The following is a 221757-nucleotide window of genomic DNA, read 5'->3' as shown; positions in this document are numbered from 1 at the left end:
AGCTATCCTTACTGCCTTAAGGATAAGTAGTTTCCATGGTAATTGAGGTTGAGAGGATTTTGTTGAGAATATGTTAACCAAGGACTGCCGTAACTTTATCTCTCTAGCTGATGCAGATGTCAGAGGTTGCAAGGTTATTTCTCAAAGTCATTAGCAGAGATTTTCATCACTGCTATTAGCAGAGCATACAGGGAGTTCTGTGTTGTTTGTAGTTCCAGTTTGCAATGCTGTTTTTGTTGGGATCACTGACTGCATACAAGAGGAAAAAACATATTATCTTTCTCCCTCCTAGCAAGAGGGATGACCATCTCCTAATATTATTCAAATACCTTTCTTCCAAGGACTCAGAGGAACAAAATAATGATACACAATGATACAAGAACTTCCTAGGGCAGGGGAGGGACAATGACAAGACACCAGAAACACACTGAGGATTTGGTAGATATCACTGACAAGGTACAATTATAACTTCAATAGAAGGCCCAACTAATAAATGCATGCATAGTATTACTTTAGTTTCTTCATAGAAGTTCCGAGGTCTTTCTCAGCTATGAACTCAGTTCTGTGCAAATAACATTTTTACCAGGATACTCTTATTTTACAACTCAGGTAGCATTGTAAAAAAACCTTTTGGAAGGTAAAAAATCTTTTGGAAGAAGCTGCTTGGTTAAAAACAAAACAACTGGGAAAAAACCACCAAAACTCAAACAATCCCCCACCCACACAAAACCCCTCAACAAGCAAGTTCTCTATAGAAAAGTGATGAATGAAGACATTGATTCCATGTCAGCACTTAGAAATTTTGGAGGAAAACTTCTGTAAATTAACCCAGCTCAGTAGTGAAGCATCATTTTAAGTTGTATCAATGGAGCACTGTTTTTTCTCTTCTGTCATTTCAAAAAATTGAAAAAACACTTTGAGATTAAGTCAAAATGACAAAAATTCATCTGGGGAAATTAAGTAAGAAAATGTAGAAAGAGGTGAGAAAAGAGGGTAAGGTACCTTTGGATTCAATAATTCAGAGAACTGTTTTAGAGGTGTGGGGTTTTCTTATTTGTCCTTTTTATTATTTTGTTTGTTTGTTTGTTTTGGTTGGTTGGGTTGGGTTTTGTTTGTTTGTTTTTATGTAATAACCACTATTTTGCTATTTTCCTGTTTTGTTTGGTTTGGTTTTTTTAAATTTGTTTTCCTGAAGGTTGAGAGCACATACTACTTGTCTCTTTCCCTTCACAGTGCTGTGTAGATAATGAAGTGGTACCCCAAAGGTCTGGTTTTGTTATGCCTGTAAACACCTCAGCCTTGAGACTGCAGAGCAGCTTTGATCACATCTGAACCCTCAGCGGGCCCCTCATGCTCACAGCTTCTCTCTGGGAGGTGTTCCAGGGGCTGCTGAACACCATGGAATGTGTAGCAGAGTCAGTGATAGTGGCTTTGCTTAACTGGTAGTTGAAGAGTTGAAGAAGGATACAGAAGACAGGACTTTCCAGCCTCTGGAGATTATCATCTTACCTGTCAATGGAACACTGAAACCACAAGCCTGCAGGTTTTTCTGAGGTGAGAAGTATCTTCATTCTTCCAGCTGAAGGTACTGCTGTGTGTCAGATAAGATCTAGAAAATGCTGAATCAAATAGACAGGCTGGGCACTCTCCTTCTGAAGGGAAACAAAATTTGACTACTGGCCAGATCTCAGTATTCTCCCTGTAGTTTACTTTAAAAGTTACACAACAAAAAACAAGTTATAGAGAATGGGTTGTAACCAGCCTCAGTTTCTCTGTGTATGCTCTCATCTCTGAGCTGAAGAATCTGGTTCCTTCTACGCTCCTGGCCTGGTGCTCTGCTGGGCTTTTAGCACAGTGAAGGATGGACAACGTGGCCTCACCAGGGTGGAACAGTCAGAGTAGTGGGAGATGCTCCTGTGGCAGGAGAATCTGTCTTTGAGCCCACTTCTCTTCTGCTGAGGAAAGAGTTGGGCATGGGCCCACCACGATATGCTGTCCTATGACAGGTGGACATCCACACCATCATTTTCTGAGAGAAAGCCTGCAATTGTGTTTTGTTGAGAGCCTAAGCCGCTGGTGCTTGGTAAGTGTTATTGTACCAAGCCATCTGGGGCCTCCACTGTGGAACAGTCTCTTGTTTACCCAGCTAGGCATAAGCACAAAATAAATGCTGAACTGCTTAGCTCTTTCCACTTTGTTCCCAGACTCAGGCATACCCAGAGCTGTTTCTCCAGGAGTGAACTTCACTAAATTGCCAGGTGACTATGCAGGAAGTGTGTGGGTAGTTTTTCAGGATCATCTGTTTGAGACTTACAGGCTTGCATTCCTTAGTGGATCTTGTCTACCTACAGTCTTTTAATTTCAGTGTTTTCAGTCACCCAGGGCAATCTCTCTAATGGATAAAATGGGTATCATGCACAATAAAGTTGGGTATTGTTTAATATTTCAGGATGAACACTAGATCTTACTATATGCTCTCAACGCCCTGTCCTCATCCCATAACACAACACCAAAAAAATTATTTTCGTATGCTTTTCTGGGTTGCTCTTCTTTACAATACCTGAGCTGTGTACAAACATTAAGATGCTTATTGGAAAGAAGGCATGATGTCCATTATACAGATGGGAAAATTAAACTGGTCTGTCAAAACAAAATTTATCAAACACACTTATAAGACACCTAAAGGTTATTTTACAAATATTTAGCACGACACATTCAAACCACAACTATATTCAATTAGATTCACAATTAATGTCTGCATGCTCAGGATCATTCTAGATACCAGATTTCAGGTACATCACTGAGCAAATGAGGAATGCAGACTGAGTGTTTAAAAAAGTTTGGTGTACTATGGGTCAATAAGGAGACCAAATGAATTTTTAAAATTTTCATTCTGTAGTGCTCTTGCTTTTTAAAGCTTCTTTACAATCTTCACACTTTTGTGTAAAAAGTCCTAGGTTTAAGAAAGAAAACAAAGGTAAAAAAGAACAAAGACCCCTCTGAATAGCAGCTTTATCTTCCTGAGTATTGACACCCCTGCTCACAAAAAGTATCAATCACATCTGAACATGCTGATAATGCCATTTAAAAGGACACTAAGAGTTTTAGCCCCTGTATGGGTCCCTGAGGAACACCATTAGTAACCAGCCTCCTTTTATGTGGAGTTAGCACTGCTGATCAACACCTGTTTCACTGCACAGCCCAGCTGATCATCCATCCACCTTGCACATTTTTCCACTCCCTATTTCACCCATTTGACTGCAGGGACACTGTGGGAGTCCATGCCGAAGGCCTCCCTAAAGTCAGGGTAAACAGCACGCACTGCTCTTCCTCTTGAGCCAGTCTTCCCATCCAAGGTCTGCCCTTGGCAAGGCCACATTGCACCATCTGTTCTCAGCCACCTTTGTGTCCCTCAGGTGCTAGGAAATGTGTCCCAGCAGTGTTTGCTCCACACTCACGCTGGGGACAGAGCTGAGGCTGACAGAGCTGTAGCTCCCTGGCTCTCCCCTCCTGCTCTTCTTGCAGCTGCAGCAGCTCCTGGTGCAACGTTCTTGCTGAAACACTGTGCAAAGAGTAGGATGTGTCCAAGTGCTCTGTGTCAAACGTCTCAGAGCGTGTCTGTGGTTATGTGCGTGTGAGAAAGCAAAAGAAGCAAAGCTTTTGGAAGCCTGACTGAGCAAGATTTGCACAATCTAAGGAAGAATTAAGCAAAGGAGAGGATTTTAAAAAGAAGGCATTTTATAAGGAATTCTTCCAAAAAACCCTTGCAAATGTATTATTTTAAAATTATGGAATTCCATATTCTGCTGCATATGAGTGTCCAGTTTTCAACTCACTTGAGTTTAAAAAAAAAGACTTTATGTATGGATGTCAACACAGTAGTAAACATGTGGTTATAACCAACATAATAATTTTTTCCCACAAGACTTATCAAGATGGCATAGCTGGTCATTATCTTAATCTGGACAGATTGGCCTGGCTAGTACTGGGTGTTTGATTTACTACAAGTGTGTCAGCACTTCTGGTTAGTAGATTATAAATATTAGATAATACATTAATTGTATATAAGCTGGAAAAAAAAAAGATAATGGCGGTTGCTAGAGTTTCAAGTGTCCACTGTAGAAAACTGGAATACTTCCCCAAATAGAAATTCTATGGACAATAAAGTTGTGTTTTGACACAATTAGACTTTTTGAGAAGTTTATCTAATAGTTACCTATGGCAAAGTACTGAAGAAGCATCTACTGTTTTCAACATGGTATTTTGCTGAATTCATTGTGCTGCTTCTGGAGATCCCTACCCTTTGCTAAAGAATTATCCTGTAAAAGAGAAGATAGCAATGGCAACATTTCATCAGCCTTGTGGGTATGTAGAAAAACTTGTGTTTCTTGGGAGGTGTGGTTCTCTTTGCAGAAAGTGATGCTTGTATCTTTCTGCTGGTGCAATTACACATAGCTTGGGCTGCCTTAATAAAACACTCCTTTATGTATGGAAAAAGAAGGAGTTAATCCAAGATTAGAGTATGACTTATTTCTAGGCAGATATTTCTCAGAATATGCTACCTTGTGTTTTCATTTTATTTATTAAATTTCTGTTATTTTATATTAAGGCATATTTGTGCAGTAGTGGAATAATTTTGCTGAAATAAAAAGAGTTGGTATAACCAATAATTTTGCTTCTTTTTCTGCACACAGTTTGCCCACAGATAGAAAAGGATTTTCTCCTTGTTCAAAATTATTGCAACATAATTTGTAGGTGCTACTACAGAAATAAGGTGATTATTTTATTACAAAGTAAAAGGTGTCAACTGAAACTGTCATTCCCTTTCCCTTGAAGACTGCTCTTAACTCCATGGTATCAACACACATTTTATCGAGAATAAGCAAAATACTGCTTAAATATTCCTCTGTTTCAATACATTTCAGTGTCTGGCTATATTACACTAGGCTCTTAGTATATACTTTGCATTTTAAATTGAGAAAAATAGTCAGGATCATTTTTTTACTTGGCATTATTAATAAGTGAGAAGTATTTATAAATAGCTAGTAACAGATACTAATTATTTTACAAATTTTAAGATAATCTTTTGTAAGAAACAGAAGCTGTAAAGTGATATATGATAAGAAATTAATCCACATTGCTCCCAGTATCTAGGTGAGTTAACTTGAACAATGTGCATTTTAGGATAGTTAAGTGCAGGCTAATATTGCTAGAAAAGAAAAATGTAATTTATTTACCTGAGGGAGGGCTGCATCATGAAAAGGAGTGACGTAGAAATGCAGTTAGGGACACACAGAAATGCCATCCTAGTGAATAAATGTGGGGAGCACTGCAGCAATGGGGATTTTGTTGGTGGAACAGTAGGTCTTGCCCTGATACTGAGGCAAAAACTGAGAAACTGGTTAAGCAGAACTATGTGGTTCCTTTGGGATCTAGAAACCCTTTTTACAAAAGAGACTTAAAAAGCTTCATCTCTTTGGCCCATCAATGAATCAGGGAAGAACTAACTCACCTGAAATTACATAAATAAAGAGAATAATCATAGAAATCTTCAGTTTAACAGACAAATCTTTTAGAAGATGCAATGTTTAAAAACTGAGTCAAGAGATCTTTTTTGATTAAAACTAAAATCAAAACAAACAGAAAACCCCTTGGATTAACTATACCCTGGGAAACAAATTGATACATAGGCCTGTGAAGTATTCTTTTTCACACGAAATCTATAAACCAAGGTGGTGGATTTTTTCCCAAAGGACACATCCCTCAATCTAATTATCACCTGTACCATGCAAAAGGTCAGGCTGGAGACTTGTGGTGCTTTCTTCTGGCCTGAAAACCCATGATGCTATGAAAACTCAAAATGAAGTAGAAAAAGCTCTTTCAAATGTTTTATAAGAATTGTAGAATATCTTCCATAATATTCATATGGTAGGGGGATAGACACTGCAATGAATGGACTTTAAAGTAATTTAACAGGCTACATTTTAGCTACAATAAAGTTGGGCTTTTTTTCCTGTTTGTATTGCTATATTTTGATTAATAGTCATTAGAATTGCAGTATTTCTTTTATTTAAGCTACCAAGCCCCTTTCCCCTGATAAGATTTTCTTTCTTTATTGGTTTATCAAATCCTTTAAGACTGATATTTCAATGTTGTGCGTTCACCTCAGTATAATTTTCTGGAAAGCATATTCTGTATTTGGCAGTGATCAAAAAAAACATCAAATGCAAAATTATTGAAGCTAATAAAAACAAATGCTAGTGCAAGTAGTACTTCCAAAATGTGAAGACAGACTGGTGGGCTAATATAAAGATTTACAAGATTTCTTTCTCTTTTATGTTACAAACTCTCAGTAACTGTATTTTTTAATAAACTATGTGCATTCTTTTGGACATTTAAAAGTGCTAATCACAAAATAACAAAGATAAAAGCAATGTAAAACATTTATCTTGGAACGTATAATCCCAGTGTAAGATAAACTCTTTTTTTCCAGCATGCATATGTAGCTCTTATTACTGAAACTCAAGCTGCACATAATTATTGGTAACAGAAAAACACTGGCATTTACCTCCCACACACAAAGCCACACCTTACCCTCCAGGAAATCCAGAGAGCTTCCTAAGAATTATTTCTAGCTGTGGCCTAGATTTCAGCCTCATTTGTATAATTTTACAGTGGAAGCTTGTGAGAGCCAATCCTGACTGGTGCACAGGGTTTGACTGAACAAAGAAATGAAACTCATAATGAGATTTGGTCTTACATTGGACTTTTTATCACAGGATTTCTTCTGCTTGGTCTGCATGGTTCAACAAGTTTGATGCTTTACCCGGCACAGACTGATGCTGGAGACAATCTCTGTTCTCTGCAGTAAGAGACAGAGGACAGAATTAAAAGCACATTTCAGTAAAAGTTACATACAAATTGACAAGGAAGGATTAACTAAAATAATATTTCCTTTGTCTGTATTTCCAAATTAATAATTTTTTTCTCCTGTTTGGAAAAATACTTTATTTCCTAAGCTTGCATGGAATTATTTATGAAAGAGAAGGCATGGCAGGAGAGAGTTAGACTCAATGGTTCAAACCCTGTTTTTTTTTATTTCATCAGGTGACTTTTAGATACATCTGGAAAGAAATGGCAGCATTCAATCTGATCCCAGGATTGTATCCATCAGCTGACAATGCATCTGGCCATGGCCTCTATCCTTCAGCCTCACATGGAAATGTGCAGTACTGTAGTGCCAGTATGGGATTCAGGAGATCTGTCCTGTCCTCAGAGTCTTTCTTCACAAATACTTTGTGGTAATCTCTGATACGTCCCTTTGAACCTTATTCTTCTACAAAATCACTGAGAGAGCATTTTTGCCCTATACAAATAAAGAAGCAGAATATATCTTTCAGAAAGAACAAGGGCCCAGCAAATCTCCTAGGAAGTCCTCTGCTGGGAAGCAAAGTCACTGAAAAGGAATTTTATCAGATCACAATTGCTACTTTTCTGCCATGGTGATCAGAATATGGAAAGTAACTCTTGATTGCCCAAGAAAGTAAATATTGAGAAAGGATAAAGAGATTTATACTTCATCTTTATCTGGTACCAACGCAAGGAAAGGTGGAATGTTGTTCAGGGTCTGGGTCCTAAATTCAAAAGAGTGATGAAAAATTAGAAGAATTTCATAGAGTAGAGATAAGACATGATTAAAGGATACTCTCCTTCGAGTGTGGAGTTCAAGAAGTTCCACCTAGTTAGTTTATCAAAGAGAAAGTTAATGGGGGCCCTTTATGTACCATTCTATCGTGTAAATGTTCATTTAAAAATCCATGCCTTAGCTCAGGCAGACAAAGATCCAAGACCTGCAATCTTAATTTTTAGTTACCCATAACTAACCATTGAGAGGGTTACCAAGAATTATAGTAAATTTCCTGTTGATATTTATATCAAGATATACGTGCCCCCCTTAAGATGATACAATCTAGTTGGAACAGGATGAGTTCAGGAAAATCTGCTCTCCATTATGCCAGAAGTCAGACTAGAAGATCACACAGGTCATATCAGGTTTTCTAATCTGTTAATTAGATAGTTTATATAAATTCAGTTTAGTTGGGTCTGTGTTTTTAATAAGCAGTGTCTTTAATGGTTCGTTTTTGATTGCAGCCTCATGTAATCTCAGTTGGTTCTTACTGTATGTGTGTGGTGGGACTCTGTCATTCTACCAGCACCTCCACCTTCATCCTCAAGTGTTGCATCATTAGCTTGTTACACAGCCTGCAGGGCTGATACTGCTGATACGACACCAACCTCAAAATCATTTAGAGATAGAGTGATGGCATTGCTGGAGATCCCAACAAAACTGCTCTAGATCTTGCACACAAGTTATTTATCAAGACCAAATTCTGTTGTACATTTTTTAAATCTTAAGTAGAATATAGTGCTCCGATGATTGTAGTCTCTTTACAGGCCTTTGATGAGGATTTTTAGCATGTCATTCCAGATTTTTTTTTTAACAACTAAGTATGTAATTTTTCAAGTTTTTATCCAGGCTGAAGCTAATATATAATAAAAAGTTTTGTTCTCACTTGTTCTTTCAGCCATATTTTGCTCAGTAGTCCTGGGAAGAGCCTGCTTCCCTGACAAGGATTAAGCACACCTGTTTGACATGCTGTTGTTTCTCTGGGCAGCCCTTCAGCTTTGCATGGAGAGCAGCACATCCTTAGCACCTTCTCATCAGGAAGCGGTCCATCCTTTATGGGACACTACAATTTCCTTTCCTTTGGGCTCAAGATCTTTCATTCCTTCAAGTGTGTTGGCAGAAATTAAAAGGGACTTCTGCTGTTTCAGGTGAGATGTCAGTGCAATGCCCTCACCCACTGGGTGAGTTTCTAGGTATTATTCTGCCTTGGGAAGAAGCAGGCAATCCACAGCTCTGCAGTTCAAAACTCTTTGAAAAGTGCTGTTCCCTTCCTGTTGACATTAATAAATTGTTTCCATTTTTCTCATTTCAAAAAGCAAGCTGCAGAAGATAACCCTCTTCACTCTTTTTGTTGGGCCATGTTTTGATGCCAGTTAAGCTCCTGCTAACTTCCTGAACCCTCTGACCTTTAAGTACTTCTTGCTTTTCCAAGAAATTTTAACAGCCACTACCTAAAATGTCAATGCTACTGGATGTTCCAGTGTAGTCTCAAAGCAGGCTTCCACCTGCTGTGATTTGGAAAAGACATTGCATTTGTCCATTACATATTCACTAGCAGAACACAGTGTGCAGAAACCAAGCTATGTACTGAGGGTGAAAAGCATTTCACCAGATTTTGAGAAAACCCTTGTAACTAAGCCTAGGTAAAAGCTTAGCATGAAGCTGGGATAATCTTGTGACTAATAACAGGTCAAACCCAGAAAAAATTGTTTAGCAGCAGAACTGCTGTAGTGTACTGGAAGGGCACCCACAGAGGAAGGAAATGAACCATTTGAGTCTGTTAATATAAAATACTCTTTATCCCTCCACCCGTAGGCACACATCTTATCTGTACCACTCCTGCATATCCTAGATCAAATGGGAGAGCCACCATACTTCAGGGAACTAAGCACTTTTGAATGCTGTATTTCACAATACCAGAGCTCTGCAGGTATAAATTTCTTTTTATATATAGTGTGTTCATACATCCATGTACAAGACTTACTGGAACCTTTTTCAGTATTAAACTGTCTGGGACAGGGTGCTATAGAAATCTGAAGTACTCCTTCTGGGAGTATCCAAATCAAGAAATTCAAAGCACTAACAGGTACAAACCTGTATCAGCAGTGAAAGAAATAGCAGGGGTGGTTTTCTTTAAGAACAAAAGCATGTATTCTAATTGAGAATATTGGCTAACTGTCTATGTGTGAAATACTTTAAAGGCTTGTGCCTTTGAATGTATTAGGTCCAATTTCCAAGGCTGTTGAGAATTTGCCAACTGTGTAATTTTAATCTGTAATTATGAAAGATTACTGTCAGAAAAGCTGACTTTCATTTTTGAAGGCAATTCCTGAGAAGATACTGAAAAAACCAGACTCACCCTCAGTGATGAACCTTTCACAGATTCTTCTGACAAAGTAATGCTGGTAAGATAATAGCTTTGCTAGAGAGCTTTTGAAAACTGGTCTCTCAAGCTTAGAAAATCTGTGTGAAGAAAGTAATAGTTATCATTCAAACCTGACGCCAGACTCTAATTAATACTTCAAACACAACACAACAACAGGATTTTTTTTAATCTCCTTGGTACACTGCAGTAGCCACACCTACATCCTTTTAGAGGAAACATATTTTTCTTCTCCTGGCTACTTTGCACAAATATGTATTAATTTGTACAGTGCACTCATAAATTTGTTTAGAGTTTGGCTCTTCTAATTTTTACTCTGTTCATCTTATTGTAATACTTTATGCAGTACTACATTTAAATTAAACTGGACTTCAAATGCTGTGGGCCCTTGCAACTTCCCCTGCTTAGGAAAGACACCGACACCTTGTTTATGGTAGAAGTGGAAAGGGCCACAAAGCTGCTCAGTTTCACTTTGCCTTTACCACACTGGTCTAACTAAGCCAATCAGACCAGCTGTTCTCAGCAGTGTTATGTTCAGGAGTGTCACTCGATCCCACAAAGCGCTGGCCTCATATTCCCAGAGGAGACAGGGACCATGAAATACAGATGAGTTTCTTATCTGAAATACAGTGTTTCACCTTTCCTGTACTATCTGTCTCACTGACAGTCATTTCAGTTGGACTACCAAGCTAAACCCACAGACTCAAATAGCATTGTTCTATGATTTTCAAAGCAGCCAAACCACATGCTCTGCTCCTCCTTTCTTAGACTGATTATATACGTGCTGGTAATGAACAATAAGGGCACTGAAAACCAGAGGAATTTAGCATTAAACAAATACTACATTTTAATATAAAAAGTATTGAAAGTTCCCTGTAATATAAAAAGTATCCCGAGTTTTAATATAAAAAGTATCCCAAGTTCTCTGTACCTGTAGGATCCCGAGGAGTGCTTGCTCTTTCAAAAAACCCCAGCTGTATATTTTGACATACATTATGGGTCTGACTTGTAAAAAGCACAGGTTTTGAAATATTATAGTTTTCTTATAGTTTTCCACGAGAGGCTTCCGATTCCTTAAGAAATTTAATGTATGGAAAACATGCATAAACTTGTATTTTATAGTCATATTTGTGGCTTTAATAAAGGTTGTCCACAGAACTCTTTACACTCAGAAACACAAAATCACTGCTGTATAGAACACAGACAAGCAAACGTGCTAAACACATCTCTTGTAGAGGGGCTTTTCTGAAAGTGCTTTCCATTGCTTTCCTGATATGGCTGCAGTGGTCTGGGGGTGCAGACACCATACAAAACATGAAACATAATTAGAAATCGATGGAGAGGCCTTAGTTAGGGTACACACTCCCATGGAACATTTTCCTACTGTTCTTTGGAATCTGGTTTATTTGAAAGAGTCTATATTGTCAGACTTACTTTGGTGACCAGTAAATAATGAAGGACAGAGGGGGACTTTTTCTCACAAAGCTAAAATAGGACTATGAGGAGCAAATAAACTCATCAAGAGTGTAGCAACCTCCCCATGTTGTACATTATACACATTTTCATCCAGCAACTTGATACCATGTTATATTACGCATTCCCAGAAATGGAAGAAGCACTAGGAGTCATTCAAAGGAAGGACAGGAAAACTAGTTTTGTTTTTAGTACATCTGTTCTTTGAATTTTTACTTGCTATATGTTGTGAGTACCAAAACAAGACCTGCAGAGATGCTCAGGAAGGAGTTCCCTCATCCTGGCTTTCCCCCATTCCCAGCATTTAGCAGGCCATGTGCACTTAAATATGTTCTTAGTCTTCAGGGAAGATCTTAAGTCTTCCTAGAGAAGAAACTATTCTTTATATCCACACCACTCATCTTCCTCAGTTCAAACAACACAAATCAGGACTGAGGAGACAGAGCTTTCATTCTGCCAGAGACAGGCTTGATGATGTAAAAAAATGTACCAATAAAGGTGGGGATAACACTTCTTCCTGATTTGGGCACTGAAAGTACAGCCATGAGCAAAGAGAGAGAGGAGCTTCACCTGTGCCCAGCTCATGGGCCTCAGGGAGGTTCTTCTGTCAAGGAATGAGGCTCTCTGAGGTCTCTTACACCACCTGCTAGTGCCAGGAACAAGGTCACAGTCAGGCCAAGGTCATGCAACTTCTGCTGGGGACATTTTCATGGTGTCAGGACTACCCCACCACCCTCAAACACAGCTTGTGTCAGAGACTATGGAAGGTACAGATTTTACCCTTCAGGTTGTATGGGTGATTCCCATGTCTTTGAAGTTCTGTTCCCACTGAAGATGAAGGCAAATTCCTGCTGATATTAATGGGGCTAGGATGTGTCCTTGTCTCTGTTTCTTGCTGTTGTTTCCTTTGTTGCAGTAGACCTATTCCTTTATTAAAGTTTTTGCCTGGGGGAAAAAGCAAAGCCACGTTGCTAAATAAATTATGAAATATTTACATTTGTGTAGCCAACCCCTTATGCCTAGCTCCTCCTCTGATATTGAGATGACACTTTTTATAGAGCTTCAGCTTCTATGCTGCCATTATTCCTCTGTGGGATCCGAGACCAGGAGGTGACAAAACAGCCACCATGAGCCAAGTGACAGTAAGTAATACCCAGGAATTATTGCTGATTTTGACTCAGTAGACCAGTGATGGTTTGTTTAGTGCAGGAGAGCAAAGTAGGATCAGAGATGAAACTGAAAAAAACATAAAACTGGGGGAGGTTTCTAAACAAAGCTTGATTTTTAACCTGGCAATAAAAGATCATATGTTGTACAAAATACCCATAATAATACTGATCCCAGGAGCAAAGTCTTAAAGGCATCATTTTGCTACTCACTATGTATGTTCTTTTTACTTTCTTTTGTATTTGTATTTACCTCTTTTTGCCTGTGGTACTCTCAATGCTGCAAGAATGAATGCAGCTCACGTTAATGTCATCAGCTGTAATGAAATGATCTGCAGTTACTCTTGTGAATGTTTTGCATCTCTTCTTTTTATTGTATTTGTACATTGGCTTTATACCTTAATAGTAGCTTCCTTCTTTTAAAAAAATGCTTTAGCATGTTGTTCAAATATGTATGGTTCAAACAGGTTAGCCTAGCTTACAAATTTCTCCCTCCTACTTTACCTGTTTAATGCATTTGACTTTACCTTACCTCACCTCTTGCAGGTTTGGAAACAGAGAGGTAAAGATTTTCTCGGGTGTTGGTTTGCACTGTGGTTTTTTACCACTTGGCTAAGTCACTTCAGTTTATGCCTTTTGCTTTTATCTCTGTGCGGTAGCCTGCGGAGAGCGAATCTGTAAATGCTTAAATGTTAGGTAACTACCATAGCAAATGAAACATCCTGTTAACTGGATTTTTGCACAGCTAACTCCAAAAGTTTCTCTGTCCCAACGCACAAGGTCTCTGACTGCCTTGCTGTTGACCATTATAATGTTCCTTTTGCTCTTCCCTTGCTTCCCCTTTCTTGCTTGCCTCCAGTTGTTTTGTCCTCTCTTCTTCTTCCTTTGTCCTGCAAACAATTTTTGCTGCCATTTCTCTGTCTATTCCCATCTTTTGGCAGGTTGGTGAGCAGCTGGGAATACAACTGCACAAATTGTCCCTATCTGCTGTGAAGTGTTTCTTTCTTTGCAAAATGTTCTGTGCAAAATTTTCAGTTCCTTCATTCTCACCTTGACCTTCCTGAAAAAAATATTTGGAGTAGTTAGAAAGCAAGAGATTAAAAGATGAGCTTTCCCTTGCACAGTGCCTAGGATTTACAAGGTCAGGATGTGAAATGGAGCAGCTTTCAGAGCAGGGAAGAGTTTCTGAAATTGTACTGAAGTAAAGGACAGTGGTGCTTACCTTGTTCCTATTAGTGAAAAGACACATTTTTAAACTGTTATAGCAAGAGAAATATTGATATTTGGCTGACAGAACATTAGCCCAACAAAGAACCCTGGAAAATGGCAGACACAAAAGTGCCCTGGAGCTAAATACTCTCACTCTTTAGAAAGTCATAAGCAAGCAACAAGAAGAAAACACTTTGTGACACAGCTTTTAGTGCTTTTGGCATGTTTTGGAGTGTAATGGAGAAACCACGCAGTGCTATAATGTGATAAATTTGTGGGCATTAATACATGTGAAGACAGATTTTTGGATTACTGTATTATGATGCACAACTCTCTGGCTAATTTGCATGCAACATTTCTATGATTAATAAATGAGGCAATGCTGGAAACTACTCAGCTACAGTGAACACTTGTAGCAATTGCCAGCACTCCAGCATGCAACATTAAATACTATGCTCTGCTTCTGTAAGCTTTGAATATTTGAACATCAGTTTGCAGTTCCCAGGCTGCAAAGTGATCAAAGGAGGGGAAGAATGTTCCTTACTTTTATCCCTCTTACAGAGAACCAGAATAGTCAGCAGATACCTTGTGTAGAAATGTCAAGCAAACACAAATGGAAAAAAATAAAATCAAAAGGACTTACTAAAATAACTTGAGTAAAAGTGTAACACAGCTCTTTATAAAAAGCAATATATATTTTTCAAGTCCTAATGTTTTGTAGTTAACAGTTTTAGTAAAATGAACATGTCATATTTGCATAGAATAGCATACTCTCAATACTGGGATAAATCATTTAAAGACCATGAAGATTAGCATACAATGGGTCTGCATTAAAGATTTTAATTATGCTGTCTTAATCCAAGATCTGAAAGTGCTACAACTGATTTCTTGGTTCAAACACCACTTCTTTTACAGCATTCATGCCAAATTTGTGAGGATTATGTGAAAATTCAGAAGATTAGATCTATATTCAGTCTAAATAAAAAAGTGTCAGATATGTGACACATATGGCTAGCAACTCAGGGTGTCAGGATATCTAGAATACACCGATATTGCTATCCGAGCTTGGAATTTCAGATCAGGCTCTCTGCCTTTTTTCTATGAAGAATTTTTTCCCTGCTACAAAGGGTTTTTTCTGACACTAACAGAAATTTTTCTCAGCCTAACACAAATTTGTTCATCTCCATTCTCATTTTTTAATTCCTGTATTTTTAAGAAACCTCTTGTGAAATTAAAGAGGTGCATCATATTCTTGCATCACTCCCTGAGCACAGTTAGGCTTTGGCTTCCTGAGCTTTCAGATGACGCTGCCAGCACCACTCTGTCTCCTGAACATTTTACTGCAGGCATGGGCAGCTTACATCTTCTGAAGCAATGACTATATTAAGTACCCAGTGATGTATCCTTCCCAGAAACTGAAAATAAAGGTATAAAAGAAATCTGCACAATAATTTATGGGCGTTAACATATGGGTGTAAGTTTCTCTGTGGGTAATTATGTGGCTATGCTAATAATGCCAAGGATGCTTTGATACATTAAAAAAAGTTCTCACAATGATGTTATTGAGCATTTCATTAGTCAGAAGTACGCCTGCAGACCCCTATGACAGGACAAAGTACCAGGCTACATTAGCATGCCTTGAAGAAGGTTCCCAGCTCAGAGAAATTGCTCCCAAAGCTTCCTTTGACTTGCTGGCAGGCAGCTGGCATGAAGCCCCAGAGTCCTTGAGAAATTCTCCAATACATTGCTCATCACTCCCATCATGAGAGCTCAGGGTATGTTCAGTTGCTGTGGAGACACCAGAAGCAATTCCACCACAAAGGCTGCCCTGTGAAGTGGGCTCAAGCTGCCATGCCTCTGCCTGTTTTCCAGTATTGTCATTGCTCAGCTGGAATTAAATTTCACACAGTTTAAATTTTTAAGCCTTCAGGTTTTTTTTCTATTTTTAGCTTCTCTTCAATGTCTAATCCTTTGATCTCTTGCATTAACTTTGTGTAAAATTGCACTGCTCTAGCACAGCAAACCACTGCCCTACTGACACACAATTACCAGCATTGGGGAAGGATCCTCAGGGATGCAGGGGTTTATAGAAGAACCAGCCAGGTTTTTTGAGCAGTGTCAGGGAGGCAGAGTCCTGCCCTTGCTCTGGCTGTCGGGAGGGCAGGAGATGCCCTGGTGGGGGGGTTGGATCTGGGGAAGCTGTGTCTGCATTTCCTGCGCCCCGCCAGCATGTCAGGCATGCTGGGACCGAGCCTCAGCTTGTGGAAATGATTGCAGGGCAATTTATAGCAAACAACCACCCCTACTGCTGTGTTTGTTACAAACTTGGCTGCAGTACAGTAATGTTTAGTGGATTAATAATGTTTGCTTTTGGCCTCTCCTACTCCCTCGGCAAACAATTTTCTTGTATAATAAATGTTCTTATTTAGTCTAACTAGAACAGAGCCCAAGGGTCAGAATAGCCAAACCGGCATGCTGAGAAGAGACTCCAGGTTTCCACACCAGGCAGCAGCTTTCTCCTCTCTCCAAGCCAGGGTCCAGTGTTTGGGCACTTCTGCAGAGTCAGTTTTGCTGAGCAGGTCTCCCTGAAACTGCAGAGGGGCCATGCCACGTGTCCCCTTTGGCAGGAACCAGTCTGTCCAGTCAAAAGGGTTGCAGTGGGCAGCAGAGGCAGCTGGAACCGGCACAGAATCACTGGAACAGGCAGATATTTCTTGAGTGTTTGGCATCTTAAAATAGAACAGAGTATTTTAAATTTAAAAACCTTATTAATGTATATATATATATATATAATAGGCAAAAAGTAAATACCTCACATAGGGCATGCTGTCAGGGTGAGTAAGTGGCTTATGGTCTTGCATTTTCGAAGAAAGCCCTAAGGCTTTTAGAGTTACAAACACTTTTAAAATCTATACTGTTTATTTTGTTGACTATTAGTGTCTTTTGGGAAACAAGGAGTCTGCCCATGTTTCATAACATGTAGCAGAAATACGCAGATATGCAAATACAGAAGTTACACAATGAAAGCAAAACTGAACTAAAGCTGTTTACAGTCAAAAAATGAGAACCAGATCTGCAGCCTTTTTGTTGCTACACCACTGAAATGAGTGTGTGCACAGCCAGGCTGCTGAGGTGCTTATAGTGCTGAATGGTACAGCTGCTTCTCTGCATCCTCCCACTGCTCTTTATGCCTCCTCAGTCACAGCTGAAATGAAGGCAACCAGTCTTGGGTATAATGAAAGATGAATGTTTAAGTAGTCCTGTAAAACTTTATGACAGCTATTAATTGACCAAGTAATTAAGAACAGCAATCAGCACTTATTTCAAGTGATGCACTGGTGACTTCTGGCCTGGGGAGCAGAAGGCTGGCAACACTGCTGTGACAACCAGTGGGACAGAGACTCTTGGCTATTGAACCCTGTGACCCAAGTGCTGTGGCTGAGTATTGGAAAATACTACAAGAAATACAGGTTGTTACACAGATCCAGGAGCTCTCTGACACACATGGTGAGCTTGCCAGCACTGTCTCCAGCAGAGGATTCCTTGCCAGTCCTGTGCACTGAAGTTGTGCTTACACAAAGCTGTGGGTAAGATACAAGAGCTCAGACAGGCAGGTTAGGTCAGTGTCTGCCACGAAAAGATTGGCAAGATAAATTAATTTTGTCTTGGCTTATCTGAGCAATGCCCTACCATGCCACGGCGCAGTGTTCCGTGTCACTGGCAATTTTCGCTGCCACAAAAGGTGTTGCTTGACCACAGCTAGCAAAACAAGAAGTAATTATGTAAAATAATTTGACAGACATCAGAGAAAGAACATTATCAAACAAATTATTTATCTAATGTTGTTAGGTCATATGCAGGGAAAATAAAATAAAAAATTTCTTGCAGGATATCTAAGCAACAAAACTGTTTTCACTGAGCCATGAGACTCAAGCTACGAGCTACCTTTGATCCAGACTGGCTAATTAGGAAACCTATTCCTGTACAGTTCCCTTCATTATACAGGCCACATAGATTATTTCTATCTCTTCAAGAAATATGCACAAGTGTTTTCTGAAATTAATTAGTTTGACACTTTTTACACTTCGTTGTTTGGCTGATTGTTCAGGGTGAAAAGGGAAAGAAATTTTGGCAATCTCCTGTGGTTTTGGGACATTTCTTTATACCTACTTCTGTGGAGGATCAGTAGTGGGGACTACAAACACAGCAAAACAGAAATATCAGTGGGACAGCCAGATCTTCAGACTGGAGTTTATATTAGCAATTCAGGAAAAAAAAAATAGAAACATAGAAATATATGTAGGAACATATTAAACATGGATACACTTCTGAAGTCTGAACACAAGAGTGTACTGGGAGTTTGCAAATCAGCTTTGTCTTTATAGCAAGACCATGCAAACTTCAGGTCCTAAGCCTGAGAGTGGAGATATTAAAAATTACAGCCATCTTTGTTGTAATGCGAAAATGTAGGTTAAATAACATCCTTCTTCAAACATATTCTTCTCTTTCTATTTTTTTCCTAATTGTCTCCATTTTTCCTTTGGCAGCTATAAAAAATTTTAACCAACCACAAATAACTATACAGATGAGAGAGGGAGAATGTAAACAGACCATTGTTACTCCTTGTTTTGCTTATTCATATTTTGAACATGTTTATTTGCTTATAAAATTGCTGTACAAGAATAGAAGCACTAGAAATATTTCCAAGCTATTGGTTACAGATAATTTAAAGATGATTTAAAGTTCATTAATTCTCTAAAAATGAATCATGTAAAAATGAGGCCTTCCTGTCCTCAGATCTACTCATCTCCCTGTCTGGATCTAATTTTCTCAGCTCTTTTAGAGATTCAGCCCAAGCTGAGCAGAAATGCTGTGATTTATCTCAACAGTGCCAGAAATCCAGAGCAGCTCTGAAGTACTTGGGGGTACTTATCCCTTGCTACCTGCCAGTGCTGACAGCCCAGTTCAAGGGAGAGGTTTCTGCTGTCCCTCCCATCCCAGGTCCAGCGCCACTCCCAGGGTGCCCAGGGATGCCCGTGCAGGGTGTGCACAGAGATGTGCTTTGGTGTAGCCTCGCGCAGCAGTGTCCCTGCCCTGCCATGCCATGCCATGCCATGCCATGGGGGATGGTGACAGGAGCCAGGGAGCAGAGCAGGGCCCAGCACACACCCCCTGAGGGCCCCACAGCACAGGAAAGCAGCTGCCCTTCACCTGCTCCTACAGCTAACAAGGGGATGGCCTAGCACATCTGGAAACTCACAGGGCTACTTTTCAGAGTGAAAACACAGTTCAGAGAGAGAGAGAGGTTTCCTACACTTCCCATGTAACAAGGGCTGTGCTGTTTGGGAGGAATGTTTGTTACAGCTCTCTGGGAGCAGAAGTGCAGCTTTCATAGTGGATTATCAAATGCCTGAAGGCTTTGTAGATCTGTTCATTCTGGGTACAGATGAACCCACCACTTCTCCAAGCTTGCTCAGCAGCACGGTTCAAGTCCCCAATGCATGTCCACTGATCTTTGTATTTCCTTGAAACAGCCCATTTGGAATGATCATTAATGGAATGGAAGGTGGAGTTCAATGGCATCCCTATGATGTTTATGTTGTAGACGTGGTAGTCAAGAGAGCAATTCGAGTAAAGCTTTTCGCCAGAACGCTGCCAGGATTCAGCCAACAAATCAGTCTGCAGCTCCTGAGCCATCCAGGCCACATAGATATCTGTGGAATAACAGAGGGTGTGGGCAATCAGTGTTTCATGTTCCTTCATTTAAGAACAGACTGAAAAGCATAATCTAAATTGTGCTAGTTTCATTGTAAAGCATGAAGCTGACCAGAGGGAATTTTGCCCCCTCCCCTTATTTTGAGCTTTTTAGAAGTTCATTTCTACTTTTTCTCCTTCTAGAAAACCTGTTACAAACAAACAGCACGAAAAAAGGGAACAGACAGAAAAATTGCAAGTCTTCTTCATAACAAAATCTCCCAGATGATTCAATCCCTCTATTTCTTCTTCTTTATTACTGTTGAATAATGGAACATAATTTTCCTGAAAATCTGATTGTTCAATACTTTAGGATGGACCAGACAGCTTGTTGCTTTGTGAGGCTATGAGAACATTAGGATAGGACAGCACACCTTGCCCTCTGTTACATTTATTGCTGAAGCTGAACTTCCTTTTTCCCCCTCAGAGAGAATATGAATTTTCAAATAATTTATTAATTCATATTTTAAGAATTAATTGAGAATGTATTATATAGAGAGCAAAAGGTTCTCTTACCATCTATGAACAAGTGTGACTTTGCAAAGTGGAGAAAGGTTTCCCCCTGAGCTGACTGGAGCTTGGAGAGGTGGTGCAAGGGGGGTGAGGGCAGCCTGGACTTTGCACAGAGTTTCTGGAGATTTGGGAGATCAGCTTGGAAGATGTCAGGGATGGAACAGCTGTAGATTCCTGGATTATAACTCAGCATCTGTTGGTCTGAGAAAAACCCACAAAAATGAACACATGAAGAATTAAAATGGGTTAAAGAAAAGCAATCAAGAGAGAAAAGTTCTGTCTTGGACAGAAAACCTAAATCCTTCTTAATCTTCACAGCCTATCTCCTGGATGAATTAAGTGTCAAAGTATCTTATTTTAGCAACCAAGAACTTGCGTATTGCTTTGTATTCTGACTGGCCCTGCAGCACAAAGACTGGCTGGGAGAGTACACTCAGGCTTTCCACTTGCAGCCCATTATTTCTAGCAGAGCTGTTCACTGGTGGTTTTGGTCCCTGCCACTTCCACCCATGCCCATCTTCGAGCCTCTCTGCAGTCAGGGAGCACTCAGACATCACATGTAAATCCAAACCTGGCTGTATTTACAGGACTAGTCTCCAGCCAGTTACAGCTGCCAAGCCAAATGCAAACAGAGGAGCTGCCAAAGGGTCTACTTTGGTTTTAGGGAGAACAGAACTTGATTTTCAGCATCTGGATTGAATTTTCAGGAGAAATCTCCTTTTCTGAACAGTGCTCAACTGTAGAAGTCCTTGCCATGGATAGCATAAACAGCTAGGGAACGAATGGGCTCATTAGGTGAGTTCATGGAAGACCAGTCCATTAGAAACATTCCAGTTTTCTGGCTCAGGAAATCCCTGAACCACAGATTAGCAGAAGCTGGGAGGATGACCATTAGCATATGCATCTCATTTTTTGTCCTCTTGTGCTAAACACATGCATAGATGTGTTTCCACAAACAGGAACCTGGGTTAGAGAGCGCTGAGGTGTGGCCAGCCTGGCAATTTGCACAGCATGTGCCGTTCATTAACTTGATTTGAGCTTTGTAAGTGAGAGAAGAGGGGAAAAACAGTGCAAAAAGAGTTGAGGAACATGCCAATATGACTTCTTGTGGTGTCTTTCAATAGTCCCTTTTCAGGATTCCAGTACCAGTTATCACTGCCAGATAGTTCTGAATCTTGCAGCTGTATTTTGTTGGGTTTTGGGGTTTTTTATATATTTAGTATTGGCAATTTTTGTGGCAAACAAATACCTGGGAAAATTCTAGGTGATATTTATTTCATACTTCATATTTCTGATGAGTCAAGGCTACTACTCCAGCTCAAGCAGTGGTGGCCTTACATTTTTAGAACTGCAGATGACTATTGCTGACTGAGCTATTACTGTTAAAAGTGATTAATCATCCTACTTTGTAATTCCAAAGCATTTGTTTGCATGGACTGAGTTTACTCTTGAGATGCACTTATGACTATTATTATCCTGATAGTCCCCACAGGGAGATGAAAACAGAGCAGAAGAGTGAATTTCCCACATTCACACAGGAAATCATTGGATAAACACAACTGAAGCCAAGAATGTTTTTTCCAGGCCCCAACTGGTTCCCCAATGTCACAAAAAAAGGTCAAGAACAAGGAATTTTTGAGGGGAAACCTCAAGGAAAGCAATCACAGAGGTGTGGTGGGACTTTCTTAGGGAGAAGCTTTTCATACCTATTTCTGTGAACTGATCATATTTGAAGGTTATACAGATGGCTGTCTGTCCAAAGGACTCCCCACTAGATGGATATCCATAACCATCATCAGGGCTGGGAGGGAACAGGGGCACACTGTGAATCACCCAGAAGCCTTGTGATTTATCCAAGAGCAGAAATCCTGTCAAAATAAAAGTTACTGCAAATGAATAAAGGAGGAAAAAACCCTGAGATGATAAAGCTGTGCCCTACTTTGGTTTTGCTGCTGCAGATCCCACATTTCAATGTGTTAATGTCTACAGTAAGCTGTTCTAGAGTAGATTATTAGGCCATAGGAGACACTAATATTATATTAAAATTGCATCAATTCTTTCCTGCATAACTCAAACTGTCATCATGTTTTATTTGAATAAAATCCTTTCACACCCCCATCCTCTGCTCAAATTTTGCCTTCAAGAGTTCTGACAATTGAAGGTCACAGGTTGTGACCCTCTCTCCATTGCTCATCTTTCCCCACTTCAAATATTCACTGGAGAAAGGGAAGCAAGTTCTGTGAACACCGTGACTTCTTTCCCAGACCAAACTGTCTCCCATGGGGAAGCAGCAGAGAGACAGGCTCTGCTCCTCCCCTCCAGGGTGGATCATGCTCCTGAGCTGTGCCCATTGCTGCAGCCTGAAAATACAGCCCTGCAAAATGTGCTCATTTCCACCTAAGGCTGGGCAAACCCCATCTGCTTCCTCAGGGGAACATTTAAACTCCACTGAAGTTTACACTCATTTAAAGTCTTGATTTTCTGTAACTACATCCTACAGTGCTTCTATGATCTTGACAGCAGTTTCTTGTCCCAGAAAGTTTGCAGAGGTTTCTGCTGAGGGAATATTTCCCTTCACATCTTGTACTGCTTTGCCATCAGGCACAGGATGGTGCTCAAAGGATTTGTATGAGTTTCAACTCTTGAAACAAAGAGTCCATAAGCCCCAGGATCCTTCACACAGCACAGGCATAGCAAAACCAAAACAAGCTGCAGCATAGGTAACTACACAAAAACCACACACCATGCAAATCACTCTTCAGTTTTGCTTTAGGCAGGAATTTTAGATATGCAGATAGACAAACAGACAGACAAGTTGATGCTATCTGCAACTTTAGAAAGAAGAAAATAGTAGTTTGGGACTCTCCCTGTACCTTTGGTGTGTCCACATTTCGACCCTTTGGAGTCTGATTCAGGGATCTCATCGTTGTATATTGCATATGCAGTGGTGTTCCTCTGCAGGGAAACACACATTTCTGAAACATGACATTTAGTAAGAGGAAAGCATTTAAGCAAACATCTGCTGGGAACTGAAGAAAGAATTCAGGATTCCTCTGTGTGAACATCATGAGCCTAATCCTGCTCCCAGTTCAGCTGACACAGTCTCCACAGAGCTCACAGTACAATAAACCTGAAGACTCAGCATTAGGGCCTCAGCTGACATGAAGCTCTCTCAATCACTGCAGTTGCCTTTCCCAAGGGTTGAATATGCTTGCTAAGCCAGTTTACATGGGTTTAGCGGCCACTTGCTTGCAAAGAACTTCCACTGTCTGTTTTTTGGGCCTCTCACTGATTTAGCAATCAGATCTGGTAAAAATATTTGCTGAGTAAAACTAGACATGACAACTGTTGTTATTAAGGGCAAGCAATTAAAGTTTTTTTGCAAAAAATTTGCATACAGCCGCACCTTGTTTCCCCTGAATCGAGAACTTCAAAGTTGGGACATGCCTCCCCTCCTAGTGTACTATGAGTTTGTAAACAGTTTATTACAGCTGCAGTAAGACCTGGGATTTGACAGTTTTCTGGACTGACAATATTTGAGTGGCTTTTGGGAGTCTCTTCTACATACAAATTAATTGCACCCTACCACAAACCCACAGGAGAAATGTGAGGACACACCTAGATTCCCAACAATACTACATAGATGGAAAAAAAATAATTACAGGGAAATCTTGTGACATTTTACAATCACTTCACACAAATGTACATGAGGTGTCTGAGGGTGGGAGCAGAAACAAAGGCCAACAAACAGCACACCAGTGCTGGAGCAGTCACAGTCATTTCAGGGGGATGATGAAAACCAAGGTTTGATTTGAGTCAGGGTATGAAACACATGCACATAGCAGGGCTTAGGACAAGTGTCCGTAACAATTGTACCACTGTACTACTAACCTTGGTCAGATATTGCTTCAGATATTGCTCAACATGAATTGCAGAAAAGAAGCCAAAGGGAGAATGTATGAACACTCTTTTTTTGATGGACAATACTCTAACTATATGAAAAGTTTGACTAGAAATTAGAAGTTTGAGGATTATACCTAACTGTAGCCAAAATTGCAAATAATCTGCCCAGCTGTCAAGGTGCTCCTCCCCTATGTGTTTTAGCAGATCCATTGGTCAGGCCTGGCCTTATATGCTTATTTTGGCTGCTTTCATGTCATCTGCACAAAATATCAAGTAACCACACTAACAAAACCAAAACGTCACTTGCCTTGGATTCATACGTCTCATAAAGCTGCTGCAGTGTTTGTCCCAGAGCACCCTGGCTCATGTTGATGAGGTATTTACCAAGCTGCCACTGTGGAGTCAGAGCATCCATGTACAGGTATTCCAGTCCCAGCAGGGGAATCTGTCCTTTGGCATGCTTTGGCAGCTTGTAAAGAGCAAACCTGCAACAGTGAAGAGCAATTGGTTTTTCACCACCACCCTGTTTGAATGTGTAAATGAGCATCTCCTTCCCTGAGGAAAAGGAGGGTGAATCCAGGGATGCCTGGGCTGGAGGGGGAGCAGTGTGGCCATCTCAGCCTCAAAGCAATGACCCAGCCCGGGGACCAGCTGCAGTTTGGCAGCACAGTCCCTGCTGCAGACAAATTTGTGCTGCTTCTTAGCAAGCAAGGGAGGCTGACTCAGCACCAAACTCCTGTTGCTGGAGCCAGACTGCTGTTGGTACCCCTGAAGAATTTGAGGTAGCCTTGGTTCAGTCCATGAAATCCCTATTGCTCCTGGTTCTGGTAAAGAACCTCAGGTCCCAAACCCAGTCTAACATTCCCCCATGTCAAACAATTTCTATATTATATAAATACGGCTTTATGTTAAATAGATAAAAGGTATTGAAATAAAAAGTGCATTATATTATGTTTATATGTATCACAATCACAAAATAGGTATAAAGCAAAGTGATAAAGTGTAGTTCCAATCATACTTCCCATAATAGACTTGCACTCTGATGAACTGTTGCAGACTGGAAATTTTCAAACCATTAGCCAGGAATACAAATCTCTTCAAAATTGTAAAGTACTCAATATTGTCAGTAAACAGAGTAAATGGCTCAGTTCATACAAAGGTTTCCTGATAAAGTAAACAAGTTTTCCCAGTGCACAAGTCCATGGGATTAATCACAATGTAATTAACTCAGCCACTTTCTCTGAGGGCTGTAATTGAGTAATTTGCTATTAATGTCAACAGTAAGGACTGAGTGGCATTATTTTCACTCTGTACTATTGAACAAAAATGCAGCTTGTGCGTAACCTCTCAAGTATATGAGGAGGAGAAAACCTTGCCCAGTTGATTTAGAGGCTCAAGTTGGTCACAAAAGACATCTCCAAACACAGGTAAAAAGTGGCAGGAAAACATTTTACTAGAGAAGAACATTTAATCCATGGGAAATATACATGTACAGGCAGAAGAAAAACACACACCAGTAGTGGTCCTGGTAATCCACCTGATTTGCCACTGACTGAATGATCTCCTCAAAGTATCTCAGGAGAAATAATTTCTGATGACAGATCACAGAGAAGAAAGTGATTTATATAACTAGGCTGGGGAGAGTGGTCTGTGCCTATACATGCATCAGGAGTCACAACAATCCCTTTATTTGAAATAAAGATTTGGAAAGGAGAGGAATAGCAGTAGTTACAGTAGTAAGAGCTGATCTAGGAATTAGTAGATGAAGCCTTTCCAAACTACTTTGAAACCTACTGAAAGGCTTATGCTCTGGAGGTGTTTACAGCCTTGCATCTGACAAACCCACCTTAGCAGACATGCTTATGAAATACTAGTCATTGAGCTATCAGGAAATTGCCTGCCAGTTCCCAGTGGATAAATGTTTTGGATCTTTTCAGGAAGCCAGCTGAGTGTATTACCAATTAAAGTTGTATAAAATCTTTAGTGCTATTCGTGCACAGGAAATTTCTCAAGAACTTAGGCATTGGTGGGAGCAGAGTAAAAATTATTTCCTGAGAACCAAGAAAGAGCAAATCTGCTTAGACCGGATTAGCATTGTCACATTGTTTTCTTGTGACTGAACACAACTTACAAGCAAGAATCACATCTTTACTTCTTCCCTTCCTCCCCACCCCCTCAAAAGAAGCCCAAACAAACAACGTGCATGGTGGCTTCAGTCCTTGACTCAGCACTTCTCAGAAAGCATAGTTCTGGCTTTTATTTGCAGGGAAGGCTTCCCACAGAGAGCAGTGAGTTTAGATGAATAAAGGGAAGTCTCTGCCCTGCTCACACAGCCGGTCCTGCGGCCATGGGCTCTGGCAGCCCCTGCGGGAGCCGCAGCGAGGATTGTGGGATGAGATCCCGAGTGAAGGGAAAACACAGGAGCGATTTCTGCCCGCCCAGGTACTGCGTGCGGGGAGGAGCTGCCAGCCCAGCTGGGGAGCACAGATGGGATCAGGTCAGATAAAGCAAGTGATCTCTGGTGCAGCGGCAAATGAAAGGGTGTGTGAGTACTGAGGAGTTATGGAATACTGCAGGATGAAACCACTGCATAGCAGGAACTCACACAAACCTGCTGCTAACTGAAAATAACGCAGTGTTGTTTGTTTAAAAGGACATTGACATATTTTAAGAGGAGGCTTTTCTCAGCAGTTTCAGTTCTGCTTCTCCTGTCAGCTTCACAGCAACCAAATCCAGAATCCAAAGGCTGACTCTTCTCAGTAAACTAGAATGACCCCAGCAGACAGGCAAGTTTCTCTTCTTTTGATCAGGGCATATTGAAAAGGTACCCCCCCCTGTCCTAGCTGCTAAATTTGTGAAAGGGAACATGGATTTGCCTCTGCAGACCCCCAGGTTCCCTCCTGGAACAGGCCCCACGTCACTGGCATTGACATTGAGGCACAGGTGAATTACTCTTAGTCCCAGCCTTCAAAGAATTTCTTAGAAAATTTTAATACAAAAACTGTCTTCATATAAGAAATTGACATTTTGTATATATATTGGTCTGTGGTTTTGTTTGTTTTTGTTTGTTTGGGATTTTGTGTTCATTTGTTTTTCATGAAAAACCTCATTCTACAAGGAATAAATCCAGTTTAGGGAGAAATAAAATACTTCATACCTTTAAATTCCTGGGTAGCTGCACCAACTAAGAGTCTGATTCCTGAAAAAATTACAATATCCAGAAGTGCCTTGGCAAAGGTGACAAGTCATAGGGATGGATTAGACCCTCAGACATTTGATGCTATGCCAACAGAGAGCAAAGCCAGCTTTGTGCTCCTGCCTGTGGTGCAGGACCGCCTGCCTTCCCTGCAGTTAGCTCTGTGTGCAAGGAAAGGGATGGGCCTACTTCTTTAGCACTGGTATCCAAACTAATTGTTGTTCACAAGAAAAACATTTTTCTTTTGAAACTGGTTGATATTTATCTTCAGGAAGCTCTTTATAGAGAGCCCTCATTTCACTGTTAAAATCTGGGCTGGATATGATGCAATTCTACTTTGCATCTTTTCATCTTGAAAGCTCATTAATCCAATTAATCATTTAAAGCCCGAAGTTGGGCTCTCAGCTGGCACTGGGAAGGCATCGGCGGTGCCGTGACGGCAGCTCCGGGCAGGGAGCGACTCCTGCTCCAGTGACAGGGCACAGGCGCCCCGCCAGCCCGGGGCGGCTCAGCCTCCGCTGCCCCTCAGTGCCCTCAGCAGGGGCCGAGAGCGCCGCTGCTGCTCAGGGCCAGCCGAGGGACACACGGGCGCCTTCCCCGCCCGGCGTTCCCGGGCCCGGCCGTGCCCCCGGAGCTGCCGCTGGCGGGCGCAGCCCTGGCACCGCAACACAGGTTATGCTCCCTTTGATCATGAGACATGAACGCTGTGTAAAACCGTGATTATTGGATTGTTCTGCAGTTAGTCATGATGCTGCACGGTGGGTGGTTCAGGGAAATGAAATCCGATTTCAGTGACTTATCCCAGGTTTTTCAAACGCAGCACTCCGCCACTACTCTCGTGCCAACAGCGCTGAACCAGCGCTTGCCTTTGCTTTGCATTGCTCCTCGGCGACCCAGCCACCTCCCGCGGTTTAATCTCAGTGTATTTATTTACTCTCCCAGCCTTTCTCCCCAGCACGGTATTTACTCACCAGTCCACCGTCTCCCCATCTTCATTCCTGCAGGAAATCTCAGCGGCCCACAGGGGCACGCAGGAGAGGAGTAAGAGCAGAGCAGGCTGGCACCAAGCAGATCCCGCCGGCATTTTGGTTTCCCGGCTGCGCAGGGCGAGCCCCGAGTGGCTCTGAAAGGAGAAGTTGCGCTGCCAGAGCTGTCAGCTCCTGCCCACGGAGCAGGGAGCGCACCCGGCACGGCGCAGCCCGCCTGGGAAACCGGGCTCCAGAGCAGGGCCGGCCATGGACAGCGGGACAGGGGCTCCTGGGAGCCGCCGGAAACTGCTCACGGTTTCTTTGGGCAACAAAATGACAGTGGACAAGTTAAGTTTTTGACAACAGAAAAAAAAATATTTTGACTATTTAGAATATTCATGGTATTCTGCTTTTAAAAAAGCTCCAGCCTGCAGATACCGAAACCCTTTTTGTTTTCCTTTCGGTTCTCCATGACTGACGTACAAATTTTTCACAACTATCTGAAAAAACCCCTGGTGTTCAGACAAGCAAAACAACACCACTCCAGCTCACTACTCCACCCAGCCCTCTCCCCATGCCTGCAGAACAGGTTCCCGGTGAGCGCCCGATGCCGGCTCTGGCGCTGGGCACCTCCAGTCACCCCTGGGGACTGAGCCCTTAGGGACTGAGCCGGAGAAACGCTCTGATCTCTGAACCAAATGAGTTTACTTACAATTAGCTAATGCTTTTTTCAACTATTTTTAAAGTGCATTTAAGAACAAACATGTCTGAATGGAGCGATTTCACATCTGATAATCTTTTAGCAACTCACACATAAAAAGCTTCAATTTATATTTTGGTGTGGAAAGTGTTCTTTCTCCATTCTCATTATGCCTACACGAAAAGGGGCTGATTTACATCAAAAGTTGTTGATATGGAGTATGGGATATTTCAGCCTCATGGAAAGTCTAGTGCAATGAACTCTGGGTATTTTAGCACAACAGAAATCCTCACAACCTTTGCAGAATTTTGTCACCTTGCTAGTACAGCCTCTCCAACACTGTAACAGATGTGTAAATGGGGTGTGTTTGACAGAAGCAGGGTAAAACTTAATAATAGAGCTTAATGCAAACAAAAACCAATGATCCCAGAGAAGAGGCTCAGTGAAGGTCTATATAGGCAGGACTAATTACAGACGACAAATGAGAGATTAGTTCACTGTGACTCCTGTTCTATAATCTGTTCCCCAGAAAATTTTAAAATTTTATCACAGCTGCTACTAATACAATAATAGTCTCCTAAAGCATTTTTTCCTCCTGTCCTCCTATAAATTTTCTGCAATTTATAATGAAAATATTCTCATTATCATGGGTAATTACAAAAATAAAGGCCATGGGCACTGTTTATGTTTTGCTGACATTGTTTCATGACAGCATAACTCAGGCTTCCACTGCATTTCTTTACTACTGCCATGTGTTTTCTTTACAGATCAAGGACCTTGAAGTCCTCAACTGTGAATATGGCAAGAATACAATTAAGTTCCTTCGCCTTCACAAAGAAGGAAAGAAGCAGTTTGTTAAAGAAGTGGAAGTGTGTGCGCATCTCCGGCTGACTTCTCCTCAGGAGTACCTGGAAGGAAACAATTCTCTTGTGATACCTACTGACACCATAAAGAATATTGTCCTTGTGCTGGCCAAAAAAAATGGGGTATTTTTTTATTTTTTAACTAGCCTTGCTGTTTCTTACAACTTCATTTGGAAGTATTTGTTATACAAACTTTTTATTTTCAATTTGCATATCAGACCAGTACCAAAGTAATTTTCAGTGATTTTAGTTTTCCTCCTCCACTGCTTGTCCTGTGGATTCTTTCTTAGTTTTCCAAAGCTTTTCTTCTCAAGATATAGCACTGTTTTTTGTGGATTTATCATATAAAAGCCATCTTTTTTTTTTTTTAATTTAATAGCCCAAAATACCACATTATTCCTATATAGTATTTTTAAACAGAAGTTCTCAAAGTATGAGACGCCTTCTGTGCTCTATGAGAAGTCTTCTGTGCTCTTACTGCCATCAGTTGCATGTATCATAATGACAATCTGTGGCACTATATTTCTCCATAATGGACTCCCATCTTTACCCTGTAAAACTTAATTAGAGTATCACCATATCAATCAGAATAATTGTGATAAATTATTATTTCAGGATTATATCCACAAAGCATAACACTCCTGCAGCAGTTTCTCTCAGTCCAAGAACCGCAGCTCACTGTACCACAGAATGGAAGATTTTTGACACAACTATAGTTGCTATTTGCAGCATACACTGCAAGCTGGTCAAATGACTGGGAACAGTGAGCCAAGCTAGAAATAAGAGAAATGGGTTTTTAACCACACTGATTCTTAAATACAACAACCAGAAAAATCTACTTTTGTACATGAAGTTATTGCTTCTTTCTAATAATACTGTTTGCTGCCTTAGATCTCAAGTTTAGAACAATTTGCTATAGATATCTGCAATCACTTCATGACAACATTTTGCCAAGTGGCGTACGTCAAAGCCTACGTTCAAGAAGTACCATGGCAACGTCTGCATGAGGTATCTAAAATACTAATACATTCCATTTGTTTATGCTGTAGTCATTCCTCACTCTCTTAGCTCCTGTTTTCAAACTAACATAATAATATTTATGGCACTTTTACTTACATGTCTGCTCTAAATTGCAGGATGGTGTTCCCCACATCCACTCATTCATATGTGTTCCTGATGGGATCCGCTTTTGTGAAGCTGAGCAGTGCCGGAATGGTGAGAAAAGAATTGGCAGCATCCCCTACTTCTCTGTAAATATTTCTGCCAATGAGAGATGAAGATGGCTTTAGAGATAGCTATGGGTGTTACAGGGCTTAGGGCACAGCCAAACTGCCCCAGAGGTCCAAACCAAAGAAGATTTTTATAGTGCAATTTTGACGTTCTTGATCTCTGAGACATGGCTGAGGAACTAACATAGCTCACATTTGCATGTATATCCCAAACATGGAATTGTTACAAGAGCACATCCAGCAGAACTGTTACATCCTGCCACAGGATTTAACTGCCTTCTGAGAACAGGCTGCTTCCTTTTCTACCTTATACTACAACCTGTGGTCTCCTATGATCCTTACCTGATACCACACTGCTGCAGGCCAATTGCCTGCTTTGCAGTAATTTTCAAACTCCTGTCAGCATGCCCTGATTTTATTTCTAAGAAAGCAATTTCATTGCTGCAAGCCAGACTAGCTTGAACATCGTGAGCACTCTGGTCTACATGTGAACCATTTTTCACATGAAAATACTTCAGAGTGTGCTTACTATTTTTGCACACCATGCATAAACAAAGCAGTATTTGGCTTGACCAAGAGTTTTGTGATACTTAAAAGACAAGTTTTCAAGCTCAGCTGTCTGTCCTTGAATTGGCATTCCAAGGAGAGTGTAAAAATTATCTCTACTTGCTGTAGCTTGCATCAAAAGCCCAAGTTCAGTCTCACTGTGATGGTGTTTTGTTTAATGCATCTCCTGGATTACTGGGAACCGAGCTGAGGCCACTCTATCATTCCACATCATGGCTTTAGAGGGCTTAGGCATTAGTTCAGTACCTTCCTATACTACATTAATGTAACTTAGAACTATTTCCCATCCTATCCAGAACCAGTGGCAAGACCAGTTTCACTTGCAGAAAGGACACAAGTTTTGAAAGGTCCATCTGAGCATTTTTCGTGTGTTCCTGCTGAAAGAACACAGAAAGTCTCCAGTGCCTCTTGGCCTCATCTTTTTTAATGTCTCTAGTATTAACTACTGCTGTACTTTTGGCAGCCTCAACAGTATTGACTGTATTTTCTGGAAAATGTTAAAAAAGACACCTGAATTTAAAAAAAAAAAAAGAAACAAACAAAAAGAGTCTATACATATTTGAAAAGCTGTTGCTCTTAATATAGACTGTATTACATTTTTCATCATCATGAAAATTTAACAAGCAATTCTGCAACTTCAGATTCTACACAAATAGAAAGCTTTTACGGCTTACTGAAGAAACCACCTTTTCTTCTTAGACTTCCCTTCATGTAGCCATTTAGTTGTTTCTTTAGAATTCCCTGCCTAGGTGAACAATAACCAAAGTGATGATTTTCAAATCACTTGTATTTTTCTTCTAAGAGAATGTTCTCTATATTTAGGATCCTCCTATGCACCTATCAGCCAGACACGGGAGTTCATTTCTCAGTTAATCCTATTGTTTAATAATTATCTTATCATGAAAAAGAAAACCCTAGTGAGGTTTAATAGAATTATGTTTTGCCATTGTATCAGCTGATAAAAGGCTCAGAGTTTTTTGGAAATTCAAAACATTGTAAGTAACTTAAACGAATCAAAATTTGTCAACTGAAGACAGGATGAGCACAAAGCCTCCTGAAAGCACAGCATGAGCTGTTCACCTTGGAAACTCTCCCTGGGTGCTATCTCCTTTGGAGCTAGTTTCAGGCTGATTGCTGTACAGTCAGCCAGCCTTTCAGTCAAGCTTTTGTTGCAAGGAGCTCTTTCAAATAAGTCTAAGTATTTGAATATAAGATAAATATTTCTCCAGGTTCACTGATAGTACCTGCACTACATTAATACCTGTGTGTCACAGTCTTACACCCAAGTGCTGAATTATTCAAGATCTGTACAAACCCCAAAATATCCTGTCCAAGGTCAGTCTCTTCTTTAGATTTTTTTACAGTTTTAGTAAATAACAGGGGGACATAGGCAAAATGATAGATACACCTCCTTAGACTAATTCAAAAACAATACTGCATGTAAACAAGAAAAGAAATATAGATAAGATACAGTGTCAGTAATATCCAGTCACAGAGCAGTTTAAAAACACCCAAACCTCTAAACAACCATGCAATATAGAAATGCCTACCACGGTGGAATTATTTCCAGTATAAATTCCTTCAAAGACATCATTTAAAGACAAAATTTGTGAGTCCTCCAAATCCAAGGCACGATTACTATGCACTTGACATATTCAAGGATGAATTTTGAACTAGCTAGTGTGAGCACCAAGAGCAGCACAAAACCAGCAGCTTGGACTTCAGGCCCTGACTATCTGCACAGGCCCTGAATGACATGAAGTTTCTCTTTTCTGAATAAGCTCTTTGGCAGCTCTGGTCAGTGAAATTTTCAGTTACCATCTTGGTGTGCTCTAAATAACTGACTGCTTGAAATTGAAATAGCTGCCGTTCAAAAGGTGTCAGCAGAAAAAGTTCACAACTGCTCGGTGTTTAGAAGACAATGATCCACCCATGCAGCAGTGATCCTCGACAGCTCGTTTTATAAATAGTGGCTAAGAGCAAAGCCACTGTCAGTTTGAACCTGTGGGTGGCATCTGTATCAGTGCCAGTTCCTGCTCATTAGCTGAACTGCAGGGATTTGCATTGGCTCCTGGCTCTCATTCTCAGAGATGCAAAACTCCCAACAGGATGGGTATCTAAAGCAAATTACTGACTGAGGCTCTGTGTTTATACAGAGAATTTTTACATTGGTCCTAGTTCTTGGAAAAGGCACCATCACAGCACTGGTAGCCTATTTCATTTCCCTTTAGAGCCATTCCTAAATTGACATCAGCACAAGACAACTCAACGTGTCTCAATTCCAAGCGAGATAAAAAAGTCTATCCTCAATTCTCCTTAACTGCATATCACTTGATGGGATTCTCCATTTTCTAGATTGAGCCTGACTTCAGTAGTTTCTGTCTTGTTTCTTACCTTTCTGCCAATATCAGTATGCAGAAAGTTATTGTCTGCTTTCTGGCTCTGGAGCTGTCAATGCAAGTATGCACCCAAAGATTTCTTTCTTTGTGTGAAAAGAAGCTCATATTTTCTTGTAATTTTCAATCACAGGTCCTCTGATTGTCTTTGCTGGAATTAAGGACCTGAAACTTATGAAGACAACACAGTCTGGATTTGAAGGCTTCTATAAGAATGAACACACCACACTTCCTGAAAGACATGACAGGATTCTATGTGGAGAGTTCTTCTGCAAATGGTCATACGGCGAATGCAAGGATTTTGACTTTAACTGCATATGGTATATGTTATATCAAGTAATATTAATTTCCCAATCTATACTCAAAAAAGTCCCTCTGTACAATACAGAAGGTGTAAGGGCCAGATCCACAGCTGCTGTGCACCAGCCACTCACAGCAATAAGCTCTTGTTACGAGGGGTGAGAGGCATATCTTAAGGGGTACTTCCCTCTCTAAGGGTACATCATTGGACAGGATTCAAATGAACAGTTCAGTGTTCAGTACAGAAGACTTTAGGAAAATAAAGTAACTACTTTGGTAAATAGTTTTAACAAAACCTTTTTGTGAATTATATATCTGGCAGGGGTGGGGGAGGAAACAGAATTTGGGTGAAAGTACAACTTGTTCTTCCATAAAATCCCATGGGCTATATATTTCTCAGAAAAGACATGCAAAATATAAACAAAAAACACCCCAGAGCAGAGCATTACAGATCTAAGCAGAGACAGCTGATACAAGGTTTTGTAAGAACCTATGTTACCTCTAGGAAAAAAATCCGTGAATGTATCCTTGAAGCCTTTGCTGGACCACCTGACTGTGGGGAATATTCACCCTCTTACCAGAAAACTGTCAACTGTATCCAGATGCTTGTCCTTTCCAGAGTGCCACAGGTATCTTCTTTCCTCCTAATGATGTTTTACTTCAACAATAGTGAATGTTAATTGCACCACTGAGAAGACCAACATGAGACTGTTATTTTCTCTGTCAGTTCTAAGACTGGAAACTCACCAGCTGGAAACACAATGGGGGAGAACATCACTCAGTTCTTGGCAGCACTTGAATAAAAGTGAAAGGTGTGCCACACATGTTCACTAGATTGCATTTGATCAACTGTACTGAGGGGGTGGCATTGTTCTCATTGTTCTTTTTTACACAGAGTAAAAAGCCTGCCAGGCTGTTGACTGAAAAGGTGCCCTAATTCATTGTCTCATCCATTTTCATGGTTTCAGGTACAGGTCATAGAAGTCGTCTTGAACAACACCTTTTATAATGTTGTAGATATGAAGAATCTAGGCTTGACCAATGACAAAGAAGTAAGTAAATGCTTCAAATACAACTTGACTGCCCTCTTTAGAAATACTCAGCCTCAAAGCATAGCAGCAGTTCTACATAAAAAAGAGTTAAAGTCAGCAAACTTTCTCCCAGTCCCAGTAAAAGCTCCACATTACCTCTAAAAGAGACTTAAACTGATTACAAAAGGAGGATAAATAATTGTCTTTTTGTGTTATTGATAAAACTTAAATGGCAAGTGGAATACTCTGGACATCAAAAGGATCTGTAACAGAGACTATCTCTGAAAAATGATTCCTGCTTTCTCCACTGAATTTGACTCTCAATTATAATGCCAACCTGTGCATTTTACCCAAGCAGAATGCACTGTGGCATCCCAGATTGGTCAAATAGTGGATAAGATACAAGCCTGGGATCAGGCAGAGAGCAAGAGGTAGGGGGTGAGATGTATTTGCTCCTCCCTCCACAGCTGCTGTAGCTGCCAGCTAGGTCCAGCTGAAAGTCTGTTACGTTCCCTCACATGAAAGAGAAAAATTGAACTATTCCATTGACATCAATGGTCTATAGTCTGTTTATGCTCTAGTCTCCCTCCAAAGTCTTGCGATTCTGCTACTGTGCTCTCCTATCCTTCCCCTCCTTCAGGTGGACATTATAGATCCACTCTTACTTGTGATAATGTCAGCATCTACCACTGATGTTCCGAAGAGGGAGAAAAGGTCTGGGCATGATTTTCTGCTGGTCTATCCCTGTCTCAAACATAACCTTGGTGTTTGTGCTCATCCCCCTCAGGTTTTGGTTCCAGTGGAAACTCCTTATGGCTCCTGTGCTTGCACACTTGGCCGGAAGACGTTTTTTGAAGCACAAAGCCAAATGCTGAGAGATGAGAGGAGATGTCAGTTTGGACTGGCAGCTGCCCAGGGAAACTAAACCTCTTGGCCCTACTCAAGCTTCCTGATAAACTTAACAGCATGGCTTTCCTGTTAATGTCTACTCCTTATTGGCCTCTTCCATTGCTGACTACTTTTCCCTCTATGAACTCCTGAACATGGGATTTATGAAGGACCCTCAGGAAATTGGAAATCAAAGTCTGTCCCTGACTTCCAGTGTGATTTGCAGACTGAAGTGCCCTAAGCTCTTTGGAAAATCCCAGCTGGAAACATTAGGTAATTTAATTTTTAAACTAGCTATTCCTAGACCTTTTAATGAAACAAATAATTTGATGTCTGTAACATGTTTTTGACATGTAAAATCAGGAAATCTCTATATTCTCTTTATTAATATTTCTTCAGTAAGATGAATATACAGGCATAAGACCTGCTGTTTCATTGACATAACCTCTCATGACCCCTTGATACCACACTGATCTACAGAGCTGAGGTTCTGACCGAGTGACTGAGCAGGGAATCAGTCAGAATCAGGATTTCTTTAAGCAGAAAATGAGAAAGAAAAAAACAAACATCTCTCATATCTCCTTTGTGTTGTAATAGTTACAGCTGTTGACTACTTTCTCTGCATGTAATCTGACTGCATGACCACTGCTGCTACTCATCAGACTGTAGTTACAATAGTACTTTTACATTAATCACTGAGGTGATTTGAGGGTTTGGGCTATCTCTGTAGGTTTAATTAAATAGTTTTCTTTATTCTAATAATCTTTTCTGAGCAGGTAGGAGTCAACCTACATAGCCCTATTACATTTGGGAGGGGTAGGGAGAAAACTAGACAGACAGATAATGCATATTTTACTTTAGTTACCCCAGGTGAAAGCTTTAAACATTAAGATAAAACAATACAGTCAATGATTCTCATCTCACAAACTGTGGCTATCACATTTGCAACAGGAATCATCCTGAGCTTCCAACAGCTTCAAACCCTTTCTCTCGTTTTCTCCGAGAGGCATTTTCACAGACTCCATGTGACAGAGTACAAAACAAGTGGGAATTGCCCAAAGTAAAAAACTGCAGTTATGTTGCCTTTGTGCCTCCTGAGTTTGCAGACATGCAGCACTGCTCTGGGTGCAATCATGAAATTCATAGGCACCAAAAATGGGGGAGATGTCCTGCTCTGTGTGATATTTTGAGGTGCTTTGAAAGATAGAAACTTGCCTTGATGAGCAGCGCATAGCAGATGCAAGAGGAGAACACTCCACCAGCCTGAGCTATGTCCTGAACAGCAGGAAAAATGACACCACAGAGTGAGGCTGTCCCAGCTGTGATGTTCTCTGGTCACCAGCCAATTCTGAAAGCTTTATTCACAACACTTCTAGCTTTTCCTGGGGATGTTCTTGCTTACCTTCTTAGATTGTGTTGTACTATACTTGCGGGCTTATGTCTTGCTACTTCTGTCATTTCTAGGTGCTTTTAATTTATTAATGTATCTTTTAAAGGCAAATAAAGAGCAACATCAAAAAACAAAGTAGCTTTTGACTATTTACTACCTATATATAATTGTGAACATTTTAAGTAAAAGAACTATTTTCATTCATCCAATTTCACCTCAAAAAGTGACCAATCTTCTTCCAAATGACACTTCACTACCAATAGATGAAAAAGAATCTTACTGAACATTTCAGCATTTGCTTCTCTCTGAAACAAGGCAGATCTGCACAACCAACTTCCTTTCTCCCTTATAAGAAATTTATTGCATTAGGCACAAGGTTTCTTTCATTACTTTTTGTGCTTCATTTGTGGCCCTGCAAGGTAGTGGTGGACTAACCTCTGTGGTAGAATGAGGACACAAAGCAATGAACAGTTGTTTACTGAGCCAACAAACACACACATCACTCATTCAGTGTAGTTTGTATAAACCTCCACAGACAGGCAGACATTGACTGTCTTTGGAGCATCTCAGTGCAGCTCCATCCAGCACTGCAAACCTGAGTCACTTACGTGGGCAGATTGCTTCTAAAGAAAGTACTCAGGCAATCGGAAGCAGCCCCAGTTTCCCATATGGCAACAAGATTAGGGTAACAGTGGCATAAATCATTCTTGAAAATGTGAGTTAGCCAGACTCGGCCCTGAAATCTGACCAAATTCCCACTGGCTTCATTAGATTCAGTCTCCACGATGGACTTGCATTAATTTCATTCAGACAGATGTTTTTTCAGTTCCTGTCCTAAGGAGCTGTTCAAGTTGCTTACTGTGTTTTACTCAGAAGCAGCTGTGATGCTTTGCTGACGCCATCACACTTGATGAAAATGAGCAGCAGCTAGCAGGTTGTAAAATTGCTGTTTAAAATACAACTTCTTGCTGATAACATGAACCTTGCTGGTCCTGGGCTACATCCCAGTAGTTCATAGGGGATGAAGTCTCCTACCAACAAACAGAGTATTTCAAGTGCACAAACATATTATCTCTTTAGTCTTTGATTCTTTCCCATCCTGCTTCTGTTCAATTCTGATAAATGCCCAGGACAGTCCAACACAGCCTGCCTTAGCTGCTTATCATGCTCCACGCACAACCAATGTCCCCCAGATAAAATGTACCAGCTAAACTCATCAGCCAGTACCTAAACCAGAGAACAGATGTCACTGTCAGGGTCAGGACAAGTCATCTGTCTTCCCTGACTGTATTATTCTATATATATTGTTATCTGCTTTCCAGTATACATTTAAACTATTACAGCTACTATTTTTTTTCCTTCCTTAGAGTTGTCTTCTTCCTTTCTTAATTTAACCTTGCTTTTATCAAGAGTACATAATCCTGACTCTAAGTTAAGCTGAGCTACTTGAAGTGACCAAAAAACTGTTTCTGGCTAAAAATCTCAAAATAAATACTTCTGAATTTAGAATTACACTATTTTTATATATACAGCAGCCAACCAGATCCCTCCTGGAAAGTGCACAGCTGTATCTAGAAAGGAAACATGAAATATTTCCAGTTACTGGATCAAAAATATCAGCTCACATGTCAGCTACAATATAAAATGTTTTTTGAGAGCTTCACCATTCATAGCAGCCTGAGAAAGACACACAAAAGTACCTGAGTGCATGCACACACACATGTATGTGTATAAAACATGACATGTATAAAACATGTCATAAAAATGACACTTACTGTGTCATTTATACAGATCAGCTGATGTATGTAGGACTAATCTATGTCAATCACATCAGAAAAAAATGATGATCTGGGGTTAGTTGTTGCTAAAACAAAAAACAACCCAAACAATACTGGAGAGATTCAAAATTAGATAAACGAGGGGGTAGAGCAACCTTTGATTCAGAGGGAAATACAACAGAAATTCAGAGTGCCTGAGTACAGTGGAGGGCTTCTGCCATTCTCAAGTGTGACATTAGGAATGAATTTCTACATTACATCTGACTGAAAAAGACAAGAGTTCAAGTTTTAATGACCTTATACTCCTGCAATGTTTTCAAATCCTCTAGACACACATATTTCCAGGCAGGAAGGCCCAGGCAAACTGGGGTGTGTTATTTATGCAGAAGGGAGGAGGGAATTTGAAGAGCGTCCTTGTGAAACAGGGTTGCTACATCCAGGCACACACCCATTTCCACATTTCTCTCCCCACAGTTTGGCCACCAGCTTGTGAACAAACTCACCCTTACTTTGACTTCCTTCTTACAAGTTCCTTACTTTGACTTCCTTCCTCCTTCCACAATCCACTAAGACAAGACAAAGCAATGTTACTCTTGAATCCAAAAGATCAGTGCAAATGATGAGCCTTCCCTCCCTTTTCTGATAAAATTTAGCTGCTAAAATCAGAGGCATCCTCAATATAGTAAGTACCAAAGAGTGTACTCTACAGAGGGGCAGCTGGATTATAGCAATCATCCAAAAAAGGGAAGAGAACATCCTGAGATGAATGCAAGTCTGCCAATGCCAAGACGTGTGCTGCTGCCTTATCAGCAGATCAGCTGACAGTAGAGCAGTTGTAACTGCTGACTGCTTCTTCAGCAAGGATGCTCACGAGAGCAGCATATAAATACAACACTGGTCTCCAGTACTCACCAGCAGCCTTCAGCAACAATGAAACCCTCACATGGAGACCAACAACCACTTACAGTCTTCAAGGGGCTCCCCTTAGCCTCTCCAGGTGCCTGAGGTTGCATTTCCCAAATTTATAGCAACTACAGACCAATATTATTCTGGGAATTGAACACACACTGAAGATCCAACTGAACATCACTAAATCAACTCCCTAATTACAGGGGCTAAGCAAAAAGTAATTTAATGACCTTGTTACACTATTAAAAAGAAGACAGACTTTCCCAATAGGAATGAAAGTTACTTATTTAATCTACCCATTCTTCCAATGGAGACTGCCCCTGCCAATGGGCTAATGACAGCCACCGCCCTCAGCACTTCCCTTGGGGAAACTGCTGTCCAAACTGAGCAACACAGAGGTGATGGAATGGGACATGGCTGAGATCTCTTGGATCACATCTCCACGCACCAAGTCCTCTCATTTGATGAAGAAGCCAATCCATTGCCTGTGTAAATTGCCCAAGGTGAAAGAGAGAGTAAAGCAGACCCTCCTCTGCAGTGCTCCACTCACCCTGCTGCTTATGAGCCAGTGATTGTTACACCCTCAAACATGCACATTTACAGTCATTTCATTTCCCACATGACTTTTGGGCCAAAAGCCATTCCTAGAAGAGAAGGAACTGCTGTTCTGACTTGGACGTAAAAAACCAGAATGAAGACAAAGTAAGGTAATATTTTTCTGAACCTACTCAGACTCAGCATTTGTACAATATTGCCATTTAAAAAATGAGAAATAAATGTGCAGCCACTGTCAGACTCACAAAAAATAAGACCCTCTGATTTTAAAACAACTGCCACTGTAACTTAAGTGTGCCACTGGAAAGAGGATTGCTGAAGACAAAAGATCAATCAAATGCTGATTTTTTAAAAGAGGAAGAGGGAAAGGATTTAGCAGAATTTGAACATGCTGGAAAAGGCAGGGAGAAGAAGGAAGAGTTCATTTAGCAATTAATGCCTGACATTGACAGCCTAATGAGACATTTTGCCAGGGTCATTTCTAACCAGGAGTGATGCATGGGAGCCTCCCCCTCTTGTCACAGCTGTTGAATCTTGTCTTATTATTATATGGGCAAAGAATCTTCTGCAACCTGAACAAGTGCAGCACATTAGAACAAACTGGGACCAATAACATGTAGGCATGGGAGACAGCAGCAAGCAGTCAGAACCATTTTTTCTGGGCTGAGAAAGTGGTCCTAGTGGACAGGTACTGGCACAGATCCCATACTTTGCTGACAGGTGCCTTACACATGCTTTATTGTGTGGTACTTGGCTCTGTTTGGATGCAAAGAGAATGTGCCATGTTGTGTATTGACAGCTTTAGAGGAAAGTGTCCAGAGCTGATGAATAATTCCTATACATTTCACACCCATTATACCAGAACAGACATATTGTAATGCTTTGAAATAATTTTAAAAGCATATAAAAGATTCTATAGATTTGCACTTCTGATATTTGGAGAGAGGAAGGACGGGGAAGACCTTGGCTGCAGCATGACACTTCTTGTGCTGACTGACAGCAGGGCAGGGGAGCTCAGTGCTGCTTTATTCCTTAAAGCTGCCTCCAGGAGAAGGGCACTTTCTAAATTGTGATTCAGTGTGAAAGCCAAGACCTTCATCACACTCACCCCCTGGATCAGCTGAGCAGTCAGAGGCTGGCAGCTTAACCATCACCCAGGGCACAGGCAGGGCTTTTAAGGGAGAGGGACTCTCCCAGCTGCAGGCACATATAAGGGCATGATTTAAATTGGATTCCTGCATAGCTCTGCAACTCAGAGCTGCAGTACTGACATGGTATCCAGTAATGCCTATCAGTTGCTTCCTCATCTCAACAGCAGCTGTGTTTTCTGCAAGAGGAATGGTAGCTAAAAATAATCTGCCTTTGACTTCCTCTTTTAAACCCTTCAGTCTCTTTGAAAGATTTTTTGTTCTCCCAGAAACGGCAAAGAGAATGTAAGAGACAAAACCAGAACAGTCAACTGCACAAAGACAAGAGCAGCATTAGAAAGCTCAGAGAACAGTAGGAAACTACAATAAAAATCAGAGACAGTAAAAAATTGTCACAGTTTTGACCAATATTTTCCAAATTCCTTTTTGCACTTGCAATGAGATTTCTGTTATGCTTTTACTTGTATGACTCAGTGGTGCTGAGGAAAGGGGAAATAAAATCTGGATGTTTCTGAATGCAATTCATTTGCTCATTAAACATATTAAAAGAAAGAACTTTGTTCAGTAGTCATCAAATGCACTCTCATGTCTGCACAGTGGAGATTTTTACTCCCTCTTGAAATAAGTACATTTTACTTCAAATTCTGTCTTCCATAGGACCACAAAATGTAAATCCCATACCAAACATGCAAATGGAGAAAAAAAAAGAATATTCAATTAATCCGTCCATAACACAGCACTATGTATTCTCATCCAAAATAATTCTACACATACAGTGCAGGTTAGCATGTCCAGGCTACTTTCATGATCCTTTTCATAAACACACCTAATTCTATATTAAAATATTTAGGAGTTTCAGGTATAATTTTTAAATTGCAATCCAAAATTAGCCAGATACAGACTATAGCTCAAAATTCCCCAAGGCGGGTTGATGATCTCTATTTGAATCTAGTCTTCCAGCAGAGCTCTACTCCCAGCAGGTATCTGTGGACATGACCAAACTATAAATAAAATCATAAACAGAATTCAGACCATGACTTACAAACCTGCTGCTAACAGACCAATGCCTGAAGTAAGGTCAGTACAATGGACAGTCAAAGAAATGATGAATACATCTCTGTCCTATTGTCTCAAATTCCAAATAAATACACTGTACCATGTAAAGGTTAGGAAGAATCCAAGAAAGCATGCTGCTGTATATATTTATGTAATACAGCATATACCATGAGCTTCACCTATGGCATAGGTATTAGCATGGCTTTGCCCCTTCTCTCCCCTCTCTCCCTTTAACCACAAGCATGAACAGCCACCTCACACTTGGCCAAGTCAAAGTGAAGACAGGGCCACTACCCAGGCAGGAGATTGCAGGAGTTTCTCCTTCCTCTCCCTGAATCCTGTTCCCACTTTCACCACACTCTCATGCTTAATTCCTCCTTCCTTGTTCCTCTGCTCAGCATCACTGATGCAAGCCCATATTCCCCATTTCAGGGCTCATGGCAAAGCTCTCTGGGCCAGAGATGATGGTGAGCCCAGACAGGGTTTAGCAGCATCCTTGAGCTGTCTCCAGACATTCTGGGATAAATGGACCCACCCTGTGTACCAGGGCCAGCACAGCAGCTCCGCAGCACTGACAGCTCCATGCACGGGTAAGGGAAACACAGATGTTACTGGTGAACTGTGGCCAGGGCTTCTCCTTCAGCAGTAAGTAACACCAGAGAAGAAAGAACAAAAATAATTAAATCTTTAAATATTATGGTAGGTAATGTTACAAGTAATCACAAGAACATAGAATAGTAAGTAGATTTTGATACCTTTTTAATAGGAAAATGGAGGAAAGGAGCTCCAGTATACCACAACAGAGAAAGTAAAAGATCTGTAAAGTAAACTGAATCCAAACATAAGCAATGTTTTATTGGGATATAGCAAGCAACCTATCAAATAGGGAACCAGTACAAACAGATTTAACATGACTCTCTTTTAACAGAGATGTATGGTGACAAGACAGCTTCTTTCAGTTCTTAAAATAAGTATTCAAAGTGTTAAGTAAAGCATTAAAAAAAATCAATCATTACAACACCAAAGACAGACAATATTAAAAATGTGCAGAATTTTACTTTTTACAAATTTCTGCATAATGTTAGAAAACAATCATAAATTAAAAAAGGAATAAAATGAAGCTTTTTTGTTTGCAAAGCAACACAAACCCTTAAAAACCAACTATATTTTACATAGGACTACTATTAAAAACAGGTGAAAAGCTGAAAATTTAAAGGACAGCAAAAAATACACAACTCAGTTTCACCTGTCAGCAACACCTTCTGCTATCGAAGGAGTTATGTTAGTTCTATGTACAGCTTTAAACATTGCAGCATACCACAAGTAAACCTTAATAAGGTCAAAATAGGACCCTCTGCAAAAAAGGGTGACTTGGCAAGTGTCAGTCCCATCCTGAAATTATAAGTAGCAATAATTTTAGTAGGTCTTTAGTGTAAACCAAAACCTACTTTAATTGGTTCCTCTCTCTAAAGATGCATGTAAACTTCGGGGTTGTTTTTGTTTAATTTTTTGGTATCTTAATTAATGAAATCAAGAACATGTCTGGCTCAAAAATGAGAATGACATACCTCCCTTTTGTTCTGGATACAGTGATGTAGCTATCTCAACATGCTCATTGACACTTCCTAAAAGAGAAAATCATTATGTACTATGTAAAAAATACACACCACCTCTCTCAGTTCAGACTCAGCATATAGTATATTGCCAGCTCTATCCAATAGGATATATATTCTAATTTGGTTTAAACTCTTAATAGATATATTCTCTCTTTACAAAGTTCCATCACATGAAACCAAATTGCTTATTTTTCCCTTGAGGCACAGCATGACCCCAATTAGACAATTAGCTATAAAGAGTTGTTCTTTAGATGTTGTGTCTGTAGAGGTTTTACGTGATATTCATAGATTTTCAGCGCAGGCCCCAGTTTTAATGAAAGTCCAGTCAGTACATCATTTCTTGTCATCAACAGTAATGATTTCCCATCAATTTCCTATAAGAAGAATTAAAGAATTGATAAAGACAAATATACAAATCTAACAGAGGAGAACAGTCATGCAACAAATGGAATACTACTATAGAGGATCACTGAGGAAAATAGTAGCCTTGATTATCCTGAAACCATGTTCACAGCTGCTAAATTCTGCTTGCTGTCTGTTTTTCAAGTGCTCACCTGTGCTGACTAAGGCATAAATACTATTTAGTCAAGCACAAAATCCAAATGAGCCTAATTTCAAAATTCTCTCCTTGTAAACCCTTTTCTAATTAATAGGTACAAGTGAAGAATGCCTAATTATCAGCCATTTAGGGAAGGATACTCCTAAGAATGCAGCTTATGAAGTGCATTTCAGAAGAATTACTATTGACAGCACTATGCAAGTTTAAACTAGTGAATATCTGCTAATAACTTCAGGTGCCTTCTTTTAAAGGCCAACCTTCCCATGCATCCTGTGGGGGGAAAAAAAGGAAAAGACTCTTGCAATCAGAAATATTGGAAGGGCCTAACTAGAGCTTGACACACTGAGAGAACTTCTCTTCCTCTACTTTTAAGGGAAAACGAGAAAAGCAGCAACTTGTCAGCTTAAGTTTCAACAGCCCCGACACTTTCCTGCTTAAAATACCTCTTGTAAATCACAGATATGGTGGGATTCTTTTTCCTCTCAGACCTTGACCTTCTGACCTGTTTAGGTTAGAAATCCTGTAGGCTTTGGATTTCTGTTTTCCATCTCAAAACCTTGACATATGCTTGAAAACTTCCTCCAAATAATTTTTAAACTCGAAATGGAAGAGAAAGAATCCACATCTCTCCACTCCCTTCTATTATCTTGGAAATATCAGAGATCCAATCCTTGATTACAATGCAACATGAAAAGAAGACTTCTATTAGAGCTCAGCAGGAATTTGTCAAGATGGATCTCTCTTAAAATTTGATAAATTTTATAAATGCAAAATACATGGACAAACCACAACATAGTCAAAGATCAGCTGAAAGTGGCATTTTAAAAAAATATCCCCAAGATGTATACAACTACTAATCCCTCAGGGGAGCATAAAGTAACAGTAATTCTAAAAGAAAAAAAAGTTTCCAATAACTTTTTACCCAATTATAGCAGGTGCCTCTTTCCAATTACTGTTGAGAATGTTAATGGAAAAAACCAGTTTCTATCCTCTCTTTTCCATTCGTCACAATTCTTTCTGTGGGAATTTTGACACCAGTGAGTGTTTTGCCCATTGCTATGACCGATCTGAAGTTGCCTTTTCTGCTGCTGTTCAACGATGCTATGGAGGAAGAACAGCCTCCAGCTTGGTAGGATCCAAATGGAGTAAATCCAGTACCTGGAATAGGAGAAACTCCAAGAATAGGAAAAAAGCATCTATTCCTTTCCCTTCTTCTTCCACAGGGTTCCCTGTGTTTTCTAGAAATGCTGGTAAATACTGACTTCCACTGAATAGAAAACTGATTCTTTAAACACATCTGTGTAGGAAGGAGGGATTACATATTCAGAGTTCAAGCGTTTTATATCTTTGTGTGAATTGTAAGCTTTACCTCTTTCACTTCCTTTAAGTTTTCCACATTTACCTGATCCTCCAGAATTGTCACACCTTTTTTTGCACCAGGTAAGATTTTGTATGCTCTGGTGACTTCTCTGATCTCTTCTCCCCTACTTCTCTATTTTCTGGATTTTTTCAGGGTGCAATTTCAATGCTAGCTCTCAGTATGTCTTTAAATGTTAATTGCAGAGAAACTTCTCTACACAAGTCAAGCTAACAATAATTCCCCAGGATGACCTCAGGTGCCAGGATGACCTCAACACCAATATCACACTGTCTTCAGCAAATAACCAAAGGACTGGTTAAGCTTCAAGTCCCCCCATGATCCCTTCTGCTCTAAGTGACTGAGAAATGCAAAGCTTTACAGTAAGCCAGCACACTCACATGCTCCTCCCTACTGTGGCTCTGCCAGAAAGCAGCAGAGGACACCAGCTGATGTCAAACCCCAGTTTCCCTTCTGGTAAGGCCTTGCAGTGAGGCCAGCAAACCAGCACTGGGTCACCTGGGCATATCTGGCTATCACAACACAATGCTCAAGAAGCCACATGGGCCATAACAAAGGTCAGAGCACAAGCACATCTTGAGACCTTATAAACAGCTTCAGTCTTGGACTGAGCCAGAGTGCCTTGTGCTGCCAGGGCTCCTACAGAAAGCTCAACCACAAAGTGGCAGGCTGTATTTTTCTGAAAGTGTCCACACCCTCGTCCTGCAACTGCTACTCCTCCCTCTTCAGGTATCCTGTGTCCTCAACTTCTTGGCTTGTCTGATTTGCTTGCTGATGTTACGGATTTTTGTTATTAGGCAACATCCTTCAGCTGAATCCGTTTTCATCAGTGAGCTCTTTTGATTTGCTGACATCAGTGGAACTCCAAGAAGGAATAACAGATAATCATCATACAAGCATCACTTTTTGCCAGCACTTACAATAGAGGTTAATAAAACATTCTGCAGCCCTTAAAATGTCTCCTAATTATCCTTAAAGTATTGTACAAAAAATTCAGGTCTTAAAGATCTTTTGAGCCACTTGTTTCAGGTGAGTCCAGATGTATTCAGATTCATCAAAGGAAAGTGTGGACCCAGTTATTGCTGTGTAAAAGCTCAGTGTAATAAAAGATGTCATGATTACATTCTGGGCTAAGGATATTTTGTAAGGAAACCATTGTGCTACCCCTACCGAAGCAGTTCAATGGAAAACAATTTCCCAGTATTGTAGGTGAAACTGAATACTTTCCTTTACTGTTTACAATCTCATTCCTCTTCCAGTACATATTCAGGGCAGTAGATCAATGAAACTGGGTTTCTGGGGCCCAGGCAACTGCAAATGACAGAGGAAAATAGAGATGGCCAGAATTGCAGCTGCATGCCTGGTGCTCTACAGACAGAGGATGGCTAAGGGTTCAAAATGAACCTGTCTGCACTGCCTGGGAGATCCTGACAAAAATACTGCAAGAACACAGGTAAAGTTAGTGGTAGCAGACAGTGTAGAAGAAACTGAACAGCACCACTGATAAGAAGTTAGGGAGAGGATTGTTTATGGGGCTGTTCTTGATGCAGACAGGGAATAGGCTGGCAAACCTGGCACGTAGAACCAGGCACTTGCTGCTCCTCATGCTGCTAATGGAGAGGAAGAAGGAAGTGGCAATGACTTCTGCTGCAATTATCCATCCCTCAGCTCCTGGCCACATCCTGGTGGCAGCTGTCAGCCTCTCTTTCCAAGGTTTTAGCATAAGGTGAAGTTGGCAGTGGAATCACAGCCACACTTCTGCACATGGCTGTCCCAGCAGCGTCCTCAGTTACCCTACTGAAACCACTTATCTTCACTGCAAAATACTAATAAAGCCTATAAGGCTGCTGTTGCAGACTGATTTGCCAAAACTCAGAAATCAGCCTCACCTTTCTGCTGCAAAATCAGTAGTAATTATTTCAATATTATTGACAATAATTGTCAGCTGTGAGGCAAAGAGGTCAAAATATTTGATGGAAGCCAGAGGTATCTGTCAGTATAAGGAAAAGACTCCCAGAGACCACAATTACTTTGCCTGTATAGTTTTTAAGCCACATTTCCAGGGCTTTTGTGACATGGATGTTGGTATTAAGGAATGGACACACTCAAACATTTTCCTATTTAGCCTGTTCACTCATCTTCAAATTCTGAAAAATTAGCAGCAGCAGCTGCAGAAAGAACCTTCTCTGCAACCTACTAGAGAATCACCCACCACCAGGCTTTTCACCCTCAAGAACAAAGAATTAAATTTAGATACTTTGTTATATGCATCAGTTACAATCAGATTGGATTTCACAGACGTGGTGCTGAAGGTCAGCAACATTACCCTGACCAAGCACGATGTTATTTCATGGGCAATGGACAGTCTCCCTGCCAAGCTGCCGGTAACTTGCACCAGCTCAGTACCTTGGAAGGTCGAGCCATCTATTTGGATAACTAATTACAAGTGTGGGTGACTAATTTCCTGGTAGTCATACACAAGCCTACAGACTTATCTGGGGAGGTGCTGAACAGCCAGTCTGATGTAAGTTACTTCTCTATGGAACAGGTGGGCTGAAGGCCAAGCAAGCTGACTTCCCAAGTCTGCCCCACTAACACACAGCCCCAGCTGCTGGCAGGTGAGTTACAACTGTTGAAGCTCTTTGCTGACCTAATCTACCAAAAGAAGCCTTCCATTAGTATCAGCAGTTACAAGGCCCAGAAACAAAGACCCAACCTTTTCTCAGACTGAGTCCTACAAACATGCTGTTCCCTCTGCCAACTTAGTGCCAATCTGTCCTTTCCATATTCACTTGTACTGCCAAGTTCAGTGCAACAAAGCAGCCCCTTTGTCACCCTATGCCTTCACACTCACATTGTTGCTTAGAAGCCCCAGGTTTTATAAATACTCATGAGTGTAATTACACAATACACTAAGATAAAAGGGAATTCACATTTTAAACACCATTCACATTTTAAATAACAAGACAGTGAAACTGAGCGAGTTGTATAGGGAGACTGAGTTCAAGCCAGAAAATTTATTTAGATTTCTCACCTTTCTGAATCCTATCTTAAACAAACTCCAACTCATTATCCACAGCTTGCAGAACAAGAGAGATTATTACATTACTCAGAGATCACAGTCCCATGCATTGTCACTCAACAACAGACCCAAATCCCACCATTAATGTGGGATTTTCTCTCCCATTTTACAGTATATAACCAGGCTCACAGCAAAAATTTGCAATGTGAGAACCTGGTGGCAGTCAAAAGGTGTTTGCTAACAGAGTTACCTGTTCCTGAAAAGCACTGGCTTGTTCTTCAAATCCAGCTGTTCTGAAATAATTCACAACATCAGTAACAGCCCAGTCAGCAGGATCCAGAGGTCTCCCATTCTCTAGTGAACTGCAAAGTGCAAATGCAGACAAGTAATCACTAAAGGTGTGCAGAACATCTGCTGCTGCTTTGTGCACACCTCATGTATGTCCCCCTCCTTCCTTGTTTCTGCAGGAAAAGTGTTCTTTGATACATCTCCCCCACTCCAATACAGAACAGTGTCTCCTGTTGTTTCACATTCCACCTGATGCTGGGGAAAACTGAGACCCCTCTCCTTTCAGAAAAGAAGAAAGTATATGAATCTTCACATCAGCCAAAGTAATCAGTTAGGATCTTCATACAAGTGTGCTGTCTTTGCTGTTGGAGAATGAGAACTGCCATACCTGGGGTACCAAATTCCTGCCTTTCCTGCCAAATTCCTGCAGCATGCTTTCAGCTACACCAAGTACTTAAAGAATTATATGTGGATTATTCTTTACACAGATGAGACTGTCCTTGTAATGTGGGTAGAAATTACTGGTAGGCATCTTTACCTTGCAAAACAATAACAAATCAATTACAAACAAACAGAACTTCTCAACCAAAACAGAGGCACCAAATGATTGAACTAATTCTCAATATAGAAAATTTCCCAAAACTGTTGTTAGACTCATCTTTGGACAAATCTATGGACTTTTTCAATAGCTGTGCATATGAGAAAACATCTGTTAAACACAATCACAATTAATTCCTTCTGTGATTAACCTCAGGCAATTGTTTTCCACAAAATATTCATATTATTATCCTTATCCTGCATTTCTTTTCCTCAAACTACAATCACCCTGTCACAAAGATAAGGGTGGTGTATCTGAAAATTTTTAGTAAAAAAAAACCAACACAGTGAGCTTGACTGCCTTTTCTACTGCAATTTATGAGGATGAAGAGCAAGATATCAAAGAAAGAGCTTCTTTAACATGTTTCCTCAACCAGAAGTCCTGAAGTTCATGCCAAATATTTCCCATCATTATACTTGCTTAACCATAATGCTAATGAAGCAATATTGAAAATGTACAGATTAAGGCAGGTGTCAGAATCCTGTCCATTTTCTGGTCTGAAGCTTAGAGGCAGGACATTGATTTCAACAGCACCAGCTAGAAAAGAAACACAGATTATACTCTCCTGACAATATTTTTGTTCTGTCCTTCAATTTTTTCTTTTCCAACTGTCAGCATCTCTGCCTTGCCTAGACTTGTATTTCAGCAAAATAACTGGGTGAAGCAAGGGCACACCATTTTTCAAAGCAGCCAAATGCAATCTATACATAGAGTGCCTCCCATCGCCATTTCTATAACATTCTGATTTCTACAACTATCTGAGTCCTGGAAAGGAGGACTCATGGAAAAAATGATTTTTGCATGTCCCCAAACTCTTGAAATATGTCTGTCAATATGGCAACAAAATCTGACCACAAGGACCATCTGCAGCCTGTGTTACACTGGGCCTTCTAAAAGCAGTTTCTTTCATTTATCATGGATCTCTGAGGAATGAGGAACAGTTTCTTACTTTTGCTCATCACATGATGACTTACTTCATGAATTGCTTCACTGATTGTGATTACACAGAAAGCAACACTCAGCAAAATTGAAAATGAGACTACATGGCCTTATCAGAACTGCACTTTTTTCTTGTGTTTTTTTTTAAATCAAAGAATGCCTTTCAAATAAGATATTTTGGTGTTGTGCACATTCTGAGGCTTAAGAAGTAAAATGTGAAAACTGCCACACAAAATCTGCACGTATTTATAAAAGCAGCATTAGAGGAATTATATTTAAATCTTTGCATTTTCCTTAAGACACAGACTGTCACTTTTAATTACTCATTTTTTACTAAAAAAAATAAACAAAATGCCAACCACTCAGTTAAAAAAAAAATAATTGAATTTAACCCTTCTTAAACAGCAAATAAAAGGTTCAGTGTGTAAAAATATCACTTAACTGTAATTTGCTTACTTCTCCAAACACTTTAATTTCAAATTAAATATGGCCCCAAACCCTCCTTCCAGAATTTTTCATCTCAGCTCAAGTGCTTTAGTTTTTCTTGTAGCTCCTCTTTTATCACTAGGGAGCTGCAGCTTGGTCCAGGTCCAGCCCCATCCAGGGCTCAACTGCAGTGACTTCAGGGGCTCTACCTCAGTCATTAATTAATCACAGGAATTAATTGCAAGTTCCTGCCTCAAGGAATAGCATCATGCTGGACCTCAAGTGGAGCCAATTTCCACAGCTACACTACAGCTGCAGAAGACTGGAAGGCATGTGGCAGACTGCTGGAGGCTGACTGGATTTTAACCCATCTACCCACACAGATGTTCATTCTGCTTGTGGACTTTGTTAGTCTCCTCCTCACACTGCTGCTGACATGGCTCTATTCTTTAGTCAAGACAAGGGAATATATAATATCCATGGCTTAGCCATACACTGGCTTATGCCTCACATCCTGGATGCTTTAAAATCTTATGAAGACAGGCATTTTAGGCTTTGAAACTGTATACTAGATGCACTAACAAAGAATAAAAATTAGGCTTGTCTGTTTTTCACCACTGTCCCTGAGCCTTTATTGCCATCATGTGGCAGAAGCAGCAAGGTCTGAAAGGATATAGCTGAGAACAAACAGATTTTATCCAGCTTATTTATAGGCACTTCAAGAAAGTGTCAAATACTTCCTTTGTAGATATGCCCACATACATACAATATACATCCATCTAGAAACCACAGCCCCACAGTTTAAATACGATTTCCATCCACTCTAAAAGGCCACCTTAGCAATCAGTGGTTGAGTCTTTATCAGCAAGCCTTGGGGAAAATGATTAAACATGAACTGTCCCTGCTTTGACTGTCTCCTTTCTCCTCCCACCCCAGAGTGCTCATTGTAGAAACCAGCCTGCCAAAGGGAAAGTGGTTTCTAAGGGACACACAATAATTATTCATAGTCACTGAATAGGAAAATGCTCTTTATGTTGGTGTGGTGTAGCCAGCATCTCAAGTGAAGGGGGAGGATGCTGATTTTAATGGCTGCCATCAGATCTTTTGATGCTTTTGATAATCAGGTGTTTTATCAGTAGCCTGAAGTGACCATTATTATTTACCTTACTCTAGTGCCTGGTAGCCTACACATTGTCACATTTTCTTGGACAGCTTATGTAAGAGAGATCTTATGAAAGAGAATAATGAGGTGCAGCTGCACAAAGTGTTGCAGCTTGACAGAACAGACTAAGAGCTTACTCTAGTATCTTTCCTTATGGTATTTTTTTTCCTTTAATGTATACACATATGTGTACATCTCTCTCACCATGGCTTCTGTAATCCTAAAGCAGCAAGGCCAGATTTTTCCACACAGAATTTCACTTCTCAGACCATAATGTCATTCAGAATTGCTAGTCCTAATTAAAGAATTTCTGACCTTAAATAAATGCTTACAAAAAACTTCTATGCATTAGCCTGTAGTTTACCACACAAAAGAAAGCTGTAGAGCAGTACACACCATGTCTGTGCCTTATTCCTCCTCTAGGTATGAAATAACACCCCAGCAACTTCAGGCTTCTCCAATAAACAGCTTAAAGTATCTGTTTCAGAAGGGAACTGACACCTAAGTGATATCCTGCTACTACTCAGCCCCAGACAGGTGGGCTGTCAGCAGAGAAGGGCATCGAGAGGTAACTTCCACACAGGACACTTCTCCCATTAGGCACTGGGTCTGCAAAAGCCACTGACAGACAGGTGAGCAGAGGCACAGTATTGGCTACAGTGCTACCACTTGCTTTAGTGTCTGGTTGAGAGGAAAAGAAAAAACGTACTCCTAACTTAAGTTACTATCCTCTACATCTCTTCATTGCTGTACAGTCCTACCACATATCACTTTTAATCAGCTCAGTGCCCTGGACTCTTCTATTTCAAAGCTGAAATGCAACAGAAGTCATTAAGAACAGGGAGGATTTGAAATGCGCAAAGATGGAGATGGGCACTGTTGCCAACCACATTAGTTCAAAGGAAAACTACATTCAAAATCCATGTGCTGTTTATGTAAAAGAAACACTTACTTTTTGACATCCAGAGAGCCATTTTCCTTGTTTTCCATGTCAACAGTTAGCATGGGGAGGATAGAAGTTTTACTTCAGCAACTGATTGATAGGGAGGAAAAAAAAAAGCTGTGTTTAATAACTGGTAGTATGACCAGTGCAGCGTAACGTAACGAAACAAGCATTCTACAGGGACACATACATATTTCCACTTGAGAGCAACAGTGCTGTCAAAGACTGATTTCCCTGGAAGCCTGGCAAAGCTGATAGTAGCTAATGAACTAGAAAAGAAAGTTGATCTGTGCTTCAAACACAAGAAATAATTCTTGCCTGAAAATCAAGGAAAGTAATACTACATTTAATCCTTTTCACAAGTGTTAAAATTTTGATCAAACTGTATGTATTCAAATTCATGGAGATTGATGTGCATATATAGCTGTGTATCAAGAGCTTGATGGGTCTTCAGTCATCCTGTGATACAGAGGATCCAAACAGATGGAAGATCTTTAGAAAGATTTGGAAATCCATAGCCTTATTTTACAAATGTGGACTTGAATACAGATGAGCATGTCACGTATGCCCATTGTACAAATAAAGCTGGTAAGCAGAGTTACTTATTGAGCCCCAAACTCCTGAGGCCTAAATCATAAGACCTCCCTTCCTGCACTAGAGCAGCTTCTCCATAGGTATGCTACACTGAACTCCAAAAGGGAAAGGAGCACATGAAGGGCACAGGAGAAAATCCAATTTGTTTCCTTCCTTTCAGCACGCTGGAGTACTTTTCCTTCACTCCACGGAACATGCAGAAATAACCCAAGCCTTTCCTTTCTGTCCTCAAGTAAGCCATTTCTATTTCAGAAAGCACCAGAGAACGGACCAAGGACTCAGGATGTTCTTGCTGTAGCATTAATGGATGCCAGTGAAATGTCTCAAAGCTCTGGGATACAGAATAGGGAAATCGTGCTCTTCAGCTAAAACTTTGCAAAAATAGAGAATAGCAATTAATATTGCTGTGGGGAAAAAAAAAAAAGGAAAAAAAGGAAAAAAAAGAAGACGACCCTTTATTATACACGTAGAAGCGCGTAAAGCACCAAGAACACAGTAACAAACTAATCGAAAAGATGCTTCTTCCTGCACCGCTGACCAAACAACTCCACGAATTCCCTGAAATCACTTCTCGGTTCACCTGAGATGACTGCAGACGACACCCGCACCAGCCTACCTGCGGAACGCCCCGCGCCGCGGCCGCGCACGGCCCGCAGCCCCCGGGCTCAGGGCGGGCACTCCCGCGGAGCCCGCGGGCCCGGGCGGCGGGGGCTCCCGGGGCTCCGCTTCCCGCGGCTGCGCCGGGGCTGGCACACGCGTTCAGCATCTCTCGGGCACCCGCTCGCACTGCACCACATTGTCAGTCCTGGCTGGGGGCGAGGGAAGCAAGGCAGAAAAACCTACCTACGAGCAACTAAACCGGCGCATGACTACCGGCTGCTGCGGAGCGGCGGAGCCCGCGGCCCCCGCCCCCCGGCGGCAGCGGGCGCTCCGCGGCGGCTCCGAGTGACACCGGGAGCGGCCCCGCCCGGCCCCGTGACGCGCCCGCCACACACGGACCGCCCGCGTCATGGCCGCCGCGTTAAAGGCGCCGCGCCGCGGGACCCCCGCCCGGCGGGGAGGGCACCCGGGGCCCGTCGGGATGGGGAGGGCAGCGGGGCGGGCACGGAGCGGCGCCTCCGCCGAGCGGCTGATCCCGACAGCGCTTACCTGCTGGGGAGCCGCGGGCAGCGCCGGGGCCGGTATGGGCGGGCACGGACCTGCCGGCGGCACACGGCCGGAGAGCAACGATCGGAGCTCGGTTCTTGACTTGAGGTTCTTGGGGCCTCCTTGTGGACATTTCTGCTCCTCCTAACAAGCGGGGTGTTACAGGTAACGGGAACAAATCCCTAGTTGTTGAAGGATGCAGTACCAAGCCGAAGAAATTTTATACAAGGTACGAAGTAGGAGTCGCCAGATGTTGGCAGATTGATAAAGTTACAAAAATTCATTCCTAGAATGAGTTCGTCAACACGTATGTGAGTAGCAAACACTTGGTTTTCTGTGGAACTCCTGCAGCTGCAGGCTCGGGGTGATGAGAAAGAGGAGTGACCAAGGGCAGCACAACCGAGTCACCCCCACCGTGCCACCGCCGGCACTCGGGAAAGAGAGGAGATGGAGGCACTGAGTCTGCAGACCTCACTCGTCTAAGCTCCAGACTTTATTTCACAAGGAGACCATACCCACAGGATTTACTGTACAGAAAGAATCAACTCAAAGAGCTTCCAAATTACTAAGTGTCCCACTGGCAATAAAATCTCACCCACAGAGTTTAATACAAAACTTGTCAAGTTTTTCTGGCAACAACACTTCTTTTTTTTCTTTTTACACTATTTTTTTATCTCTTCAGTATTTCTTGATTGCTGATGTTTTCTAATGGCATATAGGCATTACCTAGATGCACTGTCAGTGCAAGGGAAATCAAGCAAGGACTATCAACACACCCTGTTTCCCCACACACGGGCTTTGTAGCCAGGGCTGCATCCCAGCCACTAATCAGGTGCTGTGACCTTTTGATTATCCATAACAGGCTGGGTTACTTCAAATTTATGGGATGTTTCACTTGAAAAATTTCCTTCTGAGTCAAGCCACTCAAATTACACGCCTGCTCTTTGCTGCAAGGCAAGGGGGGCATTACAAATTACCTGGGGATTTGCACAGAACCTACTGGTGACTTTGGCCTGATTTCTGCAGGGCTCTGACACGAGTGCCCAGCTGGCACAGACAGAGCTTGCTCAGCCACCAGAGTGGGCACCTGGGGCTGTCCCAGGCATTTTGCATCCATCTCACTCCCAGACAAAGCTTATTGCACCCTGACTGCATGGAGACCTAGGTCACCTAACTGCTAACTGGGCACACTTACAAGCACTAAAATTACCAGCTAAGTGGGCTTTTGGGCAAAGGACTGTGGACACAACTTCCCAAACCACTTCATTTTGTCTTACTTATGTGCTGTCAGATAAATAACCAGAGCTTGCAGGAGCTTTGCAAGTAATGGCACTCAAATATCGACAGAAGCATTGAGAAGAGAGGGCAGTAACAGTCCTCACAGCTTTGGGATTTAAATAAATGCAGATAAACAAAATAAATAGAGGATTAAGTGTACGGTGCCCTAAACAAAACCCTCTTTACTTCCCATCCCAAAGTGTACTGTAAAACGTGGCATATTTGTGTTGGACAAGTTAGCCAAGCAAGGCAATTCTTTTCTGTCGCTAAAGAAATCAACATTCTAAATGAAGCCATAATGAGTTTTCTGCATCAGCTGGTTTCTAACTTTGGTAATGAACTGACATTTGAGGATACAAATATAAACGAGCTATTTTACTCACACTCTCCCTTTCATCATGTTCTTCAGTTAATCCTTTGAGTATTCGAAGTGAAGCTCACACGATTCATGCATTCCTTCTAGAGGGCCTTGAACAGCAAAGAGAGGAATTTTAAGGAAATGGGTTATGGAAAAATTCAGCGTGGAATATGATCTGTGGCTTGTATTTTCATTCATTGGGGTAAGGTAATTTAATTATAATGAAATTATGTCTGGAGGGAGATAAAGCAGAGAAGTGAATTAGCCTTTTGTTTGACTATTTGCATCCCACTTATGGCCAAAAAGAAAAAGTTTCCAAGCCATGCAGGGAACCAAGTGAGACCAGGGTTGGTAGATCCAGGTCAAGGGGTCAGTCCTGTGTGTGTGTCTGAACTTCTGCTATCACATGAGGGGAAACATGCAAAGGTCAGTGCAGGTATTGGACACCAGTGGACCCTGTTTTTGGGGTATTGAAAAATGTCAGTTTCCTACTGCAAATCCTTCCTATCCTTTTGTTTTGTCCCTGGCAGTTAAAGAGTAGAAGACAAAATGCTCGGCACATGTGGCAAAAGGAGAGCGTAGCACCCTGCGAGCTGTGCAGAGAGTACTGAATTTCAGCTCCCTAGGGTTAAATAAAGCCCTTGGAACCTTCTTTTCAGTGCCCTGGGTAAAAAAAACCATTGGGGAAGCTGAGTGAGAAAATAACACAGGAAATTGAGGGGAAACCCCTCTCGATAAGGTGACATTATGCAGAGTAGAATGGGTCTAGCCCCGTGTAAAACACGTATTTCTTTGCCAACAACGACCGAATGATTCAGCGCCCTCGGGGAGCCCAGCGCCCTCAGCAGCAGACGCCATGCAGGCCGCGAGCCGCCGGCGCCGCGGGGGCTGCTGGGAGTTGTGGTCCCGCGGGGTCCGCGCCTTCCCCTCACGGCCCCGGCTCTGGGGGCTGCTGGTGCCGCCGGGATCTAAACCGCAGCGTGGAACAAGCGCTGGAAGGTGCTTGCTTCTCCTCTGGGTTTTCAGGGAGACATTTCTGTGCTGGCCGCGATCATCTGTGGTTCCTGCTGCTCATTGTGAGCAGCAAGAGATTTCATCCAGATGTGGCTGGTGGCCAAAAAATCATCAAGTCCATATAATGCCCAGCACTGGCAGCATGGGAATCCAATGGGAGCACAGGCTGTTTCTAAGTAACTTTTGTCATTACTGTGGAAGTGACATGGGTGTAATACGGCAGTTTGCTCAGCAAACTGAATAAATGTATAGCTATGTCCCGTCAATTACTAACAACAGTCTAAAAATCCCTTTTGCATAATTTCCCTCCTAGAAATACAAGACTGGAAAGGAACCATCCAGGCCATGGGGCTTGATCTCCTGGCATCACAGCCAAGCCTTCACACAAGCACACCCAGCACTGCCTTGGGGCCCATGGGGAATCTCACCCCACTCTGCCCTGCAGAAAGTCTCTGTCCAGCTCCTCTTTGCAGAGGATTAAGAAATTTCAATCTACAATTTAAAAAATATAGAAACAGTTTATACCTGTTTGTTCCTGTAGTAACAATCTTTAGTTTAATATTGTTTAGTGTAATATTTGACTTCTCTGTTTCTCTGGTATTTACATTCTTATATAGACTCAAACATCTGAATGACCACAGCCCTTTTGTGGTCTGCATTTTCTGATCTTGTTTCCATTTCTCCTTTCTGTACATTCACCTTCCAGGAGAGGACATTTGGAGCTGCACCCTGGGCTTGCAGTAGGGTCTTGGCAGTACCTTCTCCCCTTCCAGTGTGCTCTGAATGGCCCCTTATCCCACACTACGTTTTTATCACACCTATATGGTACTGATGATTTGAGACATCCTTGCACTGTAAAGTAACTAAGGGTCTTCTCCACAGTTTCTCCCAGCTCCTACCTATCTATCCAGAAAGAGGAAAAATCCCCATTACTGGTCCAGTTGCACCTTTCAGCACTTTACTTTCAGAAAACTATCATTCCTCACTGAAGGTCTTTTCCATCCCTGCCCTTAGTATTTCTAGTTTGCTTGAATGGAATTTTGCCACCTACCTTTCTCCACAGTATCAACAACTTAATACCTGTTGTCCTGCTGTCCCTTCCCTACTTCAGCACTCCACAGAGGAATGAGAGACAGTTCCCAGCCCATGGAGTCCAGCAATGAAGTGCTTCTCTTCAATTCCTGTCTTGGCCAGGAAGGTCGTCCAAAAACCATGCTGTGTCTTCTTCACAGTCAACTTCTGGCCTGCAAGGGTGTTCTGCATGGCTGGGTATTGTCATGTTGCTCTGAAGTTCTGCATAAAGCCTAGACAAAAGCATAAAGATCACAATGGTGTTAAGCAAGTGAGGAGGGAAGGGAGGCAGAAAACCCACGGCCAGAATGCAGCAGTGACTTGGTACCAGCCTGGCATTCATTTTGGAGGCAGTTGTGTTACGGTATGCGTTAAACACAAAATCAGAGCACAGCAGGCAGGGGGCCTGAATTTACCTTCCCTGCAGTTCCCAGGGTGCTCTCCCACAAGGTAAAGAACGGGGTCTGTAGATGTGCACAACCTCCTGTGAAAGCTCTGGCTGCCAGGCTGGGGGCTCTGCAGGTGCCCAGCGCTGGATCAGTGACAGCTCCTGGCTGCCAGTCTGAGGGAAGCAGCACTGCTCAGACTCACTGACCAGGCAGGGGCAAAGATCTGGCTTCTGTCCTGCTGGGGAGCCCCCGAAACCTTTGCTTTAGTATCCTAAGGTACTTTGGATACAATATGCATTACCTGACCTTTTTCTCATAATCATATGAATCTCCAGTAAGATGACTAAAGTTGCACTCTCTTCATACAGCCTAAAAATGAATGTGTACAGTAGCTAACTAGAATGCAAGGCCAGTGACACCTTTATGCTTTTGCTTCCTCTTTTTTTTCCAAGACTGAATTGCTTAAATAAATCTTCCTGCACCTGAATTATATCCACTTCACTGAGAATTTCCTGCCCTACTTATTTTGTTATGCAACTCCTTATTGTAGTAGTTGCTCGTATTTAATAAAGCTTCTGTCTAGACTTAAACCTTTGTTATTTTAAAGCTTATACTTCATTTAAAAAAATCGCTGTATAAAACACAGCTCATTGTGCTCATACTAGTGGTAATACCTGCCACATATTTGCCCAGCTTGTAATAATGTAGCAAGAAGCTTATAAAAAGCATTCATATGAAATACCAACACTGTTAAAGGGAATCCAGCCTGATAAAAACACTTTGTATAAACATGGCTCAGACATCTCAGTGAAATAGCTACTACCTCTCTGGGAAATCTGAAATGTAGCACTTGGTTGCAGGAAGTGAGGCAAATGAAAAAGCAGAACATGGTGATGCACTCAGAAAAACAGTTACAGACTAAAATGTGTCAACAAAACACAAGCAGAAATCTCAGCTATATTTCAAACAATACATTGAAAAATTAGTGCTAGTTTTTTTCCCCCACTTTGCTGGGAAGCTCTTCTGGCAGTGAAGAACTGACTGTCAGAAACATCCAGATTTTTAAGATTTGTAAAGCGACCATATCTCAGCAAATACTGGCATCTTCTCTCCATGTTGTTATTTTGGTGTAGCTGCCAGAAATGATGCCAGGTGTGGAAGGCCAGAGTCTGGCATTTCATTCTTTGCTCAGCCCTGCAGGATGCTGCTCCTCAGCCCTCTGAAAGCACCCCAGATCCAGGGAAGGGTCTCACTTACTGGCTCTGCTGGGGGGACTTACAGGTGCTCTGTCTGCTCTTAGGCACCGAACTGTGAGCAGACCAGAAGGAATGGCATCCCTATGATTTGTGCATCAATGTGCAAGCTCAAAGCATGCACACTTTGCTTTGGTAGGACAGTGGTTGCCAGAACAGACTGCAAGAAAGGAAGCTCTGCCACAGGGGGGCAAATGTTCCAGTCACACATTGGATGACCCTGTTTTCCCCTCTACTCTCTCCTTTGATATAAACCAAACCCAGATGCATCTGAACATGAGCAGACATGACATTCAACAGTTCTGGGTTAAGATTGTAACAGTTAAACTGATAATTTAAAAACTTACTCAGCTCTTAAATTGGTTGATGAGGCTCTGATCATGGGTGCTCTCAAGAGCACATTTGTTGTAACTTGTTCTCCAACTGCTCTGGTGATCACTTATAATTCAGAAAAATATAAACATTGTTCTTTTGCCTGTAAACATAATTAGTAGAGATATGTCTAAATTTGATTACCATCCAACTCAAAAGTTTATATCCACTTTACTATAAATACTATTTACTTAACAAATCAGCATAGGAATACTTTTCAATTTTTATTGGTGACCATCTTTGGTTAAAAACTGTCTATTTCTGAAATTTCAATTGCACATAAAATAGAAATGTGATTGTGGGCTATTAGTACAGACACTCACCTCTGGTTCTAGCTTCAAATGGAAATAGGAACTGTCAATCAGGGATTTTTAGTGAAATTTTTATATAGTTCATACAATAATACATATTATGAAAAAATAGTTTTGTTCAAATTAGTGTCAAAATCTCCTTTTTTGCTCAAGCAGATCTGAAAAACAGTAAAAAATATTGCAACTATTAACTCAAAAAGGATTTAAAGGCAAAATCTACTAATACACAAAGAACAAATAGTCATGGTTGGTATTGCATGTATTATTCCCTGACATATTATGTGACTGGTACAATCTAAATTTTTCATTCCCTATTGCTCTTAAATACTTTCCAAGTCTCTTGTTCTTACTGTGCTCTGCAGCTGACATTTCTTACACAGCATTCCACACCATGTAAATGTGACATCTACTGGCAAATAAATGTAACTAGAGCAGCTGGTTATGGAAAACTGAAGATGCAATCATAGAATACTTTGGGTTGGAAGGGACCTTAAGGATCATCTCCTTTCATGATTTTAGTTAACAGGATTTTGCAGTAACCTGAAACATTAAAAAAAACTTCAAGAAAAGTCAGAGTTGACTTCTGTTAGTCAATATGTAGTAGCAGAATGAAGACGAGTTTAATAACTTCAGACACAATTCTAGGTATGCCCTAAAGCAGAGGTTTGAGTTGTACAAATCCCAAGTGAAAAAGAATTTGTGCTGATATTTCAAGTTTCCTTGAGTGGCTTTAAGAAAGACTAAATAAGTTTATGAGACTTTAGGGAGTTATTTTCCTCCCAGCATTCCCTGCAATACTTATCTTGGCAGGAAACATCCCTTGCAGCAAACTCAGTCCTGCTCGAAATTCCTTTCCAGAATCCATGAGCTGTGGGTGCTGTGGCCTTGGGAGGTGGCTCTCTGCAGTGGTTCTGTGGAAGCAGAACCACTCTGGAGATGAATTCATGTGCTTGCACTAACAAACTGTATCACCACATGCACGTTACATCACATGTTCTGCCACTGTAATCCTCTTTCTGCCTCAATGGGATTTTTTTACTAAGGCTGCCTGCTCAGTTCCTCTCTTAGTTTTTCCACTGGTAAGCAAGCCTGCCAGATGCCCACTTCCCAATGCCAGAGAATGCCACTTCCCAATATGGCCAGAGAAAAAGGGAAATAAAGACAATGTATTAACTGAGGACACACAGTGCCTTTTTTTAGGGGGGCAGTTGAAAACAGATACTTGATAAACACTGGGCATTCATAAAAGGATTACATATTGGTTGCTTAACCTGAATTAACATGCCTAGAGATGGGTGAATCATGTTTTACTTATCCAGGGTGTTACCTCTCACTAACAGAGTCCTGACACTCAGATCCCCAGTTCATGCAAGCATCAAGTAGAAGGATGGCAAAGACAGGAGAAAGTGAAAGGACATCCCAATCAAGCATTCATTTTGTTGAACTGTAATTTAGATAACTACATACACATTCAAAGTAGCAATGTAGATACAAATTAAAGAGCAATACTTTTGTGATATTGCTGTGTAGACCGAGGCATAACTACACCACTAAATCAAAGTGAGGTCTTGGATATATTTTTTTTTTCTTCAACTGAATCAAATTACCTTGGTGGGGGAAGAATTTCAGTTAACCAAGCCTTTCCAGCACTCCAATTTTCTCTTTTTTGCCCTAGTCAGCAGTAATTTTTCCTGGAACTTACTGAACACACTCAGAATGTACCACACTGTTTGCCAGGCTGCTGAGACCTTGCTCCATTTGTGTCAACATAGCTACAGCTGTGTCCTCTCTGATCATCCACAGCACCTTGGAAGCAAAGGCAAAGGAAGAAGTCTCTGATAACAACCTCCCAGCAAAGGAAAACACCTGTTACTGTCATTGCATACAGATGGAACAGATCACTGACCTCCTTCCTCAAACTCCAACCTATCATCCTGAAGAGTTTTTGTGCTGCAGCCTTGCCATCAGACAACTGTGTTGCCACTGTGTTCCATCACAGGCTAGACCTGTGAGCTTAGCAGCAGTAAGAAATGTGCAAGTTTGTCTCTTGCTCTTCCATTCGTGCTTCACTGACAGCAGCTCATATCAATGAACACCACAACTATGTTTCTTTAAAGCTTCAAAGCAAAGAGCCATACACACACCATTCTTAGGAATATGTTTTTGCAAAGACAGTGGTACTTGACCCTCCAAGGGAGAGAACAGCACAATGAAGCTGTAAGGATTCTAAAGAATTTTTACTGGCTTTGAAACACTGGTGGGAACTGATCCTAATGATGTCATAGAAACCTCAAGCTGCTTTTATCCCTCTGAGGGACTACACTCTTTGTACTAGTCAATTATAAAAATAAAATACATTTTCAGTATATGCAAAGTTCCTTCAGGCATCCCTTTTTGTCATACGATACCCCTTCCCAAATCCAAACAATAAAAAGAGGTAAAAATGTGACTAGATCTCAGATTTAATTCATACTTTTATTCATCATCAAATTCAGAAGTTAGAAAGGGAAAATATCATGAGATCCTGTCTTGCCTCTAGGTACCCATCTTACACTTCTAAAAAAATCCAAAACTTCACATAATCCCTATGTAAGATGACAAACATTTACTATCTATAAGGCATTTAGACATCCTTGTGGAGTTCTAACCCTTTTACTGCCCAGCTTGAAGCTAGGGGCTCATATTTTACCTTTCTGTTAAAGGACTTAAATCAGTCAATACCTCATGAAAATACCTTTCCATGAAAAACATTTTTAAAATGAATGCAAGACCCACACTTGTAAAACTGTGGTGGTCAAACTCTCTTTTTTTTTTTTTAATATCATCAAATAGATCCAGATCAGCTATATGCACCTCAGCTAGAGAATGGAATTGGTTTTTTACCCACTTCTTATGGAATGGTTCTTCAATTCTGATCTGGGATAAGTCCTCCTCATGTAGGAAATCAGAACAGATTTGAATGACACCTTCAAATCTGTGGCTCAGCATGCTGTGCTTGTTTAGGAGCTGTAGTAAAAGCAGAAGACAGTATTTTCACAGGTTTTTTAGCTGAGCTTTAGAAAAAGTACAAAGGTCTTTAAAATGTAATGTAGCAGTGGTACCAGGAAACCAAGAACACAAGAGCGCAGGTGCACAGCAGCAGAAGCACAGAGGCCACAGCTCGGCTCAGACAGTGGGAAGGGGAGGAGCTGCATTACAGAGCAGGCACCAAAGCCTCTCCAAACACCACTTGCAGAAAAAGCCTTAAGACAGACAATGCCAAGACCATGAACAGTCTTTACTTCTATCAGTTGTTTCACAGCACAATGAGACACAGCACAAAGTTTTTACAGCGGGATCTGCAGACAGTTTAAAAACAGGCAATTATCTTTAATAAAAAGCATTGAGTCTGAATGAAAATAAAATGAAGACAAACAATACTGAAGTTAATGATCACCTTGCTTGCTTTTGATTGTCTAAGAAGTCCAAGACTTCTCATAGTGCCTTTAATGTTCTACACATCACCTTCTCCAGACACCCTAGTTAGTGTAAAGCTTACTGTGCCCCAACTCATATGTGAAGTAGGTTTCACAACCTTTTCCTCTTGCTCTCAAACCCTGCTCACATGCGGGGAGGTGCAACAACTGTCATCATACAACATTCTGATTCACAAAGAAGCAGCACAAGTGTTGTACATAATTTAATTTGCACTTCTGTATATAAATGTTTACTATTGCACACTATTGCAGCACTTAAAAACATCTAATTATTTGCAAAAATTAGTAAAATACTTTAAAGGATTTAAAAATAAGGGTTTTAATGCAACTGACAAGATAATAAAAAAAGCAATTTACTTAATGAGATACAATCCTTTATGTTGGAAATGAAAGTTACATACAACTAGAGTACAATTAAAATATACCATATAGTTCAACACTTAATTCCTCAAATGTGTAAAATTAACAAGCTTCTACTGTCATAGATATACAATTTTTCCATATTGTGAAAAGGATTTTTCAAATTAAATACAGGTAACATAATATTCTGTAGTTATATTTCATGACTGTGTTTAAATGAGAGGGTTGTATAATACTCACATTGTCAAATGTACTCACTAATGCCTTGGAAATTGCACACTTCCCCTCCTTTTCCAAAATAGAATCTCATTTCCATACTGAAGTCTATTATGCCATATTGGAAAAGTGTTTTACTTTCTAACAGGATTTTCATAAAATTAAAAAATAGCATAATATCATGGCATTATGATGACTTTTCCACTTATGCCCGTGTAGAATTTAATCTGGATATCAGACAGACACGTCAGAACCAATTTCCTAGACTTTTGTCTTATTGTACACGCAAGATGAATGATTACAGTATTTTACAGAACAGAAAAATCTTTGAACCTTCCTAGAACTACAAATGTAATGATTAAAAATTAAAATCATAACAGAATCAAATTGTGATCTTCAACATTTATTAAAATCTTTTAAAGTTCATAAACGACAACAAAGTTACTGTAGAATTTATCGCATACAGCTAGCATACAGCAGCATGTCCTTGGTCTAAATGAAATACAAAAGATTTTTAACATTTTCATACAAAGGATTTCTTTAAATTTATTAATGTGACGATATATCTTTGTTACATAAAATTTGCTACAGCAAAGTATCTTATACTTTTCTTGCATGTATGTAAATATGGGTGGACAAAGACTGCATTCAGTGTCAGCCTCCTAATGACGTTGTGCAAAAATGCTCAACAACCTAAACAGACAGAACATTGGGTGGTATGTTTCATACTCTTTTGTAAAATGTCTACAAAGGCCTTTCTTTTAGGAGTGTCGTACAGATTAAAAGGAAGGAATGCCAGCTGTTTATTTGCACTGGCATTCAAACAAATCCAATGGCTATGTATCAATATAGCTCATTTTTTTAAAAAAACAATTCATCCTTGTATGCATGTAAATTTATCATAAAACATGAGTCTAGTTTAAACTTTTAGATGTGCTGTTTTAAGACAGGTCACTGAGACAGCCAGAACCAAGTGTTCAAATAAAACTACTATGAATAAGTTTAAAAGCAACCCCGAAAAAAGTGCTGAGCCGCTGATTATTAACATTGAAATAAATGTGTAAAAGTGCCCAAAGCTAGCACATGGTAGCAATACCTTTTAAGTCAGTTGGTGAGAGTATACAAAACATAATTAAACCCAAATACTTGTATCTGTGTGACCATACATTCTGATTGATTGAAAGAAAGTAGGTTAGAAATGAAGACACAACGCAACTAAAATAAACTCAGCTGTTGCAGTTTTTATACTTGATCTCTTTTTCTTCATGAATGAAGTGCTGTAATTAAAAAGAAAATGATTGTAGCAGTACTCCATCCTCAGTTTACTAATATAGTATACCAGAATAAAAACTTGGCAATAACCTCTTATTCTTAACAGCTAACAAAAAATAACCGTGTTCATCCAGCGATGCATCTAGAACATTATTTTGCATTTGCTAAACCATTTGTTTTTCATAGCTAATGGCAGAGCGCATTTTGCTTTCTGTGGCATGATGGTTTTTATTCTAATGGATGCCTTTTTTAATCAAAAAAGGCTTGAAGCAAGGAATACTTTGGGAGCCGAAATCTTGGCTACTTTAAAAAAAATAAGAAAAAAAACAGAAGAAGAAAAAGTGAATCAAAATGAATTCTCTACAGTACTGACCAAAACTTCCTTTAAGAGTTTAGGGTTCTTGATCTTAAACAAGCCATTTCACACCTGCCAACTGAAATGCTGGTAAGTTGACTTGGTTTAATATGGTCCAAAGTCCAGACCAGATGGAATTACTCCCTCTAATGAGACTGCAAGCTTTCCATGGTACAGTCTGGTTATGGCAACTTGCCTACTGCCTAGGTGGGAAATACAAAGGAAGGAGGCAGTGACGAAAACTGCAGGGATGTAGAAAACCAAGGCACGGGGTCTAGCTACTGTCCCCTACTTAAGCCATCCAATTGATTCTACTGAATTTTGGTCAGCCTCCAGGAAGAAATGTTTTTAAGTTAATTTAGCAGACATTTATATGGCGATAAATACTACCTTCAAAAATGCTAAAAATGTTGGCTAGGTTTAGTCTGAGCTACTAAAAAATTATTATAAATTGTAGCATCAGACACAAGACAGACATGAATTATTGGCTGGCACAGACTAGAAGCAACATTTATCTTTCACTTCAGTCTAAATCACACTAGCCGCAACACCTTCCATTTCACTCACACAAATAATACATTATTCAAAATAAAATGGAGCATTCTTGGGTAAAAAACTACTTCATTTCAAAGGGGGAAAATGAACAATACACAGAAACAAAGAACGACAGAAACCAAAGTTAAGTAGGAAAGTGGTCTATTATTCTGTGTTACTGCACAAACAGTGCTTGCTTAATTGTGCCTAGTTAGAAGGGTTGGTGCAAACTGCACACATGGAAGATGGCAATAAAGACCTCAGTCAGCTTTGTGGAATGAAGTAACTAGGTAACTGTTTTGACATATGATGGTCTCAGCTCCACCTCATCTGTTAACAGAGTGCAAAGATCCCAATGTGAGCCCTGATGTCATCTTGTCCTCTTACTCCTACTAAAAATCAGCAAATTCTTTTGCACATTTTTCTGTTAGAGAAGCACGAATATCTTCTTCTTCATAGTCATCAAAGTTGCTGGTATCTCCAGGACCTCTGCACTTTGGTATGAATGGAGCTTCTACCTGTATTGGCAGGAAATAGAAAAAGGCAAATGAAATGTTACTGGCCGAATACCAATAGATTTAACATTGTAATAATGAGCACAGCAATACTCCCATTACTTCTCACATCCTGCCAAGAAATCAGGTCCTACAGATTTAAGTCACAGCACAAACAAAACCAACCTAGGAAGGTAGAGGCCTAGATGTGTGAATCTAAATTGGAAAAGATTAATCTCTTGCTGACAGACTCAAAACAAAGATTAGTCCCCTCCTTGCAGAGGTGATCCTGCTCCTTCCAGCTCATTAGCACAGGACATGGAGTACGTTGATTGCCACCACAACTACACAAAAATCTTAGGAAAGTTTGGAATGCCTCTCCCTCCTACTTGAAAACAATCTTCTATTTCCAAATAAAAACTAACCTAATTCAAGTGGAAAAGAATTTGTTCTGCATATTTTATGAAGTTTCTCCTAGGAGCTAAGTGAGAAGTGAAAGCCTTCTAAAAACTAGGCCACAATGAGACACAAGCAATGACTTGAAGGAGTCACTCAAAGACTGCACCATAAGGTAAGCAAAATTACAAAGTTATGCAGGTGATGCAAATTTAAACCTGGAGAAACAAAGTAATCAGTATCTTTCTCCCAAACATCTCAAGGAGTAGGTGTGCCAGAGGCAGAATGGTGGGGAGACAATGAAACGGGGCAGGCACATCTCCAGCTGAGGCAGAGGATCACACAACACTGTGCCCCCAGGTAGATTGCTGATGGTGGGGATGTGTTGCATGTGTAGATCAGTAAATTAAAGAGGTACAGCACAGACTAACAAAATTAAACTCCAGACTGTGGGCAATACCACTATACACTGCCAAGAAATAACAGTAACTTGTTCATTTCTGCGTGCAATTGTCACGTGTATATCCTCTTATTCTTAAAACAAGATCCATGTTTCAGTGATTTAGCCTGAGTGAACACACAGTCTGTGTACATACCTAGCCTACAAAGGCACACATTACCAGTATCTGAATTCTGTCTCTGTGTCTTCTTAAACTGATTTTCAGTTACTTTATTACAGCAAAACTCAGAGCACAGAAAATATCTCATTTACTGCTTGAACTTTAGAACACTTTCAAATGAGACACAGCATCACCAGCTGGGCAAGGGAGGGGATTGTCCCTCTCTGCCCTGCACTGGGGCATCCTCACCTCGAGTGCTGGGGGCAGTTTTGGGTGCCACAATGTAAGGAAGACACTGAACTATTAGAGAGTGTCCAGAGGAGGGCAACAAAGATGGTGAAGGGCCTCGAGGGGAAGCTGTGAGGAGCAGCTGAGGGCACTGGGTCTGTTCAGCCTGGAGGAGACTGAGGGCAGACCTCACTGCAGTCACAGCTTCCTCGGGAGGGGAAGAGGAGCAGCAGGCACTGATCTCTGCTCAGTGACAGTGACAGGACCCGAGGGAACGGCCTGAAGCTGAGTCAGGGCAGGTTTAGGTTGGATGTCAGGAGAAGTTTCTCCACCCAGAGGGTGTTTGGGCACTGGAACAGCTCCCCAGGGAAGTGGTGACCACACCAGCCTGAGAGGTTCAACAAGTGTTTGGACAATGCTCTCTGGTACATGGTGCGACTTCTGGGGTCCTGTGCAGGACCAGGAGTTGGACTTGATGATCTTTGTGGGTCCCTTCCAAATCAGCAAATTTTGTGATTCTGTATTCAAAATATTAAGTAATTGACTGGTTTACTTATGACTATAGCATTAAAAAAAAACCTCAAAACAAAAAAAAACCAAAAAACCCCCAAAACAAAAAAACCCAAAAAAACCCAAAAAACTCCCAAACCATTCACATGACATTAGCTGCCAAGGAACACTAGGTTTATTCAGGAGAATACATGCTGTGGTAACAGCCACTGTGAAAAACTAGTATAAGTCTAAGGTTTATTGCTGTATTTCTGTGACTACTTGAATGACATTACAATCCATGCTGTTGATTCAGACCCTATTATAATATTTATTCTTTATAATTGGAAGCTTCAAACTTACTCGGTATCAGTTTTCACAACCTTTAAATTTAGTAATAGTTATTCTGACTCTACTACTTCTTAACATTTAAAAATATTTCTTATTTATGTGAAAGTAATTCACTATAGCAGTACACTAGCAATGCTAAGAGTATTTAGCACAGTATTAAAACACTGTTAAGATTATGGGGCCTGGGTGTTCCCAAACAGCCTACTGGCAAATGAATCTTGGTGCATATAATGCCTCCTTGCAAAGAGCCATTAAGAAAGTGAAGAACAGATAATTAGAATTCCACAATGGGGAATATTTTCTTAAAAATATCTATACTTAATGCAAGGAATACAGGATGCATTAATTGTACCCTGTCTTCTAGTAATTAATACATTAGTGAATAATTCAACAACTGTACTGTCAGTTTGTGTAGCCAAACAACCAGTTTCTTTTTATAAACTATTGTTAATATTCAGGTTTGGCCCTTAAAATACTGCTGTTACAGCAGCAAGTTCATGCCTCTCTAGCCAAGACTGTTAGCATTTCAAATCCAAACCAATTTCTTTAAATATTATCACTTATCTCTAGCTTTTTTTACAGAAGGAGCAGGTTGCTTTAGGAGAAAAAAAAAGCTCTAGCTTTGGCATGAGCTTCTCCACACTGAAGTACAGTCTGAGTGCTGGTTGGAAAGGAAAACAAATTCATTTCTGCTGTGGAGGAGTATTTATAGATGCCACTAAAGCAGGGGTTAAATAAAAAGTGAGAGAGGCAGGAGATGCCTTGTCCTGAGATAATCCAGAAATAGACTAATGCACAACATGTGTGTTAAAGAGAACGTGAATGTACACAGAGGTCCAGGCTAGAATACCCAGAAGAAACAAACATAATTCAATCTATACATATCCTTTGGAACCTTAAAAGATTAAACCACTTTCACCCTTTCTCAATTAAGAAGTCACAGATCTAGGGAATGGAAATTAAACACAACAATTAGAAATTTTACTTCAATCCTTTAAAGACCTGTAATAGTTTTGATCAGGAAGGGTCTTACCTTTCTCTGATAAATGGCAATCCAATCTGTAGTTGCAAACCACTTGTGATTCTTTATGTCATTTACACCATTCTTGAGATTTCCATATCGTTTGGTCAAATCTACCTGGAGTAAATTTCTTAGAAGATCCTTTAGGTCTGAACTGAAGTGTGATGGGAACCTCACCTAAAATTATACACCCATAACATTAAAACACATGATACAAATTTGATTCTTTCCCCTGTGAAGGGAAACAACTTGACACAAAGGGAAACAGTAGGGCAATTTTTTATCTTTCTTCTAAAACCAAATCAAGCAGGAATGCATGAAGAGAGAGATGATTATTGTTGCACATGCATTTCTGTTTCACAAAGCCTTCATCGGCAGCATTACATTGCCCATCTACGATTTCTTGAACTGGAAGTTTCTAGGGGGCATGATATTAATTTAATGTAACAGTGATCTAAAAGCTAAGTTGAACTTGGCGTTTTAACAACACATCATCTCAAGACAGTCTCAGCTATTTTCTAGGCATACATTTTTAGATTTTATATATATATATGTATATATATATACACATACAGAGGAGACACAGTATATAGCATATATACAGCATATAAATACATAGATATGCTTTGAAATAACTGTACATTCAGCAATCATATATGAAAAGTCAATCTGGAACTTCATGCTGTACTGCAATCTGTTTCTCATAACTAAATGCACCAACATCAGAAGCCTTACATAACAGCACTATTTGAAGACAGCACACTAGTGACTTGCAATTCATTCAAACCTGGCTAAAGGATATTTGAAGATGATTCGTGGGATGTAATTACAAAGGGTTTTTCTAACAAATGATCTACTGACACCATTTGAGTTGGCAGAGAGAAGGAAGGGGAAAAGAACAGGCAGAAAGCTGTATTTATCATCCTCATAGTCTCAGTGTTTGACACTCCCGATATTGAGCTGATCAGTTATGACGTAAATATAGATCATGGAATTACTTAACATAAAAACATTTTAAAAAATCAAGAAGTCCAGTTATTAAGAACCCTGCTTCAGTTTACCTACCAATATAGTTCTATTGTAGATTACGAGAAATTCACAGGTTTAATGACTATAATATCTAGACCACTGAGAAGTAAGGAAATATTAACTCAAATTTTTATGTAGAGAACTATGCAAATGAGGTAGAATAAATGAAAGACCCCAGGTTGCAAACAACTGATAGCTGAGGACTGAATTACAGTCTCCAAAGCTGATGTCCAGTACTATTTCTGCTGTAGTCCATCCATAGACTCAGTAAAAAAGGTAGATAACCTTTTACAGATGTCAAGCCAATTAGATAAGACTACAAAAACTGCCTAACATTTTGTTTTTAGTTTAGAAGAAAAAGATTTCTTTAAAAATATGTTCTTGTAAATTAATTCCCATATATTCATGGACACAGCTGAAGGTTCACAACATTAAACCTTTCAAAGAGCAACCACCAATCACCTTCTTTATTAAATAAGAATCAACCTCAGTGCAGGGCACCACAGGCCTACTGAGGTACTGCCCTTGATTGGAATTACAGAGGCACCTGAGATGCAGCACAGCATGTGTCTGTGTAGGGGCAAGGAAGAGAACAACTGTAACAAATCAAGTGAGCACAAAGAATCAACACTGGCTGGCAGGGGAAACAACAGAATGACTACATTCTGCTGCTATCCAGCACACTAAGAGATATTAATGAAAAATAAATGTGAAACATTGGATACACTTTTCAAAACTTTTATATAACAATGAAAGCCAAACAACATTAGACATGTCTACCTATAAGACTGTGGAAGTAAAGAGACCTAGGAGTGATGGAAACTATTCAGGGCTTCTCAAAAATTGCAAAAAAAAAAATTATAGAAAATAGCTAGGCAAATTAAGCACACAGCTAAGTAGTTGTTAACAGTCATTGGATCACTTTAATCCAAGCATAAAAGGATATAATACCACAGTGTCTGTAAATTTAGTAACTTGCATTTTAAATCTGAAGGCAGGGAACAGATTTTTATAACTTTGGTTTTCAAGTAACAATGTCTGTACTTATGAAACGTACATTACAAACTTCTCCTAGGTCCTTTTCAAACTTCTCACTGTCTAGAGACCAGTGAATTCTGTATCTCCTCCACCAAAACCCAGGTTCTATAAAAACAACTGTGTTTGTGGAAACACCCAGAGCCTTAACTCACCTTGCCAGACACAATCTTCTCGTAAATTTGAATGGGCTGATCTGCAAAGAATGGGGGATATCCAGCTGCCATTTCATAGATTAACACTCCTAGTGCCCACCAATCCACTGCCTTGTTGTAACCCTGAATGAAATGAAATATGCCACTGTTAGTACAGGTTCTAACACAGGTTAGGATTTTCAGTATAGACCTATGTATTTATGCAATACAAAGAAAGCAAATACATTATTGTTCATTTAATGCAGAACTTACAACCTGACACCAACCAAACTGGCATTCACAGATTCCAACAGCAATACACTTAAAACCTAATACAGCAATGACAGTGAAATAGTGATGGAAATAAAGCATTTTGCACACATTCCTCTGATGAGTGTCAGTGATTTCTTTACACTCCTGGGTAAATGGGCACAACTTATTTATTTAAAATCAAAACAGTTTTTTTACAGACTGATAATTCTTCAAAGCTTAAGGAAATTTCATTACAACAACATACATAACAACATTTCTTATATTGTACACTGACACCATTTTGCTTGATTATCCAGAGTTTGGAACATTCCGTTTCATATGCAGTTAACCAGCTACAAGAGCTTAAAAGTTTAGTTAATTAGCTGTTAGAGTAATTTATGATCTGATCTTAAAAGCCTGAACCTTAAACCATTAGTAGGTCCAATTCAATGTTAAGAAAGACAAAGAAACCACCAAACCCATCCACTTCATATATGTTCTCTGAGATTTTTTACAAAGCTCAGGGCTCAGACTCAGCCTTTAAGGAAAATCTATTGTGAAGACATTGTAGTAGATGCATTGTAATTTTTTCTGCTGTTTTAGCTGCACAGGGGGAAAACATGCAAACAACAAACATTTTTCTCCAAACAAAGTATTTTTTTTCACTTTTGATGATCTGTAAAGGGTATTTAATTAATACCCTTTAATAAAGCACATGTTAAATATGTACTTTAACATTATGCACTACGACTGTTTTATAGCATAAGCAGTTCTACATTTTCCATTTGCAAAACATACAGTGCTGCAGTTAAACAGCTATAGGATAAATAATTTTTTTTAAATGTTGGAACACTTAATGCAAGTAATGGACACACAGATCTACAGTCAGCTAAGACTGCATGTGCTTTACGTGTAAAACCAGTGGATTGTCATGTTTGATTTGATGTCAAATGCCTTAAACCTGAAACTCTGCAACTAGTTATGTAATGACAACTGATTCATCCCATACACAGTTCTTGTTCTAGTGTGTTAACACTTCAGAATGTAATCACTCAGATCTGTTCTTCTGATAAGGATGTTAGTTAAATAACCTAATCACAGGTTCTTTAAATCTCTTTGCTCCTCACAAGTTACATGGCAAGCAGATGTAGGAAGTTTGGTACAGTTATGTGAAAATTCCTTATCTGGCATAAGTTTTGGCATACTAGACAAGTATTTACAATGCAATGACTGCATTTTGTGTCATTTGTCAATCGACTAATCAAGATTTAATTTTTGGAAGTATCAGCAACTGTTTATCCCTCAGAGCTTGAAAACTGGGTGAGAAGCTTTAACTGCATCAAATGCATGGCTGAGTAACAAGATAAAGTACCTTGCTGAGAATTATTTCAGGTGCCAGGTATTCTGGAGTCCCACATAACGTCCAAGTTCTGCCTTTTACTCTTTTTGCAAAGCCGAAGTCCGTGACCTGTCACCAGAAGAAATAAATTGATTGTAAGTGCGTTGCTACAAACAAATTTAAAATGAAGTACTTTAGAAATATTTTGAAAAGCCATTTTTTTACAGGGGAAAAATTTCTCAATTTCTCAAAGCACATAGTATCATATAGTCAGATGTGTCTTTATTAGTCAGTCTTCCTGGTACTTCTAAGTCAGATAAATAGGGCTCATGATAAAATTAATAAAGAACACAAAATATGTATTATCACCCTGACATCAGCTTCTATTTATAATTTAAAAGATCAGTAAACTATGGTTTACTAATCTTCCACATGTACTGCAATTACATTATTATTTTTTGTTACATTGTAACATCAGACTGTTTGTAATGCTGAAAATTTGAAGAATATAAATAAGATATTTATCTTTTCCTTTAGTTAACAAATAAATGAATCACAAAAAGGATCAATATATCCCCCAGTCTTGTAAATTTTGAATTTTATTGCATAAGTGTATAAAGGTCATATGTAAAATTAGTGTGGGAATAAGACAACATAGAAGAGGTCTTCCAGTAACTTCTGATTCTGAGTATCTTTGAAAGCATCATCTGAGTCAAGTTTGTTTATTTGAGGCCTGAGGGGGGGAAATGTAGCAATAACTGTATCCACAAATGGCAAGTACTTGGACATTATAAATTCCTCATTTCACTTGTCATGTTTTCTACAGTAAGTTTTCAGAACTCTGTATGCAATATCACACTGTCTGTGGTTTTGCCTGGACCATATTGCGGAATACGTACAGAACCCAGGTAATTACATGTGGAATTCTGGGATCAGTTTCAAGCTATTAAGTCTGTGCTTGTTTCTTTTGTTTACTCCTTCTTGGTTTCAATTTCAACCCATTCCTTGAGAAAACATACTGTACCAAATGAGAATCACTGCTAATTATACAATAACCTGTGCTGATGTTGCTGTACATTTATGTCACAACTGAAGAAGCCAAACTATCAAGGCAGCTTTTTTTCATTTTTGGTAGAAACAACAGCATCAGCAGCTGGAACTGAATGGAGTGGGTGACATGCTGACTGGAGAGACCTGCTTCAGTCAGCAAAGAATAATTTCTGTGTTTGGGAATGCACATCAGTCTATGTATGAAGAATACACTGCAGACATGGGACAAACAGTAATGGCTTTAAAATACAAAAAGAAAATTAATTTGGAGCTGCAGCATCAACATATGAACACAAGCCTCCCTCTGCCACCATCACAGAAACATGCTGCTGCACAGAGGGAGCTGCCAGTGCTGGAGTAAAGCAGTCACAGTAAATGGAGTAAACCAGCCATACATTAATGGTGCTCCCCAGCTACATTAAACTTGTATTCATCTTCTCCCTACAGTATTATCTTAGACTCCATGCAAAATTATCTTACAGTTATAAACAACATAAGATATGAGATATGAATTCTTTACACTTCTCTCAAACATTTTTATTATGTATTTTCTTGTTTAGATTCTGCTGTGGCAAAAGGTGACACAATGAGGGAAGAAGAACTTCGTTTTAAGTTTAAGAACTGCACAGCATTGCAGAGTGCTTGTTGCTGCACTCTGCCTTCCCATTTGCCATTTAGCTAAAAACATAAGAGATAAGAGGAAGATGAGAAGGTGCCATGAGAGGCTGTTGTAAAACAAAAGCTGTTCTTTGAGTACTGCAGTGCAGACCTCAACTCAGCTCCCACCCCAGCTGTGCTGGGAAGGCTCAGACTCTCCAAGGGTGGGATTCATCTGATGGACATTAAGTACTATCATGCCAGAGCTAATATCTAAGGTGGTTTTCCTAAACTCCTTATACAGACAGTGCAGAGAAACAGACATTTTAGGGCATCTTTCATCTTGTTCTAGGGCAGACGTATAAAATAGGTCAGATGAACAGAGCCATGTAATCACCTACTTCTCACCACAGACCCCAAGGGAAATCCTGACAACTGGCTCAACTGCAGACAGCTCTACTGTGCATACTTAATTTTAGTCAGAGGAAGTACAACCCAAGGGTTTTAACCATTAGTAGACTGTATGGCATTTGAATGCTCCACACAAACATGCTAACAGACCATTTATTCTAAACACATTTTCTCAAATTACCTAAATCTACACTGCAAGACAAAACTTCATCTCTAAATATATGAAGAATATCATACCTGGATGTATCCTTGCTGATCAATTAAAAGATTTTCAGGCTTTAGATCTCTGTAGATGAGGTCTAATGAATGGAGGTACTCAAATGTTAGCACTATCTGAGCTGCATAAAACCGTGCATGTGGTTCACTGTGAAGAATTAAAAGAATATTAAGTATCCCAATGCTATGCTAAGGTACCAAAACAACCACCTAACTGTCAGGGATAGACAAAGTAAGTATCTTTTAACTGGTTCTTTTACTGTGCAACAAGAAAGAGCAAAAACAAACATTTTCAGAATTGATACATACATTCCCTAAATTAATGTCTTGCAGCTAAAATACACATGCAAATCAAGGTAAACGTATCCCACAGTGCAGAGCTTTGACTTCAAATTTTACTTTCAGAAACTACCATGAATTTCAGTGACAATATGATAGGAATTCCAAGATTCTATCATGCACAGATCACAAATGCCTGTATTAACTAAATGAAAAATAAACAGGAGTTCTTCACGGCCTAATTTAAGTCCACTGAACAAGGGGTAAATGCACTTAACCCTTCAGAATTTTTTCCTCAATGCTAACAAATTTTACAAACCCCTCTTCCCAAATCAGCAAATTAGGATTTTTAAAAGGAATAGTGTCATTAATACTCTTACCTGAACCTTCCGATTCTTCTTAGATGTGAAAACATTTCTCCACCAGGAACATACTCCATTACCATGTATAAATTAGAATTGTCCTAAGGAAATTAGGGGGACAAGTAAACACACACAAATGCACATTAGGCATGCTAGAGTCTCTACAACTCCTATGTGGAGCACATTTTATTAATGAATGAAAATGAAAAACTGTAGCCATCCAATGACATTGACAAATGTAATGCAACATAGGTAGAAATTCTTCAAAAACTGCAAAAGAAGCATCATATATCTCAAGAAATATATTTTAAAGCAAATCTGATAAAGATAATTAGCGAGGTCCAGATGCAGACTGGTGTGTAAGAGACCTGATGGAAGAGAGGGTAAGATGCCCACTGCAAGACAAGACCTTGAACTCTTCAATACTTATAACTGACAACCTGAAGTATTCTTGTCTCCACAGCTCCTGCCCCAAACCTCAAACCTCTAAAGATTAAGGTAGAACATGTGTGCTCATTTAAAATTAAAAAAAGAAAAAAGAAACAAAGAAGGCACACATCGCTCCATAAACTAGAAAGCTTCTCAATTTCTTTACAGACTGACTAGTATGTACTGTCATTAAATTAGGAGCTTCATGTTAAAACTGTCCTTCATGGTTAAAACTGTCATTAAGACCTGCCTCAGGTATAAATCTCAAGCAAAAAGATCTGCAGAACAATTACAAATTTACCATTCTATATAGTGGTACAGAAGACACGCTTTGGTATCTCTCAAAGGTACAATGATGCCTTAAAGCTCCCTTGCTGTACAATCCAGCTGCCCTCCGAGAGAAGAGAAAACTCTGAGGAGTTTAACTTAATTTAATTTTTATTTTTTTATTTGGAGATATCCTTTCAAACATTACCTGATGAACGGGAGTATATGAAGTGTACACGAGTGCACTCCACTCCTACTCAAGCCCTGGCATCAGTGCCAAAAGAAGCATCTTTGAAAACAAAAATACTTGAACTATTGTACAGTAAAAGTTAAATATTTTAATATCTAAAGTGTAAGCATGCACTTCCCTGAAACCCAACAATTACTTTGAAAGTAATGAATACCTTAAAAGAATACTCCAGTTTAACAAGGAAAGGAAAGTTCACTGCTTGTAATATCCTCTTCTCATTCAGTGTGTGTTCTATCTGCTTCAGTTTGACGACCTAGGAGAGAAAAAACAATCTTCAGCTTAAGTGTGATATTTTATAGCTCTTGATAAACTTTTCAATGTTAAACAATTAGTTGAAAGCAAATTTGTAACTTTACAGAAAATGAAAAACCTTATGGATTCCTAGTACAGTAACAGCACCAAGAAAGGATAATTACTTTTTAAAGAGTAACACTTGTGTAATATGGTTGGCAGACAACTCTACAAACAGTGTTTCTTCCTATTTGCTGAGTGTAAGAGTCAGTAAGGAAAACCTGTCTGTATTTTCTATGAAAGGTTTAAGTTTATTATGGCCATACTTTCTCAGCACTTCACTAAAATCCATTTGATCTTTGGACCCTTTGCTATGAAAGGCAGGAAACTGTTTAGGACACACTTAATTATGAATTTTGTTACCTGTGAACAGAAGTAAACAGGCTTATGTTATACAGCTCACACATTAGTGACAAAACTAAGGAGAATACAAATTCAAAATCTCCATTTTTATGAACAAGTTACTTCTTATAATCCATTAAAATATTAGGGTGCTAACAAGGCAGCAAGTGGCAGGTTTCTGATCATTCCTTCTCAGCAATTAATAATCAGTTTTCTTGTGTTAGACCCCCACGGTGCATAATGAATTACATCCATTTTATTTAATCCCAATTGCACAAGATATCTATAACCCATTTTCAGAATGGCATGATTTCCAAGTAAAGTTAAGGTTTTTTTTCCTCACTCCACAGGAAAAGAGAAGAAAATGTACATGAGTGATCAAAACAAGTCTTCATTTATGTTTGGAAATCAAATCTAACTGCTATAAATAAAAGATAATCAAGATACTCCAACCCTGAATGAAATAATATTTAAATTTAATTTTAGAAGCAAAAAGTAGTACATATAAAAAAACTCACTACTGTTTTGAAATAAACATCATACAAAGGAAATAATGATTTAAGGAAATGAAACCTATTTTGAATTCCAGATCTTCAGGGTACAAAGAAAGTTTTGCTCAAATCAACTCATTTGTGGGAAGTATCTCCTTCATCCCTAAAAAGCTACAGTGCTGCAAAGATCTTGTCCATCCAAGCAAGAAAGCCAAGGCTCTTGTCTGTGAGGTATTCAGCTGCAACGCCAGACCAGACTTCAGTCCTGCTCCTGCATCTCCTCCCAGTGAGGGACTGCAGGGGGGTGGAGCAACACCAGAGGCTGAGGCTGCTGTTTAACACTTCAGAATGTCCAACTGGGGCTTCAGACCCAGCTTGTTCACACTTCAGCACAGACTCAGGGCATGGCCAGTGTCAGCTTCCCATATACCAAATGGTATAATGGCAGATTCTCCAACAGCTTGTTTGTGCCCAGGCTCTTGTTCAGGATTTTTTTCTTTCCAAAAACAATTACCTAATTAAACTAGCCAAGCAGTGGCATGTTACAGCCTTCCTAACTCAAGGCAGACAAAGGAATAAAATCCTTACACAGAAAACTCCAGGCTGCATCAACATCCATTACATTTTTTTCATGTTCTATGAATCGAGCATGAGATTGGATAACAAAGACATACACTGGATGCTTTCCCTTTTTTTCAAGCAAAATGGAAATGAAAAATTATAAGCAGCCTGCCCATTGTCTAAGTTCAGACATCTGGATGTTTTCTGTCATAAACAAAGAGACAGAAACGTATTCTCTATTTTTCTAACAATTAATGGAAGCTACTAATATATTTCTAATAGAATACATAAAAAATAATTATGCTAAGATAAGTTGAAAAAACAGGTATTTCATAAAGGAACACATCAAGATTTCTTATTATATACAAAATCATCTAATTTATGAAAGAAGACTGATGTCTGGATGCAAACATCTTTATAATCCTGGGAATTGTTTACTGCAAGTCCACTGCAGTTGTTAAAAATGTGACCTTTTTGCTTTTTCCAGATAACTTTCCAATTTTGAGAGGTAGTAATGAATTTAATTAACTTTTAAAAAAACCCAAAACTCCAAGTATTTTATGGCAGCTTTCTGAAGTAAGATGTTATTTCCTAAACTCCTCCAGTAATCACAAGTCAGCCATTCACAAAAAAAGGGTTCAAAGTAAAAAAACAGCTGAGACTCTGAAGTTTGGTGGTGGACTCTTTGTGCAGCACTGGGATTCTCTGCTGCAGGATGCCACCAGCCATGCTGAGTAATGCTGAGGCACATTTCCACATAGGTGGAAATGGCTGGGCTGCCTTTACTTGTACTATGCTTACTATGCTGGAATGTCATTTTAACTTCATTAGATTTTTTAAAAATACAAGTTAGATACCATTATAACAGGAGAATACTTTAGATGCAAGAAATGGGGTTTTCTATGCAAAAAAAAAAAAAAAAATCACTCTTCTGTAGCACAAAACCCCCAATGAATTATACCAACCTTCTGTTTGTCCAGTATCTTCATAGCATAATACTGTTCTGTGGATTTATGTTTCACCATCATTACTCTCCCAAATGATCCTGTTCCAAGGGTTTTTTGCCGCTCAAAATCATCTAGGCCAGCAGTATTCTATATGTAGGATATAATCACATTGTTTACAATAATACCAAAGAGAATTTTAACTGTATGAATTCAGTTATGGAAAAGAGTTGGGAAATACTACATTTAACAAAGATAACTATAGCCAACTACACTGTTATAATTTGATATCGGTCAGATTTTAAAAAAGAGATTTTACATGCCACTCATTAAAACAGAAGAATCATCATTTCTGTACTTTGTCCATACAGCTGTCCATACATGCTTAGTAAGGAACATCTAGCAGTAAACAGATCATGAATATAACATGCAGATAAATAATACCTTCATGCTTCATGATCAAGAATATTAGAACATGCAAAAGACCCCAACATCAAGAGACAGTTCTACATGAGAGTTGTCTGAAGAGCACATCCCCAAGTACATTTTCTCAGACATTCATTTCCATAGCATCTCAAATATTGCATTAGAACAAGAATCTTACCCAAAATCCCAAATTTCACAAGACTTCACTCTAACAAGCTCCTTAACCAGCTCCCAAGCACTATGCAGTAGTCTTAATACTCTTAATTCCACTTACTAGCATGGCAGAAATTATTAACATGGTAAATTACAGATGTGCCAATGCTTCTGGTATTAAAAAAAAGCCAACTAAAAACATGCCAATAGGCCTTGAGTCTTGTCATGTTCATTGTGAACATCATTCTCATAAGAGAAAATGTTCAGTGGGAGCATTTTATCAGCTCAAATCTGGAGAAGACTTGAGAATCTTTGTTGATAAACTTCGATGAAAGTGACAAAGCTGGCATTAAAATAACCTGAAACTCCTTTACAAATTGCACTAAAATTATTTCTGCACTACTCATTACAGACTGATAACATATTGATAACATTATCCAAAAAATGCAATACAGAAAATTACTGAATGCTTAAATGACTGATACCTGAGGGGGGCTTTCCCATTTTCTTAAAAAGTCTTCTTTGGCTTTGGCTAGGAACTCTTTCACTGAAAACACACAAAAAAGGTACATTTCAATTAATATAATTCATCATGAGTGCAATGGAGATGGTTTGTTAATAAAATATATAAACTTCATTATCAACTTCTTTCTTCAACTGATAATATGCTATTTTCACCATGGATGAAAGCAAGCATCAATGCCTCTAGAATTTCTACTGTATCTCCAGGTGATATCTAAGCTTTCTGCAGTAACTACATCATTCTACACAAATTACTTCAACTTTACCAGCTCTAATAGCTCAAATACTCTATAGGCAAGCAGGCTTTAAGGTGATGTCAGACATTCTTAATTCAGCTGGGAAAAAACCAAACACCTGACATTTATAAATAGCCATTCCACAAAGATTGACTTCTTATCTCTTTAAATGTTGCATTTTCTTTCAGCTGCTTGAGTGTAATGTCAATCTCATTGCTTTTTCCCCTCATCACCTTTATTTAAAGGCTGTTTGCAAGCTCAAGGACCAAATGGACAGCATTACTGCAAGCAAAGACAAAGCACAGGGCTACAACAACACTGCACATTAGGCATGCCCACAGTCAGAGAATATGCAGTTTTAATATTGATTTTCCATTGAAATTGAAGGAATGTACAATGGCAAAATTCTGGATGACTGTTTAAAATGTGCACCAAAATATTTTGTTTAGATCATCTCTCATCTGTTCTCTTTTTTTTGAATATCAATGCTCAGCCAGATCAATGAGGATTACTTCATGCACAGTCATTAATGGAGGTGTTTCAGACATTGCTGTGGTTCTGAAAGACTCACAGAATCAAGAAAATATCATACTGGTTGTGTGTTCTCTGAATCATTTCACATAACACAACTTTAATAACAGTGTTTTTTCTGTACTGTGACGTTCTGCCACAAGCAATTGCTAAAAATACACCGCAATATGCCAAGATTATTCTGGTCAATATCTAGCACTCTGTGTTTTAGCAACTGAATTTTACATTCTGACAGTCAAAAAATTAGGTTTATAACAGGTTGTAAACAAAACACTTGATGAATCAGAACTTCCTTGTACTTTTCAGTGAATACTAATGTTGACAAAGAAAACTTCAAAAATACTCTTCTTATACTGGTACATTTCCAGCAACAGTAAAAACAGCAGCAGCCCTGGAGAAGGCTGGTTGTAAATTATTTTTTTTCCTTTTTTCCCCCCTTCTTGGGTGTGCTATGGGACTTGATTATCACAAAACACTCTAAGGAGGTTTATGGCTCCCACTACCACTGGCTCTGATGGAGCACTAAATAAAATGGTAATTTCATAGAAGTTGTCAACAGTTCTGGCTGACCTCAACATTAAAAAAGTGTATAAAGCATGATATCCACTCAGCAATGTTATTTGAAGAGAAACAAGCAACATCATAGAGGAGGAACATATTCAGTACTCTAAACTTATGGTTAAGAAGAGCAATAAAAACACAGTTTGTATCAAAGAAACTGGTGAAGCAGTATTAAAACTAACTGAGAGTTAAAAATATTTTAGTGGCTAATCAGCAAAAAATGTTAACCTGTGTGTTGAAAATATTTCCTTTGTTTATAAGTTATAGAGGTTATTCATGTAATGACTTTTAATTATCCTAATTTGAAGATAGGACAGGATTTCCTGTGGCATGAAATAATTTTCAACACAAAAACGGGAAACTAGCAATGTCCAAATTCATGTTTGATGATCCTTTTTCCATTAGGAGAACAGAGATGACTTGATCAAGTGAGGAATACTGATACAGTTATTCAAACATCAATTTATGTCAAAGTAGCACAAATATTTTCTCTTAATGACAAGAGAAAAACCCCAAGAAAATCATTAAGATTACCAAAAAGCTGAGCCTTCAAACTTTAGCGGCTGTAGCTTAGAAGTGAACATTAACACTACATAGCATAACCACAACACAAAGTAATTACTTTTTTTTTAAATGTCATTACAGTACATATGTTTAAATATCCCTCATGCCATCTCTGTTCATATAAATAAATATTTTAAGTTGCCAGTTATTTCACATTGAAGTATGACTATTCAGTATTTATAAAAATATGCAATGACATTTACAGTCATTTTTATCTCTGTTCTACTTATGGAATAAAGAATGCTGTTTATGAACTAAATGTGATCCAGCTGGAAATATTCAAATTGTGGATTCATGAGAAAAATCTCTCATTTCTAGAATACCATTAAGCCACAAGCTCTCCTGCAACAAAACTCCTACATTGTTCTACTTTACTTTGGCCCTCTTTTCATAGAAAGCAGCATTGAATATAAATTTTCAAAATAAAGCTACCCAAGGGTAATAACTTATCTGAAAATCACTGTCTTTTAAAAACAGTTTAATGTTCTGTGCTCAGTTTTATTAAAATCAGTTTCTTCCTAATGACAGAGTACATTGAATTATGCCTGGTTCTCACTTTCAGAGGTCACCTGGGCTCCTACACCTCAACACAATTCCGCAGGTGCTTTCAAATAGAACTTAGGCAATTTAAGCGCATGCACTTCAGTCACTTCTCAAAACACAACTTGGAATTTGAACTTTTGAAAATTATCTCTCAAGCACAAAACAGCAGCTCTTGCTAGAGGAGAACACATTTAATTTCTACTTTCAAGTGCAGAATCAAAATTTACGCCAACTGGGTAGCAGTGGCTATTGGTATTACTGTGATGATGCAAACAAATAGGTGTAATAGATGATGACTTAGAGGTTTTCCTCAAGTGCACATTTTTAGCCACCTTACATTGTGATGATGTGGCTCTTGTTTGCTTTTCTAGTCTAAACTGTACCTAGCATCTGTGACTTTGGGCACTAATGAAGGAATGAGCATACCAAACGTCTCTATAGGTTCCCCAAGGGTTTGCAGGAACATTCACCCACACAGATGAGATGATGAAGAGAGGAAAGAAAGAGAAGAAGAAAAAAAAGTTTTATGCATTTCCACAACAAACACATAGAAAACACAAATACATTCCACCCTTTCCCCTCCCCACTCAAGAACAGACCCTGTAATAAACCAGCCCTTTCCCACACAGACAGAATGACTCATGTTAAATCACAGAATGTTTGAGCAAAGAAAGAAAAAAAATCACCATAGGCAGCTAAAATCAGTATGAAAAAAAAGATGATGCATCACAGAAATAAGCACAGCTTAGAAAACTTCAGGAGATCAAGTTGGCATCTTTAATTATTAAGCTATTCCAAGACATACACATCCACGGAACTGTTGCTAACAATAGTGTATCTATCTTCATCACAGCATGCTGGATCACAATAAAACCTGTAATCGGGTGATCTTCCCACTACTTAGCACTTTGTTCCAGAAGACAGCATGTGTGAATTGCATGGCATGTGGTAGATAGCAAAGAAATGGCAAGCAGTCTCCAAAAAAAAAAAGAAATCTCCATCAGATTTTAGTCCTATTACCCAATAACAGCAACTTGAGAAGTCTAATCTGCACAGCTGAAGTTACTGTATGCAAAGTGCAATGTACACAGGGATCTGGTATGGACACCATATGAGCATGATTTAATTTGGTATGGCTGTCAGAAAAAAGGAGCTAAGGATGTGGATATACAGGTTCCCATTAACACTGAAGAGCAAGGATCACTTGTCTGTGGCTGAGCAAAGTGAAGATGAGAGTGGGGCAAGGAGTGTATGCACAGACCAGCAACAAACACTGCTCAGACTGGGTTTGCTGGTACGTTGGAAGCTGGAGCGCAGGAGGCTGAAAGCAAAGCAGGAGAGCTGCTGCTCAAGAAAGGAAGGTACTAGAAGGAGACAGCAAAGCACAGGTAACAGCACCAGCACAACAAGGACCACAGCAGAAACAACTGAACATGGCAGGAAGAACACCAGCTGGAAGCAGAGAGGATGCATCCACCAGCTGTCCAGGGATCAGGCAAGCACAAACACACAGCACAAACCCAGCCCTTTGTGACCAGCACGAGCAAGCCTTGGCAGTAGAGGCAGGTTCTCTGCAGTGCAAACACCCAAAGCAGGACATTTGGTGAGATTCAGAAGAAGGTGGGAAGAAATGGAATAATGGCCAAGGACCACAAATGAACGGCTTGAAGCAGTCTTACAACTTCTGCCTGCTCTGGTTCACCTTGGTCAGAAGCAGTGCTACAACCACTACAACACAAGGCCTCAGCTACTCCCTTGCATATCACAGGGGGCTTGTGGAGAGCTGTACTTGGAACCAAGGCAACAGCAGGATAAGCAGGAAAGTCTGCTGGAACGGTGTTCTAAGGGAAGAGGAACCCAACATCCAGAGGTTCCTAGATAATGCCAGTGTAGGAGGAATTAAAGAAAACCCCAAGCATACAAACCAACAATACCCAGACAAATGAAAAAACTCTGCTACATGCAAAACAGAAACACTCCTGAGCCCACCCCCAAACAAGAGGAGATTGGTCCCTATTCATATATTCACACAGTTCACAATATGTTTGCTTGTTTTATTGATCAACTTTTCTATGAAAAGTTAACATGCTTATAAAAAAACTGTTAACTAAGGGTATGAGTACTGTAATGAGTACTTTGACCTAAAACACAGTTTAAGGGCAAGTGAATCAGAAGCAAGTTTCTGAAAAAAATCAAGAGGGTGAGGACCTCTTGGTTGCAGGATTGCAATGACAGCAGAGGGAAAGGGGTCACAGATGGAGCAGTCCTGAGAGTTACCATGAGTTACTCTGCCTTTCTCCCACCTCCCACATGCACAGTATTTGTTATTCTCAATCACATCTCCCACAAGAGCCAGCAAGCCAGGATTTTTTTTTTTTGTAAGGGGAAAAAAAAAGTATTTGGCTAGGATTCACGGCAAGAAAGCAAGAACTAAACTGATTAAGACTAAACACTGGGCACCACTACAAACCCCCATCTGCTGTGCTAAATGCCAATCTCTGTCTGGTATTTAAAATGCCCTTTATCAAAATACAATTCAAATTTTCTTCCAAAACTGTAATATAATCATTTGAAGTCTGGAGTTAAATGGGCTATTTAATTAAATCATTTAATGGAAAAATGAATATGTATGAAGAAATTCTGGTAAATGTATATGTATATTTCATTTTTATAAAAAGTGTATTTATAGGCTTAAACTTTATCAAGATGTATATAGATATCTCAGTGAATCCTGTGGTTATGGTACCATATTTCAGATGCAAGTGAGAAGCTTCTGATTCCAGTTCTAAGTCCCATTCTTACACTATTAACCTGTTGTCTAAATTTTTAAATATTTCTCTTTTGATTAGCAGGAGTAATAAAAAAGGCTCAACACAAGGTTTCTCTGCCCTGGCAAGTGTTTCAAAATGAACACAGCTAAGTGTTAAGTATTATTATACACTCAGATGAAGCAGTGTGAGCACCAGTTAACAATTTACTATCTGGAAAACACTTCAAAGCACAAACTAAAATTGTATCATTGATACAGACTGTCAACAAAACCAAAACACTTTGCTTCTCACAATATGAAAACGGTGGGTGAAAAAAGTCCAGGCGATACAAGCCTGGTTGAGGGCAAGTTCCCCTTGTTTGAACACTGCAGAGAGCACAGCCACCAGCCCTCTTGTGAAGAGCTGACCAGCAAGGGGTCTGCCTTGTTTCTGCCAAGGCTAGATCAATGAACTGCATCAACTGAATATCTCATTTATCAAGGTTTTGACTTCAAGAGCAAGGTTTCGACTTCATATTTCTCCATAAACACTAATTATGGTAAACACAGGTGTCCAGAGCAAACCAACTTACCAGCTGAAATGGGTAAGATCAGTTAAAAAAACAAACCAAACCAAATCACTCCAATCCAAACCAAACCAAACAACCAAAATCCAACAATCCCAGGAAACAAAGAGCCAAACACATGGAGCAGTTCTGAAAGAGCCCAATTGCAGAAATACAAAACCAGAAAGTTCTTAGTAGCTACATGATCATGTAAAAATTATGTATCTACTAATTAGTAGATTAACTGAATTAAGCTTGCTGTTCACTGAATATAAGCTTACTATTAAAATGGAAGCACTAATTATCAACTGTACACTGTAAACTTTTCTATAGAATAGTGGAAAGAAAGGGGAAGAAATGGGAAAAGAGAGAGGCGTGGAAAAAAGGGAGATAAACAGGAAGAAACAGTAAATTAAGACCAATTACAGCTGTTGTGCCTAAAAACTAGAAGAAGGCACTAGAATCTGATCTTCGTAGGAGCACATTCAGGAGTTAATTTAAAGTGTGCAGAAACTGTAAAATACAATTGATCTTATCCATTACAACTCAATTTTCAAACACAGGCAAAAATCTTATTTTAATCCTGTGCATGATTTTCATATTTTGAGTTCAACAGTATTTTGTGAATTTCAGAAAAGCAAAGTTAAAAGAGTTAAGAGCTCTGTAAAGAACCCAGTTCACCACTTTACTTGGCTGGCTACACAGCAACAGCCTGTACAAGAGATGTGACAGATTAAGACACATCAGAACAGGAGCCAGGTTTTCAGCCATCAGAGATAACACTGATCTTTGTTGAATTCTGAGCAGTAGATACTCCACTGCACACAACTGCCACAGTCAGACTGACTTCCTTCTATTTCTATTATAGACAATATAATTAATTTCATTTTCAAATCCAATGCTCAGTCTTTCTCCCTTGATCTTTTCTTAAATACCAAAGTACTGCTTCAGAGGTGGCAAACCCTGCTAATGGCAAAAAATATAATATAATGGGGGCACTCTGGGGAGACAGAATCAAAGCCAAATAACAGAGTCACTTAGGACATGAATCCCTGAAATTTTGTTTAACTCCCCCCCAAAATGTATAATGTAAAGCAGTAAAGTCAAATGTATAACGCAAAGCAGTAGTTTTTCAGTCACAAACACAATCAAATCTTGTACTAGCACTGCTCAGCAGAGTTGTACATGCGTCCATGCCCCAGTTGAACCATTTTCCACAAAAAAATATACATATGAGATAAAGCTCTACTTTCTTAATCTAAAAGATTAAGCTCCTCCAGACCCAATGTTCATCAAAATTTACAAACATATACTTTAATAAGCGACTTCTCCCTCAACAGAAGATAAATGCCAAAAGCACCACAGCAGTTAACTTTATGATCCAACCTAGGATCTATTATTCAAATCCTAAAGTAATAATGACATGCAAGACTTCCTCAATGCTGACAAGCAGAATATTTTCATCTGAGCATCCATGTATAGGATGTAACAAAGCCTCCTGCAGATTCCTGGTGGCTGAGAGCTGTTCAACCCCACCTTTAGGTATTTTGGTCCTTCAGGCTGCCACCCCTCTTTATTACCCAAGCTTCCCTTTCAAATTAAAGGGCTATTAGCAAGCTTTTGCTGATGGATTAGAGTTGAGGTTTTTGTTTCAATTCTCTAAATGGATCAGTTAGAACTAGCATTCAATTAGTTCTGGAATATATTAAAACTAGGCTTTGGCTTAATGAAAGGAGTCTCACTCATACCTTCTTCCTGCCCTTGAAGCATAAATTGAAGGAGATGACACATTTGTAAATCTGCTTCCACTCTTGCAACAATCCATGTGATTTGAGGCTTTACAGTCCAAGAAATAGCAGTTTGGTTTGTTAGGCTACAGTTCAGTATTCAGTATGGGCTGAAAAAGCCCCCACATCAGTCAGTCCTGTCCTCCCACGGTCATTCACTCCTGCATTTCTCTAATGACCTTCCTTGAAAGAGCAAAAGCATTGTCATGTCTGACTGCAGGCCAGGTCAGGGAACCAGCCCAGACTAAAAAGGAATGGGCAGAAGACAGGGAATGAGCAGAGAAGCAGCTCCCTCTTCTCTTCTCATGAATGCTCCTCCTGAGGTGAGTGGGCAAATATGGGGGACAGAACTGCTCCTTTCTGAAAGGTATCAGCTTGGGCTACCATGACAGAACCATGAACACATCACCCTGGACTCTGAAAAGGCTTCTGAGAAATAATTCTAAATTCAAGTTATTGGTTTTCAATTATTATATTGAATAATTCCATTATCTTAAAATTTAAAATTAATGAGTTATGTGTTTAACACAATTACTTTCAAATGCAGTACATAACACTCCCCATTTAAAAAATTTGCTCATACAGAAAAAAATCTATGTGAAGAATCTTAACGTGTAACTGAAAAATCTTAAGATGTAATATACTCAATTGTCATACACTGAGGTACTTAGTAGGCAATTAGAAATTGCCTAAATAATCTAAAATGTTACAACTATCACAGGACCTTTAGTGTAAAAGACCACATTCCTGTGTGAAGTATAACAAGTATTAACAATACAACAAAGAAAGCTGAAAACTATGTGACAATTGTCAAAATTCAAACATCTTTTGTTCCTGCAGTGCATATATTTCCATGGTTACCATGTGGGGAGGAAAAAAAGAATACAGTTTAAGAATGAGTTCCAAGAACAACATCTTCTAGGGCACTACTATAAAGTTATTTTGTAAATGTATCACATTTTTGAGTAAAGGTTTTTAAAAATTCTAGTAGTTGATACAAATACATAAATTAATCAGATTTTCCTATTACAGTCAAAACCACTTACCAAGAAAAATGTTTTCAGCACCTGCTGCAGATTCCCTCTAGTTAAGTTCTCTGCACCATTAAGATTCTGGCCAATTGGTCAGCACCCACCTCTCTCTCCATATCACTGCCCCACATTTCCTCTCTGCAGCAGTGCAGGGACTATCAAGGATAACATGCAGCTATCCCTAAGACCAGGCTTTATGGCTAGATTATTAGCAGCAGTAAACATAAATCATAACAGCAAGCAGGTAGTTGATCATATCTGCATATTGACTAATGAACTCCCTGCAAGCAGGGAATAATACCACACACACTCATGCACATAACCCCTTCCTTTTAGAAGAAACCTTTGGAAGTTTTACTAAACTAACTTCTTCCTTATACTCCAAACTAAACAACTGCAGGGGCTGTTCACTGTATGGATGCATTTAAAAAGTTACTTGAGAAGAGAAACTATTTTGTTGCTTTTTCTTTTTTTCAAATATTTAGTACAAGGCATAAAAATAATAGTCAATGCAACAATCTTGGTCTGTGGGCACTCATGTCTAAGCCCACTTCACATAAGCTAACTTGTTCCAGCCCTTGCATTATTAAAACTCCACAAAAATTCTCATATAGATACTTTGGGATCAGCAAGACATCTTCACAGCTGTCAGGGTAAATCAGCAAAATAGTTTTTCATCTCCTCAAAAAATCTGAGCTTCTGACACATTGCTGCACTGACATGTCTCCTGCAGAACATGCTTTCAATATTTACAGGAAAGGGTTGCCTGCAGTAACCAGCCAAGCAGGAGAAGTTCATTTATACCCTTAAATAGCAGAGACTGGCTTCCTGAATAAGGAAGTCTTATGTAAATAAACACATTTCACAATTCAACACACTGGGTGAACAGCAAGTTTTTGTTTGTCTCAGGATTAAGGCAAGCAAAAAGTAGGTAAGAATGTTTATTATCCATTCTGATAAAGAATGAGATTTTAGAGAGAAACTGGGTAAATTCAGCACTTATTTGGCATAGAGGCATGCATAAAACCTGCATAGAACTGAACTGCAAACCTTGAAAAAAAAAAGCTGAAGAAATTAAACCTATTAAACCTAAGAAATAAATTCTTAATGGGCTGGGGTATCTGTCAGCAGCTAAAGATGAATAAAGAAAAATAGCAAACCTTGGGCAAGTTACAAAACTACCTGTAAGAACCTCCACAATTAAAGCTGGGAAACTTCTGTGAACTTTGGCCTACAACAGCAGGACTAGGAGAAACTCTCCGAGTAACCAGCAACAAATATATAAACAATTTGAGATGTTAGCTAAAAACGAGGGCAAAAACCAAATCTTTCTGATAAAAAAATATACAAAAGTAAGGTAATGGTGACTAGAGTAAGTCAGAGTTCAAGATTACAACATACCAAATACCCTTTCCTTTGGAAGAAATCTCAATTCTGTTACTCTCATTTTTTGCTTCTACCCCAAACCAAGCACTGTGTTCACTTTGTGGATATATTTTATGAATTATGTAAATGCAGCAGCCTTTGTCTTGTCTTTTTCAAATATTTTGTACAAGAACTAGAATAAAACACAAACCCAAGTTAATACTCAATAAACTGCTGTAGTTTGCTGTCAGAGGGTAATGAGTAACACAGGGAATTTTTGAAAAGAAGAAAGCATTAGTCCCATGAGACATACATAGGAAGATATATGATTCTGGCACCCAGAAATTCCATGGCATTCTTCCATTTTTTACTGCTTTTGAGCAGTGGGAATAATCAGTTGCTGCTTATTGCCCCTTGCTGTTAGAATTGTTCTCAGTGCACATAACTGATGTATTTATACTACCTCCCTTCACCCATCACTCCTTACACATGCCTATGCTCTAGTGTGCACAAAACTGGGCAGTATTTCAGCAGAGTCCATCAGCGTGGCTCATGCCCTTCCCATGTACTGCTCCATCTGTCTCCATACTCATCTGGTGACTGTCTTTTGAGTGCAAATGTCTGTATCACCAATTACCTCTATTTGCAGTATTGGAAAGTAGTGGCCCAATCATGTAATTAGTGACACTTCAGAATTTTAAGCCTATTAGCGAAACAGAAGATTTAGCAGACTATACCTTTCACCCCTGGGAGCTGGGGCTATTACTTACAGTTTTATCTGTTCAAAACAAAAGTCCAACTTCAAAGAAATAGAAAACCACCTTTTCCTTTGAGTCTTTCTAGAAAACAAAATATCTAAGCATATAACCAGATCTTTTCTGGGGAAGGAAAAAAAGGAAGAAATAAAAGGGGAAAAAATTAGCCACTTGTACTTGCAATTGAAGAAAATAGATAATTTTTTTCATCAAGGTTTCACTTGCATCTTGGCCGTCTTTCACAAGGAAAGCATCTGATTTTATCCGCTGACAGGGTGTAATGTAACACTGCTGCATTGAAGCCAGCCACAAAAATGCATTGAAAAGCATAAGTGGTTTAAATAGGGAAATGTTTACAGCAAAGACTTAATCTTGATGGAGCAGGAGATAGCTGCCTTTCCCTTGTCAAAATCAGACTAATTTATAGGTATTTTTGATTGGGAATCGACACCTGTTAAAAGTTGTTCCTATTTATTTCTATGTTTTAATGGAACTGGGAGCCTGCATGTCAAGATGAGTAAAATCTACAGATGCAAATTGCAGAATAAACCCCCAGGGGAAAGAAAAAATCCCCAACCCTAAGAAGAACCACAACCCCCCAAAAAACCCACACCACTAAACAAACAAAAAACCAAGATAATTGTTGAGGTCATAAACAACTATAACCTCTTTCTCACCTAGCTTGTGTGAAATTTATTCCTTTATGACTCATAAATCATAAGAGAATATTCAAACAAAAACCCCAAACTCAGAATTCACAGAGCTGACTTCCACAAATCTCAATTCCTATGGAGGCTATGACCTGACTGTAAGAGAAACAGAGGAAAATGTGATAGAAAAACCAGTCTGGTGCCAGCTGGTGAAAAGTGGAGACTTTCTGGCCCCAGGAGAGACCTCTCCATGAGCAGAGGAGGTGGCTGTGACATGGAGGAAATGCAGAGGCTGTCGCTTCCCCCCTCCCCCGAGGCTGAGCAGGGGCAGGTGGTGCGGGGATGCCGGGACGCCATCGTGTCCCTGCGGGGCAATGTGGCCACTGCAGCTCCATGCTGTGCTCCCACCTGCCAGCATCCCTGCAGGGATGTGGGGAGCACACACCCGGGGCTGGGACAGCACTCTCAGGGACAGGCTGCATTTAGGTTTATTCAAACAGCCATGAATGATGCTGTGCCACAAATCTCCATCGTGCAGGTACAAAGTACTGAAACGCTGCCTTAATAACTGCATCGGTTTTGACATTTGTACTTTGTACACCAAGGAAATGACAGCCACACTTTCCATTCTGGGGAAGATGACCTCAACACATTTGTATGAGATAAGTATAGATAAGCTGATATTAGATAAGGCAGTGGGATAACTCCTCCCTGCCATGCACACAAATGAAATCTTTGTAAAAATGGTCCTTTAAATTTGTAGTATTAAGCAAAACCACACAGACACACATGCACACAAACATCCCACATACATGATTAACTGCTCTTTCTTTTCAAAAAAATGTTTCAAGTCATTTTCCAAAGCTCTAGACTATCTGTTTGAAACAAAAAGGCATCATTTCCATAACTAGCATATTTGGGCTTTTTGAAAACAATTTTCAAAGGATATATTTTTCTAAGAAAACAGATTTACAGTCTATATATTGAGAAAAATAACTTTCAATAATATTGCAAGTAAGACTATAGCACTTCATAACTCCATTATATTCAAAGTACCTTATAATAACTAGTCACAGTGGTTTTGGAAAGTAAATACCTGCCTGATAAGTCTACTAGATCTATTACAGTATCTCATTTCAAATGAGACTCCCCTCCCTTGCTTCCATGAATGACCTCAACTATTCTGCCATCCCAGCATTTGGAAGACTAAAAATAATAGCAGAATAAGCTGGTTCAGATGAAAAACAAAAGCTGGTTTAGATTTTTCAGGTGATGATTACAATAATTTCAGAAGGCCTCTCTGATTTGTAAAAATTCACAGAATATAATTTTGACACAGAAAATTAAGTGAACAGACATGTATATATTCAATTACAAAATTGTCCAAATCCGGTATTTCCAAAAGAAACCTTTAAAATAATATTTAAAATACTAAACACCAGTCATGCAAAGCAAGCTGTTTAATAAAAAACTGCAAATCTTTAATAATTTTACACAGAAACCCACAGCGAGTCGATTACAAAAACAAAGAAATCAGCAGTCGATGCAGCTCTGCAGACAAGAAAGGGAAACCTGGTAGATTTTCCCTGATTGTGAAGACGGAACAAAAAACGTGTCAAAAGGGAATAGAAAAGACTTACCATTCATGCTGAAGAGCTAGTTTTCAGAAACATATTGCTCCAAATATTAATCCAACAGTTGATGAAATATGTTAATCTCTACCAAATCAGGGCTTCAATCTCTAAATACACTTATACACTAACCAGGAAAGAGAGCACACAGAATCCAGAGAGCTGCTCTTCCTTATGAGCTCCTTGTGATGCAAAAAACTACGAAGCACAAGATACCAGTAGGATATCAAAATCAATATTCAGGACACAGGTATTTGGTTTTGCTCATTAACTACTACTGTTCTGACCAATGCTACCTATTCATGTCTACAGCAACTCAAAATGGCAGGGGAAAAAAGCATGCAAACACCAGGAGGGTTTAAGATGTTCTCAATTATATCAAGCACTGGTTGTTTCCATGGCAACCTTAGACCAGAATTATCTGTTGACTTGTACCCAACTAGTAGTTATTCTAAAGCTTTAAGCAATTCATACAGTATGCTCTGTACATTATTTCATATTTAACATGCGTTTTTCTCTCTCTACACACACATATACAAGTAACTATTCAGCTAAATCTCTATAAATCATTCTACTGTATTTGGAAGTATACTGGTGTTATTTTGAATCAGAGATCAAATGATATTCTTTTGATTGTTTATCACCCATCCACTTTCAATTTAGAGACTATGAAGATGGCAGATGCACTAGTGGTGACCCTTCTGACCATTTCAGGTATCCAAGTTGTTGATATTCTTATGCAGATTTGGAAAACACTTTTATTGGTTCAAGAATATAAGACACACTGATCTTACTGTCTCTACATTCGAAATCAAGCAACCTCGTTCTCCTTTCCTTTCGCATTTCAGTTTTTGAAAGAGCAACAAGCAACTAAGAAAACAAAGCAAAAACCAAAATGTAGGTTCCATATAGTTGCAAGTGGCCACGGTCAAGACTGCTACACAAAGAATGAAATGCATCGTTCTGATGGCTCCCATCACGTCCCTTTCACCCTTGGGCGGTGCAGCACAACTGACCTGGTCACCAGATCAGGCTGTACCATCACATGTGTGCTCAGTCAACTTTTTAAAACAGATTTCAAGGCCTGTGGTGCCAAGTCACCTCTGCCCTACTGGACTCTGAGGACATTACAAAACACATTATTTTCATGCACCAACCAAGTATCCAAGGCAAGTTGGAGAAATTGTATGCTTTATATATCAAAATAACAAAGCAAAGATGCTAAGTTTCAAATCCAACCACTGAAAATCCCCAAAGGCCGTAGACCACATGGTAATTTATTCAAATCATAACACTGACAATAGCAACTAACAACCAAAGTCCACCCAAACAAGCAGCAGCTCCTTCCCCTTCAGCAACCCCAGAGCTTCTGCAGAAACCACTTGTAAAAGAAACAGAGCTGCTATTGTATTTGATTACACCAGAAGATACAAATACATCCACTTTCTTTTCAGATGGTTTCTACCTGAAGCCTAAAACAACAAAAACTCTGAGAAGTCGCTTTGCAATTTTTTTTTCAGGAATGAGAGTGTTTTTGCCTTGAACTTCAATAGTAATTTGTGCTGTCTGCTAAGTAGCTTCACCTAAAACTTTACACTAATGTTTCTAAGTTGCAGTGATATTGACAGAATAGTTGAGAATATTCAAATATCCTTCCAAGACAAACCACCAGCATGTTTCTAAAACATTGCTTATTAATTAAACTTTCTGGGAAATTAATCTACAAGCTGAATTCAGTGACTCTAGGCAATTCTGTGACATTGCACTCTTGGATATAAAAACCCCTCACAACAAAACAAAATAAACCCCAAACAAACAAACCAACCAAAATGAAATTAACAAAAAACCCCAAACACCTTGTTTTTCTCTTTCATGTTTTACAAACTATTTTCAGTGATTATGTATTTTTCTGAAGATCTAATTAGAAGTCAGGAGTAGACAGAAATACTTCCTCCACTGTACTCCCTTTTCTTCTCTATCAGTCTGACTTCAGTGGTAGCAAAATGAGAACCTTTAAATGTGAACTCAGTTCATGGGTACCCACAGTAATTGATATTATTACTTTTTAAAAATAATCTAGAGATTGAAGTAGAGTTTCAGGATGAAGGTTCAGAATTTCATCCCAAAACCAAAGCTACATAGTCACCCACCATTCAGTTACCAGCTCAGCAACTTCAGCTCAGAAAACTGCATGCAACTGCTCTGCTTAATTACGACTTAAAATAGCACAGAACAGCCATTTTCACCATGTTTATCAAGAGACACGACAGTCCATTTCCTCATCAAACATGTCACACTAGGAAGCCTGCCTTATGAAGAGGGGAAGAAAGTAGAGGCTTGTACAAAACAGGTCGCAATTTGTGAGTGTCAGTAGGTCATTACCATGTTTTTTTCTTCATGTTATATAAACAAAAATGCTTCAGTGTTATTTTTTTCAAACAGCTATTTACATAAAAAAGAGCTTCTTCATAAACACAAGTATGTGCCTATTTTTACCAAGCTGAAAATATTATGGAGAAGTGAAAGCTCAGAATTTATGCCCTTTCATCATTTATCTTCCCAACAAAACGAGTCAATTCTTTCCTGTCTCATTTGGGAGACCTAGATTTAATCTATTTTAGATCTCTGCATTAACACCTTTTTGTTTCCATGTTTACGGCTTATCCTCTGAGAATAGATTCACTCCCTACTCATAAAATATTTTAAATTTCAAGTAAGAAGTATAAATGCTGATTTTTTTTCATGGCAATACTGTGATGCTGAGAATTTCCAACATGGCCTATCTTCAACTGAAATAATTGTGCTATCTCAAATCCATCAATGAATCTGAAATTTGGAACGAAATTATCATAAATTACCATATTGTAACATTTTAAAATGAGTATTTAACCAGAGACAAGAATTGCTTTGCAAAATACTACACAGCTTTAAAGTTAAAAGGAAAATCAAACGTCAATTTATTTAGATTGTGATTTTTTGAAATCTCTTTCATTACTCAAAATACAACCATGAAAAATATTAATTCATACAAATAATACTGTAAACTGTTCACTAATTAGGAAATTAAAACTAATCAGTATTCCTACACTAAGCTAATATGTAATAGTTAAAATCAAACTCAATTTTATATTGTTTACCACTATATAGAACATTTCTGATGTATATATCCCTTAAAATACAACTGTGAATGATGAAAATCCCTTTAATTAGAATTTTAATCTGCACAGCAATGTCTGCCTATTTTGAAGTTTAAACATTCTAGTCTTTAGTTAGAGTCTTCTACTTCTGCTGAACTCACTGATTTAATTTGAAAATAAGTAATTTAGAAGTAAGAACTGGGGTGGGTGCTTGCCAAAACAAGTCAACTGTGCTTTGAAAGAAAAAGGAATGCACGATAAATTCTCCTGCCAGCCACCAGTCCATGAACCAGCCCCCATCTTCCCCTGCCTGATGCAATATGCTCTTCTTCCCATTAATACCTTTAGGTAACGAATTACAAAACTGCCCCAGAACCTATCACACATCAGTGTTCACACTTCATTCACCAGGCAAACTGAAGAGCAACCACCTATAAAAGAAACAAACCCCTCCCCACACTTACTTGATGCATCCCACTGGACAGTGTACTCAGAGCACTGCTGGCTCTCATTTTCCAGAGCCGCTCTCTGCTCATGCGCACCATTCTTGGAGTGCCTATGGAAGAGGCGGTTAGCAAACCCTTCCAGTCTCTGCAGCGCCGTGGCCGTGCCCTGGCTGCAAGGGACCTCCTTGTGCCCTGCCATCTACACACACCAGGGACTCACAAAAGCAAAAGAGAAGACATCTAAAGGGAGCTGGACGCCCCAGCGCCACTAAGAGCTATGCATGTGCCGAGCTTCCTGCCTGCACTGTTTGCTAACCACGACTCTCTTCTACTTCCTGTTAAGGAGAGCTCTGTGATGTACTGAGCTCTATGATGTACTGGTTTGTACAGTGAAAAGTTTCTTTTCATGTAAATTGAAAACTGTTTTGTTTTTTAAAAAACAAACAAACAATAATTTTGCTAGTATGTGTTCTCATAGCTCTTTAATGCATTACACTTCGTACTTAAGTATACATTTTATGTTAGAGTACTACAAACAATTCGTTTAGAAGTAAAGATCAGAAAGTAGATAGGTATTTTTTTCATTTACCACAACCACACGTGTAAAAAACCAAAAGTAACTATTCTGCAGTTCCTCCCCTGTTATTAAGATGGAGTACCACATCTGCACAGCAAACATATCCAGCTGGAATCTAATGTTTAGTAATCTCATGCTTTCAACTAATCAACTTCCTAAGCAAGGAAGTTACTGGCAAACACTACCGAACAAACTTATTTTATTACTGGAGGAAGAAAAACCGTATTATTTTCCTCCTTTGTGGATAAAATCAGTGAAGAAGTTGAATTCTATTGCACATTTAAACACAACTGCATTGTACTTTTTCAAACTGGGTTCTACTTATTCCGTGAATGAACCAAACACATTTAAATTTTGCTCATAAGATTTCATTCTTTGACAAGAAATCTTAGTATTTTCAACTGTGGAGTAAGTCTAAAAAGTGTAACTTTTAATGGCACAAAATATAAGGAAAAGAAACGGAAAGCTGTATTTAACACTATAATTATTTGCAAATTATGTAATTTTGCATGCTTACAATGGGTAATACTAAATATTCGTTTTTGTGAAAATGGAAACACATCTATTTCTGCACATCTACAATGTGGCTTTTTAAAACTTTAGGCTATTCTTAAGAAAGATTGAAATATGTTTTCCACAATCTGTCTCCTGTCTTACAGTCAACACGTGTTAAAGACATACCTCTCATTTTCACCACCATACTTCTCACTGCATAGTTTTCAAATGTCAGCAGATACCCACCCTTGGACATTATATAACCATTTCATAACAGCCCTGTGCCTCAGAAAAAAGCCCTCATGCTGACAAACTGCCCATGACAGTGATAAAACAATAAAAATGCCAACAGACAGATTTTACAAATTTGGCTACATTCTTCCTCATGGGCACTGCTACACTTGTGATTTGCCTCAGCCAGCACAACCCATTACATTTCTAGACTCTGCACAAAGCCCAGGAATGCCCTGTGCTTGCAGGCTCCAGATACTCTGGAAATGTAACTTCTTTCTCCAGCCCCTGGTCAAAATTTGAAACCAACTGTGGAAATGCCTACATTCTGCACAGCCATCTGCTAATTCGGGTAACCATCAGCTAGCACAGCGGTGCCCAGGCTGCTCCTCCATCAGGGTCTGGTGCTGCAACCTTCCCTGGATGCCACCTCATGCCTTCCAGCCTTTCACCTGCTCTGTTCCAAGACCAATTATGACATCCAGAACATCCCATTGGTTCAAGGCTCTCTGCCAGAAACAAGAGGTGGTGAAGATCATGAGGATCTGTTTGCCTTAGCAGGGGTCACAAATAGGCAGAGGGGATATATTCCATTCCATATATAACCCAACACTTTAAAACTGAGTAAGGCCATGCTATTCCCACACAACAATATAAAAATTATTTAAGACAACATCAAGATGCTTATTCCATGCATGGTGATCTTTCTGGAGCTGAAGAGCCTCTCTGGAATCGTACAGATGTGCTCCCCCTATAGCTCACCACAAGTCCTTAGGCACTGAGAGATTCTTTCCAAGAGACTCATATTCTCTCTAACCTTGGCTGTTTTCTCCAGTAAACAAAGCTACCTGGTATGATGGTGTGCTTATCTTGTCTCTCAGCTCCCCCATGGTTCTGAGCCATTACACTACTGTTGTCTTATCTTTCACACAGCTCTTCACTAAACCATTTTGTTTCTCTGATCTGAAAGACAGTAATTGACAAAATTCACATTACTTAAATTCCAGTCTGCCAGCCACGTCTAGTCCATGGAGAGATGTGGAAAGTGCCACAGAGCAACTCTGCCCATCAAAATTCAGGGCTCTTCATGCACCCAAATGTCTAGCCTGGACACTTCAGGCAGGGGCCAAAATAAGAATCATCAATACTCACACTCTGACATCACGGAAATAAGTGGTTTAAGTGAAAACATGTCACCAAAAAGGAATTCTTAGAAGAAATCCTAAGAGAAAGCCCGAATTTGCCAGAATTTTATGAACTACTGCCACTGTACGGTTACAGAAGTTTCTGCACACATAAAACATGAAAAGAATGAGTGCTGGTCACATTTTCACAGATAGTAATACACTTTCCTTAATCTAGGAAATTCTTGGCATTGATTGGCACTGCCCAATGGCAGTACAAAAAGCTGCCATACAGACCCACATCTCATATGGCTTTCAATGTCTTCAAATGAAATTCATGATTTTTAAAGATGGAACTTCCTATTTCCGTTTACTTAATCTTTCATCTTATTGACACACTGATCTTCCAATTAATTATTACATCAAGTAAATTATATGCTGTATAGGAAGAACAGAATGCATGAGAGAATCTGAAATTTCTGTTCTGTAAGAGATAAACTTCCAATTTCTTGCAGCCAAAGTCAACACCGAAATGTTGATTTTCTTTAAAAATTTTATTTTTGCCATCTTCTGACCACCAAATCTTGGCAAAATTTTAAAACACATTCAAAAACTCAGAGCAGTAACATTCAACAACTAACATAAAACTGAGGCATTCAACTCTGAATTTGAACATTGCATGTGCAAATTCTGGTATTTTGATAAACAGTATTTCAGCAAAAATGCTCCCCAAATATTATAAAAAGCAACATCATGATGTGTTAGCCCAAGGACAAGGGCTAACACAGTGGTCCTCTAAGCCTATAAAGGCAACAAAGCCATTTACACTTTTCCTGATGGCAACCTATTGGTTGGGCAGATTTCCCAGGGGCTGATGCCCTGTGGCATGTTACAACACCCAGCACCATAACCCAGCCACAGATCTTCCAGCTCCTTGCTGAAAAGAATCTACCAGGTAGCTACATGGACCATTTATTTTTAATAATCTCTGCTAAAACAATATTTCTCAATTTCTAAGAAGAAACTCTACTGTACCAGTCAAGCCTTAAAAATGAAGGATTAAGAATGAGAGAAGACTCCTCTCCTGAAAGGACCCAGATGGTTGAGTAACAGCATGTTACCATGTGCTGTAACTTTACTTGGAAATCGTTTGAAATATTTTTAAAGGATAATGTGTGCATTTCTCTATATTCAGGCAAAGGAGGACTGTACAAATAACACCATTCTCTAGTGTTTAATGAAGGTTAACCCTGAGAATTTTGCAATCAAGAACAAGAGTTTTTAAGACAATTAAATCTATTCCTTAACAGGACCTAGAAAAATGGGTTTACAATACAAATCAAATTTCAGATCACCTACAGCTAAATAAAATTTAGCTTTATATAAAAAATACTTGAAATAGTATTTTTCGGTTCTATGTTCTAGTTCTCTAAAAAAAAATACTATTTTCTATCTTCTTTTAAATATGAAACATATTATTTTAAACCGAAATATTTTTTTTCACACGAGGCCTCTATCTGTATTAAACAGACATACTGCAACAGTTTCTGCATTTTTTTGTAATCAATAGAAAAAATAACTTAAACCTTATAAATGACTAATAAAGAACTCATTTTTCCTAGAGGTTAAAGAAAGTTTGTTTATTTGCTTTAAAAATTGATGACTTGATGAAACACATTTTCTCCTTTATGCATCATTTATTTCAAGAATGAAAGATGAAAATCCAATTTCAGCATTTATTATTTATTACAAAAGGAATGAGCAATAATTTGATACAAAGTATTAGTGATGGATCCTCCATTTTTAAGAGCCTGGGGATCTTGCCAAATTTTGCTGGTCTCTGACCAATAAAGTATTTGTAAGTTGAAAGACACAGCCAACACATTTCATAAAAAGAAAATAATTTAAGTGATGAATTTTGAATTTGAAAATAAAAAAAGTTTCTAAGTATTTAATGACTCTCAAAATTTTTACATGATATATACAAAAAAAACAGGAGTGTCTGTGCTATAAGCCTTAGGCAATATGTGTGGTATTTTTCTAGTTGTTAGATAAACCTTGAGAGAAAATGATGTAAAACAAAGTACACAGATAGCCCTTTTGTAACTTAAAAACCCCCTTCATTTTCATCCGAAATTATGTAATTGAACACAATCCATTTTGAGTCTTGCCAGGCATGCATATTTCAGAAGGAATTATGGGTAGAGAGACAAAAAAAGGCTCTTGAAAAAGCAGATGTGTTTTGATTTTCACTGTACATCCAGCACTATTCCACTGGGTTGCATTTCTTCTTAAACACACGGAAGGAGGAGCAGTATTTGCTCACAGCTTACAGCTTTAATGGCTCTCCATTTTGAAACAAAGATTTTTCAAAACATACATAAAGAAAATAAACACAATCAGTAACCTCATTGTTTAATAAAACACAAGAAAGCAAACCCATCCAGGTTCAGTGTGCCTCTATGCCTACGTTTTTTCTACCAAGGTTAACCCTTCCGAGAGAGTCCCTGCGAGAGCTGCACTGAGGCTGGGACTGCAGCACTGCTATAAATAGGACGGCCAGGAGGAAGTTGTTGCTATGGAAACGCTAGTCATATTTCTATTTTGACTCCATAGGTCTCTACTGGCATCTACTGTACACTAGTTTAACTGCAGCACACATTTAATACCTTCTCATCAGGAAGCATTAATTTAAGCTCACATGGTCAAGCAGCATTGTTTGCTTGTTAACCATGACGATACAAAATGAATAAAAAAATAAGGGAGAACTTGGAGTAAAAAAAGAAATAAAAATGCCAAATTCAGCATCTAATTTTTCATATGTAGGCTAAAAGTTCTTACTCTTCCCATCAGTTTTCTTGTCATAATTTGACAAATTCATCATCTAAGATGTTGTGATTCATGTATGTGCTGTGGACACATACCATGGCAGCAGATCAAGTTTCCTCATTTCTACCAACACATTATCTAGTTTTTTTGAAATCAAATACCTTGTAGTCACAGTCCCACATGTAGCACTGACAAGAAGGGGACAGAGAACTCTCTCGGTACAGAAGGCACTCTTCAACAAAACTGTCCAATTTGCCAAAGGCAACTGAATTTCTCCCCTAAGACATCACCTTGTTCCATGCTTGTCTCACAGCTTCCTTCAAGGTGCTGTGCTCACTGATGCTGGCCAGTACAACAGTGGAGACTGCAAGATGGATGTTGGCAGAATGTGAATAAAAATCACACAATTGTTCCACAGTAAAACAAAGGTTAGCTAGCAACCACCTTCGAAACAGCTGCTTTCACATAAGTACAGGAGATCTGAAAGTACTGGTGAGACCCTCTTAGTGTCCATGCCCTTCCAAATCACACACATTGCTCAAATAACCTTCTGTAGTTACTTGCTAGCACAATTTATGATAGCCTGACAGCCAATCAGAAGTTTTGTACTCTTTGCAGCAAAAGAGAAAGTATCTATGTAAGTGGTTTTTATTGTGTTTACACAAAATAGTAATCTACCAGGAGAAAGCTGTTTCTGCTTTTGAACCAATGAGGTCTAGGAAAAACATATAAGTATATGGACTTTTAAAATTAAAATCCAAGGTTAAATTGTGAAGCAATTTAGCATGAACTCAGTTGCTCTGCCTCCCTGAAAAACCTAACAGTAAATAAAGGTTTTGGTCCACCTAATTCACATCAAACTACGTACTACTGTTGATTAACGTTGAGCATTAATGGGTTATTGATCCAAAATGAGTAAGATGAAGTTCTTGAATTAGAAGAACCATGCAGACAGTTTGCTCAGCATCTGACTGGGCCCAAGGAGAAGCTCCCTCCTTCCATCCTGGCCATTCTCCATCAGAACAAGGATGCTGAAGATCTGCCTTTCACAGATAAAGGCTCTTGCAGGTGCAAAGCTGCTGTGGAGAGGATCTTGGCTACAGGAAGCTATGGGTAGACGAGCTCTCCTTTTTCCAAAATCTACAGGTTTGGTCTATCCTTCCTTGGTTTACCTACTGAGCTAAAGGAACTTGTAAAAAATTGCCCCATATGAGAGACACTTAGGTTCAAAAACTCCTTCCTAGGACACATTAAGCATTATGTGTCCTGAATCAGAGTGCCACACATCATAAATTATTATTAACTCTGAGAGATCTGGAGTCATATTTACAGATTTTTTTGATGCAGGATTATGGGAGGAAGTAAGAGAAAAAACAGCAGTAGAACATTCACCTAAACTGAAGTTTTGTAGGTGAAAATTATTCACAATATTAGCAGCTAGACTTCACTATCAGATCTGTACTGCACAGTAAAAGACCAGAATGCTAAATACTAGAGTAACCAGAGACATTTTAGTAACACTTTCAGGAAGCCAATCTGCATTTTAAATCACCAGCACACTTCCTAGGGGAAAAAAATAACCCAAATCGAATGACTCCACCTTGAGCTAAGTATTTTAAATTCATACCTTTGTTTTCCTCCAAAACTGGAGCATTCCTTGATTATATGACATTTAGGTTCAATTAGAAAAATATCCAAATAAGAAAGAAAGCAAACCCAAAGTAACTCTATTAAAAGGGATAGTGCTTTTTCAGACTGAAGGAGTAGAGAGTGCAAATTAGAATACAGTAGTGGCTTTCATAAAGTACAGTCTGAAGCACAAAACATTTGGCCAAGTGCTGCAGAGATGCACTCACCACCGCACAGCCCGTGTATTGCAGTGCCCCACCAGACTGCAGGCTGCCCTAGAGGGTCCTGCTCCCTCCTCTCTTACCAGGCTACTCTGATTCAGATACCCCACAGCAGAGAGGAACAAGTGAAGCACTCAGTGTCCCCCAGAGCAGCTAGAGTGGAACATGGGCATTAAACCCTGAAAAGTACAGGGGATGCTGCTGGCCACAGGACAAGAGGCTGCAGAACGTCTAAGAGAATATTTCAGAGCTCACCAAACACACTTTGTACTAAGTGAGTGGGATCTCAACTACAGGAACTTGCAGGACTGCAGAGGCATCAGAAGCACAGCTCAGAAAACAAGATTTCTCTATATACTGAGGTTAATTACACTGTGTTTACAAAATATACGTTAGTCTGCACTTAAATGGAGTAACAAATGCCATCTGCTGGTTTAAGACCAAACAAAGCATGAGGTAAAAAAACTATAATACTGAACAGAAAATTTTAGAAGTACTCAGTCATTCATTTGTAATGTGTTGCATAAACACAACTGAATATCTCATATTTTTTAGAGGGGAAATAATTCACACACCAACCTTCTAATTACTAGCTATTTTTCTTAGTGAGGCAGCAATGAAGTTCACAGATTGTACTTTTTTCCCTATTTGTGATGGGTTTTAATTTAAATACTAATTTATATCGAGTTTATTTCATATAAGGTGAATTTGTTTATTATTAGTCTGAATATATTCTTAAATAGTATTTACATTTCAACATAACAGAAATAATTCACCAAGTTAAAAAATTTTTTTAAATTAAACATTTGCAGTTAGCTATTTATGAAATGTCTTTACTAGTAAGCAACAGGCACTTTGCTTCTCAGTCCACATTACCTTGTGGCATTCCCAAATTTTACTTTACAACAAATGCTGAAACAACTAAAGCTTGGACAGGTAGAATGGTCAAAAGATATCTTTCACTCTTCTATTTACAAAGAATGAGATAAATATAATGACTACAAGTATATTTAATTCGGTTTTATGTTTGTTTTAAAGCATAGGAAAGCAGGAAGCACTTTCCAGGAAAGAAACACGACAAGATTAAATGCAGTGTTTCTTTTCTTTTCTGTGGATGAATTACACCAATCTTTGTAATTCTCTGAACAACTGTTTGAACAAAGTCAAACAATTCACATGGCATGCTAGCTCCACATGCAATATGAATGTCAGCAAAGATATAATTCCTTAATACTCTATCCTCAACCTTTCAATTGTATTTTCCCTTTCAAAGCATCATGATCAAAGATTTTTTTCTTAAAAAGATCAAAAGAAAGTAGTGGTACCTCCACCAGCTTATAGAGAATAAGTTACATGCTGTGCTGAACAAAACATTTTTTCTTATTTTTAGTGGAAAACGAGTGCTTGATAATAAATAACATTTTTATTCTGAGAAGTTTAACAATTCTGCATTTTGTTTGAAAAGCAAATATTTTCTTTCTAAGAAACAGGTTTTTGTTATGCTGGCTACTTGCAATTGAGCTCACTCCATTAGATTTCACAAAGAATAAACTTTTCCACAGTAACACTATTTAAATAAAATAAAGAAATAATTTTAAATTAAGTGTAATAGAAACTTTTAACTGACAGGTTAACCACAGTAAATCACCTTGAAGCTACTTTTTAATTAGATACAAGAACATCCATTAGTTGAAATTGTATTTACCTTTAATTTTCTCTAAAGAGAAATAAGAGCAAAGAGTAATTAAAATGCATTCTGAAAATCACTGTATTTCATACCGTGAATTGCCACTAAAAGCATCTTCTCAAATCAGTGCCAATCAACCCCATACCCTCCCGACCAAGGATACTGTGACCCTTCTGTACCACCGTGTGCTTCAGTGCCCACCTCCACTGCAGACTCCAGAGCAGATCCTTTCCCAAACAGGCTTCACCATCTAGGGCCTTCTGCTAATAACTGGGAATGTCATCCTTCATCTGGCACTGGTCACATCATAGGACAGGCCATCCTAATCATGATTACTCCAAAATAAAGAAAATGTTTTGACTATTCCTATTTTGAATGGGTGAAGTCTATCTCATGATAGCATTGTACAGGCCCTTCTTATTTCTGGGAAATAAAAATCTCTAGTTTAGCAGAGCTGGAAGACATCTCTTGAGTTTTTATCTTAATTTACTTGAACCATTTTGAGAAAAAATGCTTAAAAGTTTCTAACTAGCCAGAGGCTTCATTTCTTCCTCCTGGAAGAACAAACATGTTTCACTGGGAGCCAGTCTCAGATGCTCATAGCTCTTCCTAACAAGCTCAATACAGAATTGTTATTTCTGGGAGTCACATGGCATGTGGGAAGGTTCTGGTTTTCTTCCAATTCCTCTCAAGTTAAAATCTACCCAAGAAAGCTGCCAACTGCCAAAATGAGGTAACAGTTGCACTACATTGGGCAATTTTTCTAAACTTATTTCCACTATAAGATCCACCTTCCTCCACTCTGGGGAGGGTGGGTGGAAGGAAACACATGGCATCCCATTTAAATGAAGTATCAAAATAATGAACTTCGTAATTGCAGTAACTGAGCCCTCTTCTCACCTTTCTTATACAATAAAAATAAAGCCCAGCACTTAAACTACAAGAAACAAAAGCCTAAATGAATACTTATCTGAAGTGAAAATGAGCGCTTACATTTTATTATTAGGTAACAGATGACATTTGCATTCCTTTGTCTCTGTGAAGTTGACACTTCCAAAAGAAAATATCAGCTTAATTTATAAGCCAAATACGGTAAAGTATTATTGCAATTTTTGAAAACACTGCTGATACATGATCTTTCTGTAAAGTTGTGCAAGGCTAACAATGCATTTATGCATTGCTGGAAAACTTGCAGCCTCATTGCCATTCAGGCTGAAACACCAAGTTTATCTTCCTTCCTTGCTCTGAGGAAAAATGGGTACATATATACTCACTCTAAGAAACAGGAAAGAAAGGCTGATATTCTGGGTACAAGTTTTGTTCTACTTAAAGCAACCAGTCAAGGAATATAGATAAGAAAAGCATACTTTCAGAAGAACTGCTAACAAAACCATAACTAACTACCCTAATAACAAAATGCTTGCACTCACCTAGAATAGGTATGAAAATAGCAGGGCAGGAAACTCAGCATGAACCTTTAACTCTTCTCCTTTTCTACAAAGACAAATTCTTCTCAATACTATTAAAAATGCAATTCATGTCTCTAGGTAAATATTTTAATGCTGAAAATCATCTATGAACATCATTACAGGAGTATATATACTACACAGTATTTTAAAAAACTTCCCTTCCTCCTTCCTCTAATTTGGACAGTTTTTGTTGAAATTATTTGTTTCACTCCCTTGAAGGAGTGAACACACATCTAGAGATACAATTACCAGACACACGACTGGACACAGCCACCTGCAAGAGAAGAGGCCACTCACTCGTGTCCTGGGCAGTGTGCTGTGGAGCCTGAGCTCAGATGTTCTCTCTGCCTTTCTTCACAGAATTCTTTTGCACCTCTGGTTTTGCAAATACCTCTTTGATATAATTCTGTTCCACATATTATACATTCAAGTATTTTTCAGTTCAGCCTGACTGCTCAATATGCCAAAATTTCTAATCATACATTCCATCTGTTCTCATTAATTTATGTAGTCTAAAAATAATTGGTAGCCTGAAATTCAACAGAAAACTCAGCCATACACATGGAAACAACTTCAAGTAAAATTGACTGGTTTTTTTTTTTAAATTAAAAATAAGACTTATTTTGATGTTTCATGCTTAAATTGGCATCCTCAAGTTCAAACACTTGCTTTTAAGGTTTTTTTTGCATCAGACAAGAAGATGAATTAATATCACACTTTTGACAGTAAACAACATAAATTGCCTGACATATTAAAAATTAAGAGACTTATAAGTACACATAAAAAAGACACATTTAATAAACTCTGATTTTTGTCCTAAATCAAATAAACCCCAAATTAAGACCTCCTAAGAAAACATGTTGAGTGAAATAGATATTTTCAAGACATTTTTACAGCAGCAACTTTAATTATTGCTAAAACAGGTTAAAATACGAAAGATAAAGGAAATTACACTTGTTTCTTTGCTTACAAATAATTAGTGAGCCATTAAAACAGTTTAAAATTAAAATACTCTTTTCCCTACCAGTAAGTGTCCATTTCAGGAACAAGTATGACACAAGCATGGGGAACATAACAATATTAGAACACACCAGAACGTCACCAACACTTGGTCAAAAATTAGAATTTCACAACAGAACTGGGGGGAGGAAAGGCAAAAAAAAAAAAAAAATCAGAGGAAGGGCTAACAGGCAAAGAATTGAGAACTGATGCAAGATTGCATTAGGGAGCTGGCACAAGGCAGAGGTAAAACTGAAACAAGGAGCTAAGGAAGGACAGAGTGAGGGCTCTGTGTCTGAAACCACTACAGTGAGTGAAGACACAACCTGAGCTCGAGGGTACGTTAAAGAGCGGGAAAAGGCATCTTCATCTGCAGTCTCAAACAATTAGAAGGGTTTTATTCTCTCATATTATTAAAAAATAAAGTTGTACAATGCAAGCATCCAAGAGTGTAGTGTAGCCAAAACTTTTCTAGATAAAAAGGTCTGCCTATCACTGTACATGAAGAAGAAAAATAACCTAACCCCTTGCTGCCAATTTTTCAGCCATTTAAATTTAAAGGACAATACTTCATGTCTCTATACAACTTCACCCTCAATTCTCTTTTAGACATTCATTTTAGAAGGTCAAAGGCCAAAAACTGATTTAACACAATCTTATTATCTCAACTCTTTTCAGCTCTCAAACTGAAATGGAAGCTTAATTTAGATACTGAGGGCCAACTGGGCGTAAAGGAAAGATGAAACACCCACTTCTTCAATATTCTTTAGTATTTTAGCAACTTATAATTTGGCTATAACTGACTTAGGAAATGAATACCAAACTACAGATACACTTTGGACATGCTAAAAGAATGAACTCCTCAAACATTAGAGTTTGCTAGATCTTGTTTTGCTAGCCTTCATTTTTATCTGATGGTGCTACAGATACTGATTGAAACATTTAAGCTGTAAAACTTAGTGGCTGCAGCATCATTAATATGTTGATGTCTTCATATGAAATAATAATAAAAAAAAATCTGACCTTGGAGTGCGATCTCCTCAGCCAGAGCCAAGACTGCGGCATGAAAAGAGACTTCAGAAAAGCACTTCTGCTCCTTGGCTCACAGGCTAAGCAATCAAAACATTCAAAGTTTATCATGGATTACATGGATCACTTAAGGGTACTCCCCTGGACCCTAAATTATGATGCAGCTCAGACTGCAAAACTAATTAATATTCCTTTATGATGAGGTTAAATACTGGTATCTGTGGTGCTGCTTGTCATTAGTATTTTTGTCTTTGTAACTTTCAGACTGAATTACTACAAGTGGTGATTACACACATTTATGCTCAAAAGCCCAACTACAATCAGTGTACAGCACCACTGCATGCTCTGACAGAGCCATGGAATCAACAGTTTAGTAACATTTTACCCGCTCTCCTAAGACTCATCTGCTGCATTCTACAGCTGTCTTCAACCTAGAAATGACTAGAAGTCTTTATTGCCTTGGCAACTCTCCCTTTATCCATTTTCATGATTGTGATGGCTTAGTGAGGTGAGATCTAACATTTAACTTGGACCATGTGCAGTGGGGATAAAGAGATCCCCACTGGCCATTACAAAATAAATATTAACCTAAACGTAACTTCTGAGCCATGACTGCATGACTGAAGAGTAAGAAAGGTAAAGACTCTTTGCTTTCCAATAGTTAGCATATTTTTAATATGAGACTTATTTTTAATAAGACATTAATAAGTTTTGAAAAGCATGTTACTTACAGGGAAACAAACATTTTTTCTTTGCTGTTGAGTGTAAGTTCACAGAGAAAATTATTTCAAAACAAAACACTATTAATATGATTCTGAGCTTATGACTTCCAGCATACATTTCATTTTCCCTTGCAGTATCTGAACATTTTCAGGACTGAAATGGAGAAGATGAAGTTTCCCCAGCTTGCTTATTTTGAAGAAGAATTTATGCAGTTCACCTGACTTTATTTCAGGGTTTTTTAATTAACAAACAAAGCTTGAAACACAGCCAGAAAACGAACGGCTATTCCAGGACCCCATTAGGAGGCACTTACTCAGGAACACATGGGAAACCTGCTCTGCAATAGAAGCCAAAAGTTTGCAAAGTACTTTCCCAGAGTCCATTTAGGTTTAAAAATAGAAATGTAGTATTATGATACAGCAGTCACATGTGGTACATTTGATCTATTTTGAGCTAAAATTAATAAGCACTTTGAGAACGTGAAGTAAATTGATATACTAATTGCCATAAAATAAGGTATAGTTTTCTCTCTGTAACAGACTGCAAATTTAGATGTATGGCTGTCAAAAAATGAAGATACACGTTATTTTAAGTTACTAGAAGTGTTACTACAAGCCTGGGGTAATCATAAGAAGTCACTTTACTGTATTGCTGTATGCCTAGGTCTTCTAAAGTGTTAATTGTTAAATTAACATTTGCAGTTATTTGCCAGTTTACAGATGAAAGGTGCTTAATAGTGCCAAGTAATTTTAAAAGCTAATTATTTTCCCAAAACAATTTCCCTGCTATTTTCCCTATACTTTCCCTAACATAAATACAGAAATGGTTAAAAGCAATAGGACTGTTAAGCCTGATTGCATTGCCTCTGCCTTGTTTTTCTGGAACATCACGAATGAGAAGTGAGGATTTAGACAATCATATGACTCCCAAGTTTAACAGCCCAGATTTTCAGTGCATCAAGCCTAAGTAGGAAGGTCAACAAATACTGCAGTTTGACCTCGGATAAGAGCTGAATAGTATCTACAAACAATTTTCATACCGTGATACCAGAGCATAACACATTTCTGCTATTTGTACAAAACACTGATGGGTGGGCTCCTAATGAGATTTTTAGAATTCTGAATTTAGAAAAAAGAACTCCCTAAGAGTTCCAGACAGTAAAGGCTTATCACAATACCTGTTCCTGTCTTATGATCCCAAATTGTCTGTCTTAATCTTGATATAATATATATACAGATTGATTTTTTCCCAAACTTTTTAATGAATTCCTCTAACTTGAACATAAAAATATGCAAACTACAAACTATGCCACTGAAAAAGCTCCCGTATTACCTCTTAGCTTTATTGTGCATTCTAAAAATAATAACCAGGAATTCCAGTGATACTGGATAAAGTCAACTAAACCACTGCCAACCTATTGTCATACTAATTATGAATATTTATGAATAAAGACAGTAACTGACTAGTAAAATTTATTGCCTTTTTACAGGGAGATATTTAAAAATTAAACCATATAAACAAGTACTTGTCTACATAACTTAAACAGAAAACTGTGTCTTAAGGACATGCTTTATATTTGACATTTTGGCATCCAAAGGCATTAAAAAAGTCAGAATTAGCATTCTTTTTACAACCTCTGCATGGCCCTTGTTTACACATTCTTTGTAACAACAGATACAGGCATGTATTCGATTTTCCAGAGACTGGTACTTCCTGCAGAACAATGTATGGAACTATCCTGGCACTCAGTCAGGATCAGGCAGTGAAGGAAATGTATCAGTTGAGCTCCTTTGGAAAGACCAACAGAACTCTGGAAGCAGGATGAAGGAGCCTTTAGCAGCATCAGGACAAGCTGCTGCCAAAGGCTAATAAATACCATCCTTGAAGAGTAGACACTATCCTTGTTCTGTGACAAGTTACTTCAACTATATGACTTTTGGCTGTAGGTACTGCTGTTTTTTTATCTCCAGGATGATGAAATGTTATTTGGGTGCCTATTTCACAAAGAAGAAATAAAAACCATTAGAACAGGAAGAAAACAAACAGGGAGCAAAATGAGGCTTTATTTTATTTTCTACCCACTGCATTGGTTAACTTTTAGTAACAAATGAAATAACTTTCATATAGACCTTCAACAGAAACCAGTGTGTGCATGCGCTATTGTAAAAACTCCAATTTGAACAAAACCATAATGGAGACATAAAGCTAATCTGTCTGAAACAGTTCTATGTGTAATGAAAAAACAGAGGGGCTCTGTGTGTATGTTAATTACAGCTGAAAGAAGTTCTCTATAGGACTCATAAGAAGTATACATAAAAATGAGGGAAATAAGTTTAACTCCTTAATAAAACCCTTTCCCTCTGCCCCCATCATGAGATTGATTTTAATTTGCCTGAGCAAGGAATCCTTTAATTGTTATAAGAGCTATATAAACATAAAGATTCATTCTAAGATGACTCTTTATTATGGACAATAGAGGCCTGACAGACCTGGAATTGTTCCACCCGAGTTTTTTTAAAGCTTATAGATTTACACAAGAATTGCAAACTTTCTTAGCAGCAAGAAAGCATCAGTTTTGCAAAATAAAGTGGCACACTTTATGTCTGGTGGTGTGTGATCACAAACTCTGAGAAGCTGTTTCTATAGAGAAAACATATACTGATTTTTAACAACCCAGGAAAGGAAAATTATGTGTCACCTGAAAAGTCACATCTCAGCCTGTTGATAGAAACACCAAACCATAAAATGAAGGCAAAGAACTAGGTGATACAGCAAAAGAACCTTTGGACAGTACATATCCTTACAGCTCTGCCAGTCAAGAAAAAACAACCAAACCCATGCTCCTCACACAAATGCACATTGTCACCTACTTCACCTGAGCAGGTTACCTGCCTTCCATCACCCACTCATCACTTGAACAGAAATAAGTGAAATGCTGCTCTCTGCAGATTGTCTTGATTCAACCCTGGGTATTTAAAAAGAATGTATAAAAATCCACCTATACATAGAAAAAAGGTGAGAAGTCCATAACAAGTTTTCTTTAGCCATGCTCAGCCAAAAAATGCCACGCTGTGCTTTTCACGGGCCATCTTCCACTATTTGCTCAAACCCTTTGTGTGGTATTCTTGCTGTGTCTTTGACTCCCCTCAGAAACAACACACACTCATCTTCCCCAAATGCTATAGAGGTACACAGTTCTTCTTCCTGAAATATTCCACTGGTGAGCTGCCCAGTTTTGTATTTTGAAAACATCAATTTGGCTGGTTTGAGTTTTGGTGGATTTCCATTTTATTTACCAAGAATAGGAAGTTGCATTTCCAGGCTTCACTTTCTCTAGAAATCTACCCAGCCCAAAATATCACAAATGTGATAAGAATGGACAGCATAAGAAGTGTTTGAATAATTCTACTCTTACCAAGCAAAGTAAGATACTGAAAATGACCTGAATATACTGATACTGAAAATATAGATACTGAAATAATGTAACCTTTACTTCTAAGTAAAGGTTAATGTAGCCTTTACTACTAAGCAAAGTAAAATTAAACTAATACCAAATAGTTAAAAAAATTAAAATGCGTAGTTTTTAATACGCCATAGTCATCACTGTTTACTATTTAAAACAACACTGTAATTATCCTGTAAGATGAAATTAAATATATTCTTGAAATACAAGGTGTTAAAAGACACCCCATGGCACCTTGTTTCAACAAGGTGTACATGTCCTCTCTCTTTTTTAAATATTACCTGAACAGGTGCAGGATTTGAGAGGTAAAGTTCATTAACAATGACAATCTCACTAGCCTCACAATTTCCTTTTATTTAAATGAATCAAATACATTTGCTTAAAAAAGCTCCCCACAACATATTAAAAGACCTTCTCTTGAAACAGGCCTCTTATTCTCTTATTTTGGCTACTATATCAAAATTGGTGACTAAGATGGGAATGGAACAAAAGTTGGCCATCATCTCCACTCTTTTGTGCCTTTACCAGTAAAAAGATGAATTGATACCTGCTCTTCTGTAGTATGTCACATACAACGTCCACAGAATATTAATATGTTTTACAGAACTTTAAACTACTATCACATGAATGCTTTAAGATGCAACTGTCAATATATTAACCTCTGTTTATTCCCATTTTCCTAACTTCAATTCCAACATATCTCTCACCAACATCATCACTGTCAAAATACAATAAAATGTTTACAAACAATGCATTTGCCTAGAGCATAGTTATATTTGTTGTATTAAAACTGTTATCCTTCTCTTCACTTTCTCCAACCTGAAAAATCATTAAGTGGTAATGGTAGGAAAATTTTTTCTTGCCCTTGTTTAGAGCTTTTCTTCCTTCAGTTAAATGAATTCCATCAATACAGCAAGTATGCATATTTCAGTATAAAGCATCTATAAATGATAGGCTATCATTAGGAGTATATTTTTGCCTTCTTAAATTGTAAAAATTTCAAGGACCAGATTTATATCTGCTTGTAGGTCATCTTTCAAAACTGTTCTAATTTTTCCATCCTTTCTTAAACACTATCACCAGTGAAGAAGCACTTGAACAGAATGATGAGCTGGAAGTACTTTTTAAACAGCAATGATGTCTAAGCATAGCATTTTGGTACTTCACATTGCAGTCCTCTAAGTTCAGTTCTAAATTATCCAATCTGTGACAATTACTCTGTGTTTGGACCACAAAACCACCTCAGTAAGTACATCTATAAAAATGAAATACTGGTTTTGTTGTGGTTACATATTGTCTCATAAAATATTGCAAGGTTGATGCTGCTGCAGCAGGAAAGTAATTCTGATTCAGATAACCCTCCTGCAACTACACAAAGAAATGAGAACCTCCCAAACAATAACAGATGTCAGCAGCATCTGCAATTTAATAGTTCATGAGAGAATACACTCTGCCATGTGATGAAACGCCAGAAAAAATTTAATGCTACCTTTCATTGAGTAGTTCTTGATGCAATTACAAATAGGGAGATCTAGTGTTTCATCATATCCTTGGAGTGCAATAAAGGTCTACTGGGCTCTTTGCAGCAGGGAAAGAAGTGCCCCAAAGAGGAGTAACATCAACAGACATGTCAACAATTCTTTTTTTTTAAATGCACAATACTAATATACTTCTATATTTTGGAAGAGGAAAATACTCTTCATGCTATAATGCTATAACTGATACCTGTATCATAAGCAAATAATAGGGACTATTAATACTATTTCTTAATTTTGTCACATCTTCCCTCTTCCATATTTACTATTACTTTAACTCAGAAAGTTGCCAATATTGTGGCTTACACCCATATACTGAATATATTCCATCTTTCACATCTGAAGCATACATTTTCTCCAAATGCATTTCCCTCACTGCCTCCTTTTCACTATTAAATGTGCATTCAACAAGAAATCAAAAGCGTTTTTCATATAACTCTTGCCTTCTTGAGACTATCCCACTGTGTTCACACCATTTAAGAGGAATCAAAATTCTCATCCTAGCTTTATTTCTTAAAAATGTACCTATCTATTGTCTCCTTCCCAGCTTGTAGTCACTTTCTACAAACCCCTCTCTAGTGCCGCACAAGTATCAAACAATCTCAAGCTCAACAAACATGCTTTGCTACTCAGCTTCTCTGTAGCATGTCAGAGAATCACAGAACATCAGGCTGGAAGGGAACTCAAAGCTCATCTGGTCCAACCTTTCTTGACAAAAGCATGCCCGAGACAAGATGCCCAGCACTTTATCCAGCTGAACCTTAAGTGCTGTTGGTGAGTCCACCACTTCCCTGGAGAGATCATTCCAGTGGCTGGCAGCTCTCCTGGTGAAAAATTTGTGTCCAAGTCTGAAGGGACTGCATTTGAAAGGACTGCACTTTGATGCTTTCCATACTGAACATCTCTGCCAATGTGTCTTGGGCTAGTCCTCTTAACAACTAGACTGGCAGCAGAACAAGTAAAGTTTGTATGTATTAGTGGAAATGAATGAGTCAATTTAGTTGGTGGAGAAAATTATAGTGTTGTGAATAGAACTGTGTAAAACCAGCCAACTACTATTTTCTGTTTGGAATTATTTTCACACAAAGAAAGGCAGAACTACCACAAGTTATTTTTGAACAAAGGGACAGTAAGGCTATGAACTTTATTTTTACTTTAAATGAAAAATACATCCCGCAGAAAATCAGTATCATCACCACTAAGCAAGAATTCAGTTCAACTGCAGGAAAGATAAATGCAAGAGATGCCTTCATTTTTTTTGGCCAAAGATCATACTAAATTTCCAATGCTTACACCTCTGGCTTTACCATACCATTTAGGTTAACTTTGGTATTGGATTCCTTCACGTCTCATTGTGCTGCTGCACAATTCTGTACATCTCTTCTTCCTCCTCCTACTCCCTACTCACACGCTCTATCTAAAAGGAATGTGCAGGTTTTAGTCATCTTCCAGTTTTATTGTCCTAACAAATACTTGAGTGCATTCTGGAGCAATTGAAATATGAAGAGGAAGGCTCATGATCTCTTTGATACCTTTGACAAAATAAATTGTGCTGACAACCATGAGGGTAATCACATTTAACAGAACTAAAATGATACAAACACTATTTTAGTCTCAGTTGTAAGCAAAAAATGGGGCAACTCTTGCAGATAGTATTTGAGAATGGCATGGTGATGCACAGCACAACAAAGTCAGTCAGCAGCACCTCTGGATCAAGAGAAAGCTCCAAGGAGTCCCTCAAATTAAAAACCATCTCACGTTAACATATCCAAAAGGTGATATTGACACCATGCAACAGTAGCATTTTCTCCTCCCCTTCAGTGAAACCTGTGTTTTTCAATGGCAAAAGGCACTTTCAACACCATTTCCCCATTTTGGATCTCTCCTTTGTATCAGCCCAACACAAGGTGGGGTGGTGTTTTAAGATAGGTCCGTGAAATAAAGGGTTAAAACAGCAGCACCAGGTGGAAGCAAGGGTCTTAAGCATTGTGGTGAGACACAGGGCAGTCCTTGAACAGCTGTATCAGCACAGGAGGAGCAGTGAATTGTAGCTATGAGCAGAGCAGCAGGGGTGATAAGGCCAGGCATTTTTCAAGTCAGCTTTACTGCCAAGGAAAATTGGTCATGTAAGTACTGCATAAGCAGCAAGTTGAAGAATGGTTCATATAATTAGAGTCTCAAACCTCAAGCTGAAGACAGTAGAAACATGTTTTGTTTTTTTTTTTCAAAAATATCATACCAGCAAAAATCAGGTTCTACTCTGAAGACTCTTGTCCAGCAGACACTATAAAATTGCTTCTAAAATAGGTCCTGAAAAAAAACACTCTAAAGTAACAGTGACAAGTAATGGGGGCTATAACTGGTTTGAAAATTCAACCAGATCATCATACATCACTGTCTTATAGTTGAACAAGTTATTTGACCAAACTATGTTCTATATTTCTGCTGTCAATTACTTAGCAGATGTTTTTCTTTAATAAACTGCATAGTTTGAAGCATCTACTTTGAGGCAGAAAGCACAAAACAAAACACAAAAACCATCACCAAAAAAATCCAAACTCTTCTGAAGTGAATAACTAATACCATTTTAGCTCCTGAAAGTACCAAGCTTCCAGAGACACCTTCCATTAAAAAAACAACCATCCAAAAAAAAAGCCCACAAAAAAACAATCAAACAAACAAACCCCTAAAAAAAAAAAAAACCAAAAAAACCAAACTAACAAAAACCAAAAACAAACACCAAAACCAAACTAAAAAACCAACAATCCCCAAAAATCCCATAAGACCTGGCTGAAACTATACAATGTGCCAAGTACACCTGGCACCTCTGGCAGAACAAAACCCCAGAATGTCTCCTCAGGCATCTGGCATGAAGGTAGTCAGGGGTGTCCTCTGCCTCTGTAGCAAGAGTTGAACTCACCTACAAGACTGTAGGTGTAACTGTGGGGTTACACCTACAAGGAGTAACCCCAGCAGAAGATTGTTGTCCCGTGAGACACATGCCTTTCCCATGCAGTATTTCAGCAGGCTTCATGGCATCCTGTTCATCTTCACACCTCATCTTGGAAAATTCCATTATGCCCTCATACATCACTTTCTCACCATTTGCCCTGCCTAGACAGCAGGGGATGGGATCTCCTACCATCAGGAGAGGCACCATGCCAGGTGGATCAGCTTGTACTTTGGGCTAAATCCAGAGCCCAGTCAGGAAAAATGCATTAAAGATATGAGCACATCCATAATGCTCTGCCTGGGGTCCTGAAAGCTAGCTCCCTCTGGGATGAGGTGGAATACATGCATGCCATGGCCCAAGTGGGATTAATGGCAACCTAGACTTCAGCTTCTCCAAAACTTCTCATTAAGATGCTCTTGGTTCATCTTTACATTTATACATTTCCTCTGTAAGTCTCCACACAATGCAGGATCTCTTCATCAAAGACTCTACTGCTCTGACCAGCTGCAACCAGGTGGAAGAAGCTTTCCAGGATGTCCTGACACCTGTGGTACTTTGACCTCCTCAGGCAGAGCATCTCTGGCCAGCATGCATCAGCTCCCTTTTCTGGGATGGGAGTATGTGGACAAGACCCAAACCATATTCTGCTCAGAGCTCCCTTCATCTCCCTGTTTTTACATTTCTCTACTCACTTTCCTTCTTTTACCAGCTGTTGCCTGTTTTTTTCTCCATCCTCATTTTCTGTAGTTTCTCATTCTCAAGGAGAGCTCTAATGTTTTGTAAGGAATAAATTGATATCTGTTCCTAAAGAAAAAGCCAATAGAAGCAATGACTCAAAGCAGTTACTTTAAAAAAAGCAAGAAAAAAGCAAGCATAGGACATTCCTCACTCCCCATGCCATGCAGTTTTCCAGATCATGCCTTCAAGCTATTCTAGATAAGAGATGTCACTTACATAGCAATTACATAGTAATTCTTCACATGAACATCATTCCATCCTTGCCAACCTTTTCCTGAGTGTTCACCTGAGATGCAAGGTGTTTGATGTTCATCACCAACACATGGTAGTAAGTATTGCTTAAAAACAAAAATTGTTTATTGAAATTGAAGAACCCCAAACTCTGAACACATTTTCTAAAGTTCAACAATGTCCTACCTGGGAGTTCAATATAAAAAACCTAAGTTAATATGCAAATGAAATAACTTCTGCATTTGAATATTAAACAGTTGGATTATGAGGTAGGTAGTATCAAAAGAGCAATCTTTTTGGAAGAAAGCAGGTCATAACAATAGACCAAATTTAGATAGAAACTGAACTTTATTAGGTATTAGTGCCGTCTGTATGAAAAGCAGGCTAATTTTTTTAGTGTCAGTTTTGCATCTGATCATTCATCCTCAAGAAATTCAAGGGAAAAAGAAATTGCTAATTTGCAAAAGAACCAGGAAACACCCTAAGAACCACTACAAAGCACTACACACCCTCAATCTCCAGGCAATTCCACATCCCATGAAGCTGCTGTACACTTAAACAAATTTCAAAACTTGCTTGTTTTGCTATTTGTTATTCATACAAGCCATTATACTAAGCTAAAAATCTAGCACCTAATTTCTCTCTGAAGTTCAGTTCACTACACAAATACCACTGCAATGTAGATTTTTCAGCCAATGGAGAGAATCCAGCTTGAACACACGATGCACTGCTGCACTGTACTGCTTTAGAATGCTTAACCCACAGTTCCCAAAGCAGAGGACCAGTGCTGGGAGTTGCAGGGTGTGCTCCTCACTACACAAGTCTTCACAAGGAACAAACATACAACTGGGGCATTGAATTTTTCAAAGCTGCCCAATATAAAATAGTCCTCAACAAGTTAATGAAAACATATCTTCTTTCATCATAGCTGTTAGAGGGAAATACCATGATCTTTCAAATGGGCTTGGCATGATTTTAGCTATGCTCTTTCTCTCTCTCACCACCTACCCTGTTTCTCAATGAGAAACCCTGATCAAAACCTCCATCCTCCACAATAATCTATGGAGTAGTTAATAAAATGCTTGAATATAGATATAATTTGCATTAAAAACTTTATCTAATGATAGACTTTGGTGCGGTTAAATCACAATTTTGCCCTGTGCAAAGTAAGGCTAGATTATCATATGCTTAACAATCAGAATTTACATACACAATAAAACTGTTACTGCTGCTTGCTACAAGACAAAGAATTTCAAACTGACTAATGTTATAGTAATCAAAAGTAACCTTAATCACTATAACAATGCAACTACTGAAGTAGCAGAGTACATACACCCTTAATTATGTCATTTTGTGAGAGGGAAAAGCAAACTGTTTCTGGGCACAGGCAAAGTAACAGTCTTTTCTATCTTTCAAGTTTCCACCTTCTTGCCAAAAAAGCACTTTCCTTTGTTTTAATTTCTTGAGCCACATGGCAGCTGTGGATGTCTGTGGGTTTACAGACAAGTGCTAGCAGCAAGTGCAGTATGTTAATGAGCACATACTTCCTGGAAGCAGCTTAACCTGAGTGAAACAAAAGAAACAACAAGTTCCTGAGGTCCTCTGTTTAAATATTACAGTATTTTAGCAAAAGGATACAAGTTAACAAGAGGCAGAGGAACAACAAACTAACAATAACATTTAAAAAGCACCAAGCAGTTTATATATTTGCTCACCTAGCAACATTTTAAAGGACACACAGGTAAGATATCTTGCTACTTTACAGTTAGTCTATCACAGAAATACTGAATCTCTCTAAAGAAAAAAGGTCAGTGCAAGTACAACAGCATCTCTCCAAGCCCTTCCTAAGGGGAAGATTTGGCTCAAAATGCTCATCAGGCTTTCTCTGGTAAAGATCAGCTATGCCATAGAAAAGATTTTTGCTTTCTCAGAATCTGGACACCCATTTAGCTCTTACATGCAGAGTGTATTTATATGCCTCCTTGATTTACTGAGAAGTATTTCTAAAACCACAATTATTGCTCAAAACTACAGACAGATGACATGTAGAGAAACTGGTTGTTTATTCAGAAGTCACAAAAACTGCGGCTTTAAAAACCCAGACAAAACAAACACCAAGGTGTTTCCACACCTTTACTGCATAACCTAATGCTAAGAAGTTAGCCTAACCCTTACTACACCTCTAACAAGGAATACATACCAGAACTCATTCTACCAGAAGCCAGCAAACACCTTTTCCTTCTGGTCAGGGAAAAGCAGAAGGTAATTTAATGGAAGAAATAAAAACTTCGTTACGTTTCTTCCTCTGAATAGCAAATTGGAAAACAAACAAATAGATACAAAATGAAAATCTTAAACAGAAAAATAAAGAATCCTCTTCTAAAATACTATTGTCTTAAAGATCCATGTGACAAGTGTAGAGATAAAAGCAAGCAATGTTTTGCTCTATTTTTCTCTACCTCCATATAGCTCTAGATGTCCAACTGATAGGTGCTAACATCTCTCACCAAAAAACTTGAAGTCTTGAATTTCTTATAAATATAAACAAATGCAGATGATAAAGTGGTAGTTTGGAGTAATATTTTTTTCAAGAAGTTGGCAGAGTGAGATCTTAAAGAGCTCAATGCTAAAAAATAAAGACTCCTTTTTCTTGCCACCTGAGCATTTCATCGCCAATGGTGCTTTCAATGCTTCCTTTGAATCTGCCTTTTGCTGTCTGACACCTCAGTGAATTGATTTGGTGTGCAAAAATAATTATGGATAACCCAAAGAGATAAAACCTGCATTGTTTTCTGACTATGTAAAATACCTTAACAATGGATTGGAGTAACATTTGAGTCCTGACTTGAGAAGGGTCTAGGAATAAAACCTGACTTTTCAACAGTGCAAGTCACCAGATGGGCTCAGCTGTTTTGTGAAACCTTACTCTGAGCGGATGTGATTCTGCTGAGATGTGGAAGAAAGAGCAGGGGAGATGCCAAAGAGAGGCTCAAATGAGCCCTGAAGAGACTCCTGCTCACTGCTGCCGATCCCAAGACCACAGGCAGGGCAGGAGCTCCCTTTAGCTCTCTGCAGAGCAGACCCTCTAAACTGCTGCATCCCAATTCTCCTGCCACACAAACAGTCTCACCTTCACTTCCTGTCAGCATTTCCCTAATTTCCCAAAAGAGTTTCAGAGAAGAAGGTACGTTTGTACAAACAAAATGAGGTCCTTGCTCATGACTAGCCCTCGTGAACACCAGGATAACAAAAAGAAATGTGTCTAAATCCTTTCCAACCATTGAAGGGGAAGGTTAAAAAAAAAAATCGGAAACAAAGTGATTTTATCTTCTAGTTTTGCAACTCTAAGACAACATACTCCTCACTTCAATTACCTCCTCAGAGCTCCACTGCTACTTTGTTCTCTTTCCCATTTCCCAGGAAGCACTTCTACCTCACAGCGGAGAAACTGCTTATGGTAGGGAAATACTCACAGTACAGCCTGAAACCACAGCTCTCTTCTTGGCAGCAGCAGTAGGTCAGGCAGCTCCTACTTAGTGCCTGCTATCCACTCTCTTCTCTGTGCCACATCCCACCTGCACTGGTACAACTGCTTGTGTGGCTGCAGTGAACTGCATCAGGAAGCTAAATACAGGTAACTAAAGTCCCTTCTGCTTTCCCTTTTCCGTAGGGTTATTTTTAAGCTAGATCAATCTCAAATTCAGTTCACCTTGTTGTCTCATAAATAGTTACTCCAGCACACTTGAGGGCACAGAGGCAGAAAAGCAAGTAGCACGGGACAGAAAAGCAGAACTGCAAATGAAAGAAATGCTTATGAAATAGCACCTTGCACCTGAAACAAAGACAAAGCTTGAGAGCAGCAGTGCAGGGTAGACTTTTTACCAAGTTCTAGCCCTAAATTCCACAAGTTTATAAGGAAAATCCCCACTGACTCAAGGTTCCTAACACTGAAAACTTTGCAAGTTTCAATGCTAGAAGCACTGATTAAATAAAACAAAACGAACCAGTTTAGATCCAGTTCTAGATCAGATGTGATCTGGAACTCACCTGCTGTATAGCAGAAACAATATTCTTTATTAAACCAACTGCTGTAGTTTAGGAAAAAAAAAAAAGCATCTGGACAAACAAGTCCCTTATGATGTCTAGAAAGGATGCAGGCAAACCACAAAACCTGACAGCTGTCCAAAAGCCTTTCCAAAGGAGCTTTGTCCAAAGGAGGGATGTGTCAGCTCCAGGAGAACTTTCACTGTCTGGAGAGGACTCCCTGCCAGCCTGGTGTGGAACAGAGCAGTGCCCTCCACTCCATACCATAACCTGCACTGCTGCATCCTTACATTCTGCTCTCTCTACCAATGAGAGGCTTCATTTTTGCAGCACAGCACAGCCCTAATTAGGCTAAGGAACAAAGTGACTTGAAAGAATATGAGCACCCCCAGCATTATTCAAGATATTATTTTTGATTATGTCACTTCTACAAATGTGGATGGGTAGATGAACAAACACTAAACAAACCCAGCAAGGAGGGAATGCCAAGTAATTTAAAAATACTCTTTCTCTAAAGTAGTCTGAGCCTGTAATAAAGGCCTAACCACAACAGCTAAATACAAATCAATTTATCACTTGGAGGCCCTTCTGACCTTTTGTTATGCTACCACATGGCTATCTTTAATGAGTGATAACCTCTTTCTTTGCTAGTCCAAGCTGTAAATAAGCATTTTGTTTTTAATTAAAGCAGAATTTTCAGATGGTACCTCTCTTCACATGATGCATACTGGTAGTCTTACATTGGTGATTACAGCAGAGGGATTTTCAGGTATTTCTTCAGCAAATAATTACAACTATTTCTTATTTTCTTATTGCTGAAACCTACCTGATTAACAGATGATACAGCCCCAACATAGTGGGAAAGAAGCATTACATACATTGTTCAAAGATGTTATTCATGCAGACCATTCCAGCGTCACTCCAATATACATTTTTAATTACTCTTTATACAATAGATATTTTAGCTGATATTCTGATCCAAGAACAAGGCTCCAAGATACCCATTTCAAAACTGGAGTGCTAAACATAATGAGCAAAAGAAAAAAGACAATCTCTGATCAAAAACACTCAAGCAAGAGCCTCTGGAAAAGTGACAAGGAATCAGCTACCTTGGGATAGCAATGGATACAGAGCTTTTCACCTTTACTTCACCAATTTTAATTTAACCAAGGTCAGCAGTGATAAATAAAGCCTTGCCTCATCTAGTCTTAACAAGAAATACAATTGTGGTCTCTTTTGGTCTTCAGCAAGAGAATGCAACAGAATGACCCAGCAGTGAATACACATGAAAAATATGAAAAAAAACCACCCTCAGTTTTTAAGAAATGTACCCAGAGGAGGTTAAAATCTACTGGAAAAAGAAAAGGTAGAAGGCTGCATCTTCCTGTCAAGCACACTTCAAAGGAGCACTACTTAAACTTTCTACAAATTATAAGAGTTCAAAAGCAAAGAATTGAGTATAATGGGAACTCTGTCATACTGAAGATACAGTAGGGAACACTTCGAGGAAAAGTGGGAGTGAATGAACACAAAACTCACATGCAGAATACACATCACACATGCTGTACTTGGCTATTTAAAGACCACAGAAGTCAAAGTTAGTAAAATCATGCTGGATTAATAGAACCAGAGATCTGACTACCAGGTAAGAAGATACATGTGCAGAATTATGCTTTAAAAATCATGTATTTTTAAAGCATAAGTTTCCCTTTAAAATACATTTTAAGAGCAATTTGCTACCACATACTGCCACAAAAAAAGCAGCAAAGACCATCTGAATCCCAGCAAATAAAATGCAGAAGCCAAGCCCATGCCATCAAGATCTATTGGAAGAAGAGAAAATTTGCAAATCTTTCAGTCCCTAAGAGTGTATTGTAATCACCTGGTCTCTCAGCCAGTCTGGTGGTTACATAGAAACAGACAACATCACACCTAAGTACTCTTGAATCTGTGGGGGGAAAAGGGGAATGGGCAATGGGGGAAACAAAATAACCCAACAAAAACCACAAACAAAACTAAAAGTGGGATTACTATTAATTTATAGGCAAATCTCTTGCTATCATGTATGACATTCTGTTGCATATTTAATAGGTCAAATAATTCAGAGCTGTACATCATAATTACTTTAAAAAAATCTGTATTATTGTGTTATCTGAAGTAAAACACACACAAAACTTTCTACAAAGTATATAGTTTTCCAGAACTGACATACATTCTAGTTTAGAAAGCAGTTCTAGTACAGTTAAAACCTTCCTGTTTTGTTGAAAATGAATAATGATTTTGAAAGCAACAGATTCACTTGCTGAACTAAAAAGTTATGTGACCTTATTTAAACCTCAGATGTGTTGTAGTTATGTTTCATGCTACTTCCACAAATTATTCCAAGATAATGAATAATAATAAAGCTAATATTTTCCCACATTAATTGCACCAAGTTAAGGAGGACTCCCTGTGGCCTTTTCTAAAAAATGAAATTTACTACATAGTGATATTTTTAACTTCTAGGTTGCAAAAGTTCTCAACTACTGTAAATGGAGCAGCTGAAAAAAACTAACAAATAACGAAGAGAATAATTAAATGAATATTAGGATGAGGAATCAGAGTAAATTTTATGGCAACTCATAATTGTCTTTCTCCAGATTTCAAATGAAAGACACTTATATTACTATTCTAAAAGGCCCTCAGAATTTGTAGGTTGCTGTGGAAAACCATGAAAACCTCTAAAACAAAGTTAAAAATGGAGCCAGAACCCTGACGTTTCTCGTTACCAAAGGACAACTTTTAGTTTTGGTCCTCCAAGTCAAAACCCAATGCATCTTATGAGAACGTGGAACAGCAGAAATAACCCCCTAACAGATTCCATTGAAGCTTTCCTTTCCAGCTTCTGTGCACACAATGTATCTTGTCCTCTCTGCTACACAAGCCCCATTCACTCTTGTGGTGACCAAGCTTAAGAAACCACCACCACTCAGATTTCATTCACCTGCAACTTCAGCCCAGGAATACTCCAAAACATTTCCTCTCATCTGCTGCTGGTGTTCACATAACTCACGGTTTTATTCCACTTCATTGCCTAAGTGAAGTAACAAGTACTAAAGACATTTGACTATAAATGGAAAGCTACAATAAATGAGAGGGATGTAAGGGCCATAGCTGGGTGAACAGCATTTACTGTGCTGGCCACAGACACTGCAAGAGGTCTCAAATTACACTTCATGAACTAGTAAGTGTAGTTATCAGGGGAAGCTGCGTTACCCTTCATTGTTCTTCCAAGGACCTTAGCATGCCCTTGATCCACACAATTCCATAAGCTCTATGCATGAATCAAGGCATAACATCACCTTTAGAATTCTAAGCTGGATATTCTTCTGTTGGCCCTTCAAACAGCTTCATTTTCAGTGTCCTGTAGTCTGGAATACATGCTTTTGAGGACACTTAATGTGCAAAACTAGAAAACTGGTTCAACAATGCAAATAAATAATTCAGAAATATTAACGCTCCATCTCATTTTATATTTCTTTAGTTTTTGGTTGCCATGTATCATATGAATAGATGACAATCAACATTCACTGATAGTAAACCAAATGTTGTCTCTAATAATTAATTAATTGTATAATAGTCATATCTTATCAATCTTCCACGGTAAGTGAATCCTGGTCTTTCCCAGCAGTATGTCAATGATGACCAATTTTTTCTCCTAGTTACAGGAGTTGTATCATTACAGAATTTTGCTGCTAAATATACTGAGTAATTAAACATCTGAGCTTGATGGCTCTAGCAACATTTCATTTTTAAACACTAACAAAGGGAGAGAGAGGTTCTGAAGGAAACTCCTGCAACCTAAAAAATTACAATATATCTATTTTGTAATATGAGAATTCATTAAAATGAAAGTAAACACTGTGTGTTGTAGTGTTATTTAATTGCACAAACTAATAGCAGTACAGTTACCATGAAGTACAAAATGCAGTGTTTTGTCATCTGAAGTACTTCAAACAATCCACTCTCTTATAGTTAGGCTAAAATACTTCCCATCAAAATTAATGCACTCAAGTAAAAAAAATAAAACCACTAAACAATAACGGTCAAATACTCATGAAGGATTTGGATTGTGAAGTCTACAGTAATAGTGAGCTGAGACACAAGAACTGCAAGGTGAAACCAACAATCAGAACTGGGTAGGTCAGCCAGAGCCCCTGCTCCCACAGCTGGAAGCACCCACTGCAGATCCCTGGGAAGCCAGAGGAATGCTGTGTGGGCAGGACCCGGCCTATGCAAATCGGGTTACCTGGTTCTACCCCAGACCTCAATAGTAAATACACAAAAAGTACACACACTAAGAAAACCCTAAAAAACAACAACAAAAATCCCAAAATAACAAAAAAAAACCCCCACCACAACTAAAAAAAACCAAACAAACAACCCCCCCAACTTCGACGTTTAAAGTTATTTCCATTTCAATGCCCTAGGATTTTCCAGTAACAAAGGGTATTGTTGTCACAACACTGAGCTTGCACAACTGCCTGCTCGCTACATTTTGTCTTTACTCTTATCCATCACAAACATACCCAAAGTTTTTCAGTAGAAACAAAGTAAGTAAGTCAACATGCAAAAAAATAAAGTCTAGGGTTTTCTCCCCAACAAATGAATCGGCTTTATATTGTTGAAAGTTATGCTGAAATACTCAGAGGAAAAAAAAAACCCAACAAAATAACAAAACCAAAGCAAACAAACGAACAGAAACACCAGCAGAAAGCTCCCTGCCATGACGAGTTCAGATCAATGCTTTTGTCTTCCATTTTACTCAGGGCTCAGGAAAGCAACGCGGTACCGAGGGCTCTCCCAGCGCGCTCCCGAGCGATGTAAACACGCCGCGGGGCTGGGGCTGCGCCGCGGGGCGCGGGCCCGGCCGCGGGGTCACCGGGGCTGCACGATCCGGGCGAGCACGGGAGTTTCTGACCTACATTCCCCGCAGCGGGATAAAAACCCTCCCGCCGCAGACGGAGCGCGGCGGGCGGGAGGCCTCCCCCGCCGGCAGGGTGTGTTCGGGGGTGGGGAAAGCGAGCGGGCCGGGGCGAGGATGAAGGCTGGCGGAGGCGCCGACACCTGCCCGCCGCCACCGCGGCCCCGCCGCCAGCTCCTCCTCCACCGGGGACGGACACCTGCTGCGGGACAGCCGCACGCGCGGCCCGGCGGCGGCCTCGGCCCGGCGGCCGCGGGCGGGTTTGTCCCGCTGCTTTCCCGAGAGCCCGCTGAGCCCCGCGGCGGGGCTGGGGTCGGGCGAACTCCCCGCGACGCCGCGCAGGCCGCGGCCGGGCCTGTAGGGGCGGAGGGCTCGGCCCGAGGCCTGCGGCGGCGGAGACGCGGGGCGGGCGCGCCAGGCCCAGCCCCGAGCCCTCCTCCGGGAGCGGAGCCGGGCGGAGGCGGCGGCGGCGGCGCGTCCCCCTCACTCACCGCTCTCGATCTCGTTGCCCTTCTTGGCGGTGGCTGCGTTCCCCATGGCCGGGCCGAGGCGGGGGGCGGGAGGGATGCCGGGCGGGGGCCGGGCCGGGCTCGGCTGGCGGGGCGGCGCGGCCCGCGGGCGCGGCGGCGGCAGCGGCGGCGGAGCTGCCCTGGCCCCGCTCTGGGTCTCTGTGTCTCCGGCCGCCGCGGAGGAGGAGGCGAGCGCTCTGCCCCCTCCCCCGCCCCGCACTCGGCGGAAATGACGGCCGGGGCGGCGCCTCCTCCCGCTGCGCCGCCCGCGGGGGCGCAGCCGACCACGGCCGGGCCGCTGCCGTCGCCTCGGGCGGGGGCTGGCCCGGGGTAGGGACTGGGGGAGCCCCGGGCGGCGCCCCCCGCCCGGCAGCGGCTCGGGCAGGCGGGGGCGGCGGGTGCCCGCGACCGTCGCCCGCGGGGTCTCGGCACCCTCCGCACCCCCGGGCTGGCGGGCCGCGGCCCCGGAGCGCCCCCGCTGCCGGAGGGCAGGCCCGGCCCGGCCCGGCCCGCCCGCGGGGCCGCGGCCGAAGCGGGGGCGAGGCCGCTCAGCCCAAGGTGACCCCGGGAGGCCGCGCGGGCCGCGGCCCTGCGGCTGCGCCCGCCCCGCGCCCCTGAGCATCCCCGAGGACACCCGCCAGGGCCTGCACCCCGGCGGCCGACGGGAGGAAACTCGCACTTGCCGCCTGTTCAGTGACTGTTTTTACACGGCTCACCAGACTATAGGAAAAAAAAAAAAAACGTAGAAAGTAAGCGGGCTGCCAGGAAAGAGGTTTTTTTTTTTTCCTCCCCCCCTTTTGCTGCCACCCATCATAAATAGCTACAGCTACACATTTTCTAGCGGTATTGTGACTTTCAAGTTGATGATAGCTCTCTTTATATATTTATCATGTGAAACACTTTGAGTGTTTTAGCTCTGGAAGGAAATGCTTATCAAAAAAAGGTTCTATTTTACATGCTTTAAAGTGGAGAGAGTGGAGAGCAGAAGTGCTAATCTTACAGATCACAAACTGAATATATTTTGCCAGGACAGTGTATGTGATACCCAGCCTCTCCTGGCAGTATTCTTTCCCCAAGGCTGCAGGAATTGTTCTGGCTACCATCCTTCTCTGGGGTTATCAAAATCCTCTCCCAGCACTGTGGGGTACCTGCTGGTAAAGCACATGCTGTCACAGCCTAATACTGAATTACCTTACTACAAGACAGGATTTTATACACATACACTAATGCACATTAAAGTAGATACTTCTAGGAAATTCCCAGTTTCCTAGGCCTGTGCAGTGGATACAGTGTATGGGAGCACTGGGCAGATCTAGCCAGTGTGTGGTCTACCTTGACAGTTGTACAAGTTGCCTGGGTTATATGGCTGCAAAGTTTTGAGAACACTTACCTGAATTATCTTGACGTTTTGTAAGTTGAGGTTTGATCAACGAACTTTTTGGTTTAAGGGACTTTCTCCTGATTTTCTTCACCTTTTCCCTTGCATTGTCCTGACGTGTATTGTACTGCTTACTTCAGGGGAGTACCTGTGTTTCTATGATTAAAGAAGCTGCCTCTGAGGAAGCCAGGTCTCTATTGCTTTGAAGATAGAAACAAGACTCAAACATCATGAGGAAATAACCTGCAAACCATTGAGGGCAGTGAAGCAGCTACTATTGAAGAGGGCTGTCTCATTTTGCCAAATATTCTTTATGCACTTAAAAAGAGGTTTAGCAAGTTATCAGTAACTCCCTTTGCTGAGGAATGGCATGTAGATTGCAATGGCTGGATCTGCACCAGGAGAACTTAGGCATGGGAAAAGGAGAGGGTACTTTTGCCATCTGTCCTCTTGATCATTCATACAATGACAAAAAATAGAACTCTGAGGTGCTGTAGTATTTAAATAAATATCTGAAAATTATATCTCAGGTAAAGATCTTATCCCAGTTTTAAATATTTTCCTTGCACCAGCCACCATAATTTTCATTTTGGCCAGATTGAGTCTGAGTCAGCTGATTTTCATCCAGGTGCTGACAGGCATTTTGATATCCTTGAGAAGACAGCAGTGACATCACTAACAAATGAGGTTTGCTGCAGCATCTTTAGCATATTCCTGACATTACAGCTCATCCCTTCGCTAGCAAATTATGCTGCAAAGGCTGCATATGTGGGAATCCACCAAGGTCCAATAGACATTACTGCCCTTTGGGTCTTGGTGGACAAGGATCAGCTGGTCATTGCATGTACTCCAGCAAAATCCTACATATACATGTCCAGACCATATATATGTATATATGTGTGTGTGTATGTGTGCACCAACGCAATGACACTGGTTCCCAAATAACCACATGCTCTTAATGCACATGCACTGATGGATTTCCATAAATGTTTTTACCCAAATACTCTCTTTATCAGAAACCTAACAAATATAATTCAACAGTGCTGTGAAATATTAAATTAACTATAGCCATGGTTGTAGCATTACATGTGTAAGCAAAGATAACAGAAATAGTTAGAGATGGATGTTTGTATTCACATTCACACTACTCACACATCTTATGCTGTATTAACAAGTTAATAGCCATTGATTAATTGCAAAACATACCAATGATTATAGATATTATGTGTATACAATCAGCATTCAGACTGTCAACTCTTATTCCAGTCCTAATCTTTAGTTTCCTTACTTTTCTTGTATAAAATCCTTTTATGCTGAAATACCTCATATCACTGCTTATTTACAAGTAGTTTGCCTTCTTTCTGTCCACACAATTGGTTAAAAAATAAAGTAATGCAAATATGAAAAATGTTCTGTTTGTGTACGTTAATATATTTCACTAAAGGCCCAATCTGAAAATTCAAATTTCATTTGTTTTGCTGATCTATATGAGATTTTAAAAAATATACTCTAAGAAAGTCAACTCAGCAGTTTTAGCAGTTTGGATTTGATGATGTTGTTTCAGTGACTCTCAGCAGGTTTTCGTCCATTTTTAACATATTTCTTGGGAACTATCAGCTAGGAATATCCTAGCAAGACCAATCCTTCACTCTGATAAAGCCTAAAGCTCTGTATCAGATGTATAGTTCCCTCATGAAACTCACATATTTTTCCCTACATAGAGCTAAAAATGAGAGGGTCATTTCAGGACAAAAAAGATAAATTTTTTCTAGATTAAAGACTCTCAGGTGTTTTTAGCAGAAATCACCTGTTCATGTGGTAATTACTTCTGGAGCCACATATCCTTTCACTTCATAATCATTCTGATTTCTAGGTGAGATAGTGGCATTGCTGTAGCAACTACAGCAGTTGTTTTCAATACACATTTGAAACAAGTCACTAAATTTAAATCATTACACATCTTCATTTTCTTCTCTCAGATTTGAGGTGTGCCTGCATTGCAAGGGGTTGGCATAGACAGATTGATGGTTCAGCCCATCCATACTGATCATCCTTAGCCTGAGGGTGTAGGCTCTGCTTGAGCTGTGACCATGTACCTGCCTTAGTTGGGGTTCTCTTTCTGTGGCCAGCTGGCCTTACAATTGCAGCAGTGCCTGTAAACTTCGGGCTTTGAATACCAAATTAGACTGCTTTTCCCAAAATCCCACATTCCAGCATCTATGAATACCTCTGGCAGCCTCCTTCTCTCTCCTAAACAGAATGATATATTTGGCATTTAACTCCTTGTTTTCCTTTTGGGTTGTTCCAGGCTACTGGCACATTTCTTGCTCTCAGCTAACCCCTGTTCTGCCAGTGTGGGATGCTTTTCTAGCAGGTTGCTAACGTGCTAAGAAGCATATGTATTTCTTTGTGAATATGGAAGATATTTTCCAAATTTTACAGCTTCTGACCCAGAAACAGGAATATTCATCACTGCAGCATAATTTCAGACCTGCCAAGAATATATCAATTATGTGATGTAGATGTGCTAAGGGAAAGGATGAAAGCAGGAGTACAGCAATTTCCCCTGCTCCCTGTACTAGCTATAAAGACAGCAATAAACTACATCCTTCTGCAGGGAAGGCTTAGTCCACTGATGCCAAATTCATTCCAGTTGAGGACCCACCCACTCAGAGAGAAGTGAAAGGACTTACATCATATTTCTACAATATCTGAGATTGCCAGGCCCTGAATCCACTATGAAAGTAAAGCAACTTGGCCAAGAACTTGCTCTGCCAGTTTCAGATGTCCTGAAAAATGTTCTTTGATGCTTTTCAACTGTGAATCCAAAAGGAATCTGGAGCCTCAGGAAGGTGTTTGTGTCACCATGGATGTTACAATTTTGAGGGACATTTTATTTTGGAAGGAGCCTTAACTAAGGGCAACTTGGGCTTCCTTCAGTGTGACTAGGTAGACTTAAAGCAAAAAGCTCCAAAGGAAGTTTCCACCAGCAGCTAATACTTCACCACTGCCACCCTTTCCTTCTTGGCATTAGATGTTTTTCAAATATTTCCCAAGATAGCCACTGGTCAAAAAAACCCCCATGTAAACAGAAGAGTTTATATATTCCCTTACTGATTTTTAACTATGGTTCATCACAAGCCTCTCAAGAGCCATAAAGCTGCAAGATGAGGGTTTTTTTTTTTATGTTTTAGACCTAATTTAACAAAAAAGGCTCTATGCTTTTGCTGTCAGTATTACCCCCTAGAAGAGAGCATTTGATCAAATTTTCTATGGATATTGGCTACATAATAATTCACCACAGGAGATGACAGGTGCTGTGTTGAGGTCAATGTCCTGCACAACAGACATGTTTTTTTAAGAGATAAGCTACAGACTGCCTTAATGGGCAAGTCCAGCTGCTCAGTTCTTGGCCTTTATCTCTTATGATCATTTGGCAGTGGGTGTAGTTTCTTGCTATCAGCCAAGCAGCACTTTTTTCCAGTTGCTTATAATTGTTCTGCAGATTATTCCATATAAGTTGATTATGTACATATTGAGTAGGGTAAGGTAAACAAAAAAAAATCACATTTTTTCTTGTATTTTTAGTAGTTTAGCAACATATTTTTACTGTTGCACGTGAACTATAGCAGGAATGAAATGAAAGTCAGAGCTGATGGTATACTTGTCTGATATTTGATTCTAGTTTACTCCTACAGATTTGAATAGAAATACTACTTGTGTAGTCAAAGTTATTAAAAAATGCAAAGCTGTTTAAAAAACTATATAGTAAGCCACTTTCAGGATAGCATCCTTAATTACTTAAGTTTACCATAATTGAGAGGTGATCAATATTATACTGTTTGTTCTTACTGTATATTAAGACTCTGAATCACCTTCTACAGAACTGACAAGATTAAAAACAAAAAACAAAACCAGTGGTGTTTTTAATTTATCTTTTTAGGTTTTTTCTACAGAGATCTCTAAGTTAATTACAACTGTTAGTTTAAAGTAGACTAAGCTATATTAAATGCCTCAGTATCTATTTTTCCTCAGAATTAAAAATGACCTTAATTCAGTTTAGCATAACTCACTTTGGAAGTGAAATATGCTAGGTTACCTGAAGGTCATTTTAATTCTAGCTGGGAAAGTTCAAACAGTTTAGCAAGCTTTCCTACATACTCTGCACCCAATAAGTGAGGAATGATGAGGAACTAGTAGTCTCACATCTAAATCTAGGCTTCACTGTATTATGCTCAAATGTATGTCCTGTAAATTGTGTCCCTCTGTCACATATTACTGTATTGGCTAAAGAAGTCTAGCTGGAAAAGTTCTTAATGCATAATCAGCTTTTCTGCTGTAATATCTTTAGTAGTGCCATCCAAAAATAGGAAAACTGTCCAAGATGGTTTTCCTGGTTTTTTTGTTTTGTTTTGTTTTTTGTTTGTTTCTGTTTGTTTTTGGTTTTTGTTTGTTTTTTTAATTTCTAGAAGCACATTTTTAAATAGAAAAAAATCACTTTCATAAACCTGTATTTTTACCCCTTTATATTTCTACAACTTGCTGTTTTTATTTCAGTTACAGCACAGTTCCTAGAAATACTAGGAGATGTGCATATATGCCTAATGAAGGTAATATGTCCCATTTGCTCTTATGTTTATTATTTCTTCTGCACACATAATCTTTTGCTGCAAGTGTTTTTATTCTACAGAAAACCATCACCCAAGGTAGCAACATGCAGTTTCTTCATGGTTCAGACCCCTGGCACCTGGAAGACAAATACAAGGTTTTGCTTAATGTTCAGAGTCTTCCATCTGCTTTATTTGTGTTGTTATTCCTTGCTCAGGAATTTCAGCTCAGGGTGTTTTTCTGCCTCTGATATCTCTGTCTTATGGTATTTTCAGCTCTTGGTAATATCTAAGGTTCCAAGTACAGTCCAGTCCAACACTTGAATATTCAAGTACTATTTTCTTGGCAGATTCTAAATTGCCTCAGCTGGAGACTGCTTCTCCCAGGAGTCTATTTCTGTATTATTTGCTCCACTTTCTGTTGAAAACCAGTGGCTTTTTAAAGTTGGAAGGGCTTTAGATTTTTTTTTTTTAATCTAAAAATCTTCAATAGATCTTAGCCTATGGCAAGGTAATGCCACACTTTATCATACACTTCTAGCACCCCAATCTTATATAGTAAATATAATCTTATAATCTTGTCATCCCAATATTATAAAGTAAAATACACTTCTAAACATCCAGGACCAAAGCATATCACTTTAATATGCTTCATTTTTATTTAGAATGCAATACTTCTCATTTTTTGTACCAGCTTCATGAATATCCTCCTTTTCTTAGATTGCAGAGAAGTGTTAAATATGCCAAATGCATCAGCACTTGCTATTTTCAGACGGAAAACCTGCTTCTGATAGACTTGCTTTTAAATAACACTTACTGTTTCCAGATGTACACTGAAGTGTTCTTGCCTTCTTTTCCAGTAGTTTCTGCTATTTCCAGAGTTTGAGCCTTTAAATGCTTTAATTTCTTCTCAGTGTCTTTTATTTTTTTTAATATTTTTTTATATTGCTAGTGCCACGAATGAGTGGTCATTCCAGGCTCAGATGGTTTCAGCAGATGTTCTTCAGTCAGGTACCTGCAGTGTCTTTTCCTTACACTTACAAGCCAGGAAGCTAAATTGCTAAAAGAATATTTAGACCATTAGGAGAAATACTAAACAAAACCAATAATAATATCATATTCATAGGGGTGAATCTATTGAAAAAAAATGCATGCAAGAAAAAAAGAGTAAAATTTAGCCACTTTCCATATAGAAAAAAGCAGCCAAAACTGGATTAAAAGTTTATTTACTATTTTTGGATTTCTTTTTGTTTGTCTTTGGCTCACAAAGCTAAAAGGAGAAATATCTACAGTGCATGCCAAGAACTTATTAATTCTCATTAGCACAAAGAAGAAGTGGTTATTTCAAGTGGTTGTAATGCAAATGTCAATGTAAAAGTTTTTCCCCTCAACTCCAGAGCCTGAGAAGCCATTGTCAGACTATACTTCGATATCAGAAGATGTTCTGTATATTTGATAGATGTATGGCTGATTCACCAAGAAAGAGAAGTTGAGTGTTTTCAAGCATTGTTTTAATCACATGAAACAGAGAACTTTAACTTCTATTTGCATTTAGCCCAAGCCAGATTTTCTCTAAACTCAGTTTCACATCTGAAACATAGAGGTAATTTTCTAATAATAGTTGAAATAAATGTAATGCTTCCAGTGAAGCTTTTATTTTTCAAATTGATTTTAAAAGATGGCAACCACGTGCAGTACAGGTTTTGCACATGAATGTGACAGACAGGGCTTTCAAATTGGTATTATGATTTTAACCATCACATTTACAAGAAAGAACTCCATTCTTTTTGTGCAAAGAGTAGATGCATCCCCAAGTAATATATTAGCCAATAAATGTCTACATATAAAAATTATCCTCAAGCATTTCTCGTTTCCAATGCTGTAATTCCTTTCAAATAACTTCAGGTAACATGAATCAATCAAGGTCTCTAACAGAGGATGTATAGAAATCTGTCTTAGGGATAACATCTGCATTTATTTCTTATGCTCAGGTGCAACATTTTAACTCAGAGGTGACGGTATTATATGTGTGCATCACTTGAAGCAGCTAGATATCAAAGCTTGCCCTTTGATATTTCTCCTCAGAAATCTTCCCTTCCATCTACTTTATCACAGTAAAAGTTAGTCTGATTTAATCAGATATTTTTTGTCCCTCCTTGTTTTAATTTTTTATACTGCTAAAATAAATTATATTTCCATTTCCTCCTAGAAAATGTTCTTTTCTATCCTCCAAAGACTTTATATGCCTCTATTTTCACACTCTGCTTTTCCTTCTTTCCAATCCATTTTGGCCTCTGTTCGTTTTGTTTGCCACCCTATTCCATTTACTTGGTCTTTCCCTTCACTGTACTGCAGATTTACTACCAGAACTGTTATTTTGTAAGAGTTCACAAAACCAATGGAATTCAGCAGCACAGTTTGGTGGTGCTTGGCATCCCTTGCCTCCTCCAAATATTTGGTACGTTATATCTTAATTTTTACTGACAGTGTTGAACAAAAATGAAGAGATGTTTAAATCAGTCAGGGCCTTTCCTCATCATTACTGAGAAGACAAACTAGATTTCTGATCCCCTGGGCACACACAAGCAGGAGCAAAGGCCATAGAAGCCATTACTGATGAGAAACTATTTTTGTGAAGTCTCAAATGAAATCTTGATTTCTTCATACTCAAATGAAGTTTTGCCATCGGTGACATCAGGATGTTACCTGCAACACTGGGCCTGGGTGTGTTTTCTAGTTTTGTGCCTGTTACTAAGCTATCTCAAGGATTGCATCCTCTTTTTCATTTCTGCAATAACATTGCACCAATTTACTGAAGAGACAAGAGTATAATTGGCCATATCCATTCCTCAAAGTTAGCACAGGATAGTATATTGAATAGGCACAAAAGACATGTTAGAAATGGTCCTTGGGTAAATAACTGATTCCTATAATTTCTTAGAAATGTTAAATCCAGGTTTAAAGTTCATTTTCCCTCTGGATGACAAGGGAGGAATATTTTTTTCAATTTATTGTCTGTTTGAAGGGGGAGCTAAATGGTTTGTATATGAATCCTTTAACATTCAAATATTAATAACACAATCAATATCAATACTTACCACTTAGAGAGGGCTTTTTCATCCACAAATTTTAGGGTTATACAGTTAGAAGTAAAAGGCTTCTGAGAGTTCCAGTGGTGTTGGAGAGAAGGATTTCCATGGCAGCTGGGATTTCAAGGAAGGAGGGAAGAGAAAGGCTGGGCTGCATGACAGAAGAGAATGTTTGAAAATGGCAGAGAGAAGAAAATGAAGGCAGGACAACTGGAGCACATATATGTGCAGGAGAGAACAGATAAAATAATTATAGAAGAATTGTAGAACTTGCCTCATGCAACAGGAAAATATGCAATATAGTCTTTTAAGAAAGATAATAGGAGATGGTAGCCTATCTCATTTGGAGAGAAAAAGTGTTGCTTTAATTAGGAGAAACTGTGATTTTGTTACAATCTTGGCAATACACACACAGTCCAGGTTCATCCCTGCCTCTGTGTGTTCCATGTGTGCTGCTGTCTTTTCCCTGATGACTCCAAGTGCAGTAATTTGCAGACTTCTGGTCCAGACACAGTCTTTTAATAAATGTTTGTACAGCTGCATCACAATGGGGGACTAATTTTGAATGGGGTCTCTGTTTTCTACCATAATTGAAATAATTAATCATAGTCACTCAATAATGTTGTCACTGTCACTTCTTGGACATAAAAATCCAATGAGATCATAAGGAAATGCACATTATGTTAATATTATCTATTATAGTAAAAAAAATTACAATCCATAGTCTGAATCAAAACTCACCATGTCTGTGTAAGTCTAATTGTAGTAGTCTTTTGTTTCTTTGCTACAGCAAGCAGTTGTAGGAAAGGATTGGCTAAAATTTGGAGGATTCTCCTGGCCCAGGCTGTGTTTCTCCACAAGCAGGGCTCCTTTCCTTGATGTGAGTTTGGCGCCTACAGCACAGACAGGGCAGGCCCCTTTAAATCTCTGTTTTATCTGGTTGCCTAGACAATCCCTGTAAACATCAGTGGAACAACGTGTGGTCTTCAGAAAGCTGGGGACCTTGAGGAAAAACGAGGTCATCTGGGGACAGACATATCCAGTGTAGCCTTACCTATATGAGCAGACATAGATTTTTTCACAGACTTTTTTTGCATGTTTCTTTTTGAATGTTTCATGCTTTTATAGTCTGTTTTAATTTGTGATATATGGAAAAAATAAACATGTTTTCTGGCAGCAGCTTTTTTTCTTGTTTTCTATATTGCTTTCTGTTGTGACATAAATATATACTGTTTAAATATTTATACGTAATGAAAGAAGTATATGAGAAAGAGTACTTTGACTATACAAAAATGACAACTCCACTTACCTTTTTTGATATGACTTTTTTGATATGATTTTAAAAAATTTTAAAAATTTTAAAAATTTTCATTTTAGAAAACAATTAAAAGTACTAGTGAAATTCCAATAATGGTGAAAAAGTTACCATTTGCAATATGTTTTGCCATTAAAAATGATAAACAGAGGGGTTAAATATTTGTTAGCTGTTACATGAAAGTAATGAGCCAATCATTTCAGACTTATGTCAACAAACTTATATAGAGGAATTTCCACTTATATCTGGCAAGGTATGGATTGAACAGATACTGAGAACTTTTACACTGTGAAAGGACATACATTGGAAAAAGCACAACTTTGCTGGGGTGGAAGTCCCATGCCAACTTTCCTCATATTTGACCATATTGCTTAAAAAAATTATTTCATTACTATGTCCAACTGCAAAGGAGAAGCAGCTCACACCCCTCTTTCTACTTGGGCCTGCATGCCAGCAATAGCATAAGTATTTAGTAACATTATATGAACTTGCCCCAGTTTGTAAATATTTACAAAAACTGGTTTTATTTCCTGGATGACCATAGTAACTTAGTTGACCAACAGATATATGTTTCCATTTTCCTTCAACTTATGCCTCATTTCATCTTACAGTCTTCATACAGGAGAATAATTTCTTTCTCTACGGCTGCTCAACAAAAGGAAATGTTTCTCCAAAATCCTGAAATTCTGGGACTTCCTTTATTAAACAGAGGCAAACAGCAGATGGAAACTTGAAGATATTTGAAAAAGAACCTCCAAGCTCTGATTACCAAACAGATACAGATGCTCCAAAATGATATTTTGTGTGGCTAAAAATAGAAGTGTTCCTATCTTAAAGCTGTTCAAAATCATGTCTGAACCAAAGGAACCTCATTATGCTTGAGGATAATTGACTGTAGTCTGTGGATAGCCTTGGTGTTGTGGTATCTGCTTACATCAGTACTGAGTTTCAGCCAGAGCATGTTTGGAGTGTTGAGGACTATAAAAAGTTATTGTATATGAAATGCTACATTATGTCAATAACATACTGCTACAGCTTGTAAATTCACATTGATCTGTATAATAAAAGATGTTTACAGCACTAATGAACTCAATCAAGTGCATGTTTGCTGATACATAAAAAAGTAACAAGCCATCTTGCTGGGCATTTGATTTCCAGGAGATAATCCCAGACAGTGCTCTGAAGATTAGAGAGAGAGGAGATAAGAAGCTGTGACAGGCTGGCAATATCTGCCTGAAACACCATCCCCTGTTAGCAGGTGTTGGTGCTGCTGGGAAACTGGTGCATGGATTTTGCTAACACGCTGAGCAGATGGCTTATAAAAGAAATGGGTGCTGCTTTTTGAAGCAAAAATTATGTATGGCCTGAGAAGTATTGCAGCAAGAATCCTAAGGGAATATAAAGTGTAGGGATGGAAGTTGAGTTGAACCTTGTTTCTTCACTGGTAATGTTTTCTAGGCTGACACTAGGACATGGATGGTTTATGACAGCACAGATTATGTTTGGACATGGCTTTCTAGCAAGTGGGAAAATGCACCTGTTTAGAAAAGTGTAATCTACTCAGTAAATATATTCTGAGTGTTGTGCAAACAGAAGAAAACACACTATAGCTATTAGCTAATAGGAATAGATATTATTCCTATTACAAATTTATATGCTGATTCTGTTTCAAAGCTTTTGAACTTCAGGATTGTCACATTTAATATTTTGAAGATCTTTTTGGCATTTGCGAGTACTAACAGTTGCATGGGGATAGAGCCTGTTTCAACAGCAGGGGTAAAATGCAACTTCAAGTTTTCTGGACCACACCAGACTGTGCATCCTACTGCAGCTCTGTAAGCTGGCAGTTGAGTAAGTAGGAGAAATAGGTCTGCATTTCCAGGTCTATTTTGTGACTTTGTTCAAATACCAGTGCTCTTTAGAGAATTTAATTATCTCTTTGTAATTTGAGGACATTGTATTTACTGACTTGGAGATGGATTACATATACATCAGTACAGTACTCATAATTATTCAGGGAATATGTCTGTAGTAACAGGAAGGGTGAAATAGGAACTGTGTTCAAATAAATAATAATTCTTTCTCTTGAAGATAGAACTGATCTGATTGCCCTCACCATTTTTCAACTGTAACTATTAAAATTCATTAAGGAATCCAGAACTTCTGTATGGAAAAATTGGAAAAACCTAAGAAAAATCTTAGAAATATGTAGATTTCTGAGAAAGGACTTTCTTCCTGATCTGTTTTTCCATCTTTCTGGTTTGTTCATTTATGAAATTCATAAGATAATCTTCAAGCTATGTAAAAGGTATTTTTATTACTATTTCTATATGCAATAATTATCTAGGCACATCTGTTCTCAAGTGCATCAATATACAATATTTAAACTAGCTCAATATTAAAAATATAACTCTATTTAATGCTCCTAATTAAGCATCTGTGTATTTAATACCCCGCTTTGTTCCTTACTATATTTTGTAAGCTCTAATGTTTCAACATGGAGGTAGTGAGTACCATTTACTCTCAGAGTGATTCAGAGTGCAGATCACATTAAAAAGAGTAAATCTGATCTGCTTCTGGGAAACAACAACTAAAAGCACATTCAGGAAGAGATTAATGCCTCCTGCCTCCCAGGAATGGAGAGGACAAAAAGCATTTCTGCTGTGAGGCTCTGGCCTTTGCTGGGAAGATGTGTTCCCAGCTGAGAACAGCACCCATTGGTACCAGCCCTCTGAAAAGAGGAAGCATTAGCTGCACCTGGAAGGGGAGGCTTATCCTAAAATCCTCCTAGGAGCAAGCAGGCTGACAACTCCATCCCAAACTTCAGGTTTGCCTGTGAATCATAAAGCAACAGCTGGGTGCAATCTCTCATCACAAACTCCCTTGTGGTTTGCTGCTCTTCCCAAGCTCCAATGTACTTTGCTCAGCAGAGGTGTGCACACACACCTCTGTGTGTGTGCACACCTCTGCTGAGCAAAGTGGGGTGGAGAGGCCTGGTTGGGGCTGTGGAATGTGGACACACCACTAAAACAAAGCAGGCAGGGGCTGCTGCATGCCCAACCCAAGCTCTGACCCAGAGATACCGTGCAGTGCATGGCAGCCTTGGAAATGGTTTCATCTGCAGTCAGTGGCAGCATTCCAAATGACTAACGGAAAGAGAATCAAACCTGTCCTCAGGAGCATCCTGGAACACAGCTTTGGCACAGCTTGACAATGCTGACTGTTTACATGGGGACTAGCTTAGATCCTGCTGCTTTAGCATGGGTTTTCTATCACTAAAATTCAGACCTATTCCTACAAACACACAAACAAGCATGGGAGCTTCTATCAGATTACATGCTTGTGGCTAGAAATAAATCATAATTTTGGCATATCAGTAGAAATCACAACATAGTTTGTCATCCAACCCAATGAAAAATACCATGTCTGTAGAAAGTAAATTCTTCAACTTTACAAGCTACAAATTGATACCACACATGAGAAAACATTCTGATATCTGTCTAGGATTTCCCAAAGGATTTTTAATGTGTTTTTCTGTCCTTAACAATAATTTTAGCATTTGCAAGAAGCCCACAATCTGTTCCTATTAAAGTATCAGCTTACCTCAAAAGATGTTAAAAGAGAGTAAAAAAAAAAACTTAATGCTGATCAAGTTGCAATTAAATTTTCATTTTCATTTAACATTATCAATTTTTTTCAGTTCTTTCTGACCCAGAAATAGAAAACCTGAAACTAAGCCTACTGAAGAGATTTATTTCTAACTGCCTTGAAGAGGTAGTGTAGACATTCTCAAGGAAGACCTTATTTTAGCCAAGAGATAATGCAAAAAAGACTAGACTGGAATTGATTTTAAAGGTATGTAGTAGTGAGGAATGTGTGATGTAAGAATGTAAAAGGATGAACAACGTAAGCTCATTAATTAATAAACCAGACGTTGATAAAAGATTACCGCTAGTTCCATGGCAAACAAAATGCAGATGAAATCAAATGCCATGGTCACTTCCACTGCTTGTGAATTGGGCTCCTAACCTTGATAAATACAGAGGAAACTACATAATCTACTGAGATACTTGACTAAATTTCAGTTGAGGTTTTATGATTTATTCTGTAAGTATTCTTTTTTTGTCAAACTTTTTATTCTTCTGAAAAATTCCTAAAAATTTTTGTTTGGCAAGCGATTCTCTATTTTTTCAATCTTTATTGCATTTATCTGATTAGGTCACGTGCCTTTATGCGAGGATGCAAAGTAATTCAGGAAAAGCCCGAAATGGCTCTTTCAGAGCGGCCAACAGCGATTGTGCGCACGGGAGGAAAACATTTAGCTACGGTTCCAAAGGGGAAGAGGAAAAAAACCTGTCCGGAGCCGCGGGCAGGGGGCACGGCATTGTGGATCGGGCAGGTGCCGGGCCGTGCGCGGGCAGCCGCCGGCGGCTCCGGGCCCGCGGGCGCCTCCACCCGCCCCGGCCCCACGCGCGGCGGGCCCCGCGGGCGCTCGGGGCTCAGCGGCCGGGGAGCACTCCGCAGGATTCCTAAGGCGCTTCCCGGCAGCCGGAGCCGGCCATGGGTCCCGCGTCTCGGCGGGGCCGAAGGGAGACGGCCGCAGCCAGCCCTGAGGGCGGCGCGGCCCGCCTCGCTCCTCCCGGCGGCCGCGGGCCGCCCCGGGAGCTGCCCGCGTGGCCGCCGGGTCCGCTCGCGTCCCCGGGCAGCGAGACAGCGCGGGCCGCTCCACCGCGAGCGGGGGGGGCACCGGCGGACCGGCAGCGCTGCCCGCGCCCGCCGCGCCGCTCGCGCCGCTCCGCGGACGCCGCCCGACGCCCCTCGGGGGCGAACCTCGCACGTACCTGTGTGGGAGGGCCCGCGCTCCCCGCCCCGCCCGGCCGCCCGGCCGCCGGCAGTGCCCCCTCGCAGGGAATGGTTTGTCCCGGCTCGCCGCCGTAACCTCCCGCTCCTCCTCCCGCCCGTGCCCGGCGCGGATGCTGCCGCCGGGGCTCGCCCCGCCCGGCATCGCCCCGCCCGGCATCGCGCCGCCCGTGAGGCGCAGCACGCGCCGCCCGCGAGCACCGGAGCGCTGCAGGACCGCCCGCCCGCGCCCCGGCAGGTGAGGGCAGGGTGAGGGGCCGGCGGGGCGCGACACCTCCTCCTCCTCCTCCTCCTCCTCCTCCTCCTGCGGCGGCGGGGGACAGGCTGCCACCCCCGCGGGGAGGCGGCGGAGCGGCGGCCCGCCGTGATTCAGCATCGCCGGCGGTCAGGGAAGCCGTGTCCGGCCGGGGGGCTGCGGGGGTGCCGCGTGACCGGCGGCTGCCGGAGCGGGACCTGCCGCCGGCTCGGGGCGATGCTGCGGGGCGGGAGCGCGGGGAAGTGCCGGCAGCCCCGCCGCTCCTCCGGTGCCCCGGGGCAGACGGGGCAGCGCTGTCCGCCCGGGGCCGCGGGCAGGTGCGGCGGGAGCGCGGGCAGCGGCCCCTCGGGAAGTTTCCTCAATGCAGCGGGCAGCCCTCGCGCAGGGAGGGAGGATGACTGCGCGTGTTGTCGCAGTGTGAGGAATAGGGAAGCAGGAGGCATTCCAGGATTAAAGGTATTAATTTTCTCTTCTCGCCGCCCTCCCCCCAATTTTTGCATGCGAAGCCCATCGTCTGTGCGGGTAGTATCGCACGTACGGCCAGGTCTCTTCAGAACCCGTTAAGGTTAAAATGGGATCGTCTTTTGGCAGTGGTACCCAGTGGAGTCTGAAATGTAGAACAAGTTAAATCTCTGGAGATGCAAGTCAAATATCTTCCTGTGCTTTCTGTGCTTAGCTGGAAGCCCGTAATCTGTGGGATCTTTTTGAATTTCTGCTGCTGAAACCACACATAGTTGTAAGCAAAAGGGAAAAGCAATTGATGCTGGAATTTGAACGTACTGCTCAATTCTGTGAAACTGACTTAAGGTCTCAGTATTGATCGCTTTTGTGCCTTTCTTATGTATTTGCAGTTTGAGTACCAAAATTAGACTTTATTCCTTCTTAAACCCCCTCTAAACCAACGAAACACACACATCCCACCCACCCCTAGTTCAGGATACTTTTCTGTCTAAATCTCTCATTAATTAACCAGAGTCTTAGTCCCTATCTAAACAATATTCAGAGAAATCCTGCTGGCTCTTTTCACACAGGAATGATTAGAAGTACGTTGCTCTGTGGGAATTGGTTGTCCCCCAAATACTGCAGAGTATCTCAAAATATACAGTGACTTGGCATCTGTAGCAGCTTTTACCCCTGTTTTAAGTGCTGTGATGGGGGTTTTAGTAGAAATAAGACATGTTATTGTTTGAACTAATGATAGTTCAAACAAATAAACAAAATAGAGAAGCAGGTATTATGTGATTGGATTTCCTGTGCGGTGAGTAAATATAATGCCTGTGATGACATATGGAGCTATTACTTCTGAAGCAAGATTATCTGGAGAAAAATGTTCCAAAGCTTCAGAAAACTACATGAGCTATTTATTACAGAATATGTGACTTCTTTTATAATGATAATATATGTTTTTACCTGCAGGTATGCACGATATTATGCAAGAAAGTATAGAAAAATAGTTGTCAGGTTTATTTATTTATTTATTTATTTAATTTTTTTTTTTTTTAGAAAAATGCCCCTATTCTAGATTTCTGATGGTTTGGATACATTCCACATATTTCCAAAGGGATCTACCCAGCACTTTGGGAGTGTTAGAAGAGGCCAGGAGATCAAGCCTGTCAGCAGTTACTAGGTAATTATTCCAGTAATCTAGCAGTCATTTTAGTAATCTGAAGCTTAGGTTTGCAATCAAAATAAAATTTGTTCCCATGTTCTTCCAAAGCTGATAGTGGTAAATTGGCATCATAGATTTAGTTGTGGACAATTCTGAAGAACTGGGAGATTAATTGACCAAGAAGCAGTTAGACACAAAGCCATTTTGCAGATTTTTTGTATAGTTAGGATTTTTCTTTAAGATGTTTCTACTGCTGTATATTGGTAATGAAGGCCATAAATAGAATTTTGAAGGTGAAATGTGGCACACTGATGCTGACTGCTGAATGTGCTCACTCTGAATTGTCAACATCAAGAATGACTGAAGTATGATTTTTTGATTTTGAATCTCCATCCATGGATATTTATTATAAATTTTAAAATCTCTGTAGGATACATATGGCAAATTTCTTGTACATCCACATTTTCTAATGTTCTGTGCTTTTTTTTCCCCATTTTTTCCTTGCCTATATTTTAATGTTGTGTTAAGGAGTATATTTGCATTTACTAGCTACTTGCAGATGTCTCATACTAATTGAGAACACATTAATCTAAGTATGTAAATCCTTATGCAACAAGAAATTAAAATGAAACCTTAATGTCTGAAATAGAGAAATGGATAACATCTTCCAAGCTACCCTGCATCTACTTTTGCAAAGCACCTGTCTTAAAAAATGCACATGGCAGCCTGTTGCAAGATTTTTTTTTTATATGAGTTACTAATGTTTTTTAAATTTTGTGCTACGATTTATCAGTGCAAAGATATCTTGTAGAAACTGACAATGCTAATTTCTCACTTTTATATGTTTCCACAAATCTTCAGAAAATTCCAAGTGTTATTACTGCCTTGAAGTGCTGTGGCTTTTGGGGCAATCCTAAACCATGATGACACTGAATTTTTTTGATAGGCCTTGTATCAGTCCCTGACAAAAACGATGAATGTGATCCAGTCTTTTTCTTTTTGATGAGGTATTTCCATCATCCATAGCTGACAGTGACTCTACAATGATCTGAGTGGGGAAGGAATAGTTTGGATTTGCTTGAAAGAGGGAGTTAATTTTATTTGGAAAGGTGCATACAAACTGTCAAAGCTAAGAATCTCACTGTAAGTACCACAGCATTCATATTGGAGCATATTAGCTGGATTTTGTTTTTCCCTTGTGAACTTCAGAACACTTAGCCCTCGATTAATTTTTATTTTCTACATACCTAGAAGTTAATTGGGGCCATTTGAATCCTACTGATGGAAGTCAAATGGCCCTTATTAAGCACAGGAACTCTTTAGAGATCCATAATTGCTTACCTAAAGTCCTGCCAGAATGATACTTTGCAACTACTCCTTTTGCAAACATTATGAGCTTCCTGGAAAGTTTACCAGAACCAGTGAGCCTTTTAAACATTAATATTTAAAATACTAATGTATTTTTAAATTTAGAATGGAATTTGTTGATGTCTACTACACTGATGGGTAAAAGAATAATTTGATATTGTATGGATATGTGAGAAAAAAGGTGACATTCTGAAGGAGTCAGCCTTGGAACCTGGTGGGCATTAGAGCAAATGTTCCTTTTCCAGGGTTGCAACCCCTTGGAGCCAGAATCTCTGACACCAGGAGATTCCATAGTGCCCCAGTCTACTGAATCCTCTTGTTCATGGCAGTGAAGGCAAGAACCTACAGGTTCTGTAGGGGTTAAATAAGAGCTTTTTGCTAAGAGCATTTCCCAGTTTCCCTCCCTGCCTTCTCACTGAAGAGTTCATACAACTGTACAATATGGTTTCATAATTCTACCTCATTAGTTTATACTCATTTACCAACATTGAATTCCAAAACAACCTCTAATGTATTAGAATAAATTTTTGGCTTTGTGTTTTGCAAGGTTAAGTAAAGCAGACATAATGGTTCTTGCTTTCAATATCAGTTTTAATCAGAATACAGGATCTCCAAAATGAAGACCACTGTATATATAAATTGTACTATTTGTTTTCCCAGTGTTAAATAGTAAAGTTCAGATAATTGAAAATGTTAAAATACAGATCCATATTGTTTCAATGGCAGTACTAAAAAGTATGATCACATGGGACTTTTATGAACATTCATTTCTGGGGACAGAGGAACAGTACTGCTTTACAGAGAGCCCAAATTAACAATAATGAAAGAAAGACACAAGAAAACATTCTGATTTAGGGATCACTTTTTACTTTCTGGAGTGGAGTGAGTGTCATGCCACTTCCCATTTATGCTTGTATTTGGTTTTGGAAGGATTCCAGATTGAAGTTTAATATGCACTACTGTCCAAATGCACCTTAGATGGCTACATTACTGTTAATTGATAGAAAAACTGACTGCCTAAAAGGATGGAAGTGCTTTACACTGTGGTTCAGGAGCCCTTTGTGGCCAGGAGTAGTAACAGTCACTCTTCAGAATAAAGAAATGAAGACTAAATCCACTTTTCATGTATAATAAATGCTGCAGAAAGAGTTGAGTAGGGTGTGGGTTTCACAGTTAGACACAGCAATGTGTTGACATGTTTATTTTCATCCTTGCTTAGTAGCAAAATGCTAAATATATTCTTCTTTGGTTACATTAAAGTATGTTTCCTTTCAACTTTGTCCTTGGGTTGACATGTGTTTGTTTTATTTTTAGCACTTGAAAACCAACACAGTTATATCCCTATAGGGTGCAGTGGAAGCACTGGAATATAGCATGAGAAAATGAAATCAGATGCTTAATACTGAATTGTTGCAGGTGAAGGGGCAAAGATCTTGATACTGATTACGACCACAAAAAACAAGTGGACTGACAGGACAGAATATTGTGTGATTTGTTGATGAAATCATTCTTATCTGCTTGCTCAGAGTGAACTTCTCTTGAATAATATAGAATAGAGCTATGTGATAGAAGACTGTGCTTTCTGTGCTTTTGTGGGTGGTTGTCAAGTGTTTAGTGTTCATTGAACATGAAATTTCTGTGAATTTGTAATAGTGTTTTATCCTTCCAAGCTTATCTTGGTTTTGTGGAAGGTGGGAGAAACATGCAAAAACACTTCATGTGAATTACTGGTGAAAGAAATCTCAAAGATGTGCAATTTACACACCCAGAAAAAACTGCCCTTTGAATTACATTTTATTTCATGGGGCTTTTTAGAGGCATATAATACTATCCTAACTTTTTATGTCAACTTGAAGTCTTTGAAAGACTATAAAGTACTAGTGAGCATTAACAATTAGGCATTAGTTTGAATAAAAAGATTTTTTTTTTCTAAAAATGAGCAAGAATGACCTGAGAACATGAGTTTGGTACATTTTGTGCCACTTAAGAAATGGGAGCATTTACTGAAAATAATGTTTCTGAGGATGGAAAGGAGATATCCAGTGAATAAAATAAAGTATGGAGTTACAGGAATCAGTGCTATTTCAAGCCAAACTTGTTTCACATTCATAGAGTTGGGAGTCTTGTAGGATATCGTGCCGGTTTTGGCTAGGAAAATGTTAATTTTCTTCACAGTACATAGTTTGGGGCAACATTTTGCATTTGTGCTGAAAACTGTTGATAAGAGATGTTTTTGTTATTGCTGAGCAGGGCTGACATTGAGCCAAGGCCTTTTCTGCTTCTTGTACTGCCATGGAGACTGGGGATGCTTGGGAAATTGAGAGGGGACACAGCTGGGACAGCAGATCCCAGCCCACCAAACGGGTATCCCAGAGCATATGACAGTCATGCTTGGCAAATAAAGAGGGGTGAAGAAGGAGGAAGGGGGGGATGTTTGGAGTGGTGTCTTTTGTCTTCCCAAAGAACTGTTACTCGTGATGCAGCCTTGGTTTCCTGGGGATGGTTCAATGCCTGCTGCCCATGGGAAGTGGTTCATGAATTCCTTGTTTACTTTTCCTGTGCATGCAGTTCTTGCTTTCCCCATAAAACTGTCTTTGTCTCAACCCATGACTTTTCTTACTTTGATTCTGATTCTCTCACCCATGCTGGGAGATTGAGGTGGTAGGGAAGGGAGCGAGTGGCAGCGTGGTGCTTAGTTGGCAACTCAGCTTAGACAGTGGCAAATATTGACCCAGAGCAGCATCCACAAGTGCAGAAATAGAAGACAAGTAAGGGAACAATACAGAGTTAGATTTGAAAGTCTGGACACCAGTTGAGAAATTATGCAGTTAATGACCTCGAGCAGTCAATTAAAAAAGCCTATATATTACTTTGTTCTGTTGCCTCTAGGTATGAAGAGAAAATGAAAGGACATTGTGGCCTTTTTGCCAAAAGCAACACTCAGGAATACAAGCACATACAGGAAGCAAGTCTTTGATATTTTATGGGAAAATGAAATAAAATTTATTAGAAATGAAAATAAAAAAGAAGATCTATTCTTGTGAATGTGTGTTTGGGAAGGTCTTAAACAGATAGTCAACACACCATTTAGTTTCATTGATAAATAAAAAGTCTCAGTCATGGGATATGCATGCATAATACAGTTCCAGTTGTTTGAGGATAACAGATTAATAGTACAGTTGAAGCTGAGTTTCTGCAACAGCTGGATGTATGACACCTGGAACCAAGACAGTATGAGGAGCCATAGAGAAAAGTCATCTGTGGGAAGAGACTTCAGGAGAGATGTCCAGATTTCACTCCCTGTTCTATTCTTCCACATGAAATTGCATCTCAGTTGGCTGCACTAAGTTTTCTCCTATAATTCCCTGTTGTTTTGGAGTCCTTGAGTAATTTCTTCAGTTTTGGAAGACATACCTGGCCAATCATGACTGAAGTAGGGGCCTTCATCCTTCTCTAGGATGGGCAAGCAAGAGACATTCTCTGTTGTTCAGAGAGAGCTTCTGCTCCTATAATTTACAAATTAGGAGAGTAGGAAGTAAGGGGAAATGTCTTTTACATACACTGCAACCTTTGCACACTCTGTTCCCCAGCTGTATTCTACCTGCATTTGATTTCCAAAGGCTGGCATTTGGCTAGTTTATGTGAATATATTCCTTCCCATCTCACTAGACTCTATCCATAATACTTCATCTGATGCCTTGAGAGGCTACCTAGAGCAGAGGCTAGACAGTGTTAAAGGAACAAACAAATAAATAGGTAATTATTAAAAAAGCCTTGAAAGGATACACCTTGGGCAGTACAAGAGCCTGGCCAACGCTACACCCAAGAGAGACAGTGGGTCACACATTTTCACACTTTTATAAGTTTTGGTCCATTTATATATTGGGGCTAATTGTCCAATTATAGCTTTAGGTTATGAAGTCTTATCCTCCCAGATTGTTCTTCTCAGTTTGCTGTTGTTTATACCTTTTGGGCTGGAAAGGGATTGTTTTATTTAACTAAACTGTGAGAAGAACTTTCTAACTCTTTATATGAAGTTCAGAGTTATATACCAATGCAGCACAGAATCTGGATAACATGAAAGCTAAAACTTAAGGCATCACATCCTTGTAGGATAGGTATGGCACTAGTGGTGCAGTCAGTCTTGTCTGGCACATCCCATGGGCCTGACTCCTATAAAACTAATGCAAAACATTAGTTTTGGTACCTCCAGTTTTCTTCCATGATTGTTCTTTTTGGTGGCTGTTATTTATTTTTTTCTGTGGGGGGGAAGAGTAATCCATTTGAACAAAGGAACTTTTTCAAACCTTTTATTGTCAGATGTCCTTTGTGGCCCACTGTCTATTAAAGTGTACTGAGCTGTCAAATCAGAGCAATCTTTTCTTAATGTAAAAGAATAATATGACAAAGAAAAGCCATCTTTTGAAGTGATATCAGAAAACAATTTCTTATTGGTATAAATTGACATTGTAAAAGAAAGCAACCAATTTGAGGAGTGTGAATTGTTTCAGAATACTACAGAAACAGCTATTCCAGTAAAGGATGTACCTTTTCTCTTTCCATTACTACATTTAATATTTCAATTTGGTTTAAAAATTGATCTATAAGGTTGTAATGCTGGCTTCACTGAAACTGGGTAGGTTTGATTTCAAAGCTCAGATCTCATTGGTCCAAGTCTGGAAGAGAATGAGAATCTTTTTTCTTATTGCAAATTATTAACTTCTTTAGCCTTCTATACCAGTGCCTTGTGTTATTGTAGTCTTGACCTCTTAATTCTACATTTGGAGAAACCATTGTCCTGGTTACAGTAGCTCATATCCCTGTTATATCTCTTTACAGTCACTGAGTCATGTTCTGTTTTTAGATTGTATCTCTTTTTAGCTTATTGTTATGACTAAATCCTACTGACTTTCTTCCCACAACTCTTGTCACTAAGTAAAGTGGGAAATAATGCATTCTTTTCTTATAGCGTATATCGTGCCTTTGTCTTGCCACCCAAAACACAGGGAGAAAATACCTAGAAAGGGTTAAGAAAGAGATCTAAAAAGTGCTAGAGATAGGCTAAATGGGAAGGAGCTGCTGCTGCAGCCAATCCTTCCCTGGTGTATTACTGCCTGAAACTGTATCAGCTGTCAATTATTGATAGAAAAACCTGTTTCTGGAGAGCTGACTCCTCAGATAGTTCCAGCAATGCAATACTAACCGTAAGTGATTTCATTTTGCTACTTCTACTGCAGAATTATTTAAAATCTGTTTCAATATCAGTGGGAGGTCTTGGTATGAGTGTATATTCTGCAGTATGTAATCTTGTCAGCAAAATCCATGATAAATAAATGTTTTGCTCTATCAGTAATTGTATGCAGAAGAATTTGGTATATCAACCTGCCACATGCTGCTGCAAAGGTTCAGTTTGTTTGTGGGTTTTTTTCACTATGACTATTGCAGACTATGTTAATTGAAATCTTTTGCCTTCAGTTTGAATGCTCATGCATTCTGTCCACCACATATATTTTGCAATGAATTCTTTTCCCAGGATTCTTGTTCCTTTTCTATATTTTTTATGCTTTTTCTCACGCAGTTTATCTTTCCTTATAACAGAGAACTGTATTCAGGAGCATCTATTGAATGCAGTAAATTGTGAGCTGCTAGTTGGACAAAAGGTACTTGTGGAGAGCAGCATGAAGCATTTTCTGTGGCAGTGTATCTGTATATCACCTGCACAGTAATCCTAGTTTCTAAACATGTGAATCCTGCATGAGCTGTGGAATATGAAGTCCTACCTCTAGACAGCCAAACAATTCTGAAAGTGATACTTGAATCTTGTAATCTTTGCCAAGAAAGAGAGAAATTTGGAGGCAACTCAGTAAGTTTGAGTTGTAATTTCTACTGTGATGAAAGCTTGATTTAAGTGGACTCTAGTTTTGATGTGGATGAGACCAGAGTCTTAATTATAATTCTGAATTGTGTCATCAGCAGGTCTGTCCTGGAACTGAAGCATCATGATATAAAGTCCACAAAAGTCAATAGAAATCTGTATTTACTTCACTAGGTTACAGAGAAAATCCTGTGTGCTTGATCTCATTTACATTATGGACTTGAGAAAAATTTTGTCATTTTTGTATGTATCTTCAGAATGATGGGACTAGGAAATTTCCCAAAGAAAGCTTTTTCTTCCTTTGAGCAGTCAAAGGAGCTAAAAAAATTGGGAAGAAGTTTCATATTTGTGAAGTAATATTCAGAGTTCTGCGTCAATGGCCAACTATGAATGACAGTTTATTATCCTTTTTTTTCCTATTTGGATGAGAGTTGTGATTGTCTCCATTCTCATCTGTATTGACACTTTGCATGAAACTTTTTCTGAAAGACTTATTGTTTTAGTTATTAGGTGTGTTGTACTTTTTCCATACCTTTAGATTTAAAAATACCTTTGACTCAGTTTGGTGCATTTCCTTTTTCCCTATCTGGTTACAAGGCAAATATGCTACTCTCTGGCCACATTCTTCTATAGTGTGAAGGGTATGATATGTCTGAGAGAGTCAGAAGTAAAAAAGAATAAACTTCATAATTTTCTGCCTAGGATAATATGATAAAAAAAAAGTATGTGGCTCAGTTCCCACTCATGTTTTATTTTGGCTGGCAGTGATGTCTGTTGCTATTACATAATAACAAATTAATGTATTTGTTTCTTTGAATATTTGAAAAGCAATTAGCTTTGCAGCCAGCATGCATTTGACTATGTAAGTTTATGCATTTCTTTTTCATTATGAATGTGCCTTTAAGAAATATAAGATTAAAGCAATGGAAAATAAAATTGAGCCTTGCTAAATGAATAGTATATCTCACTGCTCCAGCCTCTAGTTGAAGACTTTTATTTCAGAATACTTTTCAAGTGTAGCTCTTAGCTCTTAATCTTAACCAACACTTTTTTTTTTAAATTTAAAAAAAAAAAGAAAAAAGGGAAGAAAAAAAGTAATACACACGTGCCAGAACCTCTTACTTTTAAATGTAGCTTTTGGGACTTGACCAAGATGGATGAGGACAGGACTAACTGTGATATTGTTCCAAACTTGCAACACGGCTTCTGCTGTGATTAAAGCAATGGAAGCAGTAGTCATGCTTAGGGCAGTTTTCTCCTCGGGTTTTGGAACTATTTTAAATTACATTAAAAAGCTCTGGTGCTATTGTCAATATGGGCTCTGCAGCTCAGAGGTGGTGCATGATTACTCAATAAATAAACTACTGAATACTACAGGGTTACCTCAGTAATGCTGTACTTACTCAGAAAGTACATTATCCTGATCCCATGAGTTCAAGCAAATCCCAGGAAATTGCTTTTTTGTAGGCTATTCTCATGATTTAAGTAAAAATTAAAGCTAGTGTGTATAAGGTCTGGTACACTTCACTTTTCTGTCCTATTTTGGGTATTCAAAGTATTACATTTAGGATCAATATTTAAGATGTAATTTTTCTAGGCTTTGTGACTACATGCTGTATTTCTCTACAGGTGAGCAGTATCTGCACAAAATATTCCTATAGTAGAATAATTGAGCCTCATCACTGCCAATGAGGATAGATACTCTATTTAGATCCCCTACAATGGATAAAATTGTGTGACACAGAGGGTTTGGAGCCAATCCAGCCTTTTAAGGGAATTTCTGTAAATCAGGTCAATTCATTTAAAGAAGCTTCTGAGGGCTCGCATCCTTTTGAAACTGCTTGATGTTCTCCTGTTTTTATGTGCAAAAATATTTTTAAATCAGTGGTACCCCATTGAGCCCCAGGTACTAAGCTGTGGGGAGGAAAGCATGTTTTTGTGAAACGTTTTATAGCTGCTGGTGTTTCTGGTTCATTTATCAGCTGTTTGCAAACTCTTACTAGCACTGAGTGTTGGCTGCAGTAGCCTCAGTGATACTGTAGGCCAGCTGTGAATATTTCTGACTGTCACTTGTTCTTTATAGGGTAGAAGTATATGACAGCCAATAAAATGTTAGAGATCTACCAACACTCATACAAGCATACAGGTATTGCCAGTGGAGCTGGGCAAATGATTTCAGAGTTGAAAATGTCAAGATAATGTGATAAAGAACTTGGTGATCATATAAGAACATCTTTCTTGTACTTTCATGGTCAAGAAGCCTTTGAATAAATGTTTCTTGTGATTGCAAGAAACTTTTTTTTGTGATTTATTCAAGACCTGATTATTGTCTTAACATTTGCATATCTGATGCTGAAACTACAGGCTAATGTCTGCCAATTTAAATTTCAGACTGCTGTGGGAGTGTCACCCTTGTTTTTAACTAGAAAACAATGTTATGTGGCAGCATGTGAATTAGGATGATGTAATCTTCAATCAGAGTTGTCGTGGGCCGTGTGTGAAGGCTGCAGCCCATGTCTAGTGATGCTGAAATGAATCTATGAATTGCAGGCTTGTAAAATATGAGATGAAATTATGCAGACCAGCACAGGGCTTAAGTGTGGCTCTTGTCATACACAGAACTATGTAGAAATGAATTTAACCATATTTGTGTTCTTTGTTCCTGAGCTTGAGGTCGTTTTCACACTAAGTCAATGCTGCCAGCTTGAAGCAAGGGAGGGAGAATTTGATGTGTGAGGGGGAACGGTCTAAAGATATCTTTTTCTCTTTTTTTTTTTTCTTCCCTAAGATCCTTAGCAAATCTCTCCCCAAGGTCTATTTATAATATAATGAATCACTGCAAATATATCAGCTTCATTAAAGGATCAGTGCTTTTTATGCTAAGACAGCTCTGCTGATATATGTGAAATGTTAAATTTCCTATCTTGTAGATCCCTAAGGCCTCTAGCTCTTACTAGAGAAATAAATCTTTTGAGAAGTGGAAGATAGAAAAAGAAAGGAGTAGTATAATTCCAGCAGTGATTAGTGTATGGTGTACACAATTTGAAGCACTGTGTGGTAGCTGTTGGTGTGTGTTGACGTGCTGTAATGAAGTGCATGGATGGCACACTGCAAAGTCAAAAGAAGAGCAGAGATGCTCCCACAGATGCCACAATTCAAATTCCTCATCTAAGTCTCTCTTGTTTACCTTTTCCCCTACCAAACCCACAATGTTGATGTCACACCTCAATATTACTCCCACACAGGATCATTATGGGATGTTGTCATCTCTGTTTCACTCATTTGAGGCCATGGCTGTCTCACCACAGAGTGTGTGAGTCCATCAGTGAGTGTGGCTTCCTGGCCTCGGTCCTCATCACAAAGCAAACCAATGTCCTTGTGCTGTTTGCTTCAGGGGAATGCTTCATTTGAGGTGACAGGGCTCCAGCCCTCCTGTGGCCATGGATATCTGGCCACTCAGCTGTGGCTTGCACAGCTGATGTGGCTGAGGCTCTAATGGTGTGTGCATTTCTAGGCTGGAAATGCCTACAGAACACCAATGCTGGTTTAAATGAAGGTGGAATGGTTGTGTATAATATATTTATATAAAACCATTTCATATATATATATATATATATATATATATGAAATATTAAAAAATGGTTGTACATAATGGTTCTATAATAAATAGAGATTGGCTTCCATTCAGCAGTGTTCAGTGGAACTTACTGTGATCAGGGGGTAGGAATGCTTTATGTTCCAGAGTTAGTGAAATGTTCTGCTGTCAGATTTATGGTGTTATTGACACTTAGTGAAGTGGTGAACAGTAATACAAGATCTATGCATTGTCTCTGCTTTTTGCTGGCAGAGAGTAGAACATGAAAGCTGATTTTTTTTAGCAGCAAGTGACAGAGATATGTATTTTCTGAAATTTAGATTTTACTGTATAAAAGCATTGTTACACTTGCTTGTTTGAGCTATTTTGTCAATATTTTTCCTTGCCATTATGAATGCTAAATAAGGTTGTTTTAAAGTTCACAGCATTTTATTTTTGCATTATTGATTTTTAAGTCATGTAGATTCTTTTCTCTTGCCTTGTCAATGAATATATTTTGAATGTTTTACTGAACAAGTAAAAGATTCAAACCTTGACCTTTCTATACTTTTCTAATTTGGTCTCACTTTCTTTGATAGTCCTTGTTCAGTATACAAACCATAACTATGAAACTCTATAGTACTCAATTTGCTAACAGTCTGAAATATGTTATCACATTAGAAAGGGCTTTTGAAGGGTGAGAATGAGCTAACAGTCACATTATCTGCTCTGCTACGAAAGTCACTTTGGAGGTCATTTTTTAAACAGAAAATCATCTTCAGATTTGAAAGATTTGACATTGATTTAAATTTGGCCAGTGTTTTGAAGTTTCATTTTGGAAAATGGATGAATGAAAAAAGAAGCAATATTATTTCAAGACAACACTGAAATTAAAAAAATGGCTTCTGTGCTCAGTCGTGATCTCTGCATTTTGTGAGTAGGAAGTGATTCATGCCTGTGAAACTTTGATGTGAAACTTCCACATTTTAACATCTTCTAATTAATTTCCTGTTTTCTGAATCAGGCACTCTATACTTATAATTTCGTAGATGTTTTGAGATATTAAACAATAACAAAACAATCCAAAGCTGTGAAGTGCTAAGTCAGGGGAAGACCAAAGTAAAATCTGTGAACTAACGCTGCAAAGCTCCTGGGGCTCTGTGCCACTGCATGTTGCAGCCTTGGAGCTGGCACTGAAGGGTCTTTTCCTGGCTGGACCCCAGCCATTTAAAATAATGCACTGTAGCTTGGCTTGGTCATTTGGTTTTCCTTAGGGAAATGGAAATGCTGGCCATTCGGATAAACTAGTTCAGACAGTTGTTTTACAGGACTGCATGATTCAAAAAAAGTGGTGTAAATCATGCTGTTCGGATTACTTTGTAGCTTGTACCTGTCCATTTAGCAAATCAAACACCTGAGAACTCTGTACACCCTCTTTATCTGAAAGAGCTGCTGAATAAATGTCTCATCTCCTTAGAGGTAGGAATGAAGGATATTTAAATTAATAGACTTCATTTGACTTCAGAATATTTTGGACAAGCCCTAATTACATGCAATTTTAAGCCAGCTGACAGATAGCCTTTTAAAAACAATCTTGTCACTTTGACATATCAAGCCTCAAAATGAAGACAACTTTTTGCATATAGAATTTCTCTGTAAGAGATAACTTGCCACCAAATTGTTCTTTGAACATGTAACAATAAAACTGTTTGCTATGCTTGTTTGTAGCAGGAACACTTCAACATACATTTTATAAGACCATATATTAAAAAATCATGGAAGGATAGGAGGCTTTTAGTTCTGCAGTTTCATTACTGAAAATTGTTATTATCTTGCTGAGCAGGGTCCTGAAAAAGGCATTTTGCTCTATTAATCTCATTTAGAAATCTGAATTTTATATCTTAATTCCAGATCAACACTAGATTATAGGTTTGCATAACTGTAATAAATAGCACACCCCTCACTACGGTGTGTCCAGACTTCCATGCTCTAAGATCTAAGGGTAATTGATTTAAATATTAGATTGAGAAATCCCAGAGCTCAGATGTTTGCTAGGTCAATGCTCTGAAGACTATTTTCACATCTTTCTTTTACCTATTTCTGTGAAATTTTTGTTAATTTGATTTTCCAGCTAAATGAAGAGTGGGGATTGCAGCACTGTGATGCTGACTTTTCGTCCCTGTGGTCACCTGCCCAGTCCTGTCACTGTATCTCCACTGTGTCTCCATTTCACTGTGAAAGCTCCTTATGTCAGGAGCTTTGTGGGTTTCCTTCCAGCTCCTCTGCATTTGCAGACATTTGTGACAGCACTGAGTAAATTGCACTAATGGGCTCAGAGGAAAGCAGTCTGCTAGTTTGAAAATCTGTTCTAAAATATTCCAGCTCACTGTTGATGAGTGAGTACTTATCTGTACCCAAAGAATTCAGGAAATTACCCTGACAATCCATTTTTGTAGCCTTTCACCTAGGTATGTAGGATGTTAGCTGTCTTTGAGAGGTCTTGTCATATGTACCACGGCTTAAGATCTGAAGTCTTGTTTTCTGTTCATGTATGTGAAGTTAAACACATGTATAACCCATGGAGCTTTTCAAACTGGGTGCCAGTAGTATCACAATTGCTTAGAAGGAAGGAAGTTCTCATTGCAAACCGTACACTGAGTGATGTGTGGAACACAGAGTACTTTGTAGCAGGTGATTCTACCATTCTGAGAGACTAAATATATCAGATTAAATAATTTTAAATGTGCATATGCAATCTAGTCTCTTTTTCTTAGGGTGCACAGTTGTGGTTTCAAAGTTACTGGTATGATCCAAACTAGGTTGAAGACTCTCATTGACTTGTTTGGAATAGATTCTCAAATTGCACTACCTTACTTGCAGTTTGAATTTGACTCTCCTTGCTCTTTTTTGATCTGATTAATCCAACCTTTTTCTGTGATACTTACTGTTTGGGGGGGAAAAAAGGGGATGGGGTCTAATGACATACAATTACTATTTAGAGATTAAAAACTTTCCAGATTGCATCAAGACATGAAGTGAAGGTTTGTGAAAGGCAGAGGTCACTTGTGAGTAGTCGGGAGAGAAAAAACCAGGGAAATTAGAGAGGGATTTGTTAAAAAATACATGCATATAATCTAGGCCAGAAGAGTATCTTTCAGGGCAATTTACTAACTTAATATGATACACTTAATTTGTGTAACAGCATGAAATACTATTAATTTCTGACTTTCTAGAATATACAGTACACAATATACAATTTGTCAAATAATCATTGTATTAACTATGAAACCACTTCTTTCCACTGTCCCCTGCTCTTTACCAAGGCACTGTTCCTTTAAATGGACTTGAGCATCTGCTATGTTCTCTGTCTATGTGCAACACTTCCCTCTCCAGCCCGAATATCCTGCCTCTCCTGTCCCTGGAGGAAAAAAGATCCTTTTTTCTTCTTTTTTTGTTTTCTTCCCTTTTTCTTTTTTGTCTTCTGTGCCTTTCTAGAACAGAAATGTATCTTTCCTACTGTCACTCTCACACCTTTGCTAGGCAGCTGTAAAGATAACATCTCATCTTTTTTTTTTCTCCTCTGTCGAGCACATTTAGTCCAAGTGCTTGTTTATATAAGAGTGTACTAACCTGATGAAGATGCTTTCATTTCTTCTTCACAAGTCTTTCTCCCTTTATATGTTAACCATTTTTGTTCAGCTGCCCTTCAATCTGTATGGTTGAGCAACAAACCTTCACTAATTTATGTGTATCAGGATTTCAGGGGGGAAATGACATATGCAGCAGGAACTGCAATCCCTTTCTGCCTGAGTGTGAATTCGGAGATTTCTGACAGCTGACTTGCTCCAAAAGTCCCAGTTTGAAAATAGAATGCTTTCTCCTATGTTTTTTAAAGCAATCTCTTGGAAACAGGTCTTTCAGGTAGATTACAAGCGAGATATGCCTCTGCATTTTTGTAGCTGAACATGGGTTATAGGTTATGCTTATTTTATAAGCAAAAACTTGTCACAGGTATGAGAACTGACTCAGAATTTGATGCAGTCATTACCTGACAATGCTGCTGCTGTTACTGTGCATGATCTGGGTGAGTCCTGCAATCAGCTTTGGCCTGTAACTGGCAAAGGCTGCCTGCAGAGCAATCTGTGCTGCTGTTCCTTCAGCTCTGCTCTGACCTGGGAGTAGGGCTTGGCAATAACAACAAATCAGAAGATGTGAGCTAGAAGAAGATGCCTGGGGAGGACCTGGCTCAGAGAACGAAATAACTTCGGGATGATTTCTGCTGTATAGAATTTAAAAAGAGCTGTAGGAGCTTGTGGCTGCCAGGGCCTGTCTGAGTGAGCTCTCCTCCTTCCAGCTCCCTCCTCTCAGCAGCTGCCCTTCATGTATTGCTCTGAGAGGTGTATTCCTGTCTCTCCCAAGTGATCCATTCCTCTGCTTAGAGAGTTGGTCATCTAAGGGCAGTTAGAGGAACAGTTGCATTTTACCTGGGAAGGCTGCAGCTTCCTCAGCAGGGTGGTGCTAGGTTTTCTTGCTGCAGAATTGCAGCATCTCATGCTACTGCACTGGGGATGCACAAACAGGGAGGTCTAAACAGGGGCAATTCTACTGCTCCCATGGCTTAGCCTACAATTCACAGCAGCAATTCACTGCTCTGGGTAATGTATCCCCCCAGATGAGATGCAGTGTCTCTTGACATGTCATGTCATGACTCTTGATCTGTCACTTGACATGGTGGGAAAAAAATGCTGAGACTGTCCCATTTCACTGGACCTTATTTGGCTTTTGGAAAGGAACAAAGGAAGGACTGCATCCTGTGTAAAATATTTTGGAAAACTAATGGTATAGAACTGCTGGTGCTTTGGTATTCAGTGAAACACTTGGTTGAAGATGGACTACTGAAGAGAAGTCAAGGAGTTGTAAAATAATTTTTAATTATTACATACAAGCTTAGGTCAGAATACGAATATTTATTGATATGGAATGGTGCTTTTGAAAAGTTAAAATCCTAAAGTAAGTTGGAGTACAGAGTACAGTCCCATTACTTTGTTTTCCTTATGGCTGAACTACTAATTGTCCTTAGAATACTCTGAAGGTAGCCATAAATCTTTACCAGCCACTCCTGTATGTGTGCTTAAAACTTGAGTGGTCACAGACCTTGACCCTAAAGAGTATTCTTTTGAGAAGAAAGGAATAGTGTCTATCTAAAGAAAAGCAGTAATTCAGCAGTGTGGTGCAGTTTGGAATTTTATGGTCCACCTTCAGAACACAGTGTGTTACAGTAACTTTGGGCAGATAATTTTCTGTGATTCTAAGATGAATGAAAGTTCTATGAGCTGCTTGCTTTTTATTAGCATATCATAGCTTGTAAATCATGCTGTGTTAGTAAAGGGCTGACATTTCTCACAGGGCAGTGTTAGTCCTCTTAACATTCTTCCAAATTTATTACAAGTTTTTAGTCAGTACAGCAAAGAAACAACTGCCATATATTTTTGTACATTCATAGAAGTCCTTAATTGGCTAACAGATGTACTTCAGTATTATTCCCAGGAACTAAACATGTCTTGTACTCTAGTGGTATTCTTAGCCTGAGAAACAGATAACATGCAATAGCCAGTGAGTCACTGTGCCCAGCACTGCTTTTCCTTCACTGTGGTTTTAAGGAGGACAAATGCTTTGCTTTCCCAACTCTGTGTCTAATTTTAGTATGCCAGTGGGCCCAAGGACTTTCAGGCCACCTTCTCAGATAATGTCATCCAAAACATTCAAACTTCAAAATGGCTGGGTGTTACTGCTGTGCTGACATTGTATCTGTGTATAAAACATCTCCTGTTCTTTGTGGATAAATACTCAGGGGCACTAAATGGTCATGAGGGAGATATTTGTCTTGTTACAAAGCAGAATTTGACTCCTGGTATATTTGTGACAGTCATAAAAGAACCATGATCTGTTCTTTTTATGCTTTTGCATTACTGGGCTATTAAGGGTAAATGTCTTGAAAGGAAGTTAGATCTTGGAGCTCAAAATATCTGCTTTTGTAGTTTCTTAAAAAGTGGCTGACTTGTCCAGAAAATACATCTTTCTCTCCTCTGTTGTGTGCACACACACAGAGAAAAAGAAAAAATGTGGACTTGTAAGTAATGTTTTAGTAATTTCCTTAATGCACATCTTGTCCAGTCTAATGACCACATATATTTTGCATTTAAGTCATGGCTGAATTTGACTTTGCTGTAATTTTCTGCTATTTATAGTAGAAGAAATCCCTTGTGCTCTCTATAAGCTATTTTAAATAAGTCTTGCAATCACCAAAAGCAGCAATATAAACTGATCTAAAGCTAGTGTGAGGAACTTTAGCTACACATATAACTGCAGAAAAGAAATGAAAGCTTTTAAAGATCAGTAACATATTAAATATGTTTTGAAAACATGTAGATTTGTTTGAGGCAGCCTGCCAAAGACAGCAGGCTGTATTGCCTTACAGACTTTGGTATAATAGTGCTGCATGTCCAGAGTCATGGAGCAGTGTGTTTAGAAGTGATGTATTCCCAAAGTTTTTTCCCTAATATTTCAACCCATTGTTCTTATGGTGCTTAAGCTGGACCTAAAAAACTTAATATGAGTGATTTTTCATGTAGTGCTGTATTCATGAGGGGAAAAAAGGAAAAGGGAATTTTGTGTGACTGTAGATGTAAAAAATAGCATTTTATGCAAATAAATGTTTGCTTTAAAAACTGAACATTTAAATGTTTGTCAACCCAAAATGTCTTCAAATCATATCTATTATGTCATGAAGTAGTCATGAAACTGCACCCACATTACCACATGGTTATTGGACAATTGCTTTAAAAAATATTGAAAAATAAAAAAGAGGAAACAGATTATTACTGTGATTTCAGTTATTTCCCATTTGGTACTGAAAACCTATCACACAGTGTGTCTGATTTTAATTTTTTACTTAAAATATGGTTTAAAGTATAAAACACTAAATTCATTGAGCTATATGGAGATAGAAAGTGGCGTTATTGATTGGATTCAGTGTTACCTATTTTCATGTCCAAAATGTCCCATACCCGAATGAAAATCAGAAAAAGAGGTAATATAATTTCATTTTGAAAATTATCACCGCAAAATGATTTTTCCAGAAAGAAAATAATTGAACTGCAATGAATAAAGTTTTGTATTTACAATAGCTTGATCAATCTTCTAAAATAAGCAGTTCTTTATACATGCAATTAAAAGTTTTTTCATATTTAGTTTCCTGCTATTTACTTCTTTTTTTCAGGACTTGCCTATGACAAAGTCTCTCTTATATTTTTTTAACACAGGTATCTGTCCATTCCAGAACGAATATTTTCTACAACCAGAGACTGAAATGGCATGATTGGAGTTTTAAGTAATTTGGCTTTGACAGTTTCACCCTTCACTGAGAAGTTGGAACAGAATTTGAACTCTATTTCTGCACTATCCTAGGTTATAATGCCATCCTTTCCTAATGAGGGAGGTATGCTAGTCTTGGATTTTTAATATACCCTATGAATTACTCAGTATGCTTGTACTTATAAATTGTGATGGAGTACTGTTTGTATTTTTAGTTAATTTGTATATGTAATTTGAGATATAAAAATGTTAATAGTTACAACATTATTTTTCAAAGATAACCATGGAACTGCTCCTCTGACTTTGAGTTCAGAACTACCCTATCAGAGCACGATTAAAAGAAAAGTCAGAAAGAAGAAGAAGAAGAATGGAGTCATCACTGCCAATATTGCTGGCACGAAATATGAAATTGGTAGGAAGCTGCATATTTTGTTTTCATCCTAATAGCCTTTGATGTGAGAGAGTTACTGATTAATGGACTGAATTAATGGACTCTGTATCAAGCTGACAGTGAGACATTTCTGAAGGAGTTCCTTTTATAAGAAACCTGGGGTTTTCTTGTAACATTTAATTCATAGCTTTGGATACTGTGCATCTATTAATCCCCATTTTTTACTCATATTGATTCCCACTTGTTACTTTGAAATGTAAAAACTTAAGTAATCAAGACAGCGGTGGAAGAGCCTTCTAAATACATATGTGTTTGGAAGTTTATTAAAGCCTTGAAAGATAAGCAGTGTAAATTCAATGTTAAATACTCTAATTACTATACAGAGGCATTTCAGTAGTGTCTGTTAAGGTTTTGTATTTTCATGTTTAGTGCTAAAATATTTTTTTCCTAGAATCAGAGTTATGCATGACATGTAATCAGATTTTTTTTAAATTAAAATAATGCATGCATTTGCTTTTGCAACACTGTACCTTCTCTAAGGAGGTATTTTTGTCCCTATCTGCAGTGACACTTATAGTCATCACTGCTTTAAAATTAACTTATGGCATAACCAAGATTAAATCTAACTGCTGTACAAGAGGATTTGTGCTGGATGGTTGGGGAATACCTTGAAGCTCTTTGCAGTTCCCATCAGGGGTTGTGCTGATTCCTGCCTCACTTTAAGGTGCTGAAACATTGTAATGGCAGGTTTGCAATAGACGGATGGAAATACTGCAAGATAAATAGCTTGCCATGCTAACATTGTTCTCTGACGAAGGGGTCTATATTGGAAGTATTTAAAATCTTAATTGGCTTTTTAAATGTTGAAAATGAATCTATTTTAGAGATTCAAAATAGTGCCTAAGAGTGTGATTTCTCCACAGTGCGTATAGTAATACAAGAGATGGGATTTGTGAAAACACGTGATGAGGATGAAACAGCAAATCTGATCTGGAGTGATTGTGCTGTGCAGCAAGAGAAGATTGCTGAGCTGCAGAACTATCAGGTGCAGTGGTTTTCAAGATTTCTGTCATGTTTCCATAATCTGCTTTCCTCTGAAACGTTCAGTAATTGTCAGTAACTGCTCAGTTCCGTTTGTGTGGAGGGGAAAAGAAACCCACACAAACCACAACCAAACAGGCTGCCTTAAGGCTGTACCACTGCATAGTTTAAAATCCTGTTCTCTTTTCCAGAGTTATTTGTTCTTACCATTTGGAATCTGGTGTATAAGTATTTGGGGCTGCTCTTTCATGCTTTTTTCTGCCAGTTGGGTGTTGTGAAATGATCAATTTAAAGAAGATACAAAACATCATTTATAAGTTTCTCATAAGCTTTGAAGCAGTAAGTTAGGAAACAGAGCTCTCTCTCCACAGTCCTGTGAATCAATATTTTGGTTTTTTTACCATTATCTTGTGTTTGCATTCTTTGTTTCTAGATAGCTTTGTGAATAAAAGTATGATAGTCTCATGTATGAAATTACAGTGGGCACTTATATGGATGGAAGAGAAAACAACTTGCAGCATCTTCAGCGTTGTTAAGAATAGGTAGTATAGTGTAAGATATTATCTTAAATAATTTAGATTTAACAGTACTTGTGTTTGCCTGAGCATGCAGATGAATCAGTTGAATGTTTTAAATGACTGTAATTAAATATGCCAGAAAAACTAAAAAGTTTCAATTAATTTTCCTTTTTTTTTTTTCTACTTCCTCAGAGAATCAACCATTTTCCAGGAATGGGAGAAATATGCAGAAAGGATTTTCTGGCAAGAAACATGACTAAGTAATATTTCTTTTAATATTAAGAAGTTTTCCAGCTGTGGTATTTAATGCAATAATATACAGAACTATTGCTTTTGAGGCTTGTTTATTTTTACTAAGAAACTAGGAGAGGACCAAGAATAATTTTCAAAGTTCTTTAATAACTTTAGCTTTGGTCCTGGATCTGTAGCATTGGAGCAGGCTACTTTGTTTCTCCAATTGACTTCAGTGGAGTGTTATGTGGGTTCACTTCCCTGTCTAAACACTGCAAAATGTAGATGAGTCTTGAATTATTGTACAATAAACCTAATACATAATCCACCCACGTATATATCCCATAATAGTAGAACAGAATAAAAGAACTGTATGTGGCTGGATACTGCATCTGGACTATCCTGTGCAATGTGCTGTAGGATTACCCTGCTTCATCTGGGACACTGGACCTGAGGACCCACTGAAGTCCCTTCCAACCTGACCAATTCTGTGATAGTACTTGTTTAAAATAATTAATGGCTATATTTTTGTGTATATCAAATTTAAAAAATGTGAAGCATCTTACTGTTTACGTAAGAAATTAGTCAGTGAGGCTCATTTGTCTAATTACAAATTCTCCTCACTCTAGTGGAATAACTGGGTTCTGAGGAATTATCCTAGCTGAGAATCTGTGAGTAAGACTTGTAAGAAAACAATACTATGTAATGATCTGATAGCCTAGTAAGGAAAGGTTTGAGGGTAAATATATGTCAATATTTTATTCTAATCTAAATTAGTTTGTAGAGCAATTATTAATAGAGCTAATCTTTTGGCCCTCAACCTGACTTACACAACTTAACTGCTAACAGAACAGAATTTGTTTTCATATGAATGTAATTGATGTGATATCTTCTCTCTCTCTCTCTCTATCAATTTTTCCCCTCCCTCTATCAATTTCTTTCTCTTTCCTTTTCTCTTCTGTAATGAGAACACATAACATGTAGAATGTATGCAACTATTATGATGCAAATACTGTGTGCATTGCTGTGGTGTCTCCATGTCCTATGTGTGGACTAGAGCTCCCCGTGTCAGTGGTGCTGTAAAAGCACTTTTCACTGCCCCTCTCAGACTGAAAGTGAAAACAGAGATGGCACATGGAGGCAAACAGCCATTAGGAGAGGTCTTGGAAACAGTCAGTCAGCTTGGTACACAGTGTGTACCCTGTGTATTGCTGCAGTTCTGTGATCTTTTTTAAAAAATATGGAAAATGGACAAAAGGCTCTTGTTATCATGCACTTGTTCTTTCAAATACAGTCTGATGATACCTCTCTCAACCTACTGAATTCTGAATTCAAAACTGACTCTACTGATTACTATCATTGAGAGATAATGAAACTAACTTTTTATTGAGAATTGGTATAGAGTAGACTTCTTTTTCTTTTACTTCTATGTTTGTTGTTCTACTGATTTCACCCTTCCATTTTATGCAAGTTGTTGGGAATAAAGTGAAAGAACAAATCTACCTTACTTTGAGAGGGAAATACTATTCAGGAGGTAATGCACTTCAGGAGTTAATTTTTCAGGCAAGATCCAGGCACTCTGGATCACAGGACCATGTGGTTTTCACATGCAGAAAGGTGGACGGGAGCAGTGTAATACGTAACATGTGTAATATGAAAGAAGACAACTCAGCAAAGGAAATACAGGAACAGAGAATAATGGAACAGATGGAAAGAGGAATGTAATTGAGAAAAAAAGGCAAGCATGAACATCGTTTTCATGGATAATAACAAGAACACAGAAAAGAAGTAATAATAGGAGTGCCATCATAGGGCCAAGTAGATCTTAAGAGACCGTTGTGAAGGGTCTCTTAGATGAGAGCTCCTTGTGTGAGGGATAAGTGTGGTTACAAATTGAATACAGTAAATGGGGGAGAAGGTGCATGGGATGAGTGGGAAGGGGCACAGATCCATCTATGCAATATTGTCTTTTCCAACACCTTTGTTGATTGTATTTAAAAGGTTCATAAACTGATCATGGGCCAAGAATCATTCTCATCCATATATGTCCACTATCATTTCATATGTGAAAAGTCAGAGGATTTTGAAATTTAGGCAGTGGTATCTGCATTATTAGACTGAAGGTTGTGCCTTCAGTGAACTATGTTTTGTTCAACACATTGATTCTTTTGTACAGAAAGCACTCTGAGAAATCAAGAGCACAGTCTGACCACATTTGTGAGCTAAAATAGTACTCAGAAGAAAAATAATTGGCTGTTTATTTCTCAGACCTCCTGATAAGGACAGCAAAAGCTAAAGGATAGAGCAGCACAGTGAAAAAGTGGTTACTCATGATAGTGGACAGCCCATGTACTGAAAAATAGGGCTATTGTAATGGAATAGGCCTTGATTCCACAGGCTACTTAATGATGTTCCTAAGCCCTTTCTGAATAGGGCCTTGCAGGGAAAGAACAGAGCTGAATTCTTTTTTTGAAAGTTTTAGTGAGCCCCAGAACCTACAAACAATGCTGAAGTATTCCACTTCATAATATTAAGTGTTTGTAATCCCCCAGTTATGCATTAAAAAGATAAGGCATACAGAACTGATATATTGATATTATTTTTTGACTGAAAGTCAAAAAATAATATCAATATATCAGGAATAGCTTGAAGCTAGAGTAGGCAGTGTGTATATTGAAACCCTTGAGTAAGTTAAATGACAAGTCTCTAGCATGTAACAGGAGGCATATGATAAATAATCTGGAAAGGAATTTAAACTAACACAGAAATTGCTTTTTGCTTAAAAATAGCATAATTTCTGCCTAGATAAGATACTCAGTTGGCAAAGTAATAATATTCATAAAGATAGAGCAGATGGAGAGTAGTTTAACTATATGAATCAATCAGGAATTCAAATATCTACTTCTGTTTTCAAAAAGCTTTCCTGAATATTTAGTGGCTTTCGTTGAACTAGATGTCTTAGAACAATAGTTACAATGAAGCTGCAGAAGCACTGAACCTCGTGCAGTAGTGCTGTAGCCATTGTGGTTTCTGCAGAGTGTTTGTTGGGTACTTGGCTACACTCAGTTTGGTGACAGTGTATCCATTATACCAGTAGGGCTTGGCTACAGTCCTAGCCCTACGCATGTGGCTCAAAAAAGCTCTGGTTTTTTCTATTAGTATTTTAGCCACTTAAAGAAAAAGTATCTGCCCAAGAGTATTACGTAAGCTCATAGTAGAAATGAAAAATAAAAATGATATTTCCTTTTTTACACATTATTATGCTGATGCTATTAGTTTTCAATACAAAAGGAGAAATATACCTAAATCTGTATTTAATTAAAAAATATTAAACTTAACCATAGTGGCATTAAAAAAAATAAATCTAAGTTGGGGAACTTCCTGTATCACTTAATTCCTTTTTAAACTTCCAATTCCTTTCTGTTGGTCTGGGCATATTTGTATTTTAGACGTGTCTACTCTATGCTACAGAGTAATTGTGAGTTACCTGAACTAATTTCATATGAGGTTCTGTATGAAGGAAGTTTCAGGTACTCTGAGTACCTGAAACAAGCTAGCTACCCCAGTGTGTAACTCAGCAAAGACTAAATTTATCCTGTTGGGAGCTATGGTGCCAGTGTGCATAGTACCACCGAGTCCCCATTGCTCCTACACCTTGGCTGCTGAGCAGTGTTAAAGGAACTGTGTGTACCTCAGCCATTCTGACAGGTGGGGTGGGTGTAGCTCCTGTCTGCCACATACGCAGCTCTGGGTGATGGACACTTCTGCTACCTGAATTCTTTACCATTCTTCTTCTTCCATTTCTGTTCACAGAGGTATAGAATTTTTCTTCACAGAGGTACAGAATGAGATACACTCACTACCTCAGCTGCCACAGCTATTAAAGCAGGGAGATCAGGACCTTGCTGCATCCTTTCCCCAGATTCAGAGTTTGATTCCCTATTTTTATTTTACTTCTTTTGTTCCACCCCTTCATCCTACTCCCTTCCTGCTTGATCTTGCTTTGAATGTCTTTGCTTTCTTTTGATTAAATTAGGTGCTTCTTGGAATCTTAATCCAAGTATACTGGGACCAAAGACTAATCAAAGCTTGTGTGATTTGTCCTATATAGGAAATGAATGAATTGCTTGGCCTGTGTCAAAGTCTATTTACTACAATTCCTTATTTTTAAAATTTTTTCAAAAGGAACAAAAAACTCTTCCTTAATTTCTTCCTTCCAATTGCTTTTTAATTTTAAATTCAGTTCTTTTTGCACCCAAGAAGAAACTCCAAATATCCCAACTCCTCTTTTTTGAGTCCATTGATCCTCATAGCTCCCCAGACATCTACCAATATGAAAATTAAAATACTTCCCAAATACCACCTCCCCCCCACCAAAAAAAAAAAAAATCCATGTTTTTTTAGGAGTTCAATATTTCTAAGAATAGGAATAGCATTAAGTCATTTGAGTAAATGGCCAAAAATTGCAACAGGAGTGAGATGGATGCCAAGAAATGAGATGGATACCAGTAACATAATAAGCACATAAGCAAAAATGCTCAAGATAGTCTGCTTTTGAATATAACACATTCACACTCATATGAATATGTAATAGAATGCTAACTATTCTTACAGAAATGCAAAAGTTTGCTTTCATATTACAGAATTTTGCTGAAAAAGCTCCCTTGTCAAATTGTCATTGCTTTTTCATCTTGAGGATTGAAACATCAAAGTAGTCAAAAGATTTTAACTCAATTACCCTTTTTGTGCAGAATGATCAAGAGTCAGCCTCAGGAGTACAGTTTCATTCCTCGAACGTGGATCTTTCCTGCAGAATACACACAATTTCAGAACTATGTAAAAGAATTGAAGAAGAAACGTAGACAGAAAACTTTCATAGTCAAACCAGCTAATGGTGCAATGGGACATGGGTGAGTTGTGAGTTAACTTCAGTCTTCTTACCTGTTAAAGGTGAAATCCAGTGCTACTTACAACATTAACAGAAGCTGTGTATTAATAAGAAGATTGTATTTTGAGTTGTGTGAAAGTCAGTGTATTGGGTGAAGGCTTCACAAGCCTTAAATAAACATAATTATTATGAACACAGTTATTTTATTATGAATTTTTCTGCTGTGCTTAGATTTATAGGGTGAGATTGTATTGGGCATAAATGGCAGGGTTCTGGTGGCTGGAGGCTGCAGGGATGTGTGGTGGAAAGTCAGGATCTTTCACAGCTTTAAAACCAGCTCAAACACTCCATTGTGTTCCCAAACTGCAGCCAGTCAGAGATGCAGAAATGTGTTTGAGGGCAGCAGCCACAAAGTTTAGGAGAGACAGAGGAGATGCTGTTGGGGATGTGGCTGGATGTGCACTCTTGAAAGCAGGGTACACCCCTGAAGAGACTGCAACCTGCAGTTGAGTTGAAGAAGTTTTGTTTGTGACAGGGCGACGCAGTAAAAATCCAATGAGATAAATATTGCAATTGTATTTTTAGTTCTTTTTTTTAGATATTTTGGTTTTAGCTTTTATTGCTTTTAATATCAATTTGAATTATACTATATAGTAAAACTCTTAGTTTTTCAGCATATGTCAGAATTACTATAAAAGTAAGGCTCCTGAACTTTCAATTTCTTTATTTTTCAGTCTTCTTGATAAGGGCTAAGATAAGCTAAAGGGAAAGGTGCTAGCATAGTTCAGAGAAATTTCTGCAAAGTACTTCACTCTATGAGGACTATTCAGTACTAAACCTCTGAAATGTATAATGAATAATAGGGAATAAGGTTAAGGTAGCCTTAAGGTTCTGGGAATTTTAGGTTAATAATTGTATACTGAAAATATTAGCTTTTACAGTTATTTAAAATTCTATATTGTTAGAGATTGGAAGTTCAAAGTTCATATGTAAACCTTTTTTCATTCTGGTGTGAGGGAACTGGAAATACAGAAATACTGAGCTTAATCTGTGCCATCCTCAGTCATACAGATCAGTGTCCTGCTTGCAAACTTCATCACCTACGGTTAGCACTGAAAGTTCTTTGCAGTCTGTGCCTCAGGCAGAAGTTGTGACAAAGACTGGAAGTCTATTTTTAGAGATGGATGAGGAATAATCACAGAAGCTGGAGACTGGTCGTTCTGCCAAACAATTTCTAAGTGTAGAGCAAACCCATTACTACAAATTGTTGAATCAAAGCAAGCAGAAAGTTACTTTGAAATGGCTCGTTGCCTTTTTCCATCTAGTGAACCACAATAAAGGACAGGAAACAAAAGCCTTGTAAGGGAATGGAACTTTGTCTCTGCCCTAAAAATCAGATATCTAAGTCTCTTTCTCTAGGTAGACCTTAGCTGCCCTACTTGGCTGGGTGACCATGATAATCTATTTCAAAGAGTAATGTCCAAGTTTTAAAATAACTTTTGTTTTTACCAGGATCTCTTTAATAAGAAATGGAGAAAAGTTACAAGCTCAGGATCACTTAATTGTTCAGGAATATCTTGACAAGCCATTTCTCATGGAAGGCTACAAGTTCGATTTACGTGTGTATATTCTTGTGACCTCCTGTGATCCATTAAAAATATTTTTATATCATGATGGACTGGTGAGAATGGGCACAGAAAAGTATCACCCTCCCAGTGACTCAAATTTGGTAAGTTGGAGTGAATTCCAATTTATTGCTTATGGTATAGACTTTAACCTGTGTAGTGGTTGCAGGTGGTAAAATTAAACAAACTGGGAGTTGAGTTCATCTGGGTAAACTTCTGCATTGTCATTGAAGAGAAAAAATTTTATGTGAAAGACACTTAACACATGGTTTTCTATCAAAATCACAAATATAGCCACATTATTGCTTATCTATAAAATTTTATATGACTTTGCATGTATGTACACTAAAGAATTTAAATATATTTTAGAGGAAAGCAAAAGATAACAACCCAAAAAAAAAAAAATAAAATCACTGCAAGAATGGGCACATTGCTTTTATATTCATCTGAGACTGGGGTTGGCAGGTGGTAATAAGCTTTATCTCCTGCTAGATCATTGCTTAGCATCCATGAAGTTTGGAGCCTTTGCTGAGGGTCCAGCCAGGTTTCAGCCATTGTGTTGGGAAGTGAGGCAGAAAGGAGAGAACCAGCACCGCAGGGGCCCAGTGCTCACTGCAGTCCCTGAACATGAGGAATCTCCTGCTGCTGCTGCTGTTGGTGACTGCTTCAGCAGGGACAGGAGAATGTACTTGGCAGCTTTAGGGTGATTCAGTAGAGCTGCCTCAAAACACAGAGAAAAGCAAGAAATGCCAAGGGTAATGCTAAAGATTTTGCACAATTTCCTCCTCTTGTTCCACTGTTGCCCTGTTGGGGGGTGTAAACCCTTCTCTTTTGGCTCAGACCAAATTGCAGATGTCTAAGAAAGAAGTATTGGAAGCAGCATTGGAAGCTATTAGTAGATTAGGTTTGTTATACTCTCTCTGTACTCCATTGCTTTTAGAGCAGCTTCCATGTAATTATGTAACAGAAAACACCATTTTGCCTATGTGAAACTTAAAATTCTGACTGTCTCTTGGTGTGCCTTTGAAAAACGCAGGTACAATTTGAGGCCCAGTACAAATGCTATATTTGGAAGTGTTCCAGTACTATATTTGGAATGGTTTGCTTTTACAATTTGTGTATTGCTGCTAATCTCGGCATTAGCAGCACTGAAATATGCTCTGAGAGGATAAACAGAGCAGGCAGCTGTTTCTGTGTTCTCAGAACTGTTCATGCTGGAAGTTGTCTATTGTGTGAAATAACGTGCTTGTCACTAATGACATTGTTCTTTGGATGACATATTTCCACAGTGACATTGTTCCAAATACCTTTGGACTATCAGTTCAGATGCCCAAACACTTTTATTTTTTTTGGTAGTCTAACACATAATTACTTTTGTCTGAAATAATTTGAATTTCATGGAATGATGACTCAAAACCAATAGATTTCAGAATGATTCTTAAAGGAGTAATGAAGTCATGGGAGAAATTCATTGCTTCTAGTGCTACTACAATAACTCATTTGCAATTAAATTGATTGGTTTTGGTAATTTCATTAAGTTTTTTAAAGATAAGGAAGTGTAGTAAGATAAATGGCAGCAGAAGGCTTGTGTTATCTATTAAAGATGAATTGGAACAGAAGGCTTATGGTCACCTTAGAATATCATCTACTCTCATGTATGTAATCAAACATGACAGAGAACTGTCACTGTGATGAGGACAGGCATCACCATAGTGTAAGTGAAAAGCTGAATTAATCCCTGTGAGATAATGTAAATGCACAGATCATGATTTATAAATTGAGCTGGGAAAAGGAATGCTTTCTTTAAATTCAACTGATAACTTGAGTCTATTGCTGCTGACATTTTGCTCCGTAAAGGAACTCAGTCATTTATGTAACGTATGTTTTGAAATTTACCTCCCTCTGATGTATGGCTACCAGCCAGTTAAAAATGAGCAATTTTGGCAGATATCAGCATGGCAGATGAGTTTATATGTAAAAGATATTTTAAAGTATCACTATCATGAGAACACTTCTCATAAATAAGTTACAGTGAAAACTGAAATGTGGGATTGTCTATGAAGCAGATGCCAGAGTGTCTTTTAGCACTTTAAAAGTAGCACTTTAAAATACTGACATTATTGTTTGCTTCTTGTGGAATGTAATAATTCTCTAAGTTATGATAATTGCTCTTTACTTTTTTAGGTAGTTGTTTATATAGACACTTGTAAAAATGGCAGATATAGTATCTAACCAGATGTGGAGTGGTGGATCAGTTCACTGCAACTGGCTTAAGTAGAAGCCCAGGTTTTGTTGTAAGAAGGCTACGGAGCACTCAGTCATGCAAACTCCCAGAATCAGAAACACTAAATCTGCACGTAGTGTATTTCCAAATATGAGCTGTTTGATTATGTCTTTATTGATTTAATATCCGTTTTTCTTTACATGATTTTGAATTGACTATTTTAGAATTGTTTTTAAAGTTTTTAAAATGTCTTTTCTTCCTTTTTTTAGAGTCAATTGTATATGCATCTGACTAACTACTCTGTCAATAAACATAATGAACACTTTGAACGGGATGAAACAGAAGACAAAGGAAGCAAACGCTCCATAAAATGGTTTACTGAGTTTCTAGAAACAAATAATCTTGATGTCTCCAAATTCTGGAGTGATATTTCAGTAAGATAGACTAAAGCACTTTATTTTTTTTGTGTATTTTTAGAAAATTAATTGCTTCTGCCATCTGCTTTACTGCAATTCAGAATGATTTTTGAAACTTTATTAACCCAAATTCTCAGCAATGGATGTCACAAAGGACATACTATAAACTATTATTATGTTTTTTAAAATATTAAATTCATAGTCTGATTACAAATTAAATGTTAACGTTTTTTCTGAGGATCAAAAGTCCTTTCAAGCAGTTATTCACATAAGGAATATGCCATTTAAAGGTACAAAGGAATCATGCCATTTAAAATCTTGGAGACTTTATTTTAGTGTATAAAGTGAATTTTATGTGTAAATATTTACAAAATTGTAGTCAGTGTTGCATATATCTTTGTACTTACTCAAGCACCATTGAAGTGGTTATGTTACAGGTGTCTTTAGATGAGGAATAGGCTTAAGATTGTTAGAGCTTAAAGCTGTTTGTATGATTCTGAGAACACTTATCAAAAATTATACTGCAAAATGAAATGGATGAAGATTGGCTATACTATTCAATGTTACCAATTTGCTTTTATTCTTTAACTTATTGCAAGTCTCAAAGTTTGTATGTAGCATGGAAAGTACAGCAATAGTCTAGAACTATAGAAAGTTATATATGGTACTACATAGGAATAGTTTGTTTACTATACACTATTTATTTGGTATTTTAAATTTTTTTTTCTAGTAGATATGTAAATGAAATTTGAGATATTAAAGCATGGAACACTGTAGTTCAGTATGTGCTGGTGTTTTCTCTCCTGATGAATTTTTCTGCACTGAATCCCTGCAGGAGCTGGTGGTGAAGACTCTGATAGTGGCAGAGCCGCACGTGCTCCACGCCTATCGCATGTGCAGGCCGGGGCAAGCACCAGGAAGTGACAGCGTCTGCTTTGAAGTCCTGGGATTTGATATTCTGCTGGACAGAAAACTAAAACCATGGCTCCTAGAGGTAAACCTCTTTATATAGATGTAAAGTAAATTTTTAGGCATAAAGTTAACTAAGCCCCAGCTGAATCCATATCTATGTAAGAAAACCTGCCACGAAAATTTGTGTACTGTTGTTGGGTACATGAATGGTGCTTTTCTGCAGCATCCATACAGAAGTGCAGTATCACCTTGCAGTGATTTTTGATACTGAAAAAAAGGTAATTGTTTTCCTAGACTGATGTTGCATTTCAGATGTTTTTGAAAGTTTTAATGGGAAATGTAACATTAATGTAGTTATTGTAGCTAGAGGACCTTGATTATAGCAAGTGGGTGCTACATAGGTTTCCTTCATGAGTATGGCTATGTAATATGGCTCTGGTAACTTTTGTGAATGTGTGACCTTAATCTTTTCCTTTTCATGGATATGTGTTCTTTTCCTCTCCTGTGCTTTTAAAAGCACGAAAGCATGGCCATAAACAGAGAAAATGAATTTGATATACAGGAAATTCTGCAGACAATTGGTATGATGGGATTGGAAGAAACATTTATTCTCTGATATGTTTGTTAGTGGTACAGTTAAATTACGTGGTGCTCACACACATTTTCAACCAGAAATGTTTGAACTTTGTCTGTTGTGTCTCTTATATGGCTCTATTAATAACATACAGATGATGTTCACTTGTCTGTTTTCAGATTGTCTTATTTCATTCTGTTAACTGGTTGGGGGGCTGTGCAGCTTGGGGAAAAAAAAGCAAAATGTATTCAAAAACCCTCTATTGACAGCAAGTCATGAATATGATTTAGCTACTGATGAACAAAATATACACAATTAACTTACTGAATTATAACCTCATTTGCAGGCCATTAATACTGTCAACAGTTGTTTTGTTGTACTTATTTCTCTCAGGGATTCATTATAATTTTAATTAGAAAAATAAAATTCCTCCACTGTTGCCATGCAGACATAGCATATTTAGTGGCTTTGATGTTCTCGCCAACAGCAGCGCATGACATGAACTTAGTCTGTACTACATCAACATCTTCTGTTTTTGTCCAGTGAAGCTTGCTGCCCCTTTGATTTAGCACTGCACTTCCAGATTATCATCTGTAGGTTGCCTGTAGCTGGCATATAACTGTGTGTAGTTATTTGAGTGCAGACTGAAGGGTCTGTGTAACATTTCATTCAGCCTGGTAGCAAATGCTGACAGACCAGTTCTGTGAGAGGTGGTGAGTCAGCCAGCATAGGGAGTCCATTCTGAAGGACCCCTCTCTGTCTGCTCTGATGTTTCCATGAGCTATGGAGATTTTGGGGCGTTTGAGTAACTGCATATGTGTCTCAGAGGAGAATCATGTTATCCCAAACTCCTTGTTTAGGAGGGAGTAAAGTAGTAAATGCTCCTAGTGGAGGTATTTTGAGTTGCTGGAGAATACTTCACAACTTTGAATTGTGTACCTAGTTATTATTTTTTTAAAAGCAAAAGTCCAAGTATTTCCTTTTCTGCTTTTGGTAATATACGTATCCTTCAGCTTGCTTTGCCAGACATTTACCAAAACTAACACAAATTTCAAATCTTGAAACTTGCTAATTTTGCATACTTATTTACTATTTTTTACCTTGCTTGTTCATGCTTTTTTGCAGCAATTCTAACAGAGTGTGTAGATGTATGCACACTGTATGTATGCTGTGTGTAGTGTAGTAAAGGTCAAATCTGCAGTGTATGTACATAGACTATACATAATATATATAGTTGGTGTGTATATATATATATATATATATGCACATATATAGATAATTTGTTATTTTCTAAAACACTTGAGCTACTTCCACAGATTTCCACTCTTATCTCTTTCCACCATTTCCCTCTTGTCAAAACCCCCTTAGGGGAGTGAATCATTCTTTCTAACAGTGGTAACGAGTCCTAATCACAAGGCCCTGAATGTTCCCAGTGTTATGGGAAAATTTCCAAAATAGGATTAGGATGATTAGTTTCATGTTTCCATGCCTCATGTAGCTTTTCTGTTATAAAGATAGCTTAACAAACTATTAAAAGAAATAAATTGTGCAACTTATTATAATGTCTCCGCTTTCCTTTTCAACAAAAGCTGACTTTTGTTTATATTGCCTTGATGCATTGTAGCTCCCCTGCTCCTTGATGCTACTGAACTTCCGGAACCTTCCACCGTAGCGAGGGTTGTGGGAAATGCAGGATTGCCATCTTGTGGCACCAAGTGTTTCTGGCAAGGATCTGTGCAGCCTCCATCCTTTCTGAGTAGCAGCAATGACCTAGGCCTCCCTTCGATTCCCAGGAAATCCAGCTTTACTTTTTGACCAAAATTTCCAAGTTAGTTTATTTTATGTAAAAGAAAACCATACAGTTGAAGTTCTTGGATGGACTCCAGCCTTGTTCACCCTCATTATAGTCAGCTAGGATCACACATTTATGATCATAGGAGAAAAAGATAACTTGCATTTTAATAACTTACTCAAGTGTAGGATACCTAACTTCCTTTATGATTTATGTGGGCAAGGCAAAGGAAACCTTACATATACATTCAGAAATTTATTATTTACTGTCACCAAGCTAGCAAAATCTGTTCAAAACTTTTTCAATCCAGGTAAAATGAATGTGAACGTCTTAAACCAATCAATTATTGCTAATTCCTAATAATGAAGTAGTTAAAGTTCACATACACAAACTTTCTGGTATCTACTTGTTTCTCTTCTGTTATACTTGCCCTGTTTGTACCCCTGGAGGTCCAAAGGCCACCACAGGGGTAGGAGAAGTCTACTTCTCCAAAAAGAGATAGTAGGTGGTTATACCAAGTTTTTAGTGTCTTATGTTCTTCACCAGGAAGAACACACTCTTGATGGTGAAGTTTTCTTCATCTTGCTCTTAATTTCATTTTTCTTTGTTTGCTGCTATGATCTACTTACTAGCGGTTCATTTACTGGCCAGCAATTCCACATTGTCTCCAACTTTTAGCACAAGTCTTTTACATCTCCTGGAATCATGCCATGTGCTTTCTTTGTTACCTCTAGACCCAGTATTATCTAGTTTACAAGACTGCATTCCTGTAGTGAACACAATTTAGCCAATGGCATCAGTATCTAGATTTTCAAGACCTTTGCAGTCATCATTTGCTTGTACTTTTGGGGTCCCTCATACAATCCTGTTTTTGACAACAATCTTCAAGATGTGCCTTGCTGATAAAATTACTGATGTAATATTAACACAACCTAGTTGTGCATGTCCTGGTTCTCGGGTCACTGAACTCCAAATAACCATCTCCCAGCTGGTAGATGCCAGACAATGGTTTGGTAAGCTGTTATTGTGAATAGCTATTGTGGCATATCACTAGTATGTTATCAAGATTACAATGCCACAGTCGTACAGATTAGTCAGCAACCCTATTTATTGTCTTTGTGATATGATAGTGGATGAACAGGTCAGTCTAAAGAGGTTGGTCAATGAAATATTTGGATAAAAGTCTTCCAAAAAAGAATATGTATAAATCTTTTCACTATTTCTGCTGAATTTTCAAGATTTTTCTTTCAACATCAGATCTCACTGCTCACTTTGCCAGTCTGTCTGCAAAAATAGCAAAGAGGCTGACTCCCAAAGCTGACAGGTACCTGTCAATTATGAGCATAAGTGATGGGGCAGCTGGGACTCAGCAACAGGACACTGGGTGGCACAGCAGCCACAACAGTTCTGTCCCACAACTGTAGAGGCTCTAAGATGCTCTGATATATTTAGAGTGCTTAAACAAAATAAACTGCTTTTGCCATCTACTTTGGACATGCAAACTGTCTCCCACTTCTGATTTGTGTAGGGCACAAGGCATTAGTTTTCACTTCTGAAGCTCTTTTTTATCTGTGTCTTCTGTAACCAGCACTGCTCATGCACTATCAAAGTGAGATTCCTGCTTGTCATTAGTTCCCATTTCCCAAGTATAAATTTTTATACCAGCCTGGAAAGAGTTCCTAGAATAAATCATTATTCCTCCTCAAATCTTCCTGAAAACTGAGGTTCTGCAGGGAGTCCAAAACTTGTCAGGGTTATATAGGATGTTAAGTTTATGATTTAGTCTCACTATTCCCAGTGCATTTTCCTTGCTTCTCTATATTTATGGTACAGTTTTTAATCTCTAATCTTGTACTTAGCTTATAAGCTTTTTGTTGTGGAGACTGTTAATTATCTTATGTTTTCACACTATGTACTGATTTAATAGCTTAGATCTCTATGTGTTGCTGTCAAGTGTATCTGAAAAGTTATTTAAATATGCTTAAAAATACCTTGGATTAGAGCCTCTTTCTGTCCTTGTATAGTTGCATTTTGAAGTAGTATTTAAAGTCTCTTTCAGATTGGGAACTAGAAAAGAGTTTGACTCTTCCTGTGCCTGACCACCATAGCATGGCACATCATCTGTTATGATGTGTTTAACAGCACTTTGTGTGGTAAATTTTCTGGTGTGAGCAACCAAGAGTAGACAAGATTGGATTAATGGTGGCAGGACTTGAATGGTGTTCACTGTAAATGTCTGGATACCCTGGTGACTGAAAGGGTACATTTCCCAGCTCCCAGTGTCTGTGATACTCAGTACTCTATTTAAAAAATATACAAATGGAAAAGAACTTCTCAACATGCATTCTCTTAAACTCTGTTGTATTTGAAAGAGCCATTTCTACAAAGCCTGTTACAATAGGTGTGTTCCCAATGAACCTGAACATCCCTGAGTCTTCTGTGTCTCGTTTTTTTTCAGATTAATCGTGCCCCAAGCTTTGGAACGGATCAAAAAATAGACTATGTTGTAAAAAAAGGTGTTCTGCTAAATGCATTGAAGCTTCTCAACATACGGTACCTTGTCCTCTTTTCTTCAGTCTGGCTCTATTTCTGTCGCTTTGATTTTTTTTTTCTTTAATTTGAATTGGACTTAGAGGAAATGAAAAACTTTTGTTCCCACCTTCACATTTTCAAAATGTAAATGTTTCCCTTGCTGTCAGTTTTGCTATAAAAATTAACATAAATTTTATTTTTCTTCATGCATATGTGCTTGCAAAAAATGAATGGTAATAGTAATATTTGTACTTATTTTTAAAAATTTTTCAAACACATCTTGAAGTTGGCATATGTGTGCAGTCATGGGTACATGGCCATAAAGGAAATTTGCTTGAGTGATAGCAAAATCACAAAATCACATTCAGTCAAAAGCCTGCCTCTCTAGAGGAAAACTTAGTAGCTGAGATATGTTGAAAAAAGTCTACAACTCAGGAAAATAGATACAACCATGTTTGTACATTACATTATAGCACAGAGTAAATACAGCATCCCTTAAAGTGTGAAAATTTTGTAGCCATGAATGTTAATATTAAAAAAAATCTTAATGTTTCAATTCTAATTTTGTATGATAAAGACATGACTGACCGGAAAATACAGATTATTTACTTGGTACGAAAGTTCATCTCATTTTGGCTGCATTGAATTGACATTTCTTATTATCATCTGTGCTTCAGGACAAGTGATAAAAGGAAGAATTTAGCCCAACAGAAGGCTGAGGCTCAAAAAAGATTGTATGGTCAAGGGTCAGTGAAAAAACTGCTGCCAGGTTCCTCAGACTGGGAGAAGCAGCGCCACACACTGGAAAGGAGAAAACAAGAACTGGTAGGAAGGGGGAAAAAGTGCTGTTTCTTACTCATGGTTTATATTCTCTTTTGTTTTAATTGTCTTACTTTCTTGATTTGTAGAAGGAAAGACTTGCACAAGTACGTAAACAGATTTCCAAAGAGGAGCATGAAAATAGACACATGGGGAATTACAGGTGAATGTTTTTGACTGTATTAGTAGGAAATATTCAGTATATTCTTTAGGAGCAGTGGAAACAAGTATTTCTGGTAAATGATAATTTTCTGCCAAAAATGTGTAGGCATTTATAGAAAATATATACATATACATCAGTTATCTTTTTTCAGATGGTTCTTTTCTTGATTCCTATTTTTTTCATGCACTTAGGAATTTATATGGCATCAGTCGCCCCTATTGTTTGTGCAAGACATTTGCTTCAAAGACATGATTGCTCACATTCAGTGTACACTCAGTCCATGATTGTTGTTATGGACCTGTTCTCTAATCACATATGATCATTCTTATCATGGTGGAAAGGGGTGCAGTGTGATATTCCCCTGTAAAAAGATCATATTTGAATTGTATCTCTGAGGCTTGCCAAAAATTTGGAAACTTTATGGGTGCTTCCATCATTTTGAATAGAATGACATATTAAATACTTTACTTTTATTTTTGCACTTGAACTTTGGATCTTGGCAGGCAGAAATGTAAGTACCTTCATATTCCTTCATAAAAGATGTTCAAAAGAAAGCTTTACATTGTCAGTTACAACAGGAAAACAAAAATTTTGTTTTGTGATGTTTTTGTTATTATTTCTTGTTATGAGAAGTGAAAGCATGGCCTAGGAATATTGGTGAAAGAGAGCAAAGTATGGCTAGCAATATGTGATAGGAATGTTTGTCCACTCTTTATAATATTCATCCAGAATGTGACAGGTCTGAGTTCACATATTTTATTGTGAACTACCCAGAATACCTTTATTGCTGTTCTTCATTGCTACCTTTTTTGAGATGTTCTATATTTCCTAGTAAAATTCTATTTTAACAGATAGATGTTTCTGTGAAATTTGCAGTTTTGATGACTTAACATTTTGCTTACAAAGAGTCTTTCTTTGTAACTTTTAATTACATATTTTCTTGATGCGTAGAGCTGAACTAGTAAGTAAAAAAAAACCTCTAGATGTACAATGAAGTGATGAAGTGGTTATTTTCATGCTACTAAAAGAAAGAAAAGCACTATGATGCTTTAACACATTTGGTTTTTTTGCTAACTTAAATGTCTAGCTTATTAACTGATCACATTTTAAGTTTCTTATTCAGTTCTTGACTGAAAATCAGACACATGTTCTCTTTATTTAGCTTTTGGGTTAATGTAAATCAGTAAAACCACAAAACTTTCTTTTCCTCAGGAAAAAGTAAAGTGTCACTTCTTGAGGAATCTGCACTTTTAAAAAGGCAGAATAGCTTTGTGTTTTCTTATTACCATGTCTTTGAGAAAAGGCTGAAGAATCAGCAGACCATGAGAAGGAAAGTAATTTTGGCTAGAGAAGAAGAGGAATTTTATCTGAGAGTTATGCAGTATTTTCTTCGTGTGATATTCATCTGTAGAGCAGGACTAGCTTGTGTCAGGCATATGGATGACATAGAATCATGGAAATTTTGGATGCTAGTATTGCTGAATAGATTAATATTGCACTCTGAATAAAAATCCAGAGAAACCTCAGTCAAACTCAGGAGGTTTGGATTTAATCTGTGGATATCAGCTCAGCAATTGGCTTAGTCCATGTCTGTGCAAGCACAGCAGGCTCCAGCAGGAGTCTTGGGGCAGCTGAAGTAGGAGCCACACTTCTGAGCTCTTGTGAAATCATGAGGAATTGGAAAGGAAGTACATGGCTTTGAAATGGCCTTTAGCTGCAGTCTATTTCTAAATACATTAAGAATATTACCCTTTCTTTAAAGCATTCTTGTATGGCACTTTCTCTGCAGTAGAATCAGCACCATTAAATGGTGTTGACTGAAATGAAATTAGAACCTAAATCTCCTTTAGGTGTTTAATGCAAACTGGAAGCATCTTCATTTCATTCTACAACTGCTCTGAGACTAATGGTATCAAATCATCCTTTTTTTCCATTGCAACAAAATCCTCATGATAGATACCTTTTCAGGGAGAAAATGTCTAAAAAGGAAGAACAAGAAAAAAAAAGAAACTTGTAAAAAGTTCAGAAAAGACTCACAAATACAAAGAAGTCACAAACTGTCATGCACTGTATAAATGATGTCCATGCCTTGCACAGTGCAGGGAAAATTAACTTATGGGTTACTCCTTACAATACATTAAAAATTAGTCTTCCATCTTAGCCATATTTCTGGCTGTGTTTCGGATATTCATGACAGATGGATTGAAGTGGTTTTCTTCAACGCCCGTTGTTGCTTGATGAACATGAATAAATCACCAAGTCCTGCTTCTGACATTGTCATAATCTCCTTACCTGTGATTTTAGAGAATAATGGCATAGCTGCTCTAATGGAAAATCAGTCACTGTTTATATCCATGTACCAGGGTTTTTTCTTTCTTTCTTATAGCACCTATTTCTTCCTGTTGATTTTTTGGATGACTTAGCATTCAAGTGCACTACATACTCAATCTTTCATTCATATCCAGCCCATGGGATCAAAGCTATTGTTCAGATTTTCACTGTTTTGTGTCCTTTGATTGCTAATACAAATTGTTTTGTGTCCTTTTATTGCTAATACAAATTATCTTGTGGCTTTGAATTTGACATACAATATTTTGTTAATATTTCATGAATCATTCACACCTGTGTGCATCACTCACACTCACTGAAATCTCTGAGCACTGCAAAACTGGGTTTGGGTGTACCCCTGGAATGACCTACATGGTATTTCTTTTGACTGGCTATTGCTGGTTTAAACATGAACGTGTTCACTGAATTAAAAGTAGATTTAGAGAGCAATGGTCAGAGTATATGTTGTATAATTTGATATTATATAATTATTATAGATGGGATACATACATGTTAAAAAAGGGACTGTGTATTGTGTGATGAATACCTCAGCTTCTATCTTAAATTGTTCTCTTTTTCCTTTTTCAGGCGAATTTACCCTCCTGATGATAAGACATTACTTGAAAAGTATGAGAGTTTGTTAGCCACTGCTTTCCAGACGTTTCTTGCTGGAAGAGCAGCTTCACTCCAGCGGGAAATGAATAACCCCTTAAAAAGAATGAAGGTACTGAAATACACTGAGTTCTGGCTTTAGGAGTTACTTCGAATTAATGACCTCATGGATTAGTTTCACTAAAATCATGTGTGACGGCTGCTAAATAGCATTTGATAATGTTCTATGATCTTATTATTATTCTTTGTGCAGCTTGTGGGCCAGATCCTTGAATCTGGATGAACTGCAGTGGACCCAGGGTGGAGACAGGCTAGATGGCTTTAAGCTACTTTACCATATCCCTGATCCTCAGCCTTACCCCTGGCCAAACCAGAGGTTGGCAGAAACTGCTTTTGAGCTGGTAATTGCCTCCTTCTTCCTCCAGTAATGTTCCCAGCCTATTCATCCACTTGTATGGACTGGAACAAGAGGTACCCTAAAACCAGCTCCACTAGTTTAACGATTGAAGTCATCCAAAAATTTCACCTGATTTGCCTACTTATTTAGTCAGAGACAGTAGGAAAACAGCTATATTAATAACCAGCTAACATGATGTAATTTGAAATCTGAGAAATAGATTTCTAGTTGGCATCATCCAACAGTTTTACAGGAATCTTTGTTCAATCCTTCAGACTTTTCTTTTAAATATATGTTAAGACTTGATTTTAACCCTCAATTTCATGTTGCTTGCAAGGAGAGATGCATGCATGAGAAGAAATATTTCTATTTCCTCTTGTGGAGGAATTCATATTCCTATTTCAGGAATTAGTAATCAGAGTAATTTCAAATTTCTACTACTTTCTGCTTGAATTTTTGAAGGACGGGGTATGTCCTGCTTTGAATTAATAGTAATGAAATTCCCATTTCTAGGAGGAGGACATTTTGGATCTTCTGGAGCAGTGTGAAATAGATGATGAAAAGCTAACAGGAAAATGTCCCAAGCAGCGAGGACCTAAGGTATTTGACTTCTAGATACTGATTTTTTATTTCACTCTATAGACAGGTTTTCTGAGAACTTTAAGTGGGGAATTTAGTTAGCTGATCCAGCTGGAAGTTTTCTTCCTCTGACTGCCATTAACCTTCTTTTATTTTTTTTAAAGTATAAGTAGAGGTATGACTACCATTTGTCCAACTAAATCCCATTAAATTTTTAAGGGGATATGGAATCCTTCTTTCCCTCTCTAAACATTTGGAGGAATTGCCATGCATGGCAACAACTGCTGCATGAGAGATTGATTTCAGTGTGTGAAAGGATTTTTATATCAATGGTGGATCTCAAAAGAAAGCTTTCATCTCTAATTAATTAGTGCCAAAATCAGGATTTTGAGATCATGGGATAAAAGGCAGTATGGAAAGTCAAAGAAATAATTATAATTTTGATATATTTGGAGCTTGCTCCCTTGCTAAGAGTGTTGTACAGTATATCTTGGAACGCATTTTGTATCCAAAATCTGCTTTTAATGTGAATGTATATTATTTTTAGCTTAATGCTTTCTGCTTGTTTGCATAGTTCATGTGATTCTTTGCCTTAAATAAACTGCATATCTCTAAGCCAGTAAAGACAAATAGTTTGGGCTTGACTAGAATAAGTATGTTTTTTATATCCTGTAAACATTTTAGGTCAAGTCTGCTTAGAAGAGCCTACATCTCTGCTCTGATCTTTGATGGATTTGTTTATGGATGCATGTAAATTTTTTTACAGTGTTTTATGTTTCTCATGGCATGGTGTACAAATCTGTGGATATCTGTACAAAATGAATGCTGACAATTGTTCTGAGCTTGAAGAGGTACTTTAAATATGTGCAAGAATCCAAAGAGCTGCATCTTATTACAGGCGTGCATTCTGGAAAGAGGATCTACATGCCCAATCTGGTATTAAGATAGATTTGCAGGGACCTCATTAAAATATGGGGATTTTGTGAGCTCGTGCTTTAACAGCAGTGGATTCATTTAAACAAGAGAAAAAAACCTCAGTTCACCCTAGCAGTACACTCAGTCCTCATTCTTACAGAGATTCTTTGCCTTGAAATTTTGTTTTCAGTTCTTTAACATGGGGTCAGTTATTCAAGTTTAACATCTCAGTCACATTTTTCCCTTTTTCCAGAACCCTGTATTTTCCCAGCAACCCTAGAGAGCAGCTATCTGGTTGACTGAATGCACACTGACTTGTTCTATTCTACCTCTACACTCTTTGCTCACAAGGCTTTCCCAGGCTGGAGACTGTAACATTTAATTAAACATTAATAGGGTACTAAGCCCATAAGCCCAAATTGAGAAACCTCTCTCAATTAGTTTTAAGATGAATTTTGATTAATTTTTTATGAGTAAGACTTGGTCTTCTTTTATAGCAGGCAAATGGATTGTGTAGCTTATAGCTGCCTTACTGGTACAATATTGTTTGCACTTAGGTGAGAAAGAAAAAATTGCTTATGACCAAAATTTCATTTTTTCCCCCCTAAAACTGATGAAATCAAACCAGAAAACAATTAAACTAGCTTATCCAGGGGGAGTGTTTATTTTCCTTGCACTGTGCACACTTCATGCTATGCAGGATTCTTATTCCTGCATCTTTTTTGTGGCCCTGATATATTTCCCAATCATTTAAACCTTGCCTACAGTGAAGCCATGTAAGCAGAGATTTCCCTGGTTATATAATGTCCTGTGTGCTCCTTTTCAAATACAGATGACCATGCAGATGGTCCTGGTATCTTTTTCCAAAAGAGCATCACCACCTCCTGTGAGGGTTAAGGTGCATATGGCCAATCATATGCATTTAATTGGCCACCTCTTTGTAAAGAGCCTGCTATGAGATATGTAATGTCTAAATATATGTCTATACAGAAATCTGGTGAGTGAGGCAGTCAGTAGAAAGTACTATTGCCTGTCAATCTGTCAGGTAAGAGAATAATCCAGCTGTAAACCTCATCTTGTAACCATAAAATCCTACAAATAAAGAACTATTTGCACATACAGGATCTAGAAATAGAAAAAAACAACCACAGGACCGGTACTTTTCATGTCATGTAATCAAACATGAAAGGTTCTTTGAGAAGGTCATGGAGTCTGTCCCCCCTTAAATTCAGTGGCTGCCCTGCTGACTGAAGATACGTTTAAGTCAGATGCTCTGCCTTGGGTTGTACTCTTCCTTGAAAAAAAAACATCAGTCAGGACTCAGAAAACTAACAGGACAACTGGAATAGTTAGGAGAGAGAGATGTGCTCTCCACACATAGAAACATATAAACATCTACATTTCCACATACATATCTCTGCATAGGAGAGGCTGAGGGCAGTGCATGTACAAATAAATACAAGCTTTGCATCTAACAATTATTCTGTATTTGCTAGGAATTTCAGCCTTATTTTTTCAGCCTTATTTTTATTTGAATATGATTATGATCTCAGTGTAGGAAAAAAGAAGTCAAGAAGTTCACAGAATGAAGGAATCTTTTCCTGCACTTAAAACATCACTGAATTTTGCATAGATGGAGAAGGGCATTCTGGAAATGTCCAGTTTATTTACAGCCTCTAGAGGGCTCCTGACACCTACACACTGTCAGGGTTACCTGTGTTTGCAGGACAATGGGCTAAGGAACTAAAATAACAGATATTGTAGAGGAAATGAGAAATTAATTTTAATTCTTTTGGTATAAGATCAGATGAGTTTAGTCACAGAAAAATTGGGTTAGCATAAGGGTAAGATCAAAGTGATGAGCTAGGCAAGATGTGCTAGGCAATCATATGTCTCCTGAGATCAGCTATTATTTGTTATTATTGAATCTCCAGATTCAGCTATTATTCGTTATTATTGCTTTTTGTAATTTCTTTGATCTTTCTTTTTATTCTTCTTTGTTAATTGATATTGTTTACTGTAGAATGTGTGAGGAACATGTATATGATAAGTGGAAAAGATCTATCTTAAAGCCTCTGTGAGCGATGATTGAAAATGTTTGTTATACCTTGTGTAACCCCTCAGGAATGTCTGATCAATATGTCTACATCATACACAGCATTTCATGATAAGAACAGCTATTTTTAATAAAGTGGTATGTGTTGAGGCACCTTTTATTCCTTTGGCAGACAGATACATATCAATCTTGTATACATTCTTTGTGTAACAACAATTGTCAGGGCCCTCCTATATGCAATATTCTTCTCTAACTTCTCCTTATCTGGTCTAACAGCTTGGGATGGCATAAACATGCCATTAGTGACAGAAATCCCTTCCCTTCCTTGTCTGGAATAGAAGTTTAGGTAACATCTATTTAGTTATAAAGTGTATCTTACAGCAACAGGAGGTTTTGGGGCTTTTTCCTGTTACTCTCATAATAAATCTAGGTGCATTAAATTATGCTAAGATGTTAGAAAAACTTAAATTCTTCCTGGGAGTTCTTTTTCACTTTGACTCAAAGTATGTCCAGAAACTTTTTTAAAAATCTGATGTTTAATTGGAATCCATTCTGTAGATGAGGCTATCAGCATAGCTTCTTATAGCTGAGAGTTACTGGAAAGAAAGTGTGTAGGAAAAAAAGGTCACCACATAAGCTTACATAGGAGAACAGATGTAATGGAAGATACTGCATTTTTTGTGTCTCACTAATGGTAGATGGAAGATGAAAAATTTTCACTTGTAGCTTCTGTTCTTGGATCAGTTTCTCTGTCTCCACCTTTTTGGTTTTGTCTTGCAGTATCCTTGGTAAAAGCACAGGATTAAAATTAGCTAATGGCACTGAATCCCATGTGCCTATGAGGCACCAAGAACCCCCAGCACGGCTTGCTATAAATTCTTTGGTTTCTGCTCTCTGTGAGATGTAGATTAATCACTTTCTTTTTGAAAGTAAAACAGACAAAGTTCCCTGATGTATTTTTCTACTTATGTTGATCACTGTTATGCTATAGTTTCAGTTATTGCAAATATCAGTGAGGAACCTGAACTGATTGTAAATGGTATTCTGAATAAATTGATTTATGATTTCAAACCATAATTCAATATGTCTGGTAGTGCAATTCATACTTCAAATAATTCCTCCCCCCCCCCCCCACTATATTATGCTGCTCTTCATGTGACAAAGATTAGAATGATTAGAATTACAGTGGAATGAATTTAATGAAATATTTAAGCAATTATTCTAAAATTTAGGACAAACTTCCAACTATTTTGGGAGGGTTTAGAGCTGTGCAAATACTGCCTGAACCTGCCTGAATCAGGGATCTAGTGTTATAGCTGGTTGTTTCTTTGGTATTCAATTCAATTTCTTGGGTTTTTTTTCTTTTTTTTTTTTAGCCCTTGTGTTCAATGCCAGAAAGTGCACATTCCTTAAGGAAACCTCAGAACCACAGCAGTGACAGTAGCTGTGATAGTGACAGCAGTGTGTCAGAGTCAGGAGAAGAAACTGAAAAGGAAGATCACAATGAAAAAAAAGAGAAAAAAGTTTCATATGATGTTGAAGAAAATAAATACAAATCATTGGAACGATCAGGTAAGTTAAATAATCACTTTTCCAAGGAAGTCTGGCATTGATGATGAATTATATTAAATTCCTCAGTCTTTTAGACTGTGTCAACTTTGTATCTCAGGGTTTAACTCTGGTTTGCTTGTTTTAGTTTCTTTAAAATGTTTTCTAAATTAATAAATATATACCATGTTATTTTTTGTTTTAGTGATGTATTGTCTCAAAGAATTTTATAATGTAGTTGCATATGTATAATGGTGCTTCTAAAATTTTATTTTTCATAGCAGCATTTATTTAGCTGAAAACTGAATTAAGAGATGGTGTAACTATGCCTTAATAAATGAGAGATACTGAATCTTCAAATATGAGATCCATTGAGCAAATTTTCTCTCCTGTTTCAATATCTTTATGGTCAGGAAACCATACACAGAAGTCACATACATTTTGACCTAAAGAGCACATGCCCTCTCTCATAAATCTCATGTGTGTTATAGTGGATTGGAGTCTGGTTAAAGCTGAATATGAGGAAGAAATAAATGTTCCTATAAGTATGTAAATTCTGTATTGTTAGGGGATCTGACATGACTGACTTCTACATGGATAGTTGTTAGTCAACACACATTGTAGTACAACATCTGTGCACACACTGATCATATGTGTTGTTAGTTACAAAGACTGAAAAATGGGTGTTAAGAAAATAATAAGTAATAACATCATTCATTTGATCTGTCTGCAGGTAGAATGAACTGCAAACCTTCAAATAAAAATGTAAAGTCTCCATCATATTCGTCCCCCACATCATCCACAGGTCCAATCCGGCGTTCTGTGAGCTGCCCTCGCTCCATATCAATCCTCACTATGCAGTCGCAGGGAGCTGAGCCGCGCCCCTTTTCAGCCAAAGCAGCTCTCCAAATGCAGCGAACAGCCTCTGTGAACAGGTCTCACTCTTTAAGTCGTAGCCCATCTTCAGCCAGATTCTCTCAGACAGCCACCTCGGGAACTATTCACTCTTCAGGGGTGAGTTAACACAGTGGTTGCATTCAAAATGTGTTCCATTCTTCTCTAAAACTCAATAAATACACTAGTAATTTTTGCAACATCAGAAAACTTGAGGTGCTGTAGTCAAGATTGTTTTGACAGACACTTGAACATGTAAGATCTCTAGATCTGTGTGTGAAATGGGATGAGTGCCAGCTGTGATGTCTCAGTGTTCATGGTGCAGCAATACAGATGTTACATTTTGTAGAAATAGGTTTCTTAAGAGAATGGGAAACTTCACTTTGTGAATGGGGAACCTTCACTCCTAAACAGCCTTTTGAAGATAGAAAGGATCATTACCTCTCTTAAAAATCTTCTGTGATTTGTTTGGGGGTTCCTAGTTCTGAAGTAAGGCTGTACCTACCTTTAAAATCTTTACAGTAACAAAAATACATCCAGATTTCAAACCCAGTGTATAGTCCAAGGGCAAATACATTGTGCCAGAATAAAACTAGGAAGGTTTTGTATGGCTATCCATTGTAGAAGATGGTGAGACTAATTTTCAACCTATTAGACCTCTTTTGCATATGCTATACCACTGCAGTAGAGCTCTACTTCCAAAGTGAACAGCTGGAAATTTATACAGTGCTTGTGGTCTTCGGGATTTGCCACTGCAGTAACTGACTCAGAAGTCATTCTCTTTTGTAAAAAAGAAGATAAACTATCTTTCATTTGCACCCTCTCCTTGAGACAGACAAGCAACTGGCCCAAATAATTAATAGATCAGATTAAACTCTTTTAATTGTTTAGAATTTGTGTGGTTTGTTATACTTTTCACAGTGTACTTCTGGACCATGTATATTTTTTCATTTTGTTAGCAGATTGTCATGCTCTTTGGTATTTCCTTCACAGCCCAGGCATTTCTTCTTTTGTGTTGGGGTGATGGATCCCATATTCAATTATCCCTAGGCAGTGTTTGCAGGGATCAGTCCCCAGCCTCACTCAGGATTGCACTGCCTGCTGGTGCCAGAGCATTTCCATTCATGCTTTGATGCCTGACCTATATATTTCATCACCCAAATAATTTGTGTGGAGATGGGGCAAAACAAATTGGCACTTTTAACCCATATTTGCTGCCGCTCTGTATTGTGGTGAGCTTTGATTGCGAGCAATCCTTTTGTAATGCTAATTAACTTGCTTCATAGTATTTACTACCTCTAATCATCATTTTTATCCAGTAGAACGCTCATTGTCTGTTTTGCCTGTGAGGCTTTGTCTAAATGATGAAAAAGGGTCCTTTTAAAATTGTGTGCTGACATCTTGTGAAATACTCCTTAACATGGTTTTCCATCTTTAAAGTCAGCTAATAGAATTGGAAAGACATTAAGAGTGTGTCTTCACAACAACGTGTTAAAGGTATTTTTTATTGCATTAGCTATCTCAAGTTTAAAAAGTACCCTTTTATCATCACCATGTACCCTGAGAGTTTAATGAGACAGTGCTAATATGGATTTTTCTATTCACATTAACTTTATATCAAATACAAATTACTGAAAGATTAAAAGCAGTCTTTCACCATCTGATGTTAAAAATGGGCTACTCGCTTAAATTAACATTAGTTAGAAGCACACCCTCTTTTTCATTGAGAAAGCTCCACCACAGAAATGATCTTGATCTTGATGTCTAGAACAATTACTTTGGGTGATAGAGCTTAGGTCATGCTTCCTAAAAATGATGTGAATAAAATTACTTACAGAATGGATAAGAATTACTTATAATTTAGCACTGTATTCTGAATGGAACTCTGTTCATAATTATTTTTGCAACTAAGAATAATATATTATATATTACTGCTAGAATAACATTAAAATTGATAAACTGTGACTGACTAAGAAGAAATCATTTGTGCATGATAAAGTGGTAGTTTATCTGTTCTTTGGGCAAGAAAAGAGCAGTACACTGCCATTTTTGGAGTCTGCTGAGATCCAAATGTTCTAAACGTAGGGAAACTAAATTTATAATAAATCATTTACAGTTGGGAATTACAGACATATTCTTATAGGAGTTAGAAGCATAAGTGGATTTCAAATTATTTGCTATCTTATTATTTCAGCCATATTAACATGTATCAAATACCAGAGTATTTTTTTTGTGCTTGAAAATATTTATCACTCACTTAATTAAAGATATCCTTAAGTATTGTAGTTGTTACAGAATACAAAGATTAAAAGTGCCTAAAAATTTTGACTTTTACTCTTGAAAAATCCTAAAATTAGACTGACTTGGTTTTGCAAATGTGAAAATGCAAAAAGTATGTGAAAGAAAGAGGATCAGAAACACTTCTAACTAGTGTGTCATGTTTTTAAGTAGACCCCCAAATCCTCCAGAGATGGTCTTCTGCCAACCCTACAGGGGTTCAGATCAGTGTTGGTGTAAAAACCATTGGTACTTCAAACAAAACTCTGGACAACTGGAGGCCCTGTCAGACCCCTTACTGACTAAAGCAGGAGAGAAGTGGCCTTTTTAATGCTTCCTGAAATGTTGGCCCTGTGATATATTGCCTGTTTATGTTAAATTGTTAAGTGACGCACTGAAAGGATGCTTTTTATGACTAATATTTTTATTATATTGAATTTAAATTCAAAGTCTGTTATCTCAATTTCAAATTTATACTTTAAATTGTGGCACCATAAATATGGAATATATGTTTGTTTATTCTGTTTTAAACAAACAAACATTTTAACTGTTTTTCTTGGATTTCTTGACAACTCTCAGTAATGGTGATGCATTAATGTATGTGATATATATTAGTTCTGTATTAGATAATACTTCTATGCACTTTAATAATATATTTTATGTCACTCTAGAATTTTTTTTGTTGAGCAAACATCTTTGTAATGTGATTTAATGGCACGCTTAAAATGTTTTCCTCTGCTTTGTGTTGGCTTTTAGAGTGAGTCTTTGCTGCAACAGAAAACAAAAGAGCAAGAAGTTGCTTTGACAAAAGAGACTCTTCTCCGTATCAATGACTTGAAAGTAAGGTTCCCAGGAAAAACAAATGAGGAATCTGAATTAATTATAGAAGATGTAAGTATCTATAAATAAGAAAGAAGAACAGGCTAGACATTGTTTAGGCTACTGAAATGAAGGAAAGTAAAAAGCTCAATCTATGATTCATTAGCTCCTGTGGCCTTAAAACTTCCAGAACTCAGGATAACTCAAAAGAATTTGAAAGCTTGGAGCTTTGCATCCTTTCTGACCTTAAAAGCACAGCACTGAAAACATTCCTGTGTCCTTATAAAATATGTGAGAAATAATCAGGAGGGTTAGGAAAATTCAGTTTTTCATTGTAGAGAGAGTTCAAACTTTTAAGTAAGCCAAGAAGAATGTTACAATTCATATTTCATCTGATATTGTTAAAACAGACCCTGACCTGTTTAATTTGCTCTCAAGCAGGCATACTAGAGAACTCAGAATGGTATGCTGCAGGCAGAATGGAGGTTGGGGGTCATAAAGAACACCAGTCTCATGTGCTTTTTTGGCTCTTGTAGTCTACCAGATTCACCTTTCTCACATCTAATGTTGTCCTGAGCCTTGGAGTTTGGTATCAAAGACATGTGAAACAACGCCAAAATAAAGGTCAATTAAATCCCAATACTTGATATATAAGCAGAAATTGCATGGTGTCTAAATACTTTGTAAATATTTAATGCAAAGAAGCTGACAGGATGGAAAAGAAAAAAATAAAGATGGATCTTCTCTTGTCATTTTAAAAGGAAAATTGAAAGGATTCAAACTAACCTGTGCTCTGATGTAGTGAGCACCGTCCTTGATCTGTTAAAATTCATCTGATTTATTATCTGGCCAGAAAGGTCCTGAGCTCTGTGAGCTTCCAGGATGCTGATTATGTTCTAGCAATCTCTGCTGCTACATTGGAGTGGGAAGGAATTCTTCTGTAGTGATGGTTGATTTGGTGCTGGTGGAAGATAGTACTCACCAGCAGCAGGTTGGGTTTCTCAGCAGCAGAGCTGGAACGCTCCATGAGACGCCGTCCCTGATGCCCGAGTGCGCGGTTCTGCGCGAGCCGGCTGCGAGCGCTAATGTGGCGCTGCTTCCTTGCACAGCGCTAGCCTGGGGAGCCCCACACCTTCCTGGGGCACAGCTCTTGTAAAATTCATCTGGCCATAACCAATTCCTGATGGGAAAGAGTTCATCATGAAGGAAAATGAGTGCTGGCGAGACAGAACTTGTTGAAGGTCCGGAGTAGAGTAGAAAGATAAAATAATAAAACAAGAATAAAAATGTATGTTTGCAGCTTGAGCAATTTGGGAGCACTTAGATTTTGTGAAAGGAGAGTGTTGCAGTTCATATATGATTATTTATAGAAAGGATGATTTCCAGGTATGTCCAATGTCCCATTTGCAGCAAAACCCCTCACTATTTAAATAGATCAGCAGTTATGCATTCTTGAACTTACTACTCTCAAAAAATCTGAGCCGAGTCAGTCAAGACAACTTTCTAACTGCTTTGTAGTGTACGATTGTCAGAATCAGGTAGAAAAGAGGGTGGTATTAAACTGAAGCATCACACAGATCTTTGCAAATGTTGCTCCACATAAATTTCCAAATATTTTGCTATTTCTTTTAGAGAAAATTTCTCACAGCAGTCTTTTAGATGCTCACATTTTTAAGGGTTAGGAGTGCTCGTGATTGAAAGACCAGCTTTCAGTTGTTTTCATGTGTATTTTTTAACTTATGTTTTACAATGACCACAGATTATGGATAATTGGAAGTATCATAAAACAAAAGTGTCATCCTATTGGTTGGTAAAACTGGATTCAGCAAAGCAACGAAAAGTAAGTGACATATTTCATTTTCAGAAGGTCATCTAAAGTAAGTAGATGCATAGCAGTGTTTCTACTGGTGTTTAGCAGTAGCTGGGAGGGACTTGAGATGCTAAAATATAGGCTAGTGGTACTAACATAGATATGCATTAATTCAATTAAAGGACATTATGCTCCATATTTGGAGAAACATGATTGGTCTGGATTATAATTTAAAAATCAATTTCTCAAAAAATTAGTCTTCTAAAAAAAAGCAAACGAATGATTAGTGCTTGCATACCTAAGTTCTAGCTAATGTTCTTAGAAGGGTATTCACTTGGCAGATTTGATTGATAAGGACTACACCAGTCAGCAGTTTCAGACCAGGCATATTAAAACTGCATTAGAGGTAGTGATACTGCACTTGTCTGTTGGAGTATTTGACCCACAGTATTAGAAGAGATCATGCTGAATAAAAAATGGACCTACCAAGCAAAGAATTTTCTTCTTTAAGCGTTATTTCAGAAAGTCTCCAATAGAGGGTGGTTCTGCCCTTTATTTGACTGGCAGTCATGTTAAACCAAGGGCACATGTACAAAGTCAGGATGACAGAGATTGATGTGCCAGGTTGTTACTTGCAAGAACTGCACAATCAGAAATGTGGACTTTTTGCTCTTCTTGTGAGGACATCTTTTACAACTTTAGGAGACTTATAATTCCTGAAGCACTAGTGAGCCCTTCATCTTTGCTTGCACTGGAAATGATTTGCCTTTTTTTTAAACTGCTTTTAACCTCAATCCCTTCAAGCAATCAGATAGTTATTCTTAGAAGGGTAGTTTATAAAAACGGATTAACTTTGACAATGACATTGCAGCTGAGGACTGCCAAATGTCTTTTGTTGATTTGAAAGAAGTATGTTTTATATTCCAATGAGGTGGGTGAAGGAGAAATGAGCAAGGTGGAGAATATTTATGCAAGTAAGAAATCTGTCTCAAAGGTACCTTTCGCAACTTTGTGAAATACAAAACGGAATCTCAGTCCCCTTCACTCTTACTTACTGGGAAATTCTAACACACAAGAAGAAAATACCTGGGCAATGTACTAGATTGCACAATGTTCATACCTGACAGCTGTATTTGCTTAACAATTATTCAACATGATATAGAAAAATTAAACTTAAACTTATATTCTTAGTGTGTAATGTTCTGCATTACAGCATGGGTACAGGAGGCATTCAGAAGTAAGCTGAGAATAAACCAATTAAATCAATTCATGTTAAAAAATAAATTTAACATCTAAGACTTTCAATAAAAAGAGATTTTGGTATGGGAGGAGTTATGACTGCTTCATGTTGCATCACTTTACATAATTTCTTTAAAAGTGTTTTGATGGTTACCAGAGGGTTTTGAATATGCCCTTTCATAACATCTTGTTCTGCTATACCTAGATAATTTGTTTTGTTAAAGTAAATGATGTAAATTAAAGAGAAAAATGAAGGCAAGCTAGGGAAATTAAGTTAGAAAAATGAAGATGTAGGTTTCATGAAGTTCCAGCCCTTGTGCAATGCCTTGTCTCTTTTCTTAAATGGATGATTTTTTTTGCCATGTTTGCACATTAAGGACAATTAACCAGCACATTTCCTGCACTGGCATATTGGCAATATCAGCAAAGTAAAAACAGCAAAAAAGATTTTTTTTTTCCAGAGTACTTGGCAGCCTGTGGCTTGCTCTAAGATGTTCAGTTTTTAGTTTTCTTCAACTCCAGGTACTACAGTAAAAGAAAAAGCTCTACACTGGCATCGTTGTTTTTAGCCTGTGTCTTTTGGACTAGTGAGAGAGTCTATACAGGGTGGTATTGTTCTTTTTCACACAAGGAGATACTATTTGTCAGTGTAAAACCACAAAGAAATGCAGGGCTGATTCTTATGTGCTTTAGGGACTGAGTTGTTTCAGATGTGTGTTTGGCCACAGATACCAGCCATGTGTGTGGGAATGCCTTGGACAGGTGAGACACAAGGAAAAGGGCTTGGGAAGCATGAAGGCTGATGCTGCTAAGGAAGTGTCTGAAAGTCTGAGCCTGTCCCACAGGCATGGGACAGTCCAAAACCTGGGCTTAGCTCCTGCTATCACTAAAAAAGATCAGCACCCTTAGATTTTAATATCTTACTCCCTCTATCTCGCTCTTTGGGGGGAGTAGGCCATGGGTGTGAGTTTTAGTGCAACTGACACCTGCATTCATAATGATTCCCAACAGAGAGGACAGTATTGTATTTTCTTTGGGCTATTATGTACCTGGAATTACTGCAAGACCTGTGCATGCAGATTAATCCCAGGTCTTCAAAAAGAGTTTAAATAACATGGGAAAAAACATATTTCCTCAAGGCTCTCATTATTAGGTATCTATAGATTTTCTGCCCATTAGATGTACTAAAGAGCTTCCTTGTGCTATTGCAAGCATGTTGTATATTTAAGCTTTATTTCCTTCATTGTCACACAATTTATAAACAACAGTTTTTTATATCGGATCTAAAAATTGCAATTCCACACCATTCTTCCATAATTTACTGTTCTACTAAATCTCTCTCACCTTTTGAGAACCATGATTCACTACGTGAATCGCTTTGTCTTACATATCTTAAAGTTTCCAGGGAAAGCATTGTACCTTCTATTTTATAAAATCTTATACCAAATTAGCAAATACCTCCATCTGTTTAACACCCACTTGAGTGTGATTGTTTTTTTGGAAGATGCTGTTATGCAAAAGAGGAAGAGAGGGTGTTTCCTTTAAAGGAAATTTCATGGATTTAACTCGCTTTTTTGTTTATAGTTTACATGCACTGTAAGCTTTTTTTATAGGACAGATTTTACACTGTTCAGAGTGTCAATATGTGGTCCAAATACTACTTTGGTCACAAAAATATTCCCAGACTTATTGATAGTTTCTAAGTAGACAGAATCCAAGACATTCTGGAGTCTGATTCTCTCCAGGGATTATGAAGGGAACATAGAGGACTCAGTTAAGAGAATCTCCAGATATTTAAAAGCAGGCACTATGAATCCCACCTTCTTTCCCTGCCCCAGTTCAGTGGGATGTGCAAATGTGTATCCAGGACTCTGGTAAGTTGGATGTGCAGCTGTCTAGCACTATACTGAATGCAGCTCAGCCTTTATGCTCTTGCATTTAAATGTAGTCCATATGCAATAAATCCATGGCGTGCTGATAAATGTTTCTATTTTAAATATCTTGCTGATTATTTTCTTACTGATTTCACCACTGTCTCTTGCCAGGTACACTAATATGGTTTTATATAGGGTAACACTGAGCTTAAAAATACATTAAACCAAAGGCAGTTTGTAGTTTTCCAGGAAATTTTAGTTCTTTATAAAATAGATTTTACAAGGGAGTGGGAAAAGAAGACATACAGTGCTTGGGTTGATTAAGTTGCTTCTAGTCTTTAATTGTGTCAATTTTGTTTCTTTTACCCTTTCTGTCATTTAAACTAGCTAGTATTGAACAGACTGAAAAAACAGAAATAAACTTTTCAGTAATAAAAATAAAATGCTTTGATCTGGCTTTGCAAAATGTTACTAACAGAAAGAACATATAATAAAAGTTAGCTGATGACTGCACAGAAACGAACTCCAGACCTCTGTAGGAATGTACAGGTATGCAGTCATATGTACAGGGATAGCTGTCTGTATGCATGATGGGCATCAGCCATCAGCTGGGTTTTGACATTTTGCAAAATGTCTTTGATTTACTTGGAATGCTCTTTCCTAGGTTTTGGATATAGTCAGGACAAGTGTCCGTGCAGTTCTACAGCACGTCTGGAAAGCTCCAGACATTGAAAATCTCCATCTCTACCGTCTTTTTAATCGTCTATTTAATCGCTTACTTTGGAGCCACGGCCAAGGCCTATGGAACTGTTTCTGTAATTCAGGGTAAGCCAATTTTTCTTTTCTTCTTCTTCATAACTTCACAATTACAATCAATGCTGGTGTACTTTGTTGCTCATTTTCATTCACAAGAATGATGTAATACATTGAACTTGTTTTAAAAGCACCTTAAGATATATAGTAGAATTAAATCTAGCAATCAAGGCCAACCTTTTCAGAAATGGAATCAAACATTTAGTAATGTATTTAAAATTTAATAATCTAAGGAAAAAAAAAATAATCAAAATATTTTAGCCTTAAGTCAACTCTTGCTGGATGGTGCATGATTTTTAAGCCAGACCACTGTGTCAAACATGGACTTGCCATCAACAGAAATCACAGTATCTATTTGTGCTCCAGATCAGATGTGTTGTTCACTTATAGTCATTTATCATATGTGGAGAACTCTCACATTACCCTTGTTAATTGTTTCCCAAGAAAATGGATCACAAGAAGAAGAGGGATCTGAGGGATCCAAATGATCAACAGGTCTTTTATCATCATATCATTGCTGAAGGCTTGTTGTTGTGCAAGCTGTTAGGGTTCTTTACAATTTTTCTATCCTTCATGCTAGCAGAGGTGTGTAAAGTCTTGAGTACAAACTCAATTCTTTTGTTGTCATAAAATATTATAAGTGGAGTATATTTTATATATACTCCAGTATATAAGTGGAGAATCTTTGTCAATATTCTTTGACAAAGATCCAGTTCTTTGTAAGAGGAGTTGTTATATAAAAGATTCTAAAAATACTGTAGAATATATAAATATCCAGTATGTATAACTATCACTCTGCATGTAAAACACTTGTTACAGATAATACAGAATTCATGGAAGAAAACAAAAAGGCTGTTTGCACCTTGCCAGTATGTTGTTTATTCAGTTACAAGCATCCTTCTTACCCCATAACACAAAACTGAGAACTCATGACAGTACCTCTGTAGCAGAGTAGTCAACTTTTCATCACTCTTTTCCAAGAATTCATTGTGCCATTTTAAAGAATTGGAATAAACAGATTGGAATAAACATAGGGTGTGTGTAGAATTTTTGAGAAACATGTTGGGAAAGAGGTATTAATATGCTGATTCAGGAACAATATTACTATATGAAAATCCATTAAGGAGTGTAGTGTGTTCACTATTCATAAGATAGATGTCTTGGGAGAAGAGTGGAGCTAATGGCCTTAAGGTTTCCTCTTGCTGGTTAGTTCTCTGCTAGGTATGTGCTATTTTAATGAAAAGAAAGAACAAAGAAAATCTCTGTGAAAAGAAGGTCATGTAATGGGTTTCATAAAGGTTGATTTGTTTTGCTGTATAATAAACAATTAAAACTAATAGAAGAAAACCAGAAGAACCAGTTGACTTCAGATGATTATAAAAAGAATAACACATGATTGACCACATTGCACAATCCAGTATAATACTCTTTTTTTGTATCTGGTGAGGAGTCTGTGATTTCTTACTAATGCATAGAAGATAAGGTTACAGCATAACCAATTAAATTTAGGAAACAGAATTCTGATCCCGGTTGATTGCAGTATAATGGAGAATAAACTGGATCTGTCTAACACATGAAGGAAGTTGCACAGGCACATTTATATGAATGTTCATTATTAAAATTCATGTGTATGTTTCCAAATCTCAGCTTTTGTTATGAGGGTAGCTATCTAGTATTCGTTCATAATCAGTCACAGTTGCAGCAGGCCATATATTATTTGTCACTGAAAAAATGCCACTTAACTGTAGAAAAGTTATCACAAAGTCCAGAAGCTAAGGAATTTATCAGGAAAGTTTCTTCTACAGGATTTCTGAGTGAATGGAGTGAATTATAATATCATTATGTGTAGCAATGTGAATCTGTTGAAGTAATGTAATACTTGGACTGTCATCTTGCTACTTCCTACCAACATGACTTCATGAGGAAAGACTGAAGACAAGAGATTAATTTCTATATAAAAATACATGTGGACAGTTCCCAGACAGAAAACAATTGAGAAAAATATATTAAAGAAAAATAGTAGTATTACTTAATGATCTTAAGAGCTCATTTCCAACCTAAATGATTATATGATTATTCAGTTTGTGAAATTAAAGTTTTGATGTATACAAACAATACTTAAACAATTGTATGAATAATAATTAAAGAAAAATGCTTGCATCATTGAAATCTACGTTTGCAATGAAAATTCTGTAGGACTGAATGTTTTCAGCTGGGACATGCCATCTAGACAGAGGAGCCAGGCTGACAAATCAGTTAGCTATACATACAGCTCATCTTGTAGTCATAAATGGTCTTAATTCCATCCTAATCATAGAATCATTGACTCATACAATATTAAGGGGTTGGAATGGACCTTATAGATTATCTAGTCCCAGCCCCCAGCCATGGACAGAGACACCTCCCACTAGACCAGGTTGCTCAAGGCATTTTCCAACCTGGCTTTGAACACTGTCAGGGTTGAGGCATCCACAGCCTCCCTGGGAAACCTGTGCCAGTGTCTCACCACCCTCACAGTGAAATGCAGCTCAGTTTAAAAAAATCTTACTAGGCAGGAGTGAGCTTGCTGGTTCTGTGATGTTGTTTGAAGGATGAACTTTCTACATGGGCATTGTGAAATCTACTGCTGCTCTCTGTGGGCAAGGCTAAATCAGCCTGGATGCTATGTTGATACCAGATGCAGCAAATTTTCCTCACTCTGTGAAGTGCTTCTTTCATACACAAACAAAAAAGCTCAAGCTTACAAACCATCTGTGCTACTGGATAATAATTGGATAATAATTTTGTCCAAAAAAAGTCTTCACAAGCACCACGTTGCCTTTTAAAACAGATTGAATGATGTATAATGTGGTCAGAATTTTGCACAAACAAGATGTATGAGATGTATGCAAATTTATTTATTTATATATATAAATTTAATAAATATAAATATAAATATATATATTTTATATAATTTATATTTATAAATATAAATATATATATTTATTGTAGTCTTCTGTGCTGAAACACACCTGGTTTATATGGATGTGGTAGGCCTTGGTGGCTTTTTTTTCTCAAAGAAAAATGGCTTCATAAGAAAACAAAAGGAATATTTCTATAGATATACTCTGCAAGTTGCACTTAAGTGTAAATAACCAACCCATGTGACCAGAGGAAATAATAAGCAGTATTTGGATCACTAAACTGAGAGACTCTCTTCATATGATTTTTTGGATCAGGAAGCAGAACACATACTAATCTCCTGTAAATTAATTTCATACTTGTTTCTTAGTATCATGTACTTAAAATAAAAGTATTATTATGCTGTGTGGACATTTAGAAATAATTTATTACTTTTAATAATTCCTTTAATATCATAATTTCATTCAGGAGGTAGCCTGTTAAAAAGAATAAGTGTTTTGTGTTACTCCTGTTGTAAGAAAAATATACAATTTTGTGACCATAACTCTTTACGTGCTAAACTGAAGTAATGGCTCTGTAAACACTTCAGAGAACAAACCAAATGAAAAATGGCCGTGGACATTTCCCATATAAAGATTAATTTCTTACTTTGTGTTTTGGACTCAGCATCTGCCAGTATTTGTGTTAAATAGTATAAACCTTTCCCATACCTCTCCTGCAAGGTCATACTTTTTCTCTTGTTCCTCTGTTGTTAAATCTGATAAAAAGCAATAATGCTCTTAGATTGCAATTTGTGACAGAGACCATGAATTTGTTTCTTTTTCCATAATAGGAACTCTTGGGAAACCACATTTAGTAAAGGCTCAGAGGCTCTGACTCCGGAGCAGCTCCAGTGTTGCCAGCGAATAGTACAGCTTTGTAAACACTGCCTGCTGGTAGTTTACAAACATTCATCAGATGCAAGAGGATCCCCAACTGGGATGAGCCACCACTGGGACGATACAAGGTATAAATTTGAATATTTTCCTCCTAAGTTATATCTATAAAGGATAGTACTGGAATAGGTTTTATTCCATATTGCTACCACTAAATTTTTGCCTAAGTCTGGTTCCCTCTGTATTTAAGAAAAAACCCTACCAAACTCCCCAGCATATCCCTTGATCCTGACTTTCAGTCATTCTAATCTCACTACCCCAGTCATGAAGCACTACCAAAAGAAAACTTGACATACACATCTTGTATGTCTTATTAAACTTCTGTAAACTTGTGTACATCTTGTACACTTATTAAACTCTTGATTGCCTACTGCCTAATTAGCTGCAGCAAAGGCTTTCCAGAAAGTGAACTGAAAATCTCCTTTCTTCCCATTCTCAGATCCCTCAAAGTCAGTGTTTCCAGATTTGCATTCCTAGAGGTATCCTAACATGTCAGATACTTCTGGCTTCACATTCGCAGTGGGCTGCTATAGGGGCACAGCTCCAGCCAAGGGTCAGGTAAGTGCCATCTGATTTACTGTATTGCACAGTTTTGCAAAGTTGATTTCCAAAATCTATAGACCAAAAGTTTTATTATTCCATTTTACAGAGCATAAATATATTTTCAAACCTTGCAAAACAGCATCATATAGTAAAAGAATTATTTGGCACTTACCTGATTCTCCATTGGCTGGTTTAGTTCCCCAACTGGATACAATAGGGGTTATAATATTATCAGTGTAGGGATCACTGAGAATGCTCCAACTATGGCAGTCAATAATTTGCAATTAAACAGTCATAGACAGAGAATTAAATGTCAGTTTTAAATTACTTAGGATCCAAATTCTATCCCATTTTAATTATTTTATATATAAAAATTACAAATGCTTTGTTTATAAAAAATATCTTGCATGTATTGTTTCATAGAAGGGCTTTGTGATTTAAGCATTATGTGAAAAACAAATTTTTGATATATTATCTATTAAACTTATTTTATTACTTAATTGCTTACTTGATATAGGTCAGATTAGTTATTTGATACACTGGACCCATGCATTATTGACATGTGGATCTTAAGACACTCTAACATAATTTAAAGCCAACCAGAAACGAAATTTGTTTGATCACAGCAAAAGTAGAAGTATGTTAGCCACAAACCAATCATATTCAATATTAACAGCTACTGAGTTATAGCAGGAGTATGGTAAAGTCATTTGGATTAGCTAAGACTAGAAAATCTCAACGTTTTTATTGCCTTTATAGTTAATACTACAGAAAATTCTATATCATGACCAACCACAAGCTATTCAATGGATCAGATTACTCTAATGTACTCAACTAACAGGCTTGCCTTTGGAATGCAATGAAAGGGATGGTCCAAGAGAACTTTCTCATCTCCAGTTTCTGTATTTCTTTGGATGCTGAATGGAAGTTATTCATGAATTTCATAGGCTGGAGGAATCTAAGCCCTCTATATCCTAAATATCAGTAATGGAGTGTCAAGACAACTCTGATTAAAGTTACAGTTCAATGTTTCATCTAGATATGAATACAGCAATATGCCAGTTAACCATGATATTCTGAATTTGTGAAATAAATTCTCTTGTCTGTTACAGCCCACAATTGTAATGAACTACTTTTCTAGAAGTGGGAGAACCACAATACCAATTCACTTTTCACATAGGTTTCTGTTTTTAGTGAATCTCCACTACTAATAATAGTTTTCCTGATTCTCCATAAAATTGTGTGGTGCAAGAAAATATTACAGTATAATGTAAAAAATGTATGGAAAGTCATTTTTTTCAAGACTTTATGAAATCTAATTTGAAGAACTTTGTTTTTTCTGAGCACAAACAAATTTTTTATTTTCTTTGTGTTTAAGAAACAAATGTTTGTGAAACTAAAGGTCTCACAGTTTACAGATAGATAGCTCTTTAGCTGGGAAAATTTATTTGTACGGGGATAGATAAAAAGATAATGAAAACTGTGACAGAATTCTTTAATAACTTCTCAAATTTCTTTTCAATTCTATCTCTTAACTCTAAATCCACTAAGTAAATGAAACAATAGGATTGCTCAAAAACTATACCAAAGTCTCTTAAAAAATTAGCTAAAATCAATCTGTGTAAAAAGTCATAAATTAACCTGTGTTATGAAAAAAAAAATAAAATCTCCCACTAGGTCCTTACAGCTTGCTAAATGACCTTATCTATTACCTGGCATATTCTCTGGGAGTACTGGAGTTTTTTACTGTATCATCAAGCAAAGGTAGGACTTGGTCTGGTGATACAGTGAACTGTCAAGCTCACCAACAACCCATTCCAAATCAGACTTTATTTTTTCACAAATTCTTTAAAAAATATGTTGGTGATATGGTTTTTCTCAACCTTAAACAAAGCACATGTGTACACTTTCTCATATAGATTGTTCCTTTTGACACAGTGCTGCTGTTTCTATCCATGGGATCAGTCTGACCAGTCTTTTGACTTATTTGTCATTAATCAATATAATTCACTAGAATTGCACAACAATTTTTAAGCAATAATTTATACAATGTGTTGTGTTAATCCATCCTAACATTGACATAATTAATTGTGAAACTCTGATTTAGTATGGATGTTATTTTTGCATACTTTATTGACTTCTACAATTAACTTTTAGTTAATTACGGCATGAAAATATTTAAGAATTCGTATTAGGTATAAGATAAACTGCTGTTTGTATTTTTAGATTAAATACAAGCTATACAGTTGCCTGAATTTAAAAGGTAAATAGTCACTGATGTGAATTGAATTACTAGGTTGTAGGATCATTTCTTCCTTTACTACAGTAGTGATAACATGTCTTAGAACATTAGAGATGGAAATCTTGGTGTTTAATCAGTTTGACTTTTTTTACGATCCAACTTTTTATAAGATGGTTTTTTGCCCAGTTTAAATTAAACAGAATTCTGTTGTTTACACAGGATTCCATTGTTTATTTATTTAATGGCTTGAAACATAAAACTGGAAAGATGTTTGATCCTCATACAACAGAGTTTAGATTCCTTTTCTGAGTTAGTTTGTGCCTATTGCCCTCTGTGTTTCATAAATAGCATTTACTGTACTGAGTTTCCTGCACACACCAATTATAAAGTCTGGCACATTAACAACTAGTTCTTTTGCTGTTGAATGTTGCTTTGTCTGTAAACTTTGCTGTATTTTTCATATCCTTTCTAGGTGTTTATTGCCAAGACCTTCACTGTTCATCCTGAAACCATCCTCATCCAAACTTAGCTGCAGTCCATCTGGATCGCCTCGCCCTAACATTTTGTTCACACACAGATACAGTCACTTGTGAAGTAAAAGGAAATTGCTGTTGTAAATAATAGCACTCAATTTCTTTTTTTTTTTTTTTTAAACTTGTGATGGAGCTAAACATAAGCACTGTTATATATTCCTTACCATCATATTATAATAAAATTTAGCTGAAAACCTACTGTAAAAGCATAGCTTTTCTGGGAACATAATAAACCTTGTTAAGTTGTTTACACACACATGTGAATGTGTAGATCTTACTAGGTTTATAAGTAACTCCTTCCTACTAGAAATGTTATTTTTGCTGCAGAATATATAAAATGGAATTGTTCTTGAAGATTCTATTACAGTATTATATTATTTTGTAAGTACAATACTTTGACTTGAAAATTATTTATTGTAAACTATATTATTTATTGTCTCAAATGTCCTTTAACAAAGCAGATAATTAGAAAACTCTTGCAGAACAGTAAAACTGTAACAGTTATCAAAAATAATCTGATCAGTTCTTGGATATGTTTAAAATAAACCCCAAAACTCTGTAAGCCAAACCTAAAGCAGACATATTTTTATTTCTCCTCTGAAATGACAAGATCTATTTAATATTGCTATTTTTCTTAAGGGACATGATATAGTATCTTTTAGCCAAAGCAAAGGCATCTAGTACACAAACAGTAAAATATCAGTTTAGGCATTCACTTCCTAATTGGATTCTTGTAATGAAATGGAAGCCAATGTTTGTTTCCAGGTTTTCATTCACATTACCTGTGTCCTGTGCCTTTAGGTTTCCTTTGGGAGCAAGCAGTCATCCTCAGCTCCACACGCATGCATAGTGCATAGTTTTTCTGTTACACTGCCTAAGTGGTAAAGCAGACATTTTTAGGAAATACTGCAGCTGTAATGTATTATTTAAAACTTAAACTAATTGGTTTGTTGTAGTTTTTAGCATGCAATCCAGTACCTACTGTAGAATGTATCTTTGCAATGGACAGTATTTTCTAGATTGCTGACACTTTTAAATGTTGGAAATCTAATTCACTAGAAAGCTCTCATTCAGATCTAGATTCCTGAGGCTGGCTGAACAGCACAAAACCAAAATGAGCCAGAGCAGGAACCTAGTATTTACAGGATTTATAGCCTGAAAACATCATTTGGGTTTTGATACATACAGCCATTCATCCCACTCAGCATTGTGCCATGTGAGCCTTATTCATTAGAGAAATAATTATTAAAGGAATCAGTTACTCTAGATTTAGAAATAATTAAGTTTTTTATTTGAGTGAAGAACAGAGTAGTTATTATTTACCAAAGACTCGTGTACTTATGAATCATTTAATCCTGAAGCGTGTTTGTAAATTATCAATGTATTTCAGGTATACTTAAAAAATAATTTGGGGGCTAATTATCCTCAGGAGCAAATATGTTAGTGTTTTTGATATCCAGTGATTTAAGACAAATTTAAAAGACTTAAGAGATTTGAGACTGAAGTTGTATGGAAATTATTTTTTAAGAAGTTTTAGTCATAGGATATATAAAAACTGGGAATTTGGTTGAGATTTTTGATGCCTGTGCTGTAGTGCCTCAGCTCTAGAATTGCAGAATATGTAACAAGAACATTTGTAAACAAATTAAAAAACCCTCTTGCAATTACCAGATCAAATCAGTCATTTGGTCTGGTAAAGTCTTTTTAATTTTTGTGGTAATACTAGTTCAGTAATATAGTATGTTCACATTAATTGTATATCTCTTTTGCTCCATACAGTGACTATTAAAGCATACTCTGGTTATCTGTAACACCTAATAAAAGCTGTAAATTTTCTCTTCTTGGAGGAGGCTTCCATTGCATTCTACTTTTGGCCATAAGGATAAGATCAGCTTCCAGCTTAGCTTGCCAGACTCTAACAGAGCTTTAGGATAGGAGGTTCACATGTCTTTTTCTTTCCTTTTTTTTTTCCTAAACTTCACTATATGATTTCTATTTTCGAATGCCAGTGCTGGGCCAGGTCAGTCTGTACAGAATACTCTGCCAAAAGAAAGAGGGCTACTAACCGTACCTATGGACAAATCTAGAAAAAAATTTCATTTAGCATGTACAAAAGCGCACCAGATGGTGGTTTACGTCTGACATGACTTAATATATTTGTATTTCTGATAACCTTTCCTAAAGTGGTCATGTGTTCCTAATATATATAATGTGTGAATCAATACCTTCAATAAACATCATGCTACACTTGGCTGCAGCTCCTCAGAACCAGCGCGTGTGCTCTGCGGGTGAATTACGGGCTGCACCTGTAGCCCAGCTCCCCGGAGTGCCGTAGGTGGAAGCAGTTACCCCTTTCCTCTGCAAAACAGCAGCAATTTGCTTTGTGATCACACCAGTGGTTCTAATAAATCTTAATTAGTGGCCGAGAGCTCCTGTAGCCTTTTGACCAGCAGGTCTGCCTGTCCCTCACCCTGGCCCAGCCACCCGGGCTCTGCTCAGGGAGCAGCGAGCTCATGGAGTCCGGCCGTGAGGGCAGCCTCGCAATGCCCGCGCTAGCGCAGCGAGATCCCGGCTCTGTTTCCAGGCGCCGTGTGATGCCAAGCAAAGGAACACAGAGATGTCACCAGCGCTGATCTTTAGCCGGTTCCGACACGACTGGAACGAGGTATTTAATGGTTTCTATGCGGTGTATCACAGCACCCGGGACGCGCCGGTGCGTGCCCAGCTCTCGGCGCCGGAGGCCGCAGCCCCGGCCCGCCCGGCCCTGGCAGAGGAGCGGGGAGCGCTGAGCTCCTCGTTTATCAATAACGGCACCTCTAGAAGCCCCGCTGGCGGTTAGTCACAAATATCGCCCTTTTTAAAAATTATTCCCCGCCGTTATTAGAGTTACACGGTTAATTAGTCGGGAGCGGGGCCGGGAACGGGCAAAGGAGGCCGGCGAGGAGCGGCCCGGGCGGGGCTGGGCGGCGGCAGCAGCGCTCGCCCGGCCCCGGGGCTGCGCGAACCGCGCCCGGCGCTCCTACTGCCCCAGCGTAGAGACGGGCTCGGAAATGCTGGTTATTAAAATTTACAAAGACTTCACGCGTTATTTGAGGACCAGAGTAAGGAAATTACCTTTTTGGAACCATTGCTTAAATGATGTTGGAGGGAATGTTATTTGAAGTACATCATAAGGACACCTATTTGTAGACGTTGGCCTTGTAGACCTTGTCCTGCCTCGAAAGACTCTTGTACTCATTATAGAGGAATTAGTCTCTAAGTGCTGACTCTCTGTACTGAAAAGTAAACAAATTACTCAGTGTTTAAAATTACATCTAAAAGGTTTCTTATCTGGTCTAGGAGCTCTAGAACAAATTCACTTTTATATATAAAACCTTAAGTTTATGGTTATGACTTTCCCTGTCATATTCAAGTGAAAATATTAAAAATATGTCCAGAGGGATCTGAGTAAACTGGATTGATCAGCAGAGACCAAGAGTATGAGATTCAACAAAGAGAAATGCTGAGTCCTGCCCTTGGGTCACAGCAAAGCTCTGCAGTGCCACAGGCTTGGGGCAGAGTGGCTGGAAACTGCCTGGCAGAAAGGGACCTGGGGCTGCTGTTTAACAGCTGCTGGGGATGAGCCAGCACAGGCAAAGAAGGCCAATGGCATCCTGGATTATTTGAGAAGTAGCATGGCCTGCAGGACTGGGACAGTGATTGTCCCCCAGTCCTTGGCACTGGCGAGGTGCCTCGAGTGCTGTGTGCAGTTCTGGGCCCCTTAGTGCAGGAAGGACATGGAGGTGCTGCAGGGTGTCCCGTGAAGGGTCTGGAGGGTAAGTCCTATGAGGAGCAGCTGAAGGAGCTGGGGTTGTTTAGCCTGGAGAAGGGGGGGCTCAGGAGTGGCATTATCTCTCTCTGCAGCTCCCTGCAAGGAGAGTGTAGCCAGGTAGGGTCAGGCTGGTCTCCCAAGGAACTGGTGACAGGACAAGAGGACATAGTCTCAAGCTGTGCTAGGGCAGTTCAGGTTGGACATTTGTAGGAATTTCTTCAGAGAAATGATTAGACATTGCAATGGACTGTCCAGGGAGGTGGTGGAGTCACCATCCTAGGAGATGCTTAAGAAAAGGCTGGACATTGCACTTGGTACTGTGCTCTAGGTGACATAGTGGTGTTTGGTCATGGGCTGGACTTGATCTCGGAGGTTTTTCCCAACCTAATTGCTTCTGTGAAAAGGCTGAATTGCGTTGATAGTTATAGCATCTAATTTAGGTGTTAGCAAATATGAGTATTTGCAAGTTAGCTTTGCATGCATTGTTAAACAGTTAACTTGAAGCTGTTGCAATGGGAATCCATTTTCAGGAGGAAATAATTTGCTGTTAAATGGCATTGTTACTGGCAAATCTTTCACTTCAGCATTTGCTAAAAACATTTGTAATTTTTTCTGTATGTGGTAAAATTCCCATGTGTTAGATTGTTATTCTGCATCTGTGTTCTTTGTTCTCTGCCAGCCACCTCTGTGCAGCTCCCTACATTATTGAAATTTCTTGTTAACATATAGGAGTCTTTGTTAGTGTGTAAATACCTGTAGCACTTTAGGACTCTTAAGGAAATGGGGGCAATTTTACCTTTTATGTATATGGAACAGAAGACTCTGCTTGTGGGGAATCAAGGCAGGTGCATTCTTGATATTTTTAACATATCCTCATTTCTTCTTTAAAACAAAAGGCAACATTTTGCAGAAAGGAAGTCTGTTTATACTGAACTGAGCACTGCCCTCCTTTCAACACAGATGCTACAGCTTATGCTATAAAATAATGCAGTGAAGGCCCCAGGTACCCACTGTGTGTGTCAGCCTGCTTTTAGCACCACAGAGTGAAGTGCAGCCCCTGCCTGGCTGCAGCGGTGTCTGACACGGGTGCCCAGCGTGCCGTGCAGGCTCAGGTGGCTGCACAGCAGTCGGTCCCCGCTGTGCCGGCCCCTGTCAGGACTGATCAGCAGCGCTGTGCAGGGGAGGGCAGCGCAGGGAAGTCACCGCTATCCGCCCTTCCCATGTGCCCTCTCAACAGCGCTGCTCCCAGCTCCGCAGCACCAGCACGCAGTGCCGCGGGAGGGATGTGCCAGCACGGGCAAAGCACTGCCTTTCAAGGCTGAGGGGGGCAGCCACGAGGTGGACTGGAGCCCAAAAAGAGTATAAAATGTAAGGGGATATAGTGTGAAAAAACCATTATCCTGGAGATGGTTTCACATGAAAAGTTTTCCTTGTGCCCACCTTTGTGGAAATTATTTGCTGTTATGGCAAATAATTCTGCCATGGCAGAACAGATGGTTTTACTTAATGCTATATATCATTTTTAACTAAGTGGTGCAATGTCATCTGACTATCCTATATCATTAATGCACAGTCAGTTGTTTATTAAAAAATCCCCCACAATCCACTGTCTTTTTTGGAAGCTTATCAGAAGGACATAAAGGACCTTATTTTCTAAATAGAAGTTTTCAATTTCAAGATTTAAAAAAAAAGTCATTCAATACTTTTATTTCAAACTTCTATGTACTGCACAGATTTCTTGATCTGACCCAGGTATCAGATTATCACTCTGGTTGTCCTTGCACAAGAGGGATGGGATTAATTTACTTTGCAAAGAGAAATACAGCTCTGAGTGATGCAAGTGGACTCAGCAAAGGTGCATCTGGCAGAAGAATAGACAAATATGAAAAGTCCAAATGTGTTTCTAGGAGAATGCACCTGTGCCCTGAGCAGCCCTTGTGTGCAAGCACCTCCCTGCTGAATGGTTTTGCTCATAGCTGAAGTTGCTCTTACAGGTCTGCTGTTGCTTGCTTGTCCAGGAACTTGTGGGTCACATACAGCTACAGGTTTCCTTAGTTCTAGTGTTTGTTTGGTAAAATAACTGATTTACCATGTCCCTTACAAAGACATTAAACTTGTCAAACAACTAAACGTAGACAATGAGAAGTAGTACAAATAGTCCTGTGCAGAAATCTGGACTTTTTCTGTTAACTAATGAACTGGGACACTGTGCAGTCTGGACACGTTTTTGAAACTGACCGTGTTGTTAAATAGCTGGCAATTTCAGAGATACGTAAGTGTCGTGAGAATTGGACTTTATTCCATCCCACCTGTCCTTTCCCATTCAGCCCTATTAGGTGATTGCAGGTGTTCTGCTGAGTCAGGCCTCTTCCCTCCTCATGCAGGGTTTGTACTCTCTATGGGTGTGATGTGCTTTTTCACAATTGTGTGGGATTCAAGCCATCTGATTTCTTTTATTCTGATTCAGAGGCTGAACAAAGTAGCTGCATCAAAATGGCACAGTAGTAGACAAGTGTGCTGTGGGGCAGTTTAACTTCAGTCATGCTGTTGGTTGCTTTGATGTTTGCTCTGGTCTGCATTATGCAGCCAGAAGCAGCTGAGAAATCTTAAAGGCATGGTGAAAAATATGTTCCTCTGGCACTTAAAATAACTTCTGCAAGTATTGGTAAAATGGACCTGACAGGATCTTTCCAAACTTTAATTCAGTTAGTCTCTGGCATGGTTTGCCAGATTATTTAGAATGACTGCCTGAAGCTGTGTGGTTGGGTTATACTCACTAAACTTGACTTTATGGCACACTAGACAGAGTTGGTGCTTTCCTCTATTTCTGTCTGCAGTCGATTCAGCCTGTATGTTCCTCTCCTGTCACCATGGCCTCTGCTTTTGTTTTTGAAACAGAGGAACCCCTAACTCCCTTCAGCTGTGATGTGCCTTTTGACCAACTGAGAAGCCAAATGCTTTGCTCCACAGGTGTGCTGCTGAGTATGACAGCACTGCTCACAAGTGGTGAATAATGGGAACTCAGGTAGCAAGGGAATTTTTTTGAAAAGCAGGGTAAGTGCAGTAGTTCTGTGGTTGCCCTGCAAGCTGTTGGTGCCTCTTGCATGGGTTATTGCAGGTGTCAGAGTAGGGTGGCTCTTTGCTGTGGTATAGGAAGTTTTTGCTAACTCAGACTCTTCTTCCTAAACTTTGCAGTTTTTCTTCCCTTCCTTCCTTCCCCCAGCTCACTCAAATGGAGGAAAGAGTAAGTTTTGTATATCTTATACCTTCCAAATGCTAACAAATTGGAGTTTGAGGAAAAAGCTTTAATAGAAATAGGAATCATCATCTGATGTGAAACGGTGTTCAAACAATCCAAGTATATGTGCTTATCTGTGTTTGAATACACCTCTTTTAGAGAAAATGTGTTTCAGTTGCCCAAATGGTATCCAATTAGTATACTCTGCAACACCTCTGCCTGTTGTATATTTTCTTTCAAGTACACCGATTCAGGTATTATTAATGATAACAAAAAACATACTTAGGATTAGAATGCTAAAGTAGTTGGATGTCTACTCTTACTTGAAAAACACCTATGTTGTGAAGAGGCTTGGCTCTCAGTCAAGCTTTCACAGTGATTACATCTATTTCACAGTAATTTTTTTCTCCTGTGCAGGCTGGAATAACATGGTGAGGATAGCTTTACTGGTTATTCTAGTCAATTCAAGTAAATAAAGTTGGTATACACATTTCTGTGAATTGGCAACCATATAACTTGTTTTACAATTCTAGGAGGCCAATTGTGTGTGTGTGTGTGTATATATATATTTTTTTTTTTTGGTATGAACGATAACATCCAGTAGCTCTAATGTGCATACTGTCATGTCAGCATTTTTGTTATTTAGGAATTTGTGCCTCACCTGAGTTGCAGCTTAGTTTGCAGACCCTCAGCAGGAAGTATAACACTTTAATTATTTAATCAACACTAAATTGTACTTTCCCGTGTAGTGCTATTGCATTTTATTATTTTAAAATGTCATGTTTATCAGAAGCAACTTTCCTTTCATTGCACACCTACTAGTGAGCGTCCTCTGTCTGGTAACTGTAGTCCAGCAATGATCCTTTCTTGTGTCTGTACACCCATAAAATTCAATATCGAGGTTTGCTATTCTGTGTGGAGAAAGGATTTCATGTTTTGGTCATGTTGGTCTTAAGCTACTGAGTGTTGAGATAATTTCTAGTTCAGGAACTTTATGTGGCAATCTGGCAGCACTGGAGCCACGGGGCACGGCAGCTGTGCTCTCACACTGCCAGTGCTGTGCTCTGCCTCTGTCCTCTGCAGGTGTCAGCAGCATCACCTGTGCCACTGGAACCAGCGCTGCCAACAGCGAGCGAGGGTGCTGACAGCAGGGCCTGTGTCCTCTTCCTCCCATTCCTCTAACATTCCTCTCTTTGTATTCTAGTTTTGTAAGTCTGCATGAGAAAACTTGTAAAAAAACCAGTGATCCTCTCTGAGCAGGGAGGGCTCTCTCAACCTGCAGATTTCGCGTCTTCAAAACACGGGTGAAATAATCCAGTTCCAGCTGCAAGCCCATCAGAACAGAAGACTAAGGTTTTCTGGTGCAATGGCAGTAAAGGAATTACTTTAGCACTACCAGTGATGATTTTTCTTGTGTATTATTATTTTATTTATTTTCTTCAAAGTTGTTGGGAGAGATTTTTTTCCCAAATTAATGTTTTCTTGTTCCCAAGGCCAAGTGGGAGAGCAATCTAGTAATAATTACCCTGGCCTTTTTGTACTGGTAGTTATTGTTTCTGGGAAAATTTTCTTCTGGAAGATTTAGTTCCTGTTAACACTCTTTCATCAAATAATGCAGATAACCCTATCCCTATATAGCTGAGAAGCAATTCTTAAGGTAGCAGTAGTTTTCTACAAATCAGTGTCAAGTGGTTTGATGTTTATTTTGGTTTTTCAAACTTATGGTCTTGTGTGATTTTATCAGGTGGAATGTGAGGGCCAGCAGCATTTGTGCAATGAGATGTTGTCAGACATACCTACAAAAATGCAATTTAAAGGTGGTTTCTTTTAAGTTTGCTCCTTTTTAAAAGCAGTTTGCCGTTCGTATATTTTTTGTTGTGTGAAAATTTGCATTTTTAGTATCTTATAATGCAGCATAAAAATATTAGTGTTATTCAGGAGTCTGAAATATCCCTATAGTGAGACTTGTATGAACTAAGTATGTCACATGTAATCTGGGAATTAATTTACAAACCTAGTTCATGTCATCATAGTGATATGGGAACCTTGCAGTTGTTTGTAAGAGAAAAAGGTAGATTATCAGAGGTATAGAAAAGCCAAGTATTTTCTAATTACTTCTCTAGTTAAGGAAGAAAAACCCTTCTTGAGCTGCCCCCAAAGGAGTTCTCTAGTTTAAGCCAGTAATTGCAATTAAGAACATCAACTAAAAGAATGATATAATGCTACGCCATTTTACTATTAAAAGCTTAAACTTTTGCTCCATTAAAATTGAAAGAGAGGGAGAAAATCTAAAAAGGATTTAATTAACTAGTAAACTTGAGTGTTTATCAGCTGTAAAAATGATTTGATTTTTGTAGCAATAGGATACAAATTAACTTGGAGATTTTAAAGATCAAAGTAAGAATAATTGCAAAAACACTGATTGGCTATTTATTTCTATTTTTAATTGAACTTTTAAAGCTCAGTATTTCAGGATATTTTTCCCTACTTACTATGAGTTATTGGGATTTGGTGTTTAACTTTGCATTTATTCCATAAACTGTAAATTAAAAGGCAAAATAATATTTGTGACCCTTAATAAAGCCTCAGTGGTAGAAAGTTGCTCTTGGATATATCAGCTGTGTCAAGGGACTGTAACCAGCAGATTTCTGCCTTCTGTTCCTGTTTGGGCTCAATTGTAACTGAAATAATTCCAATTAAGGAGTTATTAAATCAGCAACAGTGAATTGACTGGTCTGAACTGTGAAGGGTCATGGTGTAACAGGCTGCATCCCACCAGCTGCAGAGAACTCCAGCCTAAAGAGTGCACAGAGACTTTCTTTTCCCTTCCCCTTGGTCTCCAGGCTGGGACAGCTTCCCTTCTGCTCTCTACAGCTGGCTTGCAGGATGGCAGAAAAGGAAGACATGCAGGGTGGTGAGCTGTATGGGATGGAGATCAAGAGACAATTAATGGAGTTAGGCAGAAAATTGCCTTGCAGTTTGTTGGGGCTGGTTTTCAGAGACATACAGCAGTGGGTGGCATTCAGTGGAGCAAGGGATTTGACAAACTCAGGGCAGGAGGAGCAGACATCACTGAGCCTCTGCCCATGTTAGCAAGCATTAGACTGAAACTTGTGTCAGGTGTTTGAAAATGAGTCCTTACCATCGCAGTGTGGTTTTAAAATGTTCTTCCTTGTTTTGGAATTTAGCTCACAAGTGACAAGTCACTCTCTGAGGGAAGCAGAATGCAAAAAAAAAAAAATTGTTCTGTGTTAGATTGTGGGAATTCATGCACTTTTCCTTTTGAACAGCAATGTCTTCTGCCTAGCTTCAAATGATTGCATCGAGGTGCTGAAAAGCACTGTTCAAGTGAGAAACAAAGAATTATGGCTGTATAACAAATTGCAAGGGCACCCTGGGAAAACATATGACCTGGGAGTGTAGGTATCAAACACTTATCCACAAGGTTTGTTGTGCTGAGCCCAGGTGTCTCCTCCTTGGTTTTGCCCTGAGGTACTATGAGGTAGCAGCAGTCTGCTGCTAGGGTTGAGTAGGATGGAGAGGACTGAGAAATGCTGTAGCAGATAATCTCTCAGGGTTCTCTCAGCTCTTCACATCTATTGTTTTGGGGGTGTTTAGCCTGGAGAAAAAGAGGCTCAGGAGGGAACTTAGTGCACTCTCTAATTACCTGAAAGGACAAGTAATTAGAGAGAGCAGTAGGTCAGTCTCTTCTCCCAGGTGACAAGAGGAAACAGCCTCAAATTGCTCCAGGAGACATTTAGAATGGATATTAGTTAAGATTCCTTCACTCAAAGGGTTGAACAGCATTATGACAGGCTGCCCAGGAAAGTGGTGGAATCATCATCCCTGGAAGTATTAAAAAAAAGTAGATGTGGCCCTTAGAAATATGGTTTAGGGGTGGATTTGGCAGTGCTTGGACATCATCATAGAGGTCTTTTCCAGCCTTGATGATTCTATGATCTTACAGTCATTCTGTTTCTCTTGAGACCAGCTTCTATTATTACAGCTTATCTGATATCCTGTCCCTTGAATTACACTATTGTCTTGATTCTGTTGTATGTTGCAAACATACATGTTTGGGCCATTAGTTAAAACAGCTACTACAATTTCTGCTCCAGAGGTGTGTTGCTGTTTATGAATTATTCAGTTTCTCTTCTTACCATTCATGACTTTGGCGGAATCATTTGACTGAAGTATGGCTCCATTAATCTCTCTCTTTACTATTTATATGTAATAATTAGTTTAAAAAATCACTCATTATGATATCTGCATTAGTTATAACTTCTAGTTACTCCTGGGGCAGCAGCTGTAGAGGGAATACTAATCAAAAGACATGGTCACAACAGTTCTGCTGCTATTACTGTGTTCTGTGTATGGATGCAGCAATTTAACTACACAGGCTTCTTCACAGATTTTTAGGGAAGTATTAAAGAGGTTCAGAAACTTTCATTGATTTAACTCTCACACTTCCATGTGTGATTTCTTTGATTTACAGATTAGGTGAGTGCATCTGGATCGAGTGGGATGAGTAGCTTTTTGAAATATGTTAAAAGATAAGATTTTTCTAAATATCACTAAGTCCTTGAGTAGCTATTCTTTTTATACTTATGCAAAATCTCTGTGTTCCTTTATTTGTTGTTCACAGAAGAAGAAGAACGAAGCTTCCAAACTGTGGTGGCTAAAATTATATGTCACCACAGTTAATACAGCTCAGTAAAAGAAAGAGGATTTAAAGATGCTGAGCACTTCATTTTGTGCCACTGAAATCCAGGAGAGCCAATAAGTTTTCTCTCATGTTAATGAGGAATGATTTTTGCTTATTTTTATGCATATAGGTTTGAAAGCTTCATTTTAGGTGCTTAAATTAAGAAGACTGTCCTTTGATGATTAGACTTTTTCACAAAAATAAATGGAGCAAAGTATTTGCCCTCCTTTAGTACCTTAAATCCATGTGTACCCTAAGGATTAATCTCTTTAATTTAGATTATTTGTCCTGAATGAGAAATAGCCTGAAGGTTACTGGGCTCTGTATAACTACCACACAGAATTG

The 221757-nt window shown here is 38.6% G+C and overlaps 5 protein-coding genes across 13 annotated transcripts; 2 read left to right on the top strand and 3 right to left on the bottom strand.

Annotated features, from left to right (window-relative positions):
* Positions 1-18541: 18541 nt before the first annotated feature.
* DNASE2B (deoxyribonuclease 2 beta) lies at positions 18542-43694 on the bottom strand. Of its 2 annotated transcripts, none has more exons than XM_066555308.1 (8): positions 43598-43694; positions 30932-31075; positions 28256-28571; positions 24396-24573; positions 23059-23140; positions 21892-22053; positions 20189-20386; positions 18542-19632 (listed from the first exon to the last, which is right to left on the bottom strand). In XM_066555308.1, exons 3-8 carry the CDS (start codon positions 28366-28368, stop codon positions 19277-19279), a joined length of 1089 nt encoding a protein of 362 aa, XP_066411405.1. In that variant the 5' UTR covers positions 28369-28571; positions 30932-31075; positions 43598-43694; the 3' UTR covers positions 18542-19276. The 2 variants fall into 2 exon arrangements, with proteins under 2 accessions (XP_066411405.1, XP_066411404.1); XM_066555307.1 differs by having other exon boundaries at positions 28256-28407.
* Positions 29624-36387, top strand: LOC136560291 (uricase-like). Its single transcript, XM_066556036.1, has 7 exons — positions 29624-29938; positions 30707-30823; positions 30952-31030; positions 34141-34327; positions 34813-34936; positions 35276-35359; positions 36126-36387. The coding sequence occupies exons 1-7, from the start codon at positions 29624-29626 to the stop codon at positions 36261-36263; spliced, it is 1044 nt and encodes a 347-aa protein (XP_066412133.1). The 3' UTR covers positions 36264-36387.
* A 198-nt stretch (positions 43695-43892) lies between the features above and the next one.
* SAMD13 (sterile alpha motif domain containing 13) lies at positions 43893-55545 on the bottom strand. The gene is made up of 4 exons (XM_066555309.1): positions 55431-55545; positions 54003-54083; positions 49888-49999; positions 43893-45052 (listed from the first exon to the last, which is right to left on the bottom strand). The coding sequence occupies exons 2-4, from the start codon at positions 54053-54055 to the stop codon at positions 44909-44911; spliced, it is 309 nt and encodes a 102-aa protein (XP_066411406.1). The 5' UTR covers positions 54056-54083; positions 55431-55545; the 3' UTR covers positions 43893-44908.
* Positions 55546-65035: 9490 nt separating this feature from the next.
* On the bottom strand, positions 65036-146254 carry PRKACB (protein kinase cAMP-activated catalytic subunit beta). 3 transcript variants are annotated; one of them, XM_066556096.1, is made up of 12 exons: positions 146143-146254; positions 139996-140137; positions 137715-137957; positions 82875-82936; positions 81832-81960; positions 79336-79434; positions 78254-78336; positions 77616-77742; positions 75354-75449; positions 73751-73873; positions 71544-71708; positions 65036-68510 (listed from the first exon to the last, which is right to left on the bottom strand). In XM_066556096.1, coding segments are annotated over exons 3-12 (1011 nt in total). In that variant the 5' UTR covers positions 137716-137957; positions 139996-140137; positions 146143-146254; the 3' UTR covers positions 65036-68384. The 3 variants fall into 3 exon arrangements, with proteins under 3 accessions (XP_066412193.1, XP_066412191.1, XP_066412192.1); XM_066556094.1 differs by lacking the exons at positions 137715-137957; positions 139996-140137; positions 146143-146254 and adding an exon at positions 130895-130983; XM_066556095.1 differs by lacking the exons at positions 137715-137957; positions 139996-140137; positions 146143-146254 and adding an exon at positions 95890-96194.
* A 64-nt stretch (positions 146255-146318) lies between these two features.
* On the top strand, positions 146319-211905 carry TTLL7 (tubulin tyrosine ligase like 7). 6 transcript variants are annotated; one of them, XR_010784074.1, is made up of 23 exons: positions 146319-146399; positions 147921-148044; positions 166166-166341; positions 166495-166629; positions 167532-167653; positions 168360-168427; positions 173150-173308; positions 174799-175015; positions 177405-177569; positions 178387-178545; positions 183288-183382; positions 184039-184186; positions 184270-184343; positions 187260-187395; positions 188194-188280; positions 192607-192802; positions 193512-193792; positions 196706-196840; positions 198528-198608; positions 202356-202516; positions 206238-206411; positions 206780-206898; positions 209598-209711. XR_010784074.1 is itself a non-coding variant. In XM_066555592.1 (23 exons), exons 3-23 carry the CDS (start codon positions 166317-166319, stop codon positions 209652-209654), a joined length of 2715 nt encoding a protein of 904 aa, XP_066411689.1. In that variant the 5' UTR covers positions 146319-146399; positions 147921-148044; positions 166166-166316; the 3' UTR covers positions 209655-211905. The 6 variants fall into 6 exon arrangements, 5 of the variants coding, with proteins under 5 accessions (XP_066411689.1, XP_066411684.1, XP_066411686.1 ...); XM_066555592.1 differs by having other exon boundaries at positions 206780-206819; positions 209598-211905; XM_066555587.1 differs by lacking the exon at positions 206780-206898 and having other exon boundaries at positions 209598-211905.
* Positions 211906-221757: the final 9852 nt, after the last annotated feature.

The sequence above is a fragment of the Molothrus aeneus genome, chromosome 9 (genome assembly GCF_037042795.1).
Source record: "Molothrus aeneus isolate 106 chromosome 9, BPBGC_Maene_1.0, whole genome shotgun sequence".
Taxonomy (NCBI): Eukaryota; Metazoa; Chordata; class Aves; order Passeriformes; family Icteridae; genus Molothrus; species Molothrus aeneus.
This window is presented reverse-complemented; position numbering and strand designations above follow the sequence as displayed.

What these genes read in the sequence shown, in the direction of transcription:
- LOC136560291 (XM_066556036.1), top strand. Translation starts at nt 29,624, where the DNA reads ATGGGCACTGTTTATGTTTTGCTGACATTGTTTCATGACAGCATAACT. An exon ending in CATGGCAACGTCTGCATGAG is followed by an intron (nt 30,824 to 30,951) that starts GTATCTAAAATA and finishes TCTAAATTGCAG; the next exon opens with GATGGTGTTCCCCACATCCA. An exon ending in AGCTGAGCAGTGCCGGAATG is followed by an intron (nt 31,031 to 34,140) that starts GTGAGAAAAGAA and finishes TTTCAATCACAG; the next exon opens with GTCCTCTGATTGTCTTTGCT.
- DNASE2B (XM_066555308.1), bottom strand. Translation starts at nt 28,368, where the DNA reads ATGCCGGCGGGATCTGCTTGGTGCCAGCCTGCTCTGCTCTTACTCCTC. An exon ending in GATGGGGAGACGGTGGACTG is followed by an intron (nt 24,574 to 28,255) that starts GTGAGTAAATAC and finishes TCACTGTTGCAG; the next exon opens with GTTTGCTCTTTACAAGCTGC. An exon ending in ATGAGACGTATGAATCCAAG is followed by an intron (nt 23,141 to 24,395) that starts GCAAGTGACGTT and finishes GTTTCCCTGCAG; the next exon opens with AGGAACACCACTGCATATGC.
- PRKACB (XM_066556094.1), bottom strand. Translation starts at nt 130,940, where the DNA reads ATGGGGAACGCAGCCACCGCCAAGAAGGGCAACGAGATCGAGAGCG. An exon ending in AACTGGAGTATTCTTTTAAG is followed by an intron (nt 78,337 to 79,335) that starts GTATTCATTACT and finishes TAATTTCCTTAG; the next exon opens with GACAATTCTAATTTATACAT. An exon ending in ATCAGCAAGGATACATCCAG is followed by an intron (nt 75,450 to 77,615) that starts GTATGATATTCT and finishes TTCTGGTGACAG; the next exon opens with GTCACGGACTTCGGCTTTGC.
- TTLL7 (XM_066555587.1), top strand. Translation starts at nt 166,317, where the DNA reads ATGCCATCCTTTCCTAATGAGGGAG. An exon ending in TTGAAGCTTCTCAACATACG is followed by an intron (nt 183,383 to 184,038) that starts GTACCTTGTCCT and finishes TCTGTGCTTCAG; the next exon opens with GACAAGTGATAAAAGGAAGA. An exon ending in ACCCCTTAAAAAGAATGAAG is followed by an intron (nt 187,396 to 188,193) that starts GTACTGAAATAC and finishes TCCCATTTCTAG; the next exon opens with GAGGAGGACATTTTGGATCT.
- SAMD13 (XM_066555309.1), bottom strand. Translation starts at nt 54,055, where the DNA reads ATGCTAACTGTTGACATGGAAAACAAGGAAAATGGCTCTCTGGATGTC. An exon ending in GGCTCTCTGGATGTCAAAAA is followed by an intron (nt 50,000 to 54,002) that starts GTAAGTGTTTCT and finishes TGCACTTTGCAG; the next exon opens with TTCACTAGAGAATGGGAGAC. An exon ending in CCAGTGCTTTTCAGGAACAG is followed by an intron (nt 45,053 to 49,887) that starts GTAACTCTGTTA and finishes TTCTTCTTATAG; the next exon opens with GAAATTGATGGGAAATCATT.